We start from the raw sequence: 209,176 nt of genomic DNA, 5'->3' as shown, positions 1-209,176 counted from the left end.
AAAGAATAGAAATGCAAGCAAAAAACCCTCTCAGGGCAGGGAGGTTTGCTGCGAAAAGTCAAAACAAAACCGCCCGCCGACGTTGTTTTAAACAAGCGCCATTTGCCGGATGTCGTTGGCCGTTCGCGAGGATGCTGTCGCTGCTGCTGCTGCTGTTCGCATACTTTCGGCGGGTTTGGAAAGTTGTTTAAATTGCAAAAGCCTCACCAAAGCGAGGTACGATGGCGACGGGTGCTTCGGTATGCTAATGCAGAAAGGTGAATAGATTGTGTGCAGTTTGCAGGCTTTGATGATATGGGCAGTAACTTCGTTTCCTTCGGTTGCGTTTCTGTTGCGTACAGGGACAGTGTTGCAAAGGGACATACGCAATGTGGCGTTTAGAAGGCAGAAGCATTTGCTGTAATCACAATTGAAATGGCAATCTAATGCTTAAATAAACGCATAGCATGTTTTAACTTCGTTTTATCACAAAAAATCATCCCGTTTAGTTTGGAAAAGGTTAATTAGTGACTTTGATGACTTGAGTAACTCTTTTGCCGGTTTAAAATATATCAAATGCTTATCCTTACACCAGTACATCACATTTTGTAACAAAAATAACTTATTTGTTGTACCTATTTGAGAGAATTGTGGGTAATTCGATGGATAAATGATAATGCGTACGACCTCCAATCCGTATTGTTGCTCTAATGTGGATCCTAGCTCTGCGCGTAGAATGCAACGTACATGTTTGAGTTGATTGTAAAGTTTTATTCGCAGATTAAATAATTCCACATCAAGTAAAAAATGATTAATATTTACAATAAACAAATGACATTAGTTAAGGCTTAGTCGTCCGCGCTTTCGAGCTTCTTCAGTCATTGCGCCCCATTGCGAACAGCTTGTTTTACTCTAAAAAGATTGACTATTCATAGCTTATTTTCCGAGTTGCCTGTAACTCGTAACAGGATCGTTCAATGTACTTGTGAACAGACCATTTCTTGCAAACCTCTGCAAACCAGAGCTAAAACGTCACATGCAGGTTGTTAGTCATCTTTGTAAACCAGAGGTTTGAGCTTAATTTACCGAATTCAATAATTTATGACATAGAAAAGGTCATAAACACTAACTTAGAGCAATTAATATAAACAAAAAGTTTATTGTATCTTGCATGAGAATATTTCTTCATTTTCCCTTAACAAAATGAAGCTATTGTGAGTGGAAAACCAGACAAGCTCGTTAAAAAAACAGCTGCAAAATAACATCCTTCCGCATTTCATTGACCATTTGGAGCGTTAAAATTACCGCCTGCCTCACACATTCAAGCATATAGCGAATAGGGAAAGGTATAGAGTCTATTGCCTAATATCTCAATGTGTCAAATCTTCTAAACCAACAAGCAATAATGTTGATGATGGAAACGCATTTTGGCAAGTTGGCCTTTTTTAAACTATTACAAAAATTTGCACAAAAATGTGTTAAAAATCAAATAGAGTGTTGTTATTTTTGTTCTCAATGCTATCTGTTGTTTCTGTTGAAACACTTGTTTCAAATTTTTGTCTAATTTTGCTTATATTTGAGATATATGAGCAAAAAAAGAAGAAGAAGAGATATATTAGATTGAGAAGACATGCCACGGTATGTCATTGTGTTAGAATATCTTTTTTATTCATTCAATCTCAAATTGTTGGCACTATTTCATCGTTTTCCTTCATGCCATAGGACAAACAAAATATAAAAAAGGTGTCAATGGTTCAGACAATAGCCCAGCTATATCGAATAAGGCGCATAATCTTAACGTCTTGTATTTGGATGATTATTTTTCATTGGATTTATAATAAACCGGTAGCAGTGCAGGATCAACCTGTTTAGCTACGTTGTAGGATAATTTTCCGTCCAGAGCGCTTCATGTGATTATCAAACCATTACATCTAACAAGCGAAACTGTGTTTGATGTAGTTTGATAATTGTTTTTTTATTTTAAATTCTAAACCCTACCCTTTTCCAAGTGCATTTATCTTTATCCTACGCGCACAATGATCTCGTATCTTTGATCCCAACCAGTTTCTCCATTAAAACAAGCTTTAGGATGGAGATAGAACAGAACAGTAACACAAGACTAACTTTCACAATAAATCTAAATGGAAATCCATTTTATTTTTTCTTAAAACAGAATATTTCAATTTACACTACTGCTGCTGCGAAATTAACGGCGCATCGCAATCAAACAACTCGATAAATTACCACCACAACCTCACTCGAGCAGTAAGTACGTTGAAAGCGCGAAACACGCAAGTATAATACGCAACCAAACGCATTTGTCCACCACTCTCACTCTTTCTCACTCTTTCCCTTTTTTTTTTCTCTCTCTCTCTCTCTCTCGTACAGTGCAAAACTTTCTACAGCGACATGATTTCACAATTTTCTCAACTTTCTCCCTGGCCCCACCACCACGATGGACACAGGCAAGGACACAGGCCATCCCGTTGTTTGGCATTCGTGCGATATTGAATTTCAAGATCGTTCGCATCATCGCATCCTTTCCTCCCCCCCCCCTCCCTTCCCTCTTCCACAACGAGTTAACATCTTCCCTTTAGTAGGCGATGTGATGGCCATCCACCATCACCATGGTAGAGCACCCGTACACACGCACGCAGCAGCGTTCGGAAAGAAGTTTTTCATTATTCAAATTTTTGTTCTTTTTCTTCGCTCACTTTTTTGTGTTTAATTTTTCAAACCCCTTTTTCTTTTTCCACTGAAATTAAGTGTCTCGTGGCGTCGCCGGTCTGCCACCCTCTGCCACCGTCCACCGTTGTGCACAAATGGCTGTCCCGCACGGTCGCCCTTTCGGGGGAGGTATAGGGGTGGCAGGGAGCAGCGGTCGCGTTCTTTTTATCTCATTAATTCATTCCTTTCATTCGCGCTCGCGCCCTTTTTCCCCGCATTACATAAAGCCCCGGAACGCTGCGCCGCGTACTTTCGATGGCCGCCAAGCAGCAGTGGTAGTACATAGTGTGCCGAGTTTTTCCTTTAAATTTCACCCTCTCCAACTCACCACCACCACTACCATTATCATCACCAGAACAGTGCAAGATTGATTCGAGCAATTTTTCTTTTCTTTCAGGCTTGCCATTTACCTTTTTTTCCTTCATCATCCCTACCCTCCACTACTCCCGCAGGACAAAGTGCCTTGTTTTCTTGTGCCCTTTTATTTCAAGTGGGATGAAGCGCAGGTTCGGCCAAGGCCGGGGGAAGAAAGCGGGGTTTCACCTCGCCACCAGCCACCATCACCACCACCCGATTCGTTCCGCTGCTGCTGTTAAGACGGGAGGATGTGATGGTGTGCTGAGGGGGAGGGGGGAAGGGGGGTGTTTTTGCCTCCCAATGTCCGATTAACAACCATCATTTTCTCCAAACATCATTTGGCGGGCTTTTTGGACGAAATGCTATCATTGTTTCGCCGTTGCTGGGAGCGGAATTCGGTGGTATTGGTAGGACGGTTTCGAAAGTCACGATTCTGATTTCCCTCCCCCCCCTCTCAACCTTTCTTCTACTGGCATCTCTCTCCCCCCCCACACCCCCACACACCCCTCAAACAAAAAACGAATGTCCAATCGTTTGCAGGCTTCCCCGTGTTTCCAAACACCGTCCCGAAAGGGAAAAAGCAACGGAAGAGGGAAAGGGAGGAAAAGGAGGAGACGAAGAAAGGAGAAGAATGAGGATGAGGAGGAGTAAGACGGGGGGAGGAAAAAAGTAAATTTGAATAAAATTTTCCAACCCTTTTTTTGTTCGCGCTGCTTCGCGTTCATCTTGGGCACGGACTTTTCTTGGGCATTTCGATAGGGTGAAGTGGGGTGGTGATGGAGGAGTAGGTGGTAGGAGAGATTGGTGGTGGTGATGGTGGGGAGAGATTGATCGAGATGCGAAATAAGAATGCTTTATGAGCGGAGGAGCGGTCGTACGGTGGTGCGGGTAGAAAAGGAAGGAAGGGAGAAAAAAACTGCTGTACGAACGGCCGGGCGTCATTTTGGGATATTTAGAGCGCGAAATTGTTTTATCTAAAATTTTAAAAGGAACTTGATGGCTGTGTGTATGTGTGTGTTTGAGTTGGGTAATATAAATGAAACCGGTTTGCTGAAAACAATATGCTACAAATTTCACACAACAATAATCTGTTTTCGAACACAAATTAATGTATTATTTTGAATACTCTTTTCTATTGTTTTTACTTTACAATGGAATGAATAAGTTAAAAAAGTGACGAACTTTCCTCTGTTGCTTCACAATTCCTCTATTGCTCTTTAGTGAAAACAAACATTGCTCACACTTATTGTCGCTAACCACCCTCTTCTTCGGAAGGAATGTAGTTTAAATTCATTTGCAAAGAAACTGTAATTGAAAAGTACGCTCCATTAAAGCGCACCGGCATTAATTATTAACACTGACGACCGCGCTTGATTGCTGATCGGAGCTGCTTGGTCATTAAATACAATTTAAAAAACTATGAACTCATTTTTGTTTTCCATTACCGTTTTCTTTTCATGAGTCTAGTAATTCTAGCAAACCTTGGCACCTTGGTGTCCCTAAGCGAAGGTATTGTCCACCATTGTCCATTGAATCAATTTTAATTTCGCAGACAAGGACGACTGTGTAAGTCAACAACTGAAATAAAACAAAATATTAGTTTTTTTTTAAATATTCTAAATGATAAGAAAGTACGAATCCTGGTTGAAAGAACAGCCACAAAAAAAAGGTCAAATCTAGCACAAATCCATTCACTTACAGTCTGCTGCCAAGATGCGCGATTCTACTTCTTCTTCTTCTTTGGCTCAACAACCGATGTCGGTCAAGGCCTGCCTGTACCCACTTTTGGGCTTGGCTTTCAGTGACTAATTGATCCCCCCCCCCCATAGTAGAATAGTCAGTCCTACGTATGGCGGCGCCGTCTATTTGGGGATTGAACCCATGACGGGCATGTTGTTAAGTCGTACGAGTTGACGACTGTACTACGAGACCGGCTCGATTCTACACTTACGCTGATTTAGAGTAATTCCTTATTTTTTACGAAATTAGAATTAAGAATAAATAAAACCGATTAATTCGATGATTGCATTAATTTTCAAATAAAAACTAAATTGATCTCTTGCTTAAATTCTAAAATAGTCAAAATATATCAAAGTATAAAACAAAGTATTTTGGCACGAACGCTTTCAAATAATTAATGTATGGTTTACATTCAATTGATTTCATCTAAATTGTTCATATGATGTGGTTGATTTTTTAATTGTTTGTTTATTTATTTATTTATTTATTTTTGTATCTACTTATTTTGTTATCTGATTGTTTATTTATTTATTTATTTTTTAAATTATTTGTTTACTCCAGTATTCAATTCATTCAAAAATTCATTTAATTTAGTAATAAATATAGAGGCTCCCATTCGCGTATATGGATAAATACAGTTGGGCTAACCACAGTAGAATACAGTTGAGCTAAACATCGCAATATTCATCATTCACGAGTTTAGTAAGTAACGCTGATGTCTTCGGAACACAGTAACCGCGTAACTCGGGAACAGACTGTACACTTATCGTCTTTTTGCTACTTTTGATGTACGCAGCGGTGTGAAAATTCTGCGATAGCCAGTGTCCTCGCCAAACGTTACAAATGGTTGTAAGCTTTTCGATGATGACGGCGCATTCTAAAAAACTACAACACGCTGTGTAAGTCTGAGAAAATTAAGTTGTTTCATTAATATGATGAACTACACAGGAGGAGATGACAGTACCGATCATTTTAATCAATAATATTGGTTTATATTTTTTATTATAATTTGTTTAACATAAAAATTCTATTAATCGAAATGCACTGAGCAAAATTAATTGTATTTAATCGAACTGCAACTCATTTATTTATCTAAAGTACATAAAACCACCATTACTAGCCCCTGCGAATTGATCCTACCGTTATCACATCAAGTTTCCTTCCCACTCATAATACACAGTCATCTCAAGGTTTCTTTTTTTGTGCAAAATGATGAAAGACAGTTTTAAAAGCTGCTTTTGCCCAGGGAAAACAGGCCCCAAAGTTGACCATTATCTCTCTTCTGCTCTCTCTCTCTCTCTCTCTCGCTCTCTTTCTTGCTATTTGCTGACCTACCAACAACCAAAGCAACTAAATAAAATATAAAAAAAACAATTTCAATAATTTGAGCCAACGCGAAATTGATTTGCATTGCCAAGAAGGAAGAAAACGTGCTTTTCTTTTTCATTTAAACCATTTCATTTGCGTAGTGCGCATTGCTCTTGTCGTTCGCCTCCATCACCGCCTACTAAAACAGCGAGCCATAGAAACAAAAAAAGACGCCCGTAACCAAAACGAAGAAAGCTGTGCCTCCTTCCAACGCGGGCAAGCAAACCCCCTGGGCTGCTAATGGTCACCCGCGCGCAAGACGGTGGAGGCGCACGCAAACAGTAAGAATGGCCGTTTTATGTATCCTTCAAGCGCTGTGCGTGAGTGTGTGTGCGTGTGCGCACGGGTACTTTTTTTTGCGTTGCGTTACGTTCGCTATATTACACGCTCTCGCTTTTCTTTGCTCTTTGTTTTTGCGTCCGCCACCTTTCCACCCAATTTCGGGGTGGCGGTTGGTTTGTCGGAATCGTTCAATCCCTTATTGCTCGGACCAACCGGAAGAAACGGAAGAAACGGTACGCGCATGGCATTCAGGTCCTTCTTAAACCTCGTGCTGGTTGTTTTTTTTCTTCTTCTTTCCTCTTCTATTGCTGTTGCTGCTGCCAAGGGTTTGAGTTTTGGTTTTGTTTCGTTTCCTTTCCCTGGAACCCCTTTTTCTTTTTAATTTTCCCTCCTTGTGCTGCACGGCACGGAACCCTTTTCTCCCGACGAAGGGGTGTTTTTTTGGTTGTTTTTGTTGGACCGTAGAAGACAACGACCGTCTTCGAAGGGAAGGGTTGCTTTGTGGGTTTTTTTTCTTGCCATTTGTTTTGATGTTCCTGCGAAAAAGAGGATTCATTTGTTTGACACGTTTCTCATCATTACTCGGCCAGCTCGGATGGGGTGGCCAGGGGTTTTCTTTTCGCTTGGCCATTTGAAACCCTTTACGCCTCGCCTACGGGGCCTGAGGAAATTGGGTTGAGTTTCTTGGGTGAATGTCTTTTGCCCGGGCCCACGGGCTTAGGACAGGCCCGTGAACCCTCTTTTGCTGCTTATTGCTGCCACTCTCCCGTGGAAGCTGCGTCCCAATAGCTTCCTCTGATGGACCAGTGTCCTAACGCGAGGTCCTAACGCGAGGCGGCTGCATAAATTAGACAAACAATGACCTTTGCTCGTCCGGTTTCCGGTGTGCCCGGAGGGAACAGACCGTTGGGCACCGGCCGGTCTGTCCTGTCGGGGCCTGTGTGTCCCCGGGTCGTCATCCCAAGCACAGGGCCCGGGACGAATCTCGTCGCAGTTTTTCCCCCGGAATTGTCCGCGGGAAAGGGTTAAAACTGGTTTGCAAGATTGCATTTCACCAAACAAATGAAACAATCGCAGACAGAGAGAGAGGAAGAGAGAGAGAGTGGTAAAAAACACACACTCGCATGCATAATAACACATTCAAATTCAATCTCTTGCCCATTCTTGCCCGCCTGGAAAAAGGGACAAGGGACGAAAACTGGTTTTGGATGGACGGACCCATTGGGCAGGACAAAGGATAACGGTCCGCTCGGGCCTCTCGAGCGAGATTGTGGGAAAACCGGTTCCGAGATTTCCCGTTGGACCTCTGCGTCCCGTCTATTTGTGTGTGTGGCTGTGTTTGCGAAAGGGATGCGCCTAGTTTGCAACGGCCAACCGTCCTCTCAACCCCATGCCGGTCCAGCGGTCCAGAGATGTTACCAGATGTGCGCACGTGGACAGGTACGGGCCGACGGGGGACGGGCATTAGTAACGGGTGCATATGTGCCGGGCCGGCCGGTTGGCTGCACCGCACCATCCATGTGCTGCTGTGGGTCATTATTAGCGCCTAGAGAAAACCCGTTTTTCTTCTGACGCTGAAACCGGATTCTTTGCAGCACGAGACTGTCCTGGCATGCTTTGATTGAGGTGTTTTTTTTTTTAATTTAATTTTTGGGTTGTTAGTTATTAGGATTCGCTTGATACGATCACCAGCGAGGGACACTGTGCGCGGACAACGTGGTTCGGATCACGTGGAAAACGATTTGTCATTCCGTAATGCTTAAATAAGCAGTGAAGGCACATGGATCGTTTTATTATTTTTTTTTTATTTTACCGTTCACAGTTGCATCTTTCCAGCGGTAGTTAGCTTGAATTGGTGGATCGTAATTTTAGGAATTCTTTAGAGATAAATGCAAAAACTTGAGGTTTTACAAAACTATTAGTCAGTTTTCATAATCTTTCTTAGAAACATGTTGAACACGAAACTGTTGAAAGAGTTAATTGCATTCTAGAGTTGTATACTTGTACAGGTAGTCCCCGAGATACACGGTACCTCTTATACGCGGATTCGGAGATACACGGCGTTCTAAATTTTACAATTATTCGAGCAAATTGTACTGATTTGACATATCAGTTATAAAATGAAAAATAATTTCCCCTTTTGATCGAATGTTAAAAACTATTTCAAAAGGTTTAAAATTGTTCTATTCAGTTAGAATCATATGAAATAATTAATCAAGTGGCAAAAATCACCTACCACTGGCTAAATTATACAAAAGTTAGTGATATTTTTGGTTGAAATAACGAGATTATTAATAATTACCCGTGTATTTCGGGGAGCGCCTGTACTATAAAAACATTCTTTTTGCATCTTGAATGTTGCAGTCCGTTATGAATAGGCCTAAAATCAGAGAACAGAGGTTTATTAGCTAAGTTTTTAATCTATTTTTACTCCTTTTCTCGTTTTGGCGCAATAATCGTTGCCCCGCTCGACCTGGCTTAGTCTGTAATGGCTTTTGTTGCGGCGGTAACGGGAAGGTTTGAGGCGCTTTTTAAATTGTAACGAAATGTTTCATTTTCAACGGCTAAGTTTGGGAAGAATTTCAAAGTATTGTAATTTATCGTATGAAATCACGATCGCTGGCCTAAATGAACACATATTTTTAGGAATGACCCGTTTCTTGAGTTCATCGATAAGCGTAAGCAGCACGGACAAGCGTAATAAAAATAATCTTAAAGTTGGTACATACGGCGTGTGGAAAGAAGTTAGGAGAAAAATGCATGCAAGACAAAAACATGCATATGCACCAGACAATGAATCCTTTCAGTTATCAATTCAAAGCGTGGAGGTCATAAAATCTCAAGTGTGTTTAGGATCAATCTAGAAATGCGTGGGTTATAAGCATAAACATAGAACAGCATATGGAAACATAAGAAACATAAAAAAGATCTAATTCAACATCTTAACGGAGAACGTCTCGATTTTCTTTTGAGCATCTTGGCCTTTCCTAGGTTTTGTTTTAGGTCTCATCCGGGTCACTCTGCCCAATCCGAAAAGTTGTCGTATCAATTGTGCCACTTTCGCAGCATAGATTACCACGAACCGAGAATAGTAGCAAGTTTAATGCACAATTTGTTATAATAACTCCTTTCGGGCAGAAAGCCATCTTTTTCTATAAACCCGTTTTCGGTTTGAACTTAGGACACTGAAGCCCTTTCCTTCGCGTGGCCTGGCCTGAGTTTCACCGTCAACAGCTTTGGTTATCTGTTTTCAGTTCATACTCTAATTAGTTCAAATTTTCTAATTAGATAAATCATACGCATGGAAAGCTTACAACTCATACAATAGTTATGACCAATACTGGCCAGTTGTTAAGCTGTTTGATGAACGATTATGCCATGTGACCTTTTGTTGCTTGTTACTAGACTAACATAAACGTGGCTTCCTCCATCAGATACGAGGAATTCGATTAGGCCCTGGTCTATGCATGTGTAGCAGGAACATTCCGTGCCAAATCGTAACGGAAGAACTGTCCGCATTTGTTGCAGGAACCTTTTCGGACGCGTTTGCACACCAAAACAAGATACAAAAGAATGTCAACTTAATTTTAACACATTTTTGTGAGCCTGGATGGATAGAAAACTCCAAGCCATTGATCAAATGTTTGCCGCAACATGTTCATAGACCTGGCCACTTAGCGAAAAATTACAGCCTGCTTCTATTTAGAAATTGTTCTTCCCGGCAGATCCATGCAAGCTCGATCGAGGCAAACTTTGCTTTTGCTAGAGTTGAGTACGACGTTCTCAACACTCAGTGCAGCAGTTATCTGAAGTTACCCAAATGTGAATTTTTCTTTTGCAACACGGATAATTGTTCTGCGACAGTCCGCTCCGGATAAAAATTATAAATATTTTGTTAATTTGGAAAAACAATCGTTGACGCTCTGAGGTATGTTAACCCATTGTAAGAATATTATATTCTAGGTATAAAAGGCTTCATTCATAACGGGCTTGAACCCATGACAACCATGTTGTTACCTCTAGACCAGGGGTCTCCAAACTACGGCCCGCGGGCCGCATGCGGCCCTCAAGAGCTTATAATGCGGCCCACGATGACTTTGCCAGAGTTAATATAAATATTACGTTATTATGACTTTTTCAAATAAAAATGTATTTTTTACTTTTCTTAGACAAAAATCAAGCTTTAGTAACACGAAACTGTACAAGTATCGTTAGTATTTTGTTGTAAAAACGAGATTTAAACGTTCACTCATCAGTTAAAGCTAGCGTCAAATGGCCCTCAACATAGTTATTTTTGAAGCAATACGGCCCGAGAGCTGAAAAGTTTGGAGGCCCCTGCTCTAGACGACTGTACCACGAGCTCGGTCCATGTGTGAAAGTATTACAACATATAGTGCTAAACAAATCTGAAAATGTAATCTTTTGGTTAATTTAACCCTTCAAACTAATGATGGGAAAAATAAAAAAAATCGTCGAAATCGATTCCGGCTAGCTCCAAAGTTTTCTGAAATCGATTCCGGAATCAGTCCCGGATCGGCTCACGAATCGGAATCGGGTTTGGAATTAGTTCCGGAATTGGCTTCGGCATCGAAATTGCTACGAATAGAATAGGCGTTTGGGTCCAATGATAGGCCGCAAAGAATCAAAATTTACTTTTTAAACGTTCCATTCTCATGGAGATTCTCGGACTGATTTCGCTTCTGAAACTTCCTATTTCAATTCAAGAGCTAATTCTCGTTCCCGAGCTAATTCCATTTCTGGAGTTTATCCTGATTCCGTTACGGGAACAATTTGCGATTCCCAGGTCGATTCTGATTCCAGTGCCGTTTCCGATTCCGAAGCCGACTCCGGAATCGGCTCCGGAATCGACTCCGCAATCGGAAACGATTCCAGATTCGGAATCGGCTCCGGAATTGATTCCGAACACGGAATAGGAATCGGGTAGGTCCGATGCCGAGCTCCCCCCGCTACTTCAAACCTTCCTTTAAACTCCTTCGTTTCAAGCTGATAAATGATAATATTTTCTTTTTTTACAAACAACCGTAGTCGGTCTAGGTCTTCGAGGCAGGATCGAAACTATCCGCCGTTAGAGACCCGAAGTCGTTTGGGTTGATCCATAAGGTACAAGCGGATTTATTAGCGGCAATGAGCTTTCGATGGGTGCATAAAAGACGTATACGACGCATGAACCCATGACGGACATGTTCAGTCGCTCTACATTACGCCTGTACCTCAATGGTACCGGCGTAATAAAATATTCGTCATCTGCTTCTTCTTCTTCTTCTTCCTTGGCACAACAACCGTTGTCGGTAAAGACCTGCCTAAACCCACCAGTTGGGACTTGACTTTCAGTAACTTATTGATATACCCACAGCGGAATATGCAGTCCTACGTATGGGGCCACGGTCCATCCGGGGATTGAACCCATAACGGACATGTTGTTAAGTGAAGGTTAAGGTTTTTGTACACACGTTTGGATGATACATTATGATGATTGGATATAATTTTATTGACTTATAAAGCTATCGATATATGGTGCTGTGCGGGATTTCATCCATTTTCCCTCCCCCCACAACAAATCATTCAACTAAACATGCGATCCTGGCAGGAAAAGTGCACAATCACCCCATCGGGCAGCCGCACGAACGCGCTCTGGTTACTGAACTTTTTCTTGCACACCGCGCACACGCTCAGATCGGTCACTAGAAAGTGTTTCGATTCGCACAGCATCTTCTGCTCCATGATCTGCAGATGCTCCGCGTAGTACAGCCCCTTCAGCACCTGGGCCCGCTGCTTCTTCTCCAGGTAGAACTTGAGCGCATTCTCCAGGAAGTGTTTGATGCGCACCAGCGGAATGGTGTCGGGCAGGATCTGCAGCGCGGCGTACGGATTGATTTTCTCCGCATGTTTCTCCAGAATGTTGACCACCATTTCGTGATCCGGCACCAGGCAGCGGGGATGCAGCGGCACATCACTGTACGGTGGTGCGGACGGTGGCGTGAGTATGATTTTCATCAGCGTCACGTACACGTCACAGTTCTGCGGATCGTTTGTGTCGTACACGTCGTCACAGTACGCCAGACCCTTCTCAAAGTCGCCCAGTATTTGCACGAATATTGCCAGCGCTTTCTCGTGTTTGCCTGTGGAATAGAACAAAGGAAGAGGTATGATTTCAATGCTACTCCTACATTAATCACAAAGGCTTACCTAGTCGGCCCAAAATAATCGCACGCTCCTCAAACATGTCGGTGTAGGGAAATTCGCCCAACACCTTCTCGGCGTGATAGTATTTGGATTTCTTCAGGAACGTTAGCAATTTCTCTCGAACATCTGCCATCTCCTCTTGCTTTTTCCTGTAACGAGAAAGGCGATCAAACTCATTCCGTCTCTCTGCGGACCGGGCACAGCGCAGCCCTGCCAGGAACTTACGTGTCACCGTCGACGGTTTTATCGTTTCGCAGCGTGAGCAACTTTTCACGATACTGCTGTATAAGAATGTTGTGAAATAGAGCCTTCTCCTCGTGCCACACGTTAATGATGTGCTCCAGATACCGCACGACCAGTGTCCGGTGGTCCTTGAGCAGAAAGTCCAGCACTTCCGCACGCGGCAAATTCTTCACCTCGGGCATCTCCTCCACAAACACCTTCAGCCCATCTTCTGGGTGCTTCTGCAGCACCCAGCCGGAGAATTCGAATATCAGCTGCTTGAAGTCAGTGCCCAGCTGCTGCAGGTACTGCACCGTACGGTCGTGCCCGAACAGCGGCGAGCCGGGCACTTCCGCCTGCGTGTGGAGCAGCTGCAAGGCGCGCTTGTGCTGCCCCTTGGTTTGGTACAGTATGATCAGCTCGACGTACTTTTCGTGCTTCTTCAACACCCGCTCCGATTCTTCCAGATAGCAGTGGTTCATCCGTAGCACGGGCGCAATCAACGAATCGTTCGTCAGCAGATAGCACTTCAGCAGCGTCGTATCGATGATGGCCAGCAGTGCCGCCACGTTCTTGTCCGTCGTGCCGTCCGGGTTCGTTTTGGCGCCCTTGCGCAACGGGAACCGCTTGTCGGTAAGGTAATCGATCAGGGCGAGGATCGCATTTTCCAGCTCCTTCTCGTCCAGCACCGGTGCCGGTTTGTCCGAGTAGTGGCTGAGCTTGTTTTTGCCACTGTCGGGCAGCAGGTCCGGAAACAGGCGGATCACATCGATCGGATCGGTGTCGAGCTGCGCAAACTCCTGCATCGACTCGCGGAAGTGCTTGTTGACGAACAGGTTGTACGCGTGGCGCGTTTGAATTTCGTTTATTTTCGTCGCCTTGAACTCGGCACTTTCGTCGGAGATGTGCTGCAAAGAGGGGGAAGAGAGGGAAACGCAATGAACTACAAACAAAAACCCGTTACACCGTTTGTATCATGCCAACCGTTAGCTTCAAAGCCAGTTGAAAGTTTTCCTCCTGCAGCAGATGTTTGCGCTGCTTGGAAATGTCGACCGCCTGAATGCACCACAGATGAGATACGGAGGCCACATACAGCAGTCCCTGCTTGCCACGCACCAGGAACCGCGCTTTGTGCAGCTGCGGAATGCTCTGGATCAGTGTGCCCTTGTCCTGCACGTTGTCAAACACGCGCACCTCGATGGCATCGTTGATCAGCCCAACCGCGTACGGATCGTCCCAGACCAGACACTGGAACGGTTCGCTCCAGATCAGCGATTTCAGGTTCATCGTACGCTTGGCCGCATCCGCCTTAACCGCTTTCGCTTCCACCGGTTTAACCGACCCGGACATGCTGTTTGGCCCTTCTCGATCGTCCGCCCGATACTTTTCCGTGTAGATCGTGATCAGAAACTCGTCCTTCACCACCGCGAACACACTGTCCTCGATCAGCGTAATGCACGGTTCGATGGTTTTCGACGAGCTCGTGGGAAACAGATCGACCTTCCGGGGCTGTGCTGCCGACATCTGGTGGAATGGAAGTGTGTCGAAATTGTTGATTTAACTGCACTTACTCCACCACAACCATTGCTTACTACTTACATCGTACAGGACGTACTCGGTTTTGTAGCCGACACAGATGAAGTTATTGTTCCACGCCACCGTCTTTGGCACATCGTTCAAATCGATCTCACTGTCGAGCGACAGCAGCTGGTTCTGTTTCCAGTAGTAGCACTGCAGCTTTCGCTTCACCGCTACACACACCCGGCAAACGATCTTGACTTCGCTCGTTAAAGATTTCGACCGCTGAAACGGATTGGAACAACCCAAACGAATGGTGACTCCAGTGGATGGAGGTGAATGTGACTCGTGCTCACCTTTATGTCCAGCGCAAACACGTTCGCTCCCTTCGTGCGCTGTGCCGAATGGATCAGCGGAAAGCCGTGGCGGCTGAAATCGTTCACGTTCAGCAAACCGTCGGTGAGGCTGAACAGCAGCGTGTACTCGGGAATGACGTCGATCTGGGTGATGGGCTTTTTGCTAAAGTTTTTGTCGTACTGCAGCAGCTGCAGATCGAGCTTGTTCGTTTCCGTGTTCGTCTCGAACGAGTACATCAGCAGGTGTCCCTGTCTGGTGCCCAGGATGAGCTTGTTATCTGCAAGGAGGGATTCCGGATAATGACTCACTTCGCTTATCACTGTGGAACTGTTTCAAGTTGCCCCTTAAACTTACCAAAGCCCGTCATCGATTCAATTTGCACGGAGATTTTCTCCGGCGGATAGACAATGTACGCGTCATGCATGGTGCGGCAGTGGGAAAACTTAACACACCCGAAAACACCCCTTTTATTCACTCACTGCACCCGGAAAACGTACACAATCGATCAGCAGGGGGTTTGTTATTGTTTTGATATTGTCAGCGCAGACTTTGACGTATGCACACGAGCCGCTATACGACATTGCGTACAACATACGAGACAGCTTGCGTGAAAGCTTCGCTGGACGGTGACGCGTGTCCTACAGTGTTGAGCAGAACATCGGTTGAAATTCGGTTCGATCTAGGATAACGATAAGGATGGATTGCAAAACTACGCACCAAGTATGAGCAAAGCAAAGTTATAGGCATCTTTATTTCCCTAAAGTTGATTTGTTTTATAAAAACGAATCGTGTTATTAAATGCACTTTATCTGGAAGACGTTCGTTGTCGCTGTCGTTAGTCGTGCTGGTGTCCGTCCTGCTGGGCCGTCTGCCGCCCTCGATGGCACAAAACCACGCGTGGTTGTTTTACACGCAGTCTTACTTCATCGTTGGCATGGCAACGGCCGCCTTGGTATGGCTAACGTCGCCCTCACGCCACAGCTGCGTGACGGTTTTCGTTTGCGTGTAGAACTTGATGCCCTGCTTGCCGTAGAAGTGACAGTCGCCCAGGAAGCTGCCCCGGCTGCCGGTGAACGAGAACATCGGCAGCGGCACCGGAATCGGCACATTCACACCGACCTGGCCAACGTCAATGTCGTTCACAAACTTGCGGGCCGTCGCACCGTTGGTGGTGAAGATGGCCGTACCATTGCCGTACGGGTTGTTGTTGATCAGCTCGATCGCTTCGTCGATCGTATCGACCGACAGGCACACCAGTACCGGGCCAAAGATTTCCTCCGTGTAGCACTTCATGTTCGGCGTCACGTCGCTGATGATGGTCGGTCCGACAAAGTTGCCCTTCTCGAAGCCCTCCACCTTGATGTTGCGCCCATCGAGCACGATCTTCGCGCCCTCCTTCGCGCCCGACTCGACCAGCTCGTTGATGCGCTGCTTCGACTGGGGCGAGATGACCGGTCCCAGATCCGTGCCGGGCAGATGGCCCGCGTTCACCTTCAGCTTGCGGGCACGCTCCACCAGATCGGGGATCCAGTTCCTAGCCTCGCCGACAAACACCGCCGTCGAGAGAGCCATGCAACGCTGGCCGGCCGCACCGAACGCCGCCCCAGCCAGCTGGTTGAGCGTGTTTTCCTTGTTTGCGTCCGCCATAATGACGCCATGGTTCTTGGCACCCATATTGCACTGCACGCGCTTGCCGTTGCGTCCCGCGCGCTCGTAGATGTACTTGCCCGCCTGGTCCGAGCCGACGAACGAAACCGCCCGAATGTCCGGATTGTCGCAGACAAAGTTGACCGCATCGTGCGCACCGTGAATCACGTTCACGACGCCCGGCGGGCAGCCGGCCTCGTTCAGCATCTCCATCAGCAGCATCGTCGCGCCGGGCACGCGCTCCGACGGCTTGATGATGCTCGTGTTGCCGCAAGTGATCGCCACCGGGAACATCCACAGCGGGATCATGGCGGGGAAGTTGAACGGTGCAATGCCGGCCGTAACGCCGAGCGGCAGATGGTACGAGTACGTGTCCATATCCTTGGCGATGTTCGGCACGGTTTCACCCATCTGCAGCGACGTGATGCTGCAGCAATGCTCCACCACCTCTGTATGGGTTTGAAAACTTTGCGTGAGCATCTCGGCGGAAGCGGATTCAGAGAACCGGCCCCTAGCTACTTACGCAGTCCTCGGAGAACGTCTCCCTCGGCATCGATCAGTGTTTTGCCCTGCTCCTTGGTGATGTTCTTCGCCAGCTCCGACATGTTGTTGCGGATAATGTGCTGCAGCTTGAGCATGACCTGCTGTCTGCTCAGGATGGACGATTGGCGCCAGGTCTAACGGGAGAAAGGAATATGGTCCGATCAGCATTACCGATTAAGCCTCCTTGGATGGGAACAAGGATTGTTTTTTTGCCCTTGAACATACCTTGTAAGCCTTCTTGGACGATTCGACCGCCGTCTGCATTTCGTCCTGCGTGCATTTGGGGACACGCGTCACCACCTCGTTCGTGGCTGGGTCATGCAGATCGATCCAATCGTTCGTCTTCGACTCAACGAACTTGCCGTCGATGAACATCTTCGTGGTCGGCACAGATGCTGTGCTATAGCCACGTTGCAGCACATTGCGGCACTGTTGGCGGAGAAAGATGTGTGTATAGGGAATTGTTTAGAACATTTAATTTCCATTTTACGTGTGCGGATGTTGAACTCTTTACATTGAATGAATCCAAAATGAAGGCAACAAAAAATACTGTTACATAATTTAAATTCAAAACAAAAAACAAAACAAAAGGTTCAATACAATTTTAGTCTCCCATTTCAAGGGCTTTCCGGTCGCCCTTTTGAGGTTGTAAAGATCACTGGAAGTACCCCTCCCGACAGCCAATTGAAATTCATTAGCAGAGGCACAACTGCGATCGCCACTGCAACGTGCCCGCCACCACCACGTTGGCGCGCTCGTTGGTGTTAGTTAAAACCGTAACGCGCCCCTGCCGTCGTCACAGCAACAGCCTTCACGCATACTGGAATTGATATCAGCGCCTTCTGTGCTGTTTCGACGTCATCAGTTTCTCCAAAATCTCTCGCCGCAGTAGTCGCCCCCTTAGTCCGGCGACTAATTGGTTACGTCTGCTAAAGTGGCTCCCACCCATGTGATGAAGACTTGATATCAGACAATCCCCTCGTTGATATCGTACGATAGTACGGCCCGAAAATAATAAAGATTATTCATAGAGACTAGCTAATAGGAGTCGAAAACAACCAGCACCGTCGAGGACAATGTATGTAATGGCACGTAGAGACAAATTGCTCGCACGCGATGGTAAAGGGTGTTGACGACAAAAATCGTACGATCTCACCAAATTGTATCTTGAAATGGCGTAGTTAGCAAACACACACACACACACGTGGGTCAATAGTCGGGCCTGGCGTTGCCGACACTCGTTTTCGAGCCGCCCGAACATGCCGCCGATGCCGCCTTCAGCTCCATCTACACGTAGCCGGTTGTGTAGAGAACTTGTTGCGGCTAAGGTCGCTACACTCGGCATGTGGCGATTGACCTTGAACCTCCTTCTCAAATATTAATAGATGTCGAAAGTCGCACAAATCTCCATTGTTACGCAATCGAAATATAAAACAAAAAAAACGCCACCACCTGCACCGTGTGGCTCCTGCTGGATTGCTAAGAAGGAGCATATTTTGGAGAAAAGAAAACGAACACGATTACACTTACCTCGGTAGCAACAAGTCGTAGAAGAGCCATTTTGCTAAAAACAGACACACCTCTCTATACTTCCACTGGCACGCTACTGGCAAGCAGGCAGGACAGTTATCAGCAACGAACGAGGAAGGAGCTGGTCGAGCTAACCGGCCACACACACGTTAGGTCTGGTCTCCGGTTCTAAAATAACTGAGACTCGCACCGATTTGATACGAGCGACACGCAGTACAGCGCCGACAGGACAGACCCCCCGATTTAATGAACTTGAATTTGTTGCTATAGCGCCCCTGTCTGTGGCTGTGTGTGTGTGATTGTAAAATTGAACAGCATAAGTGACACCGTGTGGGGATGGGTGGATAGGAGGGGGGTTCGTGCATGATTTCGCCGGCTTCATCGCGATCGCGACCGATGACTTTGCACATACACACACGCGATTTGCCCTTTTTTCGTTTTGCATACTTACATTGTTTTAAAAATGTGTGCGCGGCGAGTGTGCGGCACCCCCCCCCCCCCCCAATACACAGACACTACAGCTGAGGTTTTCCTTAGACCGGTTGCCGTGGGGGACAACATCGCCGGTTGTGCTTTGCTTCCTATTTCTTGCTTCAAATAGACACACACATACATACATGCTTTCCTTTTACTTCGATAAGCAAACCGCGTTTAGACATCCCTACGTCATGTAGGCTGCTTAGATTTGGCATGGCATGTTTTGAGATGTGCACACAAAGGTAGAAAAACAAGAAGCGAAGAAACGCAACGGCGTAGTGTGGTATTATCGGCAAACGGATGATGAGGCGCAGCTGACAACGTGACGATGATGGTTCAGCACATTTCAACATGGTATGAAATCGGTAGAAAGTGAAATCATCTCACACTACTGGGAGATGCGCGCTCCCTTCGCTACCGACAAAACAACAGCTTTTCCGGTGATGGTATTAGCGGGGATTGTTTTTTTTTTATTATTTTTTACCGAACAAATCTTAACACACTCCCCAATGGGGGGCTCACTTCTCGGACTCCTTCGCCAGTGCGCTCTCGATGCCGGCCTTTTTCAGCTCATCGATCAGCTCGCCGTTTTGGTGCATCTGCAGCAGTATGTCGCACCCGCCTACGAACTCTCCGTTGATGAACACTTGCGGGATGGTGGGCCAGTTCGAAAAGTCCTTAATGCCTGCAAGAAAGCGATGACGGTGTATTACTACCGATCGAAACGCGCCACTCTCTCCCAACGCTATACCGTACCTTGCCGGAGGGCTTCGTTCTGCAGCACATCGTGGCTGTCGTATTTGACCGAATGCATCCGCAGTATCTGTACCACCGCATTGCTGAAGCCGCACCGCGGTGCGTCCGGGTTACCTTTCATGAAAATGACCACCTTATTGTTGCTCACCAGCTTCTCGATCTCCTTGCCATCCAGTGCCGGCGCACTGAAACTGCGGGCGGCCGCCTGGATCAACCCGGCCCCATTGTATTTGAACAGAGTTTGGGTCAAATTTCGCGTAAGGACGTTCATTTCGGTGTGTGTTGTTTTGACTGCGGTTTGTTATCTAATACCAAGGTAGCTATCGCCCGTGTGGGTGTGTGTGTGTATGCGCATTTGACATTTTATACTCACCTATACCTATACTCACCTTGGTCTCGGCTGTCAGGTCCGGTGCTGTCAACGCCGGGGTCGCGCTTCGATTATCCGGGTTTGTCCCCTCCGCCCCGAATGAAAGGCCGCTTGGTTCGAAGAGCGTTCGCCGAATCCGCACACGCAGAGCAAAGCGAAAGAAAAAAGACCATTCACACACAAGGGCACGCGCGCATCTTTCCTAGCCTTCTACCGCTCCATTTGATACCGTACGGCGTACCGACCCGAAAAAGAACAAAAAAAAGTGTTCAATGACGATGGAAAATCAGGAAGAAATACTGCTGCTGCTGGAGCGCTTCACCAAATCGAAACAGAAGGACATCCCGCGCGAGCTCGAGGACTATCTGAACTTTGTAGCGCGCACGGGCGATACGCTGTACCGCTGGGTGCTGGTGAAGCCGCTGTTCCGCGAAAAGCTGGTCAACGTAATTACCGACTTCCATCACAACACGCCAAGCATCGCGGGTAAGCATCCGGAGGAGAGAAAAAACAACATGCCGCAGCACCAACATTGATGATTGTCTTTTCCTTTGCTTTTCATCCCCCTCCCACAGACATTCCCCAATGCCCGAACGTGGACCCGTTCAACTTCGAGCGCATGAAGCGTGCCCTGCTGGAGCGGCTGGACTCGTTCAACTCCGCGCCCTTCACCGTGCAGCGCATCTGCGAGCTGCTGACGGAACCGCGCAAACAATACACGCGGATCGACAAATTTATGCGCGCGGTGGAAAAGAACATTTTAGGTAAGCGCCCAGGGACACCGCTTCCGATCGCGTACACTGCAGGAAAACAAAATGGAGCTGAAAACTACGCACTTTATTTCTCTGTACAAGTAATGGTTGGTGGTGGTCGCTAATCAGCTAAAGAACAGCTTTTTTCCCGGCCCGGCCCTAGCAACAGCAGCCGCCTGCTGCTCTGCAGCGCTGCCGCCTCGCTCAGTCCTCGAACTGGGCGGCAAGCGTGTGTAGCTGCTGCCGGACGACCTTGCCCGCCGCGTTACGGGGTATTTCCTTGATGAATACTACACCGCCGGCCAGCTGCTTGTACTTGACCACCCGCTCCTTCACGTAGTCCTGTACCTCCCGCTCGTCCAGCTGGCTTCCCGGCTTAACCACAACGAATGCACGCGGCAGCTCGCCGGCCGTTTCGTCCGGTACGCCGGCCACTGCCACGTCGCTCACTTCGGGCAGCTCGAGAATAATGTTTTCCAGCTCCGTGGGGGACACCTGTAAAGTGCGACGGTATAGCGATCAAATGGGAGATGCGCTTGTTTGTGTTCTTAAATGTGCATGAAATGAGGGGTTTGTGCTGATTTCTCTTTTAATTTGCCTGGGTTTTTCAGTGGTCAGCACGCAGGAACCAGGCCGCCGGCGTAGTGACAGCGAGAATGGTGACTCACTCGACTCGATCGTCAACGGTGACCTGGAGGTGAACGTGGACATCGAGATGGACAACGAACAGTTCCATCTGGAAGCGGACGCACTGCTGCCCGACTCGAGTGACGCTGTCGGTTCGCTGCACGGCTCGCTCGGTTCCGAGGTCGGTACGGCCTCCTCCGCCCAGCGTACCGCCGAGGGCAATGAAGTGAACGGAGGCGGCTCCTTCATGAACAGCGACGGCGGTACCAGCCAACCCTCGTCCAAGGGCGGTCTATCTTCCGAGTCACACGAGGGCGTGATCGACACTAACGAAAATGCCACCGATGGTGATATAGCGGCGCCGCTACTGGAAGCTTCCCTCGAAGCGTCGTCGTCCTCCGCCACCTCCACTGCGTCGGCTGTCGCCGAACGAACCGACAAAAGCGATGAGATTGAACCGGCACCGCTGCAGGAGGAGGCGGCGAGCACGGCAACAGAGGACAAAGAAAACACCGCCAGCACGACGGACGCACCTCCCGCCCAAACGGTACGGGAGGAAGAGATTACCTCGGCACGGGACGATGGAATAGGCGAGGCGGCAGAGAAACAACGCGAGGACGGTGCGCTTGAAAAGGCGAAGGAAGGAAGTTCCGTGGAAGAAGAGAAACCCGTGGACGAAGCTGGCGGCCAGTCGCTACCAAACCCAGCAGCTTCCGGTGAGGTTGCAGCAGAAGAACAAACCAATGCACCACTGGACGATGGCGAACCGCAAGCCAAAATGGTGAAGTACGCCGATGATGCAGCACCACAGGAAGAAAAATCGAACCTTTGTACTAGCGTGATCAAGGCCGATGTGCATGCTTCCGGGGACGATGGCGATTCAGCGATGAAACAGGCTGAAGATACGGTGGCACACCTTGATAGCACCGCTACGAAGCCGACCGATACCACCGTAGGCCAGTCACTCACGGAGCAGAGTGCTACCGGTGGCAGCAGTTCCGCCGTTGCAACAGTTTTGTCCGGTAGCGCTGATGGTGAATCGACAGTCACTAGCATTGCACCAGTGGAAAGCAGTACTCCGACCGGCGAAGAGGAGAAGGACGGCCAAGAACATTCCCCGGGACTGCAGGTGGAAACGACGGTAGCAGCGGGAGTGGAAGGGGATGCTCCGGCTGTTGAGCAGCTCGTAGCGGAGCGTGCAATAACCGAACCCACCTCCACCGAAGTAACGTCCACGAATGCGTCCGAGATGGAACTAACGACGACGGCAACACCACAACCGGCTTCAACAGACAGCAGCAGCAGCAGTGCAGCGGCACCTACCTCGGACGAGCTAGAGATGGAGCTGGCGACGGCTTCCGGCTCTGCCCCAGCAGCAACACCGACCGCAGCAGAGGTTGCAGTGGAGGAGGTCGACATGGCGGGCGGCGAAACGACGGGAGCAACGGAAATGACAACCGAGGACCCAAAACAGGACGACAATGTGATGGACATCGACGAGTCAAGCGTTGAGATGATGGATCAATAGATTGCCCCCCTCCCCGCCCCCACACCCACAAACACAGACAGACAGACAGACATAAAAGGAAGTCGCCTTCGCGTGACGACACGCCTGCCGCTCGGATTGCTGACGATGTGTGTGCGTGTGGTAACCACTAACATAGGAGGGTGCTGACGATGGCGAGGTGCCGGCGACGAGCCACTGCTACCGCTGCTGCTACACTATTTGTATTAAAAATGCTCTACTCTTAATGGATTGATTTTTTTTAAAAGGACAAATAAAACTGTAACACCACCCTCCCCTCCTCCCGATAAAAGGACGGCTGGTGTTTGCCCACACTTACCTGGTTGCCCTTAACCTTAATCAGCTCCTTCGTCCGATCGACGATGAAGAAGAACCCTTCCTTATCGTAGTACGCAACGTCGCCGGTGCGCAGGTAGCCATCCTCGACCAGCGTTTCCCTGGTGGCGGTCTCGTTGTTCAAGTAGCCCTTCATAATCTGTGGCCCCCGCAGGTACAGCTCGCCCGTCTGGTGCGGCCCCAGATTGCTACCGTCCGACAGCGACACAATCTTGGCCTCCGTGTTGGGGTACAGCTGACCGCAGGTGCCAACCTTCGACAGGTCATACCGGTGGGGCGTGCAGAGCGTAACGGGCGAGCTTTCGGTCATGCCGTACCCTTGCGCGATATCGATATCGCGGCCTACTTTGTTCTTGAACTTTTCCTGCAGCTGCAGCGAGGCCGGCGCAGCGCCGACCAGCACGGAATCCACGCTCGACAGCAGGTCGGGCGTCACCTTCGGATGGGTGGCTAGGAAGAGGAGCAGCGACGGTACCACGAACAGGAACTGGGGCCGGAACTCGGCTAAACACTGGATGTAGTCTTCCGGGATGAATCTAGAAAGGAGTATCGGGTATGGCAGAGTTGGTTGGCTGGTTGGTTGAGCTTATTGCACTTTTCCCTTTTCGATTTTGATGCGATGAGAACCGGAACAGCAGTGTTAAGCGTAGATGTGTGTGATGGGGCAATGAAACCCTATAAAACCGTCTCTGCTATTTCCCCCCCCACCCCTTTCTGGAAGGCGCACACAATGCGTGGTTCAAATCCCAGTCAAACATCGTCTCTCCGTGCCTGCGTACATTCATTTTGAACTGCAGGGGCTTCATGATTCAGGGCTTCCGTTTCAACGTGGCAAGAGTGAAGAAGAAAAAATCCCCTAACCATTCGGTGGCGCGTGAAACGGCGCGTCGCGTTCCTAGTAGCGTGCTGATAAGCGATTGGTTTCAAATCATCATTTCCAGCAACAAAAGAAGGGGGTGGGGGGGACGGTTACGAGATTGTGTTGCAGCTCATTTCAAACAAATAAACCGTTGGTGGAAATACACCCTAACCTTGTTGTCGATCGAGTGAGCGATCGCGCCCTCACCAGCAGAGAACAAGGCACACACGGAAGGACGCCTTGGACGACGAAATCAATCTCCTTTTGTTTTGTGTGGTTCACCAGATACTTTATTCGATAATTATTTATAAATATATATATTTATGCATGTAAATAAATGTTGATCTTAACGGTATCCATATTTATTAATTATATTTTATCATTTAAATCATTACTTGTGTGTTTATGCAATTTGAGAGGGGGGTGTGTGTGTGTTTGCTGGTTTTGTTGCTTGCTGTTTAAATGATCCTGCGTCTCTTGTGTGCATCCAGATGTGTGCGTGTGAGTGTGTATGTGTGAGCGGATGTGTGCCTGCATGTAGGCTCGTGTGTGCGCCCATGTAGCAGACGTATGTAGTAGTAATAGTAGTTTGTGGTGATCCTTCTTCCTTAGAGATGTAGTATTGTTTTGCAGCATAAACAATACAAATCCCATGCATCAGCAGCAGCATATCGTAGGTGATCATTTTATCAAGAGGTTGGGCCACACGCCTGCACTGGGAAACAAAGGGGGATGGCGGGGTAGACGCCGCCAAGAGGTTGACCGGCACGTGTAGTTTAGTTTGCAGCAGCTCAATTTGCACCAATCTCCCGTCCTGTGGGAGCGCAACCCCACCCCCAACACCTTTTGCCCAGGCACGCACACACGCACGAAAGACACACACACTCATACTCATACACTCACACGCACACACATGCAGCAGAATGCACGTACGCTGAACATGGTGCACACACACTCCTAGTGGCGCGCCTACTACTGCTATATTCTAAACACCACCGCCTTGTTTTTTTTTTGAATTCGTTTCCGGGTTTGTTTTTCGTTTACTGTTCGTCTAACACTTTTCCCTTTTCTGCCTAATTGTCCCGGGCCCCCCTTAGCTCTCTCACTATCTTCCCTTTTCCTTTCAACGCTTTCGCTCACGGCATGAGGAGCACGCGCGCGCGCGTACACACAGCAGGAAGAAGGGCCGACGGCCTACTGCGAACGAATATTTACTTGGTATTTGTAGGGTTGTAGCGTGTATGTGTTTACGTGTGGTGAGAGGAGGGGGAGAGAGTTGTTGTTTTCTTTATGTATAAAAAAGACAAATCGTACATCGATCGACCCCGAACCACCCGAATCACATGATCGGCAGCACTCCACATGAGGGATGGCGGGGGGCGGGAAGGTTAGCAACCTCAATCGAAGTGGTGGTGGTAGTGGTGGAAATATCCTTCTGTCTTCTGTCACCCCCATTCAAACTCTTCCACAATCCCTTTCTCCTCCTCTCTTCTTCAACCACAGCTCTGCTATCTAATGTTTACCCCCCACACACACAGACATAGAATTAATGCGAACCTTTGCGACTGATTCCTCTTCGTCCTCGCCCATCATCACTGTCACTATCCTTTCCCCCATCTTCGCTCTCACTGTCCGGTTCCATGAGCTGCACGAAGAACTGCCTGGTCGATTTGATGCAGACGCCCCGGCCCTCGATCTCGTGGTCGCTGCGCTCCTCCTTCCACAGATGGAACCCTTCCATGACGACCTCGAACTCGTGCAGCTGCTGGAAGATGGTCTGCAGCAGATGCTGCGGGTGTTGCATCCGCTCCACCAGCAGCTGGACCGCGTACAGTGCCTGCAGCTCGCGCTCCGCCTTGCCCTGGATGTAGCGCTGCAGCAGCATGTGCCACTTTTCGATCTTGGCCGTGTCCAGCTTCGTCTTGTTGATGCAGTGCTCCAGCACGACCGTCGTGAGCGTGCGGATAAACTCGGACGAGTTCTCCTGCTGCTCGGACACGTGCGAGCTGATCCACTGGAAGATCGTTTCGTTCGGTGCATCGTTGCGCAGGAACTCCCGGATGCTGGACGCTACCTTGCACTCGAGCAGATAGCCCAGCTTAGCATCGACCATGCGCTGCCTGACGGCAGCCTCGTCCTCGCCCGGTTTGCCAAAAACCTTCAGATCCAGCGGACTCTCGTACCACAGCTTGACCGTTGCGTCCTTGCCGTGGGCCGCTTCGTAGATCTGCAGCACCTTCCGGCACAGCAGCCAGCATTCGTACGGCTTCTGTTCCGTGTCCGCGATGGTGCTGGTCGCGATCTGCTGCGCGTCCTGCAGCGTGATCAGCCGCTCGTGCAGAGGCGGTACGAAGTATTCGGCCGAATAGTCCCACAACATCGGCACATCGATCACCATACTGCCGGCCTCGAGCAGCACGTCCTCCACCGAGTACTGGAAGTCCTTACGATTGATCTGCTTACGGCGGAACATGCCGTGCACGATGCCCGACACCTCCTTCCGTGTCATCGTTTTCTGATCGAGACTGCGCTCGAACAGCCGCTTCGCCAGCGTGCGGCAGTACTCGGGATGGCTTCTGTCCAGATCGGCCGCCAGCTCCCGTATCAACGCTTCCGACCGCTCGTCGAATTGGATGGAGCTGCTAGCGTTAAGCAGCTCCGCACCATCGCTGCCGGTCGGTGTGGTCAACGCACTGCTACTGCTGCCACCGCCCGAAACTCTCGGTCCCGTAGACGAGGACGCAGACGATGGTGCGCCCGGGATTTGCAGCTGCTGATAGAACTGCCCCGACGTGGAGGTCGACTGTCCCATCCGCGTCATGCGCGGCGGCTGCTGTTGCTGCTGTTGATGCGACTGGTTGCCGGAACCGCGGCCCTGCATTGGGGGTCCCATTTTCCTGTCCCAGTCACGATCCATACCACTGCCGCCACCGGATGAGGAGGAAGGCTCCCGGGAGTTTCGGGAGTAACGGTCTTCGTTTTGACTACTGCTACTTCCATAGCGTCCGTAGCGATCCCGCTCCATGGCGCTTTTATGGTAAGAGTCCTTACTCGATCCGCGATCCCGATCCCGATCGCGATCCCGATCCCGTTCCCGATCACGATCCCGATCACGATCACGATCACGATCACGATCACGGTCGCGGTCGCGGTCACGATCACGGTCACGATCGCGATCACGGTCGCGATCATTGTTATCACGATCCGCGCTGGAGGCTGCCGTTGAACCGCTTTCCTCATTGCCGAGCGTTTCGAAAATGTTATTCTTCCACTTATTCGTCTGATAGTTCGACGCTCGGCCCAGCTGCGTCGTGTCGACGTTCATCGACAATGGCAGCTTCTTTGGATCTATAGAGAACGGACGATTACTGCTACGGCTGCTGGAGATGACCTGGAATCCTTCATCGTCCTTTTGCAGGCGGCCACCTTTGGTGGACCCGCCGCCCCCTCCGCCACTGCTGCCCCGACCAAGGCTGCCCTGGTTGAAGCCGGAATTGCCGCCGCCACCACCGGATGACATCTTGCCGTACAGGCCGCCACCCGAGCTGCCGCCGCCGCCGCGCGGCCCTCCCATATCTCTGCCACCGCCGGAGTAGCCCGAATCTTTGCCGGGCATGAAGTTCAGCATGTTGATGCGATTCTGCTCCGACTCGACCTCGCGCGCAATCTGCGAGATTGTTTTCGGGTTGAGCTCCTGGCGCCGCGGCACCCAGTTGTTCCGGCGCAGATCAATCACGTCCTGGATCATGAACCGGATACGGCTGCTTATGTTGTACTTTTTGAACTGCTTCACGATGTCGCCGAGCCGGGTGAAGTAGCTGGTCAGCGACTCGTTCATCTTCTCCAGGTTCGCCCCTACCGTCGTCAGCAGCTTGCACAAACACTCGAGCGACTCTTCGTTCGACTCCTCCGGGTTCTTGGGCAGCAGCGCATCGAAACACTGGAGCATGGTTCTCGGCTGCAGCATGCCAAGCTTGTACAGCTCGCCGATGAACCGCACCGTACCGACGGCCCTCCGGCGCACCTTCATTTCCTCCTCCTCGAGCTGCTCCTTCAGCTCCTCGAACTCCTCCTGGCTCAGGTCTTTGCTCTTCTTCAGCTTCGCGCGCCGCTCCTGGGCGGCTTTCGCTGCATCTTTGCGCCGCTCCTGGAACTCGCACTGGCACCGTTCCAGCAGCTGGGTACGGAAGTCGGACTTCTGATCGGGCACGGCCAGCGAACCGATCTCGCGGCACATCTTCGCGTACGCCTCGGAAAAGTTGGGCTCCGAGATGGCCTTCTCGAACACCAGCCGGATGCAGCCCTTGAACTGTTCATCCGTCTTGATCGAGAGCATCTTCACCTGCTCCACCAGCTTGGTAAAGTTCTCCGGCGTCAGCTTGTTCAGGATGCTGCGCATCGATTTCAGCAACTTTTGCGTTTCGTCCTGTTCGGCGCTCTCGCTCTTCAGCAGCTGGCTCGGGCGCCACGCGTTAGCGCTCGAGTTCAGCTTCACCTCCTCGTTGAGCTGCAGGTTCAGCTTGATGATCTTCGATCCCGTCTTGCTCAGGCCCTGCTGGGACTGTTTGTTCGGCTGGGCACCGCCGCCACCGGACTGGTTGCCGCCCCCGATGCTGCCCTGCTGTGAAGAACGCTTCACCACGTACGACTGCCGCACCGGATTGTGGTGACCACCACCGCCGCCGCCACCACCACCACCGCCACCCATGCCCTTCATAAAGTTAGGAAGTAGCGAGAATTCCGTGCTCTTTTGATTGCCGCCGTACGCATTGCCGCCACCGCCGCCACCACCCATGCCCATCGAGTGGTTCGTCCGGACGAGCAGATTCTCCAGACTGTTCGGCAGGTTGGCCGGCTTCTCCAGGGCTGGGGCGATGTTTTTCAGCATCATCAGCTGCTCGCGGGAATACTTTTTCTTGCCGTCCGGGTTCCCCGGGCTCCACTGGTCCGGATCGTACGCGATCAAGGTTATTGAACTACTTTTCTTCACCGCCGGTGGTGCTGCCGCATTCGTGCCGGCCCCATTGCCTGCGCCAGCCGGTGCCGTTTTGACCTCTGCAGCCGTCGCCGTCGTCGCGCTCTTCGTTGTCGAGGTGGCATTTGCCGTCGCCGGTCTGGCTGCCGCCGGCAGCTGTTCCCGCTTGCCCTCCTCGTCGGCCCTCGCCGACGGGGCGACGTGCTTCGCCTCACTGTCGTTCGCTGCCGGAGACGCTACCTCCGTAACTACGTTACGGTTGTCGTCCAAACTGTTGTTGTTGGTCGCGGCATTGGTCGGAGGAGGAGCGGCTGCTGCCGCACCGGTGACCGCGCTCACATCGTTACTTTTGCTGCTGGGCGGAGCATCCTTGCTACGTTCGCTTGGGACGATTTGATCAGTCTCGCCGGCCTGCAGCTGCTCCTTCCTCGGTTGCTCGCGATCGTCGGCGGTTGCCTTCGGCAACTCGCCGGTCGCTTTCACATTGTCGCCCGACGGTGCGGCTCCCTTACCGTCGGCGTCTATCGAGCTTAAGTGTCTGGTGTAATCCACATTATTATTGTTAATGTAATCATTATCTAGATTCTTAACGCTACGTTCCTTATTTAAAAAGTTAGATTGCTGTACAGCAGCAGTGGAGGGCGTCTTGGCCGCCGGTTCCGTACTCATACTATTGGCAGTAGTAGCGCTCCCATCGGCCATTCCGACAGCCACACGATCCGTCTCGTCCGAGGCCACACCACCATCGTCAGCACCCATACCGTCCGTCGTCGTGTGCACTTCCATCTCTGTCCCGTCTGTCTGGCCCACTGGCGCGACAGCCGGTTGCGCTGGCGATTCCACATCAGCTTCTGTCCGCGCCAACAACGCCTTCTTCTCATCGACGCCAATGTTCAGATTCGCTACTGCTTCCGTGAGTGTATCAGCGGCATCGTCCGCGTGCTGGGCGACGACGGCATTGCTATCACTCGACCGCTGCTGAGGCACGTTCGCATTCTGCTCGTCGTCATCATGCACCGTCGTCGGGTCTGTGGTAGCACCTTCCTCCGGCGTTACTTGCCGCTCGTCTCTAGCGGGAGGTAAACTTTCAGCGTCTCTCCTGTCGGCCGATTCGGCCGTGGAGCTACCAATGCCACCGCTGCTGCTCTCGACGACTGCTGCGCCGGCAGCCAAGGAGGAAGGAACGGATGGCGGAGGTGCTTGGTGTAAACTGTTGATGCTGCTGCTGCTACCGGTGTACACGAACGGTTCCGCGTCCGAGGACAGGTTCGACTCGGTGACCGATTTTTCCGAAACCGTGCGGAAGCGTCGATCGTTTGGCGCAACAGCTAGAATCGGTGGAGGAGGTTCTGTCATGTAGCTGGCCCCGACTACCTGGTTCTGATGGTGCTGCTGCTGCTGCTGCTGCTGATGCTGGGGGTGGTGGTGTTGGTGGTGATGGGGATGGTGCGGATGCTGCTGCACAACGATAGCCGCCGCATGCTGCGCTGGTGGAAGGGCGCCTGTTGCCATCAGCTCACTGTCCGCAAGCACTGGGTTGGGTGGAACAGAAGAGGAAACGCGCAGCTGCGCGGCTGCTGCTGCCGCTGCTTGCGCCTGTGCCTGAGCTGCTGCCACTGCTTGCTGGGATTGCTGCATTGCATATGTATGCTGCTGCTGCTGCTGTTGTTGTTGTTGTTGTTGCTGCTGTTGTTGTGGTTGCTGCTGCTGTTGCGGTTGCTGCTGCTGGTGGTGTTGCAGATGCTGCTGGTGCTGCTGGTGTCGCTGATGTGGGTGGTGGTGCGACTGCTGTTGCTGCTGCTGATGGTGATGATGCATCTGTGGATGTTGTTGGTGCTGCTGATGCTGCTGGTGTTGCTGCTGCTGTTGGTGCTGTTGCTGCTGCTGCTGCTGCTGCTGCTGCTGATGTTGCTGGGCATGGTAATGGTGAAGCTGTTGTTGCTGCTGCTTCGAGTGTGGATGTTGCTGCTGCTGCGAGTGGTGCATTCCCCCGTCGGGGATTGGTTTCTTCTTTTTAATGTACGAGTTCGGTATCTCGACCGAGGGCCCGTCGGACATGGCGGACACGACCGGTGTACCCGTGACAGTAGTCATGTCACTCGTTAGGTGCGGCGGCAGATGGGGCGGAGGATGTGAATGGTTCATCATCTTCAGCCCACCGTAGATGTCGTGCGGATGCGTCGGTGGCAGCGGCCCGCCCGGGACGACTGTCTGCTGGGGCGGCTGCGGCACCTGCTGCTGGTGGTTCGGCAGACGGATTAGCTCATGTCCGGCCAGCTGCATCGGCGGCGGCGGCTGATGATGGAGGTGCTGCGGTGGCGGCATCTGGCCCACCATCGCCGCCGGAACGACCATTTCCTGTGCCGGCTGGGTAGGCTGGGGCGGCTGCTGCTGCTGTTGCGGTTGATATTCCGCATAGTCCTGCGACTCTCCCATGTGGGATGGCGTGCTGACGGGCTGGGCGCTAACCGGCACCGCTGGTCCCGGCGTTCCGGCGGAAGAAACTGCGGTCGAGGCGGTACTGGTAGCGGAGGAGGCTCCCCCACCGCCACCACCGGTTCTGCCGCTCGAAGACGAGCTCGGATCATTATACATGTTCTCCAAAATATCCTCCATCGTGTCGGGATGGATGATGCTGATGGCGTGTTTGCGCTTTTCCCGCTTGGCCGGCTGCTTCGCCGGCTCGGCGAGACCGCCCGGGCTGACGCCTACGCCTACCCCGCCCATGCCGGCACCCGGCTGCAAGTGCGGCGGCGGAGCGGCAATCAGATTCGACATCTGCGAGAACGAGGTGTGCGGCTGCGTCGATACGACCGCCACCTGGGCCGCCGTCCCGGTTTGCTGGTGCTGCTCCAGCGGTGCAACATGGGCGGCGGCTACTTGTGGCGGAGCTTGCGGTGGATGCATGTGCTGCATCATTTCGTGTGGCACCTGCATCGGTGCCGGCTGCTGATTCGAGTGAGCATGCTGAGGCATCGGCACTTGCGAAATCTACGGCGGAAAGGATGAGCACGTATGATGGTAGCGTTACTTGCACTGTAGCTTAGCGTGGTCGGGCACTGCTCGCAAAACACTCATACTTACATTTACTAAACTGTTGTCTGCACCCGGCTGCCGGCGTCCGCCCGCCGTCTGGTGCTGGTTCGGCAGCATCTGGTACATGTGGTACGGCGGGTAAACGACCTGCACGTTCCCCATATTGCCCCAGGGTGCCGGAAGCCGTTGCAGCGGCTGCATGTAGTTGATGGTCATCGGCACCTGCTGATACGGACCGATCTGCATCGCGCCCCTTGGCCGCGCGGACTGACCGCCGCCCGCGCCCCGAAACACGGGCTGCGGCGTGTAGAGCGCGTTCTGCTGCTGCTGATTCATCATCGCTGCCTGCTGCGATGTGAGTTTCATGTCCGCCTGCTGCTGCTGCTGCTGCTGCTGCTGGTGTTGCTGCTGCTGCTGCTGCTGCTGGGACGTGGGGGTCCCCGATGGCATGTTACGTATGACCGGGCCGGGTGGCAACTGCCCTCCTCCACTTTGCATTTTGTATTTCCAGACGTCACACCAGACAGAGCATACTTCTTTGCTTGTCACGCGGAAGTTTCATTGAAACACTGCAAAATAATAATTGACACATACACACGCATCCACACATCCATGGGGCCGGGCGGGTCGGTTTTCCCTCCACGCACACACACGCACGCACGGTATGGGGAGTTGGTGTATGGGGAGGAAACGACTGATCAGATCAAGTTGGCACTTTCTTCTTCTTCTTAGCAGCTTCTCCCTTCGCTTCCTCAACCCCCCGTTCGGGACGAGTAAGCTACCGGGGAGTGTGCTATTTGCGTCCGGGTCCGGGTGGAATCGCGGACCTTTACCCCGGCAAAGTAGCGGCGGCGGCGGCAGCGGCGACGACGACACGTTACCATCAAAATTCGCACACGCACGCATTGCACAGGGGGCGCACACATAACAAACAAAAAAAAAAGAAGCGAAGCGAATGCTTTCCTTTTCCGTCTTCTTTTCCTTACCTAGCCTAACTGGAACCGTAGAAATCCCATCGATAATGATCAATCGCAAAGCCGGACCCACCGAAGACACACCGCACCGTAAAAGTGCCAGCCGTCGTCGTCGTCACGGAAGGAGAAAATATAAGCAAATATAGGTTATCTGACTGTGAACCAACCAGGCACCTGCTGCTGCTGCTGCTGTGACTGCCAGCTAGCTGCCTGCGGAGCACTTTTCGTCGCCGGATTCGTCGGCTCGGTGGCGACGCCGTCTAACAGCAGTACAGTCCGCACAGATCGGCTCCGGTAACGCGGCGATTGTTCGCGTGCAGGTTCGATTTTCCAGCAGCGTTTTCGTGTGAGGCAATTATTTTCACCACAAATTCATCCCGTTTTCAGTAAAAAAAAATTAGGCCGTGGAACGGGTTGACAGCTAGTGACGTTTAACGAAATCGATTGATTACGTAAAAAATGCTTGCGCCGTGCTGGCAGCACTGTCTCGCCTGGCAGCACGGAATGCACTGATTGAATCGAATCGCTGACGAGGGCGCGATAAAGCGACATTCAGTGTACAATCGTGTGCGCTAAATTGCACCGATTGCTAGAAATTCATTATCCGATGGAAGGGTTGCGCGTAGATGGCAAATTTACGTCCCGCAGGCACGATGTAACGGTCGCCGGGATGTATCTTTGAATTTGGCTAACCTTCACATAACCTCTAGGGGTGATTGCCGATCCCTTTCGTGGAACAAAACGTGTTTACAGTGCGCGGTCCAGTACTGTGCGCTTTGGCTCATCGACGTTCGTTCGATGTTGGCGCTTTTTGGTTGTAAAATTCGAGCCGGTAGGACTTTTTATGTGTGTTAATAATCAAATAAAATGTGTTCAAACGGTATAGAATACGTGATATTGGTAAGTGATTTATCGTGACTGGTGACAGAGCAGCTTGACAGAATTAAATAAATGTAAAAATAATTTCCTAAATGCGTGCGACTTGCGAAATGCAGTGATGGTGTGTGGACATGCTCGAGGAAGATTAAGAAGGATAAATACCTGGGGATGGAAACGACGTGATTTTTCGACTTGATAACCATATGCAAAATAGCGTTCAATCCATAGATATGGAAGAAAGGCGGTATCGTCAGTATAGTCTCCTTCTTCTCGACTGCAATTGTATGGGGAAAAGAAATCGGAACATGTTAAGTTGCCATAGCCAATTCAAAGCAGCAATCTCAATCCATCGCACAACACTTACGATATTCGGGTTGGTAGTATTTCGATATGGCTGGATGCGATCCCTGCGCTAGGTTAGCCACGAGATTATAGTGAGACAGTTCCACGCCCTTGGGCAATCCTGTAGTGCCGGAGGAATACGGTAGAATGGCCGTTTTGTGGCAATCAATCTCGGGGAGCTCACTGCGATGATTTTCTTTCAAAAATTGCTACACCAAGAACCGGGGCCGGTTAGTATCTTCTCATAACGTATCGAAACACCTGAACCCACCTCAAACCCGTAGATATTCTTATCGAGATCGTGCTTTCCTCCGATGCAGATGGTACCCTTGTAGTGTTTCATCTTCGATTTGAACATTTCCGCCACCGGAAGCAGCATCGGTAGGGTGACGATGGCCGTCACGCCGGCATTTTCAAACTGTCGACATACTTCCTCTGTTAACGGATGCAAAATGGAAAAGGGGGATTGATTGCAGTTGGGATACAAGGGATAATAGATCGATCTCAAGTGGTACATCCAACATACCCGCTGTGTACAAGGGATTGGCAAACGTGACGGTCAACCCCGCCAACAAGCCGCCGTGCAGTGCCGGTACGAATTCGGGTATGTTGGGTAGCAGCAAACCCAAAACATCGTGCTGGCGCATAGCACATCCCTTCTGCGATAGCAAACCACAGGCCATACGCTTGACCATCTCGTGAGTCATACCGTACGTGTACGATCGCTTCGAAGCTCCACATGTCTATGCAAAAAGGGTGAAAAAAGATAGAACCATATTGTGTTAACCAGTGTAACCAGGCGAAACGTTCGAGAGTGGGAGTTCCGATGCCGGATGACTCCATATTTTGTAATCAGCTTTTGCGAAACATAATTATAATCAGCTCACATCGAGCGATCGTGCCCGCAGCCTCCAGCGCCTGTTTTCCTTGATTACGATCTCGGCCAAAGTACAAACCGTCTTTCTGCGGCGGCCTAACGCTTGGCTGAGCACGGACCAAAATACGAGCACGCCTTATCACACCAGTTATCAAATTCGAAAATGACCTACTAGCGACGTTGTTGGGGGGTCTTTTCGGGGGTTGTTGTCGACACTTTCAATGATAGATTATTTTTTCACATAATCATCTCTACACGCACGGGCGGATTCGCGGCGCATTACGCGCGATAATTTAGCAACAACGTGCTATCAATCAGAACACAACGAGAGGGAGAAAACGCATCGAAGTAGCAGGGTTTGCGCGTTTCCGTTTACTTACGATAGCCGGTTTGTCTGCATACTTTTCGTAGCCCTCGAAGATGTACTCGGTAACATTCTTCTCCGGAATGTCTACACTGCCGAATGGCGACTGTACCACGTTCCGTTCGTGGCTCATGAAACGCCGTTGGCTCAGCACTACTACTGATCCGCAGGCATTGCTTCGGGTCGCCAACTCTACTAACACCGCTCTACTTCCGGCACGCCGGCATGCCGGTACGGTGGATGCAAGAATACGTGAAATCATCGTTTACGGATCGACACTTGCGTATGTTGATACACTCTGGGGGTAGGATTTCTAATTTGATCTATTACACCACTGCCTTTCCTGAACTGTAGCGAAGCTTTTCGTCAACTGATCGATTGAGAGCGTGAAGCGGTCGGAAGCTTCGTTTCGATCCCAGCGGTTCGGACCTTGATTGCCGCGTAAGCGATGCAGTTCTGCGTTATCAATCGCGAGGAGCGTGTTAGCGGTATGTGTTTCTACCGCACTCGGCTCGGGCTAGATTAGAAATCTTAGTTACAGGCAGAAGTTTCGGCCGTGATAATGTGTTGTTGTAGTGTTGGAGTTCTTATTTTTCGCCAGGTGCGGCACCAAACCGACCATCGCGCGCGACGTGTAATAATAAATGTAGAAAGGCGATTTATTATCAACAAGTATATAAATGATTTGAGGGGTAATTTGTTTTTGTACGTCCACTAAAAGTGCTTATACTCTACTACTCGTTAGATTCCTCCTGCACGGCTGCTGACTCGGCATCGTCGGCAGCCATATCGTCGTTCGCTTCCTGTTCATCGTCCTCCTGGGCTTCCACTGCGTCACGTTTGTCTTGGAATTTATTTTTTTCTGTATCAAACAGAAATATATTGTTTTTTTTTTGTTACAATAACCCCTTATGCTGGGCGGAAAGTAAATGTGAGCAACGGACTTACCGAATTTCGTAAGATCTCCACCGAGCAGCCGGAGCATGTGCACCGTATCGTACTGATCAACATACGCCCTCAGGCTCATCGCTCCCTTCCATCCGACCGTGGCTAGTTTTACATCCTCTACCATACATTCGAGTACGCAGCTGCCGGACGCTGAAAACAGATCGACACAATCAAACCAGTTAGATCGTGAAAAGCCAACCATTCAGAATCACTGTTGCTTACCAACACCCTGAAGGTTCTTCTGCGTTTCAGCAGTGAGGGAGGAAATTTCGGGCGGTCTGGTAGGGTCGGTGCATGACAGCAGCGCGATTAAATCCTGCTTCTGCACCATCACGCGACGCTGACTGCCAATGTACGCATTTACATTGGCCAGCCCTTCACTGGCGAGCCGAAAGTCGCACTCGATGTTACGTGTGGCGCAGCGTACGAACGACTTCACGCCGAGATTGATCATCTTTATGCGCTTCTCGTTCAGCTGCACGATATCGCGCACAATGCTCGAGCAGAAGTACACATTTTTCTTCTTACCCACCTTGCATCGCGTAAGTAGATTGCGCGGCTCAAAGTCTACGAAGAAACGGAGAGAATGTGATGTGACATAAATGGTCCAAAAAAGGAAGCGTTGCGAACTAAGCTAAGCCTACCTGCACTAAGCTGGAAGAACTTGTTGAGCGAGTCGAACACCTCCTCCTTCTCGTCGAAAAACACGAACGGATCTTCCTTGAACCCACGCATGTACTTCGTTTTCTTCTGCGGCGGTTCCACGATGGCAGTTTCGGACGATTCCTGTCCGTCCGCCCCCACCACCGCCGTGACCGTTTCCCAGGGCAGGGCTTTCTTTTTCTCGAGCAGCGCCACAAAGAAGCCGCCCGTGTTTTGCTGGTGCGGCAAGATGCGCAGGCAGCGATCGAGATGATACCTGTTCACGGCTTCCTCTTTCGGCGGTGGAAACATGCCGGGCCGCAGAACGGTTCGCTGCGATTCGGGCACCTCCTCGAACGATTTGTAGAACGTTAAATCTTTCGACGCCGGCTCCCAGTAGGTTAGACCGGTGGAATACTTGAGTGTCGGCAGCGCACCACTGCACTCGACAATCTCCAGCGAATCGTCCGACTCCTTCAGCAGATGGTGCAGGACGGCCTCGTTCTCGATCGGGTTCAGCGAGCAGGTCGAGTAGACGAGCTTGCCGCCTACCTCGAGCAGCTCGGCCCCGCGCTTCAGTATGCGGTACTGCAGCCCGTGCAGATTGGACGCCTGGGCCAGGTTCCACTTGTTCCAGATGTCGGCGTTTTTCCGCAGCGTTCCATCGCCCGAGCAGGGCACGTCGCAGAGCACCCGATCGAACTTCAGCGGCGACACCGTACCGTCGTCCTTCGTGTACTGCATCGAGGGAAAGGTCGAGCTGTCCCCGTTCGTTACCACAAAGCACGGCGAGTTGAGACGCTTCGCCTGGTGCACCAGCATGTAGCACCGGTTGTTGTCCACATCGTTCGCCATGACGAACCCGGACGGTATGGTGCCACCGTCGCCGGCGTGTAGCGACTCGATCAGCTGTGCCGTCTTCGAACCGGGTGCCGCACACATGTCCAACACCTTGTGGTGCGGCTCCACGCCCAGCACTAGCGGCGGTATCATCGAGACCGCCTCCTGCCGGCTGATGTAGCCCGAGCTCGTTTCCGAGATGAGAAAGTTGTGCAGCTTGAACAGTGGCTCGGACCGGCGAATGTCTTTGCGCGACAGCTCCAGCTGCCAGGCCATTTCCCGCGGATACCACTCGAGGCAGCGGGGCGGTTCAACCAGCGCGTCCGGCTCTTCCTTGCGCAGCTCCTTCACCGCCCGGAAGTACTCTTCGAAGAAGTCTTCCTTGATCAGCTTCAGCAGCAGCTGGGCCTGTGCCTTCGAGCCGGTGATACGGAACGTTACCGGAAGGTTTCTTCGCATGTGCGCCATAAACTGGTCCCACTCGGCATCGTTGCCGCAGATCTGCTGGTGCTTGTAGTATGTCTCGAACGATTCATTCTCCAGCACGATGCTTTCGTACGGCTTGTCACGACGCACCGGAGGTTCAGCGGCCTGAAAGTTCAGCGATCGAGCATGTTAAATTTGGGTACAAGAGGCTACATTGATCATCGTGCAGATAATTTACCTTTTCCTTGTTGTTACGTTTCTTCTTCGCAAACGGGTTCTGTTTGTTCGTCATGTGTTTTGGTTTGCCCATTTTTCCCCCGAATCTTGCAGCGACACGTTGTTTTTAAAGGAAGAAATGCCGGCCAGTTTTCGACAGCAAGAACAGGAGCACAGTGTGGCCAGATTATTTTGGCGGTTTTCGGTAGGCGCATCAAAATTTTATCGGTAGTTTTCGGTGGTTAAAATTCGAAACTTAAAAGAAGTAAAAGCGAAAGAAGTCTAAAGCGGGATGGGAGGGGGTGCTAATGCGGAAAATGAATGTTCCATCTCACGAGAATATGCATCCTTTATTTAGGATATGGATTAGATTTGGTTCAGCGGTTACACAAATGAAGATTTTTCTGAAGTGTCGATCTGAAAATTGGAATTCTAAGCCAAAGAAGGACTAAGATGCACATTTTTTTTTTGTGGTGATAAGTTCTTTTTATCGGGGCTCCACACGACCGCTTAGGGCCGCAGCAGTGCTCCATTGGATACGATTTAATCGTACGTGCTGTCATTTGATTTTCGCTGGATTATTTAGATTGATTTAATTGTTTGGCTGAGTTTTGTAGTTCAATAATTAAAAAGTTGAGATTTTTTCCTTCAAACCCTAGATATATATACGTACATCGGTATTTCTGGTCACTTTGCCCACAGGGCAAGGCGAGCTTTTTGGCGGCCACCGTCGCAAAACCGTCGCAAAACGTCAAAACCGGCGTCGCATGTACTGCAAACCGACGTCGCCTGCGAGCGAAACTCGCAACGATTTCGAGGCGCTAGCGACGGTCGTTTTTGACGTTTTGCGACGGTTATTGACCTTTCAAGTGAGCTTTTGCCCTGTGGGCCAGTGTGGCCAGATTATATTGGCAGATTTCGGCAGGAGCACTGTTGAGAACGTAACCATTTCACCTTCGTTTCTATGACCAAAAATACACCCTCATCTTTATGACCACCTACCCGGGTAGGTCATACATTTTGTATGGGAGTTTGCATTTCGGGATGGTAAATTGATCATATCTTCTGTTTTAATTATTGAAATAACTTCAAATTTTCAGGAAAGCTGCATGTAGAAAATTACACCGGGTGTGAAATTGGAGGAAAACTTGTGATATTATGGGAATAAGAAAATAACGTGTAGACGGTTGAACTTTCACTTTGCTAATGTTTATTCACTTGTCTGTTTGAGTTCATTTGTACATGCTATAATTCATTACTTCTTCTTCTTCTTTGGCTCAACAACCGTTGTCGGTCAAGGCCTGCCTTTACCTCTTGTGGGTTTGGCTTTCAGTGACTAATTGATTTCTCCCCATAGCAGGATAGTCAATCCTACGTATGGTGGCACGGTCTATTTGGGACTTGAACCCATGACGGGCATGTTGCTAAGTCGTACGAGTTGACGTCTGTACTACGAGACCGGCCTGGTAATTCATTACATAGTTCAGTTAATCCTCATCTAGTTCCTTGTTTATATTGTAGCCTTCAAGTGTTGTCTGTTTTTAATCCCGTTACCATAATCCCATAATTCATGCCATAATATAATTCAAATAAATATATACATAGAAATTCAAACACTGCATAAAACTTTGTTCTTTCCAAATAGAAAAAAAAATAGAATTTTCCTAAATTTTTTTCATATACAGGCGTTCCCCAAGATACACCTGACTTCAAGCTTTCCTGAAAATTTGAAGTTATTTCAATAACTAAAACAGAAGATATGATCAATTTACCACGCAAAAGAGCAATTTCTCATACAAAATGTATGACCTACCCGGGTAGGTGATCATAAAGATGGGGGTGTATTTTTGGTCATAGAAACAAAGGTTAAATGCAAAATGAGTTCATATATCAGGTGGGCTTATCCAGTGCAATTTGACGTCTTATAACGAAAATAGGAAGAAACCCTGGTTTGACAGTTAGATCCATAAGAAACTGGATGCTTTGATGATTTTTCTATGGACTCACTACTAACTTTATCCAAAATTTTCATAATTTTACTCGATATTTGAGATATTTCGATGGTCTGTTGAACAGGAGCAAAGGACATATGCACTGGCACTCTGATAAATTCCTCACTTTCAGTATAAATTCATATTTGGTACACTTCTCGTTGCTCGCTGACTGAACGGATTCAATAATCGTTTCCTATATATCAAATTTTGCTAGGGAACTGTGTTGTTCCCAAGCACCACAGATTAAGCTTAAAAGACTGGAAAATTGAATATTCATATAAAAAAAATGAAAGCTCCACAGCTTCATTGGTTTGATCAATAGATGGCGTATTACAACTCATCATTATATTGCTATCCTTTTCTTGCAATGTGTTTCGACAAGTTTTATCTTATCATGACCAATATAGCCTTCTAACTTTCTGAGCAAAAATCTATATGAATGGTCGTGTGCTCAGATACGCGGGTATCAACACCAACGACCATTACTCAAATCTCACTTTCTTTAGTGCTGGTGGTTTCCGTTGGAGTTTAGTATTTAAGCAATCGTATCGCCGTTCTAGTTCTAGCGATGCATAACTTCAATGCGAAACCATACAACAGTACAGAGGAAATGAGAAAGCTCTCCTCCAAGCGATGAAGCTCAACTAGTTGGGGTATCCCACCAACAGACAGTGCCACCAGCTTTTTCGCTATTTTTAGAATGCATGAGTCGTTTGCCGTCTGCTAAACGAAGTCTTTCTATATTCCGTTTAGGTAGAGAACTTCAGTCGTTTAGAAGCCGTTTAGTGGTCGTTTAGTGGATTTGTGGCACTTGGGTTGTTATCCAGTAATCTTCAGATCATCATTTTAATTCAAGAACTGGCCGTCGCGTAGGTTTTTTTGGCTTCTTTCTTCGTGCTACGCCTGAGCAAAACCACATACAATTTCTGCGAGATTTTGTTTAAACTTCAAGGCATACTAAGTTTTGTTATGGAGCAAACCGTCAAATTGTGTGTCGATGTATTGGTGAGAAAGAACCAAAGTGGGTAGAAAGGAGGTGTCGTCATGTAGAACAATTGGGCATCGAGGCTTTAGAAAAAAGCACAAAACCAAAAAAATTAGTATTTTGCATCCACACTCCATAAATCGACATTTTACACGTTATAATGTAGCTGCTGCCTGTAAACAAATATCGACGGCTGTTGTCGAACTGAATCCCAAAATGGCAACATGCCAAACGCTAAGAAGACACCTCCTCTATATTCCACCTTGAGAAAGAACATCATAAGCCCACCTGATATATACACTCACTTTGGTTAAATGGTTGCGTTTTCAACAGAGCTCCTGCCGAAATCTGCCAATATAATCTGGCCACACTGGCCCGCAGTGCAAAAGCTCGCTCGAAAGGTCAACAACCGTCGCAAAACGTCAAAAACGACCGTCGCTAGCGCCTCGAAATCGTTGCGAGTTTCGCTCGCAGGGGACGTCGGTTTGCAGTACATGCGACGCCGGTTTTGACGTTTTGCGACGGTTTTGCGACGGTGGCCGCCATAAAGCTCGCCTAACCTGCGGACCAGTGTGGCCAGATTATATTGGCAGATTTCGGCAGGAGCACTGTTGAGAACGCAACCATTTAAATTTAATCAATTATTTTAACGATCAATTTCTTTTTACCCTACTAGCATAGAGAATGAAAAAGTGTGCGTCTTTTATAAATAATGTGTGAGGTTTGAAGTAAGATTGTGTGAAGCTATGAATTGAAATGTGCGTTTAATTTGCAATAAAAGTGATAAAATATTTATAAACCAAGTTTGATGTGTTAAAGTTTTTCTTTTGATTCGGGTGCACCAAGTCCGTGTGAAGGGAAGCGCACAGCGCGCTAAGAAAGAAACGAGCGGGAGGGGGTTTCAATCCAGCGCAGCGCAACTTGCTGGAATCAAGTGGGGTACTGATTCAGCGCAGCGCAAGCCGAAAGAAACGGAAAGGAAGGGGTATAAGGAAAATACAATGAAACAGCGCGAGCGAGCGTTCTTTTCAGTGAGAGCGCCTCGTGCATTTTAAAGGCATGCAATAGAGCGCATTCTTCCCGTGGTAGCGCTCCATCCGCCATTTTTAATTTTTAGCCTAAAACAACGGACTTCCGATCCGATCTTGGGCCGGACCCCCACCGTGTGTTTCTACTTACCCCTCGCCTGAAAATTTCATTCTCTTTGTCTGTCGGGTAAGCTTTAACCGCGGACAGCGAGATTCAAATTCAAATTTAAATGATTTTCTTTGACGAGAAATTCTCGGAATCCACGCAACTGACATTTTCTACTTATTATGAACATTACATTTTAACGGATAAAAATAAAAAGTGCCAGGCAAACAAACGTGCATCAGCGCGATAAGTAACAAATGAGGTTAGCAATCCTTGAAACAGCATCCCAAGCGCCACAGATTAAGTTTAAACGACTGTAAAATCAAATATCTGTGATTTTCGGTAGGATAAATGGAAAATCGGTAGTTTTAGGTAGGAATACAGATAAATCGGTATTTCTGGTCACTCTGCTGGAGCAAGGAGAAAAATACCGAGAACTGTCAAAATTCGCACAAGCTGTCACTTTTCGACCATTCTCGGAAGGTGCTATAAACGGAAAGTCACAGCTATGGGTTTGAATATTCCGTTAAATCCGTTGCTTATCGGAATGAGTAATAGACGTCACAAGAATTAGCAAAAGAAGTAAATAAGTTTTGCAAATATCTTTTCAAATTCTCTCCGCAGGAATGATTGAAACTGTTTCGGATGTTATTTTTTCTTCAGCCGAAGCTCCACCAATGTGCAAGCGTCGTTACGTATACTATTTCTTTATTACCTGGAACAATAGTAATAGATAAATCGGAGAGTGCTACTTTCCATAATAACGAGAGTACACTTGTTGTTACGCTTGAGGATTTGCTAGTTTTATCCCTCCTTTTTTGTTCTTGTTTTTTTTTTTTGCTAGACCTAATACACCATCAATTTCAATATGAATACAAAACTTCATAGTTCTGCGTCCTGCTAAATTCACTTCTATAAAGGCGATACTTCTAAGATTGTCCTTTTTGATCCATGTTTTTCCTTTGTTTCCTTTCCCGCCGCCCGAGCAAACAGGAAGAGAGCCATGAGAGACGGCATGCGTCAATTAGGCCCTAGCTGTGCCGGCATACTGGGAGCGACTGAATATCCTGAATCTGTTCTGCTAGCCCACATGTGTGTAGCCTCAAACCTCTCCTACCGAAAGGAAGAATAGAAACCGAAAGAGAGAAAGATTCGTTTCGACACGTCGAAACACGGCCCACGGTCCCCCAGGCAACCTCATCCGGGGTGAATTGCTTTTACGCTTCCGCCGTCGTACCTTCGCGTACGGCTTTGAAGATGGTTGTAGTTGGCACTGTTTGCATAAAATCACTATCTAAAGACCAGCTAATAATACTTGATGTAATGAACAGTTTGACCGTTATTTTTTTAACAAACCTACGAATGTAATCTTAATTGCTTGGGGTTATGGTTGTGCGCGGGCACAAACAAATGGGTAAACGTACAGCACACCGCCCGCATGGTGCACCTCTACCATGCCCGTTTCTGCATTGTGCTGTTGTTTTTTGTGTTTTTAAATTTTGCGTCGCTCGGAAATTATGCGAATGATTTCGCACGACTCCGAATTCTTGACCGTATCCGCACCGAAACCGCCGCCCTCGCCCGGTATGGCGAGCAGGGTGCCGCCGCCCCCGTGGCAATGGTTGCTGCCGGGGCCGCCACTGTCGGCGACGGTGGCCACCGGAAGCAGCAGGGAGCTCTCGTCGTTCGTCTCCCCGTCCTCGTCCAGGGCGGACTGTTTGAACAGCTGCTTGGTGCTGCCGGATCGGCTTTTGGGCTGCAGCTTCGGAACCGATAGAAACGATTTGTTCGAAACAGTGCTGCCGCTGGTCGTCGTGTTGCTGCTGCCACCGTTCCCGACAGCGGAGGACGCAGGGCCTGGGCCCGCGGGCGCCACCGGCACGCACCCATCGGTAGCGTGCGGCACCCCGTCACCGTCCGGGTTCGGCCGCGGGGTTCTGGTCGGTTCGTAGTCCAAGCTCAATTGACGTGATTCCAGCTTGCTACCGGCTTGATGCCGCGATCTACTAGACGAGGTGATTGTCGAGCACTGTGATTCAACCGGAACGTCGCCCTCCGAACCATCAGCGAGACCGGCCGGTGCCGATGCGCCCCGGTGATGGGGATCGTCCGGCCGGCCGGTCTCGGGTTTGCCGGCGCCACCGATCACCAGCGGTACCGCCGGTATTGAAATGTTTAGGCATTCCTCCTTGAAACCACCCTTGCCCCGCTTACCGTCCCCGCCCGAGGGCCGACCATCGCAAGACTTGCTGAAAAGGTTCGTCTTGTTGATCAGGATCTTTTGTTAACGTTTTTCGAGTTGACGTTGTACTCCTTGGCCGAGTTGAGACCGTCGGAGCCAACGCCCTTCCCACCGTCGGCTGCCACCAGGCCGCCGACCCCCTCGCCAATCTTCTTCATCTTCTTCTCCTCGCACTCGTCCCGGGCGCCCGGGACGCCACCACCCGGGTCTAACTCTTCGCCCTCGGCGTTGATATTGTTCTCCGCCGTTTCGTCATAGGAATTGTTATTGGTGTATGAGTTGAAAACCGAGAGGCCTAGATTCTGGTTGAAATACTGTATGGTCTGACGACGTTGAATATTGCTCTTCTTCTCCAAGATCGGAGTACTGTACGTGAAATTCGAAGGCAAGGAAGAAACTTTGGTTAGTGGGCGTTTTTGAACTTGGTTGTTATCATCGTTCAGCTGCATGCAAAGCGCTTGTTCCTCCTCAAACTCTTGCTCTCTTTCGAATTCGCGTTCCAGCTCCGTTTCAATATCCAAATCATCTTCCATCTGCTTGTGGCTTTCTTCCAGATGCTTCATCAGCACGGCCACAACCACATTCACCAATACGAACTGTGCCATCAGCACGAAGATGACGAAGAAGATCGGCGCTATGATAGTGCTCACGCAGCAATTCTTCACGCAATCGGCCGCGTCGTCGCAGTCGTCCCGCAGCGTGTCCTTCATGATGCCGTTCCAGTTGTCACCGGTGGCCACACGGAACAGCGTCAAGAAGGCCATACCGAAGTTGGCAAAGTGTGCATGCTCTCCCAAACCCTGGCACGGCACCTCGTCGGAGCATTCGAGCCGCCCGAACAGCTCCACACCGAGTGCGGCAAAGATAAAGAATAGTAGGAAAAACAGCAGGCCCAGGTTACCGACCTAACGGTGTTCCGATCGTACGGGGCGGGGAAGAGAGAACAAAAGCAAAAAAGTGACATGAGTAATGGTGGCAATGGCGCCAAACGGTTGATATTGCTTACCTGTGGCAACGCCTGCATTACGGTGTCCAGGAGAGCACGGATACCCTTGGCCATCTTCAGCAGCTTTAGTACGCGGGCGATCCGCAGGACGCGCATTACACGTATGATGGTCGGATTGATCGGTATAATGTTCGTTTCCAGTTCCTCCAGCACAATGCCCACGATCGACAGTATCACGATCGCGACGTCCAGCTGGTTCCAGCGATCTTTCATGTATATCTTCACGCCTAGCGCGAGCAGCTTCATTGCCGCCTCGAGTATAAAGACGGCAGTGAAGAAATAGTTAAAAATCTTCAGCGCATACTCCAATGCCAGCGGCATCATGTAGTATTCCATGGCCATCGTGACCACGTTCAGCCCTATCACGGCGGCAATCGCCAGATCGAAGTACTTCGAGGTGACCACGTTGTGCACAAACAGTCGCATCGGGGAATAGTTGGTATAGTACGGCGGCTCGTGCATTCCTGTAGAGAGCGGAAGAAACATGTGTGTACGTTTTAAATGATGACCCGAACCCTTCCACACTACACGGGACGCTGCAAAATATGCTATACTTTTTCGCTTTTTCTCCATCTGCAGCGCTCGTTTGGCAGCACGGCGTATTTTTTCCTCCTTTTCCTGCTCCTCCCGGCAACGGTGGAAGTTCTCGACGACCACTCCAACGAACATGTTCAGCACAAAGAATCCCACGAGCAGTATGAAGGCAATGAAGTATAGCAGGCGCCACTCGTTGTAGTTGACGATTGGCTGCAGTTATTGAGGAATGGATTTGTTGGAATGGAACTGTTAGATGTTTCAAAAGGTCTATGCCAGGTTCGCGACATACCTGTTGATCCACGCCAACGGCATCGAGCCCGGTGTACATGATGTTAACCCAACCGTCGCGTGACGACAGCACGAACAGCGACATGAGCGCTTTGCCGAGATCGTCAAAGTTGTACTTCCGGTTGATCCAAACGTTTCCCTCGATCGCCAGACAGTCCTGCTTGTTTTTGACTCCCTTGATGTTTTCCCCTTCGCAGTAGTAGAAAGTGCCCTTGAATAGCTACGCAAAGAAGAGTTGAGAGTGGCAATGGTCCAATAATGTTAAGATAAGTTCAGTAATCTGGAACGAACTCCCCATCACCAAGCGGTTACTAACCTGCACACCCAATATGCCAAAGATGATGAAAAAGGTGCAGCAGATCAGTACGATGTTACCGATCGGGCGCAGCGAAGACAGCAGCGTCTGGACAACCAACTTCAGGCCGGGCGCGCGGTTGATCACCCTTAGCGGGCGTAGCGATCGCAGCAGCCTGAAAACTCGCAAGATTCCAAAGATCCTGGGACTCGATTCGCTTATCAGCGACATCAGCAGATCCACAATGGAGATAGTGACCAGCGAACCGTCCATGATGTTCCATCCCGAGGTGAAGTACGCATCCGGTCCATAGAACAATCCAGCCGAAACGACCTGCCAATCGCACAAACAAGCTCGATAACTGCTTCAAGGCTTCCACGTAGCCTTCCTCTGACCTACCTTAATAAACATTTCCACCGCAAAAACGCCAGTGAAAACATAGTTGGCAGTGGCGAGAAAGTATCGCTCGGTACAGTTCGGTGGAATGTTGGGCCGTTCCATGGCCAGCGTGATGCAGTTGAGTGCGATAAACAGCAGGATGACGTTATCGAACCATTTCTGGTTGACGAACCAGGAACAAATCTGTCGAAATCTGCAAAAACCAATGGAAAATATTATCAGGTAAGTCGGCCAGTTCTTCTTCTCCGGTCGCTCTCGCTTACCGGTTGTGCTCGGGAAACAGGTACAGCGTGTACGTTTCATGATCCTCCACGAAATGGTACGGTGTTACCATGCGGAAAAACTGCTTCAACCGTCCCTTGCCCTTCTTCTTGGGCGTTCCATCGTTGCGCGTTGCCTTGCCGGTTAGGTCGGTGCTGTTGCCTGCGATCTTGAACGCGTTCGACGACTTGTCCAGCTTGCCCTTATCCATTTCGTCCTGCAGCTGTTTGATTTCCAAGTTTCGGATGCTGCTCATCGGTGACTGTTTGTGGTACGCCTGCTCGAACGATGACATACGGCGCCGGTTGTTCGGTGTCCGAATGTCACACAGTCGCAGAGAGTTTTTGCGATCGAAGTAATACTTGGTGCTGCCGTTGTTGTAGTAGCAGCGCGGATGGGACGTTAGGCTGAGATTGCTAGCGATGCTGCTTGCACCACTGTCAACCTTCACCGAGGACGATCGCCGTACCGAGCTGCGCCTGCGATTCGGCGTCCTCGAGCCCTGCGTATCATTCTGAATGCGGTTGCTTTTTTCCAACAGGGGATCAAGCGTGCGGCGATCAGTAGCACCGAATCCTTAATTTACAAAAAAAAAAGAATAATTAAACTATCTATAATACCGCTCGTTCAGTTGACATCAGCGACCATTCTTACCCTTCGGCTGGGATAAGATCTTCCCATTGTTTAGTACTCCCTCCTCCGTGGACGCTTGCCGATGGAGTCCACCGTTAGCGGTTTCGTCCTTACCAACGGCTTTCGGTGCGCTCGCCGACTCGGTGAGAGACTTTTCCTGCTGCTTCTTCTGCTGCTTGTCCACCACCGACAGCCGGCTGTCGGACGAGGTGGTGTGATTTTTGTCGTGCTTCTTACGCATTTCGTTCAGCACAGGTGTACCCTCGAAAAAGGAACGATCGTCCAGCGTTTTGAGCGAGCCAAGTATGGAGGGTGGCTTCAGCAGGGAAGAATTCTCCCGCTCGTACTTTTCAAAGTCCGCCTGATCCCAGTCCTTGAAGCTCGTGCCCGACTCCATCGTACCGCTTGGCGAATCTTGGGGCGTCGCTGCAGTGGTGGTAATGATCGGCGGATCCTGCACCTGGATGTTGTACAGCTTTAAAGATTCCGCCTTTTTCTGGGCGAGTAATACAAAGAGACATTTCAGTTAGAGGATGGTTGAAATTGGTAACGTCATTTGTTCCATTGACTGACGCATACCCCTCTAAGTTTTTTGGTCGCAGTCGGTTCCGGCTTGGACACATCCTTTTCCCGCTTGTTCTTCTGGGCCACGTTCTTCGGATCCTCGTAGTTGGGTTGAAGCAGCCGCTGCTTCTGAATGTTGCATTTGATGTCCAAATTCCGCACCTATAACAATGAACCATGGGTGTGTGGGTCCTTACTCAGACAACGAGTGTCGAGTGTTACGCATACCTTGGTTAGTTCCTCCACGCTGTACCACTTGCCACGTGATCCGTTGTAGCTGTCGGTGGTGGATGATTCGGAAAAGCTGCGCTGATCATCGTACACCTCCATGCTCTGCTCCTGGGCCAGGGCTTCCGCATTCAGTTTGGCCTTCACCAGCTCGCGCTGTTCACGCTCCCGTCGCTCGTTACGCTACGATTGCCCGCAAACAGAGACAGAAATGTCAGAATTGTTCCATTAGAAGCCCTAGCACCTGAAGCTCTTATGCCACGTACCTCCGAGCTGAAGCCTTCCACCAGGATGGCGACCAGCAGATTGAACAGCACATAGTTGCCAAACGTCATCAGTGTGACAAAGTACAGTGCAGCCCAGTGGCTAGTCTTTTCCATGCCATTGAACAGCACCACGTTCCAGTCTTCCTGCGTGAGAATCTAGACAGCGCGCGCGTAGGTTGAGGGGGGAGGGGAAGATCGAGAACACAGAATGACGGTTGCCAATAGGGCCGGTATAAGAGGACAAGTACACAAACTTTGCACATGGTGCAACGCAATACACGACACAACAACAGACAGAGGTTTCGGACAAGAGGGATAGATGTTCACAGTAGCGGAAGAGAGTTTACATCGAGATTGTACGAACAACATACACACACACGGCTACAGAGCATAATCATAAAGAAAGAAGGGAGATAGGCAGGGATAGGTTTGGTACGGAGTAATATATACAATAAACATTCCAAAGAATTTTCACCTACGTCTACGGTTACCAATCAATGTACACTACTGATAAAGATGCGATGAAATTTGCATTCTACACGGAAGGGAAACGAGTACAAGACGAGCATTACAGAGTGGAAGGAAGTAAAACTAAAAAACAAAGACGACATATATTGACATCGAACTATCTACAATTTCATTTCACGGAACAGGACTGTACGTAAACATAGGACAAACGCAGCAGAACACGTTCAAACTACTAGGAAAGATGGATTGATCTCGCACATTCAGCGTACTGCACAAGAAGTAACGATAATGATACGATCAAAATGATAGCAAATGAGTAAATGGAAAGGTTCTTAAGCAAGATAGGACATGTAGGAAAAGAAAGTGGTGTAGATTCTCGCCAAAAGATCATGTAACGTCCGATCTTCCGCATTGCGGTGAATCATTGAGCATGAGCAATGATCGGATGATCGTCCTAGCAGGAAATAACGGGGAGTTGATGATGCAATATCGTAGTAAAAGGTGGATAAAAGCATTTGTGATCAAGTCAAAGAAACTTAGGATCATTCACAGACAGAAAGCAGATCAGTGCGATCAGAGTGTAATGTGATCATGCAGCAAAGAAAACGTGTAAAAAATACACACACACACATCAAACTGACAGGATCAATTAGTGAGTGTAGATCAGAAGTAGGTGAAGTATAAAACCAGTAGAGCAGGATATACAAACTTGTAGGCTATAAAGGAAGTATAGGGAAAAGATGTTTCGAATGTTTTACGGAACAATCCAATAAGGATGATAAAAAAACACACACACACATCATAAAAAATGGGGAGAAAACACGGTAATAGTATATCTTACAAGGGTGTACCTAAAAACCCCACGCACAAATGAGGCTTGGGTAAATGTCATATAAACAACACACGCACACACATACAAAACAGAACCCCCACCCACGAAAACACGCACACACACATACACGCAAACACGCAAAGAGATACAGAGAGAAAGGGGGGAGGAGGGGCGCGTAGTAAAAGCGCGCAACGGAACACGGAACACGTGCGTGGAGCATGGCGGCACTTACTTGAAAGACGGTAACAGTGGCCCAGAGGATATTGTTGAAATGTTTACGGTCGCATTCACATTGCGGATGCTTGGAGACAATTTCTGGACAAGTACATTCCCTTTCTTTCCCGCTTTCTTCGACAAACTTACAGAACTTACCTCCAAAAAGGTACATGCCAAGAATGCTATAAATTGTGGTACATATGTATGTATATATATAAAATTATGCTTTCAAAAACAAACCAAAAAAATCGATGCAAAAACCAATATGTATATGTATATATATAACTAAAGCATTCATATATGTATGTAACGCCGAATATTCTGAGTATTGGTAACGGTTTGCTGTGGCATGACGGCTACTACTAGCGCTGAGATCATCCCGAGTCACTGGCGTCAGTATTGGAGAGTGCCAACTCTTTGGTGAAATGGTTTGATTTGCTGAATTGCTGATTTGAGAATGTACAAGCCAATAAGGACAAATGAAAACTTGCGGCATTGTGTAATAAACGCAAGTTTATGGCAAGTTTTATGGTAAGTTTTATGGCAGTTTACTACAATACTGACGCACAAGACGCGGGAGATCTCGTATGTTTGTATTATGTTCTGTTTTCAGTTTAGTTATTTAAGTTGTTGAACTATATCTGAGCTGAGAAGTTGGCCGACAGTTTGTGTGTGTGTGATTGTTTTTGCCGCATACATCCGCCCAGAACCTAATCATTGGTAGCAGGTCCATTGACCGGTAGGACCGTTCTTGCCTGACGTTAGTGTCTTAGTGAATCGTGAAGCTAATGTTACACTAAGCTATGTTAGATAATCAAATGTATACCACCAGCATGTACCAGCAAAATTGGATGAATAATATCAGTTTGGAGCTCTGCACTACTAAGACACTAATGCACGTTTCCCAACGTCTACTAAACCGGATGTATGTGGCGTTCCCCAGGGCAGACGTTAGAGCAGTACGACTATTTGTGTATGTGTGTTCGCGCTGCTTTCACATCTGTGCCGGTTCTGTCAATGTTGTCTGAACTTGTTGTCGTTTGTTTTTGCCTATTCTATTCATGTTTCAGTCTGTAAAGAAGTGAGATTGATTTGGTGGGTGTTGTTTTGGGGGTGGTTGTTTTACTGTTTAGGGTAGTTTAGCACAGTTCGTTTTATGCAGAAGTATCAATTATTTGTTTCGCTTTTGGTTTTACGGTGTATTAATTGGTGTATTAATTGGAAGGTCAACGTTCAACGGATATGAATGGTTTATGTTTTGCTTCATCTGGCATTTTTTAATGTGATCGTGTACGCAAAAATAGTGTACATTCTGGCTGCTTCTAGCTGAACGCTTCTAAAGCTGCAGTGTTGCATCCTACTCCTGCTGGATGTGCTGAGCTGATCTAATTTAGCTGTATAATATTTCTTACTCCCTCTCACACTGCTGTATATCGATCTTGTCTGTTTGGTGGATCAAAGTTTTACTTCCTGTGTAGTAATTGCTGTGAGCAATTCTGTAAGGTTGCCCCCGGTTGGGAAAAGGGGAAAGATTAGTGTTAGTAGTTGTTTTTCGTTTGTTTGGTTTTTGTTTTTGGTTTAAGCCGTGAACTAATCAATAATCGCTAACTAATACGAACTAGCTCTGGTTAGGCGTGTGTGGTGGTTCTCTCGTGTTGTTCTGTCGATCATGGATGATCTTGGAGGACTTGCTTGCTGTACTGTTCTGACACTGCCTGACGCTGGGTGAATATAGGTGTGCACTATGCTTGTGACCATTGGATCTCGCAATCGGAGAGTCTCTCGAGAGCGGCAGGATCAAAGTATAGAGTATGAAGAAGAATAACAGAGATGGAAAAAAGGCGAATAAGATGTAAGAAGGCAAACACACGAGATGCATGCACGAGCGAATAGATGCAGAAGAAACAATCTTTCGTATACACCGAGCAATGAGAGCAACGTGAGCAAACGGTTTATCGGTAGTGTGTAGTACACTGTTTGGTGAGGCGTTATTGTGTTGGAGCAGTTTGTTATTTTGAATGGATATTAGTGACCTCCAACCGTCACTCCAACGGGACAGATCCCGCCCTTGTGGCGCTCGTGGCCTGTGTGGTATGGTATGGTATAGTTCCCAGGTTTGCCTATCCGTGTAAGTGCCCTGTAGTTACACGTTAGTACGCTTAGTAGTTATGATTTAAAGGGCACATATGTATGTACATATTTAGGTGTTACTTTTTATACGAATACGATACAAATAACTCATGCGCGGAAGAAACATAGCGTTCGTGGATGTTTCGCATTTGAAATATACACAGTGTAGTGTGGGTCATATGATACACGATCGGTAAAACGCATGTACACTGAAGAGAATAGTTTACGAGAGGCATATTAGTACAGTGGTATCGATCGTACGATCGACCGATCCTAGACAAAACGGATCTGCAACCAGACATTGGAGCTCAATCAAATAGGCAAATGCAAAAGAAAAAACGATGGAACAATTCGAGCAAAAAAGTATCATTCGTGCTGAATAGTAGTTGCAGTTTGTTGTTATTGTAAGGGTTTTTTTGTAAACGAAACTTGCAGCTCAAAACGGCTCAAACTTACCTTTGTGGGGAAGAAGTGACTATTAGGTGCGAGTGGGTTCGTATAAATATATATACTATAAAAATCGTCTGTTATTTTGCGATTGTTTAATTATCTACAGACAGTATATTGAGCTTGTTCGTAATTGATGTGACTGTGTGTGGTTGGTTGGTTCGTTTGTTCGTTTGTTAGTTTGTTTGTACATTGAGTGAGTAGTAAATATACAAATTCCACAAAAAAGGAGGAGCAAAAATGCAAAACACTCTGGGCAACAATCCTGCGACACATTAGTAGAATACGATGCAAATACTCAGACGTGTGTGTTCGGTAACATTCGCATCCATAGCAAAATTTTGTAATCGATAAGAAGGAACGAGAGGAAATCAGAGGAAAGGATAAGGAACTAAACTAAACTAAACTAAACTAAAAGAGAACAAATAACTAAAACAAGAAAAGGTCAATAACAAACTATCGGCAAACCATTATGATACCAATTGGAACTTAAGGAAGGAGCAAACATTGTATGGGCACTAGGGCACGAATCTCTGTACACTTGGCTGCTGCTAACTGGCAGGATAATAAGGATAAAGGGGAGCGATATTGAAACTTGTTAGTGAAAGCACAAATCGGGGATCGATACTGAGACGTTTTTTTATTGTGTGTGTTTCAAGGATCTACCGTTTTCACTAACACATTAAACGACGGGGAAGGGAGGGCCAAACACACACACACACACAGACACACGTTCCGGGAGTGAGAAAGTGAGGAAAAGGGAAAAAAATCATAATACATCTTGAAACTCGATCGTCGACCGATGATCGTGCGTTAAATGAAACCAGAAACAAAAACAAAACAATGATTTTAAAATAACGAACAGCAGAAACCAACGGCATAAACAGAATGCAGCAACACAATGAAACGCAACAATGGTGCAAGTACAGTAAAAAACGGTATAAGATATGGTATTGAAATAGTACAGCTATGTTTTGCTTCCTTGGAAAGAAAACAATGCAAAACAACATAACAAGAAAATACAAAATCAAAAACAGACATAAGAAGAGAGAGAGAAAAAAAATCAAAACCAAAAACAATACTCGTTCCCCAAACACAAACACAAGGGTTTTAGTACGGAATGCATGTACAGTCGAAGCGATGGAGATTATTAGCAGAAAAGAAGGCATCATTACTGTGGGTGAGGATCGACGGGGTTTGGGTTAGGAGGAAAAGGGGGTGGGGGGGAAACTTTAGGAGGTAAACCAAGGAGTAGAAGTAAGTATAAAGGTATATGGTTGCGTTTAAATACCTGAAACACGGTCACCAGGGCCCACAGAAGGCTGTCAAAATTTTTTCTATCACACTCCACCTCCCCGGCGGTCTCGTTTTTTTCGCAGAACTTGCAGCCAAACAGATTCATTCCAAGTATACTTGGGAAAAGTACAGTGATGATGAGTTGAGTTGATTATTTTTTTGTAGCAAAAGATGTTTTTTTTTTTGGTTTTAATTGTTGGGAGGGAGAAGAAGCATACGATATGGTTGGATTTTTTTGTTTGTATAATGCACTCGTTTGCAGCATGGCGCGGACATGGGTGATAAATGAGGCAGGAGGAGAATAAGTTTGCAAGAAGAAGATAGGCATGAGAGAGAGAGAGAGAAAGAGAGAAAGAGATGGTGACTATTGGTGTCAGTGATCGGGCAAACAGGAATGTCATGGCACACTAGTGTTAAAGTTTCCCTTCTGGGGTTTTATAGCACCACGCTTTACATACACACACACATATCCACGTGTGGTGAGAGAGGGGAAATGGGGGTTGTGTTGGAGCTGTGTGGCTAGTGAGGTGAAAGTCAAACGCACTCAACTGGCAGCTGGTTGCTTTGCACTAGGTGTACAAGCAGGACACGCAAAACGCGCAATGTACATATGCAATGTATAGGCAGCACGTGCTGTAAATCTTGTGACGGTATTATGCGATACAGTACAGTATATGACAAAAGGGGAGGGGGGGGCGGGAGGCCTGTTTATGTGTGCTTGGTGATCAACGAACATTTGAATATTGTACAGTGGAGAGAGGAAAGATAGAGATGACATGAAAGAAAATGGGGTAGATAGGAAGAAACAGGGACCCTATTTGAACAACCTGCGCGCATGGTTAACCACGGACCTTCGTGCCCAAAAGGGCAACATAGAGAGTGAAAGAGAGCATAGTTTAGCATAGTTTAGCACGGTTACGAATCGGACGAGATCAACGGTCGTGGCGCAGCGCAGATCAACTACAATAAACACCTAGCGCGACACAAAATCACGAGAAAGTGGGTTGGTGGGGATTGGCTTACATTATGTCGAAAGTAAGGGTAGAAGAGCGGGGGGGGGGAGGACAATATTGCTCCTGAATGTTCTACTCCTGTGTCTCGTTTCCTTCCTACGTCATTGCATTGGCTCAGCATAGACACGCTCTCTGCCGTAATCGGCCGCCAAACTACCGGGGCCGCGCGACGTCGTTTTCACACCCTTCCGTGATTAATAACCAATATAATACAGCTTGAGATTGATTTCTGTTTAGGCCTAGGCGTTTTTCTTTGTTTAAATATTGTTTTGCTTTGCGTTAGCGTTCAATCTTTCGTTTTCGTTTTAAAAGTCTTTTTTAGTTGGGTAATTTTTCTCTTCTCTTGTTCTTCTTCTTCTTCTTCTTCTTCTTCTTGTTCTGGGTACTAAGATCCCGCTAGCGGGACGGCTGGTCGAACTACTACTGGTCATGCGAGTCGAAAACAATCGGGAACAATAAACGGGGCCGATAAGCGGTCACCTACCTGAATATGAATATGAAGAGTATCAGCAGGCTGAAAAAGATGGCCACGTTGTCCATGGTGCGCAGCATGACAAACAGCTGCCGGCGCAGATTGGGCATGAAGCGCACGAGCTTCAGTATGCGCAGCAGCCGAAATGTGCGCAACACGCTCAGACCCGAGCTGCCCTGGCCCTCGCCCAGATAGGATTGCCCTAGCTCCACCACACTGCAGGGCGAAAAGAACATACAGAATGCGACATATAATGTACCTGTACCTAACACTCACTCACGCAGCAAAGGAGCAAAACCCACACACACACACAAGAAAAGCAAACAAATACCTCAGTATGACGATCACACCATCGAACACGTTGAACCCGTTCGCCACGTACCGGAACGGGCCCTCGGCAATCACCTTCAGGATCATCTCCACCGCAAAGATGGCCGAGAAGACGATGTTGCTCGTCTCGACGATCGCCGTCAGCTCGGCCGGTTGATCATGGTACTCGATGCCCATCGAGAGCGTGTTGATGAGGATCGCCAGCAGTATGCCCTGCTGGAAGTACTTGTGATCGACCAGCTTCTTCACGAGCACGCGCGTCAAGTGGCAGGTGCGGCGGAAGCACCGCCACACCGCGAGGAGCGCCCGCGCGCACTTGGAGCGCTGCGGTCGCTTCTCCTCCGCCAGGCCCTGGTTTTGGTAGTACTCGTAGCAGCAGGCAAACTCCTCCATGTTGATGTTGTTGATGCCGGCCGACACCGGGTCGAAGCTGGTGCGCGACGGCTCGTTGCTGGATTTGCTGCTGAGGCGTTCAATTTCCGGCAGGGGCAGTGTGGCGTTCGTTTGCCGTGCCGGTTCGGCACCCTTCGCACGCTTCAGCGAGGTGTAGAACGATTCCAGCGTGGTTTGACCGGTGGGCAGGGCGGCCGAGAAGGCCACCGAGAACGCTAACAGCTCCTGGCAGGTCATCGCGTCCGACAGGCACAGGTCGGAGTACTCGTTGAACACGGTACTCACCGTCTGCAGTGAGTGCGGCAAGTTGACCTGCGGTGGAGAGGGATGTAAAGATGCGTGTGCAACATAAATCCAGTTTCCAGATATCGTTTGCCACTATCCAGTGATGGGTGTACAGTACCTGCCAGATACTACCGTCACCTGCTTGGGTCATTTTCTCCAAACAGTACACATTCTTATCTTGCGGTGGTTCTGTAATGGTTGGAGGCGTATGAAGCACTACATATTCGTTAAACATAACGGACGATCTTCGTCTACCTGCTGACGGAGGACTCAGCAAGCTTGGCATACAGTGGTGATCCTGTGGAAGGGAGCAAGGGACAACGATGATGAACCTTCAAAAGTAGACCTCCCCTCCCAAGCCCCCCTCCCCCCATCTCCCTTCCTCCCGATAGCCAACCCATTCCCCTTACTTGTCCGTTCGATTGATCCTCATTGTTGATCTTCAGCAGTAGCACTTTCTGTCGGTCCTCGTTCAGATATGTGGTAGAGTTGTTCAGTGCATTGTTTTTAATGTTCTCCAGCGAGACAATCTCCGAAACCTCGGGCGATGAAACCTGATTGTCCGCCGATGGTACGATGGTTCCCGGCTCGGGATGGTTCAGCGTGACACCCGTCCGATTGATGGACAGGCTGGACTGCAGGTCGTGTTTGTTCTTCTGTTGCTGCAGGTTAGTGATCGAGGCGTGCTGCTGCTGTAGCAGCGCACCCATCCGTGGACATTTCGGGTGATGGGCTTTGATTTTGTTCGGCGACAGTGTGATGGTTTCGGGCGTGCACGGTATAAGACCTTCCTTGCGCTTCTGCATGTGGTATCTGCGATGGCCATGAAGATGAATAGAGAAAGAGTGGGAGAGAGAGCGAGAGAGAGAGAGAGAGAGAGAAAGAGAAAAAAAAGAAGATTCGATTGTGCAGTAACGATGGAGACTAAAGGCTGCGTGTGTACGGAGTGAGTCGCGTGCACAGTGCACATGTTGCAAATAAAACAGTTTGGGATGCCATTAGTCGGCATGCATAGGACGTTTGAGTGTGGTGTGAGTGGTGGTGTGCCGGGCCAACACTACCTCTTCCCCTACTGGGTTGATGGAAGGCCGTAGGAAAGTGTCCTTCCCCGGGACCACCCTGGGATCTAAATAAACGCTAGGGTGCAAGGAGTTAGTCGAAAAACAGCTCATTCATACTTATACAATCGTAACTTCTTAATGAGGCGGCGCTTGAAACGTCGGTAAAGGTGCCCGATGTACTTGACGATCTCGGCGTAGCAGGTCGTCGGCTCGGAGTTGTTGGTGCTGGAAGCGAGCGTCGACGAGGATGTGAAGCGGGCCCGCTCCTGTCTCATCCGTTCCATCTCGCGCTTCTTCGTCTCGGAGAACTGCGTTGCGATGACGACCAGGCAGAGGTTGATCATGAAGAAGGAACCGATCTGTTGACAGAAGGACCAGAAGTATTATTGCAAAGGTGGATCTCTACAATGGGAAAGGACAGGACAGCCTACCACTATCAGCAGCACAAAGTAGATCCAATCCCAGAAGCTGTGTGCGTCCTGCACGTAGTACATTATATCCGTCCAACCTTCGAGCGATATGACCTGGAGAAGGAGCAAAAGTTGTGTTAATAAGCCTTCTTTTTAGCGCATGGGGTACCATCACTTACAAGAAATATTGCCACCCAGGCTAGCCCTATGTTGTCGAATGATATCGTGCCCTGGAAGGGATTGTTGCCCAGCTGCGTACAGTTCGTGTAGTACTGGTTCCAGTTCACACAGGCCGTAGCCGTTGGTTCATTCTCCGAGTAGGGCAGTGCACTGTCTATAAATGGGTAGATTATTAAAAAAAGCAACTACATTTAGTATCACATGATTTGGAGGTTGATGTAGGCACTAAAACCAAAAGTAAGCTTCCATACCATTGCACAGGAGCGGTCCTATTCGATACGGGGGCAGATTCTGGCACAGATGCATCCCGGAGTCTTCCGGCTTGGAGCAGATGTAGTCCTGCTCCTTGGAGAACTCGTAGTAAAAGGAGACACTGAAAGGTGGTGCAGTGTTTATGGCACATCGGTAGCAGCAGTTGTAGCAGCGCGGGTACACACATACGCACACACACACACGCACACACATACACAGAGAGAGAGAGAGATACACACAGACGCGTGAGAGGGGGGAAAAAAGGGGAAAAAACGTATTAATTGCCAAAGGATTAAGTAAGATAATGGGTAAACAGAAACTGAAGAGTAAAACAGTTACACTTATGATTAGACGCTATCTAATGGTGGTATCAGACTATATTCTACCCAGAGCAGCCGAGCGCCGTCGCTCACAAACATACACACGGACAAAGTAAAAATGAAACGGACACAACGTACAGGCTACTAACACTAAACACGCGTATCGGTAGGAATCGTAGGAGCATTAAACGGGGTTTTAGATGGGATAAAGCCACTACGGGTCGACTGCTACCAGCGGCCGGAGAGATTGAGATTGTACACATCACATCGTTTTCCCCCTGGGGTGGACACTCTATCTCGGAGCAAAACAAAACACAGGAACTGGTACTGGGGACACTAATTCTAATCGAAACTACACACCAAAAAGACAGCCGAAAGCACACACATATGTACACAGAAAAACATGTATAACAGAGGTCGACTAAACTTTTGGTTTACAGTTTTTAGTGAGAATCACACGCTGGAAGTTATTAGTCGCATCGGAACAGCGGGAGTTATACAGACCTACGGGATAGGACAGACACGAACACAACATGGAACACACTGGCATACAGTATACACTACACTACAGCAAGGGACATCGAAACGCAAGTAAACTGAAAGGATTGCGAAGACAGTGGGAAAAGTACGTAGTACGTGTGGTAAAAATGGTCACAGGGAACCTTCAACTTGGGGGGGTTCTTTGGTTCGGTTACACTTCTCGGGTAAGGCATGTAGAAAGGGTAGATAACTAAGCCAGCCTCTCTTTGGTACGCATATGTACTTGATGTATAACGATATCACTCTTACTCGCATGATATGATAGCGCACTCGCCTCGGTGCCTTGAATGCACACAGATTATAGAACCGAAAATACCTATTTTTACAAGAAGGGATGCAAAAAGCTCATTACTTGATAACAACAATGCGGAAAGGAGTTTTGCTGGTAGTGTCTTAATATACATATGAGTACAATATTGTTGCTAGTAAGGTAAGGCATGGTATTTAGGTGGATAAGTGTACTTTTTGCTTGAGTGAGATCGGTGTGATCTTGAGTATTGAGATTCTTGCTATAATCGCGTTGCAGTTACGAGATTAAGAACGAAAGAAGCAGAGTGGTGAATAGTTTGCATTGTAGTATATTTGTTCTGGTGATCATATCATGTATTCTGTTTAGGCACTGTTTTTGGTCAGTGTGAGTGCGCCATAGTCCAGAGGTTCAGAGCTGCAGGTGCATCGTCAGCCAGTGGGATGATCATTCGGAAAGAAATGGACCGCGCGTCATATGATGAGCAAAATGTAGCACGAAAGCATACTCCTCTGTGACGGTTTTACACACATGGTCAGAGAGAATGGGGAAAAGGGACGGGTAAGAGGTGATTAACTAGCTAGCACTAGTACCCGGGCTAGTGGGGTGTGGAAAATGCTCTAACGAAGAAGAGAGATAGAAGATAGGGACAGAGTATTTGGTGTGCTATAGTAGGATGCACCGGTTTTGGAAGTAGAGTATGAAGAAGAGTTTTCCCATTATCGGTTGCTCTCTTAGTAGACACGCAAAAAAGATTAAAAAAAAACAAAAACATACAAAACCATACAGAAACAGAGCGTTGTGAGATGAGCCACGCACTCGAAATAAAATGTTTGAATTTAAACATAAACACTCACACACACAGACACAGAAACGAACACACAACAAAAGTTCTACTATCTAGAACCACCCGCGCCAGCAAGGATCGTTGGCCGGCGTCAGCATTGCACCATGCACCAGCCACGCAACCGACCGCACACGGAACAATTCCACCCTCCAGCCACGTGCGGTGGGTGGAAAGTTGCCAGCGGCGTTTGATGGCGGCATTGGCAGCTGCTGTAGTGTTCTAGTGCCGTTTTTTTGCGAACCATTGAAAACCAAAAACAAGAAAGAATAATCCACAAACCAAAGAGAGAGAGACAGAGAGAGATAATGAAAGGGACAGTTAGTGATGTAGTAGCTAAGGGGGGACGGGGGAGGGGTGGGAAGAAAGAAAACTGAATATTAAAAAAAAACCAAACCAAAAGAGATGAGAATCACAAATGGTTTATAATTTGAAGAGGCATCAGAATGCAGTAGTCAAAAATGTGGGAATTTCTTACGAATTCAAGCGTACGCGAACTCTGTACTCATCTGGAAGGGGCCTGTAATGAAGTGTGTTAGTTTGGAATACATTACTGAAAGTGGTAGGCAGTCACGGACGAATGTCGATGTGGGTTGGGTGGGTGGGTGAATGGTGTGCGTGGTGGCAGTGATAGGGGTGGGTATCATGTTGAGCGTGGACTGATTGTGGCGTTGGACGTAGTTCTGGGGACTTCTATTTTATGGGTTGTCTTTACATTGGAAACTCAAAATTCGCAAATAATTGGAACATAAAAATAGGTATTTTCGTATTACCATGAAAACGTAAAAGACAGTCTGGAAGGGCGTGGAAGGTGTGGACGGTGTGGATGGGTTGCTGGAAAACGATCAAGGTGAACGAGAGCCATGAAGACAAACACACAGCGAGACACAATTGTAAGCCAAGTGAGAGGAGAAGAAGAGCAGCATGAAAATTATTATACATAGTTCAAACATCTGTGTGTGTGGTGTAAGTGGGTTTTTAGTACATATTTAGTACACAGCGCGTAACGAAGCTGCGCTCGTCCCTCCAACTTCAGTCTCAGAGCAGTTTGGGGTTAGGTTAAACCGGTAAAGATTAAACGACTCAGCGGCCCAATGCGCAGATTAGTAACAAACGAGGGAGGGTTATTCGCAAATTAGTAAACCCTCACCGATGATGGACACACGGCTCATCGGTGGGCGATTTGGGCATGGGTAAGTGCAAGAAGGGGGGAGGCACGTGGCGAGGCGAACAGTAACGCCAGCAAAGACACACACACACACTGAGCTGAATAAGAGACGAGAATTACTCTGTTTTGATTTTTTTCTGATTAACAATTCGGTAGTAAATGTTACGCGGGGACGACGTGCTAAAACAGAAAAAGAAAATGTATACAGAAAGAATGTATTTACACGGTGGGGATCACAATGAATCGGGGAGGATAGGAAGGGCATACTATCTCGCTATTCACTACCTAGTTTACAGGGGGGGGGGGATACTTTTAGGGATTTAAGTCTAATTATTTATATTCCCGGTTGCTTGGATACACAACAGTGGAGACACCTTCCAACGGAGTAGGCTGTACTAAAAAAAATCAACAGTAAGTTGGCGAGAGCACGTGGTTTGATCCCAGTGGAGGTGATCGAAGCGATCGCATCTCTTCCAGCTCTCCTGGAGGCTTAAGCTTAAGGCGCGGAGAAATAGTATCGAGTGAAGAATATACACTGTACAATCAAAGGGACAGAGAGGAAAAACGGAAATACTGGAGAGAAAAAAAAACTGTACAACTGGTAAACGCGCTTGGTAACGATTTCTCTGCTTTCCTCGCGGGAAACGGAACATAGGAAACAACGGGATTGAGGGATCGAGGAAGAAAGGGATCACGTTCTCGAAGGAAGATATAAATAACGCTAGGGTGTATTGAGCTTTTCAGCTTTCGTTTTGTTTGTTTGTTTGTTTGTTTGATAATAAAAGTTCTCTAACTACAAAGTTCACTATCGAAAAGGTAGAAAAAGATATGGTAAAAAGAAATATGTAAATCAAGTCAAACCGAGAACTGTAAACGGAAATACGGAGAAGGGGAAAGAAACACGCGCGCCGTACCCGCAATGGCTGTCGTGGCTGTTGCGCGGACGATCAGGTGTGTTACTTACAGGTAGGACGGTGGGGACACGTTGTCCGGTAGCTTGATGACGCACCGCTGGCGCAGGATGCCTTCCCACAGCTGCACCCCGACGATGCCGAAGATGAAGAACACGAAGAAGCACAGCAGCAGCACATTGCCGAGCATGGGCAGCGTGTCCAGCAGCAGCATCACGAGGATTCGCATGCCTGCAGTGAATAGAACAAAACAAACCCCATAGTGGCATAGAAAGCCAAGGAGCAGAAGAACGGAAGACCAGGGAGTGAGAGGTATGTTAAACAAAAAAGGGTGCGGAGCGTTTCCCACCCCTTTTGGAGGAGCCACCCCAGCACCTACTCGGTATGCGGTTGATGGCACGCAGCGGGCGCAGTACGCGGATCGTCCGGATGGCGGTTAGGTTAAGGTTTTCCACCTGCAGACAGTACTCGAGCGCACCGGCCAGCACGATGAAGAAGTCGAGCCGGTTCCAGGAGTCGGCCAGGTAGGTGCCCTTGCCCCAGGCCCCCATCGCCACGATCTTGATTGTCATCTCGAGCGAGAAGAAGGCAAAGATGATGTCATCAAAGATCTGCAAAAGGGACATAGTGGGACGGGGGGGTGTGTGAGATTGCGCCCATGAGGTGATGGAGGGAAAGGAAGGACCGCATACCTGCAAAATTTTGCAGCGATTCGTAACGCACGCATCATCCACGCACGGCTGATACATGCCAAGGGTGACGCAGTTCAGCAGAATGACTAACATCGAAATTCGCTCAAACCACGTGCAGAGAGAAAAAAAGAGACAGAGAGAGACAGAGAAAAACGCTAAGGAAACACTACTACCAAACCCATGAAGTGGGGCATGTAATATTCAGGATGACACAGAACGATAAAAAGCCCCTTTTAAGAGGGAGCTGTCGTTGGCAGGAGGACATTGGAATGGGGGAGGGGGGAGGGAGGATGGGGCTTTTGCTCGCAATTTGAAAAGGATATGGATTAGTGATGAGCTGCAGGCACCAGATGCGCGGCTTCGAGTCCTGTGTGAGGTACTTGAGCGAGTACTCGGTGAAGCCCGGGTAGGGCAGGTTCGGCTCGTCGTAGGACGAGGACGTCGTGTCCCCATCGCTGCAGCTGCTCCCGGACGTGTCGGTGGCCTCGCTGGACGTCGATACGTGGCGTGCCGTTCCTCTGCCTCCGCCAGAGCCACCCTTCACGACCGACGGTCGCTTCTGTAGCTGCTGCTGCTGTTGCAGGCTGTTCCGGTGCTGGTGTGCCGTCGGTGCACCGTTCCGGTCGTTCTTGAGGTTTATCGACTCAATCACGCCGCCACCATAATTGACCTTATCGGTGAACGCGGCGGGCTGCTGCGATGCGACCGTATCTTTCGCCGCGTTCCTCATGGTAACCCACGCTACGCTCCGTGCATGGGAGGCTGGGAGAGCACACGGGGGAGCAGGAAAACCGGACGTTACAGACGGGGGGCACCACCAATCGAACACACTTCGAACGCGCACACACACACACAGGGGATGATTTATTTTCACCACCAAACGAATCCACCACCACCACTGCCACCACCACTGGCCGCTCTATGGTCACTCAATGCCCACTAGCACACCCACAATTTGCGACGGGCGCCACTACCAACACACGAGAGTGGTTAAATTAAACAACGATCTTTCTTCTTCGTTTTCCTTCCCTTTTGTTTGCTTCTTCTTCTTCTTCTTCTTTGCTGCCCCTGTTTGATTGCCGTTCTGGCTATTTCACGGACTCGATATCATCTCAATTACACCACGACCCAGACAGAGTGGGGGGAGGGGAGGATGTTTTCCCGTTCTGCTCTTCTTCTTTGCTTTTTTTCTTCTTCTTCGCACTACTGCCCAATGCTCGTCGACCTCGTCCGCCCCAATCAATATCGCGCTGGTGAAAAAACCAACATGGCCTTCTGGTGTGTGCGTGTGTGTGTGTGTATGGTTGCGGAAAATTCGGACAAACCCCCTCCCCCTGGCTGTGCGGGGCGTATGTGTCTGCGTGTGTAACTGTGTGTGTGTGTTGGGTATTATTTTCACCAATTGCTGCCAATTGCAGATCAATTTTCACTGCACCGTAATTAATTCCTCCACGAGCCGCGGACGCGCACAACGATGTGTACACACGCGTGGGGGCGCACAATCGCACACATCCGACACTCCGATTCTACCGACCGGGAGCACCCGTTTCGGGGAGCAGCTTTTCACACACGCACGCACGCACGCACACGCGATCACACAGATACACACACTCCCTTTTTCTTCCAGCAGCCAGCAAGCGCGGTGGCAGCGAGTTTTCCGTCCGTCCGGTCGTGTCGAGCGCCAAACACACATTGAGCGGTAGCGCCCGAACTCGCTGCTGCTCCGGAATCTGAAAATATATCCGAGAGATATCGCACGGTCGCGCACGGACATGCGCACTGGTTTTCCCGCACTCGCGGCGCGGAGGGACACTGATGTAAACAAACGAACGGAACTCAGCAACGGCGGTGCTGGCAGTGCAGGTGCAACAGATGAAAATGCTCCCGGCCACAGGGTGCCCCATGTGGTTGTGTGCGTGTGTGTGTGTGTGTTGTGTGCTTGATGGGATGGTGGGATAGGTCTGAGAGATGGATGGAGAACGCACGTGGCCTACTCGGATTTGAAGGGTTTGTTATACCTGCCAGGAAGGATCATCTTTACGTTGCGCGAAATTTTTATTATCGCGCAGTTGGGTGAATGTTGTCGGCGTTTTCTTTGTAATGGCTCTGGTTGGAAACTGTACTTTATACGCCGTATTTTATACTTTGGGCGACCTTCTATTAATAGTATGGTGACGATTAGCAATATGTTTGGATGTTTACCTTGGATATATGGGATCGTGTATGATAACTCGAGTCTATCGAGGTGACGAATTCAAAGTCAGGACTTTTTTTTTATATACGTATTCTATAGAGGATTACAGACGGATTTCGATAGCTGAAAGCTTTTTAGTTGCCATACTTTTCAATTGAGCGCTCAATAGATGGCTGACAGTTCAATTAAAATACAAACCAAATGGCCTGTTAAGAAAAATTTCGCTTTACAGCTATTTTTATAGCCATAGTTGATAATAAAAAATGGCACGTATTCGAAAGGCCAACTGATGGGGCTCGACTGTATTTACCAGATATTTTTTCTATATATTATTGTATTATTTTTCTGTATTTATTTATTTATTTATTTATTTATTTATTTATTTATTTATTTATTTAAAAAATCACCCTGATTTTTTGTATCAAGTAATAGAACATTTACTATTTTTAAACTCCTTCTAGATTACAGCAATACAAAATATATTAAACATTATATACAATGAAAGTTTCGCTGTATTTTAAACATTTTTTCTATTTTAAATATTTTTACATGCGTAACACTCGTGGGTTCAGTGTCTCACGTCCTGTTAAAAAAAATTAAAGCTAAACGTTATATTGTTCCTTATGCACGATTTTAAAAGAAGAAAGCGTTTAGCGCAGTTCATTGTTCGCTTTGTTCCACTCCTCGGCATAGTGCAGACTGTGTATGGAGCAAAAAGTGGGAGGAGCTATGAGACGAATGAGCGAACAGTCTCAAAAGTGACGAAAAGGGGTGAGCTGCTCACTGCACTATGGTAACACACATCGCACAAAAGCGCCCAAAATTGTTGTCCAATTAAAGGCAGTGGTGCAGCAAGACCAGAATACAAAGAAGGCAGTCTTCTCTGAACAATTGCGTAAACTGGAGAAAAAACAATTATGAAATAAATACTTTCTTGTTTATTAATGTTGCATGAAGCATATATCGTGTTTGTATGCGAACGGGTAATGCTGCAATATGTATAATTAAGCTCAAACCCACACAAAACATGGACCTGATAATTCACATTATTGAAATGAGATCATTTAACCCTCTCTCTTAGCCCCTGAAATTCAAATTTTCTGAAACATCCTTTTAGTAATGATTAAAATATTTAACAAGGTCATCACATCAGAGATTGAATGGTTTAGCTTTTAAATAATTTTAACATAAAAAGAAGCCCTAAATGTTAGTTTAAAAAGCACACGAATAAATTTCTCATACAATTAACTTAAAAAAATATTCCAATTTTCTTTTAAAGTATAATAACCTCATCGTGTTACACAAACACATTAATCGTATTATTAGTATCATTACAAAATGTGTTCTTTGTGCTATTAAACGTTCCACGATTAGCTCGGTGGCAGTGAAACGACGACCGAGTGTGTAGCTTGAATCACATACCGCCGCATCGGCATCGGCAACCACCCGGTCCCCGCGGTACCCGACCCGACCGGACCTACCGAAATCAGCTGCTTCTCGCGGTTGCGCCAGCGTTGATGCTGCTGCAACAGTTCATTTTCGCGCTGACTTTGCTCCGTGTAGCACGTGTGCGTGTGCGTGGAGAGAGCAGACACGGTCGCTTGCCGTTTTCCCACCCCTGGTTAGCAACGGATCGTACCGTGATCGGTCGAGTGCAAAGTGCATACGTTTGGTGGAGTTTGTGTACCAAAAAGAAGAAGAAGAAGAAGCAGCAGAAACAAACCGTATAAATATAAAACTAAACGCACCGAATAATAATACGATTCGTTGTCCGTGTTGTGTGCGTTGTGCCATTTTTGTTGTTGTTGCGCGCGAGTGTACGTTAATCCAGCGCGTTCCCGATTTCACGCTTGATCAAGCGATCAGGGTATTAAGTTCGTCATCGTCATCGTCGTCTTCGAGTGAATGAAGAAATAGGTACACGGTTGTGCGGCAGCAGCAGCAACGACAGCGTCTTAGTGACTAGTTCGCACGAGCGGAGTTATTGAATGAAGCGAATAAAATTCCACGCCTGCTCGGATGCTGCTGCCGTGAGAAGTGGTGCTCGATTGGAATGCAGATTCCCGTTGTGATCTGTGCCGTCAGTGTGCGCTGGTGCTGTGTGTGTGTGTCTATGTGCTTTGACGCCAATACTGATCTCGACCAACTCGTGTGTAATTAAATATTTGCATTGATTTTGCGTTTGCTGATTGAGAAAAGAAAAAGGAGTTTGTTTTCGGCCGCCGTTTGATACTTTTTGGTTCAAGTTAGGAAGAGAAGAAACCCCATCGTTTGCGTGTGCTGTGTGGATGCACCGGTCCGGGTGCATCGATGCAGTGTCGATCGGAACCGCTCGATGAGTTTGGTGACGTGCGGATTGCGATCAGCGAGTCTGCTGCCGGGAACGCCCACCACGGAGCGGCCACGGTGCCGAAGGAAGCAGACCGCCGGCACCGGAATGTTGGAGACGGGCACGGCATCCAGCGGGGGCGACGCAGGGACGCAGCCGGGCGGCAGCTGTCGAAACAGCGGCGGCACGGGCGTGCTGCAACCGTCCCAAAACAACGGCGGCAGCCACGCGGACGATAATGCCATCCCGGCCGATCTGCGCTGGATGGAGCGGATGGTGATGGAGGCCGAACAGCAGTACCCGGGCGAGCTCGGTGAGTAGTTGAGGCGGCAAATCGGCATCCAAGCCAGGACAGGGCAGGGCAGGGCACACCGACGGGGCAATTTGATCCAGCGCGCTGGGTTAGATTTTCATACGCGGCTCGAGCGGCCCAAGCGAAAGGTGGACAGGCGGGAGGTGATCGTGCACTCATGCATAATTTCGAACCAAACGCAACAGGGCCGGTCGGGTTGGGTACGGCCTCCGGTACGTTTCATTAGATACCGCAGCATCTCTCCGTGTATTGCCGTTGCCGATAGAAGCCTTAAATATTGTTCTACGGCGTTCGTTCGATCGGTTCGATCCGGGGCCCCCCGGATAGGATTACACGACTGATGGTGATCGGTTCGTTGAGAGGGGGTAATGGGGTGTTGGATTTTTTATTCGATTTCTCAATGGAGCACCTTTTTTCCCCTCTGTCTCTCTGTCCATCGAATGTGCTTGCCGACGTCATCGACACGACTTGGGCCGTATTTTGGCTTTGCTTGGTCGTGGTGCTGATACGGTTGGAAGCGTTCCAGTGATAGTGAGACACCAAATTGAGGATAGTCATTTTTTTTCGGCAGTAGCTGAGACACTGCATCGGGCTTTTGGTGCTTGTTTTTTTCAGAATGAAGGTTGTTTTCCACCGGTCCCGGGACCGGATCATCAGGTGTAATTTATACCTCTTTCGAAGTGGTAAGGAAATGCTACCCATTCTCCCTCCCCCCCATACACCCATAGGGATGTGTGTTTGATGGGAAAGTGTAAGAATTTGTTGGATTTTTTTCTGTTTTTTTGGTGATTGGAAACTATTTCTGAATGGACGCAGTTTTTATGCGTGTGTGTTCGGGTATCGATCACATGCGAGAAAACGATCAACTTTGTAAGTGTCTGTGCGTGTCTGTTTCGATGTTTTATTCACAAAAGGAAAGGAAATGATAAAAAAGAAGTGGAAAAATGATATCATCGCTCTTTTTTTCTGATAACTATGCTTGTGAGTGAGTATAAAATTAGAAAAATAAAAAAAGTTTATATTTTTGGCTTTTTGTAATACAAATTAAGATCCATTTCGTTAACGGATGGAACTTTTCACAAATTTATATCTCGCCAAATAATGACCCAGATATACATACTTTACGAAAGAATATTCAAATCCTCAACGAATACCAACGTTTTATACAAAAAAAAAGTCATAATCAACATACTTTTTCGCTATTTCCGGCTGTTATTCGAATTTCACCGAGCTGCGTTCTCCTTTTTGTAACTCCTTTTGTGGACCTTTTTGTGCAGCTAATTAAACGTTTATTTCAAATATGTGAGAAATTTCAAATTCGGCCTGTGTACAAACCCTTTTATTTAGGATCACAAGTGATTTTTGCTTCAATAAATTGAACATACACTATAGAACAACTGATAAAAGCTTTCTGATTCAAACATAATTTAATATAACAATTCAAATATAAAACGTTAAAGAACTTGATTGGTAACGTGTAATTAAACATCTCCTATTATCCAATCAATCATTGTCCACCTAGTGCCAAGGGGTGGTAAAATGATCATTGAAACCTATGCTTCCGATACAGTTCCAATACGCTGGAAAGTTGTCAGACACAACTATTAGCCCAACAATTACCTGGTCCGGCCAGTCGGGCAAGCGGTGGCAAGTGTTCCCGTTCCCAAATCGCACCCAATCGTCGGGTCGGATCGTGTCCCCATTTGGCTAATAATAATTATTGCTTCCCTATCCTTCCCTCGTTTCAGTTCGCACCGACAGTCCGTACTTCCTGTGTTCCGCCCTGCCGAACCACTGGCGCTCGAACAAAACGCTCCCGAGCGCCTTCAAGGTGATCTCGCTCGGGGACGTCAGCGACGGCACGATGGTCACTATCCGGGCCGGCAACGACGAGAACTTCTGTGCCGAGCTGCGCAACTGCACCGCCGTGATGCGCAATCAGGTGGCCAAATTCAACGATCTCCGGTTTGTGGGCCGCAGCGGACGAGGTAAGCCACTTCCAGTCAATCTCTTTCCCTTCCATCCTCGCCCCTTGTCCATATTTCTTCCTTTAGTCGTGCGTGTTTGTGTGTGCGTATCGGGACCATATGGTCTAAGCATTGATAATTATGGCACACCATTCATCGTAAGAATTGCAATTATATTTTATAACGAATTCGGTGCACCTTTTGGCGAAACACGGGACTGCTGCTGCTGCTGCTGCTGTTGCTGCTACTGGCGTGACCGGTGAGGTGCATTTCCAAAGTGTCGATATGACGCATGCATGCATGCATGCGCCGAAGTACATCTGTTATCCTCGCATTTTGTGTAGTCGATTAGAGAAAAAAGAAAGGCAGGCGTTTGTGTTGTACTGCAATTCTTTTCAGAACCTTCCAGCATCGCTCATTGTTCCAATTCTTCTCCAACACATGGCAGTGTTATTCGCCATTAGTTTAGGGCAAAACGCTTTCAAGATGCACGAGCAACACCTTGTTCGGCTGGATGCAACGGCGGTAGAGGCGCATCATTTCTTGTGCTGTTGCTGCTGGTAGCGATACTGTTGTTCGGTGAGGTGTAACCGATAGCAACAAGTTCCTGCTGACGTTTCGGGTACGGGAGGAGTTTGACATTCGCAGACAGATCAGGCAGCAGGCTTCCTGTTCGGGTTCTTTCCTATGGTTTCTAGGACGCTTCAAGCGATCACATTACCCTCGCTCGATACTTGTTGGAGAGTGTGTGTGTGAGAGACAGAGAGAGAGAGGGAGATAGAGAGTGAGCAAGAGCTACAACGTTGGAGACACCCTGAACGCTAGAATATGCGCGTGATGGGGTTTGACGTGTGAGGGGTAACCATAGGACGTGCCCGACGACGTGTGCACGGTACTGGAGTGTTCTTGCCTGCTTCAATTTATCAGGCCCCAGATCCAGATCCCGGCACCGGGAGAAACAAACAGATCAGTTCCACGTTTCCAGCGATCCAGCGCGCTCCGGAAAGGGGCAAGCACGCGGTGCGGACGGCCTCTCTCTCCTGTACCTTTATTCATCGCGTGATAAATCGCTGCACGCTTCGGGGCCGTAGGTGCCGGCGGCAGATTTTGGACCGAGAGGGTTTTGATGAATTCCCCCCCCCTCCAGGTATCTCGACAAATACTTCCGACACGCGTCATTAATAAAATCGCAGGGTTCGTCTCATTTGTTCTGTTTTTTTGTTGTTTGTCGCTCTCTTTCTCAACATCTCAACAAAAGAGGTCACGAGCCGAGGCCGAGATAACTTCATTCTTAGCTCATTATGTCCCGGTTGGTCGGTTGGGCGGGGGGAGAAGATTCCCGCTTTGATGTTGCATGGCCGAGAGGAAGGGGTTCGTCGTCTTCGCCGTCTCAATTCAAGAAAGACGACGACCGAACTGTCTGTCTGTCTGTGGAAAATAAGGCCCGATACGGAAAGGCAATCGACCCATCGCTCATCCGCTGGCCAGCCTTTATCTGCATAAATCCTCTCCTGCTAGGAGGGGCTAGGGCCCGGCATTGTAAAGGAGGGTGGACGCGCGTTGAGCCACGAGTCCTTGAGCCGATTAGAATCGGGTGTGGCGGCGGCGGCGGTGGCGGCTAATTTTCTACCCCGAACCAGCCCCGAACATCATCCAACAAACAAATAAGGCCCCGCGAACGGTTCATCGAGAGCGGACGAGGAGGATCTTTTCATCGCCCGAGCTAATATTAATGAGGATGTTAGGCACTGTTTTCTTATTTACGATCATCGCATCGATCTATCTAAAGAGCCGTGTGCGCATATGCAGCGTGTTATGATCGTGTTTCTGGGTGCTTTGTGTTCTGTCGCTTGCTGCCTTCTGCCGATGGTGCTATTTTGTGCGCTGTTCCTCCGGGAAGGTGTTTTTGTGTGTTGTGTTGTGTGTTGTCCCTTTCCCCCACCTCCACGAGACGTCTTGACGCGCGCGGTGTGCCGGTCCGGGTCCTCATGGGGTGAGGACTCCCCTTTTCTGTCCTGGGATATGGCTATAAACAAGTATATTACACAAAATGTGTCATAAAGCCGTCGGACGATGGATGGGTTCGAACGTGTCGCAGAAGCGGTATCGGTGAAAGCAAACCCCAGCGCGAGGGCGGTTCCAGGGGGCTTTCCAGGGGGTGTAAGCGAAGGGTAACCACTAAAGTGCGCCACAAAACATCTCTCCCCCCCCACCGCCACCTATCCCAAGCCCAAGCTCGAAATCCTACATCACCCGTGCGCAAGACATTAAAGGGACACAACATTGTAGCTGTAGACGATGTGGCCGGACCACACCGTCTCTCAGTCACAGGAACTCTCTATCTCTCTGAGGGAAGCCTAAGGTTCACAGCCCGAACCCGGGAGCAAGCCGACTGCAGCCGACGAGCGTACAGTTCACGAGCAGCACCACCTTTTGCCAGCAGCCACCGGGTGCCGGGTCCCAACTGCAACACACGGCTGAACATAAATTATTGGCAGTGTGTGTGTGTGTTTCAAACTGAAAACTCTAAAAACCCTCCATCCCTGAAGAGAACACCTTTCGGATAAAGCAACACAAAGGCACAGGCCCGACCAAGGCAGGAACGATATTTTGCGCAACCGAAATGCGCGCGCGAAAGGTTAAGGCAGAATCGTTAAAACGAAGTGTTAATATGCCTTTAATACATTTAAATTGTCGGTTAAATCATGTTTATGGTGGCGGCGGCGGCGACGGCGGCATGCATCAGAAAGAAGCGAGTGAACCGCCGGTGCTATTGTGTCCAGGCCGATGAGGGAACGAGAACGGACGGAAGAGAGACGGAAGGGCAGAGATAGTTTAATGGCCGCGTGTGGAACAACAAAACAAAAAATGTAGAATGTAAATTAATTGTTGAACTGATTTCGGTTTGAGAGTAACATTTTTGAACGGCTTGATCGATGACTTTAAATTGTGTCCCTGACGTCACTCGGGGGGACAGGAGGACGGTTTGCCGGGCGGGGACAAACCAAACGCGCATCATAAGCAGCATTGTTTTCGCATGTTAAACTGCCACCCAATCACTGGCGCAGCTGGACAAAATTTAATTTTATGCTGCCTTCGTCGGATGATGGCTGTTGTTGCTGTTGCTGTTATGCTGCTGCTGCTGCTGCTGCTGCTGCTGCCCTACCGACTGTCCACGGCAGTGCGCGCGTGTGTTCGGGCATCGGGCTCTCGTTTTAATTGTATCGTCAAACCATTAAGGCCACCCACCACGCTTTCAGGTGGGAAGGGTGGGTGGGTGGGTTAGTGTTCTTAAAGGACACCATGGACCCCCTCCCCCCGGTAGCCAGATCCTATCTGCACGTGACATTTAAAGGGAAGGCTTCTGGGGTAAGGGACTGTTGGACATAGGGAGAGCAGCAGCAGCAGCAGCAGGGGAAATGCGATGATGGTCACCGAAAGAGCATAATAAGTTCATTAACAGCTTCCCTCCACAACCCCCCCTCCCCTCCCCACCGAAACGACTGCTTGGCCCCCTTCCCGTCGGGTATGTTTCCCACTGGTTTCGCTTTAACTTTTCCATCATTTTCACCTCCAAAACCCCCTCTCGGGAAACACGCTTACCCTTTTCCGAAAAATCTTGCGGCCAGTTTTGTCAACCGGACCGGGCATTTGCGGTGGCACGGTAAACATAAAGCACACACACACACACACATACAAAAGGAGGAAAATGGACAACGCAAAAACAGCATCATAATAATCTTTTACATACTTATCTCTCGTTTTTGCTTTTGTTCGCACAAAGCCCCTTGGTGGGTGGGCGCCGGTAGTGGGACTGGTTCGTAAAGCGGATTACATTTTTAATATGTTGCGCATTTTAGTGTGTGAATGTGAGAGAGAGTTGTTGTTCTTATTGCTGTTGGTGGAAGATCGGTGTAATCTTCCGAACCAAAAAGGTGGCAAAAGTTTGCAAACAAAGAGTCAAAACAGAATGCGAGCTTAGGGAATCGGGGGAAGGAAGGGAGCGAGAGTTGGCCAAGTAAATAGGGGCACCCAGTATGGTCGTTTGCTGGGCCTCTGAAGATCGACTGCACGGGATTGTGCGGGAGGTTTTGTCTAGGTAAACGGTGACGCCGTTTCACTTTGAAGTGTTCTGCGTGCGGAAACGGGAATGGTGGTGCATCATCATCATACAAGTGGACAAGTCTATTAAAATACCAGCATTTTCATTAATGGACGTTTCTTCTGTTTTTTTTTTTCATTTTTATTTTCTTTACAGGGAAAAGTTTTACGCTTACTATCACGATCTGTACGACGATGCCACAGGTCACCACGTACTGCAAGGCGATCAAGGTGACGGTGGACGGTCCCCGGGAGCCGCGATCGAAAACGAGTAAGTTGAGCTGCATTAGAAGCTGCTGGAGGGGTATTGGTTTGGGGTTGTGTGAATGGTGGTACAACCTGTGTAGTGCAATCGTAATCTAGTGTAATGTGACGACATAGAAAGAGAATGCAGTGTAAAAAGGGAAGGCGAAGGGAAGATAAAGAGGTACTTTAATTGTGATTAACGCAAAGATTAAACCAACAACGGACGGGTAGTTGCAAATGAATTCAAAAGTAAAATAGTGTAAAATGCATCCCTTAACTTTTAACAGTGTGTCAATTCGTCTGTATTTTAAGGAGAACGCATGGCTAGGGAAGAAGAAGCTGAATTAGTCAACGACAGAAGAATCAGTTAAAATTGTGATCGAAATGAACTTTCTTTGCAAGTAAAAGTATTGCATTAGAATATTAATTTAACGTTTATTAAACAATTGAAGATCTTGGAGAGTTTATTACAACTAACACACAACTGTATTGTGCAACTGGTTTGTAAAGGCAGAGTAGAAGGAAGAACTTGTTGAAAACAATGCTTTCTGTCCAGCTATAATAACTCAATTTTTTGCTAAACTGATAACAAATACCTTGAATTAACCTCGCTTGAGCGTGTTGGAAAATGTACCGATTATTGAACATTGTCGAGCATTATTACCAAACACGTTATTATTACTTACCATAGCAAATTACCATTATCACCATTAGGTTTTTCAGGGGTTATGGGTCACATTATTTACTCTTTCTTACGGGAAATGAATTTTTATGATGGTAATTCGACTCTAAGGTATCCTTTTGGACATATCCAATAGAAAATTTCCAACGAGACTGTCCAAAAAGTCCGTGCCATAGAGCCTGTCATGTAAAGTTCACTTCCCATAAGAAAAAGTCAAGGACAACTATGTGCACGCCTGAAAAATCCTGTATTCCTCTCTCATCTGTGATAATAGAACTAGTGATGGGAAAAATGAAGTTTTTGTCGGAATCGATTCCGGCTAGCTCCGCAGTTTTCTGGAATCAATTCCGGATAGTAGCGTAGTAAGATAGTAGGTCCGGAATCCATTCTGGCTTCGGCTACGGAATCGGAATCGACTCCGGAATCGGTTCCGGAATAGGCTCTCGAATCGGAATTGGCTCCTAAATTAGAAACGGCTTCGAAACAGAGTCAGTTTCGTCATCGCCATAAAAGTAGGCGTTTGGGTCCAATCATATTACGTATTGATAATCGCAAAAACATCAAAATTTACTTGTAAAAGATCCATTCTTATGGAGATTCCCGGACTGATTTCGCTCCGGAGTCAACTCTGGAATCGGCTCCGGAGTCTACTTCGGAATCGGCTCCAGAATCGACTCCGGAACTTATTTTGAACACGGAGCCGCCCTCCCACCACTAAACAGAACAGTAAACAATAAGACAAAAACATAATGATTGAAATACTATTTTTGGCTTTGGTCAATGAAGTTTGAAGAATGAAGTCCTGTTTCAACTGTCATGTCATTTATAGGTCTGATTTACCTGCTGCGATGGTTGAAAATAGTAACTTCAATCGCATGCATCTATAGTAATCAATAGAATCTTTAAACTCATAAATTCAAATCTAAACCTTCTAGCTGAAGTTTCTAGATCAACACTCACAAACAATCAGCGTTCAGTCGTTCGAATTCACGCAGCATTCCGAACCGTGTCCAAACTATCAGCGACAAACATCTTTGTTAAGACGGTACTTTTATCTCAACCCCTTCTAACACCCAAACCGCACAGACTGCGAACGGAACAACCAAGGGGGGGTTATTTGTGTGTGGTTGATGGTGGTGCATGCAGAACTGCTCTCTGTACGGCGGGCTTGAGAACTCCGGCGCAAAACAGATATCGGTACGCCCGCTCGGTTTCGCCCGCGCCTTATCGTTGAACGGGGTGGGGTGAACGCGCGTCTCGACATTGGGCCCCGGTTGGGTGTGTGTTTTGTTTTTCCCTCTCTCCTCTCATGCTTATCAGTTAAGCACGACGGCCGGCGGGATAAGAATAAGAGTGGCGTCGCGACCCGTCCGCTCCTTCACTTACCCCATACCATACCCCTTTTGCCCCATAACCATTGCCAGTGGCCAGACAAGTTTGTGCCTGCTCAGTATGGTAAGGGTGTAAGAAAAATTCTCACGGTACAACGCTTGCCTCATGCCCGTTCCCCGCTGCCCAGATATGTGTGTGGTGTTAGCGAGTGACCGACCACTCGGGAGACGTGTATCGCAGGTTTGGAAGCGATATGGAGGCTGGATAAGCGAAAAGGTTAACTACAGTTGTACATTGCCTAATAACAAAGTTCTTGTAAGGCAATCGCTAACTGTTGGGCTAGTATAAATAGCAAAAGGCGCAAGGTGTGATCATGACTCATAGGAGGGAGAGGTAAAATGATTTCAATTATTAACCCACGAAACCCACGCGTACGCAGAGCACAGAAATCAAGCAGGCCTTGCTTTGACAGGCTATGATTAGCTTCGGACGGGCTAATGCCTTTTGCAACACGTGGCCCGATTAACACGTGGAACACGCGGGTAGCTGAAGAGCTGAAGAACGTGCGCACGTGTGTGTGTGTGTGTGTGTGTGTGTGTGTGTGTGTGTGTGTGTGCTTGAACGGAAGCAGCAGTTCAATTAATGGGAATTTTACGATCCTTTTTCCCCCGCCCGACTGGGCGACTGGGAATTAGTTGTTTTGTAAGTGATTTAGAACCCACCGCGTCTGGTCTGGTGTGTGTCGGCTGGTGCGTACCGTTTGCTCATTGGAACTAGTATTTATGGATGTTTCAGTGACATTCAAGTCCTCTCCCATATCGTAACAATGTTGGACAATGTTGGGCACAGCAGTTCCATTGACAACTTCCCGTGCGACAGTGGCACATGTGGGACTTTCATGTGGAGCCGTGCGTTTCTCGGCATTGGTGGTTCCGTTTTCTTCTCGCCTTTCAAACGAAGAAGGCTTTGGCAGTAAAAACACGGCACACGGTGGTAGCGGAAAATCTAACAAACCGGGCCGAACGGGTATGGATTCGAAACCGATAGTTAGAGCGTGCCATGGGTCGCAAGGCTTCTGTTGTCCGTTGTTGAGGAACGCTTGGGAGAGGGGGTGGAGGGGCCATAAAAATATTTATTAGCCTCGAAGCAAACACAAACGCATCGCACAAAAGTCGATACCGTCGAATGATGCTGGTGAACAACTGCAATACGATGCTTAAAGACGAGGCTCCATTGTAGGCCCCTCCACCCCCCCTGTGTTGCAAAGCAGCCCAAATGGCACCGGGCGGGTGTGCCTGGTGAAAGCCAATTAGAGCACACAATTACATAATGTCGTTCCGTACGGCGTGGCGCAGAGCATCGCACCGAGCTCAAAGGATTCGTTGTTGCAGGTTGCTGTGCTGTGTTCTATGATGCTCCAAAAAACGCCGTCGTCCTGGGCCAGTGGGGACGATATATAGGAAACGTAAAAATAAATGCGAGTCATTCAATATCATGTCGCATAGCCGTCGCATACGGGCACACTCGGCTTCTCGGGCAAACGGAACCCCAAATCGGAATGTGCAGCGCCCAAAACTGCATCTCCCATTTTGGGGAATGGGATGCAGTAGAAGTGAAACAACAAAAAAAAACACTCCCTTACACACACAAAAGGCACACTAAATGGCAGAAGAAGAGAGAGAGATTCGTCCTCAGCTAATGATCCCTTCACTCAGGGGCTCGGCGTTCGCTTCCCGCAAGCGTAACCGCAACCGAATTCCCTTTTATATTCTCAATTTTGCGTGTGTGCATGTGTCCTCTCTGGTCCACAGGACGCTGCTGTGTCGCTGCTGTCTTCGGCAGTGGTGGGCGCACGGGTAGATGTGACCGTTTGCAAGAAGTCACATTCCCAACGATGGTGGGGCAGTAACATGAGATCTCTTTATTTTGTTGGTGTGCTCCTGTGTGTACTTCAGGATTCATCACCGGCCGTTCCCGGGTCAGTCCGGTGGGAGTCCGGCGGTTCTTTATCTAATCCCCAAACCACACCGCCACGGTCACGGGGAGGGGGGGGAGGTTTTGCTGTTTGTCTCTGTGTCTATGTCTCTTTTTGCTGGGCTTTTGCACACACTGATTGTGTACTGTGTTTCCAATTCAACAGATATGCCGCAGATGCGTCCACCGCCGCTGCATCGGTTTTTGGAGCAGCCCGCGTTCAACCATCATCACTACCCGGGGCGACCGGGCTCGTTCGGTGGCACTGGTGGGAGCAACACCGGCAGCAGCAGCAGCAACAACAACAACAACAGCAACAACAACGGCGGCGGACTTGGCAGTAACGGTCTCGGCACAGGATCGACCGGCAGCTTGGGCGGTGGTGGTACCGCAGGCACCGGACACGGGAACGGAAACGGCAAATCCTCGTCTGTCAACTACAGTGCCGTCAGCAGTACCGGTAGCACCACGAATCTTCATACCCATCACCCACATCACCATCATCATCATCATCATGGCAGCGGTGGTGGTGGTGGAGGAGGAGGAGGAGGCAATATGGCCATCAATACCAGTGCCGAATCGAGCAGTGATTACAAACCTAATCTCGCGTTTTCAGGTAACGTGTGTTCCCATCCGGTTGTTGTTGTTTAGAAGGCAGGGCAGGGGTTTGGGGGGAAGCGCCTTTGCTGTGAGAGGAGGGCGCGTCGTACGAGAGCACTACTAACATTGACATTTTGGACGATTTGTTAAAAGTGTTTTTTGAACTTTTTGAGGGAAGCAGGGCAACGCCGTCCGATACGGTTACGACACGCTCTACGGGCAAAAGCGGGCACAAACGTTTTAATTGTGGTGAATTATGGTTATGTAAAACGAAGGGCCATCCGCCAAGCACTGTAGGGGGGGGGGGGGGACAATAAAAGGGCAGCCGAGAGATATCGCTCCATCGATGACGATTCGCACGTTTATACACTGGAGCGGGAATTGCTTCTGTTGCAAGGGACTTGTTCTCGTTCTGCAAAATAACAATTTGCAACGGTTGAGCGAAGTTTGATTCTACGCAGGGGCAGTAGCAGAAAATTAGAAACCAAGCGGCAACAACATCATATGGAGGTAAATTGCTTTTTATCCATTTTATGCTTTTTTCGCATCGGGGCAATTGCAAACTCACCTGTCATTGCCCGTGAAGGCGCGTAAGGTGCGCGCAACCAAACAGCAAACAGCAAACAGCACAAAAAATCAATGAGAGCGCATGCAAATAAACGTACGAATTGATCGGACAGCACTGATCGCCGACCGATGATGATGATGAGGTGATGAGAGACCTTTCTTCTCGGTCAATTTGGCCCGATTATAGGGATTTCTTTCATTTCCGCCACCGAGCGCATTCGCGGCGATTCGCGTGGATCTGTTGGGGGAAAATTGGTTGCTTGGTGAAGGGCAACAACTACTCGTGTTTGGCAGTTAATCACGCGCCAGCCGCCCAGTCAGGCGTATCCAGTGCACCGCGGGAAGGAATGATGGGTGCAAAGGGGGGAAAGAAAATTGATTTCCCTTGTTCCTTTTGCGCACGACGCATTCGACACATCGACGGCATCGCTGACGAAGATGATCGTAGCGGGCCATGGCTATGATGATTGGATGCAACAACAAAAAAAAAACGGGCCAAATTATTTCCCATCATCTTCCCGCTGCGCTTCTGAGAGCGAACGGGTTCTTAGTGTGCTTTGGCAAGGTGGAAACCGATATGTCACGAGCACGCCACTTGTACGGTTACGGGGCAAAACAAAGGAACTCGTTTCATAATTTCCTTAAAAACGGCACGATAAATCATTCGCGTTGTGTTCGGTGTGGAATAGTTTTACACACGCGAGCCAACCCTTCTCCAACATACTGTGACTGTACTGCCAGTGCAAAAGAGTAAATTAATCTTCTTAATTAATCAATCCGGCGGAAATCAGACGCGCCCCGCACACCGACGTCATCGCACACGCACGTGCACGGCACAGAAACGTTCCGCTCGGAAACATCCGTTTTGGGTCTCTCTTCTCGACCCGAAGCGCGTAGGATGTGGTGCCCTCAGCGTATTACCCTGCCACTGCCAAAACATTGTCAAAACATTGTCAATCAATTTAAGGCAAAATTACTAATTAATTATCCCCAAGCCCGAGAGCAGCAGTGGGTGGGTGTGCGTAAAAGTTACGCGCTGCTGCTGCTGCTGCTGAGCGTCGCATGCTGGAGACAGTTTCCAAACAGTTTTGAGGGAGGGAGAGCACATATTTTGTGATTAACTTTTCAATAATCCAGCTCATCACGATCCTGGTTGGCCATGCTTGGTGGGCTTGCTTGCACAAGGTAACGAAGCAATTCTTTGCCCAACTCTCACAGTAGTCTGTTGGTTGGCCCCAAACGCTTCCCCGGGGGGCGAATGCAAGGGAGGGGGAGTGGTGGCGCAAGAGAGGGCGAAGGGGGCCAGTTTAGTTGTCTGTTAGTTTTCTAAAAATGACAACCCCTCTCCAAATTGGCCCGCAAAAAAGGTGGGGATGCACCCAGGCTTTCGGGCCGATGATGGCATTCGGGATGAATAAGTAAGCCAAAATCGATTAGAAGTGCAATGTGCCCCTCGTACGTCCACACGCACACACACATACAACGGAAGTCCACACATGTCTGCCGGAAGTGCACGACCGGATAATGTGCGAATGAGGTATGCATTCGTTCATCATACCTCGAGCCCGGTGATGATAGAAAACGATTAGACGGATATTATCGATTTGGAATGCAATGTCCGTGGAGTTGTCTGTGTGGTAGCACCGGAGGACCGTTTGCTGATGAAGATGAAGAACTCCTCCAGCCCATATCTGGATGGGGCGGGTTTTTGAATGGATCCTGAAATAGCTTAGCAAAGTGTCAATAGAAAGGCTTTTTGGCTCTCAAAGGCTCCAAAGGCGTTCTTCAGGTGCAGAGGTGTCGGTAGAGGTTTTGCATGCATTGGAGAGCTTGCTGGAGATGAGGAAATGGGATCGTCTTATGCAGCCCGAATGATAGGTCTCTCCCCCTCCCCCCGTACAGTAATGCACCCAGTGGGGGCCGGTTGATGATAGGTTTCCTTATATCCAATTTCATACATCGATTTCTTCGATTTCGGTTTCCGTTCTATTCCGCAGACTACACCAGCGCCACCGACTGGACGAATGGGCTGGTCGGGGCACCGTCCAGCACGTCCTACATGAACACCTTCTCGCCGCTGCAGGCCAGCCCACCGTCGTACGTGGCGTACGACTCCTGCCCGATGGTCGATCATCCCAATTACAGTCTGACGGCGTCCGGAGGTACTACGACCCCTCTTTTCTTTACCCTTTCCACTCCCGAACGACTTCAACCAGCCCCAAATGTAACTCTTACCAGTCGTTTTAGATAACCTTCAACCGTACCAAGATTATTACGGACTTTCTGGACCACCACCACCCCCCGCACCGACAGTTGCCGCGGTGGCACCACCAACGGGGACCAGCACGGTGCAAACGGGCCCGCTCGGTGGACAACTTGCAACCGGTGGCAGCTCGTACGTCTCCAAGACAGGGGAACTGGTGGAAGCGGCCACCGCCACCACCACCTACCCGTCCTATCCCCATCACACCCAATGGACCAACGGGTATCATGGTAGCTATCATCATCATCACCATCATCAGTACAATCACCCGGCCGCCGCTGCCGCCAGTGCTGGCGGGTGTGCCTCATCGCTAGCCGTGGCCGCCCAGTCGCCGGTCAGCTTTCACCCACCGGTGGCTACGGTGGCGGCACCGGCCCCATCGTCTGTCCCTGCGCCACCCCCACCCCCACCGATGGTGCTCTGTCCGCAGATGTTCAGCACCGTCAATCAGAACCAAATCCACGTCCATCTGCACGGTACGGGCAGCGACAAGTTCGAACACTACTTCGGTTCGGCTGACAACGGCTTTACGATTAATTCGTTTCCCGGCCCAAGCATTCGATCAGTGGCGTCCGGCCCGATCGCCTCCACGCTGCACGCGGGCACGGCCGTTGATATCGGTGGCATTGCCGGTGCCCACCACCATCAGGACAGTGGCGGTGGAGCGAATGACACGCTTACAGCGCTACTGTCCGCCCACCATGATGATCCACAGCATTCCGGCGGGTCGGAGCAGCAGCAGCAGGATGAAGGACGGGGCGAAGAATCAGTGTCCGGCGATCCGAGCAGCGTGTGGCGACCGTATTGATCCAGCTGTCGGCGGTGCTTTCGAAGCGGATGGCCATCAGTTTAACGGATCACTTGTAATTCTTCACTTCAGCGAACGTTCGCATGGTGTCGTGGAAAGAAATGGGAAGGTTCTGCGCTGTAGGGAGGGGACAGAGTTAGGAAGAAGCGATTGCAATGGGGGGCTGATTCGAATTGGAGATTTTTTAAACCTGTGCCTTAAAAAAACATTCTTCATATTTAAGCACTTTCAAGCATCTCACATTAACTGCTTTGTATACAGCTTCTATTTCCGAATAAGAATTGTAGAGCAAAGAGGGAAAAGTCCACGGAGACGGACGCGTTCGGTTGTACCTCTTGAGTGTAGTTAGATCGCGATTGCTGTGTATTTCCAGGCTTTATACCTTCGTATGCTCGGTGTATTTATAGTGACACAATTCTGCTGACCCCCCAGCGAGAACTATTTCCATCGCAGGGATGCATGGGGTGGAGGGGGAAGGGGAGGGGGGGAGGTGCGTGCTGGTTTAATAAAAATTACATTCCCTTCGCGTCTTAAACTGTTAGCAACCAGCTATTATACGCACCGTTTTCAGCGCCCGTGTGTGTGTATGTGTGTTTGTGTCAATGTTCGTATGCAATGCGTAAAACTGTGTCAAGCGAAATAGAAGGAGTGTATGATTTACATTGTGATCGGGCATTTGGAGCACACTCTTGAGCACACGACAATCAGCCGATTTCAAGCCCCGAAATCTCCGTTATTGGCTAGTAAACTGTACTCCCGCATCTGCATCTTTGTGTCGTAGAAGAAGAGCCATTCCATTGATGAGTGTGTGTGTGTGTGTTTTTTTTTGTGTCACAAAGAAAAGCTATTCTAATGTTTAATGAATTGATGGATTTCTATAGTTATAAGTTTTCACAACTCCAGTGGATCAATAAGGTTGTACTAAGGTGTAAGAGATAGCAAAAATTACAATAAAGTTAGTAAAATAGAAACAAGTGAAAACTATTGTGTTTTTTTTCTGTTTTAAGTGGTTTAAATTTGATCGTTTGTTTCAAATAGTCATATGCGTGATATCCTTGTACGTTATGTACACTCAAGCGTATATCACGTTGTGGGAAATCGAAGGAAAATGTACAGTGAGTACCAGTGTTGACTATATTTTTCCAGTTTACAATGTTTACAAACTGTACACATATAAACTAAAAAGATGCTCTTTATCTTACTTGAATATTAGCTACAAGAATGGAATTAATACAAACATTCAGTCCAATAATTTTAATTTATTTCAACTTGAATTTTTTATTAATTATAATTTTGGACGGATTTTCATTTATATTACACACATTAAATAATCTTTGACTATAAAAATAGGACAAAAAAATTTGTTAAATGGTTTAACCATTTATTTATTTTTTATTTATTTTAAAATACATTATTACGGCTACGACTCGAAAAAAACTAGATTAATGCTTTAAATAAGGCTGTTGATGAGTAGCAGATACTCTATTGATTCCTTTTAGAACATTTTTTTAGTTAAAATAGGAAATAATTTAAAAAGGTCTCTTTACAACGTAATGCAACGGTCAATATTTAAAAACCGTGTGCCACAAATGAACCGGTTCAGTTTACGTATTGCGAGAACCGGTTCATTTTGCAGGGAGCAGGTAATTTGCAGGACGCTGACGTTGTTGCCCATTGCCCAATCCATGGAAAACATATTTTTTGATACATCTCGAACATAATTTCTAGCATAAACCTGAATTCATTGTGCGAATAAAATTAAAATAAAACCATCCAAAAGGTACAATTGGCTCTACTTTGCAGCGAGTATACGAACCCTGCATTTGCAGCTAGTCGTTTGACAGCTATCGATTGCCGTAGAAAAAGAAAACAAACGCACACGAAAAGATTCTCGTGTTTTGAAACAGCCCAGAACGCAGCACCACTGCAGGCGTTCTATGCGAAAAAAGCAACCTTCCGGTTACCCCGGCGATCCCGTAGACCTTTGGGTGGTGAAATCACCCCGCAAGCAGCAAAGCAGCAACATTCGGGTAAGAAACATCCCCCCTTGTCACCCCAATTCCTGCATTATCATTCAATTACGTTCTATGTTTACAAGGTGGTTTTATTGTTGTTACTGTTTTTTTTCTATCGCCCTTGTCTCCCCCGTTTTCAGACAGCGCAATGTGGTCGAGCATAAAAGATTTCATTTACCGGCATCGGAGAAAATTCATCACCACGGGCGTTGTGATCGGTGGCAGCGTGTTTCTGCTGAAATGGTTACAGTACAAGCTGCGCGAGCTGCAAGAGCGCCAGGCGAAGGAGATTGGCGAAAAGCTGAAGCGCATGCAGCACTACGAGTGTACGGATCGCACCTGCAATCAGACCATTTTGGGCCTGTCGCCAGCCTTGTCCGAGAAAGTGTTTCAAAGCCTCAGCACGGACGACATCCTCGCGAAGCTGCGCACCAACCCGGACAACAAGCTGGAACTATGGGAAGAGCTGCGCATCGTGGCCTTCACGCGGCTCATCACGCTCGTGTACGGCGCCTCGATGCTGGCCGTTACGCTGCGGGTGCAGATCAACATCCTCGGCGGCTATCTGTACAAGGCGACGGTCGAGGATAGTCAGCAGCAGGCGATATCGCTCGAGGTGCAGACGGCTTATCTATCGCTGATACAGCACTTTATGCGTGACGGCATCGATCGGCTGATCGAAATCGTTCGCAAGAATGTGACCACCGTGATGCAGCGGTACAGCCTGAAGCAGCAGCTTACGCTGGCCGACACCGAAACGCTCCTCTGGTCGATCGAGATGGCGCTGAACAATGAGAAGGGCAATCCGATCGACGGTATCGCTACGTACACGCTGCCCAATCCGGGCGCCTCGCTGACCGGTGTCGACGGTGCGTTCAGCACCATGTTCCAGGAAACGCTTGACGTGCTGGAAAGTGTGGAATCGACCGAGGTAAGTCTTGCGAACGTTAGTATCGGGCTGGCCAAAGTGATGGACAAGCTGGCGGACTATTACATGAGCTCGTCGAGTGGGGCGAGCAAACAAAACTCCAAATCGAACCTGAACGTGGAAAGCATCGCCAACATCAACGGAATTACGATTTCGCTTGCAAAGTTGATCCCGATCGTGAACGGACTGGCGAGTAAGGTGGCACCAGTGCCCGCGGGCGCTAACGGTACGGTCAGCAACGGGCTAGTGCCCGCACTGCCCGAGGAGACGGACCTGATGTCGTCGATGATTGTGCATTTCCTACACTCGGAAAAGCTACGGACGCTCGGCGCCAACGTGTACGAAACATTCTGCCACTAGGAGGCGTAGGCGCAGATACAACACATTCTGTATTCGGTTTTAATAGAGTAGCGTAGAGTGCCGTAGCATCGTAGCGCGCAGCAAGACGGGCGAGGCTTACCCGTAACCGGGTTCGTTCAGGTACAATTAGTTATGTGGCAGCCTTCAAGAGTCTACGGAAGGTTGCCTGCAATTGCTGAAACGCGGTCGGTGCACTGTATGACATCTGTCGGAAGCAAGAGAGCAACACATTCGCTAGCATAGGTTTTAACATGGTAACAATGCCAAGAGCTGTGGGAATGGCCGGGCGTGGCTTTGTTTAATTAATGTGATGGATTCGTTTTTCTTTTTTTTAGCTGAAAAGGAACGGTGTAGTTTGAGTCGTGTTTGATTAGGAATTAGCTGGTTCGATAACGGGGATTTCTTATCTTGCTATCGAGTGTGGCATCGTTTGTAAAAGCGGGAAGGCTAAGGGATTAATGGGATGGTCGCAAAAATGGTACACTGTCGTGAACATAAACATTGAACAAAATAAACCTAAAATTATCATACATTAATCATGGTTATTGTTTTGAAAGTAAAATTAAATAATAGTTAAATCACTGCAACCGTTTGCAAAGAAATAACCGAACCTTCGATTAGCAATTTCGCTGTAGTTTTACCGATTTTCCATAAGCCTATCAATTAACTGACGAGCACCATGAATTTACCTGTACTTTAAATGTTTCCTACATTTTTACTAAGCTTATATAAAACAAAAATATGCCCCTTTTGCCTGAAACAAAACGGTATCTTAACGACGCATGCTCTCAGTTTAAAATGAATCCTAAACATCTCCGTAAACATCTCCGTTTAGCAGACGCTAAATGGCTGGAACATTAACAAAAATAGTCCAAAAGATGGTGGCGCCATCTATTGGTGGGATCCAATCGAGCATCCTTGGCTATAAAAGCTACCGCCTTTACCTTTTTACTGTTGTACGGTTTCGCATTGCTTTTATGCATCGCTGAAACTACTACGACAATGCGATTTTATTTATTTTTTTTTATCTTTATCTTTACTATAGCCTCATAGCACAGTGTTTTCACAGTGAAGATTTTCGAAGCCCTTTACTATACGGATTTTTAATTTATCTGCCTAGTAAGATTAATCTGTTGTGATAGGGGTAGCCAACCCCATAAGTGGTACAGAGGCAGGTCTTGACCGACAACGGTTGTTGAGCCAAAAAAGAAGAAAGAAGAAAAAGAAGATTGGGGTAGATACGTTTTTGCGCTTGGAAATCACAAACAACCATTACGCCAAGCAAGAAGATGGGAAAGAAGGTTGTGATCGAAAGCTGGAAGGACATCTACATGTACGCATTCGAGCTGGGTATGTCATGCAGCAGGCTCCTGCGATAAACGATCAATCGCGAGTTTGCTGAGCTGTACCGTGTGCACCAGACGTAGGCCGATAGGTTACGACAACTATTTCATGCTATGGATGGATGCCGGACTCATACCATGAGGGTATTTAATAGTAACCCTGAGTTCGGCACAAGGCATAGTGGAGTTGAAGCAAGTCTTATCGGAGATGGAGTGTCTTCGAGGAAGGAAAACTACGTCCAGGTGCCACAAATTCACTGAACGACTCCTAAACGGGGTCAAACTCTCAGCCTAAAAGGAATCTAAAAGCTTTCCTCGCTTTGAGAGCGTTCTTCTTCCATCTGAGTTCTGAATAAAACTAGAAAGGCGATACGATTATTTAAATACTAAACTTCAATGCGATTCCATTGGCACAGAAGCAAGGGATTCAAAGCTGCTGATAATCGTTTATGTAATCACACAACCATTCTTACATATTGATGTTTGCTCTGAAAGTTAGAAGGCTATAGGCCATGATTAGATGAAGCTAGGTGAAACACATTGCAAGAAAAGGACAGAAATATAATGATGAGTTATAAAGCGCCATCTATTGAACAAACCAGTGAAGCTATGAAGCTTTCGTTTCCATTCATATAATCTTAATACCTGGCGAGTGGGATGGCTCAGCAGCGAACAAGCAAACATCAAATAAAATAATTGAACATATGTTTGAATGTTAACTTTTATTTTTATTATGTTTTTTTACAAAATAAATGTTAACACTTCTTTAAAACAAATCATCTCTCCCTTAAATCAAAAGAGCATTCGTTCCAAGCTTTAAAGTACTAAAGTTTCAAAACGATGATACGCTACAAAAGCAAACACACCGAACAACATGAAAAAACAATCGCACATATTTGCTCGTGCAGCGTGATTCGAATGCAAATTGTCAGCCTCTGGCATAGAAGTTGTTGTTAAATTGACGAAAACGGTCGATGAGGTAGTTACATTTTCAAACGTACTGAAAGTATATACAGCGGATGTGGTAGGTACAGTTGCATTACTGGATGATGAAACGTAACTGTAGGTTGTAACGGTGGTCGAACTAGGGCTAGCAACAGTACTGGTAGTGGTTAATGGCGGTGGAGTTTGGTTTGTTGTCACAGTTGTTGAAGATAATGCGGTTGTTGTAGGACGGTATTGCTCATCCAACCAGGTAGTAATTTGTACACTTTTCTCTTCGATCCACTTCAAATTTTCGCTCGAGTATTCTAGGGCTTGCAACATATCCGATTCCCTTAAGAATCCCTTTTCATGAAGCTCTACGGTTAATGTTTGGAATTTCGTTTGCATAGCTTTGCTGGTAATTTGTTGTGCCATGGTGCGAATGATTGAGTTTATTGCTCGGCCACCAAAGTTGCCCTTGTTGTAGCTGCAAGCGGGAGTGTTGTGAATATTAAAGAAAAGTGTTAAACTTAAATTTGATTATTTCTGTTTCATACTTACAGTTCGTTAACCCGTTCACTGTTCTCTCGCAGGAAATTCATCGCCATTTCCAGTCCCAAAAGACTGTTCTTGAAGACCGCTATAAAAACTCTCTCTCGTTCTTGGTTAAAATAGGCACTATTATCTGTATCTATTGTGCTTTGCAGGTATTTCGCAATCAATTCCACGTTCTCCGCACAGCCAAGCGAGCGGATAAGCTCTGACCGATACAATTGATCTTGAGACTGTTGCATTTTGCGCCAAATGGAGTCAAACACAGCGGCTGCGGAATATCGCAATCCATTGCAGTAGATCGCTTCGCGCAGGTCAGGTTCAGCGTCTTTCGCAGGGGTTTCCGCTATCTCTGCTACCATTAATCGGGTACTGTTAATGCATGCCTCAGACCCCACTTTACAAGCCCAATTAATCACTATTTCACGTGTCATGCGTTGTGTTAGCGTGTCTTCCTCTTGAGTGGCCATACCCATCGCAACGTAGCTTGGTTCAATAAACTCTGAGCAGTATTTGTGCCAATCGTCGTAGCTATCAGTGCCTCGCATAAGATTATCCAGCACTATAAGGTTGCGATCAAGTGCTGCCCAAGGAAGGTAATCGTTTTCCTTGGAAAGATAGCGCAGCAACTGTAAAGGTATCGCATATGCAAGCTTCCCAGCACGTGCAATGTTTAATGCATCGTCTATTAGCTGGGCACGATTCGATTCGTGAATGATGGTGCCGTTTTGTACCAGAGCTTTCACAATCAACAGCCACAGTTGATCATCATAGTTTACCCTATAATAACCTGTCTGCTGTTTGTTGAAAACGATCCAGCTATCACAAGTCCAGCTGTGATCTGCCGTTGGATTAATTACATGATATTTATCCACAATCCAACCTGTAGCCGTGGTATCGTCAAAATTGGGCTCTATTTCCGTTGCAAAATTATATGGTATTATCCATGTTGAAGTTGCATTACTAGCATCTGTGCTTTTTAGTAAAAATCTTTCCTGTTCAATTCGTAACGAGCAGTTGTCATCGGAACGCGAGACGTGTAGTATCGGATAGCCAGCCTGTTCTGTCCATGATTTTAAAAGCGACAAAGCATTAAACGGTGGATCCGTGGGCGGGATGGATGAAAACATTGTTTGTTGCATTGATTGTGCAAATTTTTCCGGCGTACCAGCTTGTAGCGCATTTACGTGAAGAAAATTAACCATTGCCTGACGGAACGGCTCCTTCCCGAATGCGTGATAGAGCATGAGCAGGACAGCTCCACCTAAGAAAAGGCAGTAATTTAAAGAAGTGTTAACAAATGGGTTGGCCACTTAACCTTATAAATAAGCAAATCAATAAGCAAACGATATTGTTTCGTACAGGTTTACGGGAAACTTACCCTTGTCGTATGCAATATCATCGAATATGTTGCTTATTTCAACCTGTGAATTGACATAAAAAGTCATGGGTCTAGTTGAACCGAGTGAATCAAGCTGAAACACATTATGCGTTTTATCAACGGTGTACATTTTCCCTATTGTTAGCTCAGGGAAAGCTATTTGTGCTGCTGTATATTCGAAAAATCGAGCAAATCCTTCCTTCATCCATAAGTAGCTCCACCATGCCGGGGATACGTAGTTTCCAAAGTAATGATGACCGATTTCATGCCCAACAATTGAAGCTATTTTCTTCTTCTGCTTCATTGGTGAAGTATCTGGATCAAACATAAAGTTTTCCTCTTTGTATGTTATCTGAAAGATAAAGTTTTGTGAGATTTTTGTCAGGATCGCTATAAAATTTCTAATACAACTCATACCAATCCATAGTTTTCCATTGCTCCAGGAGAAAAGTCTGGTACTGCCACATGATAAAGTTTGGGCAATATATACGGTGTCTCCAAAAACTCTTCAAGATATTGCAGTATTTTAAAACCAGCTTCTAATATAAAATTAGCCACAGGAGCGTTCAACGCTGTTGCACGAATGAAGGCCGATTGTGCGGTAAAATTTGGCAGTGAAACTTCTTTGAAATCACTGACGATGATACCTAACAGGTAGGACGGCATTTTTGGAGTGTCGGGAAAGGTGGTAATTGACATTCCTGCTAAAATGCTGCAACATTCGTTTACATTAGCCATTGTTCCATTTGTTTGCTCATCCACAATATGTAACTCTAATTACCTTTCCCGTACATCGATAGGAATAGTGTTGGAAAGGACAGAATAACTTTTACCATGAATGACACGCAGCGCTATCGGGGCTCTAATTCCCGGCTCATCATAGCAGGGAAACACATGCCTTGCATCTGTAGGCGAGAACTGAGTTGTTGCAAGCCAATGCACATTACCATCGCTGTCGCTGTAGGAAGATCTATAGAACCCGCCGTTGTCCTCTCGCAAAGTACCATTGTACTTAATTTCTAAGAAATAAGTCCCATTTAGCGGCTTAGGCGAGTGAACCGTCAGGAACTCGCGGGTACTATCCAACGTGAAGCTTAACTCATCGTCTAACAGTATATTTTCCCAACCATCCTGATCATTGTACCACAGTTTCACTCGCGTAATATTAATCCGACGATAGTTTAGTGTTACATTATCGGTATCCGCATCACCGGCTGTTTTCAATTGAATTGTCACTTTCCCTTCAAAACGAAATCGATCGTCACCGATCGTGTTATCGTGGATGTGAGTCGTTAGCTCAATATTATACCGGAGTGGGAATGTGTTGTTTGGTAAACGATAGTTTAACTGCTCATCCTGTGCAGCAGAGTTTGTTAAAACACTTAAAAGTAAGAAAAATTGTAAAAATAATTGTACAAATAAGCTTTTAGCACTTTGCCTTTCTTGCGGCCACCCCATCTTCTCTGATGAGTGATTAAATGTGTACTGATTTCTCAGACTCAGTCAACGAGTTGTCTGGTAACATCGCGGTTGTTATCATTCTATTAAGTTATCTTTGAGGTAAAAAATAGAAACAATCTCTCGCTGCAAGTGGCTGTGCCGAAGGTAGCCAGTAAAGAGTAACAATGGAATGTGTACTTTATCAGTGTTCACCATTGTTTGATGATCGGAGATAGTTCAATTACAGAGTAGTTATTGTTGTCAATCATATCGGAAACATTCCGTATACAAACATATAAGCAATTAAAATCTGCTAAGTAATTGGTTTGTGATCTACATGAACAGAATCGTAAAGAAAGTGTTACTCATCTTTGCTTTAGTTAAAAACTAGATCGTAATGTTTTTGGTGCTTCATTGATAGTGACCAATCAATATGACTGGTCTTAAAGATTACAGAAAAATACACTAATTAAACTGAAACATATAGTATAAAAAACTATAATAAATACATTTTATACTGAGAATTAAATGGTGACACATTCACAGTGAACTTTACTCCAGCGCCATAGATTAAGCTGAACGATCGGAAAATTAAATGTTCATACATTTTTTCCGAATTTTCGGAAGTTCACTGGATTGCTTAATACATACCGTTTTAGACTCATCGTTATAATGTTGTCCTTTGATTGCAATTTATTTTACCTTCCTTTAACCGATCATTACTTTAATAACCTCCTGACATTTCGATCAAAAAATGGCCAATAACGGTTCTGTGTTGGTGAATACACATTGAATTTTAGTATTTAAACAATAGTATCGCCGTTCTAGCGATGAATAATTTCTATGCGAAACCGTACAAAAGTACAGAAGGAAGGTGAAAGCTATCAAAGCAAGGAAAGCTCCTTGCTTGGCTATCTCACCAACAGGTGGCGCCGCAAGCATTCTAGCTATTTTTAAAATGCGCCACCCGTTTATCGTCTGCTGAATGGAGTGTTATAGGATTCATTTTAGTCCGAGAGCTTGAGCTGTTTTGATCCTGTTTAGGAGTCGTTTAGTGGCTTTCTGGCGCTAAGGTACTACGTACAATCTTTCCAATAGCACATCTAGTTTATGTAATTCTGAATTTGTTTTATAATTAACACTCATCTCTCATCCTCGCTTCCATAACTCATCTTTTCAATATATAGTGGAGCGCCGTTTATCTGGGATCATCGACCTCACTCGGATAAAAAATCAATCGCCTAATTTTTATTAACTTAATGTTTTTTTTTTCAAATAGGAATATTTGAAATTTTCCATGAATTATAGTGTTTTTTGTTGTAACTGTGTGCTATGATAACCTTTTTTTAAATATCCTCGACATAACGGAATGTCCCCTTTGTATTGATCTGTCATTTCTCAACAGCACGAATAAACGGACAGCCGGATATACGGTGCTCCACTGTATTTGCGAGTCTACCGATAAAATGTTCCATATTCCAACCGGTTGCTGGGTAAACAATCTGGCCACTTTGGAACCAACGTTTGCAGAAACTCAAGCGCCATCTACCGCTTGCTCGACGCGTGTGTAGACCGCGCTTGAGCTGCTTGACGATTCGCAAACCGAACTTTGACAGTCGGCACTCTTCTTTTCCTTATTAGTAGCTCCCATTGCTTGCCGTGCGGTGTACGTGTGTATGTACTGCTTGTGCCAACAACAACCAATTTCTCCGTGTGCAACAAATTCACGAACTATTTTAGCTGGAATAAATCCGTTTCACTGAACTGCAATCATGGCCTATTCGAATAGTGAGTATTCTTTCTGGAAACGATAAAAAAAAATCGCGTTTGTGTGCTAGCCTGTCTGTGCCCGTTGTTTTGTGAGTCATCCCTCTCCCGTCTGTGTCCGTTCCATAGGCGGACGAGCGTTTTGGAACGGCCGAACCGAACCGTCGTCCCCGCCGTGTGTGTGCGCGCCGGGAAAAGGTTGTTACCAAATAAGGAAATTATGTTCATCACCGGGCGCTGTCCGTTGAGGGAGATGGGGGCAAGGTGCCGGAAACGGGGGGACGTTGTGTTCCGTATAGCCATTTACGGGACTGCCTGTGACCCGCTATAACTTTTGAAGGTGATAAAATAGGAAGAAAAAATAAAATTGCAAAATGGCAATTTTTGATCGCCCTTGCCACACTCTCCCACTCCCGCTGTTTGTAGCGCGCTTATCGTGAACGGTCGCGGGAAGTGATGAGTAATCAACGGCATTTTAATCTCGTCGCATGAGACGGCAATGAACTCGGCAGTTTTTTTTTCGGTCGGCCTTTTGTTGTGAAGCTCGCTTCGTTGCGTTTAGTTGAGGATATATTTCGGGCGACTAAAGCGTTAACTAATGCCACTTTTCCACCGCTGGTCTGTTAGTCGGTGAGGGGAAAAAAAAAGAAGGAATGGAAAACCGGGCGGTGTTGAAGTTTTATAAATAAAACTTACACTGTCGACTCACACTCGCGCGCCGCCAGTGGTTGTTGCAGCACCCGAATGCACCCGCAACGAAATTGGGTGATGCACTCTCCGGTTTTAAAATCGAACGGGAAGAGCGGGATTTAAACGAAATATTTACAATGTTGCGTTTCGGTAGAATTTCGAAGGTATGTTTTGGTTTGCACATTCGTACACAATCTGTTTATGGGGCCCCATCTTAACCGTGCTGCTACCCATAAACTGTGGCGGTGTCCATGGAAACGGGAATTTCACGGAGAGTGCCTCGTTGGTGTTGCTCGCAGACATACCACACCCCGCAAGACCATTCATAGTGTGCAACGAAGCATGCAGCGCGAAAGCAATCTTGTCTTACCTTCCGATTAAATGTGCTTGATTTAATTTTCCTTCATCTCACCTCGTCTATTTTACGCCACAGAGTTCATTTACGCAACGTTGCCGCGAACACAGCGAGGCCAACCGATCGTGCTGGGCGGTGATCCGAAGGGCAAGAACTTCCTCTACACCAACGGCCATTCGGTGATTATCCGCAACATCGATGTGAGTATTCAAGGCGGCCCAATCAAACACAACACAACTGCACATTGCAATAACCCAATTTATTTCTCCCCCACCCCCTAACACCTGCAGAATCCGGAAATTGCGGACATCTACACGGAGCACTCGTGCGCGGTGAACGTGGCCAAGTACTCGCCGAGCGGGTTCTACATCGCCTCCGGCGACGCGTCGGGCAAGATCCGCATCTGGGACACGGTGAACAAGGAGCACATACTGAAGAATGAGTTCCAGCCGATCGGGGGCCCGATCAAGGACATCTCCTGGTCGCCCGACAGCCAGCGGATCGTGATCGTGGGCGAGGGCCGGGAGCGGTTCGGGCACGTGTTTATGGCGGAAACGGGCACCTCGGTGGGCGAGATTTCGGGCCAATCGAAGCCGATCAATTCGTGCGATTTCCGGCCGGCCCGCCCGTTCCGCATCGTGACCGGCAGCGAGGACAACACGATCGGCGTGTTCGAGGGGCCACCGTTCAAGTTCAAGATGACCAAGCAGGACCACACCCGGTTCGTGCAGGCGGTGCGCTACTCGCCGAGCGGCCACCTGTTCGCTTCGGCCGGGTTCGATGGCAAGGTGTTCATCTACGACGGTACCACGTCCGAGCTGGTCGGTGAGGTGGGCTCGCCGGCGCACAGTGGCGGTGTGTACGGGGTCGCCTGGAAGCCGGACGGCACGCAGCTGCTGACCTGCTCGGGCGACAAGTCCTGCCGGCTGTGGGACGTGGCGACGCGCACGCTCATCAGCGAGTTCCCGATGGGCAGCACGGTCGACGATCAGCAGGTGTCGTGTCTGTGGCAGGGCGACCACATCCTGTCCGTGTCGCTGTCCGGGTTCATCAACTACCTCGATGTGAACAATCCCACCAAACCGCTGCGCATCGTGAAGGGCCACAACAAGCCGATCACGGTGCTGACGCTGAGCGACGATCGCAGCACGATCTACACCGGCAGCCACGATGGGGCGGTGACGAACTGGAACTCGGGCAGCGGTACGAATGATCGGGTGGCGGGCATCGGGCACGGCAATCAGATCAACGATATACGGGCGGCGGGCGATTTCGTGTACACGGCCGGCATCGATGACTCGATCAAGCAGATCAGCGTGGAGGGCAACACGTACACGGGGGTGGAGGCGAAGCTGGCCTGTCAGCCGCGTGGTATGGACATACTGAAGGAGAGCAACACGGTTGTGGTGGGGTGCGTGAAGGACATTACCGTGCTGCAGGACAGCCGGAAGGTGTCGGCGCTGCCGATTAGCTACGAGTCGAGCAGCGTTAGCATCAACCCGGAAACGATGGACGTGGCGGTGGGCGGTGACGATAGCAAGGTGCACATCTACACGCTGAGCGGTGGCCAGCTGACGCACAAGCTCGACCTGGAGCATCTTGGGCCGGTGACGGACGTGCGCTACTCGCCCGACAACAAGCTGCTGGTGGCGTCCGATGCCAACAGGAAGGTGATCCTGTACAGTGTGGCGGATTATAAGGTAGGGAGATTGTGGCTGTGTGTGTGTATGTTCACAACAACTCGATGCGATGCTAATGACTTCTATTTCCTTGTTACAGCCACCGCACAACAAGGAATGGGGCTTCCACAACGCACGGGTGAACTGTGTCGCCTTCTCGCCCAACTCGGAGCTCGTCGCTAGCGGTTCGCTCGATACGACCATCATCATTTGGTTCGTGAACAGTCCCGCCAAGCATACGATCATCAAGAGTACGTATTTCATTCGCTTAGTGGTTAAATAACCAATTTAAAAATTGTTCTAATCCATTTTTGGCGTCCTTCAGATGCCCATCCACAGTCGCAAATTACGGGCCTTGTTTGGTTGGACAACGAAACGCTCATCTCGACCGGACAGGACTGCAACACGAAGGTTTGGAACATCGAGAATGTCGCATAAGCCAAAAAAGATACCTCTTCTCCCCTCATCCCCTAATCCCCCTACCCTACGTGGGGGACACACACATTTGCACATGCTAAAGAAGGGGAAAAGGATAAACATTGATAAGAATGCTACGGTGGAAAGTGATGCGAACGTTGTTGCTCACACCTTCCTGCCCGCGTTGAGTTCTTTCCTCTTCTTCCTTATTTATTTGTGTAGCATTTTCCCCCCTCTTGTTACCTAACGATGGGTTCGAAGGAATGAACAACTCAACCGTATTTTTGGTAAAATGGCTTACAAGCCAACCTTGTGGAGTGTGTTTGTGTTCCTTTTGCGCTTTGTTTTGCTCCCATCCCTTGTTTTGTGTTGTATTAATGCTGAATGTATTAGCCTGCCTTTCCTGCCTAGTATTGCCAATGGGATAGAGTGAAGTGAAAACAATTGGACGGCAAAAGCAAGCCTAAGGAGGGAGCCCCTATGGACACCTATTCTTTAAGTTAGAGTCCCGGAACTCGATCCTTAGTTTTGTGTTAAATTATCTGTTAAATTCACTGCAGTTTTTTTGTCGTAATTTTGTGCCTTCCTCTCCTCTGTCGATAAAGTGTTTCTGTCCCCTCACGGCTCCCTTGTGCGAGCGAATCAAACCAATCAAACCAAAACCTTCGGTACATGCAGGGCATGCAGAGAGTGGCGCATCGAGGCTTCAATAGCGAATGGGGGGAAGAAGCCGCAGAGTGAAGTGACATTGCATTTAATTTATTATCTTCATTTTGTTGTACTAAAAAAGCAAAAACAAAAAAAAACACCGAAGAGCTCGCTTCTTTTGCGCAACCATATACCTTCCCTTTGCGGTGGCGATAGGACGATACGGTTTTTGATTTAGATGATCCGGTGATTTGCCCCTACAGCAACAGCAACAGCAACAAACAAAAACATGAACCTTGTCTACATATACACGTAATTTTTTATAAGCGAATAAAAACGGAGTTTTTTTTTCAATGTAAATTAAACCCATCGCCTTCCACTGAATAAGCAAACAACCCGAAAGAAGCTGACGACATGTTTGTTCCCGTTTTTTTTCGTCTTTATTTCTAATCTTTCAATACAAAATTGCCAAACGAATAGTGTTTTTTCCCTTCTTCTGCTGCTTCTGCTGCACATTGGATAACGAATAACGCAACGCAACGGTTTCTTTTTGCTAGGGGGTGTGTAATTTCCTGTCCCATATACATTCAATATGCGCGTGTTACACAGAAGTGTCACAATTTTTGATTGATTCCCAAAGTGTGTTGTGTTGATTTTCCATTGTAATTATTTTCCGTTTTTTCCGCTTGCCAAACGATGTGTTTCTCTAAAACTTAGCCACTAAAATAATGCACTACGTCCGAAAAGCAACGGAAAAGAGGCGGCGACGACCCCCACTATATATGGAACGTTCATAGCTTAACGCACACACATATGAGGGTATCTATTTATATCCTAAGAGCGTATATACGTGTCAATTAAGCGCATCGAAAGTAAGCTTTAAGAGATTGCAGAAGGTTCTGATCCTTGTTCTTCTTTTGGGGGTTTTTCTTAATAATTTCTTTTGATTAAATAAGTTCCTCTTTTAATGGTTCGCTCCCCTTAAATATGTCCATCGCTAAAATGCCTAGAAGATTATGCCTTTTTTTACAGTGCGCTTTCGATAGCGCGTAATGCCAACCACCAAACAGTCCAAAGATGGCGCTTCCGATTCTCTGGAGCAGACAGATCCGTACGACCGTGGGCAGTACTAACTCTACCTATTTACATCTCTCATCAGTCTCTCTCGATACAAACACACTGTGTTACTGCTACACTACACGATTACACGGGTCCTTAAGAGCGTATCCGCTAACGGAAGGAAGGAGCCGCAGGTTCTTACACCGGGAGGACAGTAACTTGCTATGTTTGTTCGCCTATAAACAAGCTGGGAAATGATGGGCTGTGTGTAAAACCTACATTACAACTAAAAGGTAAACGGTACAATATCCAAACTTCCTTTTGTCTGTTGCACTGTTGTCTGACTAGAATTGGAATACACAATGTGTTTTTTTTTGTTGAAGCGGGATGATGGCAATGTCTCACTATAGTTCTGTTGGATATGGGTTCCAGAGATATATCGTAGGTTATTAGTTGTACTTTTGCAATTCCGGCGTGTTCATATGTTTGAAGTTGAAAATGGGGTTTGTTTCACTGCTGTATGGGGAGTTGGACATACGCGAGGAGAGCTTCGCAGCCAACGTGTTTTGGCATCCGACTGTCCACTACTGTACGATCTTTTCACCGTCTCCAAGTAAAATAGCTGCCCCTGTGGTGGTTTGATATTTGCCGTTGGTGTTGGCGTCCGTCCCCAACGATGCTTGCTGCTTTGCTGCACTCGCCGACACAAGGATGGTTCCTCCCTTGGGACGATCGACATCGAACCCTCCCGACAGCATTTCGTCTCCATTTTTCTCCTCCTCCTCCTCCTCCTCCTCTTCGTCAGCCTCATCGTCCGCGAAGGCAATGTCGGCCATTTCATAGAAATCGCTAATCTGCTTATTGTCCACCGGCGACTTGGTGAAGGACGTTTCCTTCTCCCGCTCCTCCGTCGACTCGTCCGACGAGCTTTTGCGGACGGACGAGCCCGACCCGTTATCACCGGCGGATCCGCTACCGCCACTCCGCCGCACCAGTATCAGCTCGTGCAGCTTTCTGCGCTTTTGCCGTTCCGCGGGTGGCTTCCCATCCGTAGACGCACCGCCGTCACTTTCCGAGCAGATGTCGCTTTTGGAGATACTGCTCGAAACGATCACATAATCGTTACGCTTCTGCGCTGCCAGCTGACGGATGAGTTCCTCGCTTGGTGTCACGCTGTCACTGCGCGACTCGGTGCACCCACCGTTGCGCTCCTCACGGGCACGGTTGGCGAGCTCCGTCAGCTCATCATCATCATCACCGTCGGAGGGTCTGTGGTCCTCATTCTCCGAACCATCGTCAAGCGGCGGTATCCAGACGAGAAAGGCCGGATCCATCCCGAGATAGGAACCGGGAGCGGCACCCGCATTGATCACATTGTAGTCGTAGTAGTCTAGCTCCATGTCCTGCTCGGACGGTGCGCCGAGCGAGTAGTCCGAACCGGCCAGCAACTTCTGGAGGTTGCGCTTTTCCTTGCTTTCCTTTGCGTTGCGCGCCCGCACAGAGGTGCCAGTGTTGCGCCGTGCCAGGGGGCTGCGTATACTCGGGTCAAGCGGTGGAGAGCAACATTCCTGCGAAATGGGATTTCACATGATTAAAGTACAGTGATGTGAAGTGGGACAGAAAAGCATATAGGGCAACACTTACTGCATCCGAGGGACTGACGTTGGTCAGTGTTGCCGTACTGGTGCTGGACGTTGCCATCAAGCAGGTAGCACTCTTTACGAGTTGATCTCCAGCTGTAAAGACAAAATCGGAGTTTTGCAAAATTGTTCAACAAGACTCGAACTTCTCACTCGAACGCAACAAAAGGTGGAAATAATACGTTAACTTAACGTGCATGTCCTGTTCGCTTACTTCTCAGCTTTTCGATGTGCGCTTTGTTGCTCTTCCCACCCACCAGAGGCGTGTTTTCCCGATTTAACGACGAGTAAGCGGAACTGATCGTTGTCGATCGTTCATCGTCCGTGTCTTGCGCTTCCTTGTCCGGTGACAGCCGCTCCAGCGATGGAACAATCTCTTCACCCTTCGGTTTGTTGAGATCGTTTAGACTTTGCAGTGGCGTCTCTTCATCGCCCGCCTCTCCCCGATCGTGTGGCTCACGATCCTCGCCATCCGTCGGTATGCTGCGATCCTGCAGCTCTAGCACGATCTCGGTACTACCGTCCGATCGGACCGTCTCCGACTGACTGTTCGCAGACTCCAGTGCGTACTCCACACTTTCCCGGAAGCGTTCGTGCCGGATGGTGGTCGTCACCCGGGGCCGCAACTTCACGTACGATACAATCTCCGAGATCAGTGTGGTTGTCGAGACGGCCCGGGATCGGGGCTGCATTGGACCGCCACCACCGGACTGATCAACCGATTGGTTTGAGCCGAACAGTGTGTGGGCGGGCGAGTCTGCCGCCTCCATCCGGCTGGTGGCGAGCTCGTACTTCCTGTAGCGGAAGATGTACTGCACCACGAGCAGAAAGCTGACGAACACGATGAAGCAGATGAAGGCGATCGCACACACGTGCGCGATCGTGAAGCTGGTGTAGCTTTGCAGGCTGGCCACGATCGGCATGATCACCTTGCTAGCGATCGTCGTACTGTTACCGGTCGGATGAAGTGACACTGAAGGATCTAATTCTGTTTTGGATAGAGCACCAAAATTGACGTAAATGAGACCGTTCTACGCTTCAAATGCCCCCCATTGTACTTACTGATTTGTTCGGCTTGGCCCAGAAACCCTGCATTGCAGGATTCGTCGTACTGTTCGCTCTTGCGGGAGAAAAACTCCACCAGCAGCATATTTCCCGTCGCTTCCGCCATCGCGCTTCCCGTTTCCGGTGGCGTCCGATCCGCTCCGAACTGCAGCAACAGCTCGTCGGCAACCGAATCCCCGTCGCGTATCTTCAGCCACTGACCGTCACACGGGAACTTCTGGAAATCAATCGACATCCGCACCCGACAACCTTCGTCGCCCTTGATGAGCCAAAGACTCCGGTCGGGACAGCTGTGCGAGGAGGACCCGAGGAGTCGCTTCGGCTTCACCATCCCCAGATGGATGACGCAGCCACACCGGCAGCCGGGTCCAATCTCCGTATTGACGTCCTCGATCTCGAGCGGCAGATTGATGCCACCGATGGCAGGGCTGAACATACACTCCCAGGAATCGCCAGCCGTGTCCAACCCGCAGCGCTCCGTCTGCACCGAAGCACCCTGTGGGAAGACAGTGGGGGAAAAAGAGTGTATTGATGTGCAACAGGATACAGTAGGCACTGGGAAATTCCAGCTATACAGATTATAGGAAGGGATAAGAGGTTATTTCCTGGCTACTTGGATGAGGCTACATTTGTATGGTGAATTTGTCAAACAACTGCTTCGATTCCAGGCTCTGGACAGATGCGCCATTATTTCTTTGAACGAGGCAGATCCAGATTGTTGTCAGAGTTGAGGTGGGAATCAATTCCCGGATCTGTATGAATTCTGTATGAATTCTACGTACGTTCCAGTACCAGTATAAGCTCAGAATCAGTTCCAGGACTGATTTCGTTCCGAGTTCATATCCTGTCCAGGGTCAGGATGGGATCAGGATCATTTCAATGGCCGGTGTGGGATTAGAATCAGTTCGAGTATTGATTTGGGATCTGGTATACGTTCCAGGACCTGTTCCACAACTGAGCTGGGTTCAACGTATGTTCCACAATCGATACAGGTTCAAGATCAGTCCCAAAACTGGTATGGGATCATAATCATTTCCAAGACAGTTATGGGGTCTGGATCGTTTAGTTTCAGGGCCAATTCTAAGACCTGTAAGTTCCATGACTCGTATGGGATCTGTAAAAGTTCTAAGATGGACATGGATGTGGGATCAGTTCAAGGACCGGTAATAGTTCCAAAACTATTTCTCTCGATGAGCTCCCTGGATTTAAGAGGCACCTGCAAATTATCTTTAAACGTCCTTTGAACGCATCCTGGAATTATTATCCATGACATCGACATAAAGCGTATCCCGCTGTAAACGGGCCAAATCAAACTATTGGAAAGAAAAATGGGAAACACACACAAACTGTTGGAAACACAAATGTGCTTTATTCTCAATCCGAATCACTCTTCGATCCAGCAAACTCGATCGTTTCATCCTCGATCGATTCCGGTGCGTCTACGATGATGCCGTCCTTATCGTGCCCCTCGATGCCGGCACCTTGGAGCAGCTGCTGGCTTGCCTCGTCATCTCCAAACTCCCCATCGTCCTCCTCGTCCTCGCGGTCGTCACCTTGCTGATCCTTTCTCTTCCGCTCCCCATCCTCCTCTTCATCCTCGTCTTCTTCCTCCCCGCTTACTCCCTCCCCTTCTTCCTCTTCCTGTTCCTCGAGCGATTCGTTCGAGCCCAAAAACACCAGCCGCGAACCACTGACCACATCAATGATCGCTGCCTCATCCTCACTCGCCCCGACGAGCGTCGTTTTGCTAGCCCCGTCCATCCGTTCTCCTTCGCCCACCGATGATGCCGTCGTGCTGGAGCTGATAATGGCCGATTCGCTCACTTCCTCTCCCCCATCCGCCTGTGTCTTGCGCAGAATGGTGTCCATCGATTCGCGCGGTATAACACCGAGATCGCCCTGGTCGTACACCTCCGCCAGCGAGGCGACAATGGTTTCGACCGACTGGTCCGCCCGCGACTGCATCTCCAGCTCGTTCAGCGTGCTGAGCAGATCGGCAATCAGCCGCTTGCGCTTGATCTCCTGGTACGGCAGGTCGGAATCGGCATCCTCCTCGCCCTTGAACGCCGACCGTACCGTGTAGCGCACCGTCTTCAGAATGTCCGCGATACGCTCGAACTCCTTCCGGTGGTGGTCGGACTCGGTGCGCAGCGCCTGCCGATCGGAGTTGATGTAGTGCACGTACTGCTCCAGCACGCGCACCTTCTGCCGCAGCTGGTTGTAGTCCTTCCGGGTGGTGCGGTTCTCATCCTCCAGCTCTTCCGCCCGCAGCCGGAACGCGTTCAGCTCGCCGTTCTTGTGCAGCACCGTTTCGAACTGGCCGGTGAGCTGCTTGATCGTTTCCAGCCGCTCCTGGCAGGTCTGCATCAGCCGCTGCTTCTCCACCACATCGATCTCGGCCTGGTTGCGCAGCTCCGTGTTCTGCTTGCGCAACTCCGCAAACTGCTTCTGCATCCGCTCCTGCGTGTAGATCATCCGGTCCATCTCGTTGTTTAGCGCAATGTTTTCCCGCACCAGCCGCTGCGTGTGCGCTGCGACCCGAATCTCCGACGACTTGGTAAACTCGGTCGACAGCTGCAGCAGCTTGTTCTCCACGTCCTTGCGCAGCCGGTCCTTGTCCAGTATGACCTTTCGCTCCATCTCGTACAGCGTCGACTTGTGGCGCTTGTTCTGCTCCTTGAGCTCGCTGTCCTGGGCGTCGAACTTGGCCATCAGCTCGTCCCGCTGCTGCCGGAACTCTTCCATCGAGTTCAGCTTGCCCGTCAGCAGCTTTATCTCGGACGTGAGCTGCTCGTGCATCGCCTTGTACTTCCCGTCCAGTGCGTTGATCTGCTTGCGGCACTCTTCATTCTCCTGGTCCCGTACCTTCGACAGCTCGCTCAGCTTGTCCTCCAGCTCCACGATGGTGCCCACCTTTTCCTGCAGCGTCCGGTCGAGGTAGGCCGTGACGTCCGCCCGGTCCTCCTCGATCTGCTTGAGTCGGCTTTCCAGGTCCTCGTTGCGCTCCTCAATCTTGACATTGTGCGTCCGGAGGCGGGCCAACTTTTGGTTCAGATCGTTGATGGTAATTTCGTAAAACTGCCGATCGACCGCACTCAGCCCATCGACGGGCTGTATCTCCGGGACAGCCTTTTTGGGCTTTTTCGGCTTCTTTTCCTTCGGCATTGTTGCGGCAAGCCCCCGGCACTAGGAATTTAAACAAAACACTCGCGCGCGCGAAAACGTTCTAAACTGAAGTGAGGGCACCGTTCGGTAGCGCTGTTTTGCACCTTCTCTACTGGTACGGTTACCCCTGGCAACGATTGTCGCTGCCGTATCGATTAAACTACACCGGTATCTAAGCTGGAGGATAGCAGGCCATTCCCATCGGCACGCGAACGGGCAGGCAAAGAACCGCGTCCAGGGCAGTACCATTTTAATCAAGGAAAACGGGAACGGTTCGTAAGGTTGTGTGAAAAGAGGCGCTGAAGCGATGGAAATTGATTGCCGACACATACGAGGGTCCCAGACAGCTGAAGTTTATGTGCATATCTACATGAAACGCCATGCAGTCTCGATCCGTTTCCTTCGCAACGGCTTCATGGAAGCACACACCCACACACGCAAGGCTTCGTCGGTTCGTGTCCCAGTCTGTACCACCAACCGCGACAGACATTCCGACAAAACGTTGATGTACACATCACGATGGCAGTACGGAAGCGGGTGTGGAGGTATGTATGGAGGAGTGTATGTTGGCGTTTGAAAGCTTCACGCGGGACTTTAAGCCATGTTTATATTCCTTTCCAGTAAAAAGTTCGAGCTGTTTAGTAGTACCTCGTGCAATCGTGGTCCCCTTCTGTTCCTGTCGAAGGTACTGCAAAGGACGGCATGCAAGCAGGCAGCTTGCTTAAGTAATTCCAACTTCTAGTGGAATCCATTTTATGACCACTCCCCGTTTCGTGGTAGGGCAGAAGGAGTATCCATTAGAGGGCCACAGTACGCTTTAGCGGGGCGAGAGTACACTTCGCCAGTTAAGCTCAGAACCAGGGAGAACAGGCCCTGAGGGAAGCAAATTAAATGGCCGTGGTACAGTGTTGCGGGAGGTTCCACCGTTCCCTCAATTACCGTTACACGTGTTGCAGTCAATTCGAAAAGAAGGTGTATTAGTGTGTGGGTGTGTGGGTTGGCTTGGGTGCAAATTATAATGCCACTCCCTTTCTTTCCCTTCCACCATGCTAAAACATGTTGCATGCTGTTCGGGTACTGGCGGTGAGCCAAAGAAACCCTGGGACATTCATCGTCCCGTCTACCAGGAAAAAATCAATACCTGCAGCTGTGGCAGAAAGAATGGTGGATAGAGTTTTCAAACCCGTGGAAAACAAACCAACCACCGCTTGGTCTGCCGGACATGACCCACGGACCCAGCGGCGGGCCCCATGTTGGGTAATTTAAGGGGTGTACTTACCTCGCAAAACTTTGCACCGTACCGGGGTGGCGGCGAGTCACAAAATCGATAGCGATTTCTAATGCCACCCCGGCAGGTCGTCGAACAGTGCGTCCAGTTGCTCCACGGGCCCCAACCGCCGGAATCGGATGCTATTAAATCGCCAGAAAACGAAGAGGAAATAAAAACATGGAAAAAGAGATGTTAATACCCCAAAAGTACACCAAAAAGAGGAGGATTGGAGCACGGTACAAGTACGAGCCCGGAGCTGGAAACGATTCAATCAAAATTAGATTAATTCATCCGTCACTCATTTTCGACAGGATCAGCCCGCGCTCGGTGGACACTTTGGGCGGTCGATTAAAATTTAATTTCGGAAAAAACGTGGCAAGAAACAAAAAAAGGCGAACGGATGAAGGAAAACATAATCCACCGTCGTCATAATGATCAACCAAACTCGGTAATCGTTTGCCTTCTGGCAGCCGGCAGGTACAGTGAATGGTGTTGGTGGGAGAGTTAGTCACTTAATCCCTTGGAGCTTTGTCGCCTTCCCCCTTGTCCCGCACACTCACCTGACACCGGTAGCGTCGGTACGCAGTCCATCCGGATGTCGGCGACCGCGCCCGATATCGCCTGACTCACGTACACGAAGCAGTACTCGACGAACTTCTCGTAGAACAGGTCGCACTCGAAGTACAGCGAGTGCTGGCCCTTGCTAACCCGCTGCTCGGCAATGTAGTGCAGCGAGGTCGGTGGCGCCAGGGATAGTACGTCGGCCCGCAGCTTCGCGTACACCCGGACCCGGTCGGCCTGGTTCAGGATGCAGGCCGGATACTGGAACAGCACCCTTATGCCGGGCCCGTGCGGATCGCACGGGAAGATGCTGCGCGTGTGCACGGTAAAGACGTACTGCTTGCTCCAGTCCGTTTGCAGTAGGGCGCGGGCCTGCAGCAGTGACGCCATCGTTGGATCGGCCAGCTCACCGGGCCGTGGTTTCAGATGCAGCGCGTAGAATCCGGCCAGCCCGAACAGATCGCACCGAAAGTTGAGCGTGCGGGAGCGCGGCAGTCCCCGTACCTGCTCGGTGTAGAGGACCTGCGCCCGGGAGAAGGGTTGCGAGCCGTTACCGTGCACCGTGCAGGACTCGACCGATTTGCCACAGTAGAACAGCTCCAGCCAAAGCTCGGGCAGATCGAGCGTGTCCGCGCCGTGCGCTGGGAGTTGACAGTGCGCCTGCGGGAACTCGAGCAAGCCTTGTATCGGCTGCTCGGGGTAGGTCTCGGTACGGTTCGGCACGATCGCTAGCCGGACCGGGGGCCAGCTAACGTTCAGCGGCTGCCGCAACCGTTCGTCCATCTGGTGGCTGGCGTTTTCCTCCAGCACGGCCAGCTCGTAGTGGCCGCCGTGCAGGAAGTGGTAGCACGGTACCTTGATCTGCGTCACGTTGTGGTTCGCGTCGACCCGGAGATCGAGCGTGGTGGCCACGGTTCCGGTTCCACTGCCCGGCAGGTGGCGCGATATTTCCAGCCGCAACCGTTCGACCGTGGCCAGCTCGAGCGGATCGGCATGCAGCTGCACGTCCAGGTCGTCTCCGAGGGCGGTGTACGAGGCGGGCAGGACCAGTCTGCCTTTGCGCAGTCCACCCACGAACAGGGCTGTACGGAGGGGGGATGGTGAAAGGAAAAAAGGAGGTCAACAGCGAGAAAAAAATCCTTGATATTTGTGAAACCGCATGCACTCATGCAAAAAAACAAACGCCCTCTGTTTGGACAACGATACACAAAGGGAATGTTTAAATAGGGACAAGGCTCTGCCATTTGTGTGTGAGTTTGGTACTTTTTTGCCAGCACTCTTGAGGGACAGCAACACATTTCCACATCTGACACCATCCGTTCATGGACATGCTTGGGGCGTTGGTGGTTGGGAGCGTATGTTGTGATAAATCAAAACTATATGGCTCGCCTACGATGGAACAGAACTCTGGGTTGTGCTGGCGTGTCTTTTTTTTCGCACTGTCCGTGTGTCCATCCACGTGGAACCGTCCATCACGGCTCCCTCCTGTCCTACCTCCCCACCCCACTGTGGTAAAGTTTTAAATTACGAGTAGAACAATAGCGTAAAAAGGGGGTTATCTCGACCGTTTCATGCCATTCCGCGTCCCGGTTCCATAAATCCAACCGTCCTGCCCTTCTACTTACCATTGTGCAGCAAAACGAGCAGAATATTTATGTAGAGGAATGTTCCGGATGCAGTAGGGCCGGGCCTCCGGCGCCTACCGGGCCACCAACCGGCAACCGGTTGGCCCAGAACTGTACGCTGCATAGTGGCTGTGAGGCTCCACCACTGCTACAGCAACTACTACTACTACCACCACTACTTCCCTCGTGCACTGGGTGGTATGGCCAGCACATGGGGCCTGCCGCTCGGCACAGGAAGGAAGGTGCCCGGAATGTTCATCCTACATTCTCGTCCGCTTTGCCCGGGTCTCGTCCGCTTTTGTGTGCTGCGGGGAGCCTTGCTCCCGGGGGAGAGCCCAACCGGCTGTTTCGTTTCCTGAATGGCAGCCAGCTACTTCCTGCAATAGCGCTCGCGCGCGTATGTGTGTGAGTGCTGTCCCCCGGCGAGAGAATTCTTTTCCGGGTGGACACAAAGGCAATGTGTGCGCACACGACGCACGATGAGACCTCCTGATAAGGCACAGATTTCGACGACAAATACTCGACAAAACGATGCTGATGCTGGAGAGGGAGGGAGAGAGAGAGAAAGAGAGAAAAAAGCTGCAGTTAAATTGAAATCCAAGTGTGCTGTGGGAATGTGATTGTGGAATTAGCAATAACCCTTAAATGGGTGAGAAAGCCGAGACATAATTGCTCTTGGGAGGGATTTTTTGTTTTTATTCTTTTTTTGCGTTTTTGGGTAGAATGATTTTTCAATGATTGATAACAATGGTAAATAATTCCAAAACAAAAGGTTGTTTTTTGTTGTTGTACATAGTCAAAGAAGCTTTCCTTCAACAAATATCCTTAAGTGTCCGGCGGAAGCTATTCAAAATTGCTATTAAAATAATAAATGTAATTTAAGTGTAATTATTGAGAAATGCAGTATTCTCCCTTTTTGATGTACAGAACACCACAGTTTGAATGTACTGAATGTGATGTAAATTGTATAACCAAACTAAATATTTCACGTGCACTTTCATCCGATCACTAAATGGACCTTAGCTTAGCATTCAGAGGCGCGATTTTTTTATTAGATCGTTATTGGAGCAAATTATACCGATGTTCCGAACAGGAATTGTCAAGAATGCAGTGGAAACTGGATATTTCACTACAATTTTTTAATCTTTAAACAGTACAAAAATGGCTAGACGAATAGTAAACCTATTTGACCTCGTTGGAGTGCATTAATCGTGCATAGCACGAAATCTGATGATATTTCACAAATTTTAATGAAGGAAATTAATTCTGCCACAATAAGTCATATTTAATACGTAATTTTGGTGAAAAAAAAAACATTATACTGCATACATTACAATGCTATTGTACAAACATATTTAGTGTACTTTCAAAGACGTCACACACTCAATATAATCCAAACGGGAGCGATTGTTGCATATCCTATTAGATTTAATTAGACTGTTACATACAAATTCTAATTAGTCAGCTTCATGACATATCTAATAAAAAAGCTCTTTCTATGACAAAATAATTTACATTCCATGTTTACATGAGAGTTCACCTGAGCAAAGGGAAATATGAAGCCATCTCATCTGGAGGGTTAGATTAATTTACGTGTCGTCTTCGCAAAGCAAAAGCCCTCACCATCCCCTCACAAAGAGTAAGAGGAAATTAAGTGAAAATTAATTTAGAACCAAAGAGACGCTATCGACATTCGACAGCCCTCTCTCTAGCAGCGGCAACAGCAGCAGCAGCAGCAGCAACCTGTCCCGACAAAAGGCACACCGATCGTAACGATAGTGTTCCAAGGAAATGGTGCTCCCTTCGCCGCCCGGGACGATTTCCGCATGGATGATCGGGCAAGCAAGCCAAGTAGTCAAGCAAGGAGTAATTGGTGAAAACCGGGTTGGCGGGGGGGGGGAATCCTTATCCAGCAAGATTGTGTAATACTATCCGGCATTAGGTGCACACGATAGCAGAACACGATGGCTAGTGTGGAAACAGGTGGAAAAGCAGGGAAGAATTTGTGTAACGAGAATTGATACTTTTCATTTACCATCATGCTGCAAAACGGAATGCGCAATCCCCTACAGCTCAGCTTGGCCTTTTGCCACCTTTTACCCCCCGCCCAAACGACACCGAGACAAAGAGCGACGGGTTTTGCGACATCCGATCGGTGTGTGAATCCCGGGACCGTGGCGTGGCGGCGCGCACCGGGAGAAACGTTTGCAGGAGAGGTCAAAGTGTAAAATTAATTAATCATAGGTTTCAGTTCTGCCCAACTGGTACGATAAACGTGACCGGCTGCTTCGCCGTTGGAAATTATGATGATGAGACGCGGAGCAGGAGGGAAGGTAAGGTAGAAGCAAGCCAGCCGGGGTCCCCCCCAAGGAGAGACAACTTTGTTAGTTGCTTTGTTTTGGTCGTATTGGAAACTTCATCCAACTCCATGTCTCCGTGCTCCTTTGTGTCCTTTGCAGAGGGGCAAATCGAACACTGGTGGTATCGTCCATCTATCTGTCATCGAGATATTTACAGCATATCTACTGAAGCACACGAGGTACGAGGTTTTGTTTTGTTGCATCAATGTTTGTTGCCTTCTCCATTCAGACTTACGAGGAGGCGGACTCCGTAAGCACGCAAATGATTTATGTGTTTAATTTAATCTCATCCAATTACGCGCGCACCGAACGTGTGTCTTCGATTCTCTGTGTGTGTGTGATCGTACGGAAATACTGCTTCGTTAGTACATCGATTTATTTAAATGAGTGTAACTCTTCATTGTAATGGCTTGCCAAAGCCACGCGCGGAAAAGCAAATTGTGCTTGCAAACAACGCGGGTGAACGTGAATTTAATCAAACCTTCTTGAAGCACGTCGCCGCCGTGCCGAAATGGCAGTGCATAAAAATCAAAGGCACAAATACCTTTTTGACGGCAGCGATGGCGCGAAATGGCCGTTCGAAATACGATTAAGCTGGGGTATGGTTCGCAGAAGCAACAAAAAAAAACGGGGACCCTTGGCGCCTACAAGGTAAAGGATTCCAGCAAATGGACCCGGGGTGTTGGCGGCCGGGGGTGGTGGTTGTACAAGTTGTACAACAGATATCGATTTCATATTTCAAAAGATGATCTTAGCCGAGCGGTGTGGTGTTGTCGGCGAAATTAGATTCTTGGAAGTTTTCAGGCGGCGATGCAAGATTGATAAGATTAGGAATGTAGCGGAATGTCTATCTAGCAGGTCTGTCAGATGGTGAACGCGTTGGAATTGGAATTTTGAAGCGATTTCAATCCGTGTCTTCAATCTTTCGTGGTAATGCATTTTACGAGCAGATAATGGATTTTGGGAAAGCATGATTGAAGTGATGCGGGGTTTTTGGAAGAAAAAAGAAAAGATCAGGATATTTGGAGAGCCATCAGACAAAGTACAAATATGCAGAATGAAAGTCCTTGGCGTCGTTTCGTATAATTTCGGTACAACATTCAAACAATGAAAGGCAACAGTACGTTTCTGACAGTTCTGACCTACACAATTCTGAATGCTCACAATGAAATTCTTAGGTACAAACCGGACTTCGCCTTGCTCTGAGGGGAAATTAACTGTTGCGTGCACGAGAAATGAATGTCGCACTTCCCAAGAATCCTTGCGACTCTAAAGCAAGAACGCCTGCAGACATCCTGGCACTTCTGGCAGCGGTCCCACCATCAGGGGCACCTCCCCTGTCATTTGACGTTGATGTTGTGAAAATGAATACAAAGTGGCACAAAGTTCCGAGGAATTGCTGCACATTAAAGGCATCACAAAGGCATACAACGCTGCTTTGTAAGGGTAAGAGTCCATTTCTAGTACTGTCACGATGAAGGTCAGCAAAGTTAGCTGAGCTTTGCCGTAGAAGCACGGTTAATAAGAAATATACTGTGTGTATAATGACTCATATTCAAAATGGAATATAAGTTGGAATAATGGTCTGATAAGAGAATGTAAAACAGTTATTATTTCTTACAAAGAAGTATGCATTAACATGAGTTGCTTCAAAACTGCATGAAATCTTTACTAGACTAAGAAAGGAGATAGAGGTCTTAGACTTTAGAAGACTTAAACCGCTTTCTGAAAGGCCTTAAGTACAAACAAGTGTAGTGTTACAAAACCGGAAAATAGACGATGGGGGCTCACGCCCGGCTTAAGAATTGATTCCGTCCGGCCGTGTAACAGTCAACGCCTCTATCCAATTGACCACTGGTCCGCCCCTCGGACAACCGTGCTTATTTGTAATATAAATAAATCACAAGCTAATCAACCATAAAATTGATAATCCATGATTTGTGTATTGAGTTTTTTTTTCCATTGCTATTGACAACTCCAGAAAAAAACCCCATTTTCACAATTCACCCCACACACTTAATCGTATTCTATCTCGAACGTAACAAATATCCAATCACAATGGCACACACAAGCAGAGAAGATGTTGGGCTGATTAGAAGATTATAATTGAACAACCAGAGAGAAGGAGAAAAAGAGAGAGAAAGAGAGAGAGAGAGAGAGAGAGAGAGAGAGAGAGAGAGAGTTTTTGGGGGAGAAAAACCATCACCAGTCAGCACATTTTAATCTGACAGCATAATAATTTCTCAACTTTCCCCGAGACACGCTAAAACCAGAGCAGCATTTATCACAATCATTGGCATCTTGGTTTTGAAAACTTAAGACGGATACATCATAAAAATAATATTTTTTTTTGTTTGTTACGCCAAAAAGAGAGCAAAAACCAATTTGGTGGATTTTTCCAATTCGGTTTCGGTTGAACGGGGGAAGAAAACCATGTAGAAATGGATAGAGAGACAAGGAAAGAAGGAGTGACATAAAGATATAGCAGACACGTGTGCGGTGGATTAAAACTTCTTAGACGACAGTGCGCTATCACACTGTCTAACACACAGACACACACACGCATACGCATATCGGGCGGAAGCAAAACGAGGAGCAAAAAAGAAAAGTGTCACCCGAACGAAAACAAAGCCATTCTCTAAAGTTTTCCGTTCAATTCGTGGAAAAGAAAGCAATGGATAAGAAGAAAAAAACGACCCCGGGATTCAATTATTTCATGTCAACACACTCTAGCTCGAGTGACAATGGAGAGAGAGAGGGAGAGAAGGACTTTTTTAAGCAGCACAAACGGAAACGTAATTCGTTTACAATCGAAAGGCCCCGGGGGGGAGGGAAGGGTAAATATAGAACGGCTTCCACCCACCCACCCTGACGACTGTAGTTGGAGATGCTCAAGAAAGGAAGAACAAAAAAGGGGGGGACACCAAAATGACCGTGCAATTGGTTCCAGCAGCAATTTGTTTGTTGAAGCACTATAAATATCCCTTGTGCAGGAGAAAGGTACACCACCGTTCCTGGGTAACGGTTCCGGACACCCCCGGCAACACTTTTTCGCTCCCTCAATTGCATTAATCACTGCGTGCAGTGAAGTCCAAACAGCAAACCGTCGAAAAGAATGGCAAAGAAGAAAAAAAACACACAGCAATCTCACTTTATCACCTCCGAAGAAGAAGAAGAAGAAGAATGCAGCAAAAGTAATTCGTTTTATATTATCTCTCCGAAACGCATAAGCAACGGAGGGAGGGTTGGAAGGGGAGTGGATACCAAAGGATGTCTCCATTGTGCAAGAAACTATCCACCAACGGCCTCTTTTTCGCCCAACACCAAACGAGGACGGCCGCGCGCTAAGTGAGTGCAATCATTTGGCGGGAAAAGTTTGCGTTTCTGCAAGGGCGGGGGGAAGGCTATAAATTTCATGCAAACATTCCACTCCCCTTTTATACTATCACCCCTACCCAACCCCCCTCCAATGGGAAGGAGGCTTTACGGGAAGTTTTGAGTTTTCCTCTGCAAGGAGAAGGCCTTCGCGGTAGAAGTTCTGTTTGCGAAAGAAACACACGCCCTACACACGTTTATAGAAACAGTAACCAAAAGTGGAACGTGTTGGTGGGTGTGAAAACATGCGGACAAACTTACCCAAAACGGATAATGGTGCATACACACACTCATACACCCACAGACACACGTACAATCCATTTTGTCCTTTTCCAGGTTTTCCACGGGTTCAGGCGCAAAAAGTTCGTAAATTCTATCCACTCTATCAATTGGTGCGCAAAAAGACGCCGGGTTTTCTTCGGCCGAGCGACCAACACAGCCAGCACGGTCCGGGGACCGTCTTCTTCCACCAGGCCGCCGCCGTTCCGGGCGCAATAAATTATTAATTTGGGACCAAAATTAACACAAATATTGCGTTACAATTTGCGCTACCACGCAAACCAGAATGACAGGCAGAAGCAGCAGCAGCATTTGGGGTTCGTTTCCTTCTCCCTTCAGCTTCAGAATCCTTTTTGGGTATGACGCCGAGGAAAACAACAAGCCAAAAAAAGAGAGCAAGGAAACAGGAAACAAGTCACCTAAACCGTGACGAAAGGTATCTCTTTTCCCGACGACGTTGGAAAGGGATGCTGCTGCTTGCTGCTGGGGCGTCAATGAAGGATTCGCTTGCCTTCGTCTTTCGGTCGTCTTCGGCACCATTATCCACTTGACTGTCGCTGTCGTTTGTAGTACGGTTGTATGTTGTGCTTGCTGCTCGGCAAGGATTGGGACGCCGGTGGGCTACGGCCATTGGACAATAAACGCGTATGTACGTCCCCGTCCGTGTTTCGTGTTTTTGGTGGCGTCAGAAGGTCGTCAGACTAAACCTTGTTTGCGACAGGGAGGATGATTTCAATAACATGAAATAACCCCCAACGAAGGAAGTTGTTTGCTGGGGAGAAGGCGACCAAGAAGGCGGAAAGCAGCATGAATCAACAATGGCAGAAATTGGGGAGGAAGAGCGAGCGATATAAGAGGCACAATCTAGCATAGGGGCCGTTTCCTGGAATACCTTCGCCCGAGTGGTTAGCGTCGGCCGCGAAGATGCAAGATTTTCCCACTACAAGCGAAGTGGTTGTACCGTAGCGCCTTCTACCCTTTCGTTTGCAACGCCACATAAAGACACAAAGGGATGCAAATTAAATGAAATGGCCACCCAGTGTTTTGCCTGGATAGATCGGGCAAGGGGAAGCATCTTGCCGTGCGCGAGACTCTTGCCAGCGGATCAGCGTACCAGACAAACAGGGGTTTTTGTATGAGGAGAACCCCCCCCCCCACTTTTCCCTTGCACGGTGAAGAGCGCTCGCTGCGAGTTGCCAATAACTCTCGAGCGAAAGCCTGCGCCAAACGAGGGAAGGTGAATCCGCCTACAGACCAACCGGCCGGATGCACGAACTCTCCCCTCCCCTGGATTTGTCTCGTTGGGTGTGTGTGTGTGTGTGCCACGAGACCTGGCATCGGAACCGAACGGTCCGGAACCCAGCGCAGCGACCAGCGTAGGGAAAATCAGGGAATGGAATTATAAATCCTGCCGCCACACAAACACACACACACGCGCACAGGGACGACTACCATTAAATCTGCAACTGCGCGTGCAGTTCGAAACAGCAACGAATCGATCGGTGGTGGTGGCGGTGGTGGCGGTGGTGTAGGACTCCTTTTTCCCTCCCTCCCCGGAAAGCGGAAGCACCAAGACCAGCGGGAAAATAATGGCCGGTGGCGACGGCAGCGCTGTGGTGTGTGCGTTGCGCACCATAAAGTGTTTCCGTAAAGTAGGGAGAAGAGAAAGATTACTGCCATTCCCGGACCGTGGCGAGGGTAAGTTTGCATTTTAGGCTGACTGACTGTGTGTGTCTGTGTGTCTCTGTGTGCGTGAATTTCCTCCTGGCAAGGGGAATCATTTCCATTGGGTTCGTCGCTTGTTTTTTTTCTCTCTTCTCTCGCCGTGCTCGCTGTGTGCTGTAAGGATTGATTGCACATTGGATTGCATGCTGAGTCCGTGAGTCGGAGTGCATCACGCGTCCGCTGCAACGGGTAGCAGTAGTAGGCTTTGCGCTGGTGCACAGGGGATGGGATCGTGCCATCGCCTGCTGCGCGCGTGTTCAATTCATTCGCCAAACACGCACACAGACGGAAGCGACCCCTCGAAATCCAGGGACCGGGAGAATGCGCTTCGTTGTGCGGCACTTGGTTGGTGGTGTAGTGGTGTAATAAATATTAGATTTTTTACATCGTTCTTTTACTGTGTCTGGGTGTGTGTGTATGGCCACACTCTGCGCTACAACTACAAGTGGGTCCGCTAATGGTAATGAAGCTATCATTAACTAGAAAATTACTGCAATCAATAAGAAAACAATTTTCCCGCTGCCCAGCAGGCAGTGGGGCAGTTTGAGCGGAAGAGAGAGAGAGAGAGAGTGAAAGAAAGGGAGGGAGCCAGAAATATAGTGTCCCGTCTGGCGCCTAAAGTTAGGCTAACGGTAATGGATCACCGCACGATTGCAGGTGTGCTGCTGCAGGAGTGTCGGAAACGTAATGCGCTGCAGAAACAAATAAAAGCTTTTTAGCGCTAGTTTTCTTTAGCGAGGAAAAGTTTTTCCAAAACACACACATAAACGCACGTGTAAAAGTAGCGAAAAAGTGCGATAAAAAATCCGACAGCAAAAGATTGAACATATCAGCCCGGGGGTAGGGGGAAAGCAAATTAGCTCCTCCAACCAATATAAGATCCCGAAGGAAGCATTTTCCCCGTTGGCATCTACTTTCTTTTTTGTTGTATCAGTGTATCTTTTGCACCTTTTTACAGCACCGTTGAGCCGGTGAGCCGAAATTGAATATTTGTGTTCCGTTTAAAAGCGTTGAATGGGAGAAAAAGAGAGACAGGGAAAAAGTGCACCTCCCTTCCCGAATGTCAGATTTCACACTCCAAAACGCGCCACTAATCGGCACGCGGAAGAGGAAGTAAGTAAGGAAGTGAAATCAAATCCGGATCGTTGTGTGTGTGTGTGTGTATTATCTCCCATCCCTTCCACCATCTATCTGCTTCTTGCCACAGCTTTGCCACTACGATATTGTGGATTTTCATCCGATTCTTACCTCCGCTACGCGTGGAAAAAGCATCGCCCACGTCCTCCGAGAGGACGATTGTTATCGCCAACACACATACACACACCCAGGGAATGGGGTTGGAAAAATGAAAACAAATCGCAACCAGCGAGGGAACCGAGAAACCTGCGGTAATGGGAAAGAATGACAGCATCAGCGGCTCACCTTCAAGCTTCAGCGCGATTCTTGGTTCGATGGTTTTGTCCCACATTTTCTCGATTTTGCCACAGCCGTCGATTTCGTTATCTTTTCCTACACGTGACACGTGAAGTCGTCCTCGTCACCGAGAAGAAGCTGCTTGGCCGCTTCCCTCCCTTTCTCCCGTTTCACCGCAATTTCGGGTATAAGGGTTTGCTGTACCAATTCCCTCACTGCCCGTAACGCGCGCCGTCAGAAGTCATCGAACTCTTCCGCTGGCACTGGCCGCCGCCGGACTGGCAAACCCTCCGTTATTGCATGCCTGTTTGTGTGTATTTTTGTGTGCCGTTTTTTTCATTCACCCCTCTACACTCCTCTTCGCCGAGGCAAACCCAAACAGCCTTTCATCCGAAAAGGGGCAATTTCATCCCTGTCAGTTTTGTGCCGCACACAAGGCGCTCCCCGTTTGGTTCGGTTTTTCGGGGCTTCCCTGACACGGGAGTGATATATTTTTAATGGGTAAAACAACACCCGAAGAACGGGGATGACTCATGTGTGTGTGTGTGTGTGTTGGCGGTTCTGCACGATAGACAACCCTCAAGTTGCCGTGTCCGGGAGGGTGGGTGCTAGAGTCCAGGGGAATGTAGATGCCGTCGGGAACTGAAGAACTCAATATATATATCCTTCGCCCGTTCGTTAAGAAGGATGGATTGAAAACTACCCTCACACACACACACACACGCTTTGGCAGGTCCCCGTGATGATGATGATGAGGATGAGGCTTTCCGTATCGATACATTCCGGTCGGAGTTGCGGGTGAGTTTTCCCAACCCTCTACACTCGAATCATCGGGATGGGCGGGAAGTAGGCGCCAGCCTGCTCAAACACAACAAACAACAGCCCTTTCCATTTTCTCCCGTGCCCGTGCCTTCTGGGTTGCCGTGCTTTGCGGATGCGGATTGGGCCAGCTTTCATGCCGTTCAATCGACCGTACCCGGGAAACGTTTTGATTTTGTGTTATTACTATTTTTCCAACTACTTTCCCGCTCTCCCGAATGTGTGTGGCTTTTCCTTTCCGCTTTGCGGGGTCGGTACGGTACGGCCAGTGAGCGGTGAGTCCCTGTTTTTGATTCCCTCCAACCTTTTCCACCTATCAGCTCCTAACCTACACCGTCGTTCCCCCAGTTTAGTGGCGTCGAAGGAACGAAAACGCTTTATGACCCGGCTGTTGGATCGTATTGCCCTACACCTTTATGCACCCGCTCTTGTGAAACTACCTTTTTCCCCCGAACAAAAAAAAGTTGTTATTCACCGGTTTTTTGGTCGAGGTTGTTATTCTAAAGAAGGGCGCTGGGGAGTGTGTTCTAACTTTACAAAGGTATCGCTGGGTAGGCTTTTTTTTGTTTAGTGGGTGGGAGAGTTTTTATTCAACCCCGGATCCCTCTATCCCCTCGAGGATGATGTGTGAGGTGTTGTGTAGAAGATCCCCAGCACGGACCTTTTGTTGAGCCGTGCTTCAATTATGTGACCATAAATAGGTAATCTGGCAACCGTGGCACTGGGGTTGGAAATAATTAAAGCACACTGATCGACACACACGCTCTTTGTTGTGGTGTGATGTTGAACATTAAAGTTGAATCGGTTTGAAGCGAAGATAAAGTGAACCGATTGTGCGCGATTTAGGGGCAGTTGAATCGGATCATCATTGTTAGGTGTTATGGGCTCGTTGAAGGGCACTCGTCTTCCGCGCGAGTCATAAAATCGAATTATCGAACTGTAGGTCAAAGCAACTAACAGTGAATGGGTTTGCAACATTTGCTTCTGGTGTGGCGCTGGTTCGGTAAACTCTGTAAAGCTGGGGTCTTACAGCTAGCCATGTTAATAATCCATTCAATTATCCAATGAACAACCCTTTCTTAAAATGATCTTATTACAAAGGTGATGAAATGATCTTATTACAAGGTGGAGATCGAAAGATCGTTAATAGATTTCCAATAATTCTATTCAGCGGCTCAGTGAACTTGATTGTACAGGTTGGTTTGAGTTGTGTTATACAGTCGTTGCCGCTAAATTTTGACTCTAACTCACATATTTTGGTCTCGAAGTCACAAATTTTTGACAGCGTGTCACGATTTTTGCCTCCAAGGTATCAATTTTTGACTGTCAGTCAATCGTTTTATTTACAAAATTTTACGTAATTTCTGAAACTGTGTGTTCTGAATAGAATGAAATTAAGTTAAGTAGTGAATAATTTTATCGATAGAATTTAAAATAAAACATTTGTTTTGCTAATTTTGGAAGTTTTAATGGAGGGGAAAAAATTGGCATGTATTTTCAGCTGTAAAGAAAAGCTTTAGTATCTCTAGAACATCATCACATTTTCTCAAGAAACAATCAATTTACACAGTTTTTGTATTTTTAATGAGAAGTAGAATAACAATTGTTAAAAATCGCCTTAAATACCTTGTAAAATAGTCATAATTCTTACAAGAGTCAAAAATTGATGACTTACAGACAAAAATAGGTGCGTTGGAGTCAAAAATTGATGCGCACTGTCAAAGATTTATGACTTAGAGGCAAAAATTCATGCATACTGTCAAAAACTTATGCCTCAGAGCCAAAATTAGGTGGCAACGACTGTAAGATAACTTCTAGCATTCCTAATGGTTCATTTATTCTAAAAGTCTCATCCTCTTTTGTGGCATTTTTTGCTCACAAGGGTTTTTATAGTTGATTTTAAGATAAACTCAATCAAATCATTTAAGATAAAGATAAATCAAAATAAACTCAACAGGCTAATTAAATGAACCTTTGAATGAATGCTCAAATTGTTTGATTAGAATATGATTATCAAAGACTACTTTCTTATATATTTATATTTATAATATTTGCTTTGCGCATTTTGCTATTAATTCCTTTAGACTCTTATTCTTCTGGAACTCTAATATACGGAACTTTAATATGCTATAACATATTAGATTCACTGTTTTTGTTATGTAGCCCGAGATGGTCGAAAAACCCGAAACCCAAATTAAGATTTCAAGTGAGGTACATTCATCTCCGTAATCAATCGAGTACGGCAGTGTTTGAGGAAATAGTTTAACTTCCAAGCTTGATACGCTTTAACTACGCTGCAGCAAAAGAAAGTTTACGATGTGTAAGCCATGCCATCAAAAAACTTACAAAGAAACATAGGGCGCTCTTACATGCGCTGAAAGCTTCAAACGTCGAGCAATGGTGCCACAATAGTTCCATCCCGTGATAAATGATACTTTCCAACGCCGCACTCGATCAAGTTCAAATGTAACGAACATCATTTGCAAACTAAAAACTCCTGCTTCTGGATTCCTTGGTGAATGGTGTTTACGTCCTCAGCAGTATTAGCCAACCTCCGAGACTGTATCCATCCGAGCACCACAACAGCACCATCTATTTGTTGATCCGTCAACAACTCAGCGGGCGACTGCCATTCTGAAGGGCGAACCCGGAATCACAATCACCACACCACACCACGGCAAGCATTCTTGAGCATTTTGCAAGATTCACCAGCGTCCAATGATTCACTGCCATCGAACGACGGTCTTTCTTTGCTTCATCTAGAACCGTTTTGCCCTGCTGCTCGGTGGTTTTGCAATCCGTGTCCGTTGCAATCCGAGCTCTTTCTCCACACACCGGCACAACCAAACGCACCAAACGAATATGGGGAGGTAATGTCCGTTCGAAGATTGCGGGTGCAGTTGGACGGTGTTGTTGTTGCTGTTGTTGACTGCAACACTAGCTATGGTCCCTGTTCGACGACCGGTTCCGGTACAAATAGGGTGTATAATAGGGCGCCCTTTGCCGTGCGTTTGATCATTTGTTACACCAATTCAATACGAGGTGAGACGGAAAGCAGAGAGAGTGTGAGAGAGAGAGTGAGAGAGAGTGAGAAAAAAAGATAAAACATATTGCTTTCCTTCCAACATATTCCCTCCACCCGAATCATATCCGAAGGAATGTCCCGCTGGTTCCGGTAGAACATGGTTGTCCCGGCCACGGTTGCCTTCCGTCGAACGCATTGGTAAAGCATTACGGAAAAGCTACAAGGGGGAGAACGGAAAGCCGGCCACGAATGCTGTGGAGTTGTGCAAAATTATACTGACCCAAAATCGGCACCCAGGGAACACTAACCCTCCAGCACCAGCACCAGCGTCGCCGCATCTGGTCCTGGCATTCCTTTCATTTCTGTGGATTATCGGAAGCCGCCGTACCAGTTTGGCACGGAGCTTGGTCCCTGGTGCGTGCCTGTGGTATGTCCTTTATTCTTTATCACACACACATACACACACACACACACACATTGACACACGAATATACACAATGGAAGGCTCTTGTAGTTGACGGGGAACATAGCAAGCCTTTGCTGTACGGAAGTAATTTTGTCCTCGAAGCGGATGTACGCGGACCGAGGAAGGGAGCGCAAAACGATGGGTCATTTCATTGAGGCTCGTCAACAATGGATGGTCTATCGTCTCCAGCAGCCGACGGAGGAGAGTCTCCTGCAGTCGTCTGTTTCAACAAATTACGACCATCAGCCTACGCAGCAGCCCGTTTACGTTGGTTTGCAATTTCCAGCCAAGAAGGAAAACGATCATCATCATCATCATCATCGCTCGGGCCTTTCGCTTTCAACACATAAAAAACACACCCCATTTCAACCTCTGGAACAGGGGGCTGAGAGCGGACCCATAAAGTTGGACTCCCCTTTTTTATCGTCTCTCCAGCCCCAGCTCATCCCTCCCCCATTGCAATCTGGGGGGCAAGGGATGGCAAGTTTCTTCATTTCATCTTTATGTGTTATTTTGCACCGTGGCGTAACAAATGGTTGAATGGGTGGTCGCCTCCTCGCTCATTTGCATGCATCGTTTGACGTGCTTGTCGGAGTTGGAAGGAGGAGCAGTCTTTTTGTATGAGTTTGCCAGTGTCGTGAAGCCTTCGCACATGTGTGTCGAGGAAATGGCAAAGCAATGATGGGGTTTCCTGTATATGTGTGTGTGTGTGTGTGGGAAATGGACATTTGAGGTCGCTTTTCTAGCTGTGCGCCATCTTTCACTCTCACCAGAACGCCGGATCGGCTTAAATAGGCCAACCTTTCCCTATTATTATTCGAGATGCCCCGGGTGATGCCTTTGATGCCGCTCCCCCTGACAGTTGCAGAGAAGTCTATATTCACATGACACATCAGTCCTAACCAAAAAAAAAGGGACACAAATCCAAACAACCAGTCGTGACAAATCCGCTGCTGTTGCTCCAATCAATTGACATTCAATACCACCGAGCCGAACCTGCTTTGGGGTTAACCTTTTGGGTCACTTTGAAATCTACCACCAACCAACAAAAAAGGGGGGTGTTTTAGATGGGGTAGGAGCTGAAAATAGAACACACACACACACACACACACACACACACACACACACACACACACACACACACACACACACACAAAACGGTGATCTTTTCGGGGCGCTCTATCATGTTTCCATTAAACACTGGTGCAGGATTGCGGAAGGATCGATTACCCTACGAGCCCTCGCTGCTCGAGTGAAGGTGTTGAATTGCACTACCTCCACCGATTCTCGTGAATTTGGGGGGGCCGGGGGAAGCTTTTGGGAGTTGTTGTTATGGGGGGGTGGGGGGGGCAGAGCGGCCTCGTTTACGGCGAACGAAACTCAACCTGTGTGCCGTATCTCTATTTCATCGATGATAAAGTGTATCAATTTATCTTGAACAACAAACAATGAAGGTGGCGCGCGTGTGTGTGTGTGTTTGTGTGTGTATGTGTGTGTGTAGGGGTGGGGAGGATACAAGATGATAAGGTGAAAACATGCATGTGTGCTCACACGGAAAATCGCGCACTGTTGCTGCACGTGGGGAAGGCAAAAGTTAATCACACGTTAGTCACGTCCTCATACAACCGGAGGCTGAGCTGTTCTGGCACACACCGAGGAGGACGTAATTTCAGCGGACAACGAGTAGTGATGGGCAAATGTTGGCAAAACTGTGGAGTCGAACTTCGAACATTTGGGAACCGACTCTGGAAGGTAGGTACTGGGGCCCTTTACGATTGTAGTCAGCTTTTTTGATGGAGTTTAACAGTTGGAGGTGTCTGATATCATGTAAACACTCCATACAAAACCACACACAAAACTATCCTGTAATTTTCATTCTAGATGCATTAAAGAGATCAGATGGTGGAATCCAGAATCAAAGTGTATGTAGTCCAGGTGGTCTCATAGCATGCTTTGTTACAACCAAATTTGAACGTAACTTTTTGGCAGGACGAATTTGGCTTTAGCTCATACAGGATTTCTGGTAACTTGAAGAATACACAACTTCTTCTATTTGGCGTAAACGTCCTACGCAGACATGCCGGCCTATACAGGCTTTCAAAACTTGATTCAATACCACGTACCCGGATAGTCAGTCCTTACTACGGGAGGACGGTCCATTCCGGGCTTGAACCCATTACGGGCGTGTTATTGAGTCGTTCAAGTTGACGACTGTACCACGGAACCGCCCCAACGAACACACAAAGCACTCTTAAAATCTTCATTCAGAAACAGGAGCGATAATAATCAGCTTTCTAAATTCATACACCTTGGGATAAGCTCACCTGTATATTATACCCAGTTAGATAGCTGCTCGAAAACTGCTATGCAATGCAAACAGCTGACAGGCTGAAATTTCAGACCACAAAGCAGTCCACAAGTAGCTGTCCGGGGTTGTCCTGAGTCGTTTGGAGTCGTCTGGAGTCGGAGAGACTGAGTGAGTTAAGAGTGATCTGACGTTGTCTGTAGTCGGAGACGGCCGGAATTGGAATTGATTTCGACTTCGGACGACTCGGACTCCAACTCCGGTCAAGCCCGGACGGATTCAGACAACTATAACTCTGGGCTGAATTATACAGGGTTTTCGAGCATTATATAGACATGTTCAGCGAGTTGTAGATTCGTTCAGGCATATAATAGACTCTTTCAGCGAGATATAGAATTGTTCGGATGTAGGTGTAGACATGTTCAGAGATTCTGTAGAGCTGTCATTTGTTTTGTTTACACACTGTGCCGCAGGGTTCAATTTTTCATTCTTAAAAGTCCTAAAAGTAGCTAATAATCATTCTCCAAGCTGTTTAATACATAAATTAGTTGAAAAAAGCATATTTTTTCGAAAACCGTTTGTTTACCTTCTGATGAGAATAATCCAACTTGCAGTCCAAGGGGTACGAAAGTGACAGCTCTACAGTATAACCGAACATGTCTACACCTACATCCGAACAATTCTATATCTCGCTGAAAGAGTCTATTATATGCCTGAACGAATCTACAACTCGCTGAACATGTCTATATAATCCTCGAAAACCCTGTAAGTTCCGATTTTGCCAGAGTAGGAATCGGACTACCAATAACTGAAGTCGGATCGGAGCTCCAGAGCGCACATCACTAGTAACGAGGCTTTACTTTTATAGTTTATCTTTCGCTCTCTCTCTTCTCTCTCTCTCTCTCTCTCTCTCTCTCTCTCTTTATCTTCCTTGTTACAGTTTCAGCAGTTTAATCCACTCAACAACCAAGATCAAACAACAGAACGATACCCACTGCCCTTTGTACGGTCGTACGGCCGTGAATCAACCCAATTTAGAAAAGAGAGAATCGTCCCATCCCTTGGATGACAGGGAAAAGGAGAAAAAACTAGCAAAACAGCACACCTACAAAAGGGTAAACGAAGGGATAAGAATGGCAGGACTGGCATCTGACCACAACACAGTAAATGTGATTTTCTCAGTCTCTCATTCGTGCTCTTTCCCTCTCTCCCTCTCTTTGTGTGTCCCAGCAGTTTGCATTTTAATATCAAATCAGGCAAAAGGTAAACCGGGTTTTGAATAGTTGGTTGACGGGGCAGGCCCCAGGAACGGGCCCCGGAGAGCGTCCTTTTCACTGGTACTTCCGGGAAAACGAGATTACTTCACAGACAAACAAAAAAGAGTGTATCCCATCAACAGGAAGAAACAAAAAAAAGTATAATAATGGTGTAATCTAGGTGGAAAGTGTGTCCTTTTTGTTTTAGTAGTTACACCACAAAATGCATTCCAGAGAGGGAGTGGGAAGATAAGGAGATAACTTTTTTTGTTGTTGACGTTGATGTCTTTTTTGCCCGTTCGAGAGTGAAAGGTAAATTAAGCGCCGCTCATATAAGATAAATCTTGATCAAGCGCTGGCCGGTGGCGTTATCATCGTTACCATCTTTTTTTCCTAGCTGATGTGAAAATGAACTTTTCACCCCCCCTATCTACCACGCTGGGGAACGCCCCTCCACCATCCCCCTCTGGGGATTTTGAGAAGCAGGGCGACAATTCTCTACAGTAAAATGCATCACCGTTAACGCGTCGTTGTCATCGTCGTTTTCCCCGAAGGATGTAATTTTTGCGCAATTTTTCCACACGATTTCAGCTGGAAAAAAGATTTCCACCTGCCCTGAACTGAGGTGGGGGTGGGATTGGGATTTTGTGTCATTATCATGCCGTGCCTTGGCGGCGGATCATTTGCGTTGTCGTGTGAAGAGCGACCACTTTCCGCAACGAGGCGCTCTCAAGTGGGAAACTGGGAAAGTGGCGCTTTAGCCCGCCCGTCGAAAGCTCCAATTACCCGCGGTGCCACTTATTTCAATCAACAGTTGAACACTTAAGTTGGGAGTTCGCAAGTGCGCTTCAATCCGCATAAAAAACGACGATCATAAGAGTGGAGAATGCCTTTTTTTGTGGAAATTTTAACAAATGGACACACTTTTTTGTACATTAATGCAATAGGTATTACTTGCTGTCTCTTTCCTTCCCTCCCTTTTATTCTCTCTTCAATTTCGAATACTTAAATCCTTCAGCTATTAATTCCCGCACCCATTAGACGAAACTGTGCCTCCGTCCAGCACCACCTCACCGGGGCCTTGAAAGCCAAACCCCTTTTGCTCAGGTTTATCCAAACGGGCTTGTTGGCTGTTGGGTTTAACCAAGGGTCAGGGGTCAAAGCCCAACTTGCTCACCTCTCGCCCATCAGCTGCAGCTCAGAATGTTTTGTAAACACATCATCACACACACCCACACACGCTTCGCCCAGTCCTTTTGTCGGTACGGAACAGCGAACCCAAGGAAAGCTAATTGTGCTACGGCACACTGCACCGGGATACCCGGGACCCGTTTTTCGGTTTCCGATGACCATTAGCAGGAATTAATGGGCATCCAAGGCATCCAGGCGATGTGCTGGTGCTATGGCCCCCTTTTCGAGCTGCTGGTCCACTACGGGCTCGGTTCCCGGCGATGGCCGTGTTCGAGGAAAACGCGTGACAGTTAGTGAGCTTCTAACAACGTAAGCGGCTTTATTGGCTTTACGCTTGTGGTGGAAATTGGAGGGTGTGTAATTTGTGTGTATGTCTGTGTGGGTGTGGTTGTGTGTGTGTGTACAGGTTCAATAGTTCAGTTCGCTTAATTATCGTAACGCACTGCACGGCACAACATTCGGCAACAAGGCCGGCAATGGTACATTGTAGTCAAAGTCGACGCGTTGAGGGACGCGAAGGGATAAAGGGAGAAGTCGGGATAATAGCAATGGTTGGTTCCCTTTTCTGAAAATCGCCCTCTGTTTTTGATCTATTCGTTTCGTTTGCTGTCGCTTGGTTCGGTTGCGTAGTGTTGTGTTTCTTTAGTGCCCTGTCGTTAGGTTTCGATCATTTATTTATGCACAAGCGGAAAACGGCATCCAGTTGTTACTCTGGCCGTCCAGCACGCATTTCAGCATGGAATCTTAAGTAATTGGATGGGTTTTTTCGGGTTTCGTTTGCAGCTATATGGGAAGGAAGTACGTGAAATGTGTTATCGTTGGGAATGTTGGAAGGAGTTTTATGTTGTAAGCAGTACAAAAGAACATCTGAAAAAAGAACGAATTTCGGGAGCCATCTTCTACAAGTCAATCCGTATCTCAGGCATACGCTTTCCACTGGTCTGCGGCTCTCCTATGTAGCAGAAGCCTTGCAAGGGATCAGACAACAGAGAACCTCAGGCTGTAGATAAACGACGCAAAAACCAAATTGACGATACCTCTATTAAACTTAGACCTAGGATAGGTGAATGATCTTTTCAAAGACGTCCAACATAACGCAGGGTCAAAGGTCAGCGATCGAAAACAGCATGGAAGGAGTGATACGCGCAAGGATTCTCACTGCCAATCAGTCGTTCTATAGTTTAAGGAAGCAGCTTCGTGGTACAGTCGTCAACCGATATGACTTAATAATATGTCTGTCATGGGTTCAATCCCCTGAATGGACCGTGTGCCGCCATACGTAGGACTCACTGGCCTGTATCGTATACCATTTCGATTGCGATCGAAATCGAAATCCGATGAACAAAAGTTCATTTTGAATGAACAAAATTCACTTTGGTATCGCATACGGGTTGTTCATTCGATCGTAATCGAAATCGAAAAGTCAGTTTCGACCAGTAGACAAATCCTATGTAAAACATCGAGCAGTCGACTATTTTGTCGACAATTGGTATCGCATACGCTCTTTGTCGATCGAATTCATTTCGACTAGGTAGGGGGTAGTCGAAATCTCTTGTACAATCTGATTTCATTCATTTTTTTTTTTGAAAAATAACAAAAAAATGCAGGCAGACATGAAAAATATGAGTGAAATTATTATTTACAAAACAGTAATGTATAAATTTATGGAACAATAAATGAATAAAAATCTGTTTTAAAATACTGAAACATTTGTAATGAAAATTAAACTATATATTTTTAAATATGCATAAATATGTGCACACACACACACACACACACACACACATTTTTTTATTGATTTTTAAAGAGACTTTGAGCTTTTTGGCCCTAGTCCCTAGTCTCGGACAATTTTAAATCCCCTCACATTTTGTGAGGCCCCATATTTCATTCAGTCAAAGACCTCTTGAAGTCTAAACCAAAAGTTACCATAGCCTATGGGTTGCTTAGACTGGCCGGTAACACCAAAAGAGAAAAAGTTAATACCCAAAGTGGCCCAAAGTTGATACAAGCTGAATTCACTTGTTGAACTTCGATTCCCTGCCAACTATTGAATTTGTGCCTTTTAGTTGACACGTTTTTTCAACCGAAACAAATCTGAATTTTTTCTCGTCAGTCCATGAGCTAGTAAATGATCGTGATACATCGTTACAACTCATCGTGTGGAAGCCAGCACCGTCCGAATCACTGCAAACTTACAAACTGTGTGCCGTCACATGCGGTACAGTTAGTGCGCCCTATTTAGCTACACGAGTGTTGTCACAACTTCCCGATGACGAAGTAGCTATCCTATTGCTGCATGAGATTACGGTATAACCAAAACAAAAAAAAAATGTATTGCCATTCCTGTAGCAATATGATTTTTTATATATACCTGTCGTATAATTCTATTATAGTAAAATTCTCATTAACTTTGGGCGAATCGTTTGAATGTTGAGACGTATTGGCTATATAGAGAATACAAACCAGCACTACATATAAACCAGATAAAAATGTTTAATAAAATCAACTGAAAGTTTTAAGTTTACGAAGACTTGAGCATGTTTTGTATTGTAATCGGCCTCTGAACTTCCAGGTTGTGTATTTGCGTAAGGTTTTAATAACCACGGTTTACTTGGATATGCAGAATCACCTAAAATAAAGTTCAAATTATTGCATATCACTTTAATTTAATGTTAATTGTTGTTCTACAAACCCAACAGTTTAAACATTCTTTCACCATTCCTCCACTTTTGCTCAAAGAATGACTTAGCTGGACTGTTATCAAAAATAAATGCATCGTGATTCGATCCACTATATTTGGCATTAACATACCGAATGATGTGTTTGTGGTCACATATCTGAAACAACATTTTATATTAGACACTATACGAACACCTATGCTGTGTTTTAATTACAAGAAGCGCATTTAAGCTGTAGAATCCTTTCCTGTTGAAATATATTACTGAGTCTTCAGTAGGAGCTATCATTCTGATATGTGTACCGTCCACAGCCATAACAGCACCAGCAATGCCAGATTTACCATAGAAAAATCTACGTGCCTCCATTTGTTCCTCCTCCGTCATTTCCAGCGTTATGTGCCTCTTAAGTTCATTTTCCAGAGCACGTAATGTTTCATCGAACATTTCGGAAAATGTCGATTGTCCCATTGGCACCGTAAAATCGTTGCCTACACCCAGCTGGTAGGATCCTTGTGCTAAAAATTTTAGAGCTGCTGCCAGTTTTTGTTCTGCAGATAACCCACGATTGTGTTTCGGCATTATTGCTGGTTCAATTTTTTCAAGGATATCTAAAAATAAATCCTTCGAAATCCGGAAATTTTTCCTAAAACTATAGCAAGCTATCAGTACAAGTGCTTCTTCTACCCGGACTGTTTACTTACGCGGCATCGTCTAAACTCAAAGGATCTAATTCCTTTCGCAATTTTCGCCGATATTTCTTTAAATCCACATTTGCGGATCGACGATCACGATTGTACAGTAAAATTGAAGCAATCATCATTAAATAGCAAAGCACAATGATAAAATGTATTCTCATTCACATGTATTCACTGCTCCCTGCATTCGCAATGTAAACAAACCGCTGTTTGACAGAACGCAAACTGCTCGACAAGTCGATCGTATAAGTTTTCTCGATCGAAATCGACAAATCGTATGCGATACCTATTTCGAGTCGATTTCGATTTCGATCGACAATTTTGCTTCGATCGCAATCGAGTCGTGTTTTCTTATACGATACGGGCCACTATCCTGCTATGGGGGGAAACCAATAAGCCACTGAAAGCCAAGCCCAAAAGTGGCGGGTTTTTACCGACAATGATTGTTAAGCCAAAGAAGAAGAAGAAGAAAGAAGCAGTTTATCTTTAGTAGAACATATTGCGATGATTGAAGCTCTGACTATATTGCACCTTTATAGTCCCTGTACTCCATCCATCTGCCACATGAACACTGCCCCTAACAGATGAAACCTTCTTAGTCGTGGTCGAGGGAAAGATGCTCACAAATATTACTGTCCCTGTATGTGTGTAAGGATAATGGAGGAGGTGTCGGTAGAAGACGAACTGTATGAACTGTACGACGATCGCACAGCGTATAAAGCTGTTCGGGCTTTGCAATTGACTGGCCATTTTATGCGCATAGAAACGGACAATCTCACCCCAATGACGTCATTTTAGACAATCCACAACGACAACATGCGCAAAACCGCAAGCGGATTCAGAAACTCCTGCAGCAAGCCAAGATCACGAAGCTCCCGTTAACGTTCACGGTAAGAGTATTGCGCCTAAGTTTATGCAATTGCACGCAAAATAGGCTTAAAACAGGGAATTGGTTACACTTTTTTGAAAATAACCATTTCTGCGTTTCCTTTGTAGGCAGATTGTAGATTGTAAAATGATTAGCAAGTGAAGGTGTAAAATTATGAAATATGTTTTTTCCTTCTAGTGAAACGTCCTATTGCATACATTCAGGAGCTCTGCACTACCAAGCAATACATCGATTTGACTGTTAATCCACCAACATACCATTAACCCTACACATCAAAGTAAAACCAAAAATGCACCACACTCTAGTACACATTTCGTTCCAGTTAAAACCTCACTTTTCGATTAAAAAATTCTTCCATCCGCTCATCGAATTAAACCACATTATGTTTACCAACACAGAATGCTTAACCACGGCTCATGGTTAAAAATTACATTTTGCAAAGTGCTAATTTTAATTTCATCCCCTGTATAATTGAGAGCCCAATCCCAACCGTGTCAACAAAAATGAAAAAAACAAACACACACAACCCTTTCCTCCCTCAGAAAGATGCGTGTACTTGTGCATTATGCTCCATGTAAGTGAAGCGCCTACATAATTGATGATATCTCGATGGTAGGCCGCTGCTGCTGCTGCTGCGGGAATTGTAAACCCTGTCGCTACGTAGCGTCCTACGGCACGTACTCGATTGGAAAGGAAAGGTGGAGATAGCGAGAGGGGTGGGAGATTATGGGGGATGAAAAACTTCGAGCCACATACAGTGGGCACCCGCCCACAGCAAGAAGGAAAAGCTCGAAACTTTACTACCTTCCTGATCTTCGGAAGTGAGATAAACCGCTTTTTCCCGTTCCTTTCCTTTTCATCCCCCGTCGTCAGTTTTGCGTTCGGTGTTGCGATGAATCACGCAATGTACAAATAAAATTTGGAAAAGAGAAGAAAAATGAACAACAAAAAATGCTTCCAATTTGGTACCGAGCAGAGCAGCAGGAAGCTTTGTAAACGTAGTTACGTTTTTATGATTTAATCCTTGCGTGGTCCTTTTCCGTACCGTGTAGCGAAGTAAAAAAAAGGAAGCAAAATACATGACACGCGTGAGTGTCGAGTAATTTCGTACAATTTTCACGCATATGCTTCGCGGCCCGCCTTTCTTCCTCCTGCTTAGTTCCTTCCCATCCTTGCGTGTGTTGATTTGTTGAAGGTCGGTCGGTCTCGGTTCATCCGACCGACAACAGTCGCGAGTTTTCCCGGTAAAAGCGGATGACTACACTACGTCGCACCCAACCACGGTGGTACAAAATTCAAACAAAGAGCCGTAAAAGTAGCACTGATGAAAAGCACGCGTTGTTCGCGGATGGGGGATGATTTTCCATGGAAAAGCACGTTTATTTACCTTTAACTTGCCCCGGCTCCAAGTCGTCGTGCGGATGATGACGCCGACACCCGGCAAAAGGTGCTTCACTCTGCGTGTTTACGAGCGCTTGGACGGTTGCTGCAGGTTTTCAATTTTCCACCAAGGCCAACCGCCAAACGTCCGGAGTTCGCTACCCAAAAATGGTGGCTGCCACCGCCTCCTAAGGTTTGACTATCACACACACACATACACACTTCTACACACTTGAACAAGTAGACAGAGCAGGCATTGGCAGGAAAGCACGTTCGGCTAATCCTTCCTTTCCAACAGGAAACCAACCACCCAAAAAAAAGGGGAAGTGTTAGGCGCACGGTGATCGTCCCTTTTCCCTAGACTCGTTGCCAGTTTATCTGCTGCCCGGAACTGGAAACACACACACACATACACACACGGAGCACTCTCGGTTGATAATGAGATTTGCTGGGGAGGCCTCTTCGTTTGTTGCCAGGTATGCTACCTTTGCCACTTTTCTCAAGGATATTCGATTATACGATTAAATCTGCACTCTCAACATCAAAACACTCATGCACAAGCTTGCACTATTTGAACTGCACTGCAATATTTTCGGTTTCTTTTTTTTTGGGAAAGAAAATAAAGGGGGGAAACATTAAAAGCTTGCACACACACACACACTGCACAGTGGCGCGGTCTCGATCACAATCACACGCTCTGCTCTCACTGCACTGCTAGATGCTTTCATCCTAGCAACCGACCGGTTGGGCTGGCCATCGTCGAATAAAAGAACAGCACCCCGACACTAAACACAATGCACATCAAAGCAGCCTCCGGAGAAAACGCGCAAACCACACACACAGGCTGTTGCGGAGATGAATACGTTTTTTTTAATGGCGCGCACGTGGTGCGAGAGGCGCGGAAAGGGGCAGAATTCCATTGCGTGGAAATCACTGCACAACCACGTCTGTCACACATGTCACAGAGGAGGGGAAGGTGAAGGGTTTTGGAAGTTGGATTCGGCAGGCGGTTGCGATTCGATTGCGTTACGCAGCTTAGGCGTACGATCGGGCACCGGCGGCGTGAAGTCGCTTTGTGTGCGACGTGGCGAGTGTCAAATTTCCAATTGTTTAAACGAGCTCACAGTTACGGTGGTGACGCTCTCGATTACGGGACATCCCCTTTCCCCGCTTCCCCTTCGTCTCTCGATGAGAGACATTTGGGGAAACAAAAGCAGAGCAAACCCTCGGAGCAGAGTGTGTTCGTGTTTCCCCTTTTGTCTTTTTTTTTTTGGTGCACCACATTATTTGTGTATGTTTAAACAAGCCCTTTTGCAAATGAGTCTCGCTGCCATACGGTCTTTCATTTACATCAGGAACCTTCCTCATGTGTTAGAAAAGCACATGAGAGGGTGGGATTTTTTGCGCTTTGCGCTCTATAAACGGGTATAAAAGCTTCAAAGCGGTTGGGCGTATAGCACACAGAGAAAAAAAACACGATCCCAAAATTCCCTAACCACAATCAGTATGCATAGTCTGAAGGGAGTAAAAAAAAGAAAGAGTGGAGCTAAAACACAACACTGTTGGACAATAGCACACACAGCACACACATGCACTAAATACACAGCTTTTAGTGTATGTTTTAGCGCGTTTTCGTCCCATTTTAATTAACATCAAACGGGATTTGTCTATCAAAAAGCTAGTACAGATACCGAAAAAAGTAGAAAGAAAAGACTCTCACTGATCTCATTTAGCGTCCAAAGTATAATAATTTGATAAAAAAAGTACAGACTTTCCCCAGGATAATCGAATGATGCACACCGCACAGAGACCGCAGAACATCAAACGCGCAATTAAAATTACACGGTTTTCCACCAAAATAAGCTTCATATTTTAGTTTAAAATTTGTATTTTGTAGGTTGAAGTTTGAATGAAAGGGTAGTTTAAATTGAATCTGGTTGGTTTCTGAGTAATAACCATTTAATTATTTATTTTTTTAGCTACGCTAACTTTTTATTGAATTATCATTAAGTCATTTTGATTCATTAATTTTATCATATACCATAAATCGTTTTCTAATCATCAAAAAAAGTATTTTAAATTGCATTTCACAACTGATCTGAACATAGCAGTGAAATTTGCTCCAAGTTGTTGGTCCAATTTAGTTGATATTAAATAGATGAAGTGTAAATGGTAACCTCTTAAATGTTACAGATTGAACAACTTTATTTTTGATAAAATTGGAATAAATCCTATTTTTTTTTATCTGAATATTTCCATTTTCCAATCCTGCACAGGTAATCATTGCATCTTTGAACGGGAAACTCCGAAATTGAAACCTTACCCGTACTTTCCATTTAAGCTAATTTTGTTTCATTCCAACCTCACCTCACAACAATACCGGGACGCCGGCGATGATTTCCCTTACAAATTCCTCCCTCCCCTCCCACCTACACACAAAAAAAACCTTTGTGTGGTTTTTCCGCTTACGATTTGCCACCCGCCGCCGGTCTATCGTTCTGGCGGCACTGTGTTTCTTCTGTCTAGCGTTTTCACACTCGCCCTTCACATCAGTTGTGGGACGGTTGAAGCGGTCGCTAAGCAACTACCACGAAAAGGCGTAAATCACTGCGAGTGTACTGCGACCGTCGCACACAAGTCGTCAAAGTACACCTTGCGAATGCAAAGCGCCTTCCACTGCTCCGAACAGTTCGACGCGCACACTAGAAACTCACTCAAAACGCACAAACCACACAGTGGACCACCACTTCACAGACTAACACCCGGTTCGAGCGCGCACAAACGAATCCTACGCACGCCAAGCGTAGACTGGCAACTTTGTTAGTGTAGCGTCCTTTTTTGGCCCGGTCGCGCTGAACGCCGGCTAGGGCGAAGGATCGTCCTGCTCGTCGTGTCCTGGTGTGTCTCCGTGCGTGTGTGTGCGCCGCCTGTCTCGGCTGGGTTTCGTGCCCTCGTCCTCGGATGTTTTTATGAATGAGGGGGAAAACTGCACAAACTCCCTCGCATGCACCACCCGCAGCCCGACACGAGGGAACAAATTGTATGCTCGCGTGCGCGTGGGTTCCACGTGCGCATGTGCCCGACATTAACACCCCTCCCCCTCCTGCTACTGCTGCGTGCTGTGAGTGCGGGCCGGAAAGCGGGGGTGTTTTTTAATGTTTTTGTTGTTGGTCGTTGGTTCTTTATGGCAGGGGGCCGCCGCTCAGAGCACGGCATTCATCGCCAGACCATTTCGCCCCGTGCACAACGCAGCAGCAGTAGGCTTTGCTAGTGCAGCGCGTGGTCGAAAAGCGCGTTTTGCGCTTCACCGGATTGCATTGAAAACATCACAGGAAAAGCGTGTGGAACAAAAGCACGCGCCATTCGTTTCGGGCAAGCGTGACCAATGTGTACGATGCGAGGGTTTGCTGGGCACATCGTCCTGTTGGATGTCCTTGCCGGCAGTAAATGGATGCAGCAGGACGAACATTCCAGCGGTGCGGTTCAAATTAATGCAGGTTCGAAAGAGCGCAAAGAAGCTATCAGAGTTTATGGCAAAATTACGTTTTGTGTAAAAAGCTATAAACTATGAATTCCAATTACAAAAATATGGATGCATGCGCGTTTATATAGGTATGCGTTGCCATTCTATTGAAAGCGATATTTTTTATGAAGTTATTTTCGTTTCCTGGCTTTGTCTTCACTCTTTTTAGTGTCTGTTTGTAATGGGTTTTCATAAATCTTCTCAATCCGGGCGGATATCCGATTTATGGACATCCATCGTCATCGGATGATCGCCCTCGCCTTGGTATGTATCAATCCGTTGAAAGCTCCAGTACTTCGGGATTATTGGCAATGTTTCATCCCCCTCTCTCTCACTCTCTCTCTCTCTCTCTCTCACCCCTAAACAACGTTTCCTGCAACAGCAAGGCAACAAGTTGTGTCTTAACCAGGACATAGAGCACTTGTCCGGACACTCGGTGTGAACACGCGAAACTCTTCCACAATTGAGCAGTCCATAAAATCCATCCCTTGCCGCTGAAGTACATTACCCAGCGTGGGTAGAAGGATTGAATGGAGAGCGCTTTCTTATCTTCGCGGGCACTTGACAAGAGTAGTGTGCTCGTTCGACGACACCCCTTTTGATGGTGTATCGTGTCCTCCATGGTTACTACGAGCAACGTACGGCCGATCCATGGTGGCGCTAGCGAGCGAAACTTCGAAGATCTAACGTCACCCGGCCAGAAACAATAGCGAGGGGAGCCAGCCAAGAACATAATGCCTTTGTCCGGGTGTTGCCAGGATTTGGGTGTGAGTGTCGAAAAGCCTGAAGTCAAAGTGTCCGCCCCCCCCACCCCCTCGCACTTCCCTCTTCATTGGCAGTGTTTTAGCGCGCGCGTAAAGGCGCACCAGCTGTACACGGTGGTTGGAGCTCAAAAACAGGCGCACACTTCAAACTGTGCGACCAACTGGATAAAATTAATGGAAGGCGAGGGTTTCTTTTTTGTGGCGTTCTGCGCTCTGTACAACACAGCATCTCACCCCTGCACACCATCCCCCACCCGGAGCTTTCTCCTCAATGGGACGAACTGTGCGTTACGGATGTTTTGTTTTTGCTGCTTTGGCGAGCCTTAAAAACGGCCTTCAGTAGGCTTTGAATGCGACTGGTGGAGATTTTGAGCGGTGGTAAGATGGGAGTGGGAGGAGGGCGGAGGGCTTAAAACTCTGACCGAGATCCATGCTTTTTTGCTGTTATTGTTGTTGATATTGTTGATGCTTTCTTGCCCGTTGGGTTTCTGCTTTATGCCGTGGCTTGTGGCTCGGTACAAGAGGAAGTTCATTGTGCGTTATTAGCGTACTGGCGTGAGTTTTTTGTTTTGTTTTAGTTGTCGCTTGTTCTACTTCATCTACCGTCACTGCACCAGTTCCGTCAAGGTTAGGTAGCATCAGATAGCGTAACATCATCCGGTGCGGGTGGGCTTGGCACTAGCGAATGGACAGCACACAACAAAAAAAAACAGCGATGGGACATCATGAAACGTTGGAAGCATGCAGGCAGCAGGTTTTTGGACTAGACAGGCGGCAATGTTAAACAATAAGCAGAGAGCGCCCTCCCGCCTTGGCGATGAGCGGAACTTGTTAGCATGGCACTGACTCATACTGCATGGATTACAGGAGCTTAAATGGAGCTTAGATAATCGGAGGCTTTTGTTTTTTCGGTGCTGGTTTAAAATTGCTTTTTAATGAAATTAAATGATTGGTGACGAGAGAAGAATTTACACGTGGACCACTTTAAGTACTCTAAAATATTAAGGAAAACAGTATTCTATTCATTTCCTCTTTTAGAAGAGATGTTTGTTGATTAAACAGAATATAATTTTGTTTAAACAATCCCAACGGTATTTCAACGAATTGTTGAAACTTTTCAACAACAAAAAAAGTTCACTGCGAAACGAGCACTGTAGGCAAGTAAAGGAAGGGTAGAGAAAATGAGCGAGAAGTAGCGATATTCGAACGTCAAAACCGCTCGCCATGTTGTACGGGCGTTGTAAACAAAGCCCGCTGTCAAACAGCCTATTTTTGATTGTTTACATCGATTGCAGAAAAATTTTGGGAAGAAATCCCTGCGAAAGCATTGAAAATGTCCGAATACAACAAAGCTAAAATCAGTAAACTCGTTCTAAAGGGTGAAAGTTCTAAGTAAGTATAGATAAGTGTGAAAAAATCGTATACAATTCTATAAAAACCTCCTCCTTACCCGTCTTTCCAGGGGTACCAAGCGAAAGCACAAAAAGGACAAGAAGGATAAAGAAGCTAAGCGAGCGCTCGTGGTCGATACGGACGCGGTGAAGCACGGCGGTTGGTGGCAGGTCGCGAAAACTAGCGACATTACCGGCTCGATCGCACTCCAGTTCGATAAGCAGGCGTACGTGAAAGCGCTGGACAATGGGCTATTCACACTGGGCGCACCGCACAACGAGGGTGATCCGCCGGATCCGGAAGAAATCTTCAGCGCCGTACTGATCAACGAGCAGAAGGTGGCCTTCAAGTCCGGCTACGGCAAATACCTGAAGGTGGAGAAGGACGGCATGATAACGGGGCGGTCGGATGCGGTGTCGGCGCTGGAGCAGTTCGAGCCAGTGTTTGAGCAGGGCAAAACGGCACTGCTGGCGGCGAACGGTTGCTTCGTGTCGGTCGATCCGGAGGACGATGCGCTGGTGGCTATCAAGAAGAAGGTGGGCAGCGATGAGGTGTGCACGATACGGAGCTGCGCCGGAAGGGAGGACATTTCCAGCAAGGAGCTGCCGGTGGAGGAATCGGGCGATCTCGATCAAGTGGAGCTAAACTATGTGTAAGTATGATATGGCTGCCGCCACCAAACCAGCAGTGAATATGTATTCATGTTCTATTATTTGCAGGAAAAAGTTTCAAAAGTTCCAAGACAAGAAGATACGCGTAAGCAAGGAGGACAAATTGACTCTGAAAAAGGCAAAAGAGGACGGCGCCCTGCATGAAGCATTGCTGGATCGGAGAAGCAAGATGAAAGCGGATCGATACTGCAAATAAGAATAGATTGTTCGCAAAAAAGTCGCCCCCAATAAAGAACGCTTACAAAGACACAAGGTTAAGATAAAGTATGTTTGGACTTTTATTACGCATATTATGACCGTTGCTGCCCTTTGCACCGGTACACCTCCTCTTCTCGGTACAAGTTGTCGTGCGCCCGCCTGCTGCTAATGTGTGTTACTTTGTCATACGATTAGTTTGATTTTGGTGAGAGTATAGTGGCGGCCGTAGTTTTATGTTGTTTTCTTTTTATCGTAATGATAGCAATGAATTTTGCCATAAGTTTTATCACCTCTGCATCTATGTGACTTTTCTGTGTAGCTCCTTTGCCAAAAACCATGCTACAAGCTAAACCGAATTTTGATGATCGACTATTTTATTTGCTGTAAGTGAACTTTTGTTTTTTTCTATGGTAATTTGTATGTCTGCCATTCGTTAATTACTTGTTTCTGTTTCTTACGGAAGGGGTTCAAAGTTTGCTGCCATGAGTAAGATGGATGGCGGCTCACTAACTCTGCTCACTACTGCACACATCGCCACATCGATTTCAATCACCCAAAATTGTTTGCCCCCCTACCCACTTTATCGTTATCGGAATATCAGTTCGTTAGGGCCCTAGTCGCTGTGTGTGTGCCTTTTTCCCGGTGACCCATCTTCCCGTCGTCCTGTCGTATGAAGCTAATTGTTATAAATATAAACTTGCGCGAACGGTCAACTCGTTCGTGTTTTTTTTTGCGCATGCATCCTGTGCATTACGGAGTTTGTCTAAAAAAAACAAACAAACAGATTCCGTCTACGATTGCGGACAAAATTAGAAGAAGTTCTAAGTGTGTTTGTGTATGTGTGTGTGTGTGTGTCGGTGTGTACTGTGTTTCGTTTGGATTGGAACTGCCAGCCTCCCCCACTGGAGGGGTAAGGGTACCCCTAATCTATCATTAGCAATTTCATTTATTGTTCTTTTCCTAACACTCACTCACTCACTCACACAATTCATTTCAGTTCTTTGCTTTCGTTTCCTCCTTTACCGTTTCGCGCTCGTGTGTATATGTGGTTTGCATAGATCCTAATTTCATTGTATTGCAATGTTGTGAAAAGAACATTGAATTCACGCGTTCTGTTCGACCAGGCAAGCAAAATCAATTTGCAAAAAACAAAACAAAACTAAAAATCATTGCTCCCGCACTTTCGTTTTTGGTTTCGGTTTTTGAGGCAAATGCTGCTGAGGTGGGCGATATACTTGAGGAGGGCGGGAGGGAAAGTAAGAGAGATAGAGAGAGAGAACGAGAGAGAAAACAAAATGTATGTACGCTAATCTGCGCTAATCGATTGATGCAGATTACGGTTAAAAAGGTCCCTTAAACAAAGGTAAACAAAATCATAAGTTACCTACGAAACTTATATCGCATTAGTGGTGTATGTTACAGCAAAGCGCATTAATATATATATCGTAGTAGAATGTCCTGACCTGAACACAATCCACTCAATATCTACATTACAGAAAAGGGTAATAGGTAAGCAGAAAATGATCCTTTCAAAAATATACATCACTCTCTAACCCATATTCATCGTTTTGCTCTGGACGCGGGAAGAATTTACGATTACTGCTGCTGTATATCCCCCCTTGCTTCGCTATCGCCCTGGTACCGGACTGTGTCGTGTTGGGTGTATATGTGTGTACTGTCTCCCATGGAATTGCTAGACCATTTTTGGGTGGGAGATTCTACTGCTTGGGTTGTGTTGGTGTGAAGGGAAAAACAGACGCCTACTAGGATGGGTTAAAAGGATCGTCGCTTTGTTGGTGCAGGATGAACCTTCTCGATGTTGTTTTTGCTGTTGTTGTGGATTTTGTCTTCGAATTCTTACTGCAATCGTGCGAACTGGGTGCGGGACTCCTCCTCACGGCATCTAACGCTGCAGTAATCCTCAGCTAATCGTTGACTGTGCTCTCAATTGTCTTAACCATTCCACAAACTCGTCCAGCATGACGGGCCCTGCAAGGAAAGGCATTAGTATCGCTATGATATCTACGGGACCCCCCAAACGTGGGATTGATACTCACAAGCTCCATCGACATCGTAGTTTGTTAGATCGTTGGAGATGGTGCGGGAAAACTCTAGAATATTACACCACTGATCCTTGTTGATCACTTTGTACTTGGACTGCTCTAGGAATTGGGCAAATTGTGCATACAGTGGCCAGTGCTTGCCGAGTAGCAGCTGAAGCATTGCTTTCGCCGTCTCGATGTCCATGCTGCGCTGGTCTTTATCCTGTGGAAGCGAAACGGGCAGAATGGGGATGGTAAGATGATGATTGCGCATTAGCCTCTCGCGCGGTGTAAGGGGAACGGGGGGACCCACACTTACCCTTGCAAAATCGTACGCATATCTGTAGATGATTTTGAACGAGTTTGGGTCGTTGAGCATGCTTCGCAGATACTCCAGCTTGCACTGCACCTTGGAGGCCGTGTCGCACTGCAGATCCGTTAGCCCTTTGAGCCACTCGCTCTGCGTGAAGAAGCCCATCTGTTTGGCACCCATCTTGTACGCCAGCACAAGCATCGCCACATTCTCCGGCTCGACGCCAATGTCTTCGCAGAACTTTTCCATCCCTTCGGGGCCTAAAAAGATGGGAAAAGTTTATTAGAAAAAAAACCCCCTTTTCGCTACATGCTTCCCTTCAAAAGGCAAACAAAGCCAGTAAGTGCCAATGGCCCTTCCGTTAGTGGTCTAAAATTAGACCCATTGTTTACCGGCCACCGGAGGTGCACTTGGTCCTTAGCGAAGCGACTCAGCGGGCTCTTTTTTGCCGATTACTTAACACATTTGCACACATACACAAAAACACGCACATAATACACGTACGGTGGTTGAGCTGTGTTTCGCCATCTTACCTAAAGTGTCCGGATCGTCCGGTGTGGTGTACTCCCGGAACCAGGTGAGGCATCGTTTCTGATTGAAGGCGTCCTCCGATTTGCTGTAGCGCCGTGAGCTGCAAGCGAAAAGCAAAACAAACCATGTCAGTGTAGCAATGGCAACGGTGAAATAGACCCATCCCAAGCAGGCGCCGCATATCCGCAAGATCCGTACATTCCGTCACCCATCTCGTATATAGCTCGCCTCCGTTCCGTTGACAGATCAGTCGAGAAACACGCTAAACATTCGTCCGGCTACTATCGAACATCGAAGAAAACCCGTCCCTTTCGCCCTGCCAGCCGGAAAAATGAGGCCAAATGGACCGAAAGAATGATAATGTCGAGCCGCACCACAACAGACACTTTTATCACTGTTATCGTGTTCTTCACTCGCTGTTCTACACACGCTCGGGGCGCAAGAAAAACCCACACCACACCGTGCTTGGTGGTGCTGGTGCTTGTTTCGGGGACGGTGTTTCGCTGACAAATGGAAAGTGAAAATTAGGAAGGAAAGCAACTCTCATTCGCTTGCTGCGGACCTCCCTGTGTGTGTGTGCATGCCCCTGTGTGCTAAAAATATCGTGTTGATCTTTTTTTAAAAAAGACGCGCCACGCTGCACATACTGCCATTGCTACTACGTGGGCATACGAGAGGGTAGCGCTAATTTAGCTCCACCGACCAGGTCGGTCATTTTGAGGGGGAAGGAAGGAGGTTGGCAGAAGACGGGAGGTGAGACGGGAAACCAAGCAACCCATCGTTCGAGCAAAGGGGAAACAAACGTACAAATCAAATGCACGCCTGGACACAGCGGTCACGACGTGTCCCAAACATCCTGTACGGGTCAGGCTCATTATCGGGGCTCTTACCACACACGCACCAACCGTAGACAACAAATGACGTCGAAATCGGGAAGGTGCTACCTCTCCCTTTTGCTGCTGCGACTTACCTTTGATAACTATTTCGCTGTCGCTTAGTCGACTGCTGGTCTTCTTCGCTGGGCCGCATGTCTATGGCGTGACGACGTTTACCTCTGGGCATTTGTAATCTGTCAATTGTGGAGCGTTTGCTTCCTGCAGGTCCAAGCGGGCACTGACGGCGGAATCTCCTGGGCTGTCCTGCTAGGCGTTGGTTGCTTCTCTGAATCGAGCGGCCAGCTATGTCCACATTAGTTTGTTCACGTGCACACGGGAGCCAATCGTCGTTTGTTTTGCGAAATCACAACCACCAGCAAACGCAGCAGCCTTACTGAGCGATCAGTCTTCACGACGATCCAGGCAGTACCGTCCCGTCGTTGTTGTGTCCCGAGCAAAGGGACGGAAGTTTCCCGGATAGGTTGATGAGGGTTTAAGGCAAATGGATCCCAGCAACCCAAGCTGTTCACGCAAGGCATGGAAAGAGAGAGAGAGATACAAACGGGTTGGGGGAAATATTATCAGTGTGTGTAAACTTTGCCCTTAAATCAATACGGTGACAAAAATCAATACTGAATATCTTAAAATTGGCTGCTTAGGCTGTTTGGAGCACCCGTTTCCGGATGTGCACTGCTATACCCGGATGTGTATCGGTCCTTCAGCGGGCGTCGCACTACCCAGCTGCAAGCGTTTCACCCGGAAAAGTAGACACAGCCTTCCGACTGTGTCGCGGTCGGGTATCGAGTGTCCGCTTTGGCTGCTGCGCTCTGAGCTGAGTCTGAGGGAACGATTTGCCCCGGAACGCAGCAGCAGCCGTGAGCTCTGGGCGTGCTGGGAGACAGAATATCGAAGGCAGCCACAGCAGGTTGAGCGATACTTACCTTTCCAGAATGATTGGCCCCAAAGGCTATCGCACGGTGCACGGGGAGGAAAATGTAGTCAGCAGGTACGGGTAGAAAAAAGTATACACTTGGTGTCGCTTTCGTGTGGCGATGCTGCTACTGCTGCTGCTGCTGCTGATGATGATGATGGTTATGCTTTCATGTTTTCAACAACGCAACGGGAAGGGAAACGACGAAGCTCGACGAACGACGGTAATCACATAGTCGAACCCACTGCTACAATCTGCGTTGCTCGATGCGATGATGGGGTTCGACTATGCAACGAGCTGTCAAACCGCGAACAGGCAACGCGAGCGAAAGAGATATCAAGCGAACGAAGCGAGACGGAGGGCACGTGCTGTCAAAACGTCAAACGGCGATTCAAAGTGTTGTCGAAAATGTGAACCGCTTTCGCGTCCTTGCATTCGTTTACCTGGAAATTCTGGTGTACCTGTTTGTTGTGTTTGCCTTTCGACTGTTTGAGCTTGGCAGAAAGCTACCCCTTGTGCGAAGTGCGTCTCGCGAGGAAACGATCGAACGAATAGTTTACCCACGCCACGACTTTCGCCTAGCCTCCAAAATTACGATGCACAAAGTCACAACGGCACCAAAGACCGTTAGTGTCAGCAACAGCAGCAGTAGGCTGGCGACGGCTGGACCACCGGTACGGAAGGAGTACGAATCGAGCTCGTCCGATGAGGACGGGTACCTGTCGCCGTTCAACGGCTCGGACGACGGAAGTGGAGTGGCGGAGGGCAGCCTGCTCGATGAAATGCCACCATTCTCTGCCTGCTCGATGTCGCCCTCGGCCCGATCACTGTCACCGATCGAGCTGGAACCGTTCGAATCGCCCACCTCGACACCGAAATCCGGTCGCAGCTGCTACTCGGGCTGCAGTACGCCGCTGTACGGGATGACGCCACCACCACCAGCACCAGCCGCCAGCACCACCGGCAACGGTCAGCAGCCGGCCGAAGGGTATGTAACGCTGGACGAAATACATGCCCGCATCGGACTGACCCCGCCGGATGGGAACGTTAGCCGGAGTCGGCTGAATTTGGAAACCATCTTCGAGGGCGTGTTCCTGGAAACACCACCAAAGAAAGAGTTCCAGTCGAAGGGGAATCTGTTCCGCCGGTCCATACGGAACCGGGCGCTGCTGTTCGAGAAGGTGGAGAAGCTGTGAAAAGCATGCATGGCCCTAGGAATAGGATAAGCGCAGATATGTTATGCATTTTAGATAGGGGAATACTATTTTACGTTTTGAAATGTCGCCAACGTTTGCAATAGAGAAGCTGTTGCCGAGAGGGAAGAGGTTGTTGTTATTTCGTAAGAACCACCGCAGAAGCGAGTAGGGAGGGTAACGGAGAAGATACCACCATGTGGGTCAGGTTTTTTCCAATCGTTGGGAAAATACTTTATAAGTAAGCACAGGGGAACGTTGTGCCTTTTTCGCGACTTTGCTCACGAAATGTATGATAGGAACTGTAGTAACCAATCAAGGAGCGCAGGAATTCAATAAATTTCTAATCCAAGTACACATGTACAAAGGAGTCGTTGAGTTTTCATCGGTTCGGCTGGGATTTGCTCGGTTTGGTGTGTGTATCTCGATTGTCCGCATGGTTGGTTTATTTGATTATTGTTATTTTTTCGAAAGCTAACAGTCGTTCACTGGTAAAAAAAACGGAAAGACAGGAAAAATGAGTGCCTTTAAAATAACAGGTAAGCAATATTTGGTAATGCATTGATTATTAATTCATATATTTATCTTCTGTTCTTTCTCACTCCTGCCAACAGGATACGACATCATTCACCAAATCGGAAGCGGAGCCTATTCGGAAGTGTTTCTCGTGCGCTGTCGGAAGTCGGGCAAATCCTATGCCGCCAAACATCTGATCGATAGTTGCAGTGATTTGATGTGCGATGTAGCGTACGCTGAGATACAGCTCATGAAGTCGGTGCCCAGCCATCCGAACGTTATGCAGCTGTGTGATCACGTGTTGTAAGTTTCAAACTGCTGACGGTTGTGTCGTGCAATGATGGACCAACTCTGTTCTTTAATATTTATATATTTTTAGTGAAAACAAAAGCCTAACTTTAATCATGCACCTGATGGACATCAACCTGTACGAGTACATGCAGAAACGAGTGCGACCGTTTTCGGAAAACCGAGTCCGAAAAATGCTGTACCAGATCGTGCTGGGGCTGGAGCATCTGCACCAAAACGGCATATTCCATCGGGACGTGAAGCCGGAAAACATTTTAGTTAAATTTTCCTCCGGAATCATTGGCAAGGTGGGACGGCGGAGCAGGGTGCGCCTGGATCTCAAGTGGTAATGGAAACTTATTTATTTTTTGTTTGTTTTTAGAGAGAAACCCTCCAGCTGGCAGACTTTGGAACGGCGGCCACGATCGCCCAACGTCCGCCGTACGCCATCTACATCGCTACCCGGTGGTATCGGGCCCCGGAATGTATGCTCTCCATGGGTTACTACGGTCCCAAGATGGACGTTTGGGCGGTCGGGTGCTGTTTCTATGAAATGCTGACGCTGAAGCCACTGTTTCAGGGCGAAAACGAGATCGAGATGCTGGACTGCATACACGAGCTGCTCGGTTCCCCGTCGCCCACTGTGCTGGAGCGGTTCAGGCCGTGGAATGTAAAGAACTTAAAGTTTGCCAAGCGTCAAGCCACCGAACTACGGTGGCATCTGCCGCTCATGAACGTGTTCGGGATGGATTTGATGAAGAAGATGCTCGCATACTGTCCCGATCAGCGGTTATCGTCGAAAAATGTCGCAAACCATACCTATTTCGAGGAGCTTATGTATGGTTCAAAGGGGGGGGGTGGGGGGTCGATGACAAAGCTTTCCAAGTGGTTTATACCTTTTTCTCTTCTCATTTTCAGAAGGCACAAAAAATTGTCCAAATTCTCTCTAAGTCACCAAAGCCTGTACAACGAAGTGAACGTACATGAGATGAAATCGTGCGCGGGACAGCTCAGGAACAATACGAAGGTAAGGCAATGCAACACCCCGGTACGATAACGACGGGGACAGCACATTAATCAATCGTTTCCTGTTTGCAGCATCTAATGCCGGATTCGTCGGTCACGAGTGTGCAAAGCTTCAAAACGAACAACACGTTCCACTTTCTTTCGCCGGAGGAGCAGACGAAAATTAACAAGCAACGCGAACGCTTCTGGAATATGAATCCGAAAAGCATAGAGCATAAATTGTGGTGCAATGAGCCGCTGTACCGCCGGGAAAAGTAAGCTCTCCCGCGCGACGATACGGATTCACCACTAGGAAAGTGAGGTAGTTTTGTAATATTATGTATGTTTTGATACATTTGCTTTGATTCATGCACCAGGAGAAGTGTGTCATGGTTTCATGGATCGTTTACACGGCTTCTAGAAAAAAAAATCCATTTACATCCGTGGCGTAAATCCGTCTCATTGTGCAAGAGCGCACTCACTTTATTCGCTAAATGACTCTCGGATGACTCGTGACTGCAAATCAGGTACATTCGGGTTGCAACGTGATTATCCCTTCCCGTCCATCCTTCTACACACACGATTGGGCGTGTAGCTTGAAACAGCGTAATTTCCGACGACTTTCCTCCCTATTGCGGTGGCTTGAGACGCTTGTGCGCTTAAGTACACTTTCTTGTACGTGAAACTCCCTCCCCCCTTTCTGCCTCCTTTTAGGCCGTCATCATAAGCTGTTCCAGGTCATCACGATTGAAGAGTTTAATCTTGAGGAAACCCGGGTTCAGTTCGGTGTATCTGTGTGGATTATAGAAACAAAACTTGAGTCTCCACACCAACCCCAAATCGAACTGCTGCGGCACCTACCTTATGTTCTTAACTCTCAGCATGGCTTTAACACGCTGCTTGATGATCGGTTTGCCGTCGGCGGAATGCAATCCGCGCCCCGTGATGATGTACAGCGTCTTGAAGCGTTGCTGCGAGTTGAGCAGATTCGAGGCATGCTCGGCAAGGAACAGCTCCAAGCAGCGCAACGCCTCCTGCGAGTGGAGATAGTGCAGATCGAGCACCTCGTCATTGTTCAGCTTCAGCTTGTGCACCTCCATGATGCAGTTGGACGCCCGGCTGTTGTACATGTCGATCTTGGTGCGGTGCAGGCGCGCAATCTGCGAGTAATAGTCGGCCAAACCCGGCACATTGCGCTGAATCGCCTGCCGGGCCTTTGCGTGGCATTCGTTCTTCAGGTCGAGATGATGCTGGGCCAGATTGCGACACTCTTCCGCCTTGATGAGGTGGAAATTGATCGCCTCCTCGCCGGACAGGCTCGACCCGGTCGGGGACGGGGTGGCGAAGGTGGGTGAGCTGAACAGATCGAGCAGCTTTTGCTTCTCGTGCTCTGCCCGCTTCTTCAGCAGCTCCTCCTTTTCCAGCATCTGCTGGCGCACGGTGTCCGGGATGGAGGCGTTCAGCACCTGCACCGTCTCGTCGAAGCGATTGTTGTGCGCAGCGAGAATCTCCACCAGATCGTCACCGTTCAGGTGCGGGAACATTTCCTTCAGCTTCTGCTGCGACATCTGCTGGGCCAGGTCGGGCGGTCCGTCCGCCTTCTGCCAGGTGGCGTTCGTTTCCTTCTGGTAGGCGGCCAGCGCTTCCTCCATCTCGATGATGTCCTTCATGTTCGGCTCGCCGGACGGGTCGGGCGGTTTGAACAGGGCGGGATACTTTTCCTCCGTCTGCATCAGCTGCGCCATGCGGGCGTCCTCCCGCAGGCTGCGCTGCCGCTCTTCCTCGGTGTAACTGTAGACCGAATCGAGGAACAGCAGGTACAGTTGCTCCGCCGTCTCTGTTGCCATGAACACGCGCGTCCGGTCGGACTGCAGGTCGTCCAGCTCGAGCGACTTGGGACAGTGCTTGTCCCGGAAGATGGCGTGCAGCTGCTGCACCAGCTCGACGCCGAGCCGCAGCTCGACCACCTCACTGTCCGTCGCCTTGTCGGCCGTCTCCAGATCGAGGAGCTCCTCAGGCGGCGACTCGTCAGCGGCCGGGACGATGCGTCTGGCCAGGCGCAGCTTCTGAATCGGTTCCGAGAAGTGTTCGTTGCCGAGTATGAACCGTGCCTCGATTTCCTTCTTGAGCGCTTGGGCGTTTTCCTTGCTGTTGTGCTGCTGGCCCCCCTGCCCCGTCCGCCGGGCCGTTTCACGCGGTGACTGATGTCCCGAGGAGCCGCCAGCGGGTGTGTAGCTTGCGGCGGCTAGCATTTGGTCCGCTTCCAAGGTGTCCACCTCGAGCAGCGACGGTGCGACCGGTACCACCGGGACAGCTTTCGGCACCGGTTCGTTGCAGCTACATTCCAGCAAGTTCCACTTGACCGCCGTCTCCGTGAGGGCATCTACCAGCTCACCACCTTCCTCTCGCCGCCGTTGGCCAACTGAAGAGCCAGCATCGCCGAACGGGTTTTCAAAGTTTTCCAACTTTTGCTCCTCGAGCAGCAGGTTCGCCACCCAGTCACCATCGCCGCTGCACTTCTCGAACAGATCCCACAGGTAGGACTCCGGTACCTTTGGGTAGAGGTTGCAAATCTCAGAAAAGCTGGCGTTCTCATTCGGACAGCCGCGCTTGTGCTTCGTCAAGGCGATTCGCTTTTTGTCCGTCTTTTTCGACGCCTTTTCCTTGCCTGGCGTTTGGAGCGCGGTGGACGGAGGAAGGGTTTTCTGTGCCGGATCGGTAAACTTTGCCGGCAGCTTGGTCGGTTCCTTCACGCTGGAAAGGAGATACTCCGCAATCGGTTCGTGGAGCGGATTGGACGTTCGCTGGGGTTGCGATTCTAGCTCTAGCACGTTCACCGGTGGGAGAGGTTTCGTCGACGAGGACGCTGACGACGACGTTTGGCCCCAGAACTGATTGCTTTCCGTGTCGTACGGCTTCCAGTTGGTGGCCGTCTTGCGCCAGTCGTCCGTAAAATCCCAGACAAAATCGTCCTCGTCAAGTCGGGTGGTTGCACTACCCATCGCACCGGCCGGTTCGCCGACGCTATCCACCTCCATCGCGCCCTGGTGCCCGGTGGAGTCGGGCACTTTAATGGGGGTGCCTATCTTTTGCGGATCGCGAGGCGGCTTCGGCGGCGGTATGGCGGAAAGGTTAGGCTTCTTTCCGCCGTTGTCTTTTGTCGCTTTCGTCATGCCACCCTCCCATGCGTCATTCCACTGTGCGGTCGCCGTCTGCGACGGTTGGTCTACCGGTGCCCGTTGCACGTCGCCTGTAATCAGCAAGTCGCTCGGCAGGATCGGATAGTGGCGCATCTTGACTGGAATGTACAGCGCGTGCTCGAGCTTGCACATCCGGTACAGGTCCTGCACGCTGGCAAGCTTCTCGTAGTTCTGCAGCATCCGCTTGATCTTCGGCTCCGGCACGCCGTGCGTGTTGCGTATCGCCAGGCTGCGGCTGTTGTTCCGCCAGTGCGTTTGCGGCTCGAGCACCTCGAGAAAGTACCCGTGGTCGGCCGCCATCTGTACGTACGGATACATCTCCCACAGGCAGATGTTCGTGTTGTCCACCACGATCGGGCTCCAGCCGTCACGTGCCTTCGCTAGCACGTTTTGCTGATTAAAGCGATGGGCCGCGTCGATCGCATCGGGCTGGAATTTGTACACACCGTTCACCATGAAGTAGTCGTCGGCGCTGAATATGTGATTACGATAATCGCCCCCCGAAGTGTGGTCGATAAGCGCCCGCGATAGGTGCGATTTGCCACTGCCCGGCGCTCCACGCATCAGCACCATGACGCGATAACCTTGGCCCACCATGTCGAGGATGTTTTGATAGTTCGCCGGCTGGTCCGGCGCTGGCTTGTGCTTGCCGGGGCCCCGGGGCCGCTGGCTGGCGCTGTTGCCGGGCTGCTGAAATTGCACCGGCAAGCTGCCCTTCTGCAGCAGGCTGGCGAAGCTGGTGGCCATCTCCGACGGGAGGTTGCCTTTCGCCACGTTCACCTGCTTGCGGGTAGCGCCGGTCGAGGAGTCGGGCCCATCGGTGGGCGATGGTGGCGGTGGTGGTAATGCTATCGGCAGTGCATCGTTCGGTTTCGGCCGGTCCGGGGATGAAACGATCTGTTCCTCGTCCTTCAGCAGTGCTTCGACACACGCGTTCACTACACACCGCAGTCGAAGGGAAAGCAAACGGTTCGGTCAGTTTGGACAGGAAAGGAGGCGAAAACCTTGAAAACGCAATGACGCATACTCACAGTCGTCATACTGCTCGATCGTGGCAATGATTCGCTCCTGCTCAATATGATCACCGAACATTTCCGTCAGGTGCGCTAAAATTTCGTCCCTACACATTGTGGTGCGGCGGTTTCTTTCCTTCTTTCTATGGTAGGATGGCTTCACGATAGCGCTCGTGGGGATTTTGTTTATCAGCTAGGGCGTCCCGTCGAATGGCTGGCGTGGTGTATGGCAAACCGATAACACTTCATACTAATGAGCGGAGGAAAAAACAAAACAGTACACCCTTTGCAGCGAACGCGACACGACACACAGTCACTTTCACACGGTAAAAACACTCAGAAAAGGGAAAGATACGAATTAAAGCGCGCACTTCGCGGTAGTTGGGTGGTAAAAACGTCGTAAAAACAAACACGTAAATAGAACAATGTGGCGAAATATGAAAGTGACAGCTGGCGGGAGCGCTCGGTAACGTCGAAGCTGGCAACACTGCCGCGCTTGTGGCAGGCAACGGATCAGCTGTTTCACGTTCGGGTTTGGACAACAAAGCAAGTGGTGGCGTGAAAGTTTGTTTACGTTTCGCTTGTGCTACACACTTTCGATGGAAAATTCACATCTAAACAGGGTAAAAATTACTTTCTGCTCTACAGATGGTACAGATTTGTGATGTATTGCAACGATTAAACGCGTGTCACTCTTATCCCTTGTAGGCTCACATGTACGGCAGAAGGGCGGAAAACTTTGCCAAAAATCGACGCTTTGACGAAGCCATCGAGTGCCACCGGAAGGCCGTGTCGCACTTCAACGAGGCGCTCAAGCTGCAGACGAATACCGTCGTGCAGGAGTCGCTGCAGCTGCAGCGAAAGTACCACCTCAAGCAGGTCGACTGGATGCTGGTGCGGAAGCAACAGTACGAGCGGTACCTCCGGGCGCTCGACTACCAGCGCCGCAAGAATCCCGACTTTCTCGCCCAGCAGATTGAAAAGATGGACAAATACAACGACCTGCAGGTGGCGATCTATCACAACCTGGACGATACGGACGGTTTGCTCGAGTCGCTCAACACAATGCTGACCGCGGCCCAACCGGCGGTGAATGGTGGTGGTGGTCCCAAAACGGTGAACGAGCTGATCGCTCTGAACCACTCGCTGCACATACTGATCCAGCGCATGGCCCAGAACGTGGACGAGTACGCGACGGAAAACGAGGAGCTGCGGGAGAAGCTGCGCTACTACGAGAAGGAACGGGAAGCTCCCGCGGGCAGCACGGATGCTGGGCAAGGGTTAGTGGACACGGAATCGTTGGCCAGCGCGAGCAAAGGAGGTGATGGCGGCCCCAGCACGCACAAGCATACGCACGGATTAATGCATGACAATCTGTCCACCGCTCTAGCACCGCTCGAAATGCCCGTGTTTGATTTGTCCGATTTCGATAATCACTGAAACGCGGAGGCTCATGCGAGACGAACGCGTTGGTGGTGGTAATGATGGCACCTTTGTACCTGTGTCCTGGGGTGCGCCTGGGAACTGGTGGCGGCAGCTGCAATGCAGCGTGTAACAGTGTTGCAGGATGTAATAACACTACACTTATGTATTTACATTAAATTTAACAACATACACACACACACACACAGATACTGTACTGTAGACCCGCGAACCATTTGGAAGCGGAATCATGCGCGTGGCAGGAGTAGGGAGTGGGTAGGTCAGAAGAGAGTTGTAAATATTGTGTAGCCCGGCCGAAGCCGGAAAGCCTTCGCTCTATCTCTGTGCTGGCGTGTTACGGACAAGGTCGATGTATAACTATCGCAAATAATAAAGATTAATTACTGCAACAGGAACGCATTGTCAATCAAGAGTTGTTAAGGGAGAGCGAATGCATTTGCAGTCGCTGTGCAATAACATTTGATGCTCCAATGCTGCAACAAGCGTTACCATAATTTTGCCCGGTTTGAGCTGAATTTTGTGCCACTCTCTGCAGTTTATAATGAGGGATTAAATGACCTCCCCCCCCTCCCCTTCCTCCTTCCAAGATCATTTCTTTCGGCATCCCGACTTTTATCGCGTGCATCATGCTGGCGAATTTTCGGTCCTGCATAATTTATTGTACGCTCATTAGGCACGAATGAAATTAATTTAATTTTTATACACACACACCCCTGAGAACGTGGACACAAGGAAAGTAATGAACGGCGCAGCAGGAATTAAACTATCGTTATTTACAGACGGCTTTTATTTCATTTGCAACCCAAACATACACACTCACACACATACACACACATACACCCGTTGCACATACCCTAGTACAGGTGACCTCATGTCCGGCGGTCACAAAGTGATTATGCTCCCGATCCGTCACGCTAATTTGATACGGTAAGGATAATTAATTGAGTTTTATTCGATTGTGTTGCGCATTCCCGCTTTGTGTACGCAATTCGTGGCGCGCGCGCACGCGTGGATTGCACCTTTTGGGGTGGGATCATCTGGCAGGGTGGGATCATCGCCACAACGGCCCTTCCGAGGCAGCAATCAATCGTCCGTAAGACAAAGGTGCGTAAACGGAAGCACGCTGGCGAGCGATTGCAGGCAAGAGCAATTTAACGGAAGAACGACCACCTGCTACTGGTCGGTCGGTAGCGACTGATGGAGCCAGGCACGCGATCCGTCGGTAAACTCCGACGCCGTATGGTCAACGCCGCTCAGGATCCATTTCGTCGTGAGCAGACCCTCGACACCGACCGGGCCGCGGGCGTGTATTCTCGCGGTGGAAATGCCCACCTCCGCGCCGAGCCCGAACCGGAAGCCGTCCGCGAACCGGCTGCTAGCGTTGTGGAACACGCACGCACTGTCCACATTGCTCTGGAAGTAGGTGGCCGAAGTGGCTGCAACGGAAAGGATAAAGAGAAGTTGTTAAAAATGTGTTTTTTCGTATTTTTTTTTTCGACTCGATCCTTTGATACGTACGATTTTCCGTTACGATCACATCGGTGTGGCCGCTGCCGTACGTGTGCACGTGGTCGATTGCTTCTTCGAGATTTTTCACCACCTCGATGCTGCATTCCAGCGCACCGTATTCGAACTTGAGCGACTTGGCCTGGGGCGGGCCGAAGGTCAGCATCTGGTTCAGCTTCGGGCCGGAGTTGATCTTGACGCCCTCGCGCTTCAGCATGTTGCACACGTCGGTGAAGAAGGAACTGTTCTGCAGGAGGTCCTCGTGAATGAGCAGCGTCTCCATGGCGTTACAAGCTGCAAAAGGTAAATCATTTCCACCAGAAAAGAAGATAAAGATGTGCACCCATTACAACTACCACGTGGTATAGCCCACTTACCGGCCGGATAGTCGCACTTGGAGTCGCGAATGATTTTCAGCGCCTTGTCGAGATCCGCCTCCCGATCGACGTACACGTGGCAGATGCCTTCCGCGTGCCCCATCACCGGGATGTGCTGGGCCTTCTCCTGGATGCTGCGCACCAGCTCGCTCGAACCGCGCGGTATGATCAGATCGATATGCTCATCCATCGACAGCAGATCGCTAATCTCTTCGCGCGTCGACACCAGCGAGATCGCGTTCGAGGCACCCGTCGCGGCCAGCGATTCCTTCACCAGCTCCATCAGGGCCCGGTTGCTGTGGGCCGCCTCCTTGCCGCCCTTGAGCAGCAGCCCATTGCCGGACGCCATCGCGAGGGCGGCCACCTGGGGCAGCGAGTCCGGCCGGGACTCGAATATGACCAGCAGCACCCCGATCGGCACGGTGACCTGCTTCAGTTCCAGCCCGTCGGCCAGCTTGGTGCGCTTCACTACACGCCCGACGTTCTGCCGATTGAAGAAAAAAAGTTGAAAAAGTGTAAACAATATTGTACTCAACAAAGCAACCATTGCAGCGCCAACTGTCAACTGCAGTGTTCTCCCCTACCCGGTGGCTGTCGTCCGCAATCTGCTTTAATCCTTTGGCCAAGCTTTCCAGCTTGGAGGGCGTCAGGGACAGTCGGGAAAGTAGCGGTTTGGCCAATCCCGACTTCTTCGCCTCGTCCAGATCTTTCGCGTTCGCTTCGAGAATTTGCGACTGTCGCGAGATGAGCAGGTCGGCCAGTGTGTTGACGGCCTGTGCCCGCTCGGCGGCGGTAAGATTCTGCAGCACTCGGCTGCCATTGCGTGCTGTGAAAGAAAAAAAAGTGTCCAATAGTGAGATTAACCGCCCCCATTACCTTCCAGGACGGCTGTGGCTTACCATTTTCCGCAATCTGCTCGACAGGGGTCGCCTTCTCGGCGGTGGACTCGGTAAAGAACGTTCCCACCTTGCGCCCGGTAAGTATGCTCTTGATCGCCTTGTCCTGCATGCCGTTGCAAATGACCACGCTGACCCCGCGGTCCAGTGCCCAGGTCGCCGCCATCACCTTCGAGTTCATGCCGCCCGTACCGACCTTGGACTTTTCGCCGAACTTGATCAGATTCTTGTCGCCGGCCGTGTAGGTGTGCATGAGCCGCGCGCCATCCTCCCACGGCGGCTTGTTGTAGATGCCGTCCACGTCCGACATCAGTATCAGCAGGTCGGCATGAATCTCGGCCGCGAGCAGTGCCGCCAGGCTGTCGTTGTCCTTGATCCGGATGCCCCGCTTCTTGCCGGTGGCCGACACCTCCTGGTCGACGATGAACATCGGCGGCACCACCGCATCGTTCGTGTTGATGATCGGCACGATGTTCAGGTGGATCAGCTCGGACAGCGTGCTGAACAGGTTTTTGCGCGTTTCCTCGTTGTAAAAGTCCGGCTCGGTCACGAGCACCTGCGCGATCTTGATGCCGTACTGGGCGAACATCGCATCGTACAGCGACATCAGGCCGGACTGGCCGACGGCGGCGGCCGCCCTCGGTTCCACCAGTGTGCCCGCGTCCTGGCGCGTGTGGTCCGTCGGTGAAAGGGTTTCGCGCATCGACAGGGACATGATTAGCTCCTGCGTCAGGCGCTGCTTGCCGAACGCGACCGCACCGCTCGTGACCATGATGCACTCCCGGCCCTCCACGTGGTATTCGGCCACCTGCTCGACGATCGAGGCCAGCCGGCCCAGCGCGAGACCGTGCTCGTCCTCGCGCGTAATGACCGCGCTGCCCAGCTTCACCACCAGCCGCCGGGCGTACTTTAGCTGGTTGCGCTCGCTGAATGTCGCCTGCTTGCGCTCGTGCAGACCGTGCAGGGTGCGGTTAACGTTTTTCGCCTTTCTTGCCTAGTGGGTGGGGAGGAGAAAAACAAAATCAAACGACGGGTTTGAGCTTAATGCGGTTTACTTTGCATTCCGGTGGTGGTCGGACATAATCTAACCGGCCTTATGGTTTTGGAGTTCTTGTGCTGCAGTTGGCAAAGCGGCACCAAGCATGAAAAAAAACCACCCCCGCCTGTGGCTACTTATTTTGCCCTTTATCGTTGGCTTACCTCAAGACGGGGTTGGGGGGCCGCGTGCCCATCATCCCACAGATACCTGTGGGCGCCCATGCCACTGGCACAGGATGAGCCACAAACGATTTGAAATTTTAAACAGGTCGCCACGACGACGACGACAGCGCAACCATTGCAAAACAAAATACAAACACGTTCGAAGTAGGCGTTCGACATGTTTTTGATTGCCATTACATGAATATCGCATCATGCCATCGCGCACGGTCGACCGGTCGGCGGTATCCTTTCGCGTGAAGGAAGGCCTACTACGACCGAAAAAGTTTCCCTCTGTGCGTTTCAGTATTCCGGGTACACGCTACAAGCAACATACACACACACACACATAAAAAAGGGGTCCAAACCCGCCTCACCCACTGGAAAATGTAACCGGCACCCAATATCATATCGGAAAACAATCGAAACTTTTTTCATCAACCTTTTGCACGCGCGATGAAGATGCACAGATTTTCCCGGGGGAAAGCAGTTTGAATGTCGCAACGTTTTTTTGGTGTGTTTTTCTCCCCAAAGCCGTTCTCCTTCACACAAAAATTGAAAGGGAAAGAATGGGTTTTTGCGACGAACAAAAAAAATGGACCGAAAACTTTTCCCATCGCGGGCCGCAGCAGCTTTGCGTGAACGCCACGCACTCTTCCGCGCAAAATTCGTGCGCCGCGCTACACGTTTTACATTTTTTCGGGTATTTTATTTCTTGCTGCGGGCGCTATTAGCATCCATTTCTGTGCGATTTGTGGGTGTGTGTGCGCGCGCTAGATCGCTTCTTAGATTGTTGGCAGCACCCGCGTTGCCCGCGAAGGTCCGGCAAAGGGGGAGTGCGCAAACCCGTTGCTGGTATGGTGCAAGCATTTTTGTATCATTATTTGCCACCATTGCCCGTAGCCCTGCAATCTTGCCCGAGATCCTTTTTCGCTCATTATTATGCTGTGAAGTTGCCGTCAGTACAATCGACTCGCCCAGGGATGTATTGGTATGTAAGAGTGGAGCTATTTTTTGCTGTGGTGTTGCTGGCGCGTCCTGCCCTAGGCTATAGTTTCAAATGCGCTCAAGTTGGGGAGCGAGGCGGACTGGTTGGGACCAGCGTGAGGCTCGAAATTCATTCCATGCGTCAAAAAGATGGACCAGCGAAGAACAGCCAAGAATAGCCAAGATTTGTGGTTATCCTTTTTAAAGTAAAAAAAAGGGGAGTTGGGACGAATTTATTTAGCTTCATTAGCAATCGCGAAATACATTAATCCATTTCTTTAGAACATATTCTGCTAGCCCCTTTTTTTAATTTCGTCTGCTAGTGGCGCACACAAAGACACACCGAAAACGACCGAAGCTTAATGCACGCAAGCGGCTCCAAGACCGCCCACCAGCTGAGGTCTCGGCTGGCGGGTAAAGTGATTATTTTTGGCTAGCATAATGACTTTCCTTCCATCTTTTTTTTTGCCCTGCAAGTTATCACTACAAAGATACCAAACTGTCCAGCCAGCACACAATCGGGCTTAAAGTTAATTAAGATTGCACGACCAACCTGCTTCACACTGCTCCCGGCCCACGGGACTCATTCTCGAAGGTTTTGTGATTCCTTTTTTGTATGTACTCAGCGCACAAGACACAACAAAACAACTCCATTCCGTTCTTTCTCGCCGTAGCTGTGTGTTCAGCAAAAAAAAGGAAGCTCAGCACACTGCAAAAGCTCGGCATAATCCGGCACAGTGCAGCAATTACGGTGCAACAAGCGAGGCAGGAAATTATTTTTCATTATGATTGCATTTGCCGTTCAGGCGTGCAAATGCGTTATTTGTTCTCTTCCCTTTCTTCCTTAGCCTTCCGCTTTGTGCGGGAAATCAAAGCCCGAGCGAAGGTTTGATGAATTATAATTACTTTGATTCGGCTTCACGCATTGTCACGCCCGCGGTGCAGTGCGTTCGCTGTCTACTTGCGCAACAGTCGGGTTCGAAGCCTGCGACGAACGAATGCCACTCCGACGAGAGTATGATACTGACCCTCCTCCCCCCCACTCCCCCACCCACAGTGCTGGGCACGATTGTGCAGGAGTAATTGAAATATTATTTGATTTCCACCCGAGATTCTATCGACGTCAGGCGGGAGTTGGTCGAACGGGCGACCCCCGGCGTGACCAGATGCTAGCTGGCAAGAGAAAAAAAACAAGGAGGACAAGGACAAACTGCTCACCCAACTAGTGATGGGAAAAAATAAGTTTTCGTTGGAATCGATTCTGGCTAGGTCCGGCTAGGCTATGAATCGCCTCCGGACGCGGCTCCGGAAGCGACCTCGAAATCGGAAGCTGCTTCGGAATTGGTCTCGGAATCGGCTCCGGAATTAGAATCGGTTTCCAATAGCCGCAAAGAATCCAAATTTACTTATAAACGATCCATTCTCTTTGAGATTCCCAGATTGTTTTCGTTTCTGAAATTTCTTATTTCAATTAAAGAACTGATTCTCATTCCGGAGCTAATTACAATTCTGGAGTCAATTTTGATCCCATTTTCGGAGCAAATTGGGATTCCCAGGTCGAATTCGATTCCGGAGCCATTTGTGATTCCGGAGACAACTCTGATTCCGGATCCGATTTTGATTCCGGAGCCGATTACGATTCCAGAGCAGTTTCTGATTTCGGAGCCGATTCTGATTCCAGAACCGATTCTGATTCCGGAATCGAATCCAGATTCGGAGTCAGCTCTGGAATTGGCTCTGGAATCGGAATCGATTCCAGCATTGGCTCTGGAATTGTTTCCAAACACGGAATCGGAATCAGTTAGGTCTAATTCCGAGCACTCACCACTAAACCCAACAGCCCCGCAATCAATGGCGATGGCTACTCAATTGTGTTTGTGTTTCGGGAGGCGTTCGAGGTTATTAAAATTTTACGATTGTTTTAAACGCCCTGCTAGGCTGCTTGGCAGGACAATCACGGCTCGGTACATAATGTGTGCAAAAAGGCTCACACGTCGAACCCGGTTAGCACAACATTGCACAATTGGAATGGCACATACTGCCAGAGTAATGGGAAATTATTGCTAGGAAAGCGAAAAGCCTGCCGAGCAACGCATTTATCATTATTAACATTCCAAAAATGGCAGGAGTGTGGGCACATTTTAAACCAAACATGTTGTACAACTTTGGCTAGATGAAGGACACCGAAATTCTTTAAAAAAAACTCAAAACCAACGCAATCCGTAAGCATCGCAGGCTTTTTGATGTCTAAAATATGTTTGAGATGCAGCGAACGGCAGCTATTATAGGAAGAAGAGCTTTTCCCGGAAGCTGCAATTACCTTAAGCTTTCCTACCAAGTGGTCTGCCTCTTTCCAAGAAAATCTCTGCTGAAGCTGTCCACCTTTCAAATCCCCCTTTCCTCTCGCCTCCGAGTGTCGAGTTGAATCGCAATTACGCTTTGCCGCCCCATCGGAACGGCATGAAAAGGTGTAAGGTGTACAGTAGTGTAATATCATCCCTGGCCCTGCGTGCTGCGACAAACAAATGTCCCTTGCTTTCATCTAATCTATGTTTCCGCGCCTTCAGGATCGTGGATGAGAGGGCATGGACATCAACAAGTGCTGCCATGTTATTGTTATACGGGCCACCACCCACCAGGGGCAGCAGATGCGGCAGGAAGCGAATCCTTTCAAGTGGGCACAGTAGTGGGCACATCAAAAGAGAAAAGCTTCTGCTTCAGCCACGGTCCGATATCACGATTAGAAAGTTACGAAATTAGATTGTCCCGGTCCTGATCGCTGGGAATGGCAATATCGCGGGGATCAGCAATCGCTTGGCTCAGCCGAATGGTGGTGATGGAATTTCCGGGGGAAGCAAATCAAAGCACGGGAAGCTACGGGGAGGTCGGCCGGAAAGTGACGGGAAAGCGTGTGCCCCTACTACTACCCCTACTACTACCACCAGCGTGAGCCGTTCCAACCTGTGCCCCGTTCTGTCGCGATACATCTCCGATCGGTACGGTTCGCCGATTCGAGATTGTTTTTACTTGGCGGCGTCCCAACCACCACCATCGATGCTTCTCCGATGATAGTGGGGTTGTTTTGCAGTCTGCTTTTCAAAACAAAAGGGCTTCGAGCCCCCGCCAGTGCCGCTAGAGGCGCACGTGCACTGTCCACAAGCACACAAATCATGCGGGCGGATCAAGCCCTAAGCATCTTCGAACCGTTCGCTTTCTAATCCTACTGCTTCTTCGATTTGAACGATAAGATCAATCAATCAGTTGTGGTTGTTGTTGTTGTTGTTGTTGTTCGAATATAATATTTCAAATCAAATAATTTTCCCACACACACACCCGCCCAAAGAGAGGGTCAGGAAGGCACCCGATGGGCGGTTGGAAGCAAGCAAACAGCTGCCGTGTTGCCCATTAGATCCTTCGGTCGGATTACGGTTGTTCCGGGTTGCCAGGGTTGGGAAGACTTGTACCGTTTGCTGTTTGGACTCTGTTCCGCTCTGTTTAGTGTGGGTGTGTGTGTGTGCCGCCACGGGCAAAGGTCGCCTGGTGCGCTGGTAGGCACTGGTAATTACATTTAGCAGGCAATAATAGCGCCGCGACACCCAACGGAGCCAAACATCCACATGTGCTCGTGGTTGAGGGTAGTAAATATCACACACACACACATTCACGCACCCCGGGGTGGGTGTATCCATAATTGGGTGGTAATTATTTGTCCGCCTCGTCCGAAGCTGACTCGATAATCCGGTAACCTAGCCACGGTATCACGCTTTTAATACTGATTTGGGCCTTTACAGGGTGATGCTGCAAACACATCGTGCGAGTTATTTTCGTTATTCGCTAGGGCGAGATTGAGCTTTTAGCTTTTGGACGAGAATGTTGGTGATGCAACATACTGAGTTGGGGTGAGTATTGGGTTACATTCTTTACAAGTGATTTAATAAAAACATCACGAAGATTTTGCTGAACTCATTTGTGAACGAACTCGACCATGCAGACTAGCAACAACAGAGTTTTGAGCCGTTCGTTAACTGAATAATTCATTCAAGGATTCAATAACGATGAGAAATTTTACTCTTCGCGTCGACTACAACAAGGATCTCCAAACTTTTCATTGCGTGGGCCGTATTGCTTCACAAATGTCGTTGTTGAGGGTCATTTTGACGTTACCTTTAGCTGATGGATGAACGTTTAAATCTTTTTTTGATGAGAAAATGTCAACTGAATGTATCAAAGTTGTACAGCTTTCTATTATTCAAGTTCTATGTTAAACTTAATAAGCTAAGCATTGAAATTTTGATAAAACATAATCAGAATACTAAACTTTTTATTTCAATCTTTACAAAGTCATCGCGGGCCGCATTAAAGACTCTCGCGGGACGCATACGACTAGCGGGCCGTAGTTTGGAGACCCCTGGACTAGATACTCACTCGTAGCAATTTTTCATTACAGTATTTCCCCAAGTTACGCGAATTTAGTTTTGGCACTTCATACGTCAAATTGGTACAATTTCCTTACAACAATTGCCAAATTCAGAGAAAATTGCAGTTTTGCTGAGAGTTTGAAATCGCTAAATACACAGAATTAATAGAAATTTCCTCAGGAATTCTATTAAATAAGTAATAATGTACATTAAATTATTAAAATTAATCATAATTTTTTTTATAAAAAAAAAATATTGGTCGAATTACGTGAAAATCCGAGTTACGCGAATGTCCGTGGAACACATTATTCGCGTAACTCAGAGAAAGACTGTACTCATGAGTGAGTCAAAGGCTTTCGACGTTAGTAACTCGCCATACCAACTCATATTAAGAATACTTATAAGGTAAATGGCCAATGCAGCAATCTAACAATCTAACACATTTGTCAACACGCAAGTTTTTATCATTGTTATGAGCAACGACGAATCCAGAATCCTGGATCCAAATTCCCCAAAACGGCAAGTAAACAGCTTGAATGATATTGTTTTAAACGAAAATATTATAGGTTCCCATCAATAGAAAATGTACTTCAGCACCAATTAATCGATATGTTTTGTAATGCCCAGTTTGGTGTGTAGATTTTCGCTACCCTACCGCTGCGGGCAGGCAAAGCTTTGCGTCAAAAGGCCTCGCTCGATCTTGATTGAATATTCAGGGCAATCCCGAAGCCCAAACATTGTGTCTGTGTTGCAATGATGCCGCTTCCGCGTGCCGCCTAGGTTATCGCGCTCACTCGCCGCGGCCACTGTAAGGGTTATGCCGAGCCGATGCGAGGAAATGTACGGTACGGTACTTATGCCCTTGTGTTGTGATTTTGAGCAAGTATAAAAAAGTATGGTAGACACACACCAATTGTTGTTTTTTCTGCTCCCTTTTCCCCTTGAACGTCTGGACGCGATGCCTGCGTCACGAGCGAATCGTTGGACTTGGAACAGAGTCCGAGGTTTTCTGGGTGGAGTGCGTTCACCCGCTGATGCTTTGCCAGTTTGCCCCGGCAGCAATCCCAAACACCGCGGCACTTACCTGCTGCATAAGGTATGCGCTGACGCTCGGGCTGCCCACGATGGAAAAGTGACGCTGCTGGCCGGCGCGCAACACCTTTCCGGTGCGGTCAAACATCCTTAGGAAGCTCATCATTCTGCGCGACTCCGGGACGGACGTTTGGTACGATTTGTAAATAAGGAACACAGTAGTAACGGAGGTCGGTGACGGTGAAACTCTTGGCAGTCTCTGTGTCTATACGAAACGGTCGTCAGACTTCAGACGAACTTCCGGGTATTAATTCTAGGCGCACGAACAGGGACACTGAGCAAACACTGGGGCCCTGCAATTTCACTGCATTTTCACGAGCAACTCGAACGCTTGGAAAAAAGGGAAGTTCACCTCGAATAGCTCGAGCTGGGCATGGATTGGTGAACTTCGCTGGACGGAAAAGGCGTCGAAGGTACACTCGCTCTCGGGCCGGACGGTGCGAGCGAAAAAGGCGGGAACTACGGTGGATGATGATGTGTGTGGTGCTGTTCCGGACTGTCCGGCTCAACTGATCGCTGCCCGGGCCGAGTGCTGATGAGGAAAGTTTTGTTATGCTCTCTACTCCCTTCTACTGCCCGCCTCTGGTTGACCCTTCCGCTCGGAGGTTTGTGATAAGAGATCTCTCCCTGCCCTTACCCTCTCTGTCCCTATCTCTCTGTACCTCGTGCGGGCTGTTGCAGCGAGACCTTTAGTGGGGCATCAGTACAGAGCATCCTTATCGGACGACACGGCTGGTTTTTGCCTGTTCAGCTGATATTTGTAGTCTTCACTTACGCTTACGCCTTCCGCTGCTCGCGTTCGCCGCTTGGCTTCGGTCCTCCCGTCAAAACGTACAGTCCACACAACATAGGAGCGCGCGCGCGTGTGTGCAGCATGATGGAGTTGGTGAAGCTGACCAGTTGCCACAGGTTGCTTCAGGCTCGGGGTGCAATTGAGCGGGACTTTGTACCCTGTACGCGGACGTACGGAACGGAAACAGGTACAGGTACGGAAGGTACGCACGCTCAAAATGCAATCCCAGGTACACGGAGCCAGAGGTACAAGGTTCCTGTGAATTCCTCCACTCGTCGTGTCCGTCGGTTTTGGATGACGCACGCCTGCACGCAGTGACGCATTCTGTTGAGCGTCGATTATCAGCACCAGGCCACGCTCTGCGCCTTGGACCCGAGGTCCCGAGGATGCATCATAGAATTCGCACCGAACATCATCGCAACTGAACATGTTTTCCGGGCTAAGGCTATAATAAAGACCGGCCTATCATCTGTGCCTGCGTGCGGAGGGTGGGTGAGTAGTCTGTTTTCGGGGGTCGCGCTCATCAATCGCGGCACCAGCATTGCCTTCCTCAACAATAGGCTCCAATCGGGTGGTAATATTGTTCACGTTCGTATGCGTATGTCTCTCTGGGCATCGTGTCAATATGCAAACTCCCCCGAGCCGCTCCGTCACGTGATGTGGTAATGATTGTGCCGCGCATTATAATCTTTTCAAGGGGGTAAAGGGGTTGCAGAGAGCCGAAGTGGGAACTGTTTGATAACGCAAGACCGTTGTTGGATTGATTGGTTGATGATCTGCTTTCACCACCGGTCTCGCTATCGCGTGCCAAGTTGATTGAAACATAATTTCATGCACGTTAGCGCGCCAGTTTGCTACTGTCAAAAAAAAAAAAAGTTGAAAGTAAAGATGGCCCAAAAAAGATGGCCAAAGAAAGGGATCGTCTTCCTTTCCTCGTCCGAAGGCTTTGCGGTGGACGCATAATTAATTGCAGGGATGATACTGTCTCGGTTCCTTTAAGGGTGAGTTTCTTCCAGCGTAAAAGTTCGTTGCTCCACGAACTGCCGTTGTTTGTCCCATTCCCTCACCCTCCTCACCTCCCTCTCCACCTCCGCCACAGCACAGTGAGGTACAATTCTAACTGTTGGTGCGTTCGTTGGAAACTTTCCCGCTAAACGACCTAAGCCCTGGGGTTTCGCATACTCGTGAAACATGATACTCCGCGTGGTTAGTGGTGGTGGTGGTGGGGGTGGTGTGTGTTTGATTTCTGCGCCTATTTTGGTTCGGTGTTGAAAAACAAAGCTCCGGTTGGCACCGAAAGCTCAACCCTCAGGGGATCCAACAGTGGAAGTGGACTCGGGAGAAGAAACGGATTAGGTTACTGGTGAGAATGAGTGCGCCGGGTGCCATCCGAAATCGAGCTGTGGATGGTGGCCGGTGTTTTGCGATGATAAACAAACCGCAACTTACCCGCGGCGAAAGGAGTGGGCGGGAGGAGAGCTTATTCGTGGCGCAATGCCTTCCAATCCGTCGTTCATCCTTACCGGTACCGCGAGTGTTGGATCCGTTTGAATGAATGTGTGTTGAAAGGAGACGGGAAGCTCTTTCTCTCTCTCTCTCTCTCTCTCTCTCTCTCTCTATCTCTCTCTATCTCTTTCAAAAGTCTTCCTCGGTTGCTTTGACCCCTTTAAATGATAGTCGCGAGGAAGTCGCCGTTACGACCGTTCGGTGCCACGCGAGGCTACTGTATGGAATTGTTGTTTTTTTCTCCAAGCCGCGCTCCATTTTGTCCGCGTCTTCCGTCGCTTGGCTCTTCTTATTACCGCCCCTGCGCCGTGTTTTTGGCTGTGACTTTTGACAGATGTGTAGACAAACCTTTGACCAAAAGACCTTTGACCTTCGGACCTGTGACGAAAGGATGTGTGTGGTTTTTGAGGTTGTAGAATGTTGTCAGCACGATGGCGCAAAGCTGTTTGCCTCCCCGTGGCCGGATTAAAAGTTGGCCATCGCAAGCACCGGTGGACCCCGTTGCAAACCGAAAGACACTGTGGCTCTGTGGTTGGCCTTTGAACTCTTGTTCACGTTTCCATTCGCTATCGATGGAAGGAGTCGATTTTTGCTTTCTCGGCGCGTGGGGCGCTCGATTCAGTAAAGACGTTTGAGGGGAGTCCCTTTCTACGTTTGGCCAAACCGGCAGTGGGAAGGATAGTAATCAAATCAATCGCTTCAGAAAAGTTTATCATCGGACCTATCGGGCAAAAGTCGCTGCATACCCGGGCTGCAAAGCCGGGCGAAAGAACTTTTGCCGAAGTTCATTTTTCCGGACATGAACTGGTTGCCCGGCTCGGATAACGACGCGCTTCAAAGCCATCGGAGATGGGTCGCGACGCCCCGTTGGAGTGGACTGCTGTGGTCTGCAAGGGAAGGGCAGAGAGTGTGGCCACGCGTTTTCCCGATTTGAAAGGAAGCGCGTCGTCCGAATGACTTTGAAAGGCTTCGGAAGGGGTTTTTTTTGCCTCAGTTCAGTTTGCTGATAAAAGTGACTTTTCCATTTCGTTTGTTTGATGGTTTGACTTGATCGAAGAAATGGTTTGGATGGAACTCTTTCGTTCTCTTACTCTCTCTCTCTCTCTCTCTCTCTCTCTCTCTCTCTCTCTCTCTCTTAGGTATTTTCTTCCGGGAGTAGTGTATGCATTACCTTGATTCAACAGTTTTCTTCTTTGAGGGGGCCGAAGACAAACCTGTGGAAGCGTATAGAAAAAGGGAAAAATCGTTCACTTTGCCAACCACTTTTCTTGATTTTTCTGCGTTCGGTATTTTCCTCTCTCTCTCTCTCTCTCTCTCTCTCTCTCTCTGTCTTTCTTTCCTTTCTTGCTCTTGGGTGAGCTGTTTTCACTGCTCACTTTCCGCGCGTCCATGTCCGGCTATCGGCCGGAACGCGCTCGTAAGGTGGTGGGGGAGATAAAAGGGTCACTCCTGTGCGGGCACGGCGCCGGAAAGAGAGGGTCGGAGGGGCCAGAAATGGGGCCTGCGAATCTAATTAATTTTTAATTTTCCTTTCTAATTAAATGGTAATTAAATCAGAAACGAGCAAACGTTTCTATACAGCCCCGTTCGGCTGTTGAGTGGGAATGTCCGTTGGGTTTTATTTATGGATGGAGGTGGAGACAAAAAGGGGGGAATGCCTGTTGGAAATTAAGACGGTAAGGAAGTGTGTCATACTACTGGTGGAGCACGCCCATACTCTCTATCTCTCTCTTTCTCTCTCTCTCTCTCTCTCTCTCTCTCTCTCTCTCTCTCTCACACTTTGTCCGGCTGATTGACGAGGAAACGTTGAGCGGTTTGCTCAATGGCAGCGGGCGCTACAGTCGAATCGGAGGAAAACGGAAACGAAACGCAGCATGAGGACGGATTTAGATGACATTTTATAATATCCGTAAGATTTGTATTGCGTCCCGTGTTCACACTACTGTTGACTACTATTTTTAACCACCTTGCTGTTGGAGTTTCGGATCGATCGGACAATTCAGTGGTTGGAGTGGCACGATTCGTAATTTACATTTTGTTCAAACAGATTCTTTATTGCAAATTGAACTAAAACTAGGCAGCGTTTTTTTTGTTGTTGCTTCTTCTTCTTCCGCGAAACACCCCTCTGTGTCTTCCCTCTTCGCTCTCGATTTGTTCACCATTCTGCTCTGCTTTACTATTTGTTGCTTAACGATCAGTTTTAGATTTGTGTTGGCCGATTTGATTTAATCTCGTTTATAGTATTGTTTGTTTAGTGTTTGTTTATTTAAATTTTAATCGAGCTGTGTGTGGGTGTGTATGTGTGTGTGTTTTGTTTGATTTGTTTGGTTGCTTTATTCGCTTTGATATTAAACTATTATTTATCTTGCATTCCGCCGCAACGGGTGCAAAAACATTCAACAGACCCGCGCCATGCGTTGGTAAAGAGTAAATTTTGCTTCTTTATGTTGTCCCCCCCCCCAAACCATTCCGTTTTGCACAATTTTTTATTTTTTCAAATGCTGCTCCCTACTCCTCTCTCTCTTTCTCTCTCTCCCCACCATGCGGGGAAGCCATCTGTTTCTGTTACCTCTTGGAGAGGGTTTGCTTTTATTTGAATTTTGGAATTGGATTTATTAGATACACATCTAGAGTTCGATAACACACTGTGGCTGGCTTAACTAAATTTTCCTCTTTGCGCGACTTTCACTCTGTCTTTCTCGTTTTGTTTTGCTTCCATCCATTTGCTGTAGGATGGTTAGCATTTTTTTTTAAATTTATCAAACCAGCTTGGCTCTACATCGTTTGAATTTATGTACACATGGAGTATTTGAGGGATAGAGAGAGAGAAAGAGGAAGAGCGACAGAGAGAGTGGGATGTACGCTTTTCGTTATTTATTTAGTTTTTTCTTGTTTCTCCTGTATCATCTTCATCTCTCTTTCTCTTTCTCTCTCTCTCTGTCTCTCTCTGTCTCTCTCTACATCTAACTTACACCAAATTGTATTCCGTTTCACGGTACAGCAATGATAAGCACGGCATTAGCAATTTTCCATGCTGAAGCTGATGCTGTGGCTTTTTTCGTATTTAAAAGAAAATCTTCCCCCACACAACCGAAGGGAAGAAAAACGATCCCTCCTCTCCAGCTACTCACTGCATCTTTATACACATCTATTCGTTTGATTATTCGCATGTTCCGCCACTAGCACTACCCAATTAAACACGTTTACACACCGTGGCGCATTGCGACGGACCGTACCGTACCTGGCACCTGGTGTAGGTGACCGCTCGTTTGAGTTTTACCGGCCTCTTCACCCGTGAACACTCCACCCAAAGCAGCAGCAAAGAAGCGCCAACTGGGTGTGTGTGTGTGTTGTTACTACTACTACGACTACGATTACTACTACGATTACTAGTAGCTACAGAGTTTTGCCACATCTCATCTCGCTACTGATGAAATGTTTAATTATTTCCTTTTTTCCCTGCTCGTTTGCTTCCCTCACTTCCTCATTCACTTCGCTTATCCTCCCTCCACTTATCCCTGTTTCGCTTCCATTCTCTGGACCCTTTTTGCCCGAACTTTTTTAGTTTTGTGTATGTGTTTTTGTGTGTTTTTCTGTTTGCTATGCACATGTACAAAAATATACACACAAGCGTGTGCGGGCGCGCTCGGGGTCTAGTTTTTAAACCGTGCCCCGGACCCACCACGGAACGATATGAGGATGAATTTGTGTTTTTGTTATGTGTTTCTCTTTTTCTACAATAAGTTTATGGGTGTGTGTGTTTTTTTCTTTTTCTTCTTCTTCTTATTTCATCTTAAAAAAATCCAGGGGAGCCGTTAGTGAAAACGGAATGCGCTACTGATAAACGAAAGGTACAAAAAGTCCCACTACATCGCATTGAAACGAAACTGCAACAGGTACGTTATGAAATTACTATCCTCTTCGCATGCACTGCTAGTACTGGTACTATGTACTACTTAAACTACTTCCATTGCCACTACTGGACCTATCGCTGCTGCCGTTGATGCTGCTTCCGTGCACCCTTCCATTGCACCACAGCCCCCTGTCCGATCCCGTCGGTCGGAAAGCGATGGAAAGGAAAGCGATGGAATGCACTGAACGACAGCAGCAGTATTTTAAAACACTATTCTTACTATACATTCGTTGGCGGTGTGTGTTTGCAGTGCCTCGTTCACTTACACACCACCCACGGTAAATTCTACGTTTATGTTTTCTTTCCCTCCCCTTCTCCGCCTGGCTTCGAAACCGTTCACAAAAGTGAAGTTTTGTCCCAATATTCATCCCACGTTCTGTGTGCCAAACTTTTTCCGGCGCAAAGAAGCGCATGTGTTGTAAGTGAAAGAAAATGGGACGACAACTATCCTGTTCGAGTTTGTCTCGAATGTCTCGTATGTCGTCGCGGAGCTGTGTAGGTTTCGGGGCACTGACTGTTCAGTTGTCACCTTTTGTGTCGCTCCTGTCGCTCCTGTAATATGGCGTTGTGTGGCGTTTTTTGCTGTACAAAGGAGTTGGAAAAGGCTTCGTTTGCTAACGTCAACGTCTTGCTGCAACGAGCTTCCAGCAGGCCCCGGTACAGGGTTGTGCGCCGATATGTATGTGTGGCAGCGGGTCCAGCGGGTTCTCTTTGGGCTCGAAAAAAGAAGCTGCTGGAGGACGACCATCGGCACACATATCGGCACGTGTGTGGCTTCTTTCTTAGTTAGCTTTTGGTCGGGTGTGTGTGTCGCGTTTGTGTTTGACTTACGGTAAGAAGTTTAGAGATTCCTTTGACCCTGAACCCCGAAAGATTCGGCCCAATGTTTGATTTAGTTCGATGCTCTCTCTCTCTCGCTAGAGAGACTCCCCCTACAGTCCTTATCCTTATCCTTACAGCCCACCCGAGACGAGCCAGAAGTTTGAGCGGTTCGAGCACACGTGGTTTGATTTTGTTCCATTTCGGGGGGGAAAGGAGGATGAAAACGGTTCACCCAATCGGGAATTGAAGGGGAAGGAAGGGTTTGTAGTTTTTTCCTCCTCTCTTTGCCCGTCTAAATTTAAACTAAACTCCCGTCCTTCCGGTGAAAGTTTTGTGTGCTAAGTTTCTTTGGCTTTTCTTCTCTACACCAATTCGCTTCACCGCACCGCCTGTCCACGGATCGACCGTACTGTACAAACAATGGATTACCCCAGCTCCACACTCCCCCGTCACGGTGTGAAAGCTACTGCAGGGAAAGTTACGGCAAAGTAAACCAGCCAACACGTGGGCGCACGTCGGTCGGTTGGAACTTTCGCAAGTTTCGACTTTTCGATTTCCTTTGGCAGGGGGGGGGGGGAGGGCGGGTAAGGATCGGGAAGGGAAATGCAAGGAGAAGTGGGCTGGGAAGCAACGCAGCTGCACATCTGATCGAGAAGCAGGACGCGCGAACGATAATCATAATAATCATAGTTTTGTGTCAGTGTCGATAGACTATTATTGTCTAGCTTGCGCTGGTGGAATCTGATTGGAATGCAAATGAACTAGTTCGCTGGTTTGCTGGTGTGAGGGGAACGTCAGACAGGGAAGAAAGTTGCAGACCGGAGAAACTTATTTGAAAGAGATGATGAACAGGAAACTAACCAAAGCAAAAATGTTTGCCGCAAAGGACTTGTTTGGCTGTGTTTGGTAGTTGTTATCCACTACAGTTGCTGTGGAAGTTGAGCTTTTCATTTAATAATAATTATGTTTTCCCTTGCAATTACCCTGCCTGCTGCCTTGAGCAATAATATGTTAATGGAGGCGTTAAAATTGCGGAGGAAAGTTGTACTCCGACGGGAAAATGAAAAAAAGCACGATGGATTTGGTAATTAATTTCCGTGCTTCCCGTGCTCAACACAAAACGCAGCACCTTTGACATAATAATTATTATGCAAAATCAAAACAAAACACACATAAAGCAGAAGTAATCTCCGGCGCACCGTCTTACACAAACCTACATTATGTGTGTGTGTGTGCGCGCGTGCTAAGAAGCTTTAAAACCGCAGCAACATTACGTGGAAAAGCGTCTTTGGTTGTATCCTGCCCTTTGTAGGCGGTAGTATTTCTGCGGAACACGTTAAGTACTCTTACGACACACAGGCACACACACACGCACACACATGCAAAATGTGCTAATATGTGCCCGCATGATGTGTAGCGATATGTGTTTTGTATGCTTGTTTTTATGTGAAAGCATACAGCAGATAATAATGGTGCATTTACAACCGAGCCAGCCTGCCTAGAGGGCGCTTGTGTCGCCCGTGCCACACTGTCCCATCCCCAGCGAAAGTGTATTGTGTTTTAGCAGGAGCGTTTTGTCGCCGCAAAGATCCGGAGATTGTCAGCCGTACGCGCGGAACCGGGCTGACGCGGGGCGAAAAGTTTTCCACTTTGCCATTTGCCATCCATCTGGCCCTGGCTGGCGGGCCGGAACTTTGAAGCGTATTATGTTCCGATGCGCAACCGTCTCTCAGAAACGCGCGCCCCGATGATTGTTCCTGATCGCGGGCGCCCCCAAAGTGCCCTACTTCGCGGTAGGTTGTTGTGGCAAGGGGAGGAGGGGGGAGGGTGGGCTTTTCTTACCTCCCGGTTGTTGTTTTCGTCTTCTTCTTCTGTTTCCTGGAGTTGGCGGAATGTATCGCGCGGTAGCAACATACAAATGAATTTCCCCAATTCTGTCGGTTTTCTTCCGTGGCGGGGACATCCCGCGCGTATGGCAACTCTCTGTTTTCTCGCTTTCGCTCTCCCGCCATTGTTTGGAGGTGGAAGTGGTGGTTAGAAATTGCGGTATGCAACTTTACCCTCCCACCACATGTTTCCTCCCCTGGCAAAGAGCGATGAAATGGGGAGGTGGGGTCATGTTTTTGAAACTGTTTTTCTTTTCGCCACCGCTGCTGCGTCGGCGGTTGATTCGTCGCGTTCGCCTTGACGACGACGAGCATGATGAAGAATGGACCACCCCGGGGCACCCCGTGCTGGAGTTTGGTGCCAATGGTTTGGTGCCAGACGGTGGGCTGGCTGGCTGGCTGGCTGGCTGGGAAGGATGGTCATGCTGTTGTACCGCTGCTGCGTCTTTCCAGCGCTACCCTTGGTGACGGGGACAAAGTGGCTTGTTATTGTTGTCGTAGCACACCGACGTAGTTAGCCTCGGGGTGGCTGAGGAATGGCGACTCGGCGACCGAAGCAGCCGTTTTCCACCGGATGTGAACCGTTTGTCGTTCGCTTTGCCTTGCTACTCTCAAGCGCAAAACAAGGCGAGCTGAAGCGGTTTGAGTGTACCAAAGCGGGCCGGTCGGAGCGAGGAATTTATTGTTGGCAAGATTGGTTTGATTACAATACCAGCTCCCCGGGAACGTTGTGCGCTTGTTACCGCGGCCAAGGGTCGGTAGAACTGGGAAGGGATGGAGATTGTCGCTGAAGGAGCGAAATAAAAGAAAAGCCGGTCGAAAGTGTCCGGTTGGCCCAAACAAGTCGGGCGCAAAAAGGAGGCAGGCAATGGTGTGGTTTGTAAGAAACCACCGACTACCAGTGGGTCCGGTTCCGGTTTGGGGTTTAGCAGCGGGATGAATAACCAAAAAAAATAAATAAATAAAAACGATGTATGGAGCGGGAATGAACCGCAACCAAAGGGGGGCAAACCGTGTGCTTGTCCCCTCCTCACAATTTGTAACGCGATATTGTAACGCGATAGGGCCGTGCGAAGGACACTCTCGCGCTTGCACAAAATGGCCCGAAAACGATCAAAGATAAGAGCACACCGGTTGAATGGGACCGGCCTTGAATTGTGACAGCACCTCTTCCACTCCACTCCTCCTCTTCCACCGACCCCCTTTGTTGGCTTTTGAGTGGAAAAGTGCTGGACGAAAGCGCATACAAGCGGGATCGTCGACTTCCGGGTATAGCAGGCAGAGGATGGTCCGGAACGGAACATGTATCTCTCTCTCTCTCTCTGTCTCTCTCCCGGCTTGAAGTTTCATCACCACATCCGCCCGTCTGAATGGAATGAATGAACACAATTGGCAAAATCCCTTGAACGCGAGTAAACAACAAAAAAATGTGTAAAAACAGTGCATGAACAAAACTCGCGGAAGCTTTGGTTGAATGGAGGTGTATCGCACAGTTGAAAAGCTTTAAGACAAAGGGATGAAGCCCTTTTTTGTCTTTTTATTGTTTGCATGGAGAGTGCTGGTTTTTTTTGTGAGTGCTCTCCCTCTTGTTGCCGGTTCACTGCTTACTTCCACCCCGCCCCGGAAAGGCAACACAAAAAATGAATGAGGTCCAGAAGAAGAAAAACTGTGCGTAGATTAATTAGCAAACCGAAAGCACCGCAAAAAAGGGGGCGAAAGATAAAAATCAATAGGGAGCGAGGATGAAAAGCTTTTACCAACAACCCACTTCTGTGCTGGTTCCTTTTTGCGAGAACTACACAATACAGAGCGTGGTGGTGGTGGGTAGGGAAAGCAGTGAGAAGGGGCTAGGGGGGCTGGTAGCACAAAAGGGACACTTACGGAAGGATGGATGGATGGATGAGATGCGATGAGGACGGTTAATAGTTCCGCTAGTCGTTGCCGTACATAAAAGCTTTCGAGCACCGTCCCACTTAGTGGGCCGACTTGACGAGTGAATTCCGGTACCGCCCTTTGCCTGGGTGAGGGTAATTTGTAGGTCATTTGCTGATGAGTGTGTACGTGTGTGTGTGCGTGTATGTTGGGTTTTTTAAATGCCACTTTTCTCGCCTTTCCCGATCCCGTTTTGTACAGCATTGCTTTGCCGGAAGAGAAGCACGTCAAGTGGACACCGTGCCGTTGCTACAACAGTGAACTGATTTTCCCCGGAAGTGAATGCTTCCCCCCCCCCTTTCCCCTACTCTGTGTGGCTCGTCCCCCCGCTCTGTGTCCCTCTCTGTCGCTCTTTACGGCTTAATGCCGAGCAGCCGCTTGAACGCGCGCCGATAGTCCAGGTTGAAGATGGTGTAGATGATCGGGTTGAGCGCGGAGTTGATGTACCCGAGCCAGGTGATGAAGTTGATCAGCTTGTTCGTCGGGCAGCAGGACGGACAGAACGGCAGGATGACGTACATCAGGAAGAACGGCAGCCAGCAGACGACGAACACGCCCATAATGATGCCGAGCGTCCGGGCCGCCCGCCGCTCCTTCGACAGCGAGATCTTCTGCTTCTCCTCGATGAACTGGTTGAGGCCGCCCGGCTTGCGGAACGACTGCTTGAGCCGGCCGCCGAGCCGGGTCGTGGGTGGGGCCGCCGCCGCCACCACCATCAGCTCGGCCGTCGACTCGTGGAAGCCCACCTCGCGCTGGAGATGGCTGTTGCTGGCCCCGTTCCGCGGGGCCGGCTCGCCCGTCGCCGACCCGCCCGTCATATCACAGTTGCCGGTGGGGGGCAGTAGGGCGGACGGGTGGGCCGCGTCCAGCGGCGCCTTGCCGACCCCCCCACCACTGTCGCCCGACCCGGAGTGGTCCGGGTTGTCCGTCACCGAGTCGTCCTCGCGCTGATGCAGCGCGCTAGCCGCCAGCCGGTGCGGCCGGCCGTCCTCCCCCTCCTCCGCCGGGCCGTCCCCTGGCCGCTTCCGGTGGTGTTGCTTTTTGCGGTGGCGGCCGGCCGCACCGCCCAACGCCCGCCCGAGATAGCCGCCGAACCGGAGGTGGCCCTTTTTGTTGGGCTTGCCGCTGCCCGCCAGCACCGGGCCGCCACTGCCCGTGTCGGTTTGTTCGTTGTGGTTGTTCGTTTCGCTGCTGATCGACTCCTGGTCGTGCTGGATGGCGTGCCCGTCCTGGTGGTGGTGTGACTGGTGGTGGTGTTGGTGCTGCTGCTGCTGTTGCTGCTGCTGCTGGTGGTGGGTCGTGGTAAGCTCCTTCTCCCCATTGCCAGCCACCATGCCGATGCTGCGCGACGCGAGCGTGTTGATTTTGGACGCTTGCGCCCGCTCGCGCAGCCGGCGCCGCGTCGCGATGTAGATTTCGATGTACACGATCGTCATGATGGCGAGCGGGATGAAGAACGAGCCGAGCGACGAGTAGATGACGTAGCCCTGGTTGCTCGTTAATTGACACGGGAACTCGCTGGAAAACTCCTCCGGCCAGTCGTTCCACCCGATCAGCGGCGGCGAGCTGATCACCAGCGACAGCACCCAGACGCCCGCGATCAGCGCCAGCACCCGCTCGAGCGTCCGCTTCTGGGCGTAGTTGATCGGATCGGTGATCGCCCAGTAGCGGTCGAGCGCGATCGCGCACAGGTTCAGGATCGAGGCGGTACAGCACAGCACGTCCGAGGTGAGCCACATCTTGCACACGTGGATGCCGAACTCCCACCGGCCGAGCAGCGAGTAGGCGACGTTGAGCGGCAGGACGAGTATGGCCACCGTCAGGTCCGCCACCGCCAGCGACACGATGAAGAAGTTCTGCACGATCCGGAGCGGCTTGTACGTGAACACGCTCAGTATGACGAGGATGTTGCCGACGATCGTGATGATGATGATGAGCGTCAGGATGAGGGCCGTACCGATCGCTTCCCACTGCGGCACGGCCAGATCGATGCCGAACATGGTCGGGTAGAGCGTGTCGTCCGGTTTGGGGCAGCCGTCGAGCAGCTCGGACAGATCGGACCCGTTCGCACCGTAGTTCGCCCCGAGCAGCTCGCCATTGCTGTCCAGCCCGAGCGTTGCGGTTAGGCCGGCGAGGGACACGGCCGGAATGGAGCCCTCGTGCCGGAGCAGTATGTCGAGCTCGCGGTACGTCGTCGGTGATGGGGCGGCGGGTGGCGGCGGTGGTTGGGGCACTTGGTCGGGGCTGTACCTCGCGCCCGGCTGGCTAAAGTTTTGCAGAATTACACCCATGATGGTGAGTCGTGGGGTGGGGGAAGGTTTCGCTTCTGCGCCGATGGCCACGACGGTGAGTGTCGCCGCGGCCTGTCACACTCAGCGCATGCAGGTCCTGGACCGATTTGACTAGGCGGTTTCGCTACACTAAGAGAACTGCTGCCTGATCGCTACAGGGAATGCGAGTTGTTGGACAGTTTTTAGGCTCTCTGGAAAAGGAAAAGAAAGGAAATTGAAGGTTAGTTAACACTGCCAACAGAAGGTTTTGGTAAAGGCGTGCTTGTGAAGTCATGATACCGGTTCATTCAAGCTATAACAGCCCTTTAGGCTGTCCACAAAAGTTAAGCGTATGTTTGCAGATACGGGAAGCAACGAAGCGTCAAAGAATTGGCAGGTTCCAGATAAGAAAGTGGGTCACATACCGAACACCGTATGGTAGTTGAATCGAACAAGTTCTATAATATTCCCAACAAGTTCTACAATAAGTCCCATATTTACAGGCTGCAAACTTGGCTTGCAAGTAATTCGAACGAGACCGAAACCCCTCCCAACTAGCCGAACAAATTGTTTACCCCTCATAATGCACGAAACGTACGGTCGGCAGCCCATCAATTCGCCAACGCGGGGTCGTTTTCATTAGCACTTAAACCGTCCCTTAGTGTTGGGTTGCCGACTGCCGGTCCAGGGGAAGACTGGAAAGCGGGCGATAGTGCTCGTAAGTGGGCTCGTAAAGTTTGGGTGACATCGGTTCACGGTTCAGGTGTGTGTGTGTGTGTGTCGGAACCGCAAACATACACCCTGATGTGCCCCTTCGTACTTACTTTCACCACGGGGGGTAAGGACTGTTTGAAATGAACACCGGAACGGATCGAAAACTTTACGCTCGAAACCTTTCCGATTTCCATCTTCCCGGTGGGAAGAGAGAATGTGGGAGTCTTACCGTACCCAGGGCCATTTCCCCGGCCGAGAACTTACCCGCTACTATCCTATGATCCAAACCATCTTACTTCCACGCATCCTCAAAGTAATCGGGCACGGGTGCAAATTATATTCCGCACGTAGGATCGTTTGCGGCTTAAGATAATTTGTCTCCGACGGGCAAGACGCCCGAGGACATTAACCTGGGGAGGGGAAAAAGAGGGAGAGGCGGTTCGATATTTGCCCATTCATTGTCCCTTAATCTCTACTGACAGCTGGTTAGCACAGAAAAGTGCGGAAAACGGAAGGTTTAAAATGATGTGTGTGTGTGTGTGTGTGTGTGTGTGTGTGTGTGTGTGTGTGTGTGTGTGTGTGTGTGCGTGGTGTCTGAGTGGTTTTTTTATTGTTGATTTTTGAGATCTGTCTGCCGCTGTGCTTCATTTCACGGGTGTGCTTCATTTCACGGGTTTTATCGAACGGCAAATATTTGACAAGTCCTCCCGATGCGGAGAATCGGTCGAGATTTTAATGGTTTGGTTTGGAAGAAAAACCATCTGAGCTGGAACACAATGGCGAAGGACGGTAAATTTACAAAGGATTGATTGTTGGGGCGCTTGGGACCAGCGCTATCATCATCATCATCATCATCATCATCATGCTATCCGTCTATTGGAATAATATTATCTGTGCTTTTAATTAATTGATATTGAAAATCCGATTCGGAATTACCGAGGATCTTCGATTGCGGATGGAGCAAAAACTCAACCATTGCCGGTGCCCCATTAAGCACCATGTATCTGGGTGCGTGTATGTGTGTGTGTGTTTCACTCCACAGAGTTGGCCCCAGATGTGTGTTAGATGCGTGGGTGGTAATTTGCATGTTTTTCACAGATAAGCGATGCCGTACTACGGCACGGGAGACGAATGGGTTTTATTGATTATTTTATTTAGCACTTAATGCCTCATTCACTCATTCAGTGGTGCTCGTATATATACAGCAGAGAGCACTGGGGGTGGTTTTAAAAGCGGCTGCCACTTGGCGATGGTTGATGCGCCATGTTTGTGTGGCCGACGCGCCTAAATAAATCGCTGCCGGGAATGGTTAAGATTATTAGCTGCGAACAACGTATCTGCGGTGCCGTGCCGGTGAACGGATGAGGCAGCAGCCTGAGGTTGGCGGTGGTGTGTGGTGCCGCTCGGGCGTGTTCGGTACGCTAGCACTGCGGCTTAAGCGTTTCGAGCAGCAGAGTTATGCCTGCCGTGGAAAACACGTGCGTTGAGTGTTCTAACGTATCTTAAACTACGGCTCCGGTGGTGTGGTAGTTGGATCTTTTGCGCGTTGAATCTCGGAAGCGTGCCCTTTCGCTAGTAGCAAATGATATGATGCCCCGGGATGACGACAGCGAGATTTACGATGATGAACGGGAGGGGCGGTGGCTGCGTGTGCTAAGATCTGGTGGGTGGTACGCATCGACCGTTTCCGTTTTTCGCTTCGTGCTGATTCTGTTGAGACACCAGGCACGAGGGTAAATAGTAAACAACGTATCACTTGGCGGCCCCGAAGTGCCAAAAGTGCCGAATCCGATCGAAAATAGCGCAATCTTGGGGCGGGGAGGTCTGAGGGTGGAGAGATGGTGGATGGAGTCCCACAGTGAGGGTCGCTTTCATTTTTTTCGGACACATTTTCATTTTCATCCTTCTCGTCAGTTGCCCGTGACGTATGGCACAATTGACGGGAGGGATTTTTCCGTTTCGGAAAAAAAAGTTTTAACCTTTTTAAGGAATGAAAAGCGGAACAAGCGGGTGAAAGTGGAATGTATGCGTCCCTTTTTTGCTTGTGGGTTTACATTTGTTGCCACAGTGCTGCTGTTGATTTGCTTTGCAGAACGGGAATTGCTACACCATTTTCCCGCTAACACTTGAGAGTTTTGTCGTGGGCGTTTGGTTATATTAAATTCCCGCAAAACCGACGGCCTTGTCCGTCTTCCTTGTCCGTCTGATCAAACGTGCGTGAGCTGTGAGTGCTGGAAAAGGAAATTAAAGTTTTCCACTTTAAACACGACGGTACGTGACCATTCGGGTCCGTTTCGAGGAGGAGGAAGGCTTCTGCGTGACAGCTGAGTGGAAAGTTTTGCTGTAAAGATTACCATATTTTATATGCGGCTCTGGGTGCAGCAGAAACGGAATTGAGAGCAGGGGAAATGTACTATTTCGGTCCGCTCGTTTTGGTAGTTGCAGGCACACACACACACACAGCTTCCAGAACAATCAACCGTCGGCACGCTCGCATCTTTTTGCAGCAGAGTGCAGCAGAGCGCGGTGGCACGTTGGCATGCACCCGGGAAGTGATCGCTGATGGGAATGATTTTATTGACAAAAGTAATCAGCGTTTGCTGCCAATTTGCACTTAGTTTTTAGTGTCCGCTAGTGGCGCGCTGGAAGGACGGGGTAATGTTTGTGATAGTGACTCGGGGAAGGGCGAGCTAGTTTGGGCAGTGCAATGGCGTACACAGCCGATTTGAACCGTTCGAGATGGTTGAGGGTCTCGATTATGCGAATGCAATGAGTAAGTGACTAGATGACAGACATAACCTTAACCGTTATGTGCTAAACATCAAGTCGTTTGGTTTTTTTTTTCGTAATAGCCCATGGTTGTAGAGATGCTAAAGTTTCACAAAGTATGACTAGTATTGGTAAAAGCATTGCACATCGGTTGTACAATGTAACATCTAGCTGACATTATCACTTCATTCTAAGTTAAGCTTCTTGTCAATGACCACCTTCTACCTAATCTAGTTCTACTTTTTATCCAAACCAAGGTGACTAGGACTTACTGATTGCCTGGGATTATTGTGTCTATTACTTTGGTCGCCATGATGGACGGGGATTTGTTTGAAAAGATCGACTTCGTGATTCGCTGAGGGCTCACCATCTCCTCCCGGCGTTGAAATGTAGATTTATTAAGCTCTAGCATAATTTGAAGACCGAGCAGACAAAGTTTTTATTCATTTTTTGACACCATCAACGACACGAAACCCCCTTACAATCAAATCAACTACTTATTTATGGGCGTTTATTTGCATTTTTCACGCCGCTGTACAAAGTGCTCATCCTAACAAACTGGACGGGCGTAATTCGACTCTTCTAGAACTAACTGTTGTATACCAATCAGTGGCAAAACAACAAATTAACCGTAAAGGTTGTTTTATAATACACATTGACATGAAGGAACAATCTAATGAAACAAAGATGATAAAAGGACAAACATGTTGATCCCCATGGTTGAATTTATCAGACCATTACATTCAAGATAATTTGTGATAAGTGAGACTACTAATATAAATGCTGTTTACATGATGAGACCACATGTTGATTTTGACAAAAATTTCCATGCAATTTACATAATCTACCCACGTAGAGGCTTATACGAGTTATGGGCACGTAATCGCTAGCGTAATTTGGAGAATAAGCTAACAAAAACATAATTTTTGCCCAACAAGTCATTACATGTTTTGCCAGATTTTCCTTGAACATCAAGTCGTTGGGAAAATTGAATAATACAGGGTTTTCCAGGAGTTCACATAGCTATGGAGCACTTTCTTGACTCCTTCTTACCTGAAATGAACTTAAAGTAATGAGAGTCCAATCTATAGCACCCTTGTTGGACAAATCCAATAGGAAATTTGAAGGAGCCTGTCCAAAAAGGGTGCCATAGAGTCCAATTTCCATCATATGAAGCTCATTTCCAGTAAGAAAAAGTCAAGGAAGTGTCCCACAACTATGAGAACCCCTGGAAACCCCTGTAAGTTATTTGGAATTTAATAAAAGGTTAAAGAGCTTCAAAGATAAACAAGCGACAAGGTTTGAAAAACAACTATAATATCATGCTTCATTTCACTAACAAAAAAAAAAAATAGTTGTCAGCACTAAATGCTTAGATAATCGACCAAAGTATGGTTCGTGTCTGAGTGGAAATTGTGCACCGTCCTCCAGGGAGCCCCATCTGCATGTTGTTCAATTAAGTAAAACTATCCCCAGGGAACGCTTTCGGCAGCGTCCGTACCTTCGAGCACCTGCAGCACCGAGCATGTCCCAAACTCTGCATAATAAGGTGAAGAAACTGTGACACTTTTATTAGTTCATCAGAACGTGATCAAAGAAGTGTGCCTGTTATCACTATCCTTGGGGTCCTTGGGTCGGTCCAATAGGTGCAACACAGCACAGGGTACAGCTCAACGTGGAAAATTAATATTGCATGCTGTGCGCCGTTTGCCGATGTGATCTCTGCCCGAATTCTTCCACACACGGCAGAGCTGCTGATGGGGAGGATGTTTTGCCGATTTAACCCTAAATGATCCCCAGTGCTCGTGCATACGATACGGTAATGATGAATCCATCCGTCCGGCAGGGCGTAGCCGGTCGTGCCGCAATACTCAACATTTGGCAGCAAAGAGTGATGTGTGCGACCTTGCTAAGATCGTTAACCTTCACAAGCTGGGTTGCTGGGTGTGCGCACGTGGGAAAAAAGGGCAAGAAGTGCATTTTACCGCACTAATGAAGTTGTTCGCATCGATGCGAGTGCCAAAAAGATTGGCCGATGTTTTGCAGACACTTTTCGCAAACAACAACCCCAAACTAAAGCGAATAAGGGGGGGGGGGGGGGCTGGTAAGCAGAAGAGGGGGCAAATTTCGTGACAAGAAGCAATTTCGACTTTGTGTTGGCCTGGCATCTGTGTGTGTATGTGTGGCGAGGCGAATCATGATGGGCAACCGTATCGTGGCGCACGTAATGAAGTGTGATGTTCCTTGATGCAGTTTGCTGCTCCTTGTACATCAACCACGAAAAGGGGATTGCACGAATGGTTGCGATTGGCGTAAAAGGCGCACGAATAGCAACAACAGCACGGCAAATGGTTACACGATCATGAGCAGCACTCCTTCCCCTCCGTCAGTGTAGGTCGGTTGGTCGAGATTGACACCTGTGGTGTGTGCGAAGGTTCATTCTTTTCTGTTCGGAATGTATCTCACACGCTCATGCACGCGCATTGCTGCCGCCACCTTCTTTTCCCTACAATGCAACGGCTCATTGGCAGCTGACGCTACCTGCCAGCGTGTGCCCCCCATAATCGAACCACAAAACAGCCTTCATCGTTGAGTAGATGGTAGTTTATGAGCGTCGTTTTGTGGTCGACACCGTTTGATTGGTTCAGCAAACAGACCGCGTATCCCCGTCTGCTGCGTTGTTGATGGGGTTTTCGATGGCAGTAGGATGGATGGTTGCCAAAAAAAAAACGAAATCCGGTAGCAGTAAATAAAGATCGTTACCCGTGGAAAAACCAAACTCTCGTGTTGATTAACGCGAAATGTGAAGGGCCACAAAAGTTTTCTTCGAGCACCCGCGGTGGTCGTGGTAGCGGTGCCCATAGTAATTTGCTTTTATGGAGCTTGCAGTGCTTACCCCGCACTCTAGCAGTAAATGCGTTTGATGTGTGGTTGTGAAAGAAACCGAACGAAACTGGCCAATTCAATCGCGCGCGCTCCCTCCTTCCGCTTGATAAATGTGGCCCTATGACCCACTAGTGGCCGGCTGGCGGCTGGCTGGTGGTGGTGCTAGTGTTTGTCATCATAAAATGGTCACAATTTATTGTTCGCATCATAAAACATGAATTATGATTTGCTCTGCTCGGGGGAAAATGAATTGTGAAGAGCAAAATGGGTGAAAGATAGTGGGGTGAGGCAGCACATAAAATGGGTTTGATTTTCTACCTCGTTTATGGGGTGAAGAAAATCAATCGAAGTGAAGCGGCGGGCAGGCGTGGAAAAAGGGGTGTGATTGAGCGGGCTGAGCTATCCATAAGCTTTCCACGTGCAATAAATCATAGATTACTGGGCTCAGCTTGATATGGATGGCGGAGCGGTGAAACACTGGGAGAAAGGCGGCTTAAGCGAGGTGAATCAAACCTTCATCAACGTTACAAATGACTGTAAAACTGTTGTGTTGCCCGTTGATTTCTCTTTATTATGGTGTGTGTGTGCGTGTGAAGGGTGTAGCAGAGGGTGCGCACGGCTATCATCACGAGCGGTCGTAAATTATGCGTAGGGCAATAAATTAAAGAGGAAAAAGCATAAATGTTGTTAAACTGTGTGTTGGTTGCGAAGAAAAAAAAAGAAAAGCTTGTGCTCACCATGGTACAAGCTAATCAAGAATCGATTTTCAAAGCACAATGGATAACGATTTTTCGATTACGCTTACACGCACGGTAAGCGAACGCCACAGGAAGAGGGAAAACGGAGACATTAATAGATAAAATTTCCCTTCACTTCAGGTTTTTTGTTTGCTCTGTCGTGCCTGGCAGCTATGTGTATGGCGCAAACGGACAAAAAGAGGATGCAACATGATGCACATGATGTGAAGGTGATTCAGTGGATCGGGGTAAAAATGCACTAGTAAGCGGCCTATTTCCCTGCGATCCCGTGACCATTGCCTGAGTGGTGACGTTGATTTGCCGCTTCACGTGATTAATAAACGTCCACTCGATTCGCAATCAAAGCCAACCGATCGAATGGCTGATTGGCTGATAGAGGAGGTTTTTTTTATTGGTGTTTAGCTGTCGCTACAGGGCAACAAAAACGTGTGAAAAACGAATGGTTGGCGGAAGGAAGCAGACATGAAGGCAAATGTTCCACTAACCGAGGAACCGTGGGAATGCTGGCAGCCGTTGCGATGGAATCCAGAATGAGTGTGTTAGTATGCTAAGCGCGCCCGGTGCTATGGTGTGTACAGCAAGTAGAAAAAGCAGGAGGTAAAGCGAAAAGATAATGCGGTTGTCACGCAACGGCAAACTGCCAGTGAGTGGGCCAATACCCTTTTCGCCCAGTTTGGTCAAATGACCGGTCGTCGCTAGCGTGTGGATTAAGCTGAGCCCAAAAAAAAAAGAGAAAGAAACCGCCCGCTGATCCTCCTGTACCATCGATTCCACTGGAACATGCGGCCACGAGGGGTGGAGAAAACGCAATCGAGTAATCCCGCTTCATTTCCGTGAGTGCTCTTCTGTGTAAGCGCAGTGACATGTTTTTCCGGGCGGCGGTGATTTGTGGGGGATTTGGCCGCTCGTGTTCATGCGGCGACGGCGACTGCAACACATAAGCTGGTGGAATTCTGGTTATGCAATGGGGGAGTAAGTTCAGTGTGTTGATGGTAATGATGTGTGGGATGTTGCTTGCCTTTGTATCGGCAGTATTAAGGGAAACGCTAAGGTTGTAGTAATAATTTGGAAGCTAGTTCATTTACACTTAAATCTCAATATTCTCGTTTTTGTTGCGGAAAAGTACCACCATTTTGCGATGATTGGTCTAAATCTGCACTGGCGACCTTTTTCTTTGTCTGATTACTAATAGAAGTAAAAGAGTGCAACATCTATAGAAGGTCGTATATGGACTTAGACAGACAGAGCTCTCTATATGTGGACTAGTCGTTGTATAAGTATACATCGTCAGGACACTGTTCGGTGTATTGATGTGGGATCGGACCTATGACGGGGAAAATGTGCGATTTTCATGGCTGTACCACGGTAACGTCCTCAACACTCATTGAATTTGCTAAACTAAACTGTTCTTACAACTGTTCTGTTTTAACAAGAAGTTACTCTCATGTAATTCAAAGTTTGATCCAATGACGGTGTTCGATCGAACGATGATCCCAACGTTAATTTGTTACTCGTAAAATAATGTTCTAGCTGACAATAAAGGCCAGCCAATCTCACCCTGGGTTCAGCAATTATTTTTAGAAATGAATCACCTGCGCTTATCGGTTTAATCTCCAACCTCAAAGAATCCAATAAAACCAATTCGATCGTTGAAATAACCGTATTACGTCCCCTTAACGAGACCTGCCCGTGTCGTTTGCGTTTTTAATGGTATTACATTTGAAATTGATAATTCGTTTCCCGACCGTTTTGCGTGGGGGGTCCCCATGTGTCCCGCACTCCACAATCCTGTGGCCAACGAGCCTTTTTTTCTGCTTAAAACGCATTCACCGTTCCCCCGTTCAGCAGCACACCGGTTGATTTCTAATTTCTAGTCAATGCTAGAGCACCGCGGGCAGAGAGAGATGAAGCAGTAAAATTCAGCAAACATCATCATCATCGTCATCACGTGGCAATTGATTGGAATGCAAGACGCGCAAAGGCAGCGGCCGTCAATTTAATTTCGCCCTTCACTTGACGGCATGAATTGAATCGCCGAATGACTTGTCTGCTGCTAACAGCTTATCAAACACTTCGCAGAATATATATTTCTCTCTGGCACTCTGTGTGTGTGTATATATATACATAGAGTCGTATGATAGAGCGATAGATCTGGCGGAATTTGAATGGCACTTTGGCCAACGAACTACTGGGTTGCGCATGGGGAGCGACGAGGGAAATGTATTCGAGTGGAGAAAAAAAGGATGGAAGTGACGTGGCATTTGGGTGGGGAAAAGAAGAATGTCGATGGTACACACCCATCCACCCACCCTGCCTCTGCCCGGTGTGTTCTGCTACTTATCGGAATGTCATTCCAATCATTCCCGATGGTGTTCGGTGGTGCTCGTCTCTATTAAACGAACGTCGCTGGCCTTTCCTTTCGCTTCCCGTCGCCCGTCGCCAAAGAGAGCAACACATGGGGCGAGTGAAAGTGATGAGCAATTTGGGGTGGGATTGGAGGGCGGGGAAGGTTTAGGGTGCAGAGGGTGCAGAGATGCCTTTAATCTACTCGTTACTGTTCCGATGCTGGGTATATCCAAATACTGTGACATGGCGCACATACAATCAATAAATACAATTTTAGCTCCTAACCGGGAATGTTTTCGTTTCTTGGAAGGTCGTTGGTGGGTTATTGTTGCTGTTGAAAAGTATCTGTGTGTTTTTTTTTGGTTTGGTTTGTTTGTCTTGCTTTGTCCTGCCAGAACAACGATTTCACTTTCCGTGGATGATGATAAATTGTTAAAGTTTGGCAACAGTTTTGCCCCGACTGGCCAATTGTTGGTCGATTGTTAGAAAGTAAAATTATTAAAAATATAAAAAAAAACCCATTGCGGCAATGAATCTAGCCGTTTTGTGCGCAAAGGGAAAACTTTTTTCATTAAATATGCCATGTTCGTTCTGATTAAGCGCGCGCCACCAATTGGGCTTTCGAGTGGCAACAACAAAAAAAGGGGGGGGGGGCAGCAAAGAACCAGCAAAGAAGGAAATGAATCCGATTGCACAAGCTATTTCGATTACGAGAACACGGTTCCGCCCGGGAGCGCATCAATTTCGGATTTGGACAACAAAATAAAACCATTTCCCCGCTGCTTATGATAATGTTTGCCGTTGATGATGATGCTGATGCTTTCGGTAATGAATACGATGGGTCTATTTTGTCGCTTCGATGAACAGTGGACAGTTGTGCGAATCAATATTACACACACACGCGCACGTGTGCACAGACAGATTCCACCCCTTGCGACTGGAGGGATTTTGTCCTCGATTTAGTGCCAGCGTCCGATTTGGGATCGGATTCATGGATGTGTCCGATCGTATTATGGGAACGGAGACGACTTATGAATAGCAATGGGCGTTATATTTTTGGTGAAATCTATCTTTTTTGTGTGTGTGTGCCTTTCTTGGTGCATGGGGGTTGTATCTATATTTTTTGTAACTGTTGCTGTTTTTTTTGATGAGCGATATATGGGTGTGGACGTGCTTTTATTTATGATTTTGCTTAGTAAAATCCAATTCACAAAATGAGAATTTTTTCATGCGCATAGTAACAGTGAAATCCCTTTTTCCAATATCTTCGTATCTTCCAGATACGCGTTGGGTGCTGGCCAAGGCTTTTCGCTTATACTTTCAATTTTCTCTCATTTATGTTCCTTTCGTTCATTTTTTTTTTTTTTTTGGTTGGTGAATAAGCTAAAAGCAGAAAGGGCTTCTTATGTAAACCGATCTTAACGAGATGGCTGTCCTTTGGGTGGTTTATGAGCATCTTGATAGATGAACTCTCGTCCCGTCCAAGGAAAAAGCAGCCCCAAAAGATAATAACCCATGATAGACGACGCACCGAGCCTGAGCTAAAAGGTTGTCTGCCGAGTTGAAATTTACATACCAAAATGAGGCGACCCGGTGCGTGCGAGCATAAATGAACCTCCAACAAACGTTGTGCGCCGTACAGATTAGTCGCAGATTGAACCTTTATGTAACTAAAAATGGCATACAATTTAAAATGTGTTGTATAGCTAAGTACTCTGGCAAAATACATTCCTTCTATCCGTTGCCGTAACAACAACTAGCCGGTTACGCCCGTTAGAATGCGCCGTTTGAGCCAACGTGCGTGCTGGTCCAAAAACCAGCACTCGCAGGGGTTTATTTTGCCACACTTTGCACTGTACAACTGTTCAGCTCCATAAATGGGGGAAAAGTTGAGACACGTTTTCCCAACACCAACACCACCAGTGGCCGAGTTGCACCAAAAATTCAAGTACGCACCGGTGGTTTGGTGACCGCTAGGAAAAAACGCTCCAAAATGGTCCAAAACCAACACTGTACCCCGAAATGAGTGTGTGTGTGTGTGTGTGTGTGTGTGTGTGTGTGTGTGTGTGTGTGTGTAAGTTGTTCCTTTTTGAAACCACCACGGTCGGTTGCTTTTTTCCCCACGCGGGATCGCTTTACGTCCCTTTCCCCCCCACTGCCGACCCTCGCTCTCTCCATCGTTCCGTCTTTCTACCGGCTAGGTTTTCTCACTTGCCATTTTAGTAGCTTTTTGGCACGTTTCCATACAACCACAGTTTTCCGGTTGCCGCGCATAGTTTTCCACCCATCCATCTGGCACTGGCGGTTTTACATGTGTGTCCGCAGCTCTCTTTTTTTCGTTCGTTCAGTTTGTTTGGTCAGTCTGCGTCATATGCCTTTCATGGTGGTGGTCATGAAAGGGGTAAAAAAGGGAATGCCAAAAGTGTTTTTTTTTTGACAAAAGTAGTTCCCACAAAAAAAAAAGATGAGCTAAACTGCATACGTATGGTTAAAATCGTGTTTTTCTCGCAGCGACATTCGGCTAAATCAGTGTGGAAAGCAACATACACACACAAAAACTGGCCCTTAAAAAGCCACTCAACGAGGACAAACTATGTGTGTGTGTGTGTATTGCAACATTGTATTAATTTCGGTTTTTTCTGCCCCTCTCTCTCTCTCTCTTTCCTTATTTTCCATTCCATTCTGCTTTCATTTTCAGCTTCTGTCACGATTTGCAGGAGCTGGCAAACTTTATCCAAACGCTGATTTTCCCGAGGGCATTAAGACCCGGTCCGGGTGGTAGAGACGCAGCCCAACTTTTACTACCGCTCAATGTGATATGAATTTTAAGCTCTCCGAGGTTCAGTCATTAGCCGTGTGCGACAGATTCGGCCTTTTTTGCAGCAGCAGCAGTAGCGTATGGGAAGGGATTACGCGTGCTCTGTTCCCATTCATTAATCATACCGCTGGCAGAAGAGTGGGGGACGATTGGGGGGGGGGGCGATGGTTGTCGATGGCGGGTGGAGTGGTGGGTGCACCGTGGGTAATCTGGGTGGATTTTGGAGCTGCCTTATGGTGATCCATGCCGTGACGGATCACTTGTATCTGTCTCATGCTGGCAGAATAATGATTTTCCCTTCACTTTTTGCCTTTTTCCCTGGACGCGCTGGATGTCCTGTAACTCCCACTAAACCGAGCTCAAGGTGAAAAGGACCTCAAAGTTTTCAACAAGAGATGATGCCAAATGCTGTCACGACAGCTAGAGAAAAAAGCAGAGAAATTAGAAGTGACATTGTGCGTCTATAACACACACACACACACACACACACACACACACACACACACACACACACACACACACACACACTCACACACACACACACACACACACACACACACACACACACACACACACACACACACACACACACACACACACACACACACACAGCGTGGAGCGAATAGGCGACAAATTAATTGCCAAACACGTGCACGCCTGCTGCTGTACGGTGGAGTGTGGGAAATTTTAAGCTGCCAGTTTCCGGCCTGCGCTCGCCCCTCCTGGAGTGAGTGTGTGTGTGTGTGTCGCGAAGGAAAGCAAAAGCACGAAAACCGGTTTGTTTCGGTAATTAATTTGCTTTGATTATGTGCAAATGGGCGAGGGGCAAACGCTCCTGCCGCCGCCCTGTGCCGCCTTCATGCGGCGGCCAGCGAACTTTCACCGCGCACCGGACGTGCACAAGCGCGCCCCGAAAACGTAGGTGGTCCTGTTTAATGTTTTTCCCAATTTCATTAGAGGAGTTTTTAAATTAGAATACTTTGCTAGGCGGCGCTGTTCGTTCGTGCTGGTGTTGGTTGCTTTTCCTCCGGTGCGAACCCTCCGGTGCGTGCATGGCCGTCCAATTATCCCACGTCTCTGGCGCAGCGCAAGATCGATCGATGGGTCGGTCGGAACTTTTGTGTCTTGGCTGGGCGGATGGGCGCCGCTCGTACGTTACCGCCCCGGCAGAGCAGCATTTAATATCCTGCAAAGAGATCCCGTAAGGAGCTCTTCCACAGGCCGAAAAGGGGTTTGGATCTGGGGGGCTCCCTACACCCGGCAGTGCACAAGCTGTTGCCGCTGCCAGAAGGTGACACGATATTGAATTAGATGTTTTGCCTCCGATCTCTGCCTGACCCTGGCAAGTCGGCTTCGTGCGTACGTCTAACCGCCGCAAGAAAACGGTCTGGCAGTTGCTTGCACGTCGCTTTGCCTTCACTCCGGTTTTCCAATCAAAACGCTCGAACCAGGGCGGGCTCATCCCCCGGTTTGCTGTACGGTGCGAAAACACTAGCACGAGATAAGGCTCTGCTTCTGGATGGCGATAAAGGCCACGTGTATCATGGGGTGGGTTTTGTTGGGCGGGGATGGTAAGATCGAAACGAACGCAACAAGCGAGGAAGCAGATTAAGCTGCCGGATTTGTAATAGTTCTGATATTGCCTTCTTCGCCTCTACACAAACTCCCGACCGTCGGCTTGCCGTTTGACGCACACCGAGACTTCATATCATCCAGAACATACAGAGACACACACACACACATACATGGACAGGGTGTACCAATATATTGGTTTTTGTGCCATGCGCCCTGTCATAAAACTCCCATTAAGATCATCACGCACGCGCTCGGTTACATTTAATTTGCCAACCGTTTTAAGGTTTAAAGGGCGAAAGCCGTTCCATGCGATCACCAGTGGATGGTGCACCTTCCTTCCTGCCGTTCCGTTCAATTGATATTGGCTTCCATGCATATGTACGTGTGTGTGTGTGTCATTTATTGATTGTGACATGAATGTGAAACGCATTTCCCCGCGTCCGTGTGTGCGTTTAATTGAGGTACATTAATATCAGTTTCAGTGGTCATCGCCGCTGTCAATAGGCATGAAATGTGAACACGCTTCCCCCGGCAGACAATACACAATGTGTCTGTGTGTGTGTGTGAGAGAGAGAGAGAGAGAGGGGTATGAAATATCGGTTCCCCGCTTGGCTAAGTCCTAATTACGATTTATTTGACCCGCTTCATTGCACCGGAAAGGGTGCATAAATAATGCTGAACGGGCATCGCACGTCGCTCGCCGCCGGGAGCAGTGATTGGTTATGTTTTTGCTAAACTGACAGCGGCTGTCGTTTGGAAATCCAGACAATGCTGACCAGCTTCGACGATGGTTGGGCTGCTGGTAAAGACTCGGCTTGGCCGTGACACTGACAAACGCCACCCTTGGAAGGCTGTCACGGCGGACGTATATGTGTGGCGCCGTGCAAGTGTTTAACCTTTGATCTTTCCCTGCAACGCCTCTTCGATGTAACCGGACTAGCGGGACCTAACATACGATGTTCTTTTTGTGTCCTTTTCCTCTCCCATGTTCTGTCCGTGCCTTGTCGATAGTTCGATCGATTCGGGCTTCCGATCCGATACGGATCGTGTGTGTGTGTGCGTGTGGTTTTGAAATGAATACTCTAACTTCCTTCTGTAAAAGGAACCGGCAATTTCTGTGAAATTCACTCATCACTAGCCAAACAGCTGGCTTGCAATAACTACCCTTAGCTTCTGTCAATTTCTCCGAACTAGTAACATGATAATGCCATCACTGGGTCCCGTAAGTACCATTTTCTCCGTAGATAAACGCCTTTAGTTTATTTTCGTGCACGTGTACCGAATCGATCCGCCACAGGGAATTTCTCTCTTGCGTTCTCTCTCTCTCTATCTCGGCTTTCAAGGTTATCAGGGGTGCGGATATATTCAGCCTACGCACATCCTTCACCCAACAACTGCTTCAAGCCGATGGGATGAAGGCTTTGGATGATGCTTTTTTTAAAGCAACGCTCCCTCCCCGGACGGGACCGTGTACCCAGCTGGGCGTGTGGTTGGCGTTTTGCATAATTTCAGGCTTTAACAGCAGAAACAATCGAGACTGGCGCTTTTCCCAGCATCACATCCCAGCGGTGAAGCTAAAAATATGCAAAAGCTTGGACCAATCCGTTCGCCGCCTGGGTAATGGCCCAAACCCTGTCCTACCCCTTGTGGTGGTTTTCCCATTGACCCCGCACGGAAGGTTAAACCATTAAAGTGCCGTCTGCGTGAAACTTGCGCCCCCTTCGAAAATATACTGTTTAATATACTGAGTTAATGATTGGCGAGTGGTGGCTAAAAATAAAAAGTCGCACTCAAATTTAGAGGTGGAAGATATATTTCCACCCGATTTTTTACTCTAAAATTAGCAAAAAAAGGATAAGCAAAAAAAAACACACACACAAAAACATGCCCATCAGAAAGGAGACATTTCCTAGAACGAGGCCCATTTTCCCCGCACCACTATGACCGTGCCAACATCGACAAGGTGCGTAGAATGTTTGCCCGGGAACGTGTAAAATGTTTGCTTGGGCAAAGTGTTTGCCGCTGGTCTACGGGCAAAACCGCCCAAACGAGGCCGGTATTTTGCTACCGTCAAGTATGTGGGCAATGTGTAATGGACCCGCTTAAGGAGAGGGTGTATGGCGTAGCGAAGAAATTAAAGGCTCTTCAACCGTTGTTCTTTATCGCCGTACCGCTTTGTGCTTGGCAATCGCACACACACACACACACACACACACACACACACACACACACACACACACACACACACACACACACACAAAAGGTGCGGGGAGTTTGTTTGCTGTTTTTGTTTCTATACTTTAGCAAACCTTCTTTCCTTCTTGTGGGTGCACTTGACTCACTTTACACTTTAGCCTCCACGTGCTTGTGTGTGTGACAGAGAAGCAGGGAAACGGTATGGAGTAAAAACCCAACCCTTCCGGTAGGTTGCTCGAGTTCAATCAATTCCAGTGACAAGGGTTCGATCGTTGTCGCTGGCTAAGAGCTGGCATACGTCGTGGTCAGTGTGGGAAAGGGGAAATGGCACTGTTTTACCACAACCTAGAGAGAGACACACACGTACGGTTGTGTTTTGCATTGCGTGAAGCTAATTGAGTTATGGGAAAGAGCTTGGTGAAAGGGGTTTGATTGAAAGCTGATACTCACAGGACTCAACTCAACCGCCTCACCAGCAAACCCTCTCCAGTGGGTTGATGTGATACACGCAACGCAACGAGGACGATCGCGCTCGACTGCTTGCTTGAACAAGCGGAGGGGAGCTGTAGCAATAACATTAAAGAGCTGCGTATCTTTGTTTTCTAAAGGGAAGGACTTTCTCAAGCCAGAAACCGCCATTCCATGCTCCACATAAGGCAGACAGTGTGCCCTGGGGGGCATCCTCCCGGGACAGATAACTTCAATGAGCGCGACTCAAAATCTTCTTGCAGGCTCCGAGTAAAGGAAAGACGTCCTTTTTCGTAAGAATGTTTCCCGCAACGTGTAGTAAATTGTCAAGTTTTATGGCTTATCCTCAATGCGGATGAATGTTTCGATACCCACAGCAGGGCAGAACGCAAGCGATCAAATTTAAAGCAGATTACATAAAGCGAAACGTTAATGTAAACTTGGAAAGAGTGTCACACGCATCGCAAGAATGCGAGCCCAGTGAAGTGTGTGTGTGTGTGGTTTAGGAAAATACGGGTCAAATACAACGCCTCGCTTCGGTCTCTGGAGCGTTGGAGGGTTTCGAGAAATTTATTTTCTTATCAAATTTCGCAGAAACAAACGATGGATGATGAAAAAATGACCAGGTGAAACCCCTGACGCAACGAACGGGAAACAAATCGTTCGTTTTATTTTCATACTTCGCACAAACATCGTTTAATGTTACCACTGGTTCTAGTACATCGAGTAAGAACATACGACTGCCCAGCATCTCACAGTAACGACTCGCACAATATTGAACCATGTTCTAGACGCCGCTATCATTACAGCTTACATGGAGCAACAAAAAATAGATAGAAGAGAAGTACGGCAAAATACAATGAACGTGATTCAATATCGCTCGTCCGCGATTCGATACCATCATGCCCTGCTGGGTGATGTTGTGCTTCACTCAAGCAGAAGCACCGAGCGGACACATCGCAAGCCAGGCTCGGCAACAGCGACGGCAAAGAAAAGATAAAGATTTTTGTAACGGAATTTGTATATTTCCTGCGTTGCTTTGTCCTGCTGCAGCGAGCGAAGGTCGGTGAGTGATAAAGCAAGTTTCATACACTGATCTCTTCTTGACACGACCGAATTCGACCGAACGTCGTAAGTGAGGCAGTGACCAGTGGGCAGTTTGCCGGTTTGCTGTTGTTGCTGCTGCTGCTGCAATATAGAATGAGCGTGTAAGCATGAGAAGCATTTTTCCGAGAACGAATTTCATCCCGTCACGTACCCACAAAAGATGCCTTGTCAGGCGTGTGTCTGGCCGCGGCTTGTTGAAAAGCGCGGTGGCAATCTGTTCAGTTTTTCTCGGGGGGCCAACGTTTGCCAGCCGTCGAAACGAAATCGCATCGTATCGGATCGATCGGTCATGGTTTCGCACAGACGGTTGTTGTTGTTGATGTTGATGCTGCGGCAGAAAACGAATTTAAAGCACTGGGTGAGTCAGAGTCAGGGGTGAGGAACGGACACTTTGAAATTGTTTCAATCAGTGTCAATGCGCAAAGCGAACCCAAAGTCAAACCGACCTGAAGTGTTTGTTTTTGACATTATGAGATGTTTTTTTCCTCCCTTCTCACCCAACCCCGACACACAAACGCACACTGTCGTATAGAAGCAATTTGTTGCCCAGTCGCGGCGGAGGTGTTTGTGTTTGGGTGCAGCACGCTCGAGGGCAATCTGGATGTTTTGGGGATTCGCTGTTTTTGATATTATTTTCGTTTTTGTTTGCAGATGTAAATTTTTCAATTTATCTTGCGACTTCCGGCCGACTGACCAGCAGCATTAGGGCAGGGCAGCAGGGCCCTGCCAAGGTAGCGCATAAGGGTAGCGAGCGATTTTGTTGTTGTACGCGTCGTCTCCTCCCCGTCACCTTTTCGCTCCTTTTGCCTTACTACGCGACAACGTTCTCGTTCTCGTGGGTCGGATGGCAGGAAATCTCCGAACCGAACAAACAGCCTCGAGACATTGGAAATCATAAAAATTATTTATACTTGCACACAGACAGACATAACTTACACGCGCAGGGCTGCTGGTTCGCTCGTCTACTGGCGTGATGCGTACTCGTGACGGCACGACCTGTGGCACGGACGGCGACGATGGGCCAATGATGTAACGGGCAACGAAAATAGCCCAAGACGGTACCGGTGGTGGCCGCCGCTCCAATCTGCCATCGTTTATCGCCAGGGGCGGGCCCCGCGGTCCGAACGCCGCGGAGAGCAATAAGTCACGACGCGCTACCGTTGGCCGCTTAAATTAGTCTTCCGGCGCGGATGGGGATCGTGCTGCAGGCGGGCAGATGGGTGCGGGCTGCATTTAGACAAACCAACCGTTTCACTTACTATTCTACCGTTGTACGTACGCACAAACACACACACACATACACTGGTCTATATCGGCTGGTTTTGTTGTGCGCTTTTCGGCAGTAACATTCACTTTGCGGTTTCAATGTTCACGATTTCACTGATGCTCTCGCCCTACCGTAGCACGGAGAAAATCGCATCTGGATGCTGAAATGGGATAGAAATCACTCACCTCGATCAGACACACATACCCACACACAAGCACAAATGGCACAGTACACTTTCTCCAGACACAAACGCCTCCCGAACGAATGATTTCCCTTTCAACCCCCGGCGTAACATTGACAACAGTGATGGGGGAACGAATTTTTCACGCCTCGCCTGCACTGGTTCGGTCCATCATCGGTTACTTTGTTTCGTTCGAGTTGAATCTTTCTCCGGCTGCTCGGTTGCTAGGGTTCCACCAAACCGTCGCCGATGGTGCGAAAAAATCGAACCTTGTTATCGAGTTGTCTTTCTGCCGAGTGCTGAGGAATAATTTATGCCCCTACTAGTTAACAGCGAAAAAACACAGCTTATTCGCACTTGTTTTCCCTGCAGGCTCTCACAAACACACGCGCGCGCTCTCCAGCAGAAAAACATTCGTGTCAGTTGTGTCGCGAGCATAAATTATTCACCTTCGGTGGGGCGAAAGGTAGGGACAGCAAATGTGCGCTGCGGCCCACTTTCAATCACCTGCGTGCATCAGCACCGTACCGCGCGACGATAGACGAGACGCGATCAACACACGTGTTTCGTTCGATGGATGGCGGGACTGAAGACGCTCGCTCTGACCTTTTGCGACACAGTCGTTCCTCGTACCATGGGCAGCTCCGTCCTGCCGTACGATAACGGTAGCAGCAGCAGCAGCAGTGATTGAATTTAACATCATTTTCGCACACTTTCTAATGGCATACGTACAAACCGACAAGCACACACACACACACACGCACACTTTGTTAACACTAAACACGAAGTGGCGTCGCGTCTCTTGGCGATGATGATGATGATGGTGATGGTGATGATGTTGATGCAGATGTACCAGAAGGAGCGATGCTGGTATTGGACGATGCTACCGAAAAGTAACATTTTTCACGCCACATTCGACAGTACGTAAAATCATCGTACCAATTCGTTCGTTTGCTGACGAAGCACCGCATTTTACGCTTCATTTAAAGGTGAAATGTTAAAGCCACTAAAGGAAGTGTCTCGTTCATATTTATTTTTTGTGTTGCCTTTTTTTCTCTCTAAAATTCACTCTCTCAAACGCTGAATGTGACTAATGCGTCTTTTTTGTCGGGGTGAGAGCATTGTGTGTGTGTGAAAGTAAATTTAAAAAGAAACAAGAACAAAAAAAAAAACCGGCAGTACCGCTTGCTCATCGCACATTAACAGAAATGATGCGACTTTATCATCTGCTAATGTCCCTCCACACACATATCAACCCCAACCCCACCGCACCACTCCCTCCACCTGTGGGACGGGTACACGTAATGTCGGTTCAGCATGCCGGGAGATAAACCAGATGAACCACCATTATTACGCGCCGTGTGCTATGCTTACAATTTGTGATTACTTTTAGCCCCCGAATACGACCGCCGTCGTCATCGTGCCCCCAGAGAGACTAGCGAGACAAAACCAAAAAAAAAAAAGAAACAATTGAAACGTACTACTGCCGTACAGCAGCACACCTGGCAGAGGACGTCAGTTTACTCCCGTCACAACCACACAGCAACACACACACTCACACACACATAAGAACACATACATCCACCGAACACCGCACACTGTTGTCTAGGTGCTGCTGCTTCGCTCAGCGCGGCAAGCAACCAAAATTCAAACGAAACTTTTGCCTCCTTCTGTTTTTCCCTCGCACCGGCCAAAAACACTCGTGATTTTGTTTGCTCAAAGCCCGTTCCACTTTTTGTTTTCGTTCTGTTTCACTTACAACTCGCTGCTTACTTTGATCATACTACGGAGGTCGATGTGTGTGTTTGTCTTGCGGGAGCCGATGAGCTGCACCCTCCCGGCAGACGCGATAGACAGCAGGCACGCGCGGCAAGCGCAACGCGACTCAGCGACACTTCCGGCGCCGTTCAGACACAGAATCGAACTGACCGGCCCCCGGTACGGTTGCCCGCTGGAGCCAGCGCACGATGCACTCGGGCGATCGTTTCGTGCGCTCGTCGTGTTGTTTACATGCTCGTTCGCAAACGGAACCCCGAACCGCTCGTGGGCACTCGCCGCAGCGGTTAAGTTCGCACACTCCCGAGAGTGGCACTCATTTTCACACTGGAAGAATGAACACTGCCGCGAGAGCACTCGCAGCGTCTTAGGGTAGGAATGCTTCCCAACAGCAAAAATAAAGGAACCACTTCTATCATCCCGAGCGTGCGATTCCGTTTTCCCGTCCTTCTTCTGTGTCCCGGAAGGATCGAACGGGAAAAAGGAATACAAGCAAGATAGAGAAAAATGGTAAAATATCAACTGCACTTGACGTTGATCGACAGAAACAGGGTGTGTGTGTGTTTGTATGTGTTTGTGTGCGTGTTTCAAATCACGCCAACCTTGCAAACAATGCCAACACGTGGCCCGGCGGCCAAATTAGAAAACCATGTCAACGGTTAGTTGGAATTTTAGCTTTTTTCGCCATTTTTTTTTATTTCACTTATTACTCCCCGTTCGACTATTGTGTTCACCCGGCTGTTCGTTCATTGATGGGCGGGTGAACAAATAAGCGCCGTACCAATGCGACACTAGCCAAAAATCCATTTATAACCTTTATCGCGCCCCTTCCTCTCCCATGTTCACATTTCACAAAATGACCCTCCCCAGGCATTGCGGTATCGAAAGGTTGAGTATTGTTTCGCCCATTGCACGCCCCGAAATGGGTTTCCCGGTTTCTAGTGTGTTTTATTTTCGATGTTTCGCGCTGCCGGGCATTTTGGTGCGGCGGCAATGGAGACGCCCAGTCGCTCACGTAGTTCGTAGTGTTTGATTAATTTATGAACCGCAGCGTTTCGTGGCCTCAGTTAGCAGCAGCACACTGGCAGGGAGCAGCGGTAGCTTGCGCGTGCATACTTCACGACGGTAAACGGTACTAGGGAAATTCGAATCAAAGGGAAAGAAATAGGTTTTCACGCGCAACAAGGTGCCATTACATCTGCTGCCACACTCGCTCACGGCGGCACTTGTTGGCAAAGCGCTTTGAAGCTTTCCCGAAACCAGCCCACGGATCAAACGGAAGCACTTTGCTATTAATTACTGCGTCAATGATGATCGAACATGCTCTGCAGTGCACCGGTGGGTTGGTGGAAGGGGATTGAAGTTTCGCGCCATCAGCACGCTATAAATCATTCAGGACGCATAGAGTACACGGGGCAAATGATGCATTACAATTTCACCGATGCACCGTTGATGCATACAAAGAAGAGAGGGGGAGAAAGAGAAGGGAGAATAAAGAAAGTAAAATGTGCTTCTACATTGTGCTGCTAACGCTAGCAGCGCACTTGACAATGTACGTACCGACCGAATGGTACGACGCTATCAGCCCATTATTTTCAACTTTTCGCAACGGTTGAATCGAATTTGAGTGCCGTAAACCATGCGCCAAGCATTACACTCAATGCTTATTGAAGATGCTACACGTACAAGGTACATATATAGAGCGCAAATGCTTGTTAGATGAATCGGCGGTGTGTGGGGAAATCGAATTTTAGCAACTGATGCATTCGGTACTTGCGATGCGTTTCACTTCCATCTTCCTTGTGCCACACGCTGACGTCAACGGGGTTTTGTTGAAGGCAAAGAGCGTCCGCAAGCCAAACGTGCGTGATGGATGCAAATCGTTATTATTTTCGGTACGGTTGGAAATAAAAATAAATTTTACTGCACTCTCCGGATAAACAGCCGTGGTGCGCGTGTAGCGCGCGCGAGAGTACACGGAGCAATGTACGTTTGAAGAGTCGCTTTTAAGCAAAGACAAAGGATAGCTCTCGGTGGGGAGTTGTTGGCGATGTTGTTGGCCGTTTGGTTGGTGATTTGATAATTTACATTCCCGTACAGAGCGGCACAGGGACCGTACACCTTGGCCCCAGGAACGCCGGTAGAAGTTGTACTAGATAAATCACATCACCGTGTACATTATTCGTGCGCCAGTTATGATGGTTCCACAGGAAGCAACCCTTCTTGCTTTTAGCACGAAAGCGACGGGAGAGCTGTGGAAAAAGAAAAACAAAAAAATAAGAAGTGTACCACCATTTCAAAATCTGTTATGTTTCGTTTGGAGTAAAGCATTAAACGAGCACGAAAAAGAGACAAGGAGAGAGAGAGAGACAGCAACGGAAGGCACAATAGAGAGCAAAAAAGGCTAACCTTCCCCAGGAATGAAAAACAGCAGACAAAAAATAAGCTATCCTTACCGTTTTCTTTTCTGCATCGGCCAAGCGTTAAATAGGGACACCCAGCTACCTGTACCGTGCAAGAAAGTCAGCGCACCGGCTTAAGCCAACCATGTTTTATGAACTGTGCACGTTCACGGTGCAGAAGCAGGCGAACATTTTGGCGTAGTGTAGCTGTGGTGAAATGAGTTGTTTCGACCAAAGCGTTGTTAATGTAAAACTGTGGGCCCCCGTTTTGAAGACATCATTACCTCCCGGAGCTGAAGAACGGCGGAGGACAACACCCACGGCCACCCACGATGGTGTGGTGGTACGTGTTCTTACGCCTATTTCCCTTTGTGCGGGCGAATACTTTAATGCTCCACGCGCTCGTTGAAAATAATTGTCGCCGGCAGCATCCGCAGCAGCTGCGAACAAAACTACTCTTTCCCTCTCTTGCTCTCTCTCTCGCTTTCGTCGGCTCTTTAATGGTACCATAATGATGTTGCCAACCCGTTAGAAGAATGGATGCTTTTTTAATTACGCAACACATTTTGTGGGTCATGCAACTCCATTCCACGGTGGAAACGAGCTCTGTTAAGCTTTTTTTGGTTGAGTGAGTGAGCGGAGGAACGGAGCGAGAAAAGCAACTGCTACTCTGTTCCATTTAAGATGAAGATAATTGTCGTGTGTCTGTGTGTTGAAATTGATTGAAGATTGAATGGAAAAATGAAGACAAAATGTTAGGGAAACAAAGATGAAGCAGAAAAACATCCGAAAATATGAGTGGGTTAATCTTGGTGGAAAAAATTTGCTAGTAGAAACAAGGAGCTTTTTAGTGTATATGGACTTTGCAGCAAATTGTGAACTTATGGCAAAAGAAAGTAGTAGTAGTAGTAGTAATAGTAGTTTATTTGGAATTGTAGCAGTTAATGTAATTATGTTTTTACAAATTTTCCTTGCGATAATGGGTTCGACTTTTAAGCTTTCCTCACTACAGTTTTCTGTGTAGCAATTGCTGGATTTTTCGATTTCGATGTTGAGTAGTAGCGTGGGAAATATGCACAAAAAAAACATATGGCAAAAGAAAAAAACGGACTTTATTGAAAAAACGTTGAAAAAAAGTCAATTAAATCGTTAATAATTAACTTTTTGCATCGATGTTTAAAAATCTCTCAATTTTATCATAGTTGAGCATGTCAAAATGGCTCAAAAGTTACTAATGATTTTAGCTACACATAGAATTATTGCACCTTAATTGTTTTGAAATGTTCACATTTGGTTTTAAAAATATTGGCCCAAAGTTTTATAAAGTAAACTACCCGGTTTGCATGGCAAAATATTGTTCGTTATAGCCATAATTTGTACAGCTTCTCTACTTGTGCTGCTGCGAATGACCCTGTTTGTAGGGTGCTGTGTAGCTCGGGAAAGTGTGACCTTTCATTAAACACATATCCGATTTTCACTTGCACCGGCAAAACTGTTAGCGTTTGCTTGTTGGCGAATATTTACATAGATGGAAAGCCCGCCAGCTCAACCAGCAATTGCTGACCGAAAAGGGGCGACGCACCTCGTTAGTGCCGTTGCATTTAAATTTATGATATTTTCCTTGAAGATTAGCTAATGAGTTATGGTAGGTGGGGGTAGACATCCTTTTCTCTATAACTTGCTTCAGGGTAGACCACAGTTTGATAGTTTTTCGTTTTAGGAAATTTTAGAAGAGATCCAGCATGGGGCGGATTTCCGCGCTACTGGCCAAAAACACCCGGTGTGGGTATGTGTGCGGTGTTGCCCCTTACACCAGCACGCTCATTAAATCAGTGGACAAATTTCTCATCCCCAAAGACAGGCAGCAGGGATGCCCCTATGTCCCGGCAGCCCCGAACGCACATGGTTGTAATTGGAAAAGTTTGCCTTTATTTGATTTCATTAGCAAAAATGCAAATAAAGCTTTCTGGACGTGGGTGGACCGTGGCGTTGACCCACCAGCAGGCCAGTGCTAAGTGGCAAAGGCCAGCATAAATTTGTTTAAACACGCTCTCCGGACCGCGCTCGTGGCGGAAGGGGATTTTGCTAGCACGTGGTACGGGATGTGTGGAAAACCAGTGGATCGAATGCTTCAAATTAGAGCCCAAAGATTATAATTGGTGTGACCTTTTTTGATGTCAACTGTAGTGGATTGGGGCAGAAAGGTCGATGGAGAGTGTGAAAGTTTCGGTTAAAGGAAATGTCAGCAATAAGAATCTTCTGTGTCTGTGGGTATGTGAGGATCGGCTTTAATCGATCGCCAATAAATCTCACTGCACTTGGAAGGGAATGCGCAAATAAGGGGTGCCACACGAAGTAAACCATCGCTGGCATGTTTACCAATAAATCAGGATGATAAATGGTGTAACTCGATACATTTCTTGCATTCTTTGCTTTGGCTAAAGAGGGGGGCAGGGGGCTGGCGAAAGAGGTGAGCCAAATTTGATGTTCGGATTTGTCCCGCAGCTTCGCAGTGGGGTGCGTACGTGCGAAGGTCGATAAATCGGTTGTGTTATGCGGTTTTGGAGTTTGGAAAATCGTTAAACGGAAAGCGAAAAAAACCCACCCCCGGAATAACAACAGCAGCTCGTTCCGCTGTTCCAACACAATTGTTTTCCTTCGGTGAGAAAAATCACGTCCCAGCGATGCTCCTTTCCCGGCACTTCTCTCTGCCCATAGCCTCCCCATTGCCGATGGCGTTTACGAGCCTTTTCTCAAGCAACCCTTCAAGTTACGCTTCATTTCGTACGTTTACCCTTTAGTCTCTTTTTGGGCTGTTTTTCCCTCCACCCCCTTTTCATTTTCCCTTCTCAACGTGTATTCTGTGAAAACAGTAGTTGCAAGTGGGTGTGTGTGTGTGCGTGTGTGCGTGTTTAACTGACTGACGATGGCGCTTGGGTTTGTGGCTTCACAGAACGAGCGCCGGTCGTTATTTTCCATTAAATTCAACACCGTCTTCAAATTGTGGGGACGGGCGGTAGTGTGGGATGTCGATCGCAGCCTCCCACCATCCGTTGCACCGCAGCCCACAGCCACGACCAGTGCTGTGGTGGAGACATTTTTATGGCCTGTGTTTTCGCTTCACACTTTCCTTCCGGCTAGACGCAATTGGCGTGGCGCGACAGCGTTCTGTTCTGTGGGTGGCTGGTGGTACGAGGGACGGGTGTAGATTTGTCGTGGGCGTATAAAGCATCAGCTCCGTTACGGGGAACGGGGAGGCAACAACTGTCAGTTTTCCGGGCTAGCAACACAAAAACGAAACCGATTGTTGTATCGATGTCTTGCCACGAAGCATCACACAGAATGATAGGAACAGGAGGAAAACAATGTTAGAAACGTTTGGGAGAGGGTGAGAGGGAGAGGGAGGAGAGGCGGGGGAGGAAGGAAGAAGATGAAAGGACTTTTCTTCCTATTTTCGTTAAAAGTTTGATTTCATCGCCTTCCCGTAAGTCGTGCATTCTTGGTAGAAAATAAGTGTAAATAGCAACTCTCGTGCAACTGCTGGTGTAGGTGTTATTTTATTTTTTTGTCGTTAGTAGAGAGTGGTCTTAGTGAAGGCTAACCAGGAAAGATATGATTGCTTCCAATTTAGCAAACATAAAAAAGAAACGCTTCCAAACAGTGCAAACAGTTAAATATCAACAGCGAAAACTCGGCACATCTAGTTCCGTCTCAGAATGATCGTGTAAAAAAAAAGAAAATCTCAAAAACAGAATTTGACACAAAAAGTTTTCCCAAAATAAAAAAAAAGAAACAGAAAAAGCAAAATTGAAATACCAAGTACGCGAGTGTACATTAAGTATGAGATTTGTTTGAATACACCACCCCCAGCGGTTGGTTCGATTTTGTCAGAGTAAACGGAAGTGCTTTTTGTGTACAAGTTTAATTGTCTTCATTTTGTTTGTTTGTTTGTAAAGATGTATTAATTTTTGTATCAACAGAGAAAAGGTCTCCAAAGTATGCTTCGCAAGATTGATTGCAAAATTAACTTTAAACCGTTACGGATGGTCCTGCTGCTTTCTTTGAAAAACACAACAAACATTCCCACCTCCGTTGGGCGTCTTTAATAAATGGAATGAACAATTTCTTTCTCACAAAATAACGAAATTGCAGTCAAGCTTTACGGCCGTATTGCTGTCGGTCGGTGTCCCACGTACCGAAGATGAAATGGACGGTCCTAGAGCTATAGCTGTATCACGCCCAAGCCGCCCTCAATGTGTAATGCCTTTATTATGCTTAATGCTAAACTGCTTGGAAGCAATACATCGTCCCACGTGTTGCTGATGGTCGCTGTGAACGCAAAGAATGGCTGCAACAAAAAAAAAAAACATGACCCCTGTGCAAACGCAAAAGCTCCCGGGGCAGGGCAGGGTTTGGCCGTACGTACGGTAACTATACGGTTTCAATTCTTCTTCGAGAGTCAACATCCTCCAGCTAGTCTGCATATAGCTGATTAAACACGGACAAACACAAAACAGCGCCACATTTTGCCCCCCCCCCCTGCTCAGTTTGCTACTTGTTTGAGCAAAACGTGAACTTTCACCGTTCCGGATGCTTACCGACCGATTTCACTTTTGGAAAGATTTATTTTTTGACATACAATCACACACACACATGGGCCCGCCGGAGACAAGGACACGTTTATCCGCTCGGCTCGGCTAGAAAGGTAGGGGGGGGGGAGGAGAAAAGCATCAGGGGGAGAAAAACAAACACAATGCCACAGCCGGCCGTCGGGCCTTTCCTGTTGGGCGGGGCGAGCATGACACAGCACCGCACCGTACGGGGTTGAATGTTTGAATTGAATGGCCCCCGAACGAATGTATGGCAGGAAATCGATGCCTCTCCGCTGCCATGGCCGGGCTGTGTAAATATTTCATCATTTCGTTCGCCCACTTAGACGACGATCACGGGTGACAGTGTCGGATGACAGAGTTGGCGTGGTGGGGGATGGGACCGCCAAGCAGTTTGGCACTTGGCACTTGGTTTTTCTGAGCCCCCGGAACACCGACAGTAGGGGCGGACAATCAGTGCAGCAAAAGCATTATTTTGAAGCAGACTTTTTTATTGTAATAGGGAGCAGCAGCACGTTAACTTTTGTTTGTGCGATAATGCAAGTAAAAATAAAAACGAATGATTTATTCATAGCAAACGATTAGCAACTCAAACGATAATCGGTTTTAATTAGGCAAATGGTATGCGCATTAAACTGTGCTTAAACGATGCAATGCTAATTATCGCTTTCGCATCGCTGTGGGTGTGTGTGTTTGCATCGCCGCCTTCACACGCTGTTTTTGAGTGGCTCCTCTCAATTTGATCAATTATTGAGCGAGGGATGTGTATGCAGAGAAAAAAAAACGCCAATCGCAATCAATAGAATGGCACAAACATCGATTTTCGATAATTCTCATCAATAATTATTGTCATAACGAGAGTGATACCAGAAAGGGGAGGAAGAAGATTAGCAGCATGATGAGCCTTTCACGTGCAGGCACACGTATACCGACAACACATAGCCCCCCTCCTGGTGTCTAGATTGCGTATTAACCTTCACAGTAATGCAGCAATCCGCAGCTTTGGCTGTCAAAACTGCCAGCCCGCTGACAAGGACACATGGCTGCCGGTGGATGATTGACACTGGTGGATAAACTGCCTCGCTTTACCCGGGAAATGTGCCCACGACGCTCCCGAATGGCGTCCTGCAGGGAGGATGAATTATAAATGCTGCCTGTGGGTTAAACGCACAAAACTGGCGCTGGTGGCGCTGGTTAGAAGTGACGATCCCAACAATTCGCGCGAAATGGGTGGAATCGCTTGCTTGCCCGGTTGGTCGCCTTTAACGAGTTAGGCAAATCGTACCATTCCTCTCCATGCTCAAAAAAAAAAAAACCAGGGATTAGAAAAGTGGTTCTTGCTCGTCCCGGGCACTCTTCGTCGCTTTTGGCATTCTTCAAGCAAGGCGCACTGACACTCAGCAAAGGGATAGGGCAAAGTGGTATAAAGGGCCATGAAACTAGAGTTGAAATCCGTTTCTGCTCCAATTAGCATCGAGCATCTTCGACGAGGGTATATTGGAGCGTTGGAGGGACGGGAAGGTGAGATTCGTTTTCCGCCCATTCCGTACTGGCCGTGACCGTGACAGACACAAGCGCACAAATGGAAGGTACGGGGCCGGAAGACTCCACAGTGTGGTGCGAAGAATAAGACAGATTTCTTTGCACTCGAGCGCACTCGAAAGCAAGTGCAAACGAGCGTTGGCGGACGCGAGACAAAAGAGAGAGAGAGAGAAAGAGAGATAGTAAGAACGACAGGAGCGAGCGAGTTGAGCGAGAAATTTACATACTAAGAAATGAGATTTCCGGCGAGTGGCGAAAAGTGCGAATGCCGCTGGGAAATTACGCCCAATGCGTTCGTGTGTGTGTGTGTGCGTTGCTTTTGGCTGTTGGAAACGGGAAGCGAAACTAGAACCAGCATAAGAAGCAGCAAAAACACAAACCCATCGACACTTGGTCCTGACTGCCAATGTCGGCAGAAGGGCGGCAGGATGTACGGGAAGAGGGTGGGGAAAAAATCATTTACCAAACAGGGTTGCCCTCACAGCACTGTCAATGACGGATGCGATGATTGAGCCACTGGTTCTGGCTGCTTGTCCTTGTATGTCTGTGTTTGTATGTGATTCTCTCTCTCTCTCTCTCTCTGTCTCTCACACTGTTCCAACAACCTCACACAGGATGGGTGCTGCGAAGATCGAAGTCGCCCATGGGTTTTTTTTGTTGTAAATTGTCAGTCAAGTGAAAATGTGTGGAAAACGACAGGTCATTTTCGCGCAAGTGACAGGGCGGCGCACCGTTTGCTTCGTACTGGGCCGCGTGTCGAAAATTGAATCGCACCGGGCGCCACAGTCCATCAGTGGACGGCTGGCTAGCAGTGCTAGCCGCCGTTATTTAAATCACGACCCGGATGCTGGCTGAAGAATTTGTTATTTTCAATGAGGTTTGAATGGCATCGTTGAATTTGGGGCCGCCGTTTTCTTCTGGCAAATGGGACGATTGTTCTCTTTCCTTGTTTCCTTTTTGCTATGCTGCACACTTTTCGCGAAAACCATTTGGCGCACTGTGTACAGAGTTTAATGTGCTTTCTTTTATGTCGCCGCTTCGTTGACGGGCAAAAACGCGCCCGTTAACTACTTTCGGCCACATTCCATTAATATTCCGGCCATGTTTTGGTCCGTTGTGATATTTAAATGTCGCCCGGTTCGGTGACGGAAAGCATTTCCTTTTACGGAAAGCATTCTTGCTTCTCCATCATCTTTGCTTCATCTTGGCAGGCAGCGCAAGCCGTTGCCATGGTGGTGACGGGTAATAAGCTTCCGGATTTGTGGTAATGTGTTTCATCCACGTGGTGGCTGGATAGATGTTGCTGCCTCGTTTGGTTTTGCGCGAACGCAAACGTCCTGCGTCCTCCGTCTGGCAGTGGATGGAAAATGCATTGTTTCGACTTAATTTTCTTTTAAAATTTAATTAACCCTGTGATGTGCGTTGTGCACACGTGTGAGTGTGAGTCACATAAATACATCCCAATTAAATTGTGCACTGTATGTGTGTGTGAGGTGAGTGTATGCTGCGGAAAAGTTGAGATGGAAGGTGAAAGCGAAACAAAAAACACAGGGTACAGTGTTGTACCTCTAAAAAGTGTACGAAATGATGTAAAATTTGCTTGAATCTAAGTTCCAGTTTGCAACAACTGTACGGGTTGCGGTACGCTCGTAACATAGCCATCTCCTTTCCACGACAAAACTAACAAGCATCTCGTGCAGAAAGTCCCAGCGCTATTAACGTACGAAAACACATATGAGAGCAGCGCCCTCGTTAAACGTTCCTGCTTGCTTGCTTTGCCGGGTCGTGAGCATTACGTTGAGTTGAAAATTTCCCTTGCGACTCACTGTGCTGGCTGGGTCGTCTTGCCCCTCCCACTGGACCACTTTCGAGCGTTGGTGAATCGATACGAGCGGGAACGAGACGCCTCATCCTTAGCTTTGCTGCGCGCCTCCGGAAATGGTAAAAAGGCTCCCCGTCAATGGGATATACGCTTTTGATTCTGCCCTCCACTACGGCAGCCGAATTATTAATGAAATGGATGAAGAGACTGGTGAGCCCGTGGTGGCAGTTGAATGGGTAGTTCCACGGGACGCCTAATCTAGCCAGAGTTGGTTTATGCTACAGCGCTTTTGTGTTGGCGTTGGGAGGCCCGTGTTCGCTTTCGAATTCGCGCAATGAAAAGCAGCTTATTAGCAGCCGGGTGGTTACAGCTCGCTTTTGCCGCTTATTCACGGTGGGAGTGGGGGTAATTTCTTATTGTATACAACGCCAGCACATTATCGTAATGGAGCAGAGCTTGCCAACCGTCCTCGAGTATATCCGCGTTATGAGGTGCGATGCTCGCATGCTCGTGTTGCCGTCGACAGTTTCGACAAAAAACGGAGCCTGCAATAAATATGATTAATCGCCTGACTTTTCCACTTTCCATCTACCACTGTCGTGCTGTTCGTTGAAGCGTGTTTCCGAAGCTTTATAATCTTCCAATCGCAGCGGGGGTACGTCAATAATGATGCGTATGTTGCTGCTGCAGCATAATGTTGGTGCGTGTGATGCGTGTCGCTGTCAGGCCTCATGGTAGCGGCATGCGATGTAAGATAAAGGAAGGACATTAACATTCCGACTCACCGAGAACATATTGTTTCATTGCGTTTGTTTAGAATGTTTTAAACATCCGTTTCTTTGTGATTCTTGCGGTCAGGATATGTTTGTGTGCAGTTTGGTTGATTATACAATGCGCTGAAGTATTCAATCTGTACAATTGTATGTGCATGTGTGTGTCCGTGCGCCATTTTCTAGTCACTAGTAGGTATTATATCCTTCTAGAAATTGAAAAGCTTAACCCTCTTTTTATATCGCGTATAACATATTTCCTTTTTTTTCTTTTTTTGCTGAATGTAATGCCCAAATTCCACGCAAAGCCAAAACAAAGCAAATCCCCCCTCTTCCTCTCCTTGGTTGGTTCCGCTCGGAATCCTAAATTACGCATTATTACATTTTTCATTCATCGTTTGCCTGCACCGGTAAATGTCAATTGCTACCCTCAATTCCAGGAACTGGATTTTTGTTGGCCTCCGTCCAGCCACAAAACGGACAAGAGGTCTAATGAATGTTTGAATTCAAATGCGCTCTTTACCGCGCAAGGTTTTCCCCACTCCGCAGGACGAGGAGCACCGTACAACAAACAAGATTTATCTTTCCTTCCGGAACGAGTCAATCTGGCGCTGAAGCGTGTAAATGGGATCTTAACGGCACGGGAGCTTTAAAACGAATAGCAACAACCACAACAACAAAAGGAAGAACGTAAGTTCTCTTTAAAGCGCCTGCAAGTATGCACAGAGCGGCGATAAAAAATCCTCCCGGGGGGACAATTTGCCACACAAGGATAATCAGTGTGTTTCTTTCATTTTTGGGGCGTGTAAGCCGTAAGAGGGAGAGTGGGGCACTAAAGCACTTTCAAACGAGTTCCATTGTTAGGCTACAACACCCGCTCATTACAATGGCGATAATGATCGCAGCTCCGACGGCTTGGGTTCGGTCGGAAGGGACTTACTGTCGAGGAAGGTTTTAAGTACTCGCCGGTAGGGTCGTGCGAGTAATGAAGCGATCATTCCTCCGCTTTTCCTTTTCCCCTTTCAGTACCAGTGCTACGCCGATAGCAGGTAAAACAGGTACACCAATCAAGGGCAGCTGAGGGAAGAGCGGATTTCCTCAGAGAAGAGGAACAACAAGTCCCCAATTCCAAATATGTTTCTTTGTTCAAAAGCCCCCACCTTCGGCTGCCTTCGTGTTCAGCTGCGGTGAGATTAAAATAATAAATACATGCTTTCGTAGTCTCTCTCTCTCTCTCTCCTTGCTTCTCTCTATCTCTCGCTTGTTAGCAGAATCCATACAAAAATGGAAAGTTTGCATTTCCAGCAAACGAGACCCTCCCCACACACACACACACATATCAGGGCATAACCATCCGTTGGTTCACGTTCCGGTGGACAATAAATTTGTTTTCCTCCAGTTGTTCCATGGGCCCGCGTTCGGCGAAATCCGTTGCCAAATAAGCCTTTTTTCTGATATAGCTGCCTCATACAGCCCACACACACACACACATACACACAGGGGGTAAAGGTCTTGCGGTACAAGAC

General features: G+C 48.3%; 22 protein-coding genes and 1 long non-coding RNA gene across 39 annotated transcripts; 9 read left to right on the top strand and 14 right to left on the bottom strand.

Moving 5' to 3' along the window:
* Positions 1 to 11,931: 11,931 nt before the first annotated feature.
* On the bottom strand, positions 11,932 to 15,286 carry LOC120893796 (vam6/Vps39-like protein). Its single transcript, XM_040295906.1, has 7 exons — positions 15,109 to 15,286; positions 14,754 to 15,031; positions 14,479 to 14,682; positions 13,864 to 14,403; positions 12,883 to 13,787; positions 12,661 to 12,806; positions 11,932 to 12,593 (listed from the first exon to the last, which is right to left on the bottom strand). Exons 1-7 carry the CDS (start codon positions 15,176 to 15,178, stop codon positions 12,037 to 12,039), a joined length of 2,700 nt encoding a protein of 899 aa, XP_040151840.1. The 5' UTR covers positions 15,179 to 15,286; the 3' UTR covers positions 11,932 to 12,036.
* Positions 15,287 to 15,475: 189 nt separating this feature from the next.
* LOC120893797 (probable methylmalonate-semialdehyde dehydrogenase [acylating], mitochondrial) lies at positions 15,476 to 18,716 on the bottom strand. Its single transcript, XM_040295907.1, has 4 exons — positions 18,475 to 18,716; positions 17,170 to 17,373; positions 16,925 to 17,078; positions 15,476 to 16,850 (listed from the first exon to the last, which is right to left on the bottom strand). The coding sequence occupies exons 1-4, from the start codon at positions 18,502 to 18,504 to the stop codon at positions 15,673 to 15,675; spliced, it is 1,566 nt and encodes a 521-aa protein (XP_040151841.1). The 5' UTR covers positions 18,505 to 18,716; the 3' UTR covers positions 15,476 to 15,672.
* A 668-nt stretch (positions 18,717 to 19,384) lies between these two features.
* Positions 19,385 to 20,031, bottom strand: LOC120895301 (glutaredoxin-related protein 5, mitochondrial). Its single transcript, XM_040298520.1, has 2 exons — positions 19,708 to 20,031; positions 19,385 to 19,636 (listed from the first exon to the last, which is right to left on the bottom strand). Exons 1-2 carry the CDS (start codon positions 19,976 to 19,978, stop codon positions 19,470 to 19,472), a joined length of 438 nt encoding a protein of 145 aa, XP_040154454.1. The 5' UTR covers positions 19,979 to 20,031; the 3' UTR covers positions 19,385 to 19,469.
* A 107-nt stretch (positions 20,032 to 20,138) lies between these two features.
* LOC120895299 (serine/threonine-protein phosphatase 4 regulatory subunit 2) lies at positions 20,139 to 23,299 on the top strand. Its single transcript, XM_040298518.1, has 3 exons — positions 20,139 to 20,563; positions 20,653 to 20,841; positions 21,441 to 23,299. The coding sequence occupies exons 1-3, from the start codon at positions 20,350 to 20,352 to the stop codon at positions 22,982 to 22,984; spliced, it is 1,947 nt and encodes a 648-aa protein (XP_040154452.1). The 5' UTR covers positions 20,139 to 20,349; the 3' UTR covers positions 22,985 to 23,299.
* Positions 20,894 to 36,008, bottom strand: LOC120895300 (probable 4-coumarate--CoA ligase 1). Its single transcript, XM_040298519.1, has 7 exons — positions 35,640 to 36,008; positions 34,909 to 35,125; positions 34,654 to 34,817; positions 34,405 to 34,591; positions 34,203 to 34,314; positions 23,301 to 23,853; positions 20,894 to 21,324 (listed from the first exon to the last, which is right to left on the bottom strand). The coding sequence occupies exons 1-7, from the start codon at positions 35,883 to 35,885 to the stop codon at positions 21,034 to 21,036; spliced, it is 1,770 nt and encodes a 589-aa protein (XP_040154453.1). The 5' UTR covers positions 35,886 to 36,008; the 3' UTR covers positions 20,894 to 21,033.
* On the bottom strand, positions 24,444 to 33,657 carry LOC120895297 (eukaryotic translation initiation factor 4 gamma 1-like). The gene is made up of 3 exons (XM_040298516.1): positions 33,174 to 33,657; positions 32,560 to 32,756; positions 24,444 to 31,053 (listed from the first exon to the last, which is right to left on the bottom strand). Exons 2-3 carry the CDS (start codon positions 32,683 to 32,685, stop codon positions 25,723 to 25,725), a joined length of 5,457 nt encoding a protein of 1,818 aa, XP_040154450.1. The 5' UTR covers positions 32,686 to 32,756; positions 33,174 to 33,657; the 3' UTR covers positions 24,444 to 25,722.
* A 170-nt stretch (positions 36,009 to 36,178) lies between the features above and the next one.
* LOC120895302 lies at positions 36,179 to 37,190 on the top strand. The gene is made up of 2 exons (XR_005738308.1): positions 36,179 to 36,295; positions 36,369 to 37,190. It is a non-coding gene; the product is annotated as an uncharacterized LOC120895302 (long non-coding RNA).
* On the bottom strand, positions 36,259 to 38,836 carry LOC120895298 (tRNA (cytosine(34)-C(5))-methyltransferase). Its single transcript, XM_040298517.1, has 5 exons — positions 38,718 to 38,836; positions 37,216 to 38,644; positions 36,794 to 37,138; positions 36,572 to 36,721; positions 36,259 to 36,485 (listed from the first exon to the last, which is right to left on the bottom strand). Exons 1-5 carry the CDS (start codon positions 38,787 to 38,789, stop codon positions 36,358 to 36,360), a joined length of 2,124 nt encoding a protein of 707 aa, XP_040154451.1. The 5' UTR covers positions 38,790 to 38,836; the 3' UTR covers positions 36,259 to 36,357.
* Positions 38,837 to 44,971: 6,135 nt separating this feature from the next.
* LOC120898528 (voltage-dependent T-type calcium channel subunit alpha-1G) lies at positions 44,972 to 65,766 on the bottom strand. Of its 9 annotated transcripts, none has more exons than XM_040304499.1 (25): positions 64,358 to 65,766; positions 64,035 to 64,146; positions 63,722 to 63,953; positions 63,396 to 63,573; positions 62,552 to 62,611; positions 59,312 to 59,433; positions 59,060 to 59,214; positions 58,902 to 58,994; positions 58,588 to 58,829; positions 57,820 to 58,222; positions 57,665 to 57,707; positions 57,528 to 57,598; positions 56,733 to 57,436; positions 56,414 to 56,617; positions 51,060 to 51,225; positions 49,528 to 49,683; positions 49,262 to 49,444; positions 49,049 to 49,195; positions 48,491 to 48,965; positions 47,839 to 48,412; positions 47,576 to 47,768; positions 47,198 to 47,509; positions 46,883 to 47,101; positions 46,057 to 46,803; positions 44,972 to 45,955 (listed from the first exon to the last, which is right to left on the bottom strand). In XM_040304499.1, the coding sequence occupies exons 1-25, from the start codon at positions 64,762 to 64,764 to the stop codon at positions 45,080 to 45,082; spliced, it is 7,074 nt and encodes a 2,357-aa protein (XP_040160433.1). In that variant the 5' UTR covers positions 64,765 to 65,766; the 3' UTR covers positions 44,972 to 45,079. The 9 variants fall into 9 exon arrangements, with proteins under 9 accessions (XP_040160433.1, XP_040160436.1, XP_040160434.1 ...); XM_040304502.1 differs by lacking the exon at positions 51,060 to 51,225 and adding an exon at positions 54,912 to 55,032 and having other exon boundaries at positions 46,057 to 46,520; positions 46,611 to 46,803; positions 57,528 to 57,707; positions 64,358 to 65,763; XM_040304500.1 differs by having other exon boundaries at positions 46,057 to 46,520; positions 46,611 to 46,803; positions 57,528 to 57,707; positions 64,358 to 65,763.
* A 1,902-nt stretch (positions 65,767 to 67,668) lies between these two features.
* Positions 67,669 to 84,391, top strand: LOC120896835 (protein lozenge-like). 2 transcript variants are annotated; one of them, XM_040301310.1, is made up of 6 exons: positions 67,669 to 68,870; positions 70,619 to 70,858; positions 75,096 to 75,209; positions 79,339 to 79,788; positions 82,337 to 82,501; positions 82,587 to 84,391. In XM_040301310.1, the coding sequence occupies exons 1-6, from the start codon at positions 68,564 to 68,566 to the stop codon at positions 83,408 to 83,410; spliced, it is 2,100 nt and encodes a 699-aa protein (XP_040157244.1). In that variant the 5' UTR covers positions 67,669 to 68,563; the 3' UTR covers positions 83,411 to 84,391. The 2 variants fall into 2 exon arrangements, with proteins under 2 accessions (XP_040157244.1, XP_040157243.1); XM_040301309.1 differs by having other exon boundaries at positions 67,670 to 68,870; positions 82,578 to 84,391.
* An 854-nt stretch (positions 84,392 to 85,245) lies between these two features.
* On the top strand, positions 85,246 to 87,275 carry LOC120894933 (peroxisomal biogenesis factor 3). The gene is made up of 2 exons (XM_040297833.1): positions 85,246 to 85,440; positions 85,566 to 87,275. Exon 2 carries the CDS (start codon positions 85,574 to 85,576, stop codon positions 86,711 to 86,713), a length of 1,140 nt encoding a protein of 379 aa, XP_040153767.1. The 5' UTR covers positions 85,246 to 85,440; positions 85,566 to 85,573; the 3' UTR covers positions 86,714 to 87,275.
* A 1,488-nt stretch (positions 87,276 to 88,763) lies between these two features.
* On the bottom strand, positions 88,764 to 92,410 carry LOC120894932 (aminopeptidase N-like). Its single transcript, XM_040297832.1, has 5 exons — positions 91,695 to 92,410; positions 91,331 to 91,625; positions 90,914 to 91,265; positions 89,542 to 90,796; positions 88,764 to 89,467 (listed from the first exon to the last, which is right to left on the bottom strand). The coding sequence occupies exons 1-5, from the start codon at positions 92,369 to 92,371 to the stop codon at positions 88,873 to 88,875; spliced, it is 3,174 nt and encodes a 1,057-aa protein (XP_040153766.1). The 5' UTR covers positions 92,372 to 92,410; the 3' UTR covers positions 88,764 to 88,872.
* Positions 92,411 to 93,979: 1,569 nt separating this feature from the next.
* LOC120908384 (actin-interacting protein 1) lies at positions 93,980 to 98,274 on the top strand. Its single transcript, XM_040319324.1, has 5 exons — positions 93,980 to 94,141; positions 95,244 to 95,365; positions 95,456 to 96,865; positions 96,945 to 97,095; positions 97,170 to 98,274. Exons 1-5 carry the CDS (start codon positions 94,126 to 94,128, stop codon positions 97,280 to 97,282), a joined length of 1,812 nt encoding a protein of 603 aa, XP_040175258.1. The 5' UTR covers positions 93,980 to 94,125; the 3' UTR covers positions 97,283 to 98,274.
* Positions 98,275 to 98,336: 62 nt separating this feature from the next.
* Positions 98,337 to 134,970, bottom strand: LOC120908383. Of its 3 annotated transcripts, none has more exons than XM_040319322.1 (9): positions 134,865 to 134,970; positions 132,158 to 132,749; positions 108,295 to 108,834; positions 106,669 to 107,751; positions 106,118 to 106,248; positions 101,671 to 102,169; positions 100,823 to 101,596; positions 100,613 to 100,704; positions 98,337 to 100,536 (listed from the first exon to the last, which is right to left on the bottom strand). In XM_040319322.1, exons 3-9 carry the CDS (start codon positions 108,416 to 108,418, stop codon positions 99,553 to 99,555), a joined length of 3,687 nt encoding a protein of 1,228 aa, XP_040175256.1. In that variant the 5' UTR covers positions 108,419 to 108,834; positions 132,158 to 132,749; positions 134,865 to 134,970; the 3' UTR covers positions 98,337 to 99,552. The 3 variants fall into 3 exon arrangements, with proteins under 3 accessions (XP_040175256.1, XP_040175257.1, XP_040175255.1); XM_040319323.1 differs by lacking the exon at positions 134,865 to 134,970 and adding an exon at positions 132,892 to 132,904; XM_040319321.1 differs by lacking the exon at positions 134,865 to 134,970 and having other exon boundaries at positions 132,158 to 132,950.
* Positions 103,018 to 105,378, bottom strand: LOC120908386 (cilia- and flagella-associated protein 157). The gene has a single exon (XM_040319325.1). It carries the CDS (start codon positions 104,836 to 104,838, stop codon positions 103,048 to 103,050), a length of 1,791 nt encoding a protein of 596 aa, XP_040175259.1. The 5' UTR covers positions 104,839 to 105,378; the 3' UTR covers positions 103,018 to 103,047.
* Positions 134,971 to 137,686: 2,716 nt separating the features above from the next.
* LOC120898525 (protein FRG1 homolog) lies at positions 137,687 to 138,767 on the top strand. Its single transcript, XM_040304491.1, has 3 exons — positions 137,687 to 137,829; positions 137,900 to 138,481; positions 138,549 to 138,767. The coding sequence occupies exons 1-3, from the start codon at positions 137,771 to 137,773 to the stop codon at positions 138,694 to 138,696; spliced, it is 789 nt and encodes a 262-aa protein (XP_040160425.1). The 5' UTR covers positions 137,687 to 137,770; the 3' UTR covers positions 138,697 to 138,767.
* LOC120898535 (DCN1-like protein 4) lies at positions 138,755 to 142,671 on the bottom strand. 2 transcript variants are annotated; one of them, XM_040304519.1, is made up of 5 exons: positions 142,555 to 142,671; positions 141,587 to 141,684; positions 141,060 to 141,313; positions 140,756 to 140,963; positions 138,755 to 140,687 (listed from the first exon to the last, which is right to left on the bottom strand). In XM_040304519.1, exons 1-5 carry the CDS (start codon positions 142,644 to 142,646, stop codon positions 140,620 to 140,622), a joined length of 720 nt encoding a protein of 239 aa, XP_040160453.1. In that variant the 5' UTR covers positions 142,647 to 142,671; the 3' UTR covers positions 138,755 to 140,619. The 2 variants fall into 2 exon arrangements, with proteins under 2 accessions (XP_040160453.1, XP_040160464.1); XM_040304530.1 differs by lacking the exon at positions 142,555 to 142,671 and adding an exon at positions 141,783 to 142,106.
* Positions 142,672 to 143,660: 989 nt separating this feature from the next.
* LOC120898517 lies at positions 143,661 to 144,940 on the top strand. Its single transcript, XM_040304478.1, has one exon. It carries the CDS (start codon positions 143,678 to 143,680, stop codon positions 144,584 to 144,586), a length of 909 nt encoding a protein of 302 aa, XP_040160412.1. The 5' UTR covers positions 143,661 to 143,677; the 3' UTR covers positions 144,587 to 144,940.
* A 24-nt stretch (positions 144,941 to 144,964) lies between these two features.
* LOC120898510 (MAPK/MAK/MRK overlapping kinase-like) lies at positions 144,965 to 146,765 on the top strand. The gene is made up of 6 exons (XM_040304466.1): positions 144,965 to 145,122; positions 145,198 to 145,402; positions 145,479 to 145,695; positions 145,770 to 146,224; positions 146,306 to 146,414; positions 146,486 to 146,765. The coding sequence occupies exons 1-6, from the start codon at positions 145,101 to 145,103 to the stop codon at positions 146,669 to 146,671; spliced, it is 1,194 nt and encodes a 397-aa protein (XP_040160400.1). The 5' UTR covers positions 144,965 to 145,100; the 3' UTR covers positions 146,672 to 146,765.
* A 67-nt stretch (positions 146,766 to 146,832) lies between these two features.
* LOC120898504 lies at positions 146,833 to 151,026 on the bottom strand. Its single transcript, XM_040304452.1, has 3 exons — positions 150,624 to 151,026; positions 147,254 to 150,530; positions 146,833 to 147,184 (listed from the first exon to the last, which is right to left on the bottom strand). The coding sequence occupies exons 1-3, from the start codon at positions 150,718 to 150,720 to the stop codon at positions 147,103 to 147,105; spliced, it is 3,456 nt and encodes a 1,151-aa protein (XP_040160386.1). The 5' UTR covers positions 150,721 to 151,026; the 3' UTR covers positions 146,833 to 147,102.
* Positions 151,027 to 151,087: 61 nt separating this feature from the next.
* LOC120898529 lies at positions 151,088 to 152,443 on the top strand. The gene is made up of 2 exons (XM_040304505.1): positions 151,088 to 151,228; positions 151,314 to 152,443. Exons 1-2 carry the CDS (start codon positions 151,205 to 151,207, stop codon positions 152,043 to 152,045), a joined length of 756 nt encoding a protein of 251 aa, XP_040160439.1. The 5' UTR covers positions 151,088 to 151,204; the 3' UTR covers positions 152,046 to 152,443.
* A 363-nt stretch (positions 152,444 to 152,806) lies between these two features.
* On the bottom strand, positions 152,807 to 163,048 carry LOC120893772 (delta-1-pyrroline-5-carboxylate synthase). Its single transcript, XM_040295871.1, has 6 exons — positions 162,514 to 163,048; positions 154,831 to 155,821; positions 154,516 to 154,757; positions 153,932 to 154,415; positions 153,567 to 153,848; positions 152,807 to 153,484 (listed from the first exon to the last, which is right to left on the bottom strand). Exons 1-6 carry the CDS (start codon positions 162,625 to 162,627, stop codon positions 153,222 to 153,224), a joined length of 2,376 nt encoding a protein of 791 aa, XP_040151805.1. The 5' UTR covers positions 162,628 to 163,048; the 3' UTR covers positions 152,807 to 153,221.
* A 3,799-nt stretch (positions 163,049 to 166,847) lies between these two features.
* LOC120903800 (octopamine receptor) lies at positions 166,848 to 196,667 on the bottom strand. 5 transcript variants are annotated; one of them, XR_005739686.1, is made up of 5 exons: positions 194,780 to 195,929; positions 194,217 to 194,707; positions 193,727 to 194,156; positions 193,432 to 193,608; positions 193,183 to 193,358 (listed from the first exon to the last, which is right to left on the bottom strand). XR_005739686.1 is itself a non-coding variant. In XM_040313611.1 (4 exons), exon 4 carries the CDS (start codon positions 175,662 to 175,664, stop codon positions 173,727 to 173,729), a length of 1,938 nt encoding a protein of 645 aa, XP_040169545.1. In that variant the 5' UTR covers positions 175,665 to 175,855; positions 194,217 to 194,507; positions 194,582 to 194,707; positions 194,780 to 195,929; the 3' UTR covers positions 166,848 to 173,726. The 5 variants fall into 5 exon arrangements, 3 of the variants coding, with proteins under 3 accessions (XP_040169545.1, XP_040169470.1, XP_040169392.1); XR_005739681.1 differs by having other exon boundaries at positions 193,183 to 193,361; positions 194,780 to 195,926; XM_040313611.1 differs by lacking the exons at positions 193,183 to 193,358; positions 193,432 to 193,608; positions 193,727 to 194,156 and adding an exon at positions 166,848 to 175,855 and having other exon boundaries at positions 194,217 to 194,507; positions 194,582 to 194,707.
* Positions 196,668 to 209,176: the final 12,509 nt, after the last annotated feature.

This window comes from Anopheles arabiensis, chromosome 2 (assembly GCF_016920715.1).
Source record: "Anopheles arabiensis isolate DONGOLA chromosome 2, AaraD3, whole genome shotgun sequence".
NCBI lineage: Eukaryota > Metazoa > Arthropoda > Insecta > Diptera > Culicidae > Anopheles > Anopheles arabiensis.
The sequence above is the reverse complement of the archived record's forward strand: the minus strand, read 5'-3'. Positions and strand labels throughout refer to the sequence as shown.

Excerpts from the sequence above, each read along its gene's own strand:
- LOC120893796 (XM_040295906.1), bottom strand. The coding sequence starts at position 15,178 with ATGCATGACGCGTACATTGTCTATCCGCCGGAGAAAATCTCCGTGCAA. Across the intron at positions 15,032-15,108 it reads TGAATCGATGACGGGCTTTG|ATAACAAGCTCATCCTGGGC; the intron begins GTAAGTTTAAGG and ends CCCTCCTTGCAG. Across the intron at positions 12,594-12,660 it reads GATTATTTTGGGCCGACTAG|GCAAACACGAGAAAGCGCTG; the intron begins GTAAGCCTTTGT and ends TCTATTCCACAG.
- LOC120893797 (XM_040295907.1), bottom strand. The coding sequence starts at position 18,504 with ATGGCTCTTCTACGACTTGTTGCTACCGAG. Across the intron at positions 17,374-18,474 it reads TACGACTTGTTGCTACCGAG|TGCCGCAATGTGCTGCAACG; the intron begins GTAAGTGTAATC and ends CTCCGCCAACAG. Across the intron at positions 17,079-17,169 it reads CGTCCAAGAAGGCTTACAAG|ACCTGGCGCCAATCGTCCAT; the intron begins GTATGTTCAAGG and ends TTCTCCCGTTAG.
- LOC120895301 (XM_040298520.1), bottom strand. The coding sequence starts at position 19,978 with ATGAACGTCCTTACGCGAAATTTGACCCAAACTCTGTTCAAATACAAT. Across the intron at positions 19,637-19,707 it reads GAACGAAGCCCTCCGGCAAG|GCATTAAGGACTTTTCGAAC; the intron begins GTACGGTATAGC and ends GCTTTCTTGCAG.
- LOC120895299 (XM_040298518.1), top strand. The coding sequence starts at position 20,350 with ATGACGATGGAAAATCAGGAAGAAATACTGCTGCTGCTGGAGCGCTTC. Across the intron at positions 20,564-20,652 it reads CAACACGCCAAGCATCGCGG|ACATTCCCCAATGCCCGAAC; the intron begins GTAAGCATCCGG and ends CCCCTCCCACAG. Across the intron at positions 20,842-21,440 it reads GGTGGAAAAGAACATTTTAG|TGGTCAGCACGCAGGAACCA; the intron begins GTAAGCGCCCAG and ends TGGGTTTTTCAG.
- LOC120895297 (XM_040298516.1), bottom strand. The coding sequence starts at position 32,685 with ATGCAAAGTGGAGGAGGGCAGTTGCCACCCGGCCCGGTCATACGTAAC. Across the intron at positions 31,054-32,559 it reads AGCAGCAGCAGCAGCAGCAG|CAGCAGCAGCAGCAGCAGCA; the intron begins GCGGACATGAAA and ends CAGCAACATCAG.
- LOC120895300 (XM_040298519.1), bottom strand. The coding sequence starts at position 35,885 with ATGATTTCACGTATTCTTGCATCCACCGTACCGGCATGCCGGCGTGCC. Across the intron at positions 23,854-34,202 it reads CACGTCGTTTCCATCCCCAG|ATTCATCCCGGAAGACTACA; the intron begins GTATTTATCCTT and ends ACTCCTTTCTAG. Across the intron at positions 21,325-23,300 it reads TTAAGGTTAAGGGCAACCAG|GTGTCCCCCACGGAGCTGGA; the intron begins GTAAGTGTGGGC and ends CGCACTTTACAG.
- LOC120895298 (XM_040298517.1), bottom strand. The coding sequence starts at position 38,789 with ATGGGCAAACCAAAACACATGACGAACAAACAGAACCCGTTTGCGAAG. Across the intron at positions 38,645-38,717 it reads AACGTAACAACAAGGAAAAG|GCCGCTGAACCTCCGGTGCG; the intron begins GTAAATTATCTG and ends CTGAACTTTCAG. Across the intron at positions 37,139-37,215 it reads GTTCTTCCAGCTTAGTGCAG|ACTTTGAGCCGCGCAATCTA; the intron begins GTAGGCTTAGCT and ends GTTTCTTCGTAG.
- LOC120898528 (XM_040304494.1), bottom strand. The coding sequence starts at position 64,764 with ATGAGGAACGCGGCGAAAGATACGGTCGCATCGCAGCAGCCCGCCGCG. Across the intron at positions 59,215-59,311 it reads AGGACCGCTCCTGTGCAATG|ACAGTGCACTGCCCTACTCG; the intron begins GTATGGAAGCTT and ends ACCCATTTATAG. Across the intron at positions 57,437-57,527 it reads GTGACGGTAGTATCTGGCAG|GTCAACTTGCCGCACTCACT; the intron begins GTACTGTACACC and ends TCTCCACCGCAG.
- LOC120896835 (XM_040301309.1), top strand. The coding sequence starts at position 68,564 with ATGAGTTTGGTGACGTGCGGATTGCGATCAGCGAGTCTGCTGCCGGGA. Across the intron at positions 68,871-70,618 it reads GCAGTACCCGGGCGAGCTCG|TTCGCACCGACAGTCCGTAC; the intron begins GTGAGTAGTTGA and ends CCCTCGTTTCAG. Across the intron at positions 75,210-79,338 it reads GGAGCCGCGATCGAAAACGA|ATATGCCGCAGATGCGTCCA; the intron begins GTAAGTTGAGCT and ends CCAATTCAACAG.
- LOC120894933 (XM_040297833.1), top strand. The coding sequence starts at position 85,574 with ATGTGGTCGAGCATAAAAGATTTCATTTACCGGCATCGGAGAAAATTC.
- LOC120894932 (XM_040297832.1), bottom strand. The coding sequence starts at position 92,371 with ATGGGGTGGCCGCAAGAAAGGCAAAGTGCTAAAAGCTTATTTGTACAA. Across the intron at positions 91,626-91,694 it reads CCTATCGATGTACGGGAAAG|CATTTTAGCAGGAATGTCAA; the intron begins GTAATTAGAGTT and ends CGAATGTTGCAG. Across the intron at positions 90,797-90,913 it reads TGATATTGCATACGACAAGG|GTGGAGCTGTCCTGCTCATG; the intron begins GTAAGTTTCCCG and ends GCCTTTTCTTAG.
- LOC120908384 (XM_040319324.1), top strand. Across the intron at positions 95,366-95,455 it reads TGATTATCCGCAACATCGAT|AATCCGGAAATTGCGGACAT; the intron begins GTGAGTATTCAA and ends TAACACCTGCAG. Across the intron at positions 96,866-96,944 it reads ACAGTGTGGCGGATTATAAG|CCACCGCACAACAAGGAATG; the intron begins GTAGGGAGATTG and ends TCCTTGTTACAG.
- LOC120908386 (XM_040319325.1), bottom strand. The coding sequence starts at position 104,838 with ATGCCGAAGGAAAAGAAGCCGAAAAAGCCCAAAAAGGCTGTCCCGGAG.
- LOC120908383 (XM_040319322.1), bottom strand. The coding sequence starts at position 108,418 with ATGCAGCGTACAGTTCTGGGCCAACCGGTTGCCGGTTGGTGGCCCGGT. Across the intron at positions 107,752-108,294 it reads GCTCGTTTTGCTGCACAATG|CCCTGTTCGTGGGTGGACTG; the intron begins GTAAGTAGAAGG and ends CCCTCCGTACAG. Across the intron at positions 102,170-106,117 it reads ACGGTGCAAAGTTTTGCGAG|GGTGCTTCGGTGCAGACGGA; the intron begins GTAAGTACACCC and ends GTCTTCCCACAG.
- LOC120898525 (XM_040304491.1), top strand. The coding sequence starts at position 137,771 with ATGTCCGAATACAACAAAGCTAAAATCAGTAAACTCGTTCTAAAGGGT. Across the intron at positions 137,830-137,899 it reads CTAAAGGGTGAAAGTTCTAA|GGGTACCAAGCGAAAGCACA; the intron begins GTAAGTATAGAT and ends CCGTCTTTCCAG. Across the intron at positions 138,482-138,548 it reads CAAGTGGAGCTAAACTATGT|GAAAAAGTTTCAAAAGTTCC; the intron begins GTAAGTATGATA and ends TATTATTTGCAG.
- LOC120898535 (XM_040304519.1), bottom strand. The coding sequence starts at position 142,646 with ATGCCCAGAGGTAAACGTCGTCACGCCATAGACATGCGGCCCAGCGAA. Across the intron at positions 141,685-142,554 it reads CAGCGAAATAGTTATCAAAG|CTCACGGCGCTACAGCAAAT; the intron begins GTAAGTCGCAGC and ends TTTCGCTTGCAG. Across the intron at positions 140,964-141,059 it reads ATGCGTACGATTTTGCAAGG|GATAAAGACCAGCGCAGCAT; the intron begins GTAAGTGTGGGT and ends TCGCTTCCACAG.
- LOC120898517 (XM_040304478.1), top strand. The coding sequence starts at position 143,678 with ATGCAACGAGCTGTCAAACCGCGAACAGGCAACGCGAGCGAAAGAGAT.
- LOC120898510 (XM_040304466.1), top strand. The coding sequence starts at position 145,101 with ATGAGTGCCTTTAAAATAACAG. Across the intron at positions 145,403-145,478 it reads CAGCTGTGTGATCACGTGTT|TGAAAACAAAAGCCTAACTT; the intron begins GTAAGTTTCAAA and ends ATATATTTTTAG. Across the intron at positions 145,696-145,769 it reads CCTCCGGAATCATTGGCAAG|AGAGAAACCCTCCAGCTGGC; the intron begins GTGGGACGGCGG and ends GTTTGTTTTTAG.
- LOC120898504 (XM_040304452.1), bottom strand. The coding sequence starts at position 150,720 with ATGTGTAGGGACGAAATTTTAGCGCACCTGACGGAAATGTTCGGTGAT. Across the intron at positions 150,531-150,623 it reads GATCGAGCAGTATGACGACT|TGAACGCGTGTGTCGAAGCA; the intron begins GTGAGTATGCGT and ends TGCGGTGTGTAG. Across the intron at positions 147,185-147,253 it reads CTGAGAGTTAAGAACATAAG|ATACACCGAACTGAACCCGG; the intron begins GTAGGTGCCGCA and ends TAATCCACACAG.
- LOC120898529 (XM_040304505.1), top strand. The coding sequence starts at position 151,205 with ATGGAAAATTCACATCTAAACAGG. Across the intron at positions 151,229-151,313 it reads AAAATTCACATCTAAACAGG|GCTCACATGTACGGCAGAAG; the intron begins GTAAAAATTACT and ends TATCCCTTGTAG.
- LOC120893772 (XM_040295871.1), bottom strand. The coding sequence starts at position 162,627 with ATGATGAGCTTCCTAAGGATGTTTGACCGCACCGGAAAGGTGTTGCGC. Across the intron at positions 154,758-154,830 it reads CGAGCAGATTGCGGAAAATG|CACGCAATGGCAGCCGAGTG; the intron begins GTAAGCCACAGC and ends TTTCTTTCACAG. Across the intron at positions 153,485-153,566 it reads TGTGATCGTAACGGAAAATC|CCACTTCGGCCACCTACTTC; the intron begins GTACGTATCAAA and ends TTTCCGTTGCAG.
- LOC120903800 (XM_040313536.1), bottom strand. The coding sequence starts at position 175,664 with ATGGGTGTAATTCTGCAAAACTTTAGCCAGCCGGGCGCGAGGTACAGC.